Source organism: Crinia signifera, chromosome 1 (assembly GCF_055691185.1).
Source record: "Crinia signifera chromosome 1, ASM5569118v1, whole genome shotgun sequence".
In the NCBI taxonomy this organism is placed as follows: Eukaryota; Metazoa; Chordata; class Amphibia; order Anura; family Myobatrachidae; genus Crinia; species Crinia signifera.
The window spans coordinates 382,055,673-382,278,914 of NC_139217.1; the positions used below are offsets into that span (position 1 = coordinate 382,055,673).

General features: G+C 42.4%; 1 protein-coding gene across 1 annotated transcript; it reads left to right on the forward strand.

Moving 5' to 3' along the window:
* The first annotated feature begins 61,812 nt into the window (after positions 1 to 61,812).
* On the forward strand, positions 61,813 to 196,565 carry SRRM4 (serine/arginine repetitive matrix 4). The gene is made up of 13 exons (XM_083151483.1): positions 61,813 to 62,156; positions 137,184 to 137,303; positions 139,404 to 139,496; positions 145,772 to 145,843; positions 147,300 to 147,326; positions 150,685 to 150,735; positions 155,393 to 155,485; positions 157,645 to 157,774; positions 177,765 to 178,081; positions 179,498 to 179,719; positions 184,340 to 184,450; positions 184,620 to 184,757; positions 187,542 to 196,565. The coding sequence occupies exons 1-13, from the start codon at positions 62,026 to 62,028 to the stop codon at positions 187,798 to 187,800; spliced, it is 1,764 nt and encodes a 587-aa protein (XP_083007609.1). The 5' UTR covers positions 61,813 to 62,025; the 3' UTR covers positions 187,801 to 196,565.
* Positions 196,566 to 223,242: the final 26,677 nt, after the last annotated feature.

A 223,242-nucleotide genomic window follows, 5' to 3' on the forward strand; every position in this document is an offset into this window, starting at 1 on the left:
TTTTGTCCGGCTAAGAAGGAATTTGCATCTAAAAGTGAACTAGAATAAGGCCCTATGTGAGGAGACCTGGAAAATGATAACTGTTGGTAGCTATCGAGTACTGGAGTTAGCTACCCCTGGCCTATATTAATTAAAGCTAGTGTCCTAGCTAGGGACAGGCACACTTCACTGCTGGGTTGATATCATGGAAGCATGCAAAAAAATTGTTTTGTGTCATACTAAATAGATATTACTTTTATCTCAACATAAGGCGGTGCAGTGTTGAAAGCATTTAAATCGCTCCTATAATTGCAAAATTGACATATTCACCAGGTACATCTTTATGCTTCCACACACCTCTGACTTACAGTTACATACACATGGCCTTTCTGTTCTTTGCCTATATTAATGGTTCCTAAAAAAAATTTCATCACGACACTGTCAATGAGGCAACAACACCTGCAGCTGTTGAAATCGATAGAAGCCGGTGTTGGAATGGTGAGTGCTACTGATTGTTCATACTTGGCCGTGCACATTGGTGAGCTATCCTAAAGATAGTAACACCGACAATGACAGGGGTGCATAGCAGATTTCTTTCCCTTCATACATGGGAAGAAGTAGTATAAGCACATATAACAGCGCTAATACCAATTCCCCTTTATACATGGGGAGAAGCAGTATAAGTCAGTGGATGGGTTCAAAAGGGGGGGGGCACCCGGGCACGTGCCCCCTGTCATTTCTGACATAGCTCATTTTGTAGCTAAGGACTGGGGCTTTCCAACGAGTCCAGCCCCACATTGCTAGCCCCCGGGAACCAGAGATACCACCGGGCAAACATGGAACATTTTCCTCATAGAAATTTTTTTCCCATAGGATATCAGGGGAAGCTCGTGGTGGAACTCATTTGAATCAAAATCGCCAGGCCTTCACTCTGATACCAGGCAGGTCCATATGGGTCAATTGGTTCCAGAGCTATTGCAGGTAAACCGATTTTTTTATTTCTGAAATGTAATTTCATGGCTGTTCATGTTTTCTGAGGGCAGATTTCTTTGGAACCAAATGGCCCAGTTTCACGGGACCAGTATCATTCAAAGCCCACTTGAAAGTTCTTTAATATGATACTGGTTTTGTATAAATGGGTCAATTGCTTCTGAAGATATAGCCAGTTAAACGATAAATCCAGTTAAAGGGGGGGGGGGGGGGTGGTGTGTCTGTTTGGCCGCGGGGGGTGTGTGTGTGCGCGGTGTGTCTTCCCGGCCACCGGGGGGAAGGGGGAGTGGGTGGATGGGTGCTATGATATGGCCGCTGTACTGCTAGGGGAGGGATAAGTGTTTACTCACCGAATACTTGCTCCTTCCTCCGGCTTTCCTGCTCCACTGCTCCTGCGGTAGTAGAGCTTTCCAGCTCACTACCGCCCTCCAGTGGCCGGCGCCCTAGGCAAATGCCTAGACCTGCCTAGTGGTGGCGCCGGCCCTGGGTGAGCCTGTGTACTTTAAATACTAGGGTCTATTTTTAATTCCATTCCTGCCCTCTCTCTGCTCTCCTCCTCTCTCTCGCCACTCTCTGAGCATGTACACTGGCACCACTAACACCCCCCTTCCCCTCCCATCCCCTCTCCTATCATGGTGCCCCCGTGTAATTAACTCCTGGATCTGCCACTGGTATAAGCATATATAACAGTGCTGATACCACTTCCCCTTCATACACGGGGAGAAGCTGTATAAGCATACAGGGGCGGATGTCGTTATGGGTCAGGGTGCAGGAGGGTCAGGGTCACTGAGGGGGGAGTTACAGGGTGGTGCAGGAGGGTCAGGGTCGCTTAGGGGGGAGTTACAGGGTGCAGGAGGGTCAGGGTCGCTGAGGGGGGAGTTACAGGGTGCAGGAGGGTCAGGGTCGCTGAGGGGGGAGTTACAGGGAGCAGGAGGGCAGGGTTGCTGAGGGGGGTTACAGGGTGCAGAAAGAACAGGGTCAATGAGGGGGGAGTTAGAGGGAGCAGGAGGGTCAGGGTCTATTTCAGGTGTCGACCTAAATTCTGTCGACCTTCAGTGGTCAACCCAATGTATATTGACCTAAATTGGTTCGACTCAATGACCCATACCCATATAATGTTGTAATTGTACCTGTGTTTCTGTTTTGTTTTTTTCTTTAATACTACATTTAGATATTTGCTGGTGGAGTGGAATGCTTAAGCCTGGGCTTTCAGTTCCATTGTGCATATAGGAGCAGGAAAGTGCGCTCGTGCATATATATAACAAAGAAGACGCCCTTGCAATGCTGTAAGTAGCTTTTATCACTCCAGGTCAGTGTCGCTAGGGCAGCTGGGTAATGTTCAGCAGCCCAAGTGATGTGATTGCAATTATTATACGCAAAGGTAATTTTATGTTGTTGATATAAACAATGATAAAGAATTTTTCTTTTATGCTTCAGTCTGGCATAAAATAATAAATAGGCCCCCATGGAAAGATTCAGATTACTGAAGTGACTGTTATAAGAAAACGATGAATCAGAAAATCCTGCTAAGCAATCTATTTAAATTACAATGAAAAATAACACATATCCATCGTGGGTATTGGCATTTAGCACAACTACTTATTAAGCAATATCTAAAAATATAATTGCTGTGAATTGAAATAATTAAAATATACACACTGCTCAAAACAATAAAGGAAACACTTAAACAACACAATGTAACTCCAAGCCAATCACACTTCTGTGAAATCACACTGTCCACTAAGGAAGCAACACTGATTGAAAATCAATTTTGCATGCTGTTGTGCAAATGGAATAGACAACAGCTGTAAATTATAGGCAATTAGCAAGACACCCCCTATAAAGGAGTTGTTCTGCAGGTGGTGACCACAGACCACTTCTCAGCTCCTATGCTTTCTGCCTGATGTTTTGGTCACTTTTGAAAGCTGGCTGTGCTTTCAGTCTAGTGGTAGCATGAGACGGAGTCTACAACCCACACAAGTGGCCCAGTTAGTGCAGCTCAGCCAGGATGGCACATGAATGCGAGCTGTGGCAAGAAGGTTTGCTGTGTCTCTCAGCGTAGGGGCCAGAGCATGGAGGCGCTACCAGGAGACAGGCCATTACATCAGGAGAAGTGGAAGAGGCCGTAGGAGGACAACAACCCTGCAGCAGGACTGCTACCTCCACCTTTGTACAAGGAGGAACAGGAGGAGCACTGCCAGAGCCCTGCAAAATGACCTCCATTAGGCCACAAATGTGCATGTGCCTACTCAAACGGTCAGAAACAGACTCCATGAGGGTGGGATGAGGGCCCGAAGTCCACAGGTGGGGTTTGTGCTTATAGCCCAACATCATGGAGGACATTTGACATTTGCCAGAGAACACTAAGATTGGCAGTGGGTTAGTAATGGTGTGGGGTGGCATTTCTTTGGGGGACCACACAGCCCTCCATGTGCTCGCCAGAGGTAGCCTGACTGCCATTAGGTACCGAGATGAGATACTCAGATCCCTTGTGAGACCATATGCTGGTGCGGTTGGCCCTGGGATCCTCCTAATGCAAGACAATGCTAGACCTCATGTGGCTGGAGTGTGTCAGCAGTTCCTGCAAGACGAAGGCATTGATGCTATGGACTGGCCCGCCCGTTCCCCAGACCTGAATCCAATCTGGGACATCATGTCTCGCTCCATCTGCCAACGCAACGTTGCACCACAGACTGTCCAGGAGTTGGTGGATGCTTTAGTCCAGGTCTGGGAGGAGATCCCTCAGGAGACCACCTGCCACCTCATCAGGAGCATGCCCAGGTGTTGTAGGGCGGTCATACAGGCACGTGGAGGCCACACACACTACTGAGCCTCATTTTGACTTGTTTTAAGAACATTATATCAAAGTTGGATCAGCCTGTAGTGTGTTTTTCCACTTTCATTTTGAGTGGGGCTCCAAATCCAGACCTCCATGGGCTAATAAATTTGATTTCCATTGATCATTTTTGTGTGACTTTGTTGTAATTCATTCAGATCTAGGATGTGTTATGTTAGTGTTCCCTTTATTTTTTTGAGCAGTGTATATTTACCTGTGGTGTACTGACTATTTCTTTGGAGTGCCGCCAACAGTGTGTTATTATATTTGGAATCCCACTGTGGATCTCTGGACGTGCACCCTTTAAACAGCATTGGTTTTGGCAGATTGTGCTGCTGCTAGTGTATATATATATATATATATATATATATATATATATATATATATACACAGTGTAGGTTCTACTCTGAAATATACAAAGACTAAGGGCATGATTCAGGCTGGCTCGCTAGGCAGCGTATATTCTGCACACCAGCGTTCCCAGTCGAACTCCCAGTTTTCCTGGGCGTTCCTCCGCAGCTGTTTCTGGCCACCCACAGCCCTCCCCTTAGTATGCGAACACCTCGGCAAGTGTGATACTTGCCAAAGGCATTCGCACAAGGGGTCTGCACATGTGTGTATACATGCATGCACTGACCCCCTACTATCGGACGGGCCGGAATTTGGACCCGTCCGAACTATTCTGAATCGGCATGTATTATTACCCATGCGGTATTGTAGGCCTACTGTATGTCTACTGATTAAGTTCAGACTTCATTGCTGTTGTTTAAATTTGCATGCCTGTGCATGGGTAAGGATCACAGCCGCATGGGCGAGGCAATATAGCATTAAAAATAGCAAAAATTTCTAATCGGAATCCCCTTGCAATTTGATAACAGGAAGTTGACATTTGTGGGTTGACACCTGCCATTTTCTGGAGTGCCCAAAAAACGCAGGTGTGCCCAAGTGTTTTCAGGGAGGGTCTGCGATATCAGCTGGGTCTGCGATATCAGCTCCAGCCTTGATCAGCTTGTCTATATTTCAAAATTGTGGAAGGGTCAGGCTTCCTCACATTTGCACATGGCGAGTGAATTTCATCTGGATGTGCGACAGGATACCGGATTGAAAAATGTTCACAATTCTCCTTCAGATTTGCACAGGTCGGATTTTCACTTTGTATGGGCAGAATCTGTCTACTCTGAGATGAGGCCCTAAATGCATACAGTAACCAACAATTAAGGGTGAAATGTAATAGGATGAGAGATTCAGAAAGTGAGAGATTTGGTAAGAAATCTCCAGTTTTTTTAAAGTGGCAATCATATACACTGCAAAACCAGTTTGATTTTGCAGTGTAAATGATTGCCGCTTTCAAAAAACTGGAGATTTCTTACCAAATCTCTCACTTTCTGAATCTCTCATCTTATTACATTTCACCCTATGTTTTGTAAGTTTAAAATTGCCGGCATGTTGAATAACAGGGTCTAAATATAATGATACGATAAAATAAGAGTTCATTCCCTGTTATTTCTGCATTTATCCCCATGCGGACGCGGGCGGGTACCTGCCTTACGGGGGCAGGCGGCTGACTAGATGTCAGCTGCCTGTCAGCAGAGACTGACTTAGGTTTGCGAGTACTAGAGCCTGCGAATGGGTGTTTATGCAAAACATCCATTCGCAGTGCAGCAGGTACATTTGCCTAAGGCGAGGGGCCTAATACCCGTTTTACACCTACAAGCCAGATAGCACCCGGCATAATGCCGGGTGGGTGATGTCACCGGAGACGGGGCCTGAGTCCCGGGAGATGAGAGCAATCATTTTCTTGCACATATTTAGTGCCAACTCCATATTATTTCCCCAGTATTGCTTATTGCATATTTTTTTTAAGAAATCCACATTCTGGAAACTATGGTTTTCGGCAGCGGCGTAACTAGTTTTTTTGCGCCCCCCTGCCGACAATGCAGGAGGCACACCCCCCCCCCCCCCCCCCCGGGTAAAAAAAAACACGGAGCCGAGGGCAGCCGGGGTACGGCAGGGGGGGGGGTTGTGTTTGTGTGTGTTTGTGTGTGTGACGTGTTTGTGTGTATGTGTGTGTGTGTCTTACCTCTGGCTCCATCCGTCTGCGCCGGGTCCCGGCTCCCCGGTTTACTGCTGCTAATGAAAAAGTGACACTTGGAAAATGGCTGCCCCTATACTGCAGACGAAAAACGGTCTGTGGTATGGGGACAGCCATTTTCCATGTGTCACCTTTTTGTATTAGAAGCGCTGCGGCTGCAGCAGTAGCCGGGACTCGGGAGAGCTGGGACCCGGTGCAAATAAAACCACCGGCGGCAGAAGGCAACCAGTGAGTAACAATAGTCCCGCAGCCCCCCCCCGGCGCCCACATACCCTCAGTGCCTCCCCGCCACCGCGGGGGCTGCGGGACGATAGTTACGCCACTGGTTTTCGGAATAATTTGGATAAAGGATATTTAGATAAGGGATACTCAACCTGTACCTGAAAGTCAAGATTCTGCTGCACTGCACTCTGCGCTATAAGGATGGATAAGTACCTAATATTGTCCAAGAGTTTTTTAGATCAGTACTCGGGCATGTTAATCTGTCTTCCTGACTTTAAGAAATAAAAGCAAAACAGCCATGGGCGACATCTGGGGTGTTATTAAGACCACTATCTCAAGTTACATTTTAACTGTGACTTTAATTAGCATGCTCAGTTTGATTTATCTGTGCTACAAAAGAACTATAAGACAAACCTGAGGCACAATCACATCCATCATCAGTGGTAAAGCCAAGACTTCTACAGGGGGTGGCTCCCAAATGCTTAATTTCTAAACAAAACCAAAAAATAACTTGCCGCAACAGACACTTTTTTGTACTCCAATCATTTAACTTATTTACTACAGACATGCACACAAACACACATACAGATGTGTCCTTATATTACTTCCGTATGGTGTCAGGTGCCCAGTGCAATAAGACGCATCATAGTGGCGCACAAAGCCGATTGGTGTACCACAGATGCTAGGCTATGTTTGTCACAAGGGAATTAGTACAATCCACACACACATTCACTGATTCGGCATAATGGAAGGCCATGGCACCCATATCAGGACTGTTCTTACAGAGATTTGTGACTTAGTCGCACACAGATGTATATGTACCACCATCTCCAGTGTATGCTAGCTACTAATGTACAGTAGCATTGTGGCATGGACCTTGTCACTCACATCTAGAACCGTAGTCTGTGAGGAATCATCTGTATCAGGGTCAATTAAGGCGGCTGCCAGTAACAGTATCATACCAGTATGTATTCGGCAAAGTGGAGGACAACCACCTAAATAAGCAAGCTAGTGCACACACACACACACACATACACAGTGGCGTAAGTTTGTCCCAATTGCCCGGAGGTAAGATAAATATTGGTGCCCCACTTATAGCTCATTCAGTAAGATGTCTGTCTCCAGTAAGACAGGCCATGTTTTTTAATACAGGGTGCGACACTTGCAAAAATTATGTTAGGAGGGGGAGTCAGCGACAAAGCGATATCAATGGCCTCAGTTAACTGACACAAACCCTCAGGAGAAGAGGGGTGCCCCCTTAGGAGCAGGAGCCCGGAGGCAGATGACTCCATTGCCTCCCAGAGTTACGCCTCTGCACATACAGTACAAACACAACATTTTCCATTAGCAGGCAACATAATAAACAGGATTTCCAACAAAATCAGCTGTTCTTGGCAAGATGTTGACTTATTGGTAAGCACAGGTATATTTTTATCAGTCAACATACAAATGCAGCCACAGCACAGAGATACATTCTGGCATATACAGATGGAGAGGGTCTCTTCTTTGCAGGGGATGGCGATGGTGACGCTAGCCGCCATCCTCCGCCACCCACCATCTGTATATGCGAAAGGGGACGCGTGCGCACGAGATGCGTGCGCATCCCCTTCCGACGGCTTCCCCTGGGTCCCCGCCGGGTCCCCGCCGCCAGAAACTGAGACGAGCGTGCACATGAGACGCACGCGCGTCTCAGTCAGATGGGCGCCGGGCTGCTGGCGGATCGCCCGGCTCCATCTGTAGATACGACAGTAGAAAAATCATGTTTCAGCTTCAGTTGCAGCTTCTAAGGATTCATACATGCGCACGGTTGGAGTTCTTTCCAATTGGGTGATCTTGATTTGACCCATGTATCTTTAAGAGAACAAAATATATACAAAGAATATAAGATGAATAGAAAAATAAAATGTGAGTAGAGTAAAGTAGATACAAGTTTTATATCTCCTAGCATGCATTAGCTGTGGGGATAATATGTCAGTTTTAATGTATTTTCTTAAGTAGTTTATCTGCAAGGCTTTTTAGAAAACGTGCCTATTGCCATGGCCAGACCACAACTTGTTCTGTACACAGATCCACAGTCCTCTGGACAAATGTCATGTACAGTATACACTCACTTACACATTCAAGGTCAAATACCTCCGCACACAGCTATTTCATGCACAAAATAAATATAAAAATGAAAAAAAAAATGGCAATAAGTCCTTGTCAACACTCGCACCAGCTGCTATTATGTGTTACTTCAGATCATTTACACTTAGGGGCTGCGAATGTGCAGCGGTCAGCAATCAGGTAGACAACGCCCCTCTATAGTGAAATCCCGCCTTGTGAATTACACCGTACACTGTGCGAATCGATATGTAATGCAAAAATGTCTAAATCCATTTGTAAGATGCTCTCCATCGAATGACTTTTTCAGTGGTCTTCACTTTGCAAGTGTAGAGTAGCCAGAGACTTACTGTACTTGGCTGATTAAGGGCCAGATGTATCAAGCTTCAAAAAGTGATAAAATGGAGAGTGATAAAAAGCCAGCCAATCAGCTCCTAACTGCCATGTTAGAGGTTGGGTTTGAAAAATGACAGGTATGAGCTGATTGGATGGCTGTTAATCACTCTCCACTTTATTACTTTTTGAAGCTTGATACTGGCCCTGTATCAGTCTGACCGAGACAAGAGCTGACGTCACACACCCTCACAGCATTTTTCCATCACGCCTAGCGTTTTCCTTAACACGCCCACTAAACTTCCGGTTACCACCCCCAGATGCCTACTTCCTGTGAATCACCTTGCGATTGGGTAGCAAAAGCATAAGGCTTTTATCACAGCACCGCATCATGCACGCGCATTGCAGCCCATACGCATATGCAGTGTATCGATAAACGGCCTCTGTGTGAATTTGCAGTTGTGCGATCAGGAATTACCCTATTAGTGTGGAACAAGAACAAATTATAAGAAGGCATTTTGTTTATTGCTCTGCTGATGACTGTAAACCATCACCAGGACAACAGGGGTAATCTGGTTGATACTTCATGTAATTACACAGTGAGTGCCACCTCCTTTCCAGCTATTGGTTGATGTTCACACATCATGGAGGGACTGTACCTTAGGGCAGGATGTATTAACATACATTGCTGTCCCTCGCCGACTGGCTGCCGCGATACCAGCTCAAATGTACTAACATATGCGTCTGGCATCACGGTGCGGGGATGGAGGACCCCGCGATACCTGTAATGTGGTTTACGGGGGGTCTCCATCACTCCTGGGTTCTGCTGCATCCCCGGCATCTCCTCCTCCCCCCTGCAGCCGGAAGGACATCCCCGGCTGCAATATGCTGCTGGGGGAGGAGGAGCAGCAGGGAGCACAGGGGAGGGGGGTGTGGACGCCGGGCAGCAGGCGGTGATAGAAGCCCATAGGTTTCTATATGGTATTGCCACCCAAAGGGGGCGATACCCTGCCACCCTGCCTGCAGAAGACGGTACGGCAGGGTTTTAGTACATATGAAAATGCGGTAAAAGGGGGGTTTTACCACATTTTCAGCTTAATACATACCGCCCTTAACCAGGGACTTGAGAGGCATACCCCTACAGATGGTGCTATGGACTCGTAATTTTTGGAAGGTATAGAATTATATTACACACATACAAAGAATATTCCAACACCATTCTCTTGTACAATCATATTTATAGGGAATGTTTATGTAAAAGCTGTCAACTTCCTGACGGCTTTCTGCAGGAGAGACATCTTCTTATTGTTAGCTAATGCTGAGCTTTAGAGCCCCTACTGATTTGTCCTTACACTTTGGGAGGTTTAAGAATTTGCCGCTAATATAAACCAAAGGCATTTATATGGTACTTGGGACATTTTTTTGCAGTCAGGGCAGCCAAACTATGGAACTCTCTTCCTGGAGATGTTACATAGTAGGTAAGGCTGAAAAAAGACTTGAGTCCATCTAGTTCAACCTGGTATAGATATCCATTGCTGATTTGGTAGGTTCTGGTATTTTACAGACAAATTATATTTCTTATTTGTACCCATGGATGTTTTTCTCCAGTAAATGTTTGTCCAACTTTGCCTTGAACGCATTTAGTGAGCCAGCCGTTACCACCTCTCTGGGAAGAGAGTTCCAGAGTTTGACTGTTCTGACCGTAAAGAAATTATTTCTACTAGCTGAATGAAATCTTTTTTCTTCTAATCTATACTCATGCCCTCGCGTCCTAGATTCCTTTCTAGTAGAAAATAGGGTGTGTGACAGTTCCTTAAATTGGCCCTTGATATACTTGTACATGTTGAGCATTTCCCCCCTTAAACGTCTCTTTTCTAATGTAAATAGTCCCAAATTGCTTAATCTCTCCCCGTAGCTTAAATTCTCCATTCCCCTAATAAGCTTTGTTGCTCGCCTTTGGACTTTTTCTAATTCTATGATGTCCTTTTTATAGTGTGGGGCCCAGAACTGTACTCCGTACTCTAGGTGAGGTCTCACCAATGCTTTATACAGTGGCATAATTACCCTTGAGTCCCTAGTTTCCATTCCCCTCTTAATACATGCCAGAATTTTGTTGGCCTTTTTTGTAGCTACATTACAATGGGCACTACATCCTATATTGCTGTCTATTTGGACTCCTAGATCCTTTTCAAGTATGGAATTACCCAGTTCCTCTCCGCTAAGGTTGTAACTTGCACACTGGTTGTGTCTCCCAAGGTGCATAACCTTACATTTATCTACATTGAACCTCATCTTCCATTTTTTTGCCCACTCATCTAGAATTGCAAGATCATTTTGAAGCATGGTGACATCTTCTGGTGATTTGATGACTTTGCTAAGTTTTGTATCGTCCGCAAAGATGGATACATTGCTGAGTAACCCTATCCCAATATCGTTAATAAAAATGTTAAACAAAATGGGCCCCAAAACCGAACCCTGGGGCACTCCACTTAGTACCGGTATCATATCTGATACGGCACCATTCACAACCACTCTTTGTTCTCTATTACATAGCCAATTCCCTACCCATCTGCAGATATTTTCACCCAATCCTAGGTTCTCCATTTTATTAATCAATCTCTTGTGTGGGACAGTATCAAATGCTTTAGCGAAATCTAGGAAAATCACATCTACAGCATTTCCATTATCGAGGTTTTTGCTAACCTCTTCATAGAACCCTAGTAGATTAGTTTGGCATGAACGATTTTTCACGAACCCATGTTGGTTAGTACTGAGTAGACGGTGATGATCTAAATATTCCTGGATACCATCCCTTAAAAATCCTTCAAATAGTTTACCCACAATTGATGTTAAACTAACGGGTCTGTAATTAGCGGGATCTTCCTTTTTTCCTTTTTTGAATATTGGCACTACCTCTGCTATTCTCCAATCTTTTGGTACTATACCTGACGATAGTGACTTGCTAAAGATATAATGTAGGGGGGTAGCTAGTTCATCCCTTAATTCCATTAATACCCTCGAATTCCATTAATACCCTCGTGTATGTGGTATCGGCTGACACAATAAACACATTTAAAATAAGGTTGGACAAACATCTAATGGTTAAAAACATACAGGGGTACAAACAATAACCATAATCTGTCCTTAAACATATCATTCTACACTACGTATAACAAGGGAGGAAGCTAATACGCCAAAGGTGAACTGGATAGACGTGAGTTACTATGTAACTATCACAGATGGTGATAGAGGTTGAGGTTATGTGTATAACCACATTTTGAAGCTTCCTGTATACCAAATTCACATCAGTTTTTAAAGACCCTGCACAATCGACTATAGTATAAACCCTTTCATGTACAAGGAGTAAAGTGAAAGATAAATTGTTCTGTACAGTATGTAACACTTTTTAAGAAATACATTTCATTTTATGGACTTCTTATCCGCTTACTCGATATCTGTATTGATTGGTAAGGCTTTTTCGGTCTAGACCCCCACATAAGGCACCACCCTACAATTGTTGTATATGTACTGTTGTATTCCCTTCGAACAGGGAATTGTGTAGGTCAGGTAGCGATCATTCTAATTGCTAGAATTGAAGCGTGATAAAGGGGTATTGTCTGTATGTGTATATATATATATATATAATTTGACGGCAGATACGAACCACTTGGCTCATCTAGTCTGCCCCATTTTTAAACATGTTACCTCAAACCATATTTGATCCTTGTTTTTTTTTGTGAGGATATCGATATGCCTATCCCAAATATGTTTAAATTGTACTACTGTATTTGCCTCTACCACCTCTGATGGGAGGCTATTCCACTTATCTACTACTCTTTCTGTGAAGTAATTCTTCCTCACATTTCCCCTGAATCTTCCTCCCTCTAGTTTCAGTGCATGTCCTCGTGTTCTGCTGCTCCTCTTCCTGTGAAGAATGTGTGACCTTTCTTTGTTAAGGTAAGTATAAATGCTCTATTTCTTATAGGTCACTGCATAGACTTTGTACCACACAATATATTCAAACAAATTTATTACAACAGTATTGTTATGAACATCAATGTCTACATTTAATATAACAATCGTGACATCAGAATGACAATTTTATTGTACCGGAACATAAACTTGCTCCTCCAGACGTCTGCTCTCTGTACATATAAATCCACTCAATTCACAACAATATAGATATCATTTTCAATGTAAATCAATACACAGGTTTCTCCTATTTACTTCCTCAATGACTATATTTCCTTTCTTCAACTATGTACTAAACTAACTAGTATAGTTTTATTTTTTTAATTCAAACGTTTTTTATTGAATTTTTTGCAGGTTAAACATAAACATCTCAGAGTACAGAGAATACAACAATGAAAGAGAAAAGAAGAAAAAAAAAAAAGAAGAAGAAAAGGGAAAAGGACAATTGACACATATCAATAAGCATGTATAGCATCATTCCAGAGGCTATGGTGCTTTTATGGAGTCTAGAGGATTTTCCAAGGATTATTGAAGCACCCATCTATCGTGCATTAGAAACCATGTGGCATGACATTATGACATTGTGAAGTTAAACCATTCAGTTATAAAATAAAATAAGATAAAGTAAAGCGAAGTAGATTTTATCATTTAAATAAGTATCACGAGTGACCGCGTGTCCCGGGTCCAGCATCTTGGCTGATATTATAAGTGAACTTTCCAAAGTGTAGGTATCGTGGGTCTCGAGTGAGATGTGTGCGGGGCGGGAGGCATGTCGACATATAGGTCATGTCCCATGGGCCCAACATTATGTCCCTACGCCTACCTATCACCCAGGTTACAGTCGGTAGTTTGAGTCGGGGCAGTCCTTACAGACACGAGGGCAAGGCCGTAGCTTCTAGGCGTCAGGAGTTACTATCCCTGAGTATGTGGAATCCAACCATCTAGACCATATAGAGTAATATTTTTTCTCTGTCTTCCTGGCTAAATATACAAACTTTTCGTGGCTTATCACCTCGTTCACCAGGGATACCCAGGCGCCCAATCTCGGGGCCTCCCCAGCCAACCACAATCTGGCTATGCATACCTTGGCCAAAGTGCATAGGTTAACTACATAGCGTCTATCTGGGTCTGGTAACGTCTCTTCATCTATAGCAGATAACAGGCAAGACACTGGTGACAAGGCAACTTTAGGTATGCCTGTGAATTCTATAACGCCAATGACATCGTTCCAAAATTGCGTGATCCTAGGGCATGTCCATACCATGTGTATGAAGGAACCGTCCAGAGAGCCACATTTTGGGCAGGATGAGGAGAGAACGCCCCCGATATGACACAACAGCACCGGAGTCATATATACTCTGTGTAATATAAACATTTGTATCTGCTGATATCTAATGGCAGTAGTAGACCGTTTTGGAGCCTCGAGTGCGTAGGACCATATGTCTTCTGAGAGGGGTCCTAAATCAGCTTCCCATTTTAGTTTAAGGGGTGTTAGCGGGTCGGAGTGGTGGATCTGTTGCATAGACGAATAAGCGATGGAGACCAAATGCCCCTGTGGTCTGTCGCTTAGTAGTTTTTTAACTGGAGAGTCAAGGAGAGTCAGAGGGGATGTTTTAAATTGAGCATTGAGAGCATGTCGCATCTGTAGATATCTGTAAAATTGTGAGTTGGGGATAGGGAATTCAAGTTGTAACTCTTGGAAGGATTTCAAGGTGTTGTTCGCATACAAGTGCCCCAGCGTACCAACTCCCCAGCTATTCCATGTCTCCCGTATTAGTAAAGAGGAGAGTTCCGGCAGACCCCCGGGGTTGAATAGTGGAGTGTCAGGGTCCCACTCCCCACCCCCCATTAGCCCGTGCACTCGCTGCCATACAATAACTGCCTGCTTAATTATAGGGATTTTAACCGCCTTTGCATTTTTACTTAAAAGTACCTGTAGGGGGGTTAAGTCAGGGGAAACGGACCCTACCATTTGCATGTGTAAGGAGGCTTCATCCTTCTCATTCAGCCATTCCCAAATGTACAGTAATTGTGCTGCATAGTAGTAATGTTGGAAGTTGGGGAGCGCCAGACCTCCGTTATCTTTGGATCTGGTTAGAGTTTGTATGTTGATCCTTGGTCGTTTGTTAGCCCAGATAATAGAAGATAGGAGGCCGTTAATTTGGGTAAAGTATTTTTTAGGGATGTAGACTGGGGAGGACGTATAGTAATTTAGGTTGGCAGACCATTTTAATTAGGTTAACCCTTCCCGTGACCGTGAGTGTCAGTTTGCTCCATATTGGGATCTTGGAGCGTAAATAAGAGATTTGTGGGAGTAGGTTTAGGTGTATATATGTGATTGGGGCATTAGTAACCCAGATGCCCAGGTATTTAAATTTGTCTGTCCAAGGGAGCTGGGCTAGGCTGGGTGAGGTGTCTGTGACCTGTCCTCTCAGCGGGGTGATTGAAGATTTGGACCAGTTTATTAGTAAACCAGAGAATTGACCATACACGTTAATAATATCAAATAATATAGGTAGGGAGACTGTATAGTCTTGAATGAAAAGGAGAATGTCATCTGCGTATAACGCTATTCTATCCTCCCTGGATCCCACCATCAGTCCTTTAATTGAAGTGCAGTCTCTGATTAAACAAGCTAAGGGTTCGATGGCTATAGCGAACAAATGTGGGGAGAGGGGGCAGCCTTGTCTCGTGCCCCTGTAGAGGGGGAAGGATTCCGATACATACCCATTAACCGAAATTCTGGCTGTCGGGGTGGAGTATAAGGTTTGTATAAGCCTGGTGAACTTGGGGCCAAAGCCGAATCTGTCTAACACCTCCCAGAGATATCCCCACTCAACAGAATCGAAGGCCTTTGCTGCATCCAATGAGGCTATGGCCGAGACAGGAGCATCTTCCCTGGGAAGCTGCAGATGCGTAAATAGCCGTCGCAGGTTAACAGACGTGGACTTGTTGGGCATAAAGCCCGTCTGGTCGGGGTGAATTATATGTGTGATAACCTGTGTCAATCTAGTAGCCAGGATCTTCGCGAGAATTTTAACATCTGTGGGTAGTAACGATATGGGCCGGTATGATTCAGGGTGTTTAGGGTTTTTGTCAGGTTTTGGTATAACAATTATTATAGCTTCAGACATAGACCCTGGGAGAGACCCTGTGTCATATATTTGCTGGAAAACTGAATGCAAATGTGATGCAAAGAAGGTGATATGCTTCTTATAGAGCTCAGATGGGATTCCATCAGAGCCCGGGGCCTTGCCGCAAGGGGAAGCCTGTATAGCCGCCGTGATCTCCGTAATAGAGAAGGGGGAGTCTAGGAGATCACGTTGTTCACTAGTCAGTGAGGGTAGTGGGATGGCATGTAGGTAAGCGCGTAGGTCATCCAGGGCATAATTGGCCTTTGATTCATACAGTGTCCGGTAGTAGGACATAAATTCACCTGCAATATCAGGGGTCCGTGTCGCCGTGTCTCCCCGGGAAGTCTGCAACTCAACAACTGTACAAGCCCTACGCTCGTCTTTTGCTATCTGTGCCATAAAGCTACCTGGTCTATCTCCAGATGCGTACACAGAGTGGGAGGTATACAACAATTTATGTCGTGTCTTATCCAGCAAGCAGTTTTTCCATTCCCTCTGAGCTTCCAACCAAGAGGACTTGGAGGAGTCCAGTCTATCACGTAAGTAACGCAGTTCTGCTGCAATACAATCATTCTCAAGGGCTAGCTCCCGTTTTTTAAAGAAGGATTTTAAGCTAGAGATCCTTTGGATTAACGTTCCCCGGAGGTATGCCTTAAAGGCGTCCCATAATAGTGCCGTATGGACCCCCTCTGAGTTGTGTTCAAAAAACTCCCTCCATGCGGCCTCTAGCTCCAAGCCATCCCCCATATTTGTGAGCCAACATGGGTTAAGCTTCCAAACCGCCTGACCTCTCTGACAGTCAAAGTCCATACTCAGTGAGAGGGGGGAGTGGTCCGAAATGCCCCTGCTCTCATACCTCGAGGAGCGGACCCTAGGCAGGATTTCTGGTGTAGCAAGGGCTAAATCTATCCTCGAGAATGTCGAGTGGGAGTGGGAGAAGCATGAATACTGCCTATCAGTCAGGTGCCTGGATCTCCATACGTCGACCAGGCCCATTTCTGCCACAACCTTGGCAAAGGGGGTTATTTTTGGTCGCACATGGGGGTTTTTCATGGAAATCCTGTCCAAAACAGGGTCCATCAGGTTGTTAAAATCGCCCAGACACACTGTGGGAACCCCTGGGTAAGATGCCATAAACTCTGCCACCTTTTTTAACACAAATGGGGAGTATGGAGGAGGAACATATACCGCCATGAGAAGGGTTGGGATAGATTGGATGGAACATTTTATAAACACAAACCTTCCCCATGGGTCTGTCTGGACGGTGTCTAAGGAAAAGGATACAGTTTTTTTTATGAGAACGGAGACACCCCTAGATGCAGAAGTATAAGTAGAGTGGTAGGCCCACCCAACCCACGGTTTCTTTAATGACAAGATTTTACTACCCACGAGGTGCGTTTCCATGAGACAAATGACATCAGAGTTGTATTGCCTCAGTTGTCTAATAACCAGGGATCTTTTTATCTTGTCGTTAATGCCCCCCACATTCCACGTCAGAAAATTAAGCGTACCCAATGTGATATCTAATCCATTTCACTCTACACACCCAGGGGAACACAATGATACTGAAGATTGATAAGGTCACACGGTCATTGCTCAGTAAAGAAATTAAGAAGAAACAGAAAAGACATATAGAAATAAAAGCAGAGCACATGATGCAAGTGCATCCAAGAGAACAATTGAACCCATTCCCCCCACCCCGTATACCATAACCCAACTGTGGCACACCTGGAGCCCCAACAAATACCATAAAGAAACCCTGTATCTAGTGGTAAGTTACCACATAGATACCTAGCTAGCAACTATCTATCTATCCCCCGGCTCTAAAACCCAGGTCAAGAGGGTAACTTAAGCAGGCATACTTAGGGTATACCTATTGTATTAAAACACAACTTCTACAAGGGGACAAAGAATTTAATGACCTAGAGCCAGAGCGGCTCCCCACCTAGGTCATACATATATATACGCAGCCTCCCGGGGCTGCGAGAGTACATTCATATAGTGCGCCGCTATATCACGGATACGGAGCACCTTCAGGTGCGTTCCTCCATTACAGAATGAGTTATGCACTATATGAGCAATAAGAATAATCTAAGAACAAGCAAGAACGGTAAAATATAAACAGTTACATATGCCTCTGTTAACGAGGGGTGGCATCAGCCAACTTATACATGCATATACTCATCAGTCTTGGAGTAAGGGGAGTATAGTCATTCAGGCGCCAAAGCGTGACGCTGTGGTCGATGTCTGTCCAGCCATGCCGCAGCCTCCCGCGGTGTTGTAAAGAATTTGGTCTCTCCATCAGCGACCACACGCAGCCTAGACGGAAAGAGCATAGCATACGGAATATTTAGTTCCCTCAGTCTTCTTTTGACGGTTGCAAACTGGGCCCTGTCCTTCTGGACGTCGACAGCAAAATCAGGGAAGACTGAAACAGGCGAGCCATTCCACTTAAGAGGGCCCCTGGTCCGGGCCAGTCTGAGGATCACATCTCGGTCACGGTAGTGTAGGAATTTGGCGATGAAGGTTCGGGGTGGGGCGCCTGGTGGTAGCGGTCGCATGGGCACACGGTGAGCACGTTCAACAGCGAAGTGCGCGGAGAATTCCTCCGAGCCAAATGTGTCGGTGAGCCATTTCTCCAGAAATGGCTCCGGTGAGCCACCCTCCTCCTTTTCAGGGAGTCCCACAAAGCGAACATTATTTCGTCTGAGGCGCCCCTCCATGTCCGTCAATTTTTTATTGATACCTTGGATTTGGGATTCAACGGCTGTGGTGCGTCGGTCCAGAGGGGCCACAGTGTCTTCCACTGTGGAAACCCTAGTCTCGACCTCTCCGACTCTCTCCCTCACCCTCTGCAGGTCGTGATGAATAATGGATAAATCCGACTGTACCTGGGCAATTTTGTCCGCCAAACGGTTCTCGGTGGCCGCAACCGCGTCCAGCAATCTCTGGAATGGGTCTATTGGTTGTTCAGGTGGGTCAGGTTCAGTGTCAGGAGATGATACGGACTGTGCGGCCTCGGGGGGTTTGGCCTGAGAGGGGTTCCTGGCATATCTTTCCAGTTTTGCCGCCGCTGTAGCTGGGTTGCTTTTCCCCATTCTACTTGTGGTGTGTGCCGCGGATAGACGGTATGGGAAGCAGTCAGGGATACAGCAGCAGCGGTCTGTAGTTAGGTATTACTGGGTCTCAGGGTATTAAGCTAGGGTGCATGAGCTTGACTGAAGACTGGAGGTGGGCAGTGTCCATATAAAGTACAGTTCAGCCCTTGCACATATAGCTGCGTATAGGGTGTGAACCAGGCCTTCACTCAAACAGACAGATGGCACCACTCTTCTGGCTCAATGGTGGTGTCAGCTTAGTGAAACAGTTATGTCTGTCCTGCAGGGTATAGGAGCTGGCAAGGTGCCAATATGCTGTTCATTTACTGCAGGGCAGGATTCAGGGGGGGGGGGGGGAAGGGAGCAAGCCCTTGCCTGGGCCGTCCGATTGTATAAGCCTGTATTTGAAAACCCACTCCCTTCAGTGATCAGCAGGAGGGGGGGAGAGTGCTCCTTACACTCAGTGCCCCGCTGACTCCTCCGTCCAGCGCTGTGAGCACAGGGGGGAGGTGGAGGGGCAGACAGCGTCAGGTCCCACAGCCTAGGCGCTCCCAGCAGTCTGGTGCCTCTCCCCGTTGGGTCAGCGTGGATTGGGGGAGAGAGCGTGCGGCTGACTAGCCTTCCGCTGTCACTCACCCTAGTGTTGGGAGGCCGGGCAGGAAAGCAGACGGGCAGGCTTCTGGCAGCGCAACCCCGCTCGTGTCCAGGCTGGCTCCGGAGCGGAGGAGAGAGCAGACTGTTATCCCCGCCGTCCGCCGTCGGAGATCCGGTGTCAGGATGCGGGCGGGAGAGGAGATGGGCGGGCGGGCTCCTGGCGGTGTGTGCAGCCTCACAGCGTCCTTGCGTACCAGGCCCCAGACTCGGACACACGCTGGAGGGGTCCTGGGCTGAGCGGATGGGGGCACCTCAGAGCCGCAAGCACCAGGGGACTGTGTCGTGTTGCTTGTTCAGGTTAGTACCCCGGGAGGGCAGCGCAGGATGGGTTAAGATAGGATTAGGTGGAGGAGAGCCCGCACTATGCGTGCTACTCCATGCTGATCCCGGCCACGCCCCCAACTAGTATAGTTTTATAATTATTTCTATGGCTCTAAGTGGTAATAATGTTATAGACAAAACAGTATACTTATAGGGCGGTATTCAATGAGAATACCTGCGAGGTGCAGCGAATCCTTTTTAGGATTCGCTGCACATTCGCCACGTTCCAGAGCCGGCGGGCTCCGGTATTCAACGTGTCAGGGGCTCGCTGCCCCTGACTGGCGAATATGAGCTCCTGCGGCGATTGCCGCAGGGAGCCTGAGGACGGTGGCAGGCAAAGAGATGGAAGTCTCTCTGCCTGCCCCAGAACTTTGTGGGGGGTAGGTGGGCTCCCCGGGTGCCAGGCAGCACAGGCTGCCCCCCGGGATAGCCAACAGGGGACCGGGTATTCACTACACCCGATCGTAACGATCGGGTGCAGTGAATATATGAATATCTAATGAGCAGCTCGGCTCCGGCGCCCCCTGCTGGCTGCTGTGTAAAAATTTTTTTTTTTTTTTTTAATTAAATATATATTCATGTGCTTACAGCACATGAATAAAAATAGCATGCCCCTCCTCAGAATAAAATTCCTGATTTTTTGACACCAAATGTAAAAAACAAAACACTTTATTTTAAAAGTTCACATTCCACTTCACCATAAAAAGATAGCGATTGCTACTCGGTGAATCATGGGGAAAAAAACCTTGAAATTTATTCGCCATGTGGTCATTGAATAGGGTGATTCACCGTTTTAGTCAGAAATTTGCCAAACAGCACAAATTTGCCATAAAAACATGGTGAATCAGGCTCATTGAATACCGCCCATATTGTTACTTCTATGTTATTGCGCAATAACTTGATACCTGCTATGTAACCTAAAGCGCTTTATTCCTATACACAGCTTGGCTTCAGAAGATATTTTATACGTCTATACAGGCATCCATGGCTCTCTGCAAATTAGGCTAGTCGGATACTCTGATATGCTGCACTCTCTGTGGTCATCCAGAGCAATCTATTAATAATGCTTCTGGTAACACTAAAGGTGTGATGATGCAGCATTATTCCTCTCCGTGTCACCAAAATGGCTGCTGCAACTGTCCTTTAACTGCCTGCCACTCAGATAGGACCGATAGCAGCTTTCCTCTTGCTAAATGTGTCAAGCCTTTCTCTATCTCTGAAAGTCTCCTGAAGTATAACTAGCACTAGTTTGGAGCGTCTCCTGGTGTTTTCACCGGATTTAGCTTGTTACTGTATGCTCCTTATTTATTTATTGGCAGAATGACGATTCTGTAGGGACGTCCCCAGGCCAGGTAAGCCGGCCGGGTTTAGTCCCCTTTTACTGGCTGTTCGCAAGGTGTAGGTAATCCTGGGCGTCACTGAACATATAAGGCAGTGCTGGGCTTGCCGGGGCAGGGTTCAACACTCACCACTCCCCATATTGGATGCTGTCAGTGTCCCGGCCTTCCACAGCACCGCTATCCGCCCTGCCTGCTGCGTAGCTCTGCTGACTACCCGTCTCTGAGGGGAACTGCCAGGTAATAACGGCTGTCCTGGTGCCAGCCACACTCCAGCCAACTTTATTATTCTTATAATCTCCCACTTGACAACCGTCAGCCATCAGCGAGACATCTGTATACTGTGACAAGTCTATGGGGACACTTTAACACAATAATCGCCACTTGCTGACAATCCAATAAAGTCCTTCCCAAACATCACATAAATAATGCAATATTTTCCCCTCTGCGAGGAAGACACATCTTTAGTACATTTATAAAAGGTTTCTTCATTTTTTTACACGTATACACAATCATATTGTAGGATGCCACAAATGTCTCCCACCTTTACTTTGTTAAAGCCCTTGATATATTTGAAAGTTTCTATCATGTCCCCAATTTCCCTTCTCTGCTCCAACGTATATATATTAAGATCTTTTAGTCTTTCCTGGTACGTTTTGTGATGTAGGCCATGCACCATTTTAGTTGCCCTTCTTTGTACAGTCTCTAATGTATTTATATCCTTCTGGAGATATGGCCTCCAGAACTGAACACAATACTCTAGATGAGGTCGTACCAATGACCTATACAGTGGCATTATTACTTCTTTCTTTCTGCTGCTGCTACCTCTCCCTATGCAACCAAGCAACTGACTTGCCTTCTTCATTGCTTTGTTACATTGCCTACCTGCCTTTAAGTCCCCTGAAATAGTGACACCTAGATCTCTCTCTTCATCAGTAGTTTCCATTATAGTGCCATTTATACTATATTTAGTCTTTGGATTTTTGAGACCTAAGTGCATGATTTTGCATTTTTGGCATTAAACTGTAGTTGCAATGATCTTGACCATTTCTCTAATCTACCTATACCTACCTATATACATATATATATATATATATATATATATATAGAGAGAGAGATAGTTGGATGGTCGGCACTCCAATACAAATAAGATCATCAAGCGCGGTGCCCTCCTAGCTTTGCAGCAGTAGTATACACGGGGTTCGGCGGCGGCACTCGCTGTATCAATAATAACTGACTCAAAGAGCTCTTTGAGTCAGTTATTATTGATACAGCGAGTGCCGCCGCCGAACCCCGTGTATATATATATATATATATATAGACATACAGTATGTACTGTGTATATATATATATATCTTAGTGTTTGGACACAGAGAGCACACACCTAAAGGAGCTGATAAGGTCACTTGTTGGATCGAATCCCCTTATTTTTTTTTTTTTTTTTGATTGGATCTAATTCTTACTTTAATGTCAAGGGGACCATTACTCACTTTGGAGTTTACCCCTATGTTTCTACATGTGAAAATCATTTTAAGTGTAAATACATCATCAAATTAAAGTATTGTAGATTACAGCATATCTATTAAAGGTATATATGGAGTCATAAGAAAAATAAGGCACCGATTAAACACGGGTAGCCCTAAAGTACTACAGTTAAAGGACTTAAGGCCCTTATTTGGACCAGTCACAATCGAAATATTGAAATTTCAGTACAGCTTTGTGATAAAAAAAAGATCCTTAAAGATCTATTGTTTATAAACACCCCTGATGAAGTCTCATAAAGAGACAAAACGCGTTGGGTTTCTATTGTGATCCATAATCTAAAGAAATTCTGATACAAGATTCAATCTCAAGACAAAGTTTGATTTGTTTTAAATGTTTTAAATAAATGTTTTTTTATTTGAAAATTACTTATGTCGATTAAGGTCTTATAAAGTTAAGGAAAGACAGGAATCACATAGTAAATTGTATAAGGGCGCTATATAACACTATTGTCTGTGATATTGGTGTTGGGGTCCCTCTAGTAGGGGATTCAGTTTTATCAAGCGACCGACCTAGTGTAGCGCAAATTCTAGAGATATTGTACGATATATATATATATATATATATATATATATATATATATATAGGGGTCCACTTAGGCGGCACTCACGGCAATAAATCAGACTGAAGGCAACGTAGATTCCAACGTTTCGAAAAACCTTTAATTTTTCGTCATCAGGGTACAAAGACATAACATACAATTTCACCTTATAAACCCTCTAATACCAGTGCCCCCGCCTCTTACCTGCTGCAGCCGTGACCGGAAGTGCACGCCTCCACCCCTCTGCGTCACACAATCAGGTGCACGTTGCCAGGCAATCAAATACAACCATAATACAAATATTAAAAACATACAAAACGCTCCAGATTACAGACAGATAGATTAACAACTGTGACCACCATAGCTGTACAAGAACAATATGGAAAAATATGCATGATCAATATGTTATCTAAGGGCATCATCATACACGTAATAGCATAATAACAAAAAACATTAAAGGGGAAGCCATGGATAAGTATCCAAACATCGATGTTTTTAAAGCATCCTAAATAATCTCAGTGACAATGATCTATCAAAACAACACATAATTATCAAAAATACACATAGAAAGATAAAGAAGCACTCAAAGAAGTTGCAGCTTATATAATCGACATGTGTGTCGACAATTATCAAAATCTTCAAAATGATGCAAATAATGCGATAAATTCAACTCTACAAGTATTATAAAAAAGCTCCCAGACCTCTCTGCTCGTTAAGTCCCACTGGGGCAAGTGTACCCAGTCTTTGGATCCAATTAGCCTCACATTGCAATAAGAGTCTGGAGCGATCTCCTCCTCGCTTCAAAGGTGCAACGTGATCAATGATCACATAGCGCATAGAGGCCAACGTATGTCTGTGCTCAAGGAAATGTCGGGCAACAGGCTGCTCGCTTGATCCAGTTTCCAGTGCAGCCCGAATAGCTGTCCTATGTCCAGCCATCCTCTCCCGAAGCGTGCAGTCTGTCTTCCCGACATAACCACGACCACAGGGACACAAAATCAAATACACAATGTACTTAGTCTGACACGAGACTCTATGTCGAATCATGAATTTTTTCCCACTAGAGGGATGCAGAAAATGTGGACCCGTCATCAATGATCGACATGTAATACAATTGACACATCTATAACATCCCGGCTTGGGGTTCAGAAAACAAGGAGTAGCTTTTTCTCCCATCCCTGTAACATCGGTCTTAACTACCCAGCTCCGAATATTTTTACCCCTACTATAGCAGGGCATAATGTCGACATTATTTAATGCAAGCTGAGGGTCAGTTTTTACAATGGGCCAGTGTTTTTTAGTAATCGCATTAATTTTACCGCTCTGTGTATTAAATAAATTCACCCATGGGAATTTGTTATCACTAGATTTTTTATTAGATCTTTTTAATAAATCAGCCCTAGGCATAGCAAGAGCTTTCTCACGGGCTTGTAGAAGAGGACCCTTTAAATAGCCTCTCTGTAAAAAAAATTTTAACATACGGTCAATATGAATAGTCGCTTGTGTAATATCACTACAGATACGCTTCGCCCTAATAAACTGGGAATAGGGCAACCCGTACTTAAGGGATTTGGGATGAAAGCTCCCAGCATGTAAGATAGTATTCCTATCAGTTGGTTTACAATAAAGGGTGGTTTCTAAGCCCTTATCACTCAGTGACACCTGAACATCCAAAAAACTAACGGTATGTGGATCAATACAATAGGTAAATTTTATGGGGCTCAGTGAGTTGTTATGCGCTTCAATGACCTGTACAAAGGACTCCCTAGACCCAGACCAAATAATGAATACGTCATCGATATAACGAGCATAAAATTCGATGTTAGCATTAATCGATGGTTGGTTCAAAAAAATTTCTTGCTCAGCTACAAACATATAAGCGTTGGCGTACGATGGGGCCACACTGGACCCCATCGCACACCCCGCTAACTGGAGATAATGATCACCATCGAACATGAAAAAATTCTTTGTAAGTATCAATTCAAGTAAATCGGTGACAAGGTCAACGGAAGGTCCCACGTACAGGTCATTATCAGCTACAAGATCCCTGACTGCCCTTATACCATCACAATTAGGGATAATAGTGTATAATGAAGAAACATCGACACTACAAAGATGACAGTTAGGAGGCAATGATGTTTTACAAGACTCAAGACGGGTTAGGAAAGCAGTGGTATCCAGAATGTATCTGGGATGTCCCACAATACAAGGTTGAAGTAAAGAATCCAAATACACAGAGGATGGCTGAAAAAGCGACCCCCGCGCCGCGATGATGGGGCGCCCAGGGGGATCAACCATCCTCTTGTGTATTTTTGGTAATGTATATATAAGTGGAACAATAGGATTTTTAGGGACCAATGCATCAGCAAGTGTCCGTGTGATTTCACCAGCAACCACATATCGATCCAATGTATTTTTCAATAATTTAGAAAACGCACAAGTAGGGTTACCACTGAGTTTAGCATACACACTGGTATCAGACAACTGATTGTCAATCTCAAGTTTATATTTGTCCAAATCCTGTATTACCACCGCCCCGCCTTTATCAGCGGGGCGGATGATAATACTGGAATTATCAGACAAACTTTTTAGCGCCAATGCCTCACCACTAGACAGATTATTAACCTGTTGGCCAATATCTCGTGACTCCTCACGTTTAATAATCTCATCAACATCTGTATCAACCATGCGCATAAAAGTTTTTAATGAGGCATTATTCGATAAAGGCTCAAACCGGGATTTGGGCAACAGCTTACGCACACCTGTGGGGATAAAAGATACTGTAGGTACAGGTTCAACTTGATTAGCGCCTCTATAATATTCATGCAATTTTAATTTACGGTTCAAACAGAATTTTTCAATGTCCCATTTCATGCGATTGAACCTAACCGTAGGTACATAAGAAAGTCCACGACTGAGAACTTTTAATTCAAGGGGAGAAAGATCATAAGTAGATAGATTGACTACCGTCTGTTGCTCGATTTCGGGGGGCGCCCTCTGCGAGCAGGACCTCCTGTTCTGCCCACCGCGCCTCGACCTGCGCTTTTTCCACCTCCCACTTGGTGTCTGGTACGCACCCCTAAAGGGGTACCCGCTCCATTATTAACACCTCGTGGTAGTAGACCATCAGAATCGCTATTGCTGGTATACTCAGAAGCCTCAGAGTCAGGTTTATAACGAAAAAAGCGTTTCCTTTGGCCACCATTAAAGTCTCTTTGGCCACTCCCAATCCAGTGGTATACGTGGTTCTGGTCATAATCAGTTTTAACCTTGGCAAATTTAGTCTTTTTGAACTGTATGAGATTACGTTTATAGTTCGCCAATTGACCTTTAAGCTTTTCCAGCCAATTAGTACTCTCATCTGCCACAAGTACTGCATTATAAGATTTCTCAAAGTCACTGATTTTCTCTTTAATCAATGTTAATTCACGTCCAGCTTCTTCAACAACAAGCAGCATTAAATCGAAGCTGCACTTGTTAAGCACTGCTATCCATCTCTTACAAAAGGTATTATTGTAGCGGCCGATCGTCGGGCAATTCTTAACCCTAAAGCCGCGGGGAATCAGCTTTTCTTTATAATAGTCACTCAATGTCACCCCATGGTAAAAATAGTCCAATTCACGTTGCTTCATTTTATATAAATCACGGTACAATTGTTCAGGTGTCTGTGCTTCCATATCATCAGCAAACTGTTCAGAGAACAACATTGCTGTGGCTTCATTCACGCTGAAGGACAACATGCTACCTTGTGTAGATTTAGCCATATTGAACTGGCCGGTACCGTCATCAACCTCAGCTCCGTCAGTAGCCATCATAGCGTTTGCACCACACCACACAGTGTACAAGAAAACACCAACTTCTTAAAAGCAGGTTCCCAGTAAAAGTTCAAGTTTATCCATACAAATTATGGGGTGCCGAATCCAAGAAACACAGGCAGTTGCTCACCATCTGTTTCCATGTAGAGATCTGTAGTGGATGGCACTCTGTATCAACTTTAAATCATCAGGCCGGTGCCCTCCATGCTATCTCCGCACCGGGAGTAACTTGTATAGGGGTCCACTTAGGCGGCACTCACGGCAATAAATCAGACTGAAGGCAACGTAGATTCCAACGTTTCGAAAAACCTTTAATTTTTCGTCATCAGGGTACAAAGACATAACATACAATTTCACCTTATAAACCCTCTAATACCAGTGCCCCCGCCTCTTACCTGCTGCAGCCGTGACCGGAAGTGCACGCCTCCACCCCTCTGCGTCACACAATCAGGTGCACGTTGCCAGGCAATCAAATACAACCATAATACAAATATTAAAAACATACAAAACGCTCCAGATTACAGACAGATAGATTAACAACTGTGACCACCATAGCTGTACAAGAACAATATGGAAAAATATGCATGATCAATATGTTATCTAAGGGCATCATCATACACGTAATAGCATAATAACAAAAAACATTAAAGGGGAAGCCATGGATAAGTATCCAAACATCGATGTTTTTAAAGCATCCTAAATAATCTCAGTGACAATGATCTATCAAAACAACACATAATTATCAAAAATACACATAGAAAGATAAAGAAGCACTCAAAGAAGTTGCAGCTTATATAATCGACATGTGTGTCGACAATTATCAAAATCTTCAAAATGATGCAAATAATGCGATAAATTCAACTCTACAAGTATTATAAAAAAGCTCCCAGACCTCTCTGCTCGTTAAGTCCCACTGGGGCAAGTGTACCCAGTCTTTGGATCCAATTAGCCTCACATTGCAATAAGAGTCTGGAGCGATCTCCTCCTCGCTTCAAAGGTGCAACGTGATCAATGATCACATAGCGCATAGAGGCCAACGTATGTCTGTGCTCAAGGAAATGTCGGGCAACAGGCTGCTCGCTTGATCCAGTTTCCAGTGCAGCCCGAATAGCTGTCCTATGTCCAGCCATCCTCTCCCGAAGCGTGCAGTCTGTCTTCCCGACATAACCACGACCACAGGGACACAAAATCAAATACACAATGTACTTAGTCTGACACGAGACTCTATGTCGAATCATGAATTTTTTCCCACTAGAGGGATGCAGAAAATGTGGACCCGTCATCAATGATCGACATGTAATACAATTGACACATCTATAACATCCCGGCTTGGGGTTCAGAAAACAAGGAGTAGCTTTTTCTCCCATCCCTGTAACATCGGTCTTAACTACCCAGCTCCGAATATTTTTACCCCTACTATAGCAGGGCATAATGTCGACATTATTTAATGCAAGCTGAGGGTCAGTTTTTACAATGGGCCAGTGTTTTTTAGTAATCGCATTAATTTTACCGCTCTGTGTATTAAATAAATTCACCCATGGGAATTTGTTATCACTAGATTTTTTATTAGATCTTTTTAATAAATCAGCCCTAGGCATAGCAAGAGCTTTCTCACGGGCTTGTAGAAGAGGACCCTTTAAATAGCCTCTCTGTAAAAATTTTTTTTAACATACGGTCAATATGAATAGTCGCTTGTGTAATATCACTACAGATACGCTTCGCCCTAATAAACTGGGAATAGGGCAACCCGTACTTAAGGGATTTGGGATGAAAGCTCCCAGCATGTAAGATACTTACAAAGAATTTTTTCATGTTCGATGGTGATCATTATCTCCAGTTAGCGGGGTGTGCGATGGGGTCCAGTGTGGCCCCATCGTACGCCAACGCTTATATGTTTGTAGCTGAGCAAGAAATTTTTTTGAACCAACCATCGATTAATGCTAACATCGAATTTTATGCTCGTTATATCGATGACGTATTCATTATTTGGTCTGGGTCTAGGGAGTCCTTTGTACAGGTCATTGAAGCGCATAACAACTCACTGAGCCCCATAAAATTCACCTATTGTATTGATCCACATACCGTTAGTTTTTTGGATGTTCAGGTGTCACTGAGTGATAAGGGCTTAGAAACCACCCTTTATTGTAAACCAACTGATAGGAATACTATCTTACATGCTGGGAGCTTTCATCCCAAATCCCTTAAGTACGGGTTGCCCTATTCCCAGTTTATTAGGGCGAAGCGTATCTGTAGTGATATTACACAAGCGACTATTCATATTGACCGTATGTTAAAAATTTTTTTACAGAGAGGCTATTTAAAGGGTCCTCTTCTACAAGCCCGTGAGAAAGCTCTTGCTATGCCTAGGGCTGATTTATTAAAAAGATCTAATAAAAAATCTAGTGATAACAAATTCCCATGGGTGAATTTATTTAATACACAGAGCGGTAAAATTAATGCGATTACTAAAAAACACTGGCCCATTGTAAAAACTGACCCTCAGCTTGCATTAAATAATGTCGACATTATGCCCTGCTATAGTAGGGGTAAAAATATTCGGAGCTGGGTAGTTAAGACCGATGTTACAGGGATGGGAGAAAAAGCTACTCCTTGTTTTCTGAACCCCAAGCCGGGATGTTATAGATGTGTCAATTGTATTACATGTCGATCATTGATGACGGGTCCACATTTTCTGCATCCCTCTAGTGGGAAAAAATTCATGATTCGACATAGAGTCTCGTGTCAGACTAAGTACATTGTGTATTTGATTTTGTGTCCCTGTGGTCGTGGTTATGTCGGGAAGACAGACTGCACGCTTCGGGAGAGGATGGCTGGACATAGGACAGCTATTCGGGCTGCACTGGAAACTGGATCAAGCGAGCAGCCTGTTGCCCGACATTTCCTTGAGCACAGACATACGTTGGCCTCTATGCGCTATGTGATCATTGATCACGTTGCACCTTTGAAGCGAGGAGGAGATCGCTCCAGACTCTTATTGCAATGTGAGGCTAATTGGATCCAAAGACTGGGTACACTTGCCCCAGTGGGACTTAACGAGCTGAGAGGTCTGGGAGCTTTTTTATAATACTTGTAGAGTTGAATTTATCGCATTATTTGCATCATTTTGAAGATTTTGATAATTGTCGACACACATGTCGATTATATAAGCTGCAACTTCTTTGAGTGCTTCTTTATCTTTCTATGTGTATTTTTGATAATTATGTGTTGTTTTGATAGATCATTGTCACTGAGATTATTTAGGATGCTTTAAAAACATCGATGTTTGGATACTTATCCATGGCTTCCCCTTTAATGTTTTTTGTTATTATGCTATTACGTGTATGATGATGCCCTTAGATAACATATTGATCATGCATATTTTTCCATATTGTTCTTGTACAGCTATGGTGGTCACAGTTGTTAATCTATCTGTCTGTAATCTGGAGCGTTTTGTATGTTTTTAATATTTGTATTATGGTTGTATTTGATTGCCTGGCAACGTGCACCTGATTGTGTGACGCAGAGGGGTGGAGGCGTGCACTTCCGGTCACGGCTGCAGCAGGTAAGAGGCGGGGGCACTGGTATTAGAGGGTTTATAAGGTGAAATTGTATGTTATGTCTTTGTACCCTGATGACGAAAAATTAAAGGTTTTTCGAAACGTTGGAATCTACGTTGCCTTCAGTCTGATTTATTGCCGTGAGTGCCGCCTAAGTGGACCCCTATACAAGTTACTCCCGGTGCGGAGATAGCATGGAGGGCACCGGCCTGATGATTTAAAGTTGATACAGAGTGCCATCCACTACAGATCTCTACATGGAAACAGATGGTGAGCAACTGCCTGTGTTTCTTGGATTCGGCACCCCATAATTTGTATGGATAAACTTGAACTTTTACTGGGAACCTGCTTTTAAGAAGTTGGTGTTTTCTTGTACACTGTGTGGTGTGGTGCAAACGCTATGATGGCTACTGACGGAGCTGAGGTTGATGACGGTACCGGCCAGTTCAATATGGCTAAATCTACACAAGGTAGCATGTTGTCCTTCAGCGTGAATGAAGCCACAGCAATGTTGTTCTCTGAACAGTTTGCTGATGATATGGAAGCACAGACACCTGAACAATTGTACCGTGATTTATATAAAATGAAGCAACGTGAATTGGACTATTTTTACCATGGGGTGACATTGAGTGACTATTATAAAGAAAAGCTGATTCCCCGCGGCTTTAGGGTTAAGAATTGCCCGACGATCGGCCGCTACAATAATACCTTTTGTAAGAGATGGATAGCAGTGCTTAACAAGTGCAGCTTCGATTTAATGCTGCTTGTTGTTGAAGAAGCTGGACGTGAATTAACATTGATTAAAGAGAAAATCAGTGACTTTGAGAAATCTTATAATGCAGTACTTGTGGCAGATGAGAGTACTAATTGGCTGGAAAAGCTTAAAGGTCAATTGGCGAACTATAAACGTAATCTCATACAGTTCAAAAAGACTAAATTTGCCAAGGTTAAAACTGATTATGACCAGAACCACGTATACCACTGGATTGGGAGTGGCCAAAGAGACTTTAATGGTGGCCAAAGGAAACGCTTTTTTCGTTATAAACCTGACTCTGAGGCTTCTGAGTATACCAGCAATAGCGATTCTGATGGTCTACTACCACGAGGTGTTAATAATGGAGCGGGTACCCCTTTAGGGGTGCGTACCAGACACCAAGTGGGAGGTGGAAAAAGCGCAGGTCGAGGCGCGGTGGGCAGAACAGGAGGTCCTGCTCGCAGAGGGCGCCCCCCGAAATCGAGCAACAGACGGTAGTCAATCTATCTACTTATGATCTTTCTCCCCTTGAATTAAAAGTTCTCAGTCGTGGACTTTCTTATGTACCTACAGTTAGGTTCAATCGCATGAAATGGGACATTGAAAAATTCTGTTTGAACCGTAAATTAAAATTGCATGAATATTATAGAGGCGCTAATCAAGTTGAACCTGTACCTACAGTATCTTTTATCCCCACAGGTGTGCGTAAGCTGTTGCCCAAATCCCGGTTTGAGCCTTTATCGAATAATGCCTCATTAAAAACTTGTATGCGCATGGTTGATACAGATGTTGATGAGATTATTAAACGTGAGGAGTCACGAGATATTGGCCAACAGGTTAATAATCTGTCTAGTGGTGAGGCATTGGCGCTAAAAAGTTTGTCTGATAATTCCAGTATTATCATCCGCCCCGCTGATAAAGGCGGGGCGGTGGTAATACAGGATTTGGACAAATATAAACTTGAGATTGACAATCAGTTGTCTGATACCAGTGTGTATGCTAAACTCAGTGGTAACCCTACTTGTGCGTTTTCTAAATTATTGAAAAATACATTGGATCGATATGTGGTTGCTGGTGAAATCACACGGACACTTGCTGATGCATTGGTCCCTAAAAATCCTATTGTTCCACTTATATATACATTACCAAAAATACACAAGAGGATGGTTGATCCCCCTGGGCGCCCCATCATCGCGGCGCGGGGGTCGCTTTTTCAGCCATCCTCTGTGTATTTGGATTCTTTACTTCAACCTTGTATTGTGGGACATCCCAGATACATTCTGGATACCACTGCTTTCCTAACCCGTCTTGAGTCTTGTAAAACATCATTGCCTCCTAACTGTCATCTTTGTAGTGTCGATGTTTCTTCATTATACACTATTATCCCTAATTGTGATGGTATAAGGGCAGTCAGGGATCTTGTAGCTGATAATGACCTGTACGTGGGACCTTCCGTTGACCTTGTCACCGATTTACTTGAATTGATACTTACAAAGAATTTTTTCATGTTCGATGGTGATCATTATCTCCAGTTAGCGGGGTGTGCGATGGGGTCCAGTGTGGCCCCATCGTACGCCAACGCTTATATGTTTGTAGCTGAGCAAGAAATTTTTTTGAACCAACCATCGATTAATGCTAACATCGAATTTTATGCTCGTTATATCGATGACGTATTCATTATTTGGTCTGGGTCTAGGGAGTCCTTTGTACAGGTCATTGAAGCGCATAACAACTCACTGAGCCCCATAAAATTTACCTATTGTATTGATCCACATACCGTTAGTTTTTTGGATGTTCAGGTGTCACTGAGTGATAAGGGCTTAGAAACCACCCTTTATTGTAAACCAACTGATAGGAATACTATCTTACATGCTGGGAGCTTTCATCCCAAATCCCTTAAGTACGGGTTGCCCTATTCCCAGTTTATTAGGGCGAAGCGTATCTGTAGTGATATTACACAAGCGACTATTCATATTGACCGTATGTTAAAAAATTTTTTACAGAGAGGCTATTTAAAGGGTCCTCTTCTACAAGCCCGTGAGAAAGCTCTTGCTATGCCTAGGGCTGATTTATTAAAAAGATCTAATAAAAAATCTAGTGATAACAAATTCCCATGGGTGAATTTATTTAATACACAGAGCGGTAAAATTAATGCGATTACTAAAAAACACTGGCCCATTGTAAAAACTGACCCTCAGCTTGCATTAAATAATGTCGACATTATGCCCTGCTATAGTAGGGGTAAAAATATTCGGAGCTGGGTAGTTAAGACCGATGTTACAGGGATGGGAGAAAAAGCTACTCCTTGTTTTCTGAACCCCAAGCCGGGATGTTATAGATGTGTCAATTGTATTACATGTCGATCATTGATGACGGGTCCACATTTTCTGCATCCCTCTAGTGGGAAAAAATTCATGATTCGACATAGAGTCTCGTGTCAGACTAAGTACATTGTGTATTTGATTTTGTGTCCCTGTGGTCGTGGTTATGTCGGGAAGACAGACTGCACGCTTCGGGAGAGGATGGCTGGACATAGGACAGCTATTCGGGCTGCACTGGAAACTGGATCAAGCGAGCAGCCTGTTGCCCGACATTTCCTTGAGCACAGACATACGTTGGCCTCTATGCGCTATGTGATCATTGATCACGTTGCACCTTTGAAGCGAGGAGGAGATCGCTCCAGACTCTTATTGCAATGTGAGGCTAATTGGATCCAAAGACTGGGTACACTTGCCCCAGTGGGACTTAACGAGCAGAGAGGTCTGGGAGCTTTTTTATAATACTTGTAGAGTTGAATTTATCGCATTATTTGCATCATTTTGAAGATTTTGATAATTGTCGACACACATGTCGATTATATAAGCTGCAACTTCTTTGAGTGCTTCTTTATCTTTCTATGTGTATTTTTGATAATTATGTGTTGTTTTGATAGATCATTGTCACTGAGATTATTTAGGATGCTTTAAAAACATCGATGTTTGGATACTTATCCATGGCTTCCCCTTTAATGTTTTTTGTTATTATGCTATTACGTGTATGATGATGCCCTTAGATAACATATTGATCATGCATATTTTTCCATATTGTTCTTGTACAGCTATGGTGGTCACAGTTGTTAATCTATCTGTCTGTAATCTGGAGCGTTTTGTATGTTTTTAATATTTGTATTATGGTTGTATTTGATTGCCTGGCAACGTGCACCTGATTGTGTGACGCAGAGGGGTGGAGGCGTGCACTTCCGGTCACGGCTGCAGCAGGTAAGAGGCGGGGGCACTGGTATTAGAGGGTTTATAAGGTGAAATTGTATGTTATGTCTTTGTACCCTGATGACGAAAAATTAAAGGTTTTTCGAAACGTTGGAATCTACGTTGCCTTCAGTCTGATTTATTGCCGTGAGTGCCGCCTAAGTGGACCCCTATACAAGTTACTCCCGGTGCGGAGATAGCATGGAGGGCACCGGCCTGATGATTTAAAGTTGATACAGAGTGCCATCCACTACAGATCTCTATATATATATATATATATATATATATATTATTTATTTATTAACCCCTTCCTGACAGAGCCAGTTTTTGCGTTCCTGACAGAGCCCTTTTTTTCAAATCTGACATGTCTCACTTAAGTGGGGATAACTTTTTTTTGCTTTTACTTATCCCAGTGATTTTGAGATTGTTTTCTCGTGACACATTGTACTTCAAGTTAGTGGTAAATTTTCGTCGATACAGTCTGTGGTTTTTTGTGAAAAATACCAAAATGTCGGAAAAAAATGGAAAATTTTGCGATTTGCAAAATGTTAAATTTTCTGCTTGTGAGACAAATAATCTTACCACTCAAAATAGTGAATAACTAACATAGACCATATGTCTACTTTATGTTGACATCATTATTTCAACTTCCTTTTAATTTTTTGGGACACTAGGAGGCTTACAATATGAATAGCAAATTCTCAAATTTTCAAGAAAATTTCAAACACTGATTTTTTTAGGGACCAGTTCAGTTCTGATGTGACTTTGAGGGACTTGTATGTGAGACACCCCCATAAATGATGCCATTTCAAAAACTGCACCCCTCACAGTATTCAAAACAGCATTTTGGAAGTTTGTTAACCCTTTAGCTGTTTCACAGGAATTAAAACAAAGTGTAGGTGAAATTTCAAAATTTCTTTTTTTTTGCAGAGTTTCAATTTTAATACATTTTTCTAACGAATACAGTAGATTTTACTAGAGAAATGTGACTAAAAATTGATTCCCCCAATTCTTTTGTTTTCATAAATATCCTATATGTGGCCCTAGTGTGCACGGTGACCAAACCACAGGCTTCATAATAGAAGGAGCACCTACTTGATTTTGGAGCCTCCTTTTTATGAGATTATTTTTTAGGCACCATGTAGGTTTCTAGGCACCATAAGATGCTAAAAGTTAGGAACCCCCCCACAAGTGACCCCATTTTGCAAACTACACCCCTCAGGGAATTCATCTAGGGGTATAGTGTACATTTCAAACCCCCAGGGGTTTCACCAATTTTGATACAACTGGGCTGTGAAAATGAAAAAAATTAATTTTTCATTTTCACAGCTCAGTTGTATCAAAATTGGTTAAACCCCTGGGGGTTTGAAATGTACACTATACCCCCTGATGAATTCCCTGAAGGGTGTAGTTTGCAAAATGGGGTCACTTGTGGGGGGGTTCCACTGTATAGGTGCTTCAGGGGTCATTCAACCAGAATCTGTGCTGCAAAATCCAAAAATCACTCCTTCCCTTCTGAGTCCTGCCATGCACCCAACTGGTATTTTTTGGTCACATGTGAGGCATTGCCGTACTCGGGAGAAATTGGGGCACAGATTTTGGGGTGCTTTGTCTCCTTCATTCCTTGTGAAAATGAAAAATTTTGAGCCAGATCTGCATTTTTGTGTAAAAAATGTAATTTTTCATTTGCACAGCCCAGTTGTATCAAAATTGGTGAAACCCCTGGGGGTTTTAAATGTACGCTATACCCCTAGATGAATTCCCTGAGGGGTGTAGTTTGCAAAATGGGGTGACTTGTGGGGGGGTTCCACTGTATTGGTGCTTCGGGGGTCTTGCTAATGCGACATAGCACCCACCATTCATTCCACCAGAATCTGTGCTGCAAAATCCAAATATCGCTCCTTCCCTGCTGAGTCCTGCCATGCACCCAAATGGTATTTTTTGGTCACATGTGAGGCATTGCCGTACTCGGGAGAAATTGGGGCACAGATTTTGGGGTGCTTTGTCTCCTTCATTCCTTGTGAAAATGAAAAATTTTGAGCCAGAACTGCATTTTTGTGTAAAAAAATGTAATTTTTCATTTTCACAGCCCAGTTGTACCACAATTGGTGAAACCCCTGGGGGTTTTAAATGTACGCTATACCCCTAGATGAATTCCCTGAGGGGTGTAGTTTGCAAAATGGGGTCACTTGTGGGGGGGTTCCACTGTATTGGTGCTTCGGGGGTCTTGCTAAAGCGACATAGCACCCACCAAAATTCCACCAGAATCTGAGCTGCAAAATCCAAATATCACTCCTTCCCTTCTGAGTCCTGCCATTTTTTGGTCACACATGAAGCATTGCCGTACTCGGGAGAAATTGGGGCACAGATTTTGGGGTGCTTTTTCTCCTTCGTACCTTATGAAAATGAAAAATTTGGAGCCAGAACTGCATTTTTGTGTAAAAAAATGTAATTTTTCATTTTCACTGCCCAGTTGTATCAAAGTTGGTGAAACCCCTGGGGGTTTGAAATGTACACTATACCCCCTGATGAATTCCCTGAAGGGTGTAGTTTGCAAAATGGGGTCCCTTGTGGGGGGGTTCCACTGTATAGGTGCTTCAGGGGTCATTCAACCAGAATCTGTGCTGCAAAATCCAAAAATCACTCCTTCCCTTCTGAGTCCTGCCATGCACCCAACTGGTATTTTTTGGTCACATGTGAGGCATTGCCGTACTCGGGAGAAATTGGGGCACAGATTTTGGGGTGCTTTGTATCCTTCATTCCTTGTGAAAATGAAAAATTTTGAGCCAGATCTGCATTTTTGTGTAAAAAAATGTAATTTTTTACAGAAAAATGCAGTTCTGGCTCAAAATTTTTCATTTTCACAAGGAATGAAGGATACAAAGCACCCCAAAATCTGTGCCCCAATTTCTCCCGAGTACGGCAATGCCTCACATGTGACCAAAAAATACCAGTTGGGTGCATGGCAGGACTCAGAAGGGAAGGAGTGATTTTTGGTGGTGGAATGAATGGTGGGTGCTATGTCGCATTAGCAAGACCCCCGAAGCACCAATACAGTGGAACCCCCCCACAAGTGACCCCATTTTGGTCCACAGCTTTGGGAGGGGGGCTGGCGCTGCGGCTGGTGGGGGGTTGGGAGGGGTGCTGGCGCTGCGGCAGCCGGGTGGGTGGGAGGGAGGGGGGGCTGCCGGGTGGGATGGGGGGGGCTGGCGATCGGTGGTGATCGGTGCTGTACTTAACAGCACCGATCACCACCGATCACTGTGTTACCGAGCGGCTTAGCCGCCGGTAACACAGAAAACGCTGCAATTGGCTGTTCACATTTGAACAGCCAATCGCAGCGATCGCCGACCGGGGCTCAGGGACAGCAGACATCTCCAAACTGTCACCGCGTCTATGGACGCGGTGACAGTTTAAAACCATGACGTATATATACGTCTTCGGTCGGGAAGTACCTCCCGACCATGACGTATATATACGTCTTCGGTCGGGAATATCTATCTGTATATATATATATATATATATATGTATATACACACATATATATATATGTGTGTATATACACACATATATATATATATATATATATATATATATATATATATGTGTATATATACACATATATATATATATATATATATATGTGTGTATATATATGTGTATATACACACATATATATATATATATATATGTGTGTGTGTATATACACACACACATATATATATATATATATATATATATATATGTGTGTGTGTATATACACACATACACACACACATATATATATATATATATATATATATATATATATAATCATTTCATTTCATTTTTTTACATTTTTACAGTCCCTAGTGCTGCTGCTGCTGGCGGGGGGAGGGAGGGAGGGGGGAGGCAGCGCTGCGGCGCATAGCAGAGGGAGGAGAGCGGCTGCCGGGTGCCGGGTAAGCACATAGTGCTGCCGGGTGCTGCCGGGTGGGAGGGAGGGGGTGTCCGCGGATCGGTGGTGATCGGTGCTGTACCGATCACCACCGTTTTCTATGTTACCGAGCGGCATAGCCGCCGGTAACACAGAAATAGCTGTGATTGGCTGTTCACATTTGAACAGCCAATCACAGCGATCGCCGACCGGCGGGGGCATCCCTGCCCCCCCCGGGCGGCGAGGGGGGATGTCTGCTGTCAGGGACAGCAGACATCTCCAAACTGTCACCGCGTCTATAGACGCGGTGACAGTTTTAACCCATGACGTACATTTATGCCATGTGTCGGGAAGTACTTCCCGACCATGACGTAAATGTACGTCCAATGTCGGGAAGGGGTTAACAGTTTCTTTTATATATACATATATATATATATATATATATATATATATGTATATATATATATATATATATATATGTGTGTGTGTGTGTGTGTCCAAAAGCAGGGTGGCACTCACTATGGGCCAGATGCACTAAGTTTCAAAAAGTGATACAATGGAGAGTGCTAAACAACCAGCCGATCAGCTCCTAACTGTCATGTTACAGGCTGGGTTTGAATAATGACAGATTTGAGCTATTTGGCTGGTGCGTTATCACTCTCCACTTTATCACTTTTTGGAGCTTTGTGCATCTGGCCCATAGTTAGTTACTTAATCTGCCTGGGGTGACACTTAATGGCACTGTATTAGAACCATACTTAGGCCCTTATTCTGATCGGTGCGGATTTTTCTGCATGCGGTCGTACCGCCGATGGTTTTCTACTGCGCATGTGCAGAGGTCACTCTGCGCATGTGCAAGCGGTTTCGCCGAACGGATTCTTTCGACGCCGCACAGGGGGCGGAGAGGGGCGTGAAGGGCTACTTAGCCTCCTTACCCTATGCATACGCCCCGCGTTTCATGGGCGTTCCCATGCAAACGCAGGGCGTAGGCATGGTAATGAAGCCTTGACGCATGTGTAGGGGGCGGGCATCTGACATCGCCGGATGTCAGCTGCCCGCCCCCATACATGATTTCATACGGACAAGTGTCCGTGTGGTCTAGGGTGGCGGGCGCTGGTGGAGCGTGCGGCCCTGCATTCGATGTTCGGCGACTATCGAATGCAGGGGCTGCTCCCAAGATGGAGGAGGCGTATCCCCGTCCACTTTCATGCGGACCGCCACATATCCGCGTACGGACGGAGGTGGCGATCCGTATGGAAGGCGGGGATTCGCCTGCACGGTCCTGGCCGCATATTCTGATCGGGCCGCACCGATCAGAATAAGGGCCTTAGATACATAGAAAATAAAAAAGAGCACACTCACTATGGCTTTTCTTCAATATGCCTGTAGCAGAATCAGTCGTTTATTATTAACAGCATGAGCACAAAAATATAGGTCACATATTAAATTGATTTTGATGGGTTCCAGTTCCACTGAAATGTCCATTGAAATTCTGAGTATAATAGGTTATGAATAATCTCACTATCATGTTCATTCGCTAAGTAGCAAACAAATTAAGAATAAAGGTTTGAGAACATCTAATAGCCAGTCAGGGTCGGGGGATGCAGTGCAATGAGGGAACTACGGTAATACTACTTGGCATTGTACGCATGTCCCTAATTGCAGTGCTGTTGACTCGGGCGAGTGGTGGCCACCTTGACATGAGGTTTTGCACAGTCGACATGGACTCGCTGAACTTGCCATGCTTTGGGCACGGTGCTTCTTTTAGTCATCTCCAAACACGCACTAGTGGATGGTAGGGCATAAAATACCACCTGTCGGCAAATGTCAGCTATAAAAAAAAAACACATGTCAACCTTTTGACTGTTGACCTGGCCCATGTGACCTAATGCATGTTTCAACCTAATGACCTTGTCAACCTAACCTCAAGTTGACCTTCAATTGTCGACCTTGATGCATGTCGACCCAATGCATTTCGAACTTCCTTTTGATGACCTAGTTACAGTGGGGCAGATGTATTAAGCCTTAACAAGAGATAAATCCAAGGGTGATAAAGAAAGATAAACATCCAGCCAATCACCTGCCAAATGGCATGTTACAGCCTGTGTTTGAAAAAAGTCAGTAAGGAGCTGATTGGCTGGACGTTTATCTCTCCTTATCACCCTTGCATTTATATCTTGTTAAGGCTTAATAAATCTGCCCCAATATCACTTAGGGCCTTATTTTGGTTCATTCTTTCTGACAAAATCCTTCTTAGATGGGCAAAACCATGTGCACTGCAGGTGGGGCAGATGTAACATGTGCAGAGAGAATTAGATTTGGGTGGGGTTTTACTTCAAAGTGAGATCTATATTGCAGTGTAAAAAAAGAAGCAGTCAGTATTTTCCCTGCACAGAAACAAAATTACTCACCCAAATCTAATTCTCTTTGCACATGTTACATCTGCCCCCCCCTTCAGTGCACATGGTTTTGTCCATCTAAGAAGGATTTTGTCAGAAAGAATGAACCAAAATAAGGCCCTTAGTGTCTGAACCTTCTCACTGTGGGACAATCCCAGGCTATGTTCAGTTGCCCCTACTTTCTACTTTCTCAATTCATGGAGCTGGGCAGGTGCTGAACGTGCTGAGCTAGGCTGCTGGACAGTTGGAGCTGTCCAGCAGCCTAAACTGCTGAAAAGAGAACACTGAGGGGGAAATTTACTAAGACAAATACACCAAAAAAATTCATATTTTCATGGTAAAAATACAAATTTTTTTAGGCGTATTCGTATTTTTGGCATTTACTATGCCAAAAATATGCATATTCGTATTCGTATTTATGGCACATTCGTATTTGTATTTACAAATATGAATGTATACGCCATCGACAGAATACGAATAGGAATCCCCATTCAAAAGAATGGTGATTCCTAATTTTCTAATATTCCCGGTAATTATTTTACCGCTAATTCTTACTAATTGCCGGCCAAATACGCCTGTAAAATACACTTCATTTTCCAGGTGTATTTGGCTTCAGCCTGCACGGATCAGTCAGATCCGTGCAGGCTGCAGTGTGTACAAAAATAAATAAATAAACCAGCATGGGGTCCCCCTCCCCACGGCCGTAACCAGCACCAGGCTGAAAGAGCCAGGGCTGGTTTTAAAAAGCAGGAAACCATTGACATAGGGCTTCGCTGTATTTTTTAAAACCAGCCACAGGACCGGGGCTGGTTCCCAAAATACGGGGGACAAAATGACTAGAGGTCCCCCGTATTTTAAGAACCAGCCCCAGGCCCAGCCAGCAGGGTAATGCCACAGCCAGGGGGAGACTTTTTATACAAGTCCCCCCGGCCAAAGCATTCATCCCTCTGACCTGGCCAGGCTGAAGCCTGGTGCTATCCCCTGTGGCCCTGGAGCGGTGGCCACTGGGCTGATAAAGTGTAAAAGATAGATGAAAACCATTGGGTTTTACCTGGAATGCATACTGCGACTAGGAGAACCACAAGTCCCAGCATGCTGCCCCATTAATGAGGAGAGGGTAAAGCTCACATAGGGCCTTATTTTGGTTCATTCTTTCTGACAAAATCCTTCTTAGATGGGCAAAACCATGTGCACTGCAGGTGGGGCAGGTGTTACTTGTGCAGAGAGAATTAGATTTGGGTGGGGTTTTACTTCAAAGTGAGATCTATATTGCAGTGTAAAAATAAAGCAGTCAGTATTTTCCCTGCACAGAAACAAAATTACTCACCCAAATCTAATTCTCTCTGCACATGTTACATCTGCCCCCCTGCAGTGCACATGGTTTTGTCCATCTAAGAAGGATTTTGTCAGAAAGAATGAACCAAAATAAGGCCCATAGTTTGCACTGACATGGGCTTCCAAGGGGCGCAGTTGTGTTAGCACAATAATAGACAATTATTTCAATAAAAATAGATTTTTTATTTTAAAAAGGAAATACAATATCCAAATACGAAGTGCACTTCAATAGTAAAACAAGACAATACAAGACATACAACATATAACAAACAGAGGCTAATTCAATTGATTAGAAATATCCAGTATGAGGCTTAAACTAATCAGGCATCCATTGATTTTAATATACAGGCATCTGCAGTATATATATAATTACCAGTCCCGCATAGGTATTCAAAAAAACTGCTGTCTTGGGAACTCCGGCTCCTGTGATGGACAGTCCAACCTCTAATTCAATGGAGGTGCTCCCCTGATGTATAGGGGGAGGGAGCCAGTTCCTCAGATTTATTAATAGCCGTTTTTGCTGGGTGGCTTTCTGCGGCAATCTTTACAGCAATCACTGGGTGCAGGTACTGTGGCACAGCAACAAAACGCATTTCTCCGCCTGGATCAAAATCAGCGGCTTCCTCAGTTGTGCTGTCACCTTCAGCAGACTGCCTTTTTATATCAGTCCCGTTCGCGGGGTTTCATTCCACCGCGCTTCCTGGTTTGCGCTCCAAGCCTCGTTTTGGATGGGTCTTATTTATACATTTCCGCGGCCATCTTTAAATTGCGTTTCAAGCCTCGTTTTCGGCATTGTAAACTGGCAGTCTATTGCGCCATCTTTATATGTGTTCCAAGCCTCGGTCTCATGGCTGATATTTCACAGTCTTTCACGGCCATGAGCATTCCATGCCTCAGTTTCCGTTTTTTTATATTTATATCCATAGACCTCAGCGGCCATATCGTTTCTAATTTCCAAGCCTCTTTTTCATTTCTGTGAATCGAAGCAAGCCTCATACCATTATTATGCATTTCAAGCCTCATTTCAAAACTCTGTTTTACCACAGCTTCACCTACATATATACTCATATGCCTGTTTAGGATACCAATCATTTCAAGCCCCATATCAGGATTGCCTCACACAAAACATAGAACATATAACATGTAACATATACAAATAATTTTTACATAATCCTACAATAATAATAATATTAATATTAATCATGATAAAATTTGTCTTTAATCCACATACATCTTCAGATATCGATATTATGCATCGATGGTTTCATCATTAATTGTTTTTTATATATATATGTTTTTTGGTCTTTTTTACTTTTTCTATATACATAAAATGTAATCGTATTATCCATATCTCTAATCTATAATATAAGAATGATATATACCACAGCATATAATTTCAGAACAGTTCCATGGACACATGTACATACTTCCAAGGGAGCGAAGCATGCACACTTATACACATATATATCTCTCTTTATATCCTATAGGCAGGGCTGGCGCCACCACTAGGCAAATCTAGGCATTTGCCTAGGGCGCCGGCCACTGGAGGGCGGCATTTTGCCCCCCCCCCCCCCCCGTGCCCCCCGGGTACCTGTCCTGCGGCGCTGTGTATTTAAAGCTGGCGGCGGAGGCAGCGGGGGTCCCTGCAGTCCATTAGAAATAACAAGCGCTATCCGCCGGGCTATGCGGAAGCGCTTCTGTTGTGAAAACACTGGCAGCACGCTGATTGGCTGAGATCAGCGTGCGCCGTGCTGCCAGTGTTTTCACAACAGAAGCGCTTCCGCATAGCCCGGCGGATAGCGCTTGTTATTTCTAATGGACTGCAGGGACCCCCGCTGCCTCCGCCGCCAGCTTTAAATACACAGCGCCGCAGGACAGGTACCCCCCTCCCCCGGCACCGGACAGCGACGCAGGACAGGTACCCCCCTCCCCCGGCACCGGACAGCGCCGCAGGACAGGTACCCCCCTCCCCCGGCACCGGACAGCGCCGCAGGACAGGTACCCCCCCCCCCCTCCCCTGGCACCGGAGCACCCCCACCCCGACTCGCCTGGGGCGCTCCGGTGCCTTGCACCGGCCCTGCCTATAGGGATCAATCTAAGCATCGTTGGGCACTATACATAGATATTTCATCCATATTCAAATCTTGCACAAAAATCATAAACATATTAGTGTAGTCCCACCCCCTCCCTGCTCCCCCCCCCCTTCTCTTGACCCCCCCCTCCCCAAAGTGGAATGAGATAGGGGTGCATAAGAACATCTACCCCCATTAATGGGCTTGCTGGGACTCGTAGTTCAATAGCGGCATTCGGAGTGACTAGTGCTGAATGTAAACATTCAGCGCTTGTCACTGTGCGATGGATCGAGTTTCTGCGTTTTATTATTTTACCAAGTACCGGGGACTACTTCAGGAAAGAAGAGGACGTGATCTCCACCGGAGGGGACCGTGAGTATAATTTCCTTCCACAGGTCCCCTATGGTTTTTTTTGGACACCGGACCCAGACCAGGACGCCGACACCGGACCAGGACACCGGACCGTGTGGAGGGGCTGCACCAATTCCTATTCTGGCACATGGCACCATATTGTTTAGTTACGGAACTACTGCTACTGGGCCCATCATGTGTATAATGTAAGTAGCAGTACCTGATCCAGACCTGCTTGCGAAGCAGTGGTGTTCACTGCTTAGCGAGTGGGTAAAAGCCTTCTGCCTCCCCAGCAAACACCTGCCCCCTTAATGCACAAATCCCCTTAGTAGCATGCGAGGGGATGTGTTCGCATGCAGCCGCTAGCAGGAAAAACCATTCAATGGTCGCTCACAATCAAATGATTTCTCCAGCCTTCGATAATAAAAATCAGTCTCAACTGCCTTTTATTACAGCGGCTGGTCACCAAACACAGGCCAGGCGCTGACATCATGAGACACAGAGCTAGCCGCCCGCCAGTGCCGCTACAAGCGCGAGGTAAAAGCCGGCAGGTGACGTCACTCACAAGAGAAACTCCGGAACTCCGGTAAAACTGTGCTTAGCCAGCGTCTTGCGGCAGCACATATCGTAGTGCAGGGTTAGCTAGCCTCACGCTCCATTACCCCCTCCTAGTACTGGACTGCTTCTACTAAACTCCAAGAAGGAGTGTAAACATTTAATTGGTCGCACATATTTATTTTTATTTATTTTTATTTTTTATTTATTTTTTTATTTTTTTATTTATTTATTATTTACTTCGATTTTGGTTTTAATTTATTTGGATACTTTCATTTGAGTACTTTCAGATTTATATTTACTTTTATTCATTTTTATTATTTCTAATTATTCGTATTTTTATTTCATTTTTTATTTATTTATTTTTTGTGTATTTTCATTTTTCTTCTGGTTTACTCTACCTCTATTCCACTTACTCCTCTCACTGCTCCTATCAGTATACCTGTTGTTTTTTTACTCCAATCACGGTACCCACCCTCCTTTTCCCTTCCAGCGCTTGTATAAAAAACCTATTTTATCATGTGACAACAGCTGACACCAGGTAACACCACGCCTGCGTTTCCAGAGGAACGCTCAGCATTTTCATGGGGATGCCCATAAAATCCTGGGCGGTTCCCTTCATCTGAACACATCCTGCGGCCTTGTTACTCACAAACTCCCAGCACTGGGCCTTCTCTCTGTTACAGGCCTCAGGCCTTTCTACATCGACATCAAATATCGCTTTTGTGTCCAACATGGGAGCGGCCATATTGGTTTGATTCACAGGAGTTCTACAGCCAGTCTGGGAATGGATATTCTGACATCATCCTGTCCTGCCAATCAGCTACAGGCTCTGCCTATATATACCCAGAGACTGGAGCCAGAAGTTAGTCAGTACAATGTTGACTTAGGCGTAGTAGCTTCCACAGCTCTCTAGTACTTCTGATAATCCAGCACCTGCCGCATTCCACTCTGCCCCATTCTGACTCCCTCTAGTGTCCAGTTCGGGACATTGCATCCTCTATCAGAATATTCCAGTATTGCAAGTCACCAGTCAGAGAGGCTAACACTAAGGGCAAGATGTATCAAGCTTCAAAAAGTGATAAAATGGAGACTGATAAGCAGCCAACAGATCAGCTACTACCTGTCATTCTTCAAACCAGTCTGTAACATGACAGGTAGGAGCTGATTGGCTGGCTGTTTATCACTCTCCATTTTATCACTTTTGAAGCGTGATACATCTGGCCCTAGCATCTGCAATAAATACAGATACCTGCTGTTGCCGTTATCATCATCGGTGAACCTCTCCTATGATGACCATAAGGATACCGAGCACATACTTACCTGCTGTGACTTCATCCAGCAGTTCTCCTCATTGTCCTTTTAATCTTAAACCTATTCATAATCACCAGTTGTTCATTGGCTCATCCTACTCTCCAGAGACTCCATTTTCCCCTGTGTGGGGTTCCTCCACAGACTCCTAATACTCTCTATGCAGTCTAAGTTCATTAAAGAACCCATCTTCCATTACACTCCAGCTCCAGACCAGAGTCACCCCTCAGACATGACACCTCCTTTACTCAGCAACTGTGTTCCTACAGATTGTTAGCAAATATTAAAATCTTGTCAGAGTAGTCAACTACATGTTGATATAGTAGGTCCCTGAATATTATATCTACAAAGTGTAAATACGATATTCTTATAGTGGCCATCCCTGGTGTTAAAAACTGTCATCCACCGATGTGAATGAGATTATAAGAACCCCGCTAGTTAAGACAGATCCAGCACCTTGGGAAACTCAATCGTTCAGAATGTACAACTCCAACCTTTTTTTTTTATATGGGGGCCACTTGGTTTGTTTTTTTCCTGTGGGCACCACTGTGTTTTTCCCTGTGGTGTAAATGGCAATTTTGAAACCTTGTTTGGTGTGCTGCAAATTGCAAACGGTTGAAAATCACTGGGTTAGAGAGTTACAGTACTTTTCCACTAATTAAAGGTGAGGCATATTATATATGAAATGCATCTTGTGCTTTGCCTTTACACTTCTCCAGAAAGAGCTTTTTTTAGGTGTACTAAACCACAAAAGAATCACATATTATAAACATTGGGCCTTGACCACTAATGAGAGAATTTGCAGTGGACTGCGAGGAGAAAGATGCCACTCAGACAGAGTGTAACTACCCCCTACAAAAATCGCGAGATCGCTAATCGGTATCCACTTGCATAGCCATAAGCAATTCATGGACTATCTGAGTCATTTTACTTTCTGTGCAAATGTAGGTAAGTTTGAGGCTTCCTCTAACTTAAGACTGAAACAGGGTAGAAGTGGTCATAACTTATGTCACAGACCGTAATCAAAAATGCCTGCGCCCGCCTGCATTTTTCCATACACCCCCAGAAAATGGCAAGTTACCACCCCTAAACGCCAGCTTCCTGTATTTCAAACTGCGAGAGGATTATGTTTATGATCCATGCGCATTTTCTGTCGCTAATTCCCCTCGTGCATGCATAACGCAAATGGTACACATATGCAGCCATTCGATAATCACTCAATTCGTGAAGTCCCAATTAAGCCAAAACCACTGATGTTCACACACCATTATTAAGGTAGTATTAGTAACAATCAACTAAATAATATGTATCATATGATTTTAATTGCATTTTTATTCTTCGTGATAAATTCACAGAGAACATACTGTATTAAAGCAACCAGATTTCTTCACAGTGTGAAACAAGATTTATAGTCTTTGACATCTACCAAACATTTACTGATGCTTCATTTAACCATATCTGTGTACTCAGAGCCGTCCCTAGCCTAAATGACGCCCTAGGCAAGATTTTGACTGGTGCCCCCTAGCACTGCCACTAGTTCCGCCTCTGACCCTGCTCCCCTTTCCCAGCACCATCAAACCTCATCATAGCAGTCATCATTTTGGTGCTCCTACCCGCAATATTTTAAATAGAAACAGTGCACACATTCGGTGTGCAGCCCAAACAGGGGGGTGTTCTTGCTGGGAAGGGGCATGGCCACACAATAGTACCCCCAATTCAAATTATGCCACACAGTAGTGCAACTTTATTCCCATTATATCATGCGATGGTGTCCCTTAGTCACGTTACATCACACAGTAGTACCACTTTACCTTATGTACATTACTCCTCACATTATTCACATTATACCCTTAGAAAAAAATCCTGAGAAAATATTGTATTTTAAGCACCTCCATGGCCACACTGCAACCCAGCACAAAGCAGTGTGTGCTGGGCAGAGGAGAAGAGCTGCAGCTGCTGCTGTCACTTAAGGGGAGGGGGCCCGGGGCCCCCACTGGGCTCTTCCATCAGACTTTGGACTGGGTAATTTGTACCCCTACCCCTTTCTCTCGGCACCCCTGTAATTACCACACAATAATGCCCCCTACACATGACACACATTATTAATGTCCTTATAAACATAATGCCCCTTACACATTATGCCAACCTTTATTAATGCCCTTCATACACATAATGAAACACATAATGCCCCTTACACATATGTTGCACATTATTAATGCCCTTATACAGATGACACAAATAATGCCTGTTACACATATGTCACACATTATTAATGCATTTATACATGACACACATAATGCCCCTTACACATATGCCGAACACTATTGCACAACCAACCCACCCACAGACAGCACTCACACAGCCGCTAACACTGTGACCTCTGCCTCTGCTTGAAAACAGATGTTTCCTCATACATCTTGACTCAATAAGACATGCAGCTCCTGGCCAGTTCTGCTAACGTTGGGTTCATTTTTTGCTAAAACTTCGTCTTATTTGCATTGCTATGACCAGCACACTAAAGGAGCTTCCGATGATTAAAATGATATGTGGCATGAATATATTCTGTGTGTGACTGTGGCTGTACCTGCATATGGAATGCTATGTTACAGTGATTTCCATGAACACACTATTTCATATGCAGATACAGCCTCACTAACACAAAGAATATAGGCATGCTGCATATCATTTTAATCAGCAGAAGCTGCTGATGCCCCTGGGTATTCCAAATGCCCTAGGCAATTGCCTAGTTTGCCTATGCCTGGCTCTGTGTGTACGCTTCTGTTCGGTAGATCACTGACTATTCTCAGCAGCAATTCTCTCACAAAAGTGCATTTTTTGTGTAGTGCAAAGTTCAAGCCTTGCAGTGTGATTGCAGACTGCTCTCTGGTACATGTCAGCCACTGTTTGTGATATTCTTGTGCTCACGCCATGCTTCTTCAATAAGCGTTGTCATTCACCTCTTCTGGGATTTGACCTATTATGTCTTTGTTCACAGGCAGCTGTTCTTCACATCAGTCGGTGGTTCTGTAAACCTTTGACTTGCTAGTCCTCCAAGATCTTTCTGGAAATAGCTTACCACATTGGCTTCACATGCATCTCTGCTAGCCTGTAGCCAATCTAATGAACTAGCTTCTAATATAAATCCATCGCCTTATTGCACCTCATGTTTGTGGCAGGTTACATTGTGATACAAATGTGCATTCCATTTTCTTGCTGTTCTCTAGATTCTGACCTTGGATAATCTCAGTGCCGGATTAAGCCTTCGGGGGGCCCGGGGCACTTTAGACAGGGGGCCCCCTTGCACTTGTCATTACTGGAGTAAAGGCAGTATAAACTTGGTCAATGGGTAACTGCAGGGGGGGGGGAGGATTAATATATATATATATATATATATATATATATATATATATATAGATGCTGGGTGACGGCGGCACTCGTTTAAATAAGCAGACCAGACAACTGGATCGTGACCAACGTTTCAAGGCTGGTGCAGCCTCTTTATCAAGGTGCAGTAAGACAAAGATACAGCCAAATACCACATACCTTTATTCCATTTCCGTGCAGCTCAGCGTCCATTGCCACGCCGCCTCCCGGCGCTCAGTCGTGACGTCATCACCCCGTTGTGAAGGGGCGGGCGTTGAAGCGAGCATTCCGGAGCTGGAAAGTGATACATATATATTTGTGTTACAATTACAAATGTACAAAAACAATCTTGATGCATAAGAGAATGTGACATTACTTGTTGCAAAATGGTTTCAATCCACTTAGTGGTAATATATACTTAAACAACGTGCAAAACAAAAGTGCAAAAGAAACAACACAACAGTGATATGTGTAACTTCAAACTAATATACATAGTGACAAATTAAATTAAATCGCACAATATTGGTGTGGCCAGGTTGGTAGTTGACGGCATCATGTATTAAAACATGAAATGGACCAATTGTCCTGTTTATAGCGTACTCGATGATTGCGGTCGACACATCGTGTCGACCAGCAGTTCAGTCTTACCATAAAAGAATTTTTAAATACTAAGAATGATGCCGTGAGCACCAGTTCATGGACCACACTTCAAAATATGATACATGTAAAGAAATCTATAGTTTTAAAGAAGTTTGCAATGTAACAAAACATACTTTCTAACAGCAGCTGGACAACGGTTATAAAAAATATGCTAAGCCTGCATGCTCATTGAGCCCTCTAGGGGCCAGGGTACTCAACCTGTGTATCCAACGGCTCTCGGATTGGCACAGCTTCAGTCCCCTGTCGCCACCTCTCTTAGAAAGTGGTATTTGCTCAATGATTTGATACCTGAGGGTAGAAAGAGGTAATCAAGAAAGAGGTAATCAATGATTACACCAACTCTATCCCAATTAAGAGAGGAGATAATATGAGGTAAGTGAATGTAAATGTATGGGCGTACCCCCACTCACGGTAAGTAGGGAGGTGTACAGACACGTAACGGTTTCTTTTCTTCCTTTCTTCTCTCTTCTTTTTCTTTTTCTTTCCGTTTCTTTTTTCTTTCCTCTATTTTCAACTTTTCTTTTTGGTGTTTCTCCACTGAGTGGATTGATTTGTCTCCGTGAAAATGGAAGTGAAAATCAGAGGTTAATGAATAAATCTGTGAATTTTTAAAGACACCCCGTGCAGATCGGATATAGAGAACAGTGGTGGTCGTACCTTACTCACCCAGGAATAGAGCAAGATACATATATAAATGTATATTTTAAATGTAACTGTGTAGACCAAGGTTGAAAAAATTGTGTGCGTACACGTGGGTGGATGATGGGTATATGCCCGTAGCGTGTTCTTTTCTTGTGTGGAATTCTGTCTCACCATGAAACCAGATTTTTGGAGTCAGTTATCCTCTATAAAAGAAACCTTTTTGGGTGTTCCTCTATTAATGAAACCATTAATCTCATAGTTGGTAATTTTGTTAGTACCTTTGCCCTTGATGTTTTTACACCCAATGCAACTCCCACAACGAAAGAAACCTTTTGAGGTAATTCTTGACATGGGTTTTTTTTTTAATATAATTGCTCCTGACAGGGGCCTTTATTCAGATCTGATTGCAATACAAATTTGCTTGGAAAATGGGAAAACCCATGTGCACTGCAGGTGGGGCAGATGTAACATGTGCAGAGAGAGTTAGATTTGTGTGAGTTATTTTGTTTCTGTGCAGGGTAAATACTGGCTGCATTATTTTTACACTGCAATTTAGATTTCAGTTTCAACACACCCCACCCAAATCTAACTCTCTATGCACATGTTATATCTGCCCCACCTGCAGTGCACATGGTTTTGCCCATTTTCCAAACAAATTTGTACTGCAATCAGATCTGAATAAGGGCCTAGATGCGATCTAATGTTTGGAGCCTTGCGGTAAATATGCTTGGGTAATTCTGGTATAATGTTTTTCAATACAGGGTCACACAACAAGACTTTCCAGTGTTTCTTAAAGATTTTTTCTATTTTTTTGTGTTCCGCAGTGTATGTTGACACAAATGCCAGCGCAAAGTTTTCATTTTTATTTTTATTTTTTTTCATGGTTTTTTTGATTCATGGTTTCTTTTATTTTTAGTGGCTCTATTTCTCCTTCTAATTTGGAGTTGTCATAACCACAGGCCATAAACTTTGTTTTTATCTCCATAGCCTGTTCCAAGAATATTTAGTCATCGGAGCAATTTTTAATTTAATTTTTTTTTCATTTTTTGGAATTTTTTTGGTTTTATTGTGGATATTTGTGGACAAATTGGTATTCCTTGTGATCCTTCCATTGTTGGGATGGAGGACATTTTATCTATTTTTTCTATGGTATAATAAAGACATTTTTATAAAGTAAAATCTTTTTTTCTGGCTAAAATACAACTGGGAGGAGAAATAGCCCTACAAACGGATCACCACTCAGAGCGAAAGAAACCGCTATAGGTGGTGAAAAACTTACACTGCTGTAAGTTTTGGTACGCATATCACTTATCCTTTGGATTAAAATTTGGGTACATATATAATCAAGTCATATGAGCACAACACGTGGTGGAGTCAGTTATCCTCTATAAAAGAAACCTTTTTGGGTGTTCCTCTACACACCAGAGTGTGAGTCACGGTACGCCATTAGTACCTCTATTTCACCTTTAAATATTTAAAGGCACCTGCATCCTATACTCACCTTCCAGATATAAGGGTATAGATAAAGAATTAATACGCATCCACTAATATCTATTTTTTCATCATCTCTATTCACTTAATACTTGCACCTGAGGAAAATCTGGTTTCCACACAAGAAAAGAACACGCTATGGGCATATACCCATCATCCACCCACGCGGTACGCACACAATTTTTTCAACCTTGGTCTACACAGTTACATTTAAAAGATACCTTTATATATGTATCTTGCTCTATTCTTGGGTGAGTAAGGTACGACCACCACTGTTCTCTATATCCGATCTGCACGGGGTGTCTTTAAAAATTCACAGATTTATTCATTAACCTCCAATTTTCACTTCCATTTTCTCTGAGACAAATCAATACACTCAGTGGAGAAACACCAAAAAGAAAAGTTGAAAATAGAGGAAAGAAAAAAGAAACGGAAAGAAAAAGAAAAAGAAGAGAGAAGAAAGGAAGAAAAGAAACCGCTACGTGTCTGTACACCTCCCTACTTACCGTGAGTGGGGGTACGCCCATACATTTACATTCACTTACCTCATATTATCTCCTCTCTTAATTGGGATAGAGTTGGTGTAATCATTGATTACCTCTTTCTTTTTATGTATAATTGAGAATACCCTTGAAAAAGTGTGAAGACACCTGAAGATAAAAGACCTTTAGACTCACTTCATTGAAGTATTGCGCCAGAGACTTGGAAATCCCCACTGTTTGTATGTTTGGTATTTGGAGGGTTATTCGGGTGATAACCAGGGTTGAGTACAGTTCTCAGGCAGCAGCGCGCCATTTCAGGTCATATCCTAAACCTTGTTTTTAGATATATTTCCAGCCCGAGGTTGCTGCTGGGCTTCCCACGGGAGATAGAGGCGGCACTCAAAGGTCTTTTAGAAAAACTTTATAAAGGTATTAGTGCATCAACGATTTATCTATTATTCCTACATGCACTGTATATGACCTGAAAAAAAAGGCCAATGTCGGCCTTGAAACGTCATCCTATATATATGCACTAATACCTTTATAAAGTTTTTCTAAAAGACCTTTGAGTGCCACCTCTATCTCCCGTGGGAAGCCAAGCAGCAACCTCGGGCTGGAATATATATATATACATACACACATACCGCATCAAAAGCCTGTGTTTGTCCCGCTGTACCTTACTCTGTAGGACTGTAGGAGACCTCACAGGCTCAGTGCTAACTCTGATTAAAAAATCTCACATGATGAGGCTGCTACTGCTACTGTCCTCCATGCTTCTCAGCATGTAATGAGCTCCACCAATCAGAGCTCAGCACAAACCTCTGAGTCTCTGCCCCCTTGTGCAAAGTGTCATGGGACTTAGTCAACTCCCAGTAATGGGTACTTGTGTATTTTGGCGGCGCCCGATTTCTGCATCGTACGATGAACGTATCGCATCGCATGCCATGTACCCGATGGCATACGATGCGATGCGATTTTGACCCCCTATACGATTAAAAATCGTATAAGCACCCTAAAGGGTGCTTACAATGTTAAATGCACCCCCACGCCACCCCCCCATTATAAACGTGAACCCGAAGCGTGGCGATCGCAGCGAGCCCGCGAGGGGCGGCGGTACGCGTCCTACGACCTTTTCATACCCCCACTATCCACGTTGGCGTGGAGTTGAGAATAGATTAGTGTGGCGAGCGCACGCGGATACCTTCACAGGTAAACGCGTCCCTTTGCGGGCTTCACAGGTATCCGCGTCCCCTCGCGGGGCTCGCCACAATTCGGGCTCAGTGGCTCGCTGCGCTCGCCACGCTTTCTATTCTCAACTCCACGCCGACGTGGATAGTGGGGGTATGAAAAGGTCGTAGGACGCGTACCGCCGCCCATCGCGGGCTCGCTTCGGGTTCACGTTTATAGTTGGGGGGTGGCGTGGGGGTGCATTTAACATTGTAAGCACCCAAAATACACAAGTACCCAGTAATGCACTACAGTGTGCATTACTGGGAGTTGGCACCTGATTTTCAGCACCATTAACCATTGTCACATTGGCAGATAGGTGAAGCTGAAACACTACCCCACTCCCATGCACAAAAACTTTAGCTAAAAAAAAAAATCAAAAATACATGCCGACCACAGGGGGCCCTAGCTAGAGGGGGCCTAGCTGACCCCTGTGCCCCCCCCCCCCTTTAATACAGCCCTGCATTATCTTTTTTAGTTTTGTGGGGGGGGGATATCTCTCTGCCCCGATATGTTTTGTGATTTTATTCCTTTCTTCGTCTTATAATTACAACCTCATGTGGGGTCCACCATGTATGGCAAATAAAAGTATGTGAACCCTTTTTAATTATCTCTATGTTGGTATAATTTAGTGATAAAGTATGATCTGATCTTTATCTAAGTCACAAATACAAACAAAATTGGTAGGAACTATAACTGACAGGGTAGTGTTCGCCAAAATGCCTTATAAAGGACTCAGGTGATCAAGACACCTGTGCACAATCAGCCTAACTCCCAGCAGGGATAACAAAGTCAGACTTGTGCATAATTATACCCAGAGAATGAGCTGCAATGGCAAAGACTAACCACCAGAGGCCACCAGAGAGTAAAATACCAAGCACAGACTGAAAATAACACAGAACAGACAAGACAGAACTCAGCCATTAATCAATTTTCCTAACATTTACCAAGAATCACAGGGATGCATGTACCCCTGAAATACACAAAACAATGCTTTATACAGTATAACTAAATAACTAGAAACTGGTTGGGTACGATAATATTGGGTCATAAGATTGACAGTGGAATTTCGATGACCAGAATCCCAACACATCCCGGTAAGTATTTTTATCTTACCCAAAACCCTTCCACAGATAACCCAAACCCTCTCTTCCCACAGCCTAATAGGGCCTACACACATAGCGATTTTTAGGTATTTTCTAAGCGATTTGTCTAGGTCGCTTAGAAAGTAAGCATACATCTGTGTGTGTGTGTGTGTGTGTGTGGAGGCTATAGCGATATACAGTAGATGCGCTGCCCTGCACTTCAGTATCGATGTAAGAAGAAGAATGAGAAGAATAAGCATGCCCCATCAATCTAGTCATATCGCTTAGCAAGAGCCTGCATATTGTCCGCCTTTTGTGTGGTGTCTTTTTTTTGTGCTCAAGCGACCAGCGATTTTCCTCATCTGGACACTCCCTGAGCCCTCCTCTCAATTCTCTACACGCTGCTGCTACAGAGAACACACGCTGCAAACCCTCCGGGGCTGGTAAGTACTTATGCGAACCACTATACACCACCAACGCATGATTAGAGGTGGAGTGGGGTGGTGATGAGAGGGGACCACTGTGCCACCAATGTAAAATAATTGGCATGCTTATGGGTGAGGGTGTCATGTGCCGCCTGCCACACCTTTGCCCCCCCCCCCCCCAGCACAAGTATCTTGGCAGGAGGTTGTTTAGGGGGGGGTGGGGCGACCACTGTGGCACCAATGTAAAATAAATGTCCTGCTTATGGGGAGGGTGGCATCTGGTGGGCTGTAGGGGCTTTGGGCCTTATTCTGGTTCAGGCGGCCAAACATACGTACGTTCCGTATCAGCGTACGTTTACCGTACGCGGACGGTTAGCGAAAGTCCACCCACAAAACATCCGCATACGGACGGCCACAAACATCGACAAAGGGGAGTGGCGTACACTTGAGCGTACGCCACCGTACATGGACGGATCTCCTCCTAGACACCGATAATTGGCGTACAACAGAGCGTGCACCAACATATACGGACGGCTTTCGTCCGTTTTTACACCGACATCTTATGGCTATCTGAGCATACTCAGCGTATGTTACCGATCGTGAGAGTTAGCTTACGTCCGTGCACGCTGGCATACCCTTCACATATATGGCCCTCATAATCTAGCCTTTCAACTATGATTAAGCCAATTAAATGAATTATTCTAATTGTTCATCAATTATTGTTTTCTATTACCTCAATTGTCTACCTTAATGAACAGCCTAATAAAAATACATTTTAACTAAATAGTGGCCATGGCCTTAAAACATTGCTGAAACATCCTTGTAGCTGTTAGATGTGGTTTATGTATTTTTATCATAATTAAAAAAACAATGTTTGTATTAGAGTGAAAAGGTTGACACATGTCGACTTGTGTAGATTGAGTGTGCTGCTGTTTAAAGTATATGAAAACACTTACTGAATGTGTGTAATTGGTTTCCAAATAACTACCTTGGCAAATATAAGCAGGTCTTAAAAAGAATCTTAACTAAAATGAAACCAACCTTTACATGTAGAGAAGTGTAGAAAGATATGCTTCCAATGTGTTTTGAGGGCTGTGTGTGGCTTGCAGGTAGTGAAATAATGGTTTGGACTTAATAGACTCCAGCATTGCTTATTACATTCAGGTGTATGTGTTTGAGTAGTAATCAGCATTAATTAGCAGACCCAGGCGTCCGCTCTAATGCGTTATCTGTAGGGGTGGTATGGAGGTGGCGGCCGCCTGTTTTGTGTCCGAAATGCACGGTGCTTTCGCCGATCGAGCGGTAGTAGCACCGTACATTTTTTGTGCACACCCCTGTGTACGCCCAGTTTCCCTCATTATTTCGGCCGCTCCCCTCAACACGCCCATATGCCGCCCACAATGACCGTACTCTTGCGGACAGGTTTTTTCGCACGGAAAGACCCGTCCGTGAGCGTTGTGGAGTCGTCGCGCCTGCGCATTGCGGAAGGTACGCATGCACAGATAAAAAAAAAAACGGAAAGTACGAACCAGAATAAACCCCTTTGTGTGGGGTGCCCACCGCTATATACAGACAAAGAGAAACTCCCCCAGCCCTTTGAACTTCCCATTTTTATTTAAATGTGCTTTTTTACCCCTCTTGCTTAACAAAATCTGACATGCATTAATCGCTAAGCAGAATCGCTGATGAATATCGCTGACACATTTTGCACCTTCTGAGCGATATAGATGCTGGGGAGCTCAAAGGAAATCTGTCATGCTAAATCGGGCAGGCTAAGTCGCTGGCAAAAATCGCTATGTGTGTAGGCCCCATTACCCTAACCTCCCCACCCCTGCAACCTAACCATTCCCCCAGTGTACAATCCTAACTGTGCTTATTTCTGGAATATTTGAAGAACATGCCTGTCAGGATCCTATTGTTGGTCGAACAGTCGGAATTCTGACTGCTGATATTTTGACCGTATCCCACTGGAAAAATATAAATATAGACTTGCGCAAAAAGCTCCATTTAACAGAGAAAATGCAATGGTGGTGTTTTCCAAGTGCCACACTGTGTGAATGGTATGCTATTAAGTAGCTTTAGTAGTGTCACTGCTGTGTTGTGATTATAGATGGATAAGATAGAGCATAATTCATCATTCAAATTGAACACAATGTAATCTAAAAAGACATTATGAGTCCATGCAATGCTAGTGTCAATAAATATATGTAAGTCTGTTATTTTATTATATTCAGTCCTTGAGACACTATGGCGTCTGTTCAGCACTAAAACTCTCAGGGACAATGGTTGCATTAACACGCTGCACCCACGAAGTCCCTGCGGCAGACTTATCAGGACGAAAATACTGGCTGTTTTGTGCACATTAATGTCCACATTATTTAGGTATAATTTAGCTTGATGAATAGAACCCTATATTTAATCATTCATAAAGTCTATTCAATTTTCCTGATAGTGACTAGGATATCTAGCTATTACATAGAGAAGAACCACTAAGCCATTGCTGTGTATACATAATGGGCCTTATTCTGGTTCACTCGGTCAGGCACAAATTCACACAGGGGACCGATATTTTGCATATGCGCATGCGCTGCTGCATTTCTGCGCATGTGCATGTGATGGGAGCGTGCATACTTGGTGTAAAATCTGTTTGCCGAGCACATGCTCCCTGCCTTCCGAGCGGGGGGTGAAGAGAGGCATGGGGTGCTGGCCAGGGTCATTAGCATATGCATATGCCTAGCGTTACATGGGCGTTTCCAAGAAAATGCAGGAAGTGCATATTGAAATGTGGATGTGATCTACGTGCGGGGGGCGGACAGCTGACTTAACTTGATGTCAGCTACCCGCCCATATCCCTGCTTTTCTTCGCTCATATGTACACGTGGTCTAGACCACTCGTACATGAGCAAGCACTTTCTACATCATTCGATGGACGGTGACCATCGAATAATAGGGGAGGTTCACACAGGCATGCATAAAACATGTTCACATAAAACATCCGCTCGCATGCCAAGCAGCCGAATTGCATGTAATGCATGGAGGCTGGAGGCAGCCCAGCAGCTTACCTTGATGCTGGGCTTCCCACCAGTGTGGCGATTGGTGGCCCCTGCATGTTGTTCGTCAGTCCCGGCACTTGGAGATGATGTCATCTCCAAGTGCCACCCCCCTGCACCCGTATGCAGTGTAAGCAATGTCGGCCCGGGAATTTTCCGGGTCGGCACTGCAGTGTAAATAGGGCACATTTCAGATCCGACCCAGATTGGACTGTGTTCCAAATACCGGGACGGATCCGGGCTTTTGGTGTAAAAGTGGTATTAAACATTTGCTTCCACACACTGGAAAACAGACAATGGACATTCAGACATTCAGACACATTGGTTAAATCCATTTGATATAACTCATCTATCAAAACAATCATTTTTGTCCATTTCCCAGTGTTTGGGAGCAAATGGTTGATTGTCATTTGGTTCTATACAGTACAGCCAGATTGTTGTTCCCACAAGACAGATTGGACTGTCACATCTATAGATGTGTACCCAGTGTAACGGTCCAGGTTTAAAGCATATCCCTGGCACAGCACAGATGGTTAAATCATATTGCCTAAGGTACTAATTAAGTCACCTGTGGCTAAGCATGGATATTCTTAAAACCAGGACCAATAGTGCTACTTGGGGACTGAATTAGGGAAACACTGACCTCCTAAAGGAAGCATTTATTTTATAGGGCTTTAACATTTGTCAGTCTAATGAACGAGCAGCATTGCTTTGCCCATGTGTAGCATAAGGATGAAACCGGAACAGCTTAAAAAAACGATTCAACAAGGCGCTTAAAGAAGCCACAAGAGGGAATGTGGTGCTATAATAAATGAGGGAAGCTTGACTCGTTCAGTTACTGAGATTAATTACAGTTAGCCTTCCAAGATTTCAGCTCATTTAGCAATATTTTAATTAATTCAATAGAGCAATCCTTTAGGTGATAACATCAAATCTGTAAGTTATATTGCTACCATTTATGTAGTGGAAGTGAGTCTTTAGCAGTAAAAGAGATTGAATGGGGTTTAATAAATGGATCAGAGTGAAGGTCATAAAAATGTATGCTAGTATTTCTTTATGCAACAGGGATGTACCATCAAGCTGTCAACAAAGTCCACACTTTAATATATTCCTGGAGGGGTATGGGTAAAAACCAGAACCGGACAGGTCCACGGAAGGCTGGACCGAATAGGCTCCATTCATCAATTTGTGTCTTCCAGAGCTTAGTGTCCGGTCCGGGTGGGTGCCTGTCCAGAGGTGTCCATGGGGGGAGGGGGGGGGGTGCTGTGACCAAAGAGAGGTGGAATGAGAGAATAAAGCATACTTGCCTACCCTCCCGGAATGGCCGGGAGGGTCCCGCAAATCGGGTCCTTCTCCCGGTCCCCCGGGAAGGGGGGCAAATCTCCCGCATTTCCCAACAGCCCCGGCTCCCCCTCTCCCCGCGTTCTAAAAACTATGACTTTCGTGGGTCCGCGGGGAGGGGCGGGGCTTAATGACGCAATTCGCGGCATGTCGCATCATTTTTAGTCCCTCCCCCACCCACGGACCCGCAAATTGAGGCTTCAGCCCGTCATGGGGGTGGGGCTTGATGACATCACCCGTGCCCCGCCCCCAAAACGAAGCCTCTACCCGCCCCCTTTCACTCCTCTCCGGGCTTCTTCCGGAAAGGAGTATGCCAAAGTCGGCAAGTATGGAATAAAGCCTCCCTGTATTGTCCGGGCATGTAGAAAAAAAAAAAACCAGAACGGTCTGGACCACACGGGGAAGCTGTAATCTCCCCTTCCCTATGTCCCTAGTGAAAGCTATCACATGCAAGCCCCCGGACAAGACGCCCCCGGATGGGAAACACCCCTCTAGAATGCAGAGTTTGATGTCCGGTCCGGCGTTCCGGGGTCTTGTCCGGCAGTCCCTTCCTGGAGAGTTCTATTCAATCATCAATCACAGCTCAATACAGGACTTTGCCCTTCATTTTATTGCTATTATATTATTTTTACATTGAGATTTATTGTATACTGTTTATTATTGGCAATATTCAGTTATTTGATTTTATTATCATCAGTGATGACTTAATAATTAATTAATAAGTATATATTAATTTGAACCATCTTGCGTCATTTCAGCCGGCGCTGGCACTTCTTTTCTTTTCCTGGAGTGTAGTGAAGCATATTACTTAAGATACTGTAAGGTTGTAGCTACACATTGGCTCAGCTATGATGCCGATGTCACAGACAAAGCTAATACTATGATAGGACTGCATAAAGGTTTCTTTTCCTAGAACACAGACAGAAGGTCATCAGGGATTCCCTGAGAACTAGAAGTGCCTGAGCCCTGAGGGCGGCATAGAGCAGCAGATGTGAGTAATAGCCAGCACTGATTATTGGCACTGTATGCCACGTGCAGTGCTATTATATGCCAGGTCTGCTCATCCCTACTGTACGTGGTGGAAAGGGTTAACCAAAATCTAGATGCAGCAAGTGTTCCTCCGATTAGAGATTTAGATTAGATTAGAGTGTCTTGTGGGGGAGGCTCAGTGCACTGACTTTTTTTGAAGAGACCAATCTTCCCACACCCTGTTGTGCATGCTCTCCTGGGTCACTATGGCCCATTATGCCAGGCACACGCTCGGCCTGCAGGCTCTTGTTATGCAGATGAGGCAGGCCTGGGAAGCAGCACTTCTCTTTCTCTCTCCTATATAAAAGGAGGGGGGCAGTGAGTATAAAGGAGGACCCGTGGTGGGGGGAAGGCTGGGTGTGTGTGTGTGGGGGGGGGGGGGGGGGGGGGCACGCCCCTGTTCAAATGTCACAGAGTAAAAGGAGACAAAACAAGTGCCTGCACTTTCCTACCACATGCACACATAGTGCCACACACGTGTCCCCCGCCCAGTGCCCCGCCAGCCAATCCCGGTGCAGGGGAGTGATGCGGTGACCGCTCCAGCCCCTCTGTCATTACTAGTATCCCTCCTCCCTGTGTCCTGTACCTGCGGCAGCACACTGTACACAGCCAGCACGGGGAGGAGGAGGCGGCACACACAGCTGCTCCCCGCCCCCCTCTCTGCCTCTGACTGCCGCTGCTGAGACTGGGCTCCTCGGGTTCAGCACTTGGACAGCTCCTGAGCTCTCAGCGGCACCGAGCATCGGGCTGCCCCAGCACAGGGACTATGGCTGGCGTGCAGCAGGGCGAGAAGCAGCTCTTCGAGAAGTTCTGGATGGGGACTTTTAAAGCCGTGGCCACCCCGCGCAGGGAGAGCACCATCGTGGCCAGCATCACCGCTCGGAAGCCGCTGTCCAGGTAGGAAGACACGCGGGGTACGGTGGGGGGACTGCTTCGCAGGCTGCACTCTATATAAGCGGCGTGTACTGTCTGCGGGTGGCCGGTAAGTTACCAGCATCCGAATAGCGGCTCACTGGGGAGCCCACGCGTGTTACCCGGCACTGGCTCCTGGCTGGGAGTGACCGGGATATTTGAGCCTCTGCTCTGTAGTACTTGTTTATTACTGTTACATCTGGCTGTAGTACCGGATACATGCAGGTGAGCAGGTAACAACATCCACCCACATAAACGGATCCGACACGCAATGACCCATCCCTGGTCCTGGGTGACAGTCTCTTTGTCTCATCCTCTCCCAGAGATTTCCAGCAGCAGCAGCAGCAGCAGCAGCAGCAGTGTGCACCCATGGGGCAGCCTCCTGCGCACCGGAGCCTATAGGCGCCTGCATGGCTGGCAGTGAGTGAGAAGGGTCTCCCGTAACTTTCCTCAGCATCTCCCGGGCTCACCCTCCATCCCTCATTGCTGCAGACACTGCGCCTCTCTGGGGATGCAGCTGGTGTCATTTGGAACTCTGGGCAATTATGAAGCCGCCAGGGTCGGCGTAGAACCCTGGAGCGAGCAAATAAACTGGGAGAAATAATTGGTCTATGGTGCATTATTATGTCACTAATAAGGCACTTCATATATGGGGACCTCGGCAGCTCCTATTATAAAGATGCATGCTGTGCTCAGTGACAGGTGCTGCTCCAGCACCCCATAGAATAATGTGCCAGCACAGGACTGATGTTCCTATTACATCCTGAATACTGGACGTGCACGATATTGCGATGAAATATGTGATATTTCCGTACATGCTGTGGTATTGGGGCACAGTAATCACTTTCTAAGCGTTTATACATTGTGAACCTTTTCATTGAAAGCACACATAAAACGCTTTTATTTATCTTGCATTCAATAAGCTGAATTTCTGCTTCTTTTTACTGAGATGGTGCCAGACTTGTATTGCATGTACTGTAGCTGGTAGCCTACCATATGCGCACTGGTGCAGCTGGGGCTGTGCTACTGACTTTAGCATACTGGAGAGAAAATTAATTATTTAAACCAAATGTAAGTCTGTTTCTTTGCTCAGAGCTCATTACTTTCTTTTGTGTTTGCATTTGAAGCAGAGGGTTATATTTCCATGCACTGCACTCTCCTCCACAACCTAAATCTGGGAAATAAGTATGTGAGATGTGTAATGAAACATAAACCACATCAAAACTGCTGTGAAAATATTGGCAATTAGTTGGTTCAATGATATTAATTTATTCTGGAAGCAAAACAAAATTCAATACAGGTTGAGTATCCCTTATCCAAAATGCTCGGGACCAGGAGAATTTTGGATAACGGATTATTCCGTATTTTGGAATATTTTTATATTTCAATGATGTTTTTTGAAGTATCTTGCATTTATGCTGTATAAACACATGAAATACACACATATATATTTTATTACCACATAAAATACACACAAATATATTTTATTTGTTTAAAAAACAAGGTTTCAAAACATGAAACAAAATTTGTGTACTATCTCAGATACTGAATTTGAATGGCAAGCAATCATTTTCTTGTACATATGTAGTGCCAGTTACATGTCATGTCCTCAGTAGTGCTGTTACATATGTCCCCAGTGAGTTTTTATAAAAAAAAAAAAAAAATCCTTCACTTTCTGGAATGTATGGTTTTCGGAATAATTTGGATAACGGATATTCGGATACGGGATACTCGACCTGTACAAAGGTTTGGAGTTGCTAGAAAGGGAAATGGGGCAGAATACATTGGGATATTCAAAGCAAGAGGGTGTATGCATATTGTAGTTTATTTGTATGTTTGCTATACACAGTAGTTCTGTACATCATTAATGTATAGACACTAGCAGTAAGGATTAGTGGGGATGTTGGAAAGCATGCCGTCAAGTCTTCAAACACAGAGGGCAATTCAATTGTTTTACTGGTCACATTAGATGGGGCCAGATTCAGTTGTTGTTCTGGCACTGGGCGAATGTTCCAATTTCACTCTGATCATGCCCAAATAGAAAGGGGTACATGACTAATCCTGATGAAACAATTGAGTGGCTCTGTGGGGCATAGGGTAACCAAAAAACAATTGAATTGCCCCTTGGGGTAGAAATACTGAACATTTTAGCAAAGTATTCTTAAAATGTAACATCTTAAGTACTTAGGACCATATAGAACCACCCCAGTTATTACATCCACTATATGTGATCATTATTTCCCTTCCATGTATATAATTTTTTTTTTTATTATTTCTTTTAGTTGTGTAACATTAATCATAGGCTCAGAGATACAAAATAACACAACAGTTCTATGCCCTTATTGTTTGCAAATATATTACAACTAAAACCCCTTTTGGAATGGGGGCTAAAAGTTACTTTAGCAGAAGGCATGTACTTACTGATCCCCTAGTCATCCCGACAAATCTATTATTATGTAATGTCGCCAGGTAATAGAAAACTATATAGCAGCAGAGGACTGGCAATAGGAACATCTGATCCTGTCTGAATGAAATTACAACTGCAGCAGCAAATGGGCAGCATTCAATGAATCTGAAAGTGAGTGAGGTGAAAAGGACAAATATTCCCAATTCTACTACCTTGGGGAAGTACAGATTACTGTTCAGCCCAGTGATTTGGGCACCTACAAGTAGCGACTGTGAATTGATATTGGATGACCTCTTTTTTTCTGTTAACATTGGAAAATGTAATTATATACTTTTCTTCCAGTAAGTCTTGAACATTCTTCTATGTGATTACACTGCTGATTAGATAGCTCTATAGATTTTGCAGTTGGCTGGCACCCAATTGACAAGATGTTTGTCCCATAATGACTTAAGCTAAAGGGTGCTATACGCCGAAAAAGCTTATCTCCTGATAGAACAGCGTGCCAGGAAAATTCGCTGTCTACCACTGGCATACTAAACATATGCCCATTTCTCTAGGAAGGAAAGTTACATTTCCCTTTCATTGGAATATAAACAGATTCTTAACATGCTCAGTATTCTTTATTGTCTCGCAGCACAGAAGCTGACCAATAATTATTGTCTTTCACTGGGTAGAAATCTCCTAGGCTTTGGCATTATAACGCACTCTTGCAATAACAATCATTAGCACAGTATGGGATAATTGGTCAGAATATTAAAACAATAATAATGTTTCTGAAGCACTGCTGGAAATGCATTTCTGCTTAAATATAGCCTTTGCAGACAGGCGTAGACGAAAAACTGCTCCACATTTATTGTCGTTATGCGTCTCTTTATATATTATCAATATTTTTAGCTGCCAATGGTTCAGACTATGTTACATGCTTATTCTAAAATAAGAAACTTAGGGGTTATTACTGTAAGTGAAGTAATTGAATGTTCTGTGGTTGTGTATTTTATTCCCTGTACCTGTGGAAATCTCATCAGGGCTGTTTCTCTAGAGGTAAAAGGGGTCACTGAAAAAAAAAACATTATTTGTGAAAGGGTCTTTCAAAGTTCTACAATAGCTTTCAGTTCTGTAGTCTTAGCACAGGATGACCCTAGAAGGAATAGACACGTCTACGCTCCAGTTAATCAAGTATAGTACATGGCAATGTTATGAGCGGGCGTTAGAGGACAAAGTGTTTCTAGATTTTGCCAAATACGAATACACGTTCTAAAAGTCATGACCACAAATGTCCCTTTATCTGTGGCTATCATATGCACTGATTTTCCCAAGGCGACCCTAGTTTTCACCACTGGATATAATTGATTCAGTGCCCATCTTCCAATAATACAGAATTCTGGTATACTTAGAATTAAAGGACAAACTGGAACTAATTTGACTAGCAGTTTCTGTTATACAGGTTGGGTATCCCTTATCCAAAATGCTCGGGACCAGAAGAATTTTGGATAACGGATTATTTCGTATTTCAGAATATTTTTTATATTTCAATGATGTATCTTGAGGTATCGCATTTATGTTGTACAAACACATCAAACACATGAAATACACACAGATATATTTTATTTGTCCATAAAACAAGGTTTCAAAACATGAAACAAAGTTTTTGTACTATTTCAGATACTGAATTTAAATGCCAAACAATCATTACCTTGCACGTTTAGTGCCAGTTACATATCATGTCCTCAGTAGTGCCAGTTACATATCATGTCCTCAGTAGTGCTGTTACAGATGTCCCCAGTAGTGCCAGTTACATATTATGTCCTCAGTAGTGCTGTTACAGATGTCCCCAGTAGTGCTAGTTACATATCATATCCTCAGTAGTGCTGTTACAGATGTCCCCAGTAGTGCCAGTTACATATCATGTCTTCAGTAGTGTTGTTACAGATGTCCTCAGTAGTGCCAGTTACATATCATGTCCTCAGTAGTGCTGTTACAGATGTCCCCAGTAGTTCCAGTTACATATCATGTCCTCAGTAGTGTTGTTACAGATGTCCCCAGTAGTGCCAGTTACATATCATGTCCTCAGTAGTGTTGTTACAGATGTCCTCAGTAGTGCTGTTACAGATGTCCTCAGTAGTGCTGTTACAGATGTCCCCAGTAGTGCTGTTACAGATGTCCCCAGTAGTGCCAGTTACATATCATGTCCTCAGTAGTGTTGTTACAGATGTCCTCAGTAGTGCTGTTACAGATGTCCTCAGTAGTGCTGTTACAGATGTCCCCAGTAGTGCTGTTACAGATGTCCCCAGTAGTGCCAGTTACATATCATGTCCTCAGTAGTGTTGTTACAGATGTCCTCAGTAGTGCTGTTACAGATGTCCTCAGTAGTGCTTTTCGCAAAAAAAAAAAAAAAAATGTCACTTTCTGGAATGTATGGTTATCAGAATAATTTGGATAACAGATATTTGGATAACCTGTATAATATTTTTTAACTATTTGTATGTGTAAAAGCCTATTATAGTGATATTACAATAAATTAGGGAATAAGGAAGCCTCATTTTTTTAAGTTAAAGTTATTCTGTTTGGCAATAGGCTACATCGGAGTGGAAAAGAACAAAAGCGAGCAAAAATAAAATACAATTTAACTGTAACAACTGGGACACTTACTTTTTAATACTATAGCAATAGCAAGGTAGAGTTCTTGCTGGTTTCTTTCATCAGACTTAAAGATGAATAGATTGCATTTGGTCAAAAAACTAAAGAGTGTGCAGTACTGACACTTAAACTCATGTGTCTCCAATAACCATAATGTAGAGATTTGTATGTCATTTATTCTTTTTAAACTATTACCATAAGTGTAAAACAGGGTCCATAAAGGAAACATGACATTTCCATATCCGCAAAGGGACTTTGTCCTTATCAACACATCATTAAATTAACGTCTTACATTGGATTGTTAGGAGTTACACATTACATCCCCTTTCCTGTGTGCAAAAATATTATAAATGTTTAAATACTCTAAAGACGCCCAAACCAAGGACTTTAATATTTCTATCTTGAAACATTTATGGAAATAATTGCAATTGTTATTGCCCTGCCCTAGTGGAGCTTTAACACTTTGTATTCCCTACTAAATCTACGCACACAAGGGATCATTAGTTGGTGATAAACCAATGAATCTACTGCTTTGCTTTTAGATTGTGAAAGGAAACCAGATCACCTGGTCGAATTCCATGCAAAAATGGGGAGAATGTACACACTTCACACAGATGGCAGGAACCTAACTTAAGACCTCTGAGCTGCAGTCATGATATCCACTAAATCAGTGATTCCTAACCTTGGTTCTCAAGGTACACTAACAGTCCATGTTTTCGTGATATCAATGCTTGAGCCTAGACAGTTAAATAAAAATGATGGTGGTACTTAATAAGCCAAGTGCATGTTTTAAGGATAGTGATGCTATGCTAAAGTATAAGTATCCTTAAAACATGCACTGTGGTTAGTATATCTTGAGAGCCGTGGTTGGGAACCCTTGCAAAGCATCAATCAACACTGCTCATAACATTCCTTATAGTGTACAAATTCAACAAGTAACAATAAAGTCTGTTAATTGTATACATCCACACCAATGAAGAAAGCACCTATGGTCTACAGAGAAGTGACTAGCTAGCACTCATAACAGTGGTGTAGCTACATATGTGGCAGACCCTGTGGCGGCTTGGGGGAGCAGGGCCAGCTTGGTCTGTGGTGGGCGCCTCTGGCTGAACTGACAGGTGACCCAAGCAGCAGTGAACGCTGAGCTGGTCCTGCCCTGTACATATCTAATGAGCAGGAACCCAGTGCAGTGCATATTGAATGAGCCGGTCCCTTCCCCGTGCATATGTAATGAGCGGGTTCCCGCCCCGTGCATATGTAATGAGCGGGTCCTGCTTACTTCTGCCCGGGTTGCCTGTCAGCACAGCCAGCAGTCCATCACCTCGCCCCTTCTTGTGTGTGCTGGGGGGGGGGGGGGGGCGCTGGAATTTTTATTGGCAGGGGGGGGGGGGGAATTTCTAGCTATGCCACTGATTTATAACCCTCATTTGCAATGACTAGCCCTTAGGCACTTACAATCGATTGCACTACTGACAGTCATATTTGTCTCTATATGTGTCCACATCTGTTTACAATTACAAAAACACACTCTTACTGAAGGCAACGTATATTAGACTAGTCTTTTACTCCCCTGTACCTCTTTAGTCACAAGCAAGCACACATGTCAGATGTGAGCCAATTTGCATACACGCATATAAGTGCAGTTTTGTTTGTTCAGTGCATATTTCCAGATTTTACATTACCCAAACTGGCAGGCAAACAATTCAGCATTAGGGTCAGTGTCTCTGCATGCATGGCTTGTTTAGTGTGACTGTACCGCTAGATGAAAAGGAATGCTCACTCTGCCGCTGGTTTTCCTTACTTTCATGCAAGTCATCCTTTGATAGAATTGCCCAATTCATCACTGCTTTGTAACTGGTTATATTAACATATTATAATTAAAGAAAGCCAAATGCAGCGGGGTAAGGAAGAGGCTGAAGTCAACAGCTGTATCACACCGATGATTGTAAAGGGACATTTTAGATGGAAGTCAGACAGATTTGCAGTTGCCTAATTGTCCTTACCATTGTTGGATGGTTGGGAACAGCTCTTTTGCTGCTGGTTAGAATGTTACAACTATCCATAATCCAAGGTGGAACCACAACCCCGAGTATAACACGTGTTTGTGCTTAGCAAAGTTACTTTTAAAGAAAAAACATGTTGTAAATGTTTTAGAACATGGAACATTAATCAAGAAACAATGCTGTTTCTTTCTATGGTCATGAAGGCAGGGGCCCCTATGTATACAGAACCACTTACACAAGGCAATATCTACTCCTGTTGGACTCAATGTGGTTGAATTTGTGTTATACAGTGGAAATCTGATTTCCTTAATGGGAAAAATCTGGTGGCTTCAAGCAGATGGCTACTCAACCCGCAACAGTCATCATATAATTATTGGCCCTTTACACCAGCCCCATTTCTAGGTGCAAGAGATCTGTCTGAAACATTCTTATCTTCTCCATAGAAATGACTCAAAACAGCAGTGAACTCAAACTACATGCCCATGCCACCAAGAATAACCTATACAATTGTATTGTCGCCACCTTATGACAAAATGGCCATTTCACAGAAAGACAGACCATCAGTGATCTTGAGTAGGATAGAGATACACAAATGTGCACATTCCCTGTATGCTAGCACTCGCTATATGCATATGTACAATGATCCCATTGTTAGGTCGACAGTAATTAGGTTGACAATCGACCCCTTTTGGTCTACAGGCAAATAGTCGCAACGGTCAGAAGGTCGAAATGCACTAGGTCGACAAGCAATAAGTTGATCTATTTACTGTTTGCCTAATAATTCACACCGGTCTACAAAGATATCTACCCAACTCAGAATTATATCCAATGTCAATAAAACATTGCACATCTGCCCAAAGGAAGGCAGACTACAAAATGGGAAGTAGAAAATAGGAACCACGATTGCAGCTACAGCTGCTGTATAGGGAGCGTGTAAAGCTGCCAAAGGGTAATAACAAGGAAAAAAGGTAATACAGCACTTGGGTTTGACTGTATAAATTGACACTACCACATTAAAAATGAAATATACATTTAATAAATGATGTTGACATACAGTAATGCAAAATGAAAACAGAATTATCTTAAATGAAAAAATATGAAAATTAAAAAAGGTGTTAAAAATGGGGCTGAGTTCCTGTTAGCATGAGTGTTCCATGGAGAGGATTATTGCCATATCCATTGTACCAATGAATTGTATAATTACCAGATGAAGTGAGTAGAGTCTCCTTGCTGGAGAATGGATGGAATAGTCAGAGTGGAGGATCCAAAATCAATCAGAGGTGTAGATGAATGCAGACTTTGTGGTATAATTATACCTGGCTTGTCGCTGCAGAGTGGTCTGAGATTTGTAGGATCCAATGGATGGATCTAGGACGGGTCCGGATTGAAGTAAAAGGAAATCTGGTTTGTTTTCTCAAAGGTGCAAGTTGGAACAATGAGGAATGTGGCTCCTCTCAAGGTGCAAGCTGGAACAATGGGGATTGTGGCTCAACACATTTTGACTACACAATGGGATTTGGATTCCTTGGGCACAGTTACAATTTCTAAATGGGCTCTCCAAATACTGCTAGCAGTACACACATGCACCCTAACTATATCTGAACAGGAATCGTTATGTACTGTATCATGGGTATCTTCATATACTACCTTTTGTAGTTTGCTATTTTTTGGAGAGGGGGGTGGGGCTTAATTAACTTGTGACCCACTGGTCATGTGCCTTTCCTTTTTATATAGTGTACTTCTCATGCCTTAATATCTCTAACAGATAGAAATAAAGAAGCGATTCCATTAGGGAGTTAATATATTAATAATAAATTCAGCCCCGTTCATTTTCTGACAACAAATAGACAAAATATATAAAACAGACAGACACATTGAGAAGGAAAATGACATATACAATGAGCGTGTGGGAGAGACATTGCACAGTAAAAGGATGAGAAATTGGGAATATAATGCAGGATGCGTTTGTCAGTTAAAGACTGAAAATAGGAGCAACAGTGAGTGAGAGATAAGAGAGAGACAGGCAGGATATAAACAATCATATAGACAGAAACATGAGAGGTAATGGTGGGAGGTTGTGAGGAAGCTCAATGCCATATAATACAGGGAGATTTCCTTGGATTAAAATGACATAAAGTAATTAAATACTGAAAATAAAGATTCAAAATTTAAGTAGAACAAATACTTTCCAATATGTTATATATTCCATTGAGTAACTTTGGTATAGTACCTTTTAGGCAAGGCACCCCATATATATATATATATATATATATATATATATATATATCAGCCTTTATACAATTGAGGTTTATAATCGTAATATTATGACTAGTCCAAACACTCTCTCATTGTCTTGGGATTAACCATTCGATAACTCACTAGCTATCAAACAGCCCGGGAGCGGTCTGTGACCTGCAGATCCATCACTCTGGTTTAATCCTTGGTTATTTCCCATCAATGTCTACAGTTTTGTGACATATATCAATGCAAATCCAATTAATAGAACTGTATAACAATAAGCCAAGCATGCATGTTCACTTCTGGTCACTCGGTCTATGTCCAATGTGACTGCACACATAAATAATCAATTTGGGTATATAATGGGGACGATCAGTGCTATATGCCCATATGTATTAGGTTTGAAAGAATCTTATATTATTTTGTCCAGAAGAATAAAACTTTTGTTGAATCTTTTGACTTTTTTTGCATGATTGCTGGTAAATCAGAGGAAAGCCACATTTGTAGCCATTCACTTTGTGTGTGTCGTGTGTGTGCCAAGCATAAAATCACTAATGCTTAGCGCTTGCAGATGGCTCAGTTTTGATACCAGAAATCTTTGTGTTCTAGAAATCAGTCTCCCTTAGATAATGATGATGATGATTAAAAGGTTTGCTGGGCAGAAAATGTTACCCCTTTTAATCCTATTAGGAGTCGAATTTAAAAAAAAAAAACCCTGCTTATTGGGTAGTTGCAAATAGCATTTCTCAGAGCACAATGGTAACGCCTTGTAAATGGCAGGTGGATGCACATAACTTCGAAATTTAGCCTCAGTCACAATTACACTTTTTTCTGCCCAAGACCCTTAATTTGGTGTATGATGTGCCCTGCTCAGACAAAGGCAACATTGAAATATGTCACTCATTAAAATTGTCCTTCTGCTATAGATAGTATTCATAAAATATGTTTGAGTTCTTTATTTTGTGTATAGTTGTTTAATATATAAATTGTTGTTTTGTGCCATATACACAGTTGTTTTGTGCCATATACACAGACACCACAGCCTACATTCCGTTAATGTACATGATAAGGAACATGATTTGGCATTGCTTATTACTGGGCAGCATTGTAAATGTAGGTGTCTCTTACTTATGTCACATAAAAAATCTGATACATAAGTATGACTTAGTGACAATACAGCGCATATACAGTGGAGCTAACAAAACAGCCTACATTCGCCCTCTGTGTCAGATTAGTACGGTGAACTAGTGGGGGAGTAGACAAATATTTTGTTACACTTTTGCTAGTTCCTATTCGCTTCAAGTATTAGAGACTCTCCAAGATGAGGGGTTTTGTAGGGTTTTTTTCTTGTACTAGGTCAAAAGTGTGGGAAAGAGAAAGGGGGAAGAGAAAAAAGGAAGGGGGGAGGGGAGGAAAAAAAAGAGAAAAAAAATGGATAAATAATAATAATAAAACATTTTTGAAGTGCTGGCTACTTAATGGGGGGGCTAAATAAAGGTTACTAAACTTTAGGGGGGAACATCTACTAGAAAAACCCCTGCAAACATCTTAAGGTAGGGGGTAAGACTGTGACTTATTTCAGGGGGGCAATTCCTAGCCTTAGATAAGTAATCTGATTATAATTCGATCATAATTTGATGGTTGCACGAATGTGAATTTGTCTATGTATGTTTGTAAGTGAAAAATTTTCTAAATAAAGACTCAATTAAAAAAAAAAAGTATTAGAGACGCTCCAAGATGAGGGTCAAATGTAATAGGGTGTGAGACTCAGAAAGTGAAAGATTTTGGGAACGGTTTCCTTTTTTTTTTTAAAGCGCCAATCATTTACACTGCAAAACCAGGTTGATTTTGCCATCGAACTGATTGTCAATAGGAAAAATCTCACTTTCTGATTCTCACACCCTATTACATTTGGCCCTCAGTATAAGCTTCTAGCTAGATAGTTCAGATGTTTCCACATTTATTGAAACAGGATAATATGAAGGGAAGTATAAATGTAACCTTTTAGAAAATATAGATTTAAAGTTCCAGAATGACTTTATAGAGCTATTTTGGGGGAAGATGGAGTCTGTTAAGAAACTTTATGAATTTATTTATTTTATTTATTACCAGTTATGTATATAGCGCACACATATTCCGCAGGGCTTTACAGAGAAAATGTGAACATTTCCATCAATCCCTGCCCAGTGGAGCTTACAATCTATTTTCCCTATTTACAACAAAAAAGAAGAAAAGAAACTCGGGTGGGGTGCACAAATGTATAAACTCGGGTGGGGTGCACAAATGTATTAACAGAATAGTTTCAATTTTGGGGGATCTAGAGTGCACCCCACCCGAGTTTCTTTTCTTCTTTTTTGTTGTAAATATGACTTGTTATATCTCGGGGGTGCACCACTGAACATCAATTGCACGTCAAATACACTAATTGAAGACAGGTCGAAGTTTGATGTTTATTAGTGAATTTTTCATTAATTATAATCAGTTATATCCCCCAATGTAATATTTATCATTAAATATTCCTTAACATTAGTGCAGTTCCCCTAATCTATTTTGTTTTAGAAATCTATTTTCCCTATCACATACACACACATTCATTCTAGGGTTAATTTTGTTGGGAACCAATTGACCTGCCAGTATATTTTTGGATTGTGGGAGGAAACCAGAGTACCCAGAGGAAAGCCACGCAAGCACGGGGAGAATATACAAACTCCACACAGTTGGGGCCATGGAGCAAATCAAACCCATTACCTCAGTGCTGTGAGACAGAAATGCTAACCATTACACCATCAGTACCCTAACACCCAAATCATGCAATATGAATTGACAAGTAATTTATGAAGAACAGCCACAATCACGCCAGCACTTTGGTTACATATTCCAATCTATTTTTTGTATAAAGCGACTTTCTTCCTCTCATTACATGTGACAGCTAGTATCACTGTCCATTTAGCACTTCCTTCACAACCTTCAATCCTAAACCATTCCTCACACCATGCAATAAGCAAAGCTCTGACAGCAGGAGAAAAAAACAAATGCTGTTGAAATGAACTACATTGTAAACAGCAAGTCAAAACAAAATGGAGTAAAATTGTCAAAGATAACGATGCAACATTACTCTATTCCTAACATAATATTACCCTCTGTGCAGAGACATATACTGTGAGAAACCACAATAGTAGGTAATGATGGTACTGAAGTGTCCTCATACATCTAGCCTCAATACACCTGGTTGGGTGATCTTCCAGGCTATAGCGACTCCGCTAGTGACGGGAGACTTTTTGTGTATTTTTACTGGACAATGCACCTTGGATACAACTAGGATGCACCAGGAGACTGCACTGATTTTATATGTTACACTTGTATATCTGTGTGTGCGACTGAGTCTATATTTTCACCACCACAGAATTTTGGGTGGAAAAAAAGCTATGACGCCGCATCATAGTACTATGTATACAGATTCCATCAAATGATTTCTGGCAGCCACGCAAGGCTGCAAATGGATGTATATGTAAATCATTCGCAGCACTGCAAGGAAAATATTGGAATTGCAGGGGGCAAGCGTTTGAGCGAAAGGCAGGCAGCGCTACAAGGCTTGCAAAGCAGCAAAATCACGCTGATTTGCGAGCCAACCAGAATGAGGGCCAAGGATGGAGCTAAACATTCTCTAGACTAGTAACTAAGTGGGTCTGTACACAAGGGGTGTAATTTTATAGGATGAGAGATTCAGAAAGTGAGAGATTTGGTAAGAAATCTCCAGTTTTTTTAAAGCGGCAATCATTTACACTGCAAAACCCAAACTGGTTTTGCAGTGTAAATGATTGCCGCTTAAAAAAATCTGGAGATTTCTTACCAAATCCCTCACTTTCTGAATCTCTCATCCTATTAACTTTCCCCCAATGTGTTCAGTCGAGGTGGAGAGGGGCAATGTATAAACAGGCCAGATGTTAGAAGCTTATAACATTTTCAAAGTTTGTTGGCTGTGCACAGATGCAGATACATGGGGCTATCACCTAGTACTGAGTGCTAGGTGAGATGCCATTATAAAATACATGGAACATAGATACAAGCACAGAAAGGTTGGATGGTTGCACATGTGCATATGTATTCTAACTAGTATGCCCACTCACAGCTAATGCTTCAAAATCTAGTATGCCAAGCTTTGATAAATCTCCCATCAGTGACACATAGTAAAAGTCATTACTGGGGGGGTGAAATTATGGTCTGGCCGCACCCAATCTGCTAGCAGAGAATATATTGGGTCCGATTTATTAAGCCCAGTTAAGTGATAAATTGGCCAGTGATAACTCAACAGCAAATCAGCTCATCAACTTAAGAGACCCATGTACCTGCACAGGTCGCCCAACCCCCCTGCACATGTAGCGATGATCTGAGATTCATCTGGGGATCAGTGATATATATAGTATGCTAAAAAGTCCTGATTCCCTGGCCTGGAAATATTGCCCCAATACACACATCAAGTGTAATGGTTCCCATTGCACACTAGGTTTGAAAAATTACATGTAGGAGCTGACTGCTGCTGGCTGCTGCATTATCACTGACTACTTTATCACTTTACCAGGCTTAATACATCTGCCTCATTATTTGGTATAATTTTACTTAAGCCCCCTGAAGAATTTATGCCTATGCCACTATAGTACAGTAACTTCACTGACTTCTGGTTTAGGTGCTAATGTAATTATTAAAAAAAAAACCAACAACAATATTCTTGTAAAGTAATCTGGTCGGCCAGCTATATAAAGCTCTGTTGTAGACTTCTCACTTACTTTATAATTGCAGGCATCTGTATTCAGGGCCGCCGACAGGGGGGTGCTTTGGGTACAGCTGTTCCGGGCCCCGGCCTCTAGAGGGGCCCAGGCAGCTGCCCACAGTGACAGCGGCACGGTGTCACCCCCCACCCCCGCGGCCGCACACAACCTCCCCCACCCCCCAGTAAGGCACGCACAATACACAGGGCAGACTGCAGAGCACCGAGCCTAGGACACAGAGGGGCTCAGTGCTCTGCAGGCTGCACTGTGCAGTGTGCACTCCATCCCGAGGACATGCATGCAGGATGGAGAGAGTGGAGGCATGCAGGAAGGTAAGTAATGGTACTCGGGGGGGGGGGGGGGGGGGGAGTTAGGAAGTAATGGTACCCAGGATGGGGGAGGGGGGGGGGGAGATTCTTAGTGGCGGCCCTGTCTGTATTGAAAACACCCTTCTCATCAATGAATCAATTCAACACAGGTAACTGCAATAGTACAATGATAAATGAAGTGGGAGCTCCAGGAGAGGAGCATCTGTATCTGGTAGAAGTGATCATGTTGAGGGGCCTCATATTACAACACATTATACTTTAAGTCATAACTGTTATTATGGGCATGAAAGATGTTTAAATCTAAAAGGAAATAAATGATGTTTGTGTGAAATAATGCAGAATGTTGCCAGTATGAGTCAGGGTGAAATATGCATAGACTAAAAGCACAACACAATGTGATAAGCAGTCTAGAAGACAGACAGAGATGAGTAGATTGCAGCTTGTGTATTCCCCTAGGCAGGGCCATCTGGACTGCAGTCATTTCAGTACAAGCTGTGGGCTCTTATTGTTCCTAGTATCCAATATCAGTAAAACAGGACAATTGCTGTGCGGTTCTATAGCAAAATACTCTTGTGTTTTTGCTTCTTGTTAAAGCTACAATTTGACTTTGCAACACGCAGCAGAGCTGCAGTAATATGATCAATCATGCATGCACCGTTCTCCTGTTTTAGCTGTTGTTGCATAATTTAAAATAGATTTAATAGATTTACAATGAATCCTGTAAAATCCCAAACCAAAACATATTACAGGAAATACAATATTTATTGCTTTCATTTACTTCTTTTCCTAGCAAGACGCAGTAGACCTCATTACATTTCTGGAATGTCACCATGAACCCAAAAGTGTTAAGTGTTAGTCAAACTCCACCTGTATGTTTCACAGTAAAACAGCTTTGGCTGCTTATGCACTGTTCATTAGTGTTCAATTAAATAAGTGTTATTAGACACTACGCTGAACTGCTAATAGAATTGTATTTTCATCTCTACTGCAGTTGTGTGTCTCCATTGTGTTCACGCACTGATTGTCATTTAAGATTAAAGTAAAGCTTGTTGCACTATGTTCTAGGTTTTGCAAAATCAAATATAAAAGTCATCTGTGCCTGCATAGATATTTATTTATTTATACAGTGCAGTTTTTGAAACCAGTAAGTCATCTGTGCCTGCATAGATATTTATTTATTTATACAGTGCGGTTTTTGAAACCAATATTGGATAGTGTGTATGTAATGTGTCATCTGTGCCTGCATAGATATTTATTTATTTATACAGTGCGGTTTTTGAAACCAATATTGGATAGTGAGTATGTGCAATAATTATTGGCTTTGGGAAAAGTGCAATTAGAATGAAATATAGGTATTGAGCCGGGAAATAGGTATGTGCGGATTGGAGAAAATAAGATCATGTGACACCGGTTTCTGCTATAAATAACGAACCGGGGATAACGAGCAGCACGTCTTGAGAAAGGAGGTAGTCCGAAATGCGTTGACGTGGTTCCCTGACCCGCCGTCAGAAGTTCATGTACAGGTGCCGGTCCGTGGTCTGGAAGCAAGCATCCCCTTCAGCGTCTGCAGCGCCCGGGGGACTTCGCAACAACTTTGCTGGCTGGAAGACTGCGGTGACACCTGTTGGTTTTATTGTGTGTGAATACCCTGCTTGTGAAATAAAGTCGTTTGCGGTGATCTTGAAATCCGTGCAGTGGATCCTAAAGAAACTGTTACGTGTACGCGTGACAGAATGCTGATGTAAGTCTTCATTACCCATTTAATATTTGAGAAGCCTGTGATACTTACCGTTCATGGTGTACAAAGAAACTGCTATGTGAACGCGAGTCGGGATTAGAAAGTAAGTGAGGTTACTTGAGCCCACTAAAAGCACAGCACCTGTGTCCCGATACTCCTGCTCACAAGCAAGTCTCTGTGAAATCTCTGTGCTGGTTTTCTTCCCTACTCCCTTTTTTGTGAAATCAAGCCTGTATTTAGTGGTTTCCACTTATACACACTTCGAAGTATAGAAAACGAGCATGGGCGTAACTGCCACAGGTGCACGGACTGCAGACCCTATGGGGCCCACAGCTGAGGGGGGGGCATATTTTTCTTATTAAAAGTCAATGGGCCAGATGCACTAAGCTTCCAAAGTGATAAAATGGAGAGTGATAAACAGCCAGCCAATCAGCTCCTAACTTCCATGTCACATACTGTGTTTGAAAAATGTCAGCCAGTAGCTGATTGGTTGGGTGTTTATCACTCTCTATTTTATCACTTTTTGAAGCTTAGTGCATCTGGCTGGTATCTTATAGATTGTTCACCACTGGGTGTTACATAAGGTAGCTTATGAACAGTTAATATGGGGCCTAGAAACACCTATACAGTATGTCCCTTGTATACCTCTCAGTCATGTGTAAAACAGATAGTTATGATCCTGTGTAAGCTTATATGGAAACAAATATGTCAATGCTTCTTTAACACATATAATATAATTCATTATATAATGAATTGTCATAATGGTGAAATCCAGGTCTTGCACTACAAGTGCTTCTTATTAATGTATCAGCTGTATGCCTAAATTGCCTGTGAATATATTCAAATGTGTTCACATACATCTAGTATTCCTGCATGTTAAACAGCCCTTCTAGTCCCACCATACCGTGGCATGACTTGGTGGCGCCATATGTCTTTTTGGACTTTTTCGTTTAAAATGAATCTTATTTACAAAACAACATGAACAGGATGCACAAGCAGATTTTGCTGATTCAAATTACGCATGGAATGCCTATATTCTGTGTGAGAATTTGACTGTATCTGCAAATGAAATGTTATGCTACAGTGTTTTCCAAGAAAACACTGTAGCATAACAGTTAATATGCAAATACATATGAAATCACCTTATCACCTTACTCACACTAGGCAGGTATTGAGGCAAGATGAATGAATACACATGCCGGGCCAGGCGCTACCCGCTTAGCAGAGTCTGCAAAGCAGGGAGGCGCCGGTCTGTATAGGCACTCTCCCTGCTCTGTGATTCTGCCACTGTGTGCAGGGATGTGCGGTGCTGCGAGCTGCTGTCGAACCTGTCACAGAGTATGACAGGTAGCTGTGCCAGCAGTAGAAGGGAAGAGGGAGGGATTTGATACTTGAGTGCAGTAGCAGTATGGTCAGGAGGGCAACAGCAGCAGTAGAAGGGGAAACCCCTGCATCTGCCCATAAGGGCCAATACTACTGTTAGTGTTTTAAGGGGCACCACTGTGAGCTTTATGTTTAAAGGGCACTACTTTTGTGGGCATTGTGTATAAGGGGCACTACCTCTCTGGGCATTGTGTATAAGAAGTGCTACTGTGTGCTTTGTGTATATGTGGTATATGATGAATCAGGTACACCATGTACATAGTGATATGAATAAGATTGTGCTACTGTATGGTGTAATCAAATTGGTACTATTGTATGGCTATGCCCCTTCCTTATGATTCCACATCCATTATTTGTGTATGCTGTCCCTTTATTGAATGTGGGAGGGTGAAAACATAGCCCCAGACACCCTTGCACCAGCCCTGGACACCTGTACATTAATCTGAATAACAGTGCATTGTTACTGCTATTATATATGGTAAAGAAGAATTTCAATGTGCATATTGCTACACAGGATCATAACTTTGTTTTTTCACAGTTACATAGAGTGTAGCTAAAAAAAAAAATCACTTGCAAACACACCATAACGCATATTAAATACATAAACCATGCAATTCATATACATTTTTTTTACAATTATGAGGATGAGATAAGCATCTCACGGTGTACTAAGAGGTAAACTTTGGAGAAATTACTCATTTTTCCATTAGTGCCTCTTTTCCACTGCTCACCTGCTGTCTCTGTATACTATAACAGCAGCCTAAGCCAATTTAGCAAACTGTTATATTTAGTAGAACTTCAGTTATTTGCTACTGGCAGATTCATTTGTGAATTCAGTGAATGATTAACAACCCCTAAAAGTCACACTAAGTAAAACATGCTGTACAGTATATCTAAAATGAGCCAAAGACTGTTATTGAAACAGATACAAAGCCTTCCTGGTCTGTATGAGGTGGGTGAGCGGGATTCGGTCGAATGGTCGACCATAGGGTGGTCGACAGTCTTTAGGTTGATACTATTAGGTCGACATACAGGTCAGTCGACAGGGGTCTAGGTTGACATGGGTCAAGGTCGACAGGGGTCTAGGTCAACAAGGCACTAGGTCGAAATGGGTCTAGGTCGACACGTGTGTTAGGTCGACATGGGTTAAGTCGACAGTCAAAAGATCGACATGGGTTTTTTGACTGTTTTTTGAGCCAACATTTGCCGACAGGTGGTATTTCATGCCCTACCATCCACTAGGGCGTGCTGGGAGAATAACATATTGTGCCGAGCGTAGCGAGGCAACGTGCCCGAAGCATTGCGAGTGATGCGAGGGGATGCGGTACACTTTAAATGGCATCCATGTTGACTGTGTGTCGACATTCGGGTCAAAAAACTGTCAAATACCCCATGTCGACCATCGACCTAATCAATTTCGTCCTAACACATGTGTCCACTTAGACCCATTTCGACCTAGTCCCTTGTTGACCTAGACCCCTGTCGACCTTGTCCCATGTCGAGCTAGACCCCTGTCGACCTTCCTGTATGTCGACCCAACGGTGTCAACATAATGACTGTCGACCATACTATGGTCGACCAAACAATCCCAACCCGGGTGACCACTGCCACCAGTCCTCTATAGGGTTAGTATCAGGATCCCGGTGCTTAGGATGCCGGTGATCGGAAAATCAATAGCGGTATCCTGATATTTTGGATCTGTACTACTTGTAGGTAAGTATACTACTGACCCTCCCCTCCTAACTCTCAATACCTACAGTCTATACTGTACTATTGATATTATATGTAGGAGGAATGTAGCTAGCATATGTCAAATACAGTATAAACCAAAAATAGGATAATAGTTTAAATGCGATAATTAGCATTCTATAAAATCTCTCTTTTACTTTTTCGATTTATGAATCATGCTAATTATAGAATCGTATGACATCCTGGAATAAGCAGCAGGGATGTAGTTATAGACACACAGGATAACCATGCTTCAATGAATCCGATTTTTCTAACACACTTAAGCACTGTGTTACACAAAAGACTGGCATCTGTAGGAATATCAGTGTCAGCAGTGAATAACTCATACAGTACATAAGCTCTGTTGGAGCTTACTGCAGTAGAAGTGTGCAGCATATGTGTAGACCTCCCATTCAAACCTGTAAGGTTAACCCCACATGTCCTAACACAGCAGTATTCAGAAAAACAGGCCCTGCAGCCTGAAATACTAACCCACAAGGTAACACAGGGATACAATTACACAAGTACCATATGGTCCCTGCAACCTGCTCACCTTTGTCCATATGGTACTGTAGCTCAACAATGAATATTTTCCATCTGCCAAAAACTGTGGCAATACTGTTTCACATATCTTATTTTAATATTGATAGTGCAGAGGTGTGTAAATGTGTAGTGCTTTCTCTCAGTAACTGTCAATTGGTCTATTTGTAATTAATCGCAAAACTACAACTGCTTACACTAGCGCTATGTGGGGGCCGCCTAGCACAGGGCAAGGCTGTCCCGCATGCCGATGCGATTGCAAAATCATGTGAATGCTTCACTGTATAGCGAATAATTTGCATCTTTAGGGTAGTCCTTGCATGTGCAGCCCCCCCCCCCCCCCACACTCCCACGCCATGTCAATGCCAACAAAATGCGGTGTAGCTGCCCATTCACCCGCATGTGCAAAAAATGCTGAATAGCGGCTTTCACACTTTAGCTGGGTATACTGAATAAGCCCCTATAGACAATAACACCTGCTAAGGGGGAACCCTCACTATGTATCTCCACTTACTTGAAGGTTTCAATGCAGTTGCATCCAATATTGCAGATACAAAATGCATTGAAAATGCAAAGTCGCAAAATCATATGATTCAGACATATAGCATAATTGGTATTTAAGTGTTTGCATGTACTGTACATTGGAAGAATATATGCTCCAAATGGTTCTTATCTGCCATCAAATTCTATTTTCTATATGTCCTATGGGGGTTATTCTGGTTGACTCATTCGGATGCGAATTCGCACCGTTGAGAGTCAACTGAACCCCACCTTGTGAATTGTGGCCAGCCGCCACCCATTCACAAGGTGAATTCACACGCAGTGTTAACATTTTTGTCCCGAATGTTGACACTGTCGACATGGACACTAAAAAAGTGCGCCACTTCCCCTTGCATGGCTCGCTGCCCTCGCCATATTCTCCCACCACGCCACATGTTCATATATGATTTTGTGAGTGTATTTTTAAACCTACATTTGTTTAACATTTGTATAACCTAACATTTGTATACAATAAGGAAATATATACTGTATACTGTATTATAGGGGACTTTAATTTAAAGTGAGTAGTGTAAACATTTTTTATTGTGTATACTGTGTAAGAGTATCTGTTGTATACATGCCTGACAATAATCAGGTGCCTATGCTTCTGCTGCAGAGCTGGATATATTTTTTCATTCTGTGCACCTGATCATTCTGGTATAAATATGGTATTTTTTTTACTTACCTACTTTTGAAAACTAGTTTCAGGGAGATTATAGTTGGTAATATAATTTTGCAACGCGCCGCATTGAAGGAGCATGTCATGCTCCTCCCAAAGGGCATGTCTAGTTCCATATATGGAGATATTGTGAACGTGGCACCTAGAAGCGTGGGTGTGTACTGCTACATCAAATGACTTAGATCCAAATGTAGATGAGCCCCAAAGCAGTTAGTAAGAGATACTATACTTGGTAAAGTGCTGGGAAACGGTGCTGATGACTCAATGTAAATGTATCTGACTCTCATTCCTTTATCCCCCAAAACAATATAACAGTGTAATGTGGGCTAGGTGACATGAGGGAGATTGCTGCTATTTCAGGGAGTCTCCAGAATGCAGGAGGGTAGGCAGTTATGTTTTGGACACATATGTGGACAACTCCAGACCTAATTTATATATATTGACCAGTACGGGTGTCTGTGCAGTGCCTGGGAGAGTGGGTTAATCTCCTGTATCCTATCCACCTCCTAGTGAAGTAAAGCAGAATGAGAGCTACAGTACTAATCAGAAGCATGGGTCCGCAGGGAGAGAGAGGGCTAAAAGCTATGTTAATTTAGCCTCAACCCCTTTTAGCATATAAGTGATTTGCTGCATTTTGGCAGGGGTAAGCCCTAAGGAAGTGATGCAATATAGTAAAATATATCATTCAGAAGGGCCCTGAGTGTATGGGGCTTAACGGGGCATACACACAGGGTGATTTTAGCCCATTTCTAAGTGATCTGTCTAGAAATTAAGCATGGATCACTCCGGTTGTATGACCCCAAGCGATGGTGATGCACTGTCCCGAGCGTCACCATCGCCCACGCAGATCTTGAGCACATGCAGTAAAGATCTGGTTAGATCACTGAGCACACATCACTATATAGCGTGTATAGGGCGATGTGTGCTAAGTGATCTGTGCTAACTGCATTGCTTAGCACATGTCCCATTAGTCCCACTGTCCCAGGTCCATGACTTGCTCCCTACCCGGCTCATGGAGCTTAGAGTTGGGATTTCCTGGCTCCATTCCTGAAAGCGGCATAACAGATCACCAGCTGTGACATGGAGGAGAAGCATCAGGCAGCTGTCATTGGTGGACTGGGAGAGTAGCACTAGGATAGAATGTCACTGTCCAGTGTTCCGCACTGAAGGTAACAGCAGCAGGGGCATAGAGTGCAGCCATTGACTGGAAACAATTATGATAACAATCTATATGTTCCTTTATTTACAATAGTGTGTGTGTATGTGTTGTGTCACACGTACCTGTATCTCTACAGTAGCTGGATATTATACAGTATACTCCACTTGGGCCAGTTCTGTATAATAATGTTCTCTGACTTTATCTTGCAAAGCAGCCATACAGCATGTTACTGATTTGGTGTAATTGATTAATTTATGTTTCTAGATATGGGAGACCCTTTCAATAGGACATGAAGCTTACAAAGTCTAAATATACTGATAATATACTGTATGACATATCAGTAGTCTAGCAGGATTAGAGAGATTTCTAATACAGAACACATCCTGTCTTCACTGCTGTATGTCTATGTCAATTCTCATTGAATTTTGTCTGTACGACTGTATGTTCTGCAGATACAGTATATGTGTGTGGATGCTGGTGGTGTATGCTTGGTTTAAACGTGTTTAATGTTTGTGTCTGATTTACTTCCATCGTAAACGGTATATGTTGACATGCTATCATTGAGTTTGCATCATAGTAGCATTTATGGATCTCACCTATCAGTGCACTCGGTGCAGCAGATGGAGGTCTAAGTGGGTCAGCAAACAATAATGTGAGCAGGATTAGTATTAACCCTTAATCCCCTATAGCAAGCCTGAAGCATCCTTCAATTTATTGTGATTCAATAAACCACAAGGAGATTACTTTTTGTTTAGCGTTATAAATGATCTCAGAGATATTAGTGTAAAACAAGGCAAAATAAATCACATTTTAGACATTCAATGTATAACATTATTCTCTGCACTTTTACAGTGTGCAATGACATGATAATGTGGAGAAAGTTGACACCATTCAAAATGAACACAGGATTTACTGTTGTATAATCTATGATCATAACAAAGTTCTATTACAATCTATAATGCCAACATTATCTGAACCTAGACACATTACATCATATAAATGTATTATACTTTACTCTATACCAGTATTTCTCAAATCTGGTACCCATGGCCCATTCAGAAAACACACTCTATACATGCATAGCACACTGCACCTGCCCAACATCTACAACATTACAGTAACAAACATCATATAGTTACTTAATAGTTATATTGTAACATTATAACATCCTATAGAGATGTGGGACCCTTCACCCACCGAAAACATGGGGCCTAATTCATATTGGTAGACAAATCTGATTGTATGCTTACATATACTAAGGGGCAGATGTATTAAGCCTGTTGAAGAGATAAACTGGAGATAAAGTGGAAGGAGATAATGCACCAGCCAATCAGCTGTGTTTGAAATATGACAGTTGGGAGTTAATTGGTTGGTGTGTTATCTCCTTCCACTTTATCTCCAGTTTATCTCTTCGCCAGGCCTAATACATCTGCACCAATGTTTGGAAGTCTGCAGGCACAAGATCCATTCTGCACATGTGTAGAAAATGTCTTAAAAAAAGTTTTAGACTATTTGTTATGTTTCTAACATACTGATTGCAATGCTGGAGGTATGTTACAATTCACTAGCTGCTCTGCATAGCCATGAATGAGTCTTTTGGGGAAAAGGGTAAAGGTTAAGGGGCTTTGTTGCACTTTAGAAGCACTAGGCATTTCAAAGTGTATGACAGTTCACTGTATGAAGTAGCCACACACTTACATATTTTATTCAGTGCAAAACACAGTCGTAAGTTCATCCTAGACTAGTCATGTGCGTGTGTGTATGTATGTAAACATACAGTAACCACAATAAGAGGGTGTACTATTTATTTAATATAATAAACTACAGTGTATACTTATACCATATTTATCACCACTTCTTAATCCATGATTTTAAGGTTTACATGAAGGGCTGGTGGACACCAACCACCAAAAGTAATGCAAAACTGAATGTAATAACTAAGCATGTTAAATTCACAACAATTTTTATTGGGTATAGAGTAATGCTATCGTAAGTCTGGACACAACAAGGCTTGTTTCCTTATAATAAACATACACTCACAAGCTCTGTGAGATTCATATACATATCAAATTAGCATCAGAGGCATAACTCAGAGGCAGCTCCCCAGGAATATTAATCAATAAATTGCATGTAAAAATGGCACATCAAGTGTAAAGTCGGATGGAAGTACTCCAGGTGAGCTGCCGGGGAAGTTCAGGTCCAACTTGTGCCTCAGACAAGTCGGATCAGTGTCTGGCCACCTTTAGTGTGACCACTGCTCTTCCAGCAGAGCTCTGCAGCGCACCCGCTGCTGCTGAATAGTTCATTTGCTCTGTACCAGGTGCCCTGCTAATACCTTTAATAGTTGTCAGGACAGCACCTGCCTGTGCGGCTGGAAGCAAGATGGGACCAACCAGTGAACGCTGATTCTGCAGTATCTATATAATTATACTGTATGTATACATACATACATACATACACACACGCACACACGCACGTGACTAGTCTAGGATGAACTTACGACTCTGTTTCTGACATCTACTTCAAGAGATTACTGTAACATACATCCCAACATTACAAATGATAAATAGGTACAAAATTGGCCTTCTTTTGGAAATATTATATATGCCAAATATAGTAACATATCCTCCAACATCTGAAGGGCAAAAACTGGTACAAATTCAGAAAGGGGGCGTGGCCACTGGTAAAGGGGGCGCAGTCACGCCTCTTTTCCTATACTATGAATGGAGAGTCGGAGACCCAGAAAATCGGTACAAAGCCCTTTTTGTCAGGTACAAGCCACAAAAAGGTATTGTACCAGCCAAAGAGGTACAGTTGGAGGGTATGAAGCAATACTACTCCGTATTTATCATGGAGCATTGTGGCTCTATGTAATTACTGTACCATGGAGCAATGCAGTTATGTCTATCATGGAATGCTATATATGTGTGTGTGTGTGTGTGTGTGTGTGTGTATGTATGTATTGATCATGGAACACTGGAGTTCTATCTATTTTACATTGAGCCTTATATTTTCAGTAATGTGCAATCATCAGCAATATACACAATATACACAAACTTTCAGACTGAACACTAGACAGCTCATGGATGTAAAGCAATAGGACATGTTTATTCATGATTCACCCAGTGTTCACGTTAAATATCCATTTATACCGTCGACTCACTCTTCGTAGGGTTCTATGAAATGTATTTGTATTAGCGGTCAGGACATTTCACCAAACTTCAAACGCAGGTGAAAAGCTTCCATTGTGTATGATCCCTAGCACGGCCATTGGCACATTATAAATTAAGAGGAAACAGGGCTCTCTATGGGGTTTTGTAAGGTAATGTTTATATATGCTAGTTACGTTAGCAGAGTACTGCGGAAAGGCTTTTCTGCACAACTCTGTTCTGCGGTTTGGTAAATGTACAAAATATATGTTTCACCTCCACTTTACAATGCCTCTTCCATGTAAAATAGATTACATTTACCTGCTTGCTGTTCATACTTTGAGGTTTTACTAATGCATTCATTCTATTTAGGTTCCCCACAGTCTTTAATCGATAATGCTCTCAGTTTTGCCTTATTACGTGACTCCTAAATTCTGTTTAATGTAGTGTGCTCTTTCTTCTCATTACATTTTATCGTTTTTTCTCCAGAATTATTTTCCTTGTGCCTTTTGTCAACAACCCCATTGTTCTCAACTTTTGCTTTTCTTTTGTTTCCAGCTCTCCTCCTTTCTTCTCTGTTTTTCTAACATCCCACGCCTCATAGTTAAGTTACTTTAGCATCTGCCAGAGCTGGAATTGTTAATCCCCATACTCCCGCCCTCTCTCCTTTGAGCAGGTCCCTTGGTCACCATCTGCTGTATCTCTGTCCCCTTCCTGCTCCCATAAGAGGGAACATCTTCTGTGTAACCACCATCCGCTTGCCTAACAAAGGCACAGTTTATGTCGGTACCATCCCCCCTCTCTCTCACAGCTACTCCAGCTGCACCACAATTTCCACTCCAGAGGAATAAGAGGGAGGGGTGTTGATATACTGTATAAATGTCACCAGGACAGGGATGGAGAAATAGGTGTGCAAGGTGCTTCTCCGTGACCAGGAAATGAGACATGCATGGAATTAATACAGAAGTTCTATATGTCTCAGTTAAGTCACATAGGATTAATGTCTTGCTCTATACAGTGCTTGGCTTTAATGGAAACCCCTGTGGTGAATGAGAGAAAAGAGATGGTAATTAAAAGAAATGGAGATTAGAAAAGTACAAAATAGGGAGATTTCATTTAAAACAAGCAGAGGAACGGGAAATAGGGAGATTGAAGCAATGTTGACTAGACGCTGCTGATAGTCTGTGACAACTGCGGAACAGTCTGATGGTTTGATCATAGATTGATTTATCAAGCAATGCAAACATAAGAAATGAAACATTAGGTAATTAATATTACCTAATGTGCCATGATTAGAATAACATCTAAACAAGAATGTCATAAATTCCTATAACGGTTTTGAATAATTACCTGCTAGGGTAATGTTATGCCACCGTTAGATCATTTAGGACTATAAGCTCCATTGGTGCAGGAACTGGTGTGAAAGATTCTTAAGCGCTACATAATATCTTTCCACTAAATAAATAAAGGTTAATAACAATAAAGGTTAATAATAATGTAAAGAGTGATTTGCAAGAATGACTTGCCAGTTTCAGGTTTACCTTCATCATGCCTAATTAACAAAGGGCAATTTTTGACATCTTATTAAACATGGTGGACGGTTAAATTAAATTGCTTTTAAATCTATGTCCTATCTTGCGGAACAGAATATACTTGACTGCAGAGACAACAAATGTTTGTCCAATGATTGGTAAAAAATATATTTTTTTACCGTTTATTTTGCAATTACTTGTACAGTATAATGGGCTATTGTTACAAATGACTGTGTCTATTGCTAAATATTTATGTTGAAAACCATTTTATTTAACTAGTCTCTGTGGATGTTTGGGAGATGGCGCAAAGACAGGTACATTTTGTTTTTCAGAATGAATTGCATTGGGAAAAATAAAAGGCCAGTGTAGAGGTTAGAACTTTTGACCTTCATCCAATGACTCCTACAACCCCCATCTCATAAATAAAAAGAACAGACAAACAATAGGAATACTGAAACAATGGGAGACAAGTGGCCAATAAAAAGCAAGGCAGATAAATAATGGAAATAAGAAATTGATGTTGCAAATGCTCTCATAGAGTATGAATTAGACTGTATCTTATTTCACTTTATAAGGCAAAAACAGTATAGAACAATAGCTTGGAAATATACAAATGCATACAGTATAATGGCAACCAGAACGGCAACCAGAACACTCTACAGCAGGCATTCCCAACCACGGTCCTCAAGGCACACTAACAGTGCAGGTTTTAGTGATATCCAGGCTTGAGCACAGGTTACTTAATTAGTACCTTCGTGATTCTGATTAAACCATCTGTGCTGAAGCCTGGATATCACTAAAACCTGCACTGTTGGTGTGCCTTGAGGACCGTGGTTGGGAATGCCTGCTGTACAGTATCTCCTATTACATGCAGAGTATGTCCTGTAAACAGCAATGTAGCATTGATCTTCAGGCTCATCATGACCATCATTCCCGTGGACACATAGAAGTGTATAGATTATTGGGTCTGTTATATAAAGGCCTGGAAAACACTATAGACCGCTATAGACATGTTCACCAGATGTACTGTATATTTTCCCTGTTTATTAAACAGCATCTCAAGCAATCGTCTCTCGGCGCTACATGTGTTTCTGCAATCCTCTTATCGCTATTCAGGGCAGATAAAGGCAAAAGTGTATCACTCATCTGCCCCGGGTGACTTTTCCTGCTAAATGCAACAATGGAAGCATTTCTATTGCTGCGATAAGTGGTGATGAAAAAAATCTTCTCTATTGAAGTAAATAAGTCAATTATTTATCTGGTATAACATGATGTACATCTTGTGTTAGCAAGAACGCCTAATAGATTTTCTTATTCCATAATGACTGCAACCTTAATGCTCAAATTCATGTGCAATCTTCTATATCTATGCACACATCTTCCAGATACAGTTTTCCTATCATAAAGCCATTTGCGTGTCTGCAGCCCTGCGGGTTAGCTTTGTATATTACCTTGTTAAAATATTGACTTTCTATTTAATGTTAAAGCTCAAATCTACTGAATAAAATAGGAAAGACTGCTTGAAATAGAGTAGAATTATGATCACAGTATTATATATAGTGAGAGCATATTATTGTAGTGTAATATGCTACATTGTGTCCACTTCCTAAAACGATCATAAATGACAAACACACCTCTTCCAATGTGGGTCTACATTGGTCATTGAACTTATCAGGAATCACTGCCTTCTTGAAAATGCTCCTCTTCTGTCACAAATTCATTGGTGACTGTGGTGTAGATGTATGAAGCAGTGATAAGGGAGAAGTGATAAAGTGCTTTACTACCCGCTTTAACTGTCCCTTTTTAAACCCAGCCTGTAACTTAACAGTCAGGAGCTGATTGGCCGTTGATACTACCAGGTACTTTATCACTTCCCCTCCCTTATCACTGCTTCATACATCTACCCCTGAATTGTGTATGACTGCACCAACCCATACTTGTATACACTTGGTTTGGGAACATGTGCACAGGGATACGGTCTAAACCCATGTCGACCTTGTCCCATGTCGACCTAGACACCTGTCGACCTTCACCCATGTCAACCTAGAACCCTGTCGACCTTGCTGGCTGTCGACCCAACGGTGTCGATCTAATGACTGTCGACCTAAGTTGGGTCGACAATACGATCCACACCCATGTGCACAGCCAAAAGATTTAGGATACACTCCATAATCAGAATTTATATTGGCTCTGCATTAGCCACTGACATAGAACTCAAATCTTTAAAATCTGTATTAAAAAAAACATCACTATTAGAGGATACCCTTCTCCTTCACAAATATCCAAAACCCCTCCTCTGTGACCCTTGTTTTCATGCTTACTCTATACTGTGCAAGTAAGCTGCAGGTAACCGTGATGTAGCCTGGCTTGGTACAGCAGGGGCAGGGTCATGATTATAAATTTTTTGTCATACTAGACTCTGTATGTATTTCCCTCCATGATCGCTTAGAAGTTAGTATGGTTTAAGAACAAGTAGCAATATACAGTTGTATATAGTAATATATATTGAACCTGATTCTGAGTTGAACCAAGTAGCAAGTATGGTTGCGTTTTTTTGCTGCATCTGCTGCTTTTTGCTATTGTCATAATCAATAATCTTTCTGCTAAGACGCCCATGGGCAGCAGCAGACACACCATCAGTTGCTCGAACCAGCCCTATGGTAGGTGCAATTTCTCCAACTGAACATGGCCTTCTGTGTAAGTGCTAGTGTGTGTTTAAATCAGCCACAGCCAGCGATATGCCCGCATCTAATAGCCACTCCCTCAGGAACGCCCTCTGAATCCAAATTTGTTCAGCATCTCTGAGCTGTAACCATCAAAACACTACATGCCCAACTTTGCCACTGCTTCCAATCAGGCCTATGATGTTTAGTCACATGATAATAAGCTGCCAATACTGTATATCATTGATTTCACTTTAAGGTACTTGTTTCCTAGCAGGGCACCCAGTACGCTGTAAGCGTATAGGGCTATTCTCCATAGCAAAATCGCATTGCATTGCATCTCATGGGCCATTATAATGCCATGCGATGCAATGCAATTTTTTTATGTAATTTATTCACTGCTCTGTTGGCCCTAGGGGATTGCATTGCACCTCCCGAAAAATTGCATGAGATTTTATAGCGTGCGATGCCATGCCATTAGCTATACACTTGTATGACATACAATGAGGTTTCACTGACCCCCCCACTATCCACGCCACCCCGAAGCACGGTGAGCGGCGGCGGAACGTGTCCTCCCAACCTTTTCATACCCCAATTATCCACGTTGGCGTGGAGTTGATTTTATATAGTGTTGCAAGCTACCGAGCCCGAAGCGTGGCGAGTATAGTGAGCCCCACGAGGGGACGTGGATTACTTTACATGTATTCCGCGTACGCTCGCCACGCTTCGGGTTCAGTGGCTCGCTGCCCTCTCCACACTATATAAAATCAACTCCACGCTAATGTGGATAGTGGGGGTATGAAAAAGTCGGGAGGACGCGTTCCGCCACCGATCGCCACGCTTTGGGGTGGCGTGGATAGTGGGGGGTGTCAGTGAAACCTCATTGTATGTCATACAAGTGTATAGCTAATGGCATGGCATCGCACCCTATAAAATCTCATGCAGTTTTTCGGGAGGTACAATGCAATGCGTTAGGGCCAACAGAGCAGTGAAGAAATTACATTAAAAATTTGCATCGCATGGCACTATAATGGCCCTTTAGATGCAATGCAATACGTTTTTTGCTACGGTAGCGTACGTAAGAAAACTGGGCGCCCTGCTAGGAAACAAGTACCGACTTTAATGTTTTTTTGCATTGGTTAAATCCCAGATCACCATTAATGAACTGTATGAACATACTGGGGTATATTCATTGCCCCATGGCGAGCCGTTTCCACCTCACTGGGATTTTCCAGCGAGGTGGAAACGGCGAGTGCGGCTGTCAAAGCGGAGAGGGTCGCCACTATATGCAGCAGAATAGGGTGAGCAGCCGGCAAGAGGGTTAGATGGCGAGGATGGATTGTTTTCAGCGATATTTGCTAAAAACAAGCCACTCTCATCACAGAAACCTCCTCACCGGCGGCATTGAATACAGCCCAATGAATGAAAGTCAGGTATACATCAGATAGGCACAAGCTTGCTAATTGCATGTACATACTTGTTAATGTTTTGCTACAGTGTGAACATAGTGAAGAGAGTGATAGAGTGCACACAGAGAGGACAGGACCAGGGACTCTCTCTGCACATGTTACATCTGCCCCACCTGCAGTGCACATGGTTCTGTCCATTTTGAGAACAAATTTGCCCTGCAAGCTAGTCTGAATTAGGCCAATGAGCTAACAGAAAATGGGGGAAAAAAAGGTCTGTAGTGGATCAGTATTGGGGAATATGTATGAGGAAAATAAAGAAACAGGCAATGCTGATAGAAGAGACAGAACAAGGAGCATGATATGTTAGAAATGGAGAGAGAGAGACAGATAGATGGGTGGGGGTAAGTTGACAGGTCTTAGAATGATGTAAAAAGGTGTGATGCTGATTCAAAAATACTGTAACACATAAGTGAGTAAAGGAAGTGAAAGTCCCTCTTAGTAATTCATTTACGTACATCAATAGAATTCACAATCACAGTCTTACCTCTTTCCCGTATTCTATACTGTATTCTATATTATAGTGGAAGATATAACAAGACAGGGTACAATGTGGGAAAAGGGAATCACTGGAACATGGGGAACAAGGTGAAAAGAAATGAAGCATGACAACAGTTGGTACAACTATAGGCATCCATAAAGATTTCTGCATTGTATATTATTACAGTATTGAGCTGCTTTCCCTGGCAGGTGAATGTAAGTTTATCAGACCACAAAATGATGGTGTGGTGGTCAGAATGAAGATTGCATTGTCAGTTATTGCATTAATGACTTCCAAGTGCTGCATGCTCACTGAACACAGCAAGATGCATTTTTGGACTGTTTGCTGTTTGACATCAGGAACAGCTGCTCAACCAATATGTCCTATGTTTTGAGGTCCAAGTGACTTGTTTGGGGGTAATGTGAAAAAGGCGATTTAAACCATCAAGCTTTGTTGATTCCAACATCGGCATTGCAACCACCTCTGATCAGGTCCTCTACGAGAAATGGGTGGGTTCTTCAATATATGTTGTCCTCTACACATTTTACTGACCTAGTGTTGCCCCAATACCTGTAGTTCTGCTCCCATGCCTATAGTACAGTCCCCATACTTACAGTATTTTTGAGCCACCATACATATAGTATTGACCCCATACCTACAGTATAGTGCTACCATTATATTCTCGCGGGATCTGGATTCTATATAAGACGCACGCGCGGCCCGCCATCTTTACTCCAGCATAGGAGAGGGAAGAGGGTGGTTGTGCTCTGTGCTGTGTGCTGTGCTATAATAATAATATATTATTTTGCTGCTGCTCACTCAATTAGGGTCTGCAGGGGCTGCTGTACACAAGTCCAGTGTACAGGGGCTGCAGTGGCCAGTGTACAAGGGGCTGTACAGGGGCTGTATTCAGTGTGGCAGGGCTTGTGTCCAGTGTGACAGGGCCTGTGTACAGTGTGACAGAGTCTGTGTCCAGTGTACAGGGTTTGTGTCCAGTGTACAGGGGTTGTGTCCAGTGTACAGGGGTTGGGTCCAGTGTACAGGGGCTGTGTCCAGTGTACAGGGGCTGTGTACAGGGACTGTGTCCAGTGTACAGGGGTTGTGTCCAGTGTACAGGAGCTGTGTCCAGTGTCCAGGGGCTGTGTCCAGGGGCCAGTGTCCAGTGTACAGGGGCTGTGTACAGGGGTTGTGTCCAGTGTGACAGGGCCTGTGTCCAGTGTGACAGGGGCTGTGTACAGGGGCTGTGTCCAGTGTACAGGGGCTGTGTACAGGGGTTGTGTCCAGTGTACAGGGGCTGTGTCCAGTGTACAGGGGTTGTGTCCAGTGTACAGGGGTTGTGTCCAGTGTCCAGGGGCTGTGTCCAGGGGCAGTGTACAGGGGATGTGTCCAGTGTAACAGGGCCTGTGTCCAGTGTACAGGGGCTGTGTACAGGGGCTGTGTCCAGTGTACAGGGGCTGTGTCCAGTGTACAGGGGCTGTGTACAGGGGTTGTGTCCAGTGTACAGGGGTTGTGTCCAGTGTACAGGAGCTGTGTCCAGTGTACAGGAGCTGTGTCCAGGGGCGGTGTCCAGAGGCTGTGTCCATTGTCCAGGGGCTGTGTCCAGGGTAACGGGCTGTGTCCATTGTCCAGGGGCTGTATCCAGGGTGACGGGCTGTGTCCAGGGGCAAGGTCCAGGGGCAGTGTCCAGTGTGACGGCTGTGTCCAGTGTACAGGACCTGTGTCCAGGGGGGTGTCCAGAGGCTGTGTCCATTGTCCAGAGGCTCTGTCCAGGGGCTGTGTCCAGGGTGACGGGCTGTGTCCATTGTCCAGGGGCTGTGTCCAGGGTGACGGGCTGTGTCCAGTGTCCAGGGGCAGTATCCAGTGTGACGGCTGTGTCCAGTGTACAGGAGCTGTGTCCAGGGGCGGTGTCCAGAGGCTGTGTCCAGTGTGACGGCTGTGTCCAGTGTACAGGAGCTGTGTCCAGAGGCTGTGTCCATTGTCCAGGGGCTGTGTCCAGTGTGACGGCTGTGTCCAGTGTACAGGAGCTGTGTCCAGAGGCTGTGTCCATTGTCCACGGGCTGTGTCCAGGGTGACGGGCTGTGTCCAGTGTCCAGGGGCAGTGTCCAGGGGCTGTGTCCAGGGGCAGTGTCCATGGGGCTTTGTCCAGTGTGACAGGCTGTGTCCAGTGTAAAGTAAGAAAAATAAATAAAAGTAATAAATAAAATAAAAACACATTTTTGGAGGATGATGGAGGAGGAAATAGTGGGAGATCAGCAACCTGATAGAAGTGCTGAAGCTGCTACCACCAGTCATGACGAGGCCGATACCTCTTTGTATTTTTTACTCTTTGTAGCATTTCTCTTTTTTTGGGATAGTTTATTAAACTGCCACCCTGTCTGCCCCTGCAGTGCCGCTCTGCTTCCAAGATATGCCAGGTTGGAAGTGTAAGGTCCACCATGTATGTGATGCCCACTGCTGTCGCTTAGCTCAGTCATCCAGCTACCTCGGTATACCCTTTTGGCCCAACTACAGTAAATGAAAACAATTTTGTAAGCTGTGAAGTGATCAAAATTGACTAGAAATGAGTGGAATAATACTTTAGGGGCAAAAACAGGCCCAAATTATGTTATTTTAGCCATTTTTAGCATTTTTTCATAAAAATCCAGATCCAAAACTAAAACCCACAAGGGTGGTTTTGCCAAAACCAATCCAGATCCAAAACACGAAGGGAGATCCAGATCCAAAACCAAAACCCCAAAAAATGGCCGCCACACATCTCTACTCCTATGCTGCCCCATACCTGTAGTACTGACCCCAAACCTATGTCTTGCCACCATACATATAGTACTGTCCCAGTGCTATATGTTCTGCTTCCGTAATGTAGTACTGTCCCCATAGTACTGCTCCTATGCTGCCCCCATACCTGTAGTACTGACCCCACAAAACAGTTAAATTGTTTATTGTTTGCTGAGGTATTAATGACACCACAAAGGAATGCCTCTGGATTGTAATATCCTAAATAAATTTGAAGGTTTTTTTTTCTTTAAAGTGTTGTTTTTCCTTGCTGGTGTCTGGTAATCTTTTCATTGAAATCAATAGCCAATGTGTTGTATAAACATGTGACCTGAAGTAAGACAGAGTGTGTTGCCGGGATAGCAATCAATACCCTGCAGAAAAGTCTATGGAACATCTGCTGTCAGCAATAGAATGGTTAGAGTATAGAGAATGCTTTAAAGGGATAGTAGCATATAGCTAGTAGTTGCATAATATTACACTGGAACATTAATTTGGCATGATTCATACAGTACTGTATTTAAAGGGCCTTGGTTATTTTCTCAAGCAATCTTATAATCAGTGATAGGTGTCTTTTACGTTAATGCTTCAGTTGCAGTTTTGTTAGAAAAAAGGAAAGCTGCGTCTGGTGTCTCTCGCATGCTGGGGGCCGCCCTGACAAGGTCTTCCAGCATGTATTGTACCTCCCCGTGATGCAATCGCAAAGTAATTGCAAGATTGCACATTTGCCACTGTAAAGAACCACGAATGCTGAGTAAGCAATGAGAGAGCATAAACCCCTGATGGGTTCCCCAGGTTACACTTGGAAGGTCAGCTGATATGTAAATCAGGATGGGCATAAGGACTATCAGAGCAGTGGGAGGGTTATAGACAGGGTAAGAAAAGTCACATGCTATCATGTGAAGCTTCCTCTGTCCGCAAAGCCCCACCCACCCTTCCCTATTTTTCTTTTCTCTTAGGCGGCGGTAAAGAACGGTCATCCTTGTAAGATCTTGATGTGTGTGTGTAGATAGTGGGGTGTCGCTCTCCCCTGACATCTATGGTCATCGGCCATGCTTCTGCCCGGGGGATGGTCACCACTAGCACGAGTGGATGACCGGGGAGAGTGATCACCAGCGATGGTGTGTATGGTAGACATCTTTAACCCCACTTTCCTATAGTGACCGTTCTTTGGTGCCGCCACCATTATATATATAGTTTAGTTAATTGTCAAATAAATTTGACATTCATTTTGAAACGCCAGCACTTGTGTCTGTGTCTTTTTTATTAGATAAGTTAGTTGTTAAGGTTTAAGTTGAAGTTATGGTGAAGTTGAAAAGTGTGGACCTGGGAATACCCGATGGGGTTTATGTGGCTTTCTCATGTAGAGTTCAGTGAGAGAGTGTTCCGAGAAATGTGGGCTATACAGGCCTAGACATCAGTAAAAATATATCTGTATAAAGGTGTATCTTGTACATCTAGTCTTCGGCAGGTGCAATCGTTCAATGAATTTCATGACCGATAGCATGCAAGATGCTCGGGTCGTGGAGACCAAATAGACCCTTTCAGTAGGATTCATTAGATTGTTTATGAGCATGCGTGGCCATACCATCTTATTTGCCAAGGCCACACTCTAGCACCAAGGCCCTGGAAATGTCTCAGCAGCCCTGCATTCTTCATGCATGGCCATGCCCAGCTGGCATTCGATTTAACATTTATAGCTTCCATACAATTATGACCACCTTTTATCATCTTTAGATATTACATGGTGTTGCTACATGCATTATGTTTTTCTTTCTTTTTATTAATATTATTGCTGTTTTATCAAGTATTCTCAGTGCATGATGCCTTTGGAAGAAGCTTGCTAAATGAACATGTACTGTAGCACTAGACACCAGTGAACTTACCCTATCAGAATTATAGGGTGAAATGTAGGATGAGAGAATCAGAAAGTGAGAGATTTGGCAACAAATCTACAGGGTTTTTTTAAAGCGGCAATCATTACACTGCAAAACCAGTTTGATTTGCTATGTAAATGATTGCCGCTTTAAAAAAGCTGGAGATTTCTTAGCAAATCTCTCACTTTCTGATTCTCTCACCCTGTTACATTTCACCCTTAATGTGTTTGAAATATTTAAGATAAGTGTAACTAAAAATGATATTCTACATTGTTGTCATACATTTCACAATTTATTGAATGAGTAGAAAAAATGTATTTGATAATACTGTGAGCGTTAACTGATCTACACATAGGGGTTAACATAAAGGTGAAATGAGCATTCTTTTATATACTGTACTGTATGACATACACGCATTCTGGTACTTTCCTCCTAAAATTACACAGTCTAGCTAATTTTTGTGGCACAAATCCAACACCGCCCACGCACAAACTTTAGCATTAACAGTCATTACATATTACTAGTGTCCCTTTCATGGCCTTTCACAGGGACTCTCGAAGTGACAGATGGGGGAATCTACTGAGTTATTTCTGTCTCTGAGTTAACTCTCTGTTGGCTGCTTTGCGTAAAAGAAACATTGGACTCAAGTGTATGAATGTACAAGCATATGAATGTAATGTCAGCATGCTTTATGGAACATACATCATAAAAGAGCTTCTGTGTTTATACCCAGGCGTCAGGACATTTCTATTAGTACAATTTATGGAGATAAAAGAACAATATTATATTGTCAATGTGTCTCAGGAATACCATTTATTATTCCCACAGTTACGCTGTACACACTATAAATGTCAATTATTCACTGTAAAATATATACTACTATATATATAATTTTATCTTTTGAACGTTTGCATTCTCAGTATTTTTCAAATCCATTTGATGTATTTATACAGATATTTAAAACTGTCCAATTTTACAGCCAGCATATTCATAAACCCAAGCATGTCACTATTAATAACCTACAGTATAGCCTTAGCATGTACAGTATGAGCAAGAGGTTATTTTCTCAGTACTGGTCCACGTCAATGGAAACAGCAGTTTTCATTTTGTTTGTAGCATTTCATTCTGTTGGAAATATGATGCTGGATATATGCATCTGCCCAGAACCAATTCTATTAAGATAGGAGATTACAGGAGCCAAAGAAAGATTCAGCCTTTGCATCCAGGTGGCCTGGCAGAGGGGGGTAATTCAACGTGCCAGGTAACTTGGCTGACGAAGCCCCTAATTAAGATCTCCAGGTGGTTCCTTTGGCAAAACTTCACTTTCCACATCCCAGCGCTTCGTTGCTTTCACAGGACAGCTACATCTGTCTGCGTCTCCACATATGATGAATATTGAAATCATGTTTGAAAAACTTGCAAAGAGAATAAAATGGATACGTCATAGATGAACCTGATATGAACAGGCATGGAATAATCGGCTATGAGACTACTGGTTTGATGACAGCTGTGGAATATTCAAATGGAAACTGCTTAGTTCCTTGGAAATTGTTCTGACAAATGCAATAACAGATGCATCAATAGACAACCAGTATGGGATTTTAGATTTAAATGAATTAAAAATTCACTTAATTGGATGACCATTGCTAGAGTTTATAGATTATGTATGCTTTGTTTGTCAGTTGGACTGCTGGGGCATTACGGGTTGTCTGACGGAAGAGAATAGGGGTTTTTTTTTACAAAAAGAAAGGTGGTTACTCTGTTTTGTTGCAGTGGGCTTGCTTAACATAAGGGTACTGACAAAAGAAGTCACTAGGCCATGCTTAAGGACATAGGGCTGGTAGACAGTGAGACAAGATTACTTTTACATGAACAGATGGACAATGGGATTTTCTAGCCACATGAAACTACAATGAAACTTTAAGTAATAATGGAAGTGTGATCTGCCAGCCCCGAGCAATCCATGAGTTGGTCTATTTTCAGTCATACAGGAACAAAGGAATAACAAACCTTTGCTCTACCCGGCTACGATACGGGAACCTAATACCTGCCAGACAGACAAGGTGTATGGCCATTTATTTTTAATAATTATTTATTAATAGGTTTTATATAGCACACACAAGATATTCCATAGTACTTTAATACCCCTTTCATACCACACAAATAACCCGGGCCTCTGTAAAGTGTGAAAGCACCCAAAAGGAAAGACCCGGGTCCAGTAACCTGGCAATCCGATCCGGGCTAAAAGAAGGGTTTTACCTGGGTCGGATCCATGTTGCTGGGCAGTGTAAATGGGTAACCCGGGTCAAGCGACCCTGGTCCATTTACACTATAGCAGGGGTGGCCAACCCGCGGCTCTCGAGCCGCATGCGGCTCGACCCCTGTTTAAGTGCCGCTCCTGCTCCCAGTCCCCTCTCATAGGGTGCCGCGGCCAGCCGCATGTCATTTATTTCTTCCCCTCAGCGCCGGGAGGAGGCTGCCGGCGAGGGGAAGGCAGAGGAGTGCGGGTCTCAAAGGGAGATCAAAGGTCCCGGCGGCTAAGCACAGCAAGCAGGGCAAGGAGACACCATCTAGTAGAGAAGGTCTCCCTGCTCTGCGTCCCCACTGCTGTCCTCTCTGGCTGCCGCTGCCCTCTCTGACTGCCGCTGCCTGTCAGTGTCTCACTGTATGACAGGCAGTGGTGCCAGTATCAGGAAGCTCCCTCCCGGCTCCTAACTCCCCTTTGGCTGCATGAATGGTAGCACTGGCCGGCAATGGCATGGCCTAAAAATTAGGAGGAGCTACCTGAATGGATGGTGGAGAACACGGGAGGAAAGAGGTGGAGCTACACGGGGTCAGGGCTGATGGAAGGAGCAGAAGATGAACTGCCTGACAGATTTGAAGGTAAATAAAGGTTGAGGTTTTATTCTGTCAGTAACTGGTCTGCGAGTTATGCAGCGCTACTGCTGTCGGCTACTTATGTGGATGTTACACAGCACTACCTGTCGGCAACTGGTCTGGGTGTTTCGCAGAGCTACTACTTTTAGCAACTGATCTGGGTGTTACGCAGTGCTACTACTGTCGGCAACTGACATGACTGTTATGCTCCGGTCAGCAACTTATGTTGGTGTTATGCAGCGCTACTACTGTCTGCAACTGGTGTAGGCTTTCCACAGCGCTACTACTGTCAGCAACTGGTGTGGGCGTTACACAGCACTACTACAGTCAGCAACTTTTGCAGGTGTTACGCTGTGCTACTACTGTCGGCAACTTGAGCGGGTGTTATGTTGCGCTACTAGTCGGCAACTGGTGCAGGCTTTAAGCCTGCAGGCTTTAAGCGGGTGTTATGTTGCGCTACTAGTCGGCAACTGGTGCAGGCTTTCCACAGCGCTACTACTGTCAGCAACTGGTGTGGGCTTTACGCATCGCTGCTACTGTCGGCGGCACTCCCCGGCATTTTTTTATAATAAGCACACTGTCACAGCAGCATATGAATTATCAACGTTTCAGGTGCATTTATTGGAGCACCTTTTGTCAGGATACAAAAACGAAAGTTTTGGCTTGGAATAGACACAGAAATGGGTGACGTGCTGACCCTTTGCCCCTCCCCCGTGTGACACCAGCAACCTGGCTTATTCCAGGGTCGCTGAGGGGAGCTTTACCTTGCAAATGCTGGGTTGCTCCAGGGATACCCCAGTGATACCCCTTTCACATTGCGACCCAGCATTCGCTGCAGAAAGCACCCTGCATACGCACATGGGCGGAGAATGAACATACTTTTCCTTCTGTTATCACTCTCTCACTCTGGGCCTTATTTTGGTTCATTCTTTCTGACAAAATCCTTCTTAGATGGACAAAACCATGTGCACTGCAGGGGGGGGCAGATGTAACATGTGCAGAGAGAATTAGATTTGGGTGAGTAATTTTGTTTCTGTGCAGGGAAAATACTGACTGCTTTATTTTTACACTGCAATATAGATCTCACTTTGAAGTAAAACCCCACCCAAATCTAATTCTCTCTGCACATGTTACATCTGCCCCACCTGCAATGCACATGGTTTTGCCCATCTAAGAAGGATTTTGTCAGAAAGAATGAACCAAAATAAGGCCCTCTGTTATCATCCTTCTGTTATCACATGGGAATTTATGTGGGGCATCCTTGGACTCACACTGTTCAGTCTTTAGGCCCCCATACACTAGTGCGATTTGGACTCTATTCACATGATTTTAATGCATTGGGCCATAAATCGCTTAAAAAGTGTCAAATCAGATTATTTTACTTGCTATAACGATCCGATGTCTGGCCCAGTGCCCATCAAATACAGAGATTGTTATGGTTGCCACAACGATTTGTGTTATCCTGTACCAGTGATTGGGATTGCATGCAATACATTGTATGCAAAAAGAACCGCATATGATGCGATCCAGTCGCCGGGGAGAAACCAGGTATCACATGCGAGACTTGCAGGCAATACCTTGTACTAATGTATGGGGGCTAGGGTTGTCACCCATTCGGGATTACTCTGGACAGTCCAGTAATTAAAACCGGCGTCCGGAAGGATGGCATTCCCGTACTGTACAATGTCCGGGAATAAGCAGCTACTATTCCCGGACATTATATAGTCCAGGAACGCCATCCCTCTGGTCATAACTACCGGACTGTCCGGAGTAATACCGGACGGAAGATGATAGCCCTAATGGGGGCCTTTATAGGAGTGTGGTGGGTGTGTTGGGGGGAGGGCTGTGGATGTGTTGTGAGTAAAAACTTGTTGAGGGTATTTTCTGGACGTGTTGTGTTTGAGCTGTGGGCCTGTAGGCCAACTTCTGTGCACACAGCATTAAGGTAATATTTGTCAGGTAATGGATATTGAAATCTTGTGCTGTAGTTTCTTACACTGTGTGGACAGATATGACGTCTTTAGCTCCCAACATGGAGTGGGTATCAATGGCAATAATACTGATGATGACTGCTGCTGTAGCTGATGATATTGACTAAAGCTGGGTACACACTATGCGATAAAGGCAGATGATATACACAATATGGTTACCAATATTACCATGCATATCGTTCAGTGCGTACACATTATATCATTAACTATGCACAAGCAATCAAATCGGACAATATCATCAGTGACTGCATGTTTACTATGTCCCGATTAGCCCGCTCGAAGCTAAAGCCTTGTTGCTTCTGTAAGTGTTAAAGAAATGTAGTTTGTATACTGTATAGGTAAAGGATTCATAAAGTGGTAGAGTGTTTTTAGATCTGTGACCCATATCTAACACATACTACCTCTGCTTGTTGTCATATATTTCTTCCATTGTATGGTCGCGCAGAGGGCAATTGCTTTGCGGCTGCTCTGTGACCTTCTGGTGACCCCTGGGTATTCCCTGCATAAAAATGACTGTAACATTCACTTGTCCTTCAGGTGTCTGCATCAAAATAATCAATTATCTGGCTGTACACCTGCTGCAGACTCTGCAGAGCATAAGCTGTGTACAGAAATGAATAGGCCGGAGTATTCCTCAGAGCAGGTACATAGTGAGAGCAGATCTATGTCCTATTCTTTGTTCATTACAAACTGTAAATAAGTCTACAAGTCTATCACATAGCAAATTCTTATTATAAACCCTTTACTCGACAAGGGAGACTGACAGAATTGGTTGTCTATCCAATATGCTAGGCGCTAAGGGGCTTCTCTTGTGCAGCCTATGTACAACCACAACCATGGATCTCTCAGACTAGTACATCAGCGGAGGTCTCTACCAGGTGACCCAAGTACCATGGGTCACCTGGTAGAGACCAATGCTTTTATAGAGATGGGGCACATAGTTTCTGACCACATGGCCAGGGCTGCCTCTAGGAATTTTGGGGCCCGGGACCCATTTTCAGTTGGGACCCTCCACCCGACCCCACATCCACCCCCCCCCCCTCCTTATCTCCCCCACCCCTCTTCACTTACCGTCCGACTCCTGCTCCCTCATCCCGGCTTTGTGACATCACACGCAGTCGCTGCAGCCTAAAACATTGTGGCCCTGTGACCCTGTGACTGGTGGCACTACCGTTGGGGCATTAGGTGATTTGCACTGGGGCCCCTTTAGACTAAGGGGACCACTGCGGCCACCCACTGCTGTGTGGTATATTGTGAACTTGGGTTGTAGTGGAGGAGGGGGGTTCCACCACTGAGAGATGCCATAGAAAATTTAGCAATTGCATCACGATGAGGGACATGGCATGCAGAGCAGCCTTGCCCAGCAGTTGTAGTTTTTAGAATCTTTGCAAAACTACAATTGATGCTGAGTTAGGCACTCTGTATTGATGTTCTAAAGGAAAACTGTAGTACAAAGAAAACTGTATTTGGGGATTTTACAGCATTTTCATATGTAGTAAGCAGTGGGTGCCAACTTACCAATGCGGAAGGTAATGGCAGCTATTGCTGGTGTTGCACTATTGAGGCCTATAGGCTACTTACGCATTCCGCCACCTCAGCAGCACAGCACCACTAACTCTGGTCCTCCTCACCTCCTTTGCTAACAGCACGCTCCCCGGAACAAGTACAAGTAGTTGGCTGGTACTTTATCTGCATCCACTTTGTCTCTCTCCAAAGCTGGGTACATAGACCCCTAGATGTCTACTATACAACTATAACATAAATCCATGTTACATTGATACATCTTATGTTACATTGATACATCTTATGAGGCTACTTACAATTCAGGACCTGCTCTCTGGAGACCTTGAGTTATGCACCTTCTGTATTTGAGGACACCAAAATAAAAGGATTAATTAACCCTTCCTGTTTTTAATTTCACAATGGCCTTTGAATCCCCTGAGGGTAAGTATTCTATTTATTAGGAGGTAGCATATTAATATGGCATGTTGTACATATAATTGAAAGTTGTTTCCATTAGAACAAATTCTATAGTTTTTATTACACCTATTAGTTTATTATAATTAATGATGTTGTAAGCATGGTGTCATTGATTTAATCATTAAAGTGCATTTTAAAATGGCAAAACATACAATCATGCAGATTGTGTACATTGTACATCACAGAATTACCCTCATCTCTATAATATCAGTCTACATCTACGCTTGCTGTTATTTCATACTAGCTGACAATACTTTTTTGTTTTCCAGTGCTGCATTCTGCCTTTTATGGATATACACCCTATAAGTGTTTCATATAGAGTAATGGCATTCACTATATAATTTGTGCATTTATAATGTAGTTTTACTTTCAAAAATGATTTACACGGTAATTGATTTTGCTCCTGAGAGCATCAGTACATCAATGAAATGAATAAAAACCGAAACAAAACAAAAAAAAAACCTAAACTAAATGGTGTTTAAATTAAATCGGTAAACTTTCTCAAGATAGTCTCTGTCCGGGCTGGGATGAAGGATTAAACCAGGCCTGGTGGAAAGAATGCTGGTTTCAAATAATAGTTCAATTTATGTCCTGATGTCAATAACGGCGTCCCGTTAATTGACAATCAATGGTAAATGTCTCATAGTTCAGATCCTTACTAGTAGTCAGTCTTCAGGTACCTCTTTCATTGGTGGTCAGTGGGTTCTTGTTTTCGGGGCAAGGTACTGCCATTAGCTGTGTGCGGGTTCCTGGACTCTGGCGCTTCACAGTCGGTCCGCTTGCACCGGAGCCGTGTAGATGACACTACTCCGTGTGCTGCACTCTCCGTCCTGTGTGCCTCCGTGTCTCTGCAGGTTAGCAGTGCACAGCGTTAGGGTCCGCTGCTGTGTCTGGTCGCCCTCTTACAGGTTCCCGGCACTTACTCTGTGTTGTCTTCCCCGTACCCACCTATGATGGCTTCGGTCCCATGCTGGTTCTGGCGTCTTCTGTCCAGTGCGTGAACGCACTGCCTGTCAGCATCTGCGTGTGGTTTAACCGCAGTGGCCACTCGTGTGAATGAGATTACGCTGGATTGGGGTTCCTTCTCATGTTGTTCGTTTTCCAACGCGTTTCAGCTATTGTTAGCCTTCTTCTAGGGAGATGTGTACTTGGGAATGTCCGTAGTGAGTTTAAATAACCCTCCTTATCCAAGTGTTAGTCTCTGATATGTTCATATGTTCCTGCACCTGATTGGATGTCATGCTTGGATGTTCTACATTGTATCTAGTCCTGGTAGATTGTTCTTCTACATTACTTTCTCCTGTGTGGGTTTCTGTAAGGGGGAGGGGTAATTTTTTGGGGCGTGGCATATACAATCGGCTCCTCCGCGAGGCCATTCCCCCGTTTTCGCCACTGTGGGGGCTATGCCCCCAGCACCTCACAACTGACCCGACCCCCCCCCACACACACACACACTGCCGGCTGCAGGAGGGATGCAGGGACGTCCCAAAAAAATCGATAAGTGGTACAGTTGGGAGGTATGAAATCACACCGCTCCTAACTTGATAGCTTGTGTGTATTGATGAATTCCACATCCACCCCTGAAATTTAGCACCTATGATGCTTGTATTTGTTGTGTGTTCTGTGTGTGTTGTACTGTTTTTGTGTGTGTTTTAGTGTATGTAGGTGTGTGTTGTACTGTGTGTGGTGTCTTATGTATGTGTTGTGTGTATCTGTCCAATGTGTAAGTGTGTGAAGTGCACTATGTATATACAGTATGTGTGTGTAGTGTGTATCTACCCAATGTTTAAGTGTGTGTGTTCTGTGTGTGTTGTACTGTTTTTGGGTGTGTGTTGCAGTGAATGTGGGTGTGTGTTTTACTGTGAGTGGCATGTTAAGACGACACTGCGAAACACTTGTGGCGCATTATAAATAAAATAATAATAATAATATCTGTCCAATGTGTAAGTGTGTGAGGTGCACTATGTATATACAGATGGAGCGGGTCTCTTCTTTGCTGGCGCTGTGCCAGCGCCAGATTCTGACGGAGAGGAGCCCCATCTGACTGAGACGTCTCACATGCACGCGCGTCTCAGTTTCCTGTCGGTGGGGGGACAGGAACCCTGTCCGTCTCCGCTTCAGAGAGACGGACAGGGTTGGGGGGGCGCGGCAAGGCAGCGGGAACCGGGGCGACCCTCGGCGAGGCGGCGGGGACCCGGGGGGAGCCCCGTTGTAAGGCGACGCACGCGCATCTTGTGCGCGCGTGTCCCCTTACGGTGGCTGGCGGGGGATGACGGATGGCAAATCTTCCACCATCCCCTGCAAAGAAGAGACCCGCTCCATCTGTATGTGTGTATAGTGTGCTGTGTGTATCTGTGCAATGTTTACGTGTGTGTGTTCTGTGTGTTTTTGCGTGTTGTACTATTTTGGGTGTGTGCTGTAGTGTATGTGGGTGTATGTTGTACTGCATGTGGTGTGTTATGTATGTGTGTGTACAAATCTGTCCACTGTGTAAGTGTGTGCGGTGCGCTATGTGTATATATGTTTGTGTAGTGTTAAATGTATATCTGTGCAATGTTAGATTGTAAGCTCCACTGCTGCAGGGACTGTTGTGAATGGCTAAATATTCTCTGTAAAGCGCTGCGGAATATGTGTGCTATATAAATAAATTATAATAACTACAGAGATCATCTTGAATGGAGCAGCATAATAATTTATTTAGTGGCACTATAAAATATTATAAAAATAGCCATATATAGTAGGCAGAGGTCAGATTGTCAAGAATTGATCAGTACCTGGTAATGGCACAGAAGGGGGGATGTGGAGCAGTCCAAATTTAATAGGGGAGACTCACCAACTGCCACTGAACACTATCACACATTTCTGTCTGGGACTTGCCGGCAGAGGATACGGTCATTGGGTCTACAGCAAGTTATTCGACAAGCATTGGGTTAACACCATTAGGTCGACATGGGGATAGGTCAACATGGGTCAATATTGACATGGGTCTAGGTCGACATGGGTTTAGGTCGACTGGTCATTAGGTCGACACAAGCATTAGGTCGACAGTCAAAAGGTCAACATGGGGTTTTTCTCTGTTTTTTAAACCGGTATGTGCCAACAGGCGGTATTTCATGCCCTACCATCCACTAGGGCGTGGTGGGAGAATAAAATAGTGTGCCGAGCGCAGCAAGGCACCGTGCCCGAAGCATGGCGAGCGATGCGAGGGGATGCGGTGCATTGAAACTGCGTCCATGTCGAATGAGTAAAAAACTGTGAAAAACCCCATGTCAACCTTTTGTCTGTCGATCTAAACCCATGTCGACCTAGATCCATGTCAACCTACAACCATGTCAACCTACAACCATGTCGACCTTTCCACATGTCGACTTAATGGTGTCTACCTAATGCTTGTCGACCAACTTGCTGTAGACCAAACGATCTCAACCCGCTGGCAATTGGTGTGGCTACCTTATTTGGATTTTGGCTCCAACATTAAATTTATAGCATTCATGTTTAATAAATGGCCCTTTTTTCCTTGATAAGACTAAGCATACCCTGGTGCTGTCTCTCACATAAGAGAAGAAGGAGGATGGTGTGATGCCTCGTGTTCCCATTTCTTCATATACCCAAGGGGAAGGTTAAGACAGGGTTGCCGACCCTCCCGGAATTTCCGGGAGTCTCCCGAAAATCGGGACCCCCTCCCAGCCCCCCGGAAGGGTGGGCAACCCTCCCGGATTCAGGGGGGACCCCCGCTGTCCCCCGGATCGCGGCATTAAAATGCCGCAATCCTCGGGTCTCAGAGGAGGGGGCGGAGCTAAAATGGCACAAACGCATCATTTTAGCCCCGCCCCCTCCATAGAGATCCGTGAATTCCCTGCTTTACCAGCATGGGGTGGGGCTTAGTGATGTCACTCGTAAGCCCCGCCCCCTGAGTGGCTGCTAAAACTCTCCTCTCCGGGCTTCTCCCGGAGAGGAGAATCTTAAAGTCGGCAACCCTGGGTTAAGAGGATAATGTAGGAAAAAGCAGCAACATGAGGAATGAGACTGCCACCTATCAGTCAGGGACTGATCTGCATGGCCCCAGCAATATGTCTAAAGTAGTCCCATGACTTCAAGTAGTGTTTCCCTCTTTTCCTCATGTTACGTTTCAGATAAAATTGCAAACACCAAAAAGTTAGACATGTTGTTTTCCTGTCAGCAGTTCCACAGACTGTACAGTGGGCATGTACCTGCAAATGTACAACTACAGTAGGTGGACTAGTGGGCTCTTCAGCGCACATACACTGAACTGTATATGCACATTGTTTAACACTCGTGCTTGAATGTAATTGAAAGCAATACAGGCATAGAAATGACCGACATATTAGCAGCTACTGTATGTAATGTAATTAATCACGCTGAATAATAATCACTGTGGACAAAAATCAAAAGTCAGCAATTATAAAATAATTGTTAATCAATGTTGTAGCTATATAATATGAATGACTACTTTTTACTCTAAATTATATGTAATTTCTGCTAATTTTGCAAAATTCTAAAATTCTTTAAATATGTATAGGGGGTAAATTTACTAAGATGGGTGTTCTTTTGAAGATGTGATGTTGCCCTTAGCAACCGATCAGAATCTACCTCTTATTTCTAGAAGATAATAGATTTGAATAGAATATTTGATTGGTTGCTATGGGCGGCATCCCATGTTTAATAGAACTCCAAAATTAGTGAGTTTACCCCATAGTGTTTTATTAATTTCCAATATAATTATAGCAGTGCTCAAAGAGTGGGCCGGGTGTATTGCGATACAAAACCATGGCTAAGGCAAAACCATGGCTTGTTAATGACCGCCCCTTTAAACAAAACCTCAGAGTTATACCGGCATCCCGCACGGCGACAGAACTCGCACCGTAATGCATCCGACCAATTGTGTAAATATTTGAATTGCAAAGTGCAATAAGTTAAAATCCTTCAATGGTTTTGGCCATATTAGAAGAGATGGCTTTTGCCCATCATTATTAACATTGGTAAGTCAGTAGCTCCAGATGTTACAGATAGAGACACATATTATCTATAGACCGTGAAGCTTCACACCAATTGCAAGAAAAATAATTAAATCACTTGGGAAAGTAATGGCTACCAGCATGTTCATGGTACAAACTTTAATAAGCTGGATTTGATTTTTCCGTTTTGGGGGGTTACTAATTACCTGGGCCCAAGTCTGACAGAGCGGCGCAGTTGGGGAACTGGTCCTGCCCCTATTATCTGGAAGCCGGTGCTGCAGGAGCTCTTCTCCTCAACCCAGCACACACTGTTGCATGCTGGGCTGCAGTGTGGCCAGGAAGGTGCTTAAAGTGCTGTTTCTGTATATTATTTTAAGGGTGCATGGCCACACCTCCTGTGATTAAGCCATGTCCCCAGAAAAATACCTGGGCATGAGTAAATAAATTTAGAAGGATGCTGATATGAATAAACTGTCATACCCAGGATTCAAGCCCATAACTAGCTGCATTCTAGTCAAACACCATACTCATTGATCTATTTGATCTCGCATAAAAGCTATGCTATTTCCAATTATATGAAGCTATTTGTACTTTGTAAAAAATAATCAACATTAGAATTGAGCAGATCACACCCCAAGCTTCCTGTTTCTGTATGAAACACTTCAAGATCTTTATTGCTTTCTTTAGTTCTATTTCTTTTCAGCTAAAAGAGAATAGCATATGCACAAAAAGGACAAAGATCATATTTGTACAATGTTTACAGGTATTTGCTTACAAAACTTACAATATGACCACTTTGCACAAAATGCATTAGCTTTAGTCCACAATTTGACACTTAATTTTTATTACAATCATCTCTCTTATCAGTTTTATTACACTTTCACACTGCTATGTGCTATCAATAAACCGGGTTATTGCACGTGAACGCTTAGCAACCAGGGATATTGTGCAGTGTGAAATCACCCAGGAGAAATAAGCCATGTCAAGCAACTCCGCATTTCAATTACAGTAGCAAGCAGGGTTGAATGCAGGTTCAATAGGAAGAGGTTAAGAGAAAAAGGTTGTCGTATTATGATGCACAGTATAAAAAAATAACTTTTATTTCATAGGGGTAAAAAAACCTTCACATATGTTAATCGCTACAGTCAAAAAATGAATATTCTAAAACATAGACAAAATATAGAAAAAAATATAATAAATGGTGAGAAAGAAATTTTTTTGGAACGGTTGTTAAAAAAAAACTATTTTTAACATCACTATACCAGTGCGGAGGAACATCCTTCCTTTGTCTAAACACAGGTTCCACCCAGCCAGCAGTACCGTGTGAATGGGCAAGTCGAGTCAATGCAAACTGGAACCCGTTCACAAAATATGAGGAGCCAGCGGGGGGGGGGGGGGAAGGGGGGCAGTACAGGACACACAGGCAGTGAGGTTACCAACAATAAGCTGGGTTGGGAAGCCAGTCTGGTAGGGGTCTCAGTGTGGATCACACTCAAGATGTGTCCATGTAGAAAATCCCGGGTGAGAACTGGTATATTGGTGAGAAAATGGTATGAATGAATTCAGCTCATGTAACTACAACATTAAAGTAATACCACTTTTCCACAAAAACCCAAGTCAGATCCTGTTTACACTGCACCTTGGACCAAAGTTGTTCTCGGGGGGATGCGGTTAATTTCCCGGCGGTCGGGATCCCGGCGGTCGGAATCCCGACACTGGAATCCCGACCGCCGAAATCCCGAAACTTTCTCCCTCCGTGGGTGTCCACGACACCCATAGAGGGAGAATATAATAGCGTGCCGAGCGTAGCGAGGCACCGGGCCCGCTGCGTGGCGAGCGCAGCGAGCCCGCAAGGGGGGGCGATCCATGTCCCCCCCTTGTCGGGATTTCGGCGGTCGGGATTCCAGTGTCGGGATTCCGACCGCCGGGATCCCGACCGCCGGGATATCATATCGGATCCTTCTCGGGTTAGGCTTATTTACACTGAACCCATGTCTGCCCTGCATGTCACTCACAGACACTCCCTTGAGGCGGGCCTCTGCATACACAGCCAATCCGCAGCTATTAAGCATAATATGGGTCGGATAACAGGAGTTTAGCTGTTAAATCTGTACCATTACCTGTATCTGACCCTTGTATCTTACCAGGGTGGGATTTCCAGCTCACTCAAACAGGGTTATTTTCCAAGTACCGTTTACACACTGAGCCACAACATGGATAGACCCAGCAATATCTATGTTATCGCGGCAGTGAAAATGGGTACACGTGGAATGTTTGGAAGCAGATCATACCATACAGGTGAAGGCATGATGTGTCTTCATTACATGGTTATATCAAGTGGCAAGGTTGTTAATAGAAGAGATGAGATATTTAAAACTTGTTTATGCAAATGAGTGTGGGACGTGGGTTCACTTTTCAAAGAAATATTGTCCTATATAGAATGCAATGAATGATTTCATGTTTACACTGTTTATGTAATAAGTGGGATGAAGGTGAATAATTATAATGTCCAGTTTATTTAGCAGACACCTTGCACTTAGACCTTATATTTTACTGCTGTAGTGTTTTTTTTAATTGACTTTTTATAGAAACAGAACACAAGATTAATGAGTTTTAATTCTGACTGAGCATTTCTCTTGATTGGCTCTAATTATCTACTCACTTCACTCTCGTCAGCTGTGCAGACAGGTGACACATTCAAACTTCCAAGATTTCTCTCTGTTTTAAAGTGTTAGATGAGTGTTTAGTAAAAATTGTCCCCCAGAACATTCCGAAGGAAAACGATTTGTTCAATATACTGCAAATATTGAGCCTAATTCAGATGCGGTCACAGACTTCCCGAAACTTGTGTTCTCCTGGATGGCAAGTTTGTTGTGCACCATGTGACAGTATGCAGAGCAATTGCTCTGTATTCACAAATATTTGGTATTTGCACTCAGCTACAAATCCTGAATCATTTTTTACCTACTGTAGCACTAATCTAGTCTTGATGTTTGAAAATTCCCCAAAGGTGTTTCTTTCTGCCTAGAAAACCCCAGGTGTGTTGCCACACACACAGTAAAGTTACCTGCCTTGAATACTGGCCAACCATTTGAAAATCAGAACTGGGAGTTATATACACTGATAACCCAAGGAGCAGAACCTCTAATGCCCCTTTCACACCAGAATCACAGTTCACTGAATATGGGTCTAAAGCTGTGTCACAGCAGTTTAAAACCCATTCACACTGCAGGCTGGACCTGGGTTATTGCTGGGGCTTCTCCTCTGCCAGCATTTGGAGATGACATCATCTCCAAGTGTCGATGAGGCAGCTCACCATAGGGTGTCAATGGGACCGAGGTTGGTGTCCTGGGTCACCACTTCTCATTGCCTCTTTAACCCTGACCAACCCTGCTTGTTACCTGCTTGTCTGAATTCAAAAGTCAATGGCCCAGGGTTATTTATTGGTGACCTTGTCACATTGAGCCACACTCTCACCTGGTCACATAACCTGGTAATAACCATATTTTTTGCGGCGTTGTAAAAGTTTTATCAATTATTTTGCCAGAAAAGCAGATCCCTAGACCTTGCTTCCATTTTTTTTTGTTGCTACTTTAAACACATTAAGACAGAATGAACATACTGTTGCCTTAAACACAACAAATATAAACTATATACAATAGCATAACTTTATTTATAGCAAAATGATGTAACTGCCTCTTACTGCAAAATGCTGTAGTTTTGTAACATTGTTACTTTAATGACCAGAAGGTTACAAAAAATGGTGAATGTACCTCTCAGTGAGTTCTGTAACGAGAGGAAAAGAAATGTGAGAGCGAATGATACAAGCATGACTTGTGAACAATAGCTTAGAGATTGGGATGTCACAGTAGAGATAGCTGTGTTTAAACAGCAAGCCTGCGATGCACGGCTGAATTACAGAAGGGAGAGTGTGGCAGAGAGAGAATGGGAAAGGTCGTTGAAACTTTTGCGACTCTGCTCTTTATAACTGCAGCTGACAAACCAAGATAATATACAAAAGAAAGCAATTAAATGTTTTGTTATTTATTAAAAAGGTTACTGATGTCCAGAGCCAGAGCCGTAACTAGACATTTTGGTGCCCTGTGCCAGAAAGAGCACTGTTGCCCCCCTGCCCTACAGTATATTGTGATCAGGAACAGCACATACTGAAGGACACATAACAGTACTCCCAATTTATGGTACACCACACAGTAGAGCCCCTTACATGCAATACACCGCACAGCAGAATTAGCTGTTGCTGCTATATTTTTTAAACAGCAGCCCAAATAATCTCCTATGCTCAGCGTGCCAAATGTGGGGTAGTACACATTGCTCCACACACTAGTACCCTTTATACAGATTACGCCACACAGTAGTAACTATTATGCATGGACACTGCGTAGCAGTCTCCCTTATTCACATTATGGGGTAAATTTACTAAAGCTTCTCAAAATAAAAAGAGGGGATGATGCCCATAGGAAACAGTCAGAATCTGTTTATCTTTTCTTTATAGCATCCTAGAAAAAGATAGTCTGATTGGTTGCCATGGACAACATCACCTTTTTTCATTTTTAGAACCTTTAGTAAATTTACCCCTTTGTCTCATAACACCACACAGTAGTGTCCCTTATACAGTACATGTTACACCACAGTTAGGGTTACCACCCATCCGGGATTACTCCGGACAGCCCGGTAATTAACGGAGGGTGGAGTTCCCAGACTATACAAATTCTGGGAACAGGAAGCTACTAGCTGCCTATTCCCAGACATTTTATAATTCAGAAACGCCACACCTCCGGACTCCAGTCTTAATTACAGGACTGTCCGGCGTAATCCCGGAGAGGTGGTAGTAACCTTACACACAGTAGTGTCCATCATTCACATTAAGTAACTCATAATACCTTGTATAAATGACTCACAGCAGAGCCATTTATACAAATTGACAGATTAGGTTTAGGCAGGGGGGACATTATAATTAAAGTAGTAAGTTAAAGAATAATTTATGGTTCTTTAATGGTTGAATTCTAATATCCCTCTACCCACACTGCTTAACCCTGATCTAGGAGCACTGTGTGACTAGTGACCTGTGGTCTTTAATGTAACTATATGAATTCTATCAGTCCTCCTCTTTACCACCCTAGCTACATCCCCTAAAGCTGGTCTGATTCTCTGTGATCTAACATATATATATATATGTGTGTGTGTGTATATATAGTGGTCAGCCATGGCACTGGGGATGTAAACACATAATGCGCCAAATCATGAGGATGCCTCTTTGGTGAGGATTACATCTTTCCCTCCAGCGGAACCTATTCCTGCAGGTTTAATGGACTCCCCTACAAAATTTCATCTACATTTGGGATCTACACGAGGGACCGTACCAATACAAAATCAGTAAGCTACCATCCTTCTATCATTGAAACTCTGGTTAACAATATAACTACCTCACTAGTCCAACCATCAATATTGTGTATATTTACGTTTTTTATTGTATATTTTACTGTGACAGTCACTTATTGCTAATAAAACATGTCTATATGTGTTTTAAATTTATGTGATTAATTCAATATTAATATTGTACTACCCAATTGATTCTATTTAGATTCATTTTGCGCTCCACCACCCCTTCCTTTTTCTTTTCCTATGTATATTGGGGACTAGACACCCCCTAGTGAGAGCTGCTTGACTACACACCCCTGTTTATTTCCAGCCTAGGCTGGGAATATATTTATTCCTGTTGTTGGTTTACAAAATGCGCCAAACAGCCAAATTTCCAGTTGACGCTTCAGCCTTTTATTTAGGCTTTTTCTCAAAACAGCTTACATGTTGAGAAAAGGCTGAAACGCCAACTGAAAATTTGGCTGCTTGTCACATTTTGTGATTAAGTCTCCAGTGCCGCAGCTATCCACTGTCTATTGTTTGACCCAGGTCACCATCTATATATATTTATTTATTTATTTATTAACAGTTTCTTATATAGCGCAGCATATTCCGTTGAGCTTTACAAAGGAGACAGTGATACAAAAAACAGGGAATTACAGACAGTCAAAAGGTAGGAGGGCCCTGCTCGCAAGCTTACAATATATATATATATATATATATATATATATATATATATATATAGTCCCAAATTGACCGGCACTCTGATATATAGGAACAGCAGGGTCTGGTGCTCATCCAAGCTTTTATCAAGGGCTTTTATTCAGCCCTTTGATAAAAGGGCTGAAGCCCTGAAACGTTGGCTATAGACCACTGGTCTTCAACCTGTGGCCCTCCAGATGTTGTGGAACTACATGTCCCAGCATGCCCTGACAGTTTTGGCATGCTCTTATAGGAAAAAATGTGGCAATGCATGTTGGAACATGTAGTTTCACAACATCTGGGGGGCCATAGGTTGAAGACCCATGCTATAGACGCTTGCTTTGTCTGTCTTTATTCTGAGTGACATCCGCCTGGGATACTATATATATATATATATATATATATATATATATATATATATATATCACTCTTTATGCTTGTATGTGCACTGTCTGTTTTGAAAATGCACAGCTGTACCTCTAATGACTTCACCTCTCCTGCTCTTCCATTGATAGTAGGTGTCCCCCAACATTTTATTCTTGGCCCTCTTCTTCTCTATCTCTACATGTCCTCTCTGGGTGAGCTTATTTGCTCTCTCGACTTCCACTATCACCTCTATGCTGGTAATACTAAAATCTACTGTTCCCGTCCTGACCTCTCTCCCTCTATCCTCACTCATATCTCCAACTGTCTCTCTGCTATCTACTCTTGGATGACCCAGCGCTTTTTTAAACTTAAAATATCAAAGACTAAGCTGACCCCTTCCCACCCTCCTGCATAAAATCTGACCATCTCTCATCCTAACCTTCTGATTATGCTCACCTCTCCCCCTTCTGTGTTACCCCAGTCTGTCCAACCCTCCCCTTTAGAATGTAAGCTCTCACGAGCAGGGCCCTCTCTCCTCATGTGCCTTTATTAGAATACATAAACCTCTGCCACCCTGATGATTGCTGCAGTGTCCTGTCCCCTGATGCAACTATCCATATTTACCATGTACTTGTCATAAACTGTCTTGTACTGTAATTCGGGAAGTGTTTTTGCTCATAACTATGCTCTGTAAAGCGCTGAGTAATATGTGTGCGCTATATAAGAAACTGCTAATAAATAGTAAATAAATAATAATAATAAAAAAAAAATTATATATATATATATATATATATATTATGATTGGTCGGGACTTGCTTTCACATGAACAGTATGGTGGTGCAACGGAAGGGTTAAGTAGACATACAGGCTAACTCCGGCACTCACTTAATAAAACTCACGGCTTCATGCTTGCATAGTGCAACGTTTCGGACCTTTATTATGGCCGGTCATCAGGCAGTACAATATATATATAAAACAATCTATCATTGATGTCAGCACATGTCATCCTTCTTACTGGATTATCCCAAGCGTTTGCACATTTTATTGATCACTGTTGCTAGGCATTACTGAGGTGGACCCAGAGAGGTGGAGGAGAGATAAGTCTATAGTTTACAATGCACTAATAGACTAATTGCTAGGATTTAGGACAGTGACGTTGAATGTCTGAATTGAGGATCAGTGTGCATTTGTATCCCACTTACTGCCTAGTGAGGCTCTCATGTGATAGCTATTATTATTATACAAGAACACTGTCAATGAGATGAGATGGAATCAATCTTGTAAGCAATGGCATATTTGTGCATGAACAGTCTGATTAAATACTCACTAAATTGATAAAGGCGTAGGTTTATGGCACAGTCCCCTTACTAGACTGGTAGGATTATGCCCACACAGATGCTTTTTTGGGTATGCAGGGAGTGTTGGAGCATGAAGGAGAGCAAAACAAAAACCCTGCGCACATCATTTTTCACTCTCTATCAGCCTCATTTCATTCCGACAGGCCTAGTCCAAATGCTACACAAATGGGATACACATGATAAAGTAGTTTTGGTTGCGACATGTCCCTATTGGTACCAGTAACGTGAAAGGTATAGTTCATTTACTATTAGAAATCCATTTAGATTTGAATGAATATTACTCACGTTGAATACTCTAAACCAGTAAATTGACAAAAGTAATAAGTGCTGCTGTTCTGTGATAAAGACGTGATCAGCAACTACCTCCCGCCAGTCACTATGAGGAGTGCTGCTAAGCAACTTAATAAGGGAAGTGTAGAAAACAGAAAATACCCTTAACACTTCTGCGCATACACCCAAAACATGTGTGTTTCGTAGGGGAAAGAAACAAATCCAAATCTTATCCTATTCCTTTACGCTTGTATATGTCTACAATGTTTATCCAGAACGTGTCTCACGTGAAACATATACAAGAGAAAACAATGGGGATCATAGTTCAGACAAATTGAATACATCATAAAACACGCATAAAAGTTTACATAAAAAACACATAGGAAACCAGGGAAAGAAATCCCTCCAGACAATTGATCCAAATGGTAGATCTTAATTACCAATTCTCTATAAGAGCTATACAGTAGATGTACTATGTTCTCAAAACAGGCATATATAAACACTTCAACAGTGTGATTCTTCCACATCAAAGTCCCAGATTAGGAGGAAGCTTGCAATTACCAGAGTAAGTTGAGAACAGGATGAAAACCAGTGGCGTAACTAAGTTTTGGGTGCCACCCCGCCATTAGGGGGGGGGGGGCGCCCCCCCCGCCAAGCACCCCCAATCCCCTGCCGCCCCGCCGCCCATGCAAATCCCCCCCCCCCCAATCCCCTGCAGCCTTACCTATCGCGCTGGTCCCGGACCACCATAAAATGGCCGCCCCCATACAGCAGACAGTTTCAGAGAACTGTGTGCTATATGGGGGCTGCCATTTTGTGGTGGTCCTCAGCAGAAGAACGGAGCCGCCGGGACCAGCGAGATCTGCGGGGGATTGGGGGGGTGTAACTATAGCACCGCAGCCCCCGGCGCCCCCACGTGCACGCAGTGGCGGGGGCTGCGGTGCTATAGTTACGCCGCTGATGAAAACCGTTCTCAAACAAGGTTATGCAGCTAGGTGTTAATTACCGCTACACAGACCACTGCAGTATAAGTCCAGGTCGGAAACCTCCCCTCCAGGAATTGGCGTGGTGTCACAGTGTCACGGGGCCAACGCGTTTCGACCACGTCCTTGGTCTTTTTCAAGGCAATGTGGGAAGTGTCTAGGGCAATGTGGGGAATTGCAGACCTTTGTAAATATCAATTCATATATATTAGGACCATTCCTCCAATTCTCAGGTATTATCAGACAGAGGTGTTCACTATTCTGTATTGTGAGTGCAATAACTTCCTGCACATACGCAAAATACGTCCTACGCACTTTTCTGACCTTTGGGAAACTACGCTACTAATTATGAATGCTATCAGTAGTAAAAGAGGCCCTGAGTTTGGGAACCACTGGCTTACTAGCTAAGCAGACAAAACACTAATCATAAGTCCAAATGGCCATCAATAATACGTCTTTTAATTTTTATAAACAGTATTATAAGCAGATTTGCCTCTAGTGACAATTCTTGGTGTTGTCACACCATACTTGTTTTTGACATATTTCATAGCTTATACTGAATTTTATTAAAGTAGTGTACACATTATTATAGATATAAGTAAGCCTGTCCCTTTAAGGTAAATAATTATTTTACAACCTAAGCCTTATTACATGTTCTAGTACTAAACCTTTATACACTAGAGGCAATAAAAGAATGTGTATGTGACCCGCTTTTCATTATTTTCGTGTGCTGTGATATTTCATGCATAGTCTGTTACACCTGAGTAGCATTGTGGCTGCTGGAACCTGAATGTCAAAGCCGCTTTCACAATAGAAGCAATGAACACAATGAACAACCTCTGTCTGAAAGAAGAGAATTTTGTCTCCAATAAATTCACAGCTAATGTAGGTCCAGTTTGTTGTTCTAGTCACACACACGCACACATGTTTTTGTGGCCTCAGCGGAACCCAAGTCTGGAACATCCCTCATGGGTACAACCTTTTTCTTACACCCCCCACACACACACACACATATATATATATATATATATATATATTATATATATACAGTATATATATCCACAGAGTCGGGCGGCACTCAAGGTGCGCTTTACGTTTCAATCTTTACAGATTTTCATCAGAAGTGATACAAACATGCAATAAACAAGAATAAGTACCTTCACCAGCCCCATGTTCAGCACAGTCCCCGCGTCCGCCCCGCATTTCTGCTCACCTGCACGCTGACTCGTCGGATGACGTCACGGGTATCCGGTTGCTAAGGAACAACCAGCTGATTGCGTACCACAAGCCGCAGCCACTTCCTGCTTCTGGCATCCCGCACTATCCAATCGGAGGCGGGATACCCATGACGTCATCCGACGTGCGACGGGTCAGCGTGCAGGTGAGCAGAGACGCGGGCCGGAGGCGGGGACTGTGCTGAACACGGGGCTGGTGAAGGTATTTATTCTTGTTTATTGCATGTTTGTATCGCTTCTGATGAAAATCTGTAAAGATTGAAACGTTAAGCGCACCTTGCGTGTCCTTCTCATTATTTCCGTGAGTGCCGCCCGACTCTGTGGATATCTGTGCTTGACATAGGAGGGCACCCGGAGCCAGCTGATTATATTAAGCGAGTGCCGGACCTGGGGACTGATATATATATATATATATATATATATATATATATATATATATATATATATATATATATATGCTGTTAAGCTAAAATAAAATCTATCACGTTTATTCAAGTGCTGGAGTGCTGCAGTTCCTGAAGTCTATATAGACTCCCAGGCTTGGGATTCAAGCAGCACACATCTCTTATATACGGTAACTTACCGGGTTTAAGGTCACAGACCCCAAGCTCATTTGAGCACATTCCTTTATCAGAAGTATCTGACACCAACGATGTGATAGGAGACTAGATATAAGGTCACATTTTCTGAATTCATCAGATCCTCTTCTTAGAAGATTATTTTATCAATGGTTTAATTCCTCTGACATATATTGGACCCCGGATGGTTATTTTTGTTGGTTGGATTTACACCATACTCAATGAAAAGTTCATTGGTTTACTCTTGCCCCTGAGGAAGTGAGATCACTGACGAAACGCGTTGGGCTCTACACCTTAACCGACTAACTCCTACTAACAAGTAGTCTAAGGTCTTTCCTACTAACACCGGCTAAAAAATTGGTCATGATTGTCATCAAGTAAATTGAAAGCGTGCTTATGTTATGTTAATTGCCTAAAAAGGGCAAAAAAACCTTTTATGTCATTTTTATTGATATTTAATATGAAAGTGTTTGTGTAATAAATACTGTTGAAAAACAACCATTGAATAATTTCTCAGCGCCCTCAAAAACCTCTTTATTTTCCATAGATATCTATCTATCTATCTATCTATATATAGAGATATCTCTATATATAGATAGATAGATATATAAATAGATAGATAGATAGATAGATAGATAAAAAAAAAATTCAGAAAGAAGGCCCTCAAAAACAGCTTTGAGATAAAACTTATTTTACGGAAAATACATTTTGGCCAAGGGCAGGTTCAGAAACCCAGTTTCTGATGAGGTCATATTTAATAAGAGGTTCAAGAACGGAGTTCCTACTAGTTTCTGCTGAAAAAAAGCACTATCCAGTATGTACCTATGTACTGTATGAAGCCCTTTCTACAGCATTTTCATACCTCTTCATTTTCTGTAGGCATCTGTACTTAATGTAAGGACAAAATTCTCATTGGGATTTGGCAGAAGGGCATCACCCTTATTAAACTTGGACCACGCTACAACAAAATGAATGAACACTAGTGTCACCTTCAGAGAAGGGGGGGGGGGGTGCAGCACAGGTCAAAATTCAAATGGGGAAGCCACACAATCTGCCACCAACTTCCATTCCAATCTGACTCAATGGCAATGGGTATGGCGTCTCTATTTGAACTGTGCTGCTGCCCCTGGAGCCATTGTTAATCCATCTTTTTATTTGTAAGGTGCCGAAGTAACACCACAGCTGCCGCAGCAGACAGCCTGCATAACACATCATATCACAGCAAATTGCATCAGAATCAGGGCAGTTGTTGAATAGAGTGAAGCATACATTTTGATAAATCTGCAACATGATTTGACTTTGTATTTAAAGATTTATATCTCATTTAATAGTGATCATTAAAACATCAAATAAATGTCTTTTCGCTTAAAAAGGTGTTCCATTAGCCTCACTGAATCATAATGATAAAAGCTGGCATCTAATTTGTTGCTATGGCTTTCAGAGCATCATTAGTCTTTGCATCATGACATTAAATAAACCACTTAGATCCTTCTGGACAGAAACGAAAGTTTCCTTCATTACTTGCCTGAATATTATGCAATGTCAATGCTGGCTAAAAGAGTTATCAGTTATAATTTATTTCAAGGCACAACATACTACTATTTAAATGCATTGAACACCTACACAGTGGCTGTTTTGTCAACTGAACTAGTATTCACAACAATAACACGATATTTCATCCACTGGGAACCAGTGTTTTTAGTGGGGCATTAGACAAAAGCACAAAGTGCCTCAGTTACACGATTTGCCACTAGAGGTCAGAAACAATTCAGTTTGCAGCAAAATAATTGCTATAAGCACTAATACTAGTAACTTTATAACTTGTTCAATTCATTCGGTTGACACTTGTAATATAAATTAATGAATTCATAAGAACATATCTTATCAGTAGGGTGAATTGGATACAGATCATTCACCACAAGACATTAAAGCAATTGTAAACAATTAGTTACATATAAGTAGTACTGAGGTAACTAAGGTGTTATTTGTAACACCTTTCCCGTGTTTCAGGGATGAGTTTTTTAAGTGTAAATAATATATTGAAATATATTGGTTTTGTTATTGCCAACCCGGCAAGATGCGCTGCTGCGCCTTGTGATGCGCTCACCACCTGATGGTGCTCACGTTGTCATAACTAGGGAGGATGGGCCAGATTGCTCTGGCTCACTAGCTGCTGCTTAGAGCTTCTTTCAGATGCTCAAGGCAGCTCCCATGGCACTAGGGGAGAATACACAATTAGGGAGATGTGGGCTGAGCAGGATGCAGTCTGCAGCCGAGGGTAGGTACAGCTGGAGTCACCACAAGGCCATTCTCCCTTCTGGTGCTCCTCACTGGTCAAACACACCTCCTCACTTTCCAGGTTATTGACACACCAGATGGTAATAACAGAAAGGTGTTGTAGAATACAATTACTACTGCAATATACTGTATGTTAACTAGATTTCAAACTCAATCGTGCTGAATAAATCTACTAACTGCCAGTGTCAGGGCCAGTGATCTCACCGGAGAACCCTGGTCCTGACAGATCGCTCAGCACACAGTGCTGGTACATTGCTGTGTGCTGAGCATTCTGTCGTCACTCAGAATGCTCAGAATATCTCCCCATGTGTAGGTGCCATTACACTGCTAAGATAATCGACCTAGACTGATTGCCTGACAACACATTATCAGGGTCGGCGCAATCCACTGAAGCATTTCTTAGCATCAAACCACCCCATTTATTTTTACCTTCGGAGATAGGTGGTGGAGGACACATCCTGGGATTTGCAAAGCCACATTTTAGCTCTTTAGTATAACCCCGACACATAGCAGGGGCAGCTTCATATGTCAGAAATATTTGAATTTCATGCCATTGGGTCGTGTTCTACAGGGGTTCTTAATAAACCTGAGTGGCTTTCTGGTACTCAAATCACTCATTAACCGTTGAGTCACCCGGTAGTTATTTGTGCGACCTCTGTCTAGTGATGTCCGTGCACATCGTAGAACAAGTTCAACATTCTGTTTTCATGTGACACAGCTTTGTATTGCTTTGCAATGGTTTGATGCCAGCTCTAATTCAAGTAATTAGTGTCAGCAGTTCAGAGTATCGAAGCTGTTGGCACCTTGTGATATGACAATATGGGATGTGTGAGTAGGCTGTAAGCCAACAAGCTGAATGCCACGTTGCGGCTCATCCTTAATGTTACTGACAGGGTCATGTAAAGAAAGACTTAGAGGAACTACTTATTTTTTTTTTTGGTCCAGGGAATATTTAACAGGTATTCATCCGTCTATCAGCAGCTATGGCAGGAAATAAATTATAGCCACTCCGTGCATAATAGTTGCCTAGCTGCACTGAGCTTTTACCTTTCACAAAGCATGGTGATGTGGATTGCCATTGTATGTCTATAATATGTATTATATTCCTTACACAGTTGGGATCACAAGAGAAAAATCAGACTAAAGCTGGAAATAAGGACATGAAATTCTGAACCTAAACACAGAGTCCCATTTTCATTCCAATGCTGATTCCTGTGTTGTGCACTATTATGTGTCCTGTACATAATGGCTCAGTGACAAGGGGTCAGGGAGAGCACTTGTACCCCGAGCCATTCCTCTTTTTATAGATGAGTGTATGAGTGGCTGGCAAGGCTTCCTCCTTTGTACAACAGATAAAGCAGAGAATATATTATAGCCATTCTATATATCAGCCACTGTAAATAGAATCTCTATGGCTAATATCAAAGGCTAAGCTGACCTCTTCCCACCCTCCTGCATAAAACCTGACCATCTCTCATCCTAACCTGTTTATGCTCACTTCCCCTTCTGCGTCACCCCTGTCTGTCTAACCCTCCCCTTTAGAATGTGCCTTTCTTAGAATATATAAACCTCTGCCACCCTGATAATTGCTTCAGTGTCCTGTCCCCTGATGCAACTATCCATTTTAACCATGTACTTGTCCTAAATTGTGTTGTGCTGTAATTCGATATCTGTTTTTGCTCATAACTATTCTCTGTAAAGTGCTGCGGAATATGTGTGCCCTATATAAGAACCTGTTAATAAATAAAAATAGATAAATAATATTTGTTCTATTGGTCTATACCAGCGGTTCTGAAACTGTGGATACCAACCTACTCAGCATGGGGTAGAGACTCCATGTTGCTGACCATCAGGCTGATGACTTCTTTAATCTCAGTCAGTGATTCAAGAAGTCCGAAAAATCTGTTGAGTTGTCTGTCGTGCCTCCACAATGCTGCCATGTATGTGCTGTATGCTGACATGTGATGTGATGACCATCTGCAGTAACTTGCTGGGGTCCTGGAATTATTTTTATTGTCTTATGGGGTCCCATAGCAAAATAGTTTGAGGACCCCTGGTCTATAACATTAGATACGTTCTATGGCTGGAGATGCCATAACATATAATCTTTTCAGCCCCCATTTACCCCTCTACCACCAGACATTATTATTACAGAAACTTCCTTAATTCTTAAGCAAGTTGTAATGATCTCTATCTGGACCTCAGTGTGTGGCATATATACAGTGGTTCCCTCTCATATTCATTTTTAAATATTCACTTATGTAGTGTGACTAGTGTCAGCGTTAGCAGATTCAGGGAGAGGGGGATGAACAAGGCACGTGCTCCCATCATATAGAAAATATTGTTATTATGTATAATGAAGCAACCTCGAAACTTTCAAGATTTTAGCTGTGGACAGTTGAATTGTCCCCATTAGAACTGCTAAATGATTTGCATCAGAGTTATATAGTATAGTAAACTAAGGGATTAGTTGAGGCTATGACTCGTCTATTAACTGTGGAATCATTATTTTGTACAGGTAAACCCGTCATGATTTTCTGTGGGTACCACTGACATTTCTCAGTAGCATTACATATATACATTACATATTGCAGAATAGTCAGTGATGACACGCCGATGTATGTTCATGTACGTGCTTTACATGCAACCTCCAGCAATTCGTGTAGTCTATGTTCCCTTACTGTACGTACATTCATCACAGTCAAATCATATTTATTCCAGAGCATTTACCGGGGAACACTGCTCCCTACTGCAATAAGCCCCCATGTTTTACAAAGCAGATTTTTGCACTGCTGCCTTTTTCCTAATCTGCCCTTGACAGCTTAACATGCAGCATGTAAGGAATTGGTTCGCTGACAGTCATTTGTTTAGAGAATATCCAATGTCTTTCCATTCACAAACCTGCCATAGCTGATATATCTGCAGCAGACTTGACACTAAAGGCACATTGCTGGAGCTGTGTCTGACTGTATTTGTGTTCGGGATAGAATGATAAAGTACACAGCAATCTCCTGTAGCTACTGAGAACTGCGATAGGCTCACAGCTGCCCTACGCATACCAACCAAACCAGCTCCAATGACTAAAGCTGGGCTCATTTGTCTTGTGCTTGTTATCCTGCTGCGATGCGAGCAAAGGGGAAAGTGGCAAACGGTCAGGGCCAACACTTTTCCCAATTGCAGAGATGACGTGGATGCCTTTGGCCATCCTTCTAGACCAGGGGTCTTCAACCTTTATGACAGTGTGGGCCACATTAAAAAATTCAATGAAGCCTGAGGGCCACTAATCTCTACTGTGGTAATTAGCACAGTCCTTCATAGATAGACATCGCAGCCCCCATAAAGCACAGCCCTTTATAGATAGCACAGCCCCTGCATACAGTACATAGTTGGCACAGCTGCCCATACACATAAACCCCATCCCCAATATATAGTCAGCACCAGGACTATTTCTAAACAATTAGGGTCCCAGTGCGAACAGAAAAAAATGCAGCTCCCCATACATAATATTATATTGATGAAATTGCACGCGGTGTAGACGCGCTCCCAAAAATGGGTGTGGCCTAATTTATAAGAGTGTGAACTAGCAGGAAAACCATTACCTGACATCTCACTTTTGCAACCTGCATGACCAGACATTGGTTACAGAAGGAATAGTTGTTGTCCTTCCACGCTTAAGTTGGCTGGCTAAAGGCCACACAGTGACATATAAACATTAAGGCCCACACAGTGACCTAGCTCGCCTCACAAATCAAGCCCAAACAATGACAGGCTACTTAAATTAATATACACGGTTTATCTGTAATATCCATTACACATTGTGCCACACACCATAATGCCCATTACACATTATGCCACACACCATGATGCCCATTGCACCTTGCACTATAATGCCCCCAATACTCCTGCTTATACATATTATGCCCCCAGCAGTACCTCTTATAAAATGCCACCAGTAGTGTCCCTCACAAAATGCCACCAGTAGTGTCCCTCACAAAATGCCATCAGTAGTGTCCCTCACAAAATGCCACCAGTAGTGTCCCTCACAAAATGCCACCAGTAGTGTCCCTCACAAAGTGCCCCAGTATTGCCCCCCATAGTCAGCACCACATTGCACAGCCTGCCAGCCCTCCCATAGTCAACACCACACAGCCAGGTAGCCTCCCCTCATAGTCAGCACCACATTGCAGCCCATACACCCCCCCATGTTCAGCACAACATTGCAGCCAGCTCACGCCCCCCCCCCCATAGTCAGCAAAGCATTGCAGCCAGCCCACCCCCCATACTCAGCACCGCGTTGCAGCCAGCCCCCCGAAGTTAGCACTGCATTTAGCCAGCTTCCCCCTTCCCTAAGAAACCTGCCTGAATCTTCTGCAATGTCACAAGATGCTCCATGTCCCTGGCAGAGGTCTCAGGAAACAACAGCTTCATCAGAGGACTGGCGGCGGCTGTCACTGCGCACTGAAAGGGCGCAGGGGGGGGGACAGGTGCGCGGTATCAGGAAATACACAATGCGCATGTCCGCGCACAGTCCCGACCACCCCAGCCACTGCACATCCACCTCTGCCGCGTCCCACATGCAAAGGGAACTAGCGCAGAAGGTTTTTTTTTTTTTTTTACACAGCAATGAGAGGCGGCAGGTGGAGGGCCACTCAAAACAACTCAGTGGGCCACTTGTGGCCCACGGGCCATGGGTTGAAGACCCCTGTTCTAGACTATTTGGAAGGTATGTTAGCTAAACCACAAAGTGCTAATAAGCATCACTTTGTATGGTTGTATTCAAATTATTATAGAGCTACATTAACTTTAATTAGCTCCAAATCTCTAACCATTCCGAATTGCCAAGAGGGGTACTAAAAACAATCTTCAGCTATATTCTGTACCTAAACATAAACCGAGAATTTTTTAATAGACAAAAGATCTACAACATTGAACAGAGGCTCTTCCTTGTGCTTCATTTGCATATAAGCACACACAATTGTAGGGTGTATTAACAAATAGAGAATAGAAATACTAAGGGATATTTGGGAATGGGGTATGCACACTGCTAGGACAGTAGAGACTCAACATGCTACCTATGGAATTCTCAACTTGTGCACATGCATTAAGCAAACCATAATGTAATTTTGTCATGATCCAATTCGCTGCTTTAAGCCACTCCCTCACTTTATAAAGCCACCTTTATCCTATCACAACTCAGACTGGTAGGTATAACCTTTACAGGGTCTGTTTATTAAATTGAGGAACACCCTTTCTCCTGTGATTTCAAAAGAGAAAATAGTTTTCTCTACTTTTCTCAAATTAAATAATATTTTAACACTGGGAAAAATTAGAGTTTTCTGTACTTGTTTCCTAGCATGGCGCCCATTGTATACCGTACTTAGTGGTATGCGATGCATGCGATGCGATATTCACGTTAAATTAACAGGAGTGCTTGTACAATGAAATATCGCATAGCATCGTATGCCAGCAAATGGCATGCAATGCGATGCAATGCAATTTTTAATTGTACAAGCACCCTGATTGGAGGTTACAATGTTAAATGCACACCCATTGTCAATGACACCCCCACTATCAACACCAACCCGAAGCGTGGCGAGCGCAGCGAGGCCGCTAGGGGCATCGGTACGCGTCCTCCGACCTTTCCATACCCCCACTATCCACGTCGGCGTGGAGTTGACTTTAGATAGTGTGCAGAGTGCAGCGAGCCACCGAGCCTGAAGCGTGGTGAGCGGACGCGGAATACAAGCCCGAAGCGTGGCAAGCGCAGGCGGAATACATGTAAAGTAATCCGTGTCCCCTCGCGGGGCTCGCTGCGCTTGCCACGCTTCGGGCTCGGTGGCTCGCTTCTCTCGCCACACTATCTAAGATTAACTCCATGCCGACGTGGATAGTGGGGGTATGAAAAGGTCGGAGGATGCGTACCGCCACCGCTCGCGGGCTCACTGCGCTCTCCACGGTTTGGGTTGGCGTTGATAGTGGGGGTGGCGTTGACAATGGGGGTGCATTTAACATTGTAAGCACCTTAATGGGTGCTTCTACAATTAAAAATCGCATGCATCGCATGCCGCTATATTGCATGCGATGCGATTGCATAAGATGCACTGCAATGAAAATCGGGGGTGCCGTGCAAGGAAACAAGTACCGAGTTTTCTATTATTCATTGCTTAGTTCTGTCCATTTAGGAGATGGTAGGCTACCACAAAGCCCAGAATGCATACTTGGCTAGAAGGAACTGCTCGTGGTGAGGAGAAAACCTTTACATATTGATAAATAGCATGAAACGTCATATGAGGAAATTGTCAAGAGACTGTTATTATAAGTGGAAAAAATCCAATATTTAATAAAAAGACTCCTTAGTCATACAGGCATTTAACAGGATTGAAATCTGCACAATTGGTTAGCTGGCTCATAATATATGTATACAGAGCGATCACAGAATTGAATTAGTACAAACAAATTAGACTGGGTGAATGAAACAGCACCTTCTAACCGAGCCTGCCAAAATGTTACAGCTGGTGTTATACATCCCAATAACGCACTACAAAGCTTCTGACATAATCAGAGCCACTTGTAAATCAGCGTAATCACAGAGAAAGACTCTCCCTGATTTGCTATTATCATTTTCCATAACAAACTACAGGAATCCACATGATTAATAATCACAGCTCCACGGAGGGGCTTCCTTCCCCACCCTCCCTCTTTATTTTGCATTTTCAGAATTGCCTTGTCGGTGGGATTTATTCTAAGCAAATGCAATCAAAACATCTTGCTTTCCACCCCAAGACTTCTAAATTTAGCTCTTGGAAGAAGGTGTGGGGTGGATGCATCACATAAATATTTAACTCTTAACTCAGTACATCACATTTAGTAAGAGAGAAGAACTAAAATAAAACATATTATATGTATTGTTAAATAAAAGATCACCAAATAATGTGAACGTTCGATGACTTATAGCACGCAGATTTCACTGGATTGGGTACGGGAGACTGGTGCTTAAAATGACCAACGTCAGCATCCTGACGCCTAGAATGACGGCACCTGGTGGGTAAGTATAGTAACTCATCCATTACTGCTGCAGCACTGCCCAGTGGCAAAAGCTGCTGCTATTCTGTCCTCCTCTCGGATGTTATGACCATACAATTTCACATATTACTTGCTTCAAACCCTGTCTGCTACCTACACAGGTTGAGATATTAGCTAATGGACAATTTTGACTAGATGCACGAGAGATTTTGGCTAGATGCACTGGAGATTTTGACAAATCGATTTTGTCTAAGTAATGATAGTCTTTGATCAAGTCAAAATTGCCTTGCCTGCACAGTCAATCTATGCTAAGCAATCTATGCTAGACTATATTGACTAAGCAGGAGAAAAATGGGAAGATATTGGCTAACCTTCTAGGAGATTTTGACTATCTAGTCAAAATCTCCTTCCAAAATCTCACCGTGTGTACAGACCTGGCAAAGACCCTGGTAGAGCCGGTGATCTCCTGCCAGGTCACAGAGCTATATAAATATTAAGATGACAATAGCGATTATGGTTCACTGCAATCAATCTAATCAAACTAAAAATTATTTGTGCAGCAGAAACCGGTTTTCAGGTTACCTCTTTTAACAGATGATTCAGTCTGCATCTATATCCCCCAGGGCTGCAAATGGAGGAAAAAGAAGCAAAACAATATAAACACTAACAAAACAATAAGCAAAAAAAAAAAAAAAAAGCTAAAAACAACATGTATTATGGTCAGATATTTCTTAGCTATTTCTTAGCCTAGCTCCTGTAGTTGTATAATTAGGTGTTTAATGGGAAATCACACAGAAAATCATAGACATAAATAATTCAGAATTCAAGCACAGTTAAGAGCACCATTTTAGTTAATTAAGTAATAGACTAATTATAGAGACTGTAACATAATGTAACCTGTAACATAATGGGGACATTTACAAAGATGGGAGTTTGATTTCAAATGGGATATTGCTATGGGCAGCCAATTAGATACTACCTATTATCTTCTAGAAGGTGCTAAATAAATAAGTAGATTCAGATTGGTTGCTGATAGCAACATCACGTGTGAAATAGAACTCCTTTTCACTGAGCTACAAAGCTTTCTGGTATAGTATAAAGTCATCATAGATGTAGCTAGTAGCCACTCCAAGACATTAGCAGATTCTTATTAGTCAGCTTCCAAATAGTAAGAAATATTTTTATATCCCCCCCAAAAAAATGATATCAAGTTTCCTAGAGATAGAGCAGTATGAGACTCAAATATGTTTCTTACATTTTAACTGGTAAGAGATTGTTATAGATTAAATATTTGTCCCAGAACAATTACAGATCTATTACCAATGAACATATTAGACCTTTTGTTTATCCTAGTTGTTTGGCTGGAAATTTATATTGTACTGTATGTTAGGCTACCATTGGTGCAGGGAGTGCAGCTGCTATTGGCCACCTTCCCTGTCACAGTTACCTGTGTTATATCAGGGTTGTGCCATTTAGCCCCACCCCCTCCTCAAACACCCATGAATTGTGGGATTTGCAGTACTGGGGGGGCAGGTCTTGGTGATGTCTACATCAGCCCCCCGTCCCCCCAAAGTGCTGCTGACAGTCTCATCTCTGGGCTTCTCTTGGAGCGCAGACTTTAAAAGTTGACAACCCTGTGTTATATACATTATATATACAGGTGTGGTCTGCCCTCCCAACAGTCATAATTCCAACTTTCGTTTCTTCCCATTGGAATCCCAACTGTCAGTAGACTGTCAGTGGCGCAAACGCACCGGAGCCCCTTGCGGGCTCGTTGTGCTCACCATAGGTTCTATTCTCCCTCTGTGGGGGTTGTGAACCCCAACGAGGGAAAATAGCCCCTTGCAGTCAGTATTCCGATGTTGGAGAAATGACCGTCGGAATCTCAACCCGTAGGAGGGTCATCCGGCATCCACATTTTTCACCATTGTGTGATACATAAATGCCCTTACAAACCTTTGCCTCTGGGCCTCCAATATATCTAGGTATGCCCCTGCAATGTCATGTAATATAAAGTTAACTGAAGGCACTATGTAGTGAAGGCACTATTGTGTGGCCTAATATGAACTGGGGGGAAGTACTGTAATGTGACATGGAGTAGTATGAACTAAGTACACTCCAATATATGTCATATCATAACGTAAATTGGGGGGTGCTGTGTTACAGTATTTGTATTGGCAGCCCTATAAATTGAATTAGGGCCTTACATATTTTCACGCTATCACCAATGTTCACACCAGTGAGCGATTATTTGCAGACTGTGCATGTGCTAAGGTGCTTTACAATAACGCCTGCACTGAGATTTTCTATCAGAGAGTGACAGGAAGGGATCGCTTGCGGAGGTAACAGAAGTGGCAGGAAAATATCATCACCAGCTGTCTGCATATGTACGCAATTGTGAATAAGTTTGCAAGGGCTCCTGTGGGTAGCTATAATCTTTTCTGGGAGACAGCATCACTTGTAAGGATCAGCCGTTCTAAAGCCCCCCCCCCAAAATCTCAATTTCCCATAATGTGAACTAGGGCACTACTGCGGCTCATAAAATGAAATAGGACACTTTGATGGATTAGGAAATGAACCACTACTGTTGGGAGGTCTCGCTCTAGAAGCATTGGGCTTCTTCAAGATGTTCCAATGGGATGGGACTCACAAACTGCGGGCTAAACCCCTTACTACCGCTGGGGGGGTAAGATTACATTTTAGGATAGTTCAGAAGATGTATGTCTTGGGCTAATTTACATCTACCCAAGGCCACTGCGGAGGAACAATACAGCATACAGAAATGCGGTAAAAACCCAGATAACGGGGTTTTTACCGCATTTCTGTTTTAGAGAATCTCCCCCTATGGCCCTTATTCAGTTCTGATAAAATGAAACATGTGCAGAGAGAGTTACATTTGGGTGGGGTGTGTTGAAACTGAAATCTAAATTGCAGTGTAAAAATAATGCAGCCAGTATTTACCCTGCACAGAAACAAAATAACTCACACAAATCTAACTCTCTCTGTACATGTTACATCTGCCCCACCTGCAGTGCACATGGTTTTGACCATTTTGAGAACAAATTCGTACTGCGATCAGATCTGAATAAGGGCCAATGTCTGTAATTTCTCTCTTGCATTATAGAAAATAATAGACAGAATCTGGTTGCTATGGGCAATATCATCTATGTTAATTTACCACAGAGAATGACATGGGCAGACTTGGCAGATATTCTACAGTTGTACGATCTGAGGTCCTTTATATTAAAAAAAATTGCTGTGATGAAAGGGAAGCAGGGTCCAAACCACAGTGGTGCTGAGTTGGGGAGATCTCTGTAAACAGATGCAAATGGCAAACTTTTGCGTATGGCGCATTTTCAGATGCTGATTTACGTGTCTTTGCCTATGTCTATCCTATTCAGAGGATGATGTATCAACATCTTTCTGTGAAAGTTGGCATTTCAGGGCAGAAACTGGGCAGCAACTGTGAGATGACAAGGATGATCTATGTGAGAGGAAGCTTGCTTTTGATCGATCTCTTGCAGCTATCATGGGCTGGTGCAAGTGGCAATTTTAGTTACGAGCAGTCTATTTTTTTAAAATCTAAATTGCAGTGTAAGAATAAAGCAGCCAGTATTTACTTTGCACAGAAACAAAATAACTCACCCAAACGTAACTCTCTGCACATGTTACATCAGCCCCACCTGCAGTGTACATGATTTTGTCCATTAAAGAAGGAGTTTGCTTTTTCAAACCAACCTGAATCACCCCCATTATCTCGCTCATTCAGTGGTTTAGGTGTCCATAAGCATTGCCACCCTAGAAAACCACCTAGGTTTGCTTAATGCCAGCAATGGCTCTGAATCTCAATTAATGGGGCATACTCGCATTGCCGTTGCTGGGGGGCATAAGTATTACACACTGAGCGATTTGTGCTTAATTTCTAAGACATTTAGCCAAATTGCTTAGATATTAAGCAGAAATCTCCCTGTGTGTATTCCCCTTAACTAGTACCACCATCATGGCCAGATCTATCCATGCCAAGCTCATTACCAAGAACACTGCTGCTGGATTTTGGTATAGTACATGTCATTCAGCCTCTCAAAAATCTTGACTGTTGGAGTCCCAACCAGGACTATTGTCTGTTACATCGCCCTGATCTATCTCCTCCAGTGGTATATTAGGGGACACCGGGTCACCAGTGAGGACATCAGGGCCCAGTTGGGGTCTTGAAAAATCTGGTCCATTCACAGATTCCTCCAGCGGCACCAATCTAGGACAACGTGTTAATTGAGAGGACCTGTGCTATTTTAACCCTATAACATCTGGGAACAGTGATCCACATTTATCAATCTAGGAACAGTGATCCACCATCCAGTCCTTTGGTAAAGTGCACTTACAGTACCTCTAATCCTTTTTTCCATTGAACTACCAACTCCTCGATGTATCCAATCCTGGGAGTGAGCATATCAATCAGTATTTTATATATGCATTTTTAATCTTTATTGTAATAATGGTGTATATGTTTTAATTATCTCATATATAAATGAGTTTTTTTCATCAACTGTTGTGAGTATGTTGTCATTGTCTGAATCTTGGCATCATGAATGTCAATATGAAGTTAGGGTTAGGCTGCACGGTTAAAGTATGCTACACAGGAGTGTCAACATTTTGACTTTTGACATTCATTTCAACATACTGAATAAGTTGGCATTCTGAAAGTCAACATTTTGTAGCACAACCATAGCCTCTCCCCTTTTCCAATAATTGAATGCATCTTTGACACTCTTTAATTAACAGGCAGTGGGTGCTGTACATTGAGTAACCGAATATTAAGCATGGTTACACAGTGCGTGTTTTTATAAATGTCACCAGCTTGGTAAAGACACAACAATGCCAGGCAAAGCATGCACGTGGTACAGGTGGCCTCTGCAAATATTACCTGAACCTATGTATGTGCTTTTACAGATGCTGGTATAATTACCGAGATAGGTACTTGTTTCCTAGCTCGGCCACAACGATCATAATCGCGGGCATTGGGGGTAAAATCGGGGCCATCGCGGGCATCGCATGCACTAAAAAATCGGGTGCGATGGTCCAGACGCGATGCCCGCGATTTCCCCATAGAGAACAATGTTAAATGCCTCAATTTACCCGCGATGACCCCGATTTCCCATAGGAAACAATGTGAAATGGATCAATTTACCCAAATTATCATAGGGAACAATGGTAAATGGGCCAAAAACACCCCTGAACATCAAAATTTCCCCCCAAAAGTACTAGACGCCACCCCGCAATCAACGTGAACCCGAAGCGTGGCGAGCGCAGCAAGCCTGCGAGGGGCGGCGGTACGCGTCCTCCGACCTTTTCATACCCCCACTATCCACGTTGGCGTGGAGTTGAGAATAAAATAGTGTGGCGAGCGCAGCGAGCCACCGAGCCCGAAGCGTGGCGAGCGCAGCGAGCCCCGCGAGGGGCCGCGGATACCTTCACAGTTATACGCGTCCCCTCGCGGGCTTCCCAGGTGTCCATGGCGACGCGGACACCTGTGAAGCCCGCGAAGGGACGCGTTTACCTGTGAAGGTATCGAGGGGCTTGCTGCGCTCGCCACGCTTCGGGCTCGGTGGCTCGCTGCGCTCGCCACACTATTCTATTCTCAACTCCACGCCGACGTGGATAGTGGGGGTATGAAAAGGTCGGAGGACGCGTACCGCCGCCCCTCGCGGGCTCGCTGCGCTCGCCACGCTTCGGGTTCACGTTGATCGCGGGGTGGCGTAAACTACTTTTGGGGGTACATTTAACTGGTCAGGGGTTTTTTGGGGGGTTTATGGCCCATTTACCATTCTTCCCTATGATGATTTGGGTAAATCGACCCATTTAACATTGTTTCCTATGGGAAATCGCGGTCATCGCGGGTAAAGTTACCCATTTCACATTGTTCCCTATGGGGAAATCGAGGCCATCGCGTGTGGACCATTTAAGCATTTTTAGCCGCACACGACGCGACCGACCTGATTTTCACTGTTTTCAATGCATTTTAATGGTCCTTTCCTGTTACAATATGGCTAAGTGTGAAGCAAGGTTGGGTTGTTCAACTCACTTGGAGTAGGATCATTATCAGAAACTAACATCTCTGCGTAGAGGCCCAATTACCATATTCTCCTGTGCACGCTTAAGTCACCATGATCTGCCTCATAAACCGTGTCACTTCTGCTGCAAATTCTCACATCTCGTACTTCCTCCTCTAAAACCACATTATCTGTTCGTAACTCTGGTTTATTCCTCACCTGGACATCTATCACACATCACTGGGCTGCTGTCAGCTCCACCAACAGCAGACTTCATTCAAGGTGACAACCTTTTCCCCACCTTCATAACACCACCAAGGCTTGTCTTCAGTTATTAGTGAAATAAAGAATGATGAGCAACTGATAAGGACGGGAAAACTTGAGGAATAGTAAAGGAGGTATGGAGACATTATCATACATAGTTTAGGGTACTTGTGGAGCTTGGAGTAGCTCACATATAACTCTGGAAGACGCAACTGCACCCCCCCCCCCCCCCCCCCCCCCGATCATCCACCACAGCTAACCTTCAATCAGTGCTTTACGTTAAATGCAAGGCACGTTTGTGTGTGTATAGTGAACTTAGCTCTGTCGTGCGCCCTCCACTAAACGCGAGCAACGTTACAGAGTAGCAGTGACAGACAGACAAATAGATATAATAAAATCCTAAATACACTATATGATGAAATCGTTGTTATGTGCAGTTTCCTCAATTCTATAAATAAAAAGCAAATGGAATCAATGCTCATTATTGTCTCATCTAGAACGATCCCTTTAACAAAATTTGGTACTTTTATCTTTTAAACCTTATCTGGGAATTACCAAACCACAGTGATATAAGAATTTTTCTTTCCTTTTGTTTTAGTGACATTGTGAAGTGCTCACCACTTCCAGACAAAGACGCGAAGCTCGAGAATGGAGCTGTAGAAATTGGGCGTACTGCAGAAAGGCTCGGGAAAGAACTCAGCCCGCACCACAAAAATAGGTAAGAGAACAAAGCTTTCAGGAGAAAAACATACAGTTCTCAATCACACTGTAAACCTTCCAAACTTAGCAATTAAAAGCAGGCTGAGCTCTGACACGTCTGTATTGAATGGCCCTAATTATATAAAAAGTCAATTTGATGACCTGACAGTGAAACATGAAATATCATTATACCTTAAGTGGCATTGAAAGCACACGATTTCTGAGCCCATCCATCTTTATGACATTGCTGGATGTCAAAAAACCTTTTGAGAAAGCTTCGGATAAAACAATTTCCTTGATAAGCCTCTGAAGTCAGCTATTTGCTGACCTCCAAACCTGGTGTGATGGGGGAATTCAGCTTTCACAGACGAGGCAGCTACGTGAGCACTCGGCTCCGGCTTACTACTATTATCACCACAATTCAAAGCTTTTTGTTGTTACAATATTGAGGACAGTTTTAAGATAGGTGCTGAACAGTGCTTTAAAAACGAATGGCATTTACTTCAGGAAGTGTGGCTTTATAGCAGTAATTTGTGTGTTGAGATATAAATTGCTTGTAGTTTGAAGGTTGCATCTTAGGGGACCATACAACAGAAATGACACTCGCTGATTCCCATGTTCCACTATCAGCTCTTGTTTGGTATTTTCTAGCAATAATTCAGCTCCAACATGCAGTGAAAATAGTGACTGAGAGCCAAGGGTTATGGAGAAGCTGTTTTAGTAGATCAGGGAGCACAACACTAACAGGCTGATGCAGCCATAATGCATGTTAGTTTTAAAGATGTATATGTGTTTTCACACTGCACATCACCAAAGCATAGCGCATACACATACATATAAATGCTAAACTAAAGTGCGAGATGATCCATCAGCTCCTGTGAAACTCTGCTACTGTCGGGCATCTTTTTATGCTGAAAATGCATCTTAGTCATACAGTACTTGCCTATACTCCCGGAATGGCTGGGAGGCTCCCGAAAATCCAGTCTCCATGTCTTCTTAGTACCCCTTTGCTACTGACACATAGGTTTGATATGCAGGCACTTCCTATTCACATTTTCAACTCTAGTACCAATATGGTATTAAACATAACAGTTCACGTACACACTGGGTGATATAATGAGCAGTATCACTTATTTTGGCACTATCCTTTAAAAAAATCAGATATTGGGCGGTATTCAATGTGAATACCGGCGACGTGCAGTGAATCCTGTTTAGGATTCGCTGCACATTCGCCATGGGTTGCCGCGTTCCGGAGCCTCGCCGGCTCCGGTATTCAACGAGTCAGGGGTTCGCTGCCCCTGACCGGCGAATATGAGCTCCTGCGGCGAACGCCGCAGGGAGCCTGAGGACGGTGGCAGGCAGGGAGATGGAAGTCTCTCTGCCTGCCCCAGAGCGTATGTGGGGGGGAGGTGGGCTCCCCGGGTGCCAGGCAGCACAGGCTGCCCCCCGGCGGTGCCAGCAGGGGACCAAGTATATTCACTACACCCGATCATGCATATGTCACGATCGGGTACAGTGAATATATGAATATCTAATGAGCGGCTCGGCTCCGGCGCCCCCTGCTGGCTGCTGTGTAAAAATAATATATATATATATTTTTTAAAAATTAAATATATATTCATGTGCTGTAAGCACATGAATAAAAATAGCATGCCCCTCCTCAGAATAAAATTCCTGATTTTTTGACACCAAATGTAAAAAACAAAACACTTTATTTTAAAAGTTCACATTCCACTTCTCCATAAAAAGATAGCGATTGCTACTCGGTGAATCATGGTGAAAAAAACCTTCAAATGTATTCGCCATCTGGTCATTGAATAGGGTGATTCACCGTTTTAGTCAAAAATTCGCCAAACAGCACAAATTCGCCATAAAAACATGGCGAATCAGGCTCATTGAATACCGCCCATTGTGTATGGGGATTGAGAGACATGCTTCAAATTCCACACCTAAACATTGGCAACAGACACCTGGAAATGGCTACTTAGCCTTGTACTAAGTTTAGAGCATGATTGACAGAGACGATATCATGACTGAAACTGTAATGTACATATTTTATTACACGTACACATATAACAGCTGCAGTTATACTAACCAAACTTCTCCTGCTCTCATGTAGCGATGGCTTCTCAGAAGCTGGGCCGCTCAGCCATTCACCACCCCCCAAAGGAAAGAAGAAGAAGAAAAAATCATTGCACAAAAAGAGAAAAAGGTTGGTCTCAAGATTTTATGGCTACCTCATATTCTATTTAAATGGGTCTGGTCTGGCAAACTTGCAAAAGGTTGACATGAAAATGGTCGACACATGAAAAGGTTGACACGAGTTGTTTAGGTTTTTAGGGTGACAAATTTGAGCTTCTAGCACATGGACCCCCAATAAGTGTACTGCGTCCTCTCACATTGCTCATTCCAAATCGTAGTCCACGTGGATGGAAGTACAGATGTACAGATGCAGCGCCTGTCATTCAATCCCGTCTCACGCGCACTGGCGTCCCACTCTCTCGGCGACTGGACAGTGGGTGACAGGCAAGGTTAGGGGGGGGGTTGGGGAGGCAATGAGGACCGGCGGGGGAGGCGGCGGGGAGCTCCGTCTCCACGGGGCGCGTGTGCATCTCGTGCCCCCTGGCTGGGGCTGGCGATGGTTTCGCCAGCCGCTGCAATGATGGACCCGGCTCCCTCTGTATGAAAAAGTAATAAAAATGAAATAAATTCAGGAAAAAAATAATGTCTACAATATGTGGTGCCGACCATTGTCATGTCTACATTTTGACCACGTCGACCAATAGTGGTCAACCTGTTGACTGTCAACCTTAGTATTGTCGAACTAAGGACCGGATACCATTTCAATGATGATATTTTTATGGCTTTGTGATGTTTCTGAGACAAGTAATCCCGCTGTGTAAATAGACCGGCCTGATTTATGTGCAGTCATGGCTATTCAAATGCACTTGCTTATCAGACATTCCCTATATTCATTTTATTGAGGCTCATGCAGGAAAGTGCAGCGCATGCTGTGAAAGGTTAGATTTACATACATTTGTATATTTCATACAGTGAGAAAACATTAATAAAAAAAGCATTTCCTTTTCTTCTGAATATATATTAAACCCCTCCAAATCTTTTCTCCGTTGTTATGCTTTGCAGTTGTACAATGGGCCTGATTCAGACCTGCTCACTAGGCTGTGTGTTTTCGCAGCCTAGCGAGCAGGTTAACGCAACCCCCCGCGCCACGTGAATCCCTGTGTGGCCGCACGCGAAGAGATGTGAGGGCGTACACAACTGTTTGCATCAGGCTGCACAGAGGAGAAATCACTACCATCGAATGATTTGTCCTACTGTGCCTGGGGCTCGCAGCCACCGCGTGACCCAGGAGTCACTTAGCGGCTGCAGGGATAGACATGAATTCGGTGGGCAGATGATTTGAGCCCACCAGGAATTTGCGTCAATCCGTGCAGTCGCCGAATCACTCCTGGGTCAGCAGTGGTTGAAAGTAGGCAGGGGAACTCCTGTGTTTGCTGGGGCCAGTTCAGAATTTCTATGGGCGTGCCCACTGTCGTGCCCACTGTCTTTGTGGACACGCCCATGAAATGCTGGGGGTACACCCAGGACAGCCGCACATGCGTAGACCCAAAACATCAGTGGATGGGCCAACTTACTGTATAAAGAGCCCTTGATATATATGAAGCTTAGGAAATCTGTAGAGGTGGAACCCTAATATATGGTATGCTATAATAGCTGGGTGCTCTCTGTGGGCAGAATCCACCATATTTTGAGTACTTTAAGGTGGGTCAAGCGTGGATGATCTATTGCACAAGACTAGGAGTTGGGTATTAATGATTTAAGCTAAGTTGGGCCCCCTTTTCATCTTATTTATTGAATACAATTGTATATATTTAAATTTTAGGGGTGTGCTACCACAGACAAAGGGAGTAGAGGCTTTAGTAAGGAGAAAAAGAAAAGTTTGTCATATGGTGGTGCACCATTTATAAACAAGAGACCTGAAATGTACCTTTTAATATTTATACGTTTAAAATCTGCGAAATATGACGAACAACATATAACATAAACACAAGTGAGAACAAGTGTGGATTTAAAAAGCTTGTGCGGGTTCTACAATCAGCTACCTGTCTTATAATATGGGTTGGACACGACTCAAATAATCCCTCTTGGTGATAGTGTCAAGTCTGGGGGAGAGACGTGTCTTAATTGGATATTTGGTGTGGACTGTATTCAGAGTCCTGCAGATCACAAATTACTCCTTTATTGTGCCTCAGTCCGTGAGATTATATGAGTAATAGTATCTGGTTATTCAAGTATATAACCGTTCATTACAGTGTGGGGATACTCATAAGTATATATGGGGTAGATTACTGCAGGACCTCATACGACACATGTAGCATGTATTATACAGATAAGTTACAAAGTGGCCATGTGCCTAACTGATGTAACTATAATATTAGGCATACATGTGGGCATAATGAGAGATACAACGTCGCTTACTCTGTGCCACCGCTGCCGCTTATCACAGACTCTCCCTGTTCAGGGACGAGCTCTTGTGATGCAGGCTAGCGTGCACCAGCCGTTACACCCAGTGCCGCTGGTGTTAAACACAGCGGTTAACTCGGGTTGTAGGCGGTATAGCTACTAAATACATTAGAGTCCTGAAAAGGACTAGAAATACAGTCACACACAGTTTAGGTAATGCTGAGAGAACGTCCGCACGGCTAGGTCAGCCGGCGTACGCTTTGCAGGTCTTCTTCAGGTCTCAGAGTGTCCAGTGAAAATAACACTGGATAGGATCTCTGGACGTTGTCACTGTACACTCCCACTGACAAGTCTTAATATTACCATGCATGCCCTGCCACACTCCTGCTACTAAGGAATGTTAAAACTGGCAGTGCATGCTGGCATGTGTAGTGTCTCAACAGCTGGATAACCACAGGTGTGCCAGGTCTGATCTGGTTGCTCCACTGTTTTCAATGATTGTAGGTATATATATATATATATATATATATATATATATATATATATATAAAGAGAGAGAGAGAGAGAGAGAGAGAGAGAGAGAGAGAGAGAGAAGGGCAGAAAGAAGGTGCATCATGGTGTAGTATTTTAAGATATGAAATTTATTTAAAAAACAATCCACGGTGCAGGTAAACAAGAACTCATACCGAATAAAAATACTCTGTGGACTGGGTACCACAAGGCATAGGTTTAAAACCAAAGGCATATGCTGCTCACACTGTATCAGGCACTTGGTTGTACTCGAATGCCGCGGGGCTGGATTGCAGAAAAGCGTGGAGAGACAACACGTCCTGGATACCGGTGTCAGAAGGAGAAGGAGCGTCGTAGGCCACGCACTGACGCGTTTCGTAACTGCGGACTTCGTCAGAGGGCGTTGCTACTACGTACGCTCAAGGAGTTTATGTAGGGCTATCCCCGTCAATCAATGAGCGGGTCAGCATACGGCATTGGCAGCCGCTTAGTGAGGGCGGACTAAAGTGCACCACGTCACGAGGTGACATGATGCTGCCGCCTCCGTCAGACCAAGACGGATCGGCCAATGTGATGAGCCGCTGCTTACAAGACAGCGGCACAAGCCAATAGAAGGCGTCAGCTGTACCCGTCCTTGGGACGAGCCGGTAACACTAAGCTGATGTTAGCCATCCAATTACACGTCGTTAGCCATCCAATTGTACGGCGTAAAGCAGCCATCACCGTCCGTCAGACGGCGGATCAATATATAATAAGGGTTGTTTATTTGTAAAAGCGGGGCAGGTTAGTGATATCTATCAGATGCCACATGTCGGTAATTTAAGCCTCCGTATATCCATATTGTACCACCAGTACACGTACTTTGTGTGAGCGGCATATCCCTCAGGAATATACAAAATATATATATATATATATAAACAAAAACATATAAAACCAAACATTTGCGACATGAAATCTTACACAGAACATAATACCTAACACAGCATAATATCGAACAGGCCATCTACACTGACTCACCGATAGTTGCCTAGTATAGATTTATCAATATATGATGAATTACAATAAATGCCCGGTAACCCACAAAAAAATGACAATAATATTGTGACAAACACCGCCACATTGCTGCAGGTATTTGGTACATCTAGCCTGCAAAGATCATCAAATTTAACCTAAAACACCATCATGTCAAGGATGCAGCGGGTCATGGGTATATAATGAATTTTCCATGCAATTCATATTATTCCAAACAAGTCATTCTATAGTCCAAATGCTTATTCAAAAATGATAACAATTGTCAGAATAATGCAGGTATGAGATGATTTCACGATTTATCATAACTGTACATATAGACACAAGTGTACCTAATATCACTAACAAAGTCAGAACCCCGTTTCTATAGCTGACCCAATAGGTATGTGTAGCGGCTCTTTCCAAACAACTTGATGTTCTAGTTTGTACAAGGAAAAGAAAAGGTCATTAAAGGCCCCTAGTTGATAAACGGTGTTATCTCATAACCTTCGTTCAACCCACTGGGTACTAGTGTATCCAATCTCAGTATCCAGGTGGTCTCCCGTTTTAGAAGGAACTTTTCGTGGTCACCACCTCTTTTACTATGTTGTACCAACTCAATCCCTTTACAAGTTAGCGTTTTAGGATCACAGTTATGACATTCTTTGAAATGTCGGGACACGCTGTGGTTAGTGACCCCATGTTTGATGTTCCGGAGGTGCTCCAGGATTCTCACCTTGAAGCACCTCTTAGTCTTACCGACATATTTTAGGCCACACCCACACGTCAGGAGATAAATGACTGAAGTAGAATTGCAATTAATGAAGTTGTTGACTTTAATATCTGTCCCTTCGATGATAGGGCCTTTTTTCATATGGGGACAGATTTTGCATCGATTACAGGGATAACTACCCATAATATTTAAAAATGTCTCAGAGGGATGATTTATATTTTCAAGTTGACTTTTTGAAATCATGGCTTTAAGAGTCTTGGCTCGACGAAAAACCATTTTAGGGGCCTCAGGGATATGTCCAGCTAGAACAGGGTCTAGTTTGAGGACACCCCAATGTTTCTTAAAAATATATTTCAATTCTTTTTCATGTGAATTGTACTGAGTTATAAACATAATATCATCACCAACGATGGAATCAGGTGATGACGCCTGAACAGTACTTTTAGGTTGAAAGAGTTTACTCCTATCCAACATGCGTGCCCTTTGGAGGGCTCCTTGTATTACACTATGTGGATAGCCTTTCTCGTCGAACCTATTCACATATATTGCCGCTTGTTCCTCAAAACGTGTCATGCTCGAACAGTTCCTCCTTAATCGCAAAAATTGCGAATAGGGGATGTTATCCTTCCAAGCACCCAAATGGCAACTTGAGTATTCGAGGTAGCTGTTCGCGTCGACACGTTTGAAGAACGTTGAGGTCTGAATGGTTTTCTCAGCAGGAAAATTTCCTACATCAAGGACAATGTCAAGAAATTCAATCCTTGTTCGATGAAATGATGATGTGAACTTCAGGTTGTATACATTAATATTTAGACAATCCACAAACTCATCGAAAGAGGCTTTATCACCCTCCCATATGATGATAATATCATCAATGTATCTCTTTAGGAAGATGATGTTAGTTCTTAACTCATCCTTTATAGTGGTGGTCTCCCACTCAGCCATGTAGAGGTTGGCAAGGCTAGGGGCACAAATTGTGCCCATAGCCGTGCCACACGTCTGCAAGAACCAATCCCCTAGGAATTCAGAATAGTTGAACTGGAGTACGAATCTTAAACAGTCACAAATAAATGTCCGTCTACATACAGATATATCTGGATCAAGACATAAACGATTGGCTACTGCCTGTATTCCCTTTTCGTGCGGGATGCTCGTATAAAGAGCCTGTACATCTATAGTGGCAAGGGCAAAACTCTCCTTCCACTCGATGTTTGCAAGCATCTCTAATAAATGTGATGAATCGCGTACATAAGTCTCGACCAAAGGTACATATTTTTTGATGTATGTGTCCACATACTCAGATACGCGTGAGGTTAGTGACCCCACTCCGGCCACTATAGGGCAACCCGGAGGGGGCACAATCCCCTTGTGTATCTTAGGCAGGTGGTTAAAAGTTGCCAGAGTCGGGGTGTTGTTAAACAGATATTTATATTCATTTAGACATAGTAATTTGTCCGTGAGGCCCCTATATAGCATTTGCTTTCTTTGAAGTCAGAGATAGGACACAAGGGAAGGGAGACTCGCTGGTCTACTGCCCTGGAACAACACTTTCCTAAAGGAGAGTCGATATTGATTCCATTTTTCAGGCTCCCTGTGTAACGAATACTCTGCTATTTTAACTCTGTAATGTACATTGTACATTTCTAATCTATCTTTAAAGAGAAAAAGTGCTATAGTTAGAATTTCACAGAACTACAACTGATGCTGAATGTTGTATAAGTCACAATTGTGTCATATATCTTTTTCTCCAGGTCTCGGTCTTATAGTCCTTCCCCTGTAAAAAAGAAAAAAAAGAAGAGTTCCAAGAAGCGGAAGAGAAACAGGTATGGCGGCATGCTATCACAAGTAACATGTGCCATTATACAGAATAAGCTGAGTCCAGTGCTTGGAATATTTTCTACTCTTCACCCATATTGTTTATATACTGTCTCATCTCTCATCCGCTCATATGACCTTTTCCATTTTGGTGACATTTATATCCAGGTTTTAGGCAGGACAGCACAAGGAGCTTTTGCCCTGGGGTTGCAGCATCCAAGAGTCCCAAATGAAGCATGCTTGTAAAATAGGTTCCATACTTTTAGATCTGTATTTAATACTTTAATACAAATTTAACGAATAAGACTGATTATTGTCTTTATTTTATTTTACAGTATCATTTTTATCAGATTTTACCTTTGACCAAACTAAATATTGAGAGAATCAACCAGCAGCGACATCTACTCTTAAGCTGCATTGTTCACCGAAGACTGCAGAGGGCGTCCGCTAGCACATATAAACATGCATGTAAAGGTGTATGTAAGATATATGTTAGCTGCCTTACCAGGGATCAGCAGCCGCCACCGCAACTCAGGACACAGGCTTACAGCACTCGGCCTGTCTATAGCCAATAAGCCCACCCTCCAACGCCCATTGACTGTTATCACAGGGCAGACTTATTGATGATGGACAGGCTGAGCATTGTAAGCATGTGGCCCGTTCTGTGGCAGCTGATCCCAGGTATGGCAACCGGCACATATCTTACATATAACTTTACATGTATGCTGATACTGTATGTGCTGGCCGTGTCCTCTTTTCAATCTTTGGTCAACGCAGTAGCACAAGATCCCGGGATCAAAATCTATTTGGTTTATATACCAAGATGAGAGTACTGTTGAAAATTAGATGTTGCTATGGGCAACCAATCAGAATCTACTTATTTATTTAGCACATTCTAGAAGATAATAGATATAATCTGATTCGTTGCCCATAGCAACATCCCATCTTCCCATCTTCATTAGATTACCCTATACCACTTTATACTTATATTGTTTTCTTCACCCTTAATTCATTAATTTTCTTAATTATATCACCACTCATTCTGTTTTCTCACCAACCTAATTTAGTGCAATAACATTATTGCTGCAAAATCCTTCAACCAGTACCACAAGGGGATTTCTTGGATCCCTGTGCATTGGTTGGGAAAGCTAGGAGGACTCAGCATAATTGCTGATGACAGATAGAGTGATTACAAATGAAGGACTGGTTGACTAGAGCTACATTGGGGTTTCTTAATGTAACATTACAGAAACTATTAGAACAACAGTTACATGACTGAGATCATCTGTATTACTTTCAGGAGAGTTGGGTATTTAATATACTAGTCATGAGCCAATCAGATTATCAAAACCTTCAGTTAGCCACCAAATATAATGTATTTCTAAGAAGTAGCAAAGTGCTGGAAAAGATACTCATGTATTTGTGATACAGATCATAAATCCAGTTTGTTTCTTATTGTTGTAGATCTTCTTCCAAGAAAAGAAGACACAAGTAAGTGATTTTCTGCTCTTCACTAGATAAATATGTTCAATTTCTTGTTGTGTGTTATCATTTGCAGTCATTTAAACATAATGTTATCTATTTGACTGTAATGGGGGTAATTTACCACTAAAAGAACCATCCTTAATGAGCACTAATATCCTTATCCTTCTGGTGTCATGTGACAACTATGATGAGCTCTGCTAATTGTCCACTATATATAATAATGTCAGTTGTGGTGTTAAGCATTGCTACAGTAATCAATAACCGTGTCAAATCTACACATCCCGAGAGCACTTAATACACCAGGCACCCAGATAGTCTCCAATAAACCAATGTGGGACTACTACTGCATTTCCATATGTAAACTAATTTGAGGGCCAGATGTATCAAGCTCCAAAAGTGACAAAGTGGAGAGTGATAAATAACCAATCAGCTCCTACCTGTCATTTTTCAAACCCAGCCTGTAGCACAGCAGTTAGGAGCTGATTGGCTGGCTGTTTAGCACTTTTCATTTTATCCCTTTTTGAAGCTTGAGGCCAGATGTGCTAAGCTGAAAAGTGATAAAATGGAGAGTGATAAACCACCAGCCTATCAGCTCCTAACTGCTGTAAAAAAATGACAGGTAGGAGCTTATTGGTTAGTGGATTATCACTCTTCATTTTATCACTTTTCCAAGTACATACTGTACAATTAACTTGTTTTTAAATTGTTTAATTTCTACCATAATAAAGTGTATACCATATAAATATCTTCCAAGTGAGTCTGTTATTTAACTAAAACTTGTGTAAATAAACCTACACATTTATAGCGATATCATACTGTATATGTGATGGAACACAATGGATTTTTAAAGTGGCTGCATAAGTCCTTACTGATGGGTCTATTTACTAATGGAAGATAAGTCCGTTAATAGAAAAATGATGGCTTTTCTCTGCATACTGGATGGTTACACCCTGCTGAGTGAAATTATAAGGCGGTGTTTGCTGTGAAAGCTTATCCATTGAAAGCATGGGAAAGCCCTTTTTTAAAATGATTGTGGCAGTGCTTGTAATAGAGTAATCCTCTTATTACGGAGATGGCAATATCAGGGGAAGCCATAGGAAAAGTGTTTTTTATATATATATTTAAAGAAATCATTTTTTATTTATAAAATAACATACTGTGTAGGTTTATTCATTTTTTTTTTTTTACAACTTGACTGCAGTCTCCTGCGAATGTGTGCACCAGCATAAGCATTACAAAAATAAAAAATACAATGTATGCAGTTTAACATACAGAATAGGGTGATATCTAATTAGCCCCGTTAACTTTTATCCTAAAAAAAAATAGGTGATAACGCGATCTATGGCTGATGGTCATCCAACCCTATACCCTATACATTAAAGAGCTATTTCTGGCAATATTGTCAATGATGGCTTTACCCATGCATAAGACAGTTTATTAAGACGGTACTTTGTATTGCTGCAATGCCTGCTCTGCTATCTTAGATAATAAGCCATGATAAACTAAATGATAAGTCTGGATATTGCTGTATATTGAAAACAATTCAGTATATATGTGTTGTAGTCATGGAGCTGACCATAGTAAAACATTGAAAATAAAAAAGTAAAATATGGACCAGTTTGCAGATATCTAGAAAAAGTAGACTTTTTACCTGGCTGCACTTAGAGGAGTGTACACACTGGACTGAGGTCCGTGTGTAATGGAGATGTAGTTAAGCCATCAGAGAGACAGCTATCTACATAAAGCCAGCAGCCCTGGGAGCCATGGACAAATACACTGTGCAAGCGGCGTCTAGTCATTTTATTGCCTGCACAGTCTATTTGACCGGGCGATAGCGTCGACGCAGGGCCACGCATCGTTATTGCACGCAAGTCAAAATCACCTGGAAGAATTGCCCCGTGTGTACAAGGCTTAACAATGGGTTTTATTTACTAAGTCTTGGAGAGAGAAAAAGTGGATTGTGATAAAGTACCAACCAACCAGCTTATTTCATTTTTCAAACATGAGGCAGGGTGTAATGCAGTATGAGATCACCAGACATGAAGACTCGCCGCCACTTGCGGCGAGTCTTAACCCCTGCTGCGGACGAGCGTCCGCGGCAGGGAGCTGGCAGGGAGCCAGGGGACGGTGGCAGCCAGGGAGATTAAAGTCTCCCTGGCTGCCCCAGAACATATGTGGAGGGGAGGAGGGCTCCCCGGGACCCAGGCTGCACAAGCTGCCCCCCCCCCTATAGCCAGCAGGGGACCGTGTATTCACTGCACCTGATCGTGCATATGTAATGATTGGATGCAGTGAATATATGAATATCTAATGAGTGGCTAGAGAGCTCCGGCCCCCTGCTGGCTGCTCTGTGTAAAAAAAAAATTATATATATATATTTTTTTTAATTAAATGTATATTCATGTGCTATAAGCACATGAATAAAAATAACATGCCCCTTCACAGAAAAAAAATCCTGATTTTTGACACCAAAATTAAAAAAAAAAAACCTTTTAGTTTAAAAGTTCACATTCCAGTTCTCCATGAAAAGATGGAGAATTCCTACTCGGAGAGACACAGCGAAAATCACTTAAAAAGACGGCGAAAATATCACATTGAATAGGGTGGTTCACTTTTGGAGAGCAAAATGCTCCTTCCAACGCGAAAATAGCACAAACTCGCCATAAAACAAGGCAAATTTTTCTCATTGAATACTGGCCAAAGTCTGTGAGGTGAAAGGTAGGAGCTGATTGGCTGGCTGTTTATCACTTTCCATTTTATCACTTTTGAAGCTTAGAGCATCTGTGCCTCAGTTTGCTAAAAGATGTGACCACATACAAAGCTGTTGAGATTAATCCAGAACCTGTATCTCAGACCATGTTGCTTCCGCAAATATGCAATTACTATTGTTCTTTACCTGGACCCAGTTTGTACTCAGGTCCACTTGCAGTAAGCATGAGCTCCTGGAACCTATAGTGTTGGAGGTCATGTTGATGGGGAAAGTATTTGCCCTATGATTTTATCATGCAGTGCGTTATCCAGTGCTGGCTTAACTGAAGCTTAGGGGTATATTTACTAAAGCTTCTAAAAATGAAAAGAGGTGATGTTGCCCATAGCAACCTATCAGATTCTGTCTATCATTTTCTAGGATTCAAATGAGAAATGATATACATAATCTGTCTATAGCAACCAAATCTGATTGGTTGCTATAGGCAACATCACATCTTATTATTTTTAGAAGGTTTCGTATATTTCCTTCAGTACATTTACTTTACTTTAGATTTTCTTAGTCTTGACTCTGTGTATCACTTGGTAAATGTAACATAGATTTTGTAAATAGATACAGAATTCAGTTTCACAGTTAATTGAATGCTCCTTTTTTTAGTTCCTCCACTCCAAAGAGTAAAAGGAAGCAAGACAGGAAGCACAGAAAGCAGTGAGTATCTACTTCCCTTCTAATGTTGTCCCACAAAGTGTAGACTCAAATGGGTTTATTATTTACTAAGATTGGAGTTCCATTGATGAGGGATATTGCTATGGACAACCAATCATAATCTACCACTTATTTATTTAGCACATTTTAGAAGATATCTGAATCTAATTGGTTGGCTGTAGCAACATCCAATCTTCAATAGAACCCCTATCTTAATAAATATACCCCAAACGTTTGCTTACTGTTGCTTTAAAGTGCAACAGATATGTTGTTTCCATTTCCTCTGAAAACACTCTTGGTCAGGCACACCAGTGGGCAAATACATAAATGTTAAATTACATTTAAAAAACAAAAAACAAATGAAAACTTCATGACAGATACAGAGATGTTGTCAAGTCTAGTTTATTTGATAAGCTTCATCACGCAGTGCATCATGTAACTATAGGGCAAAGTAAAAACTTTCAGCTCAGAATTAACTTTGATCTTGTTTCATGGGGTCTCATATTGGTGTATATTATTGAGCTGTTTACTGTCTCGTACAGTACTGTATATTGGTGAAAATGGTTTGCAGTGTGAATGGGTCAACCCAGGTCGTCATTCCCGGGCTTTGAACCTGCTTTATTTACGAGTCAAAGACCCAGGTTCTGTCTTGTTTGTCTGTCTGTTTGTCTATGTGTTTGTTGAGTGTTAAGTACAGCATATGTAATAGAATGTTATTGCTTGATTATGTGACATAGAATTATTGCTATTACTTACTCCAACACGGCACTATATCAGTTTTGCAACTTCATGGACAAAAATGGAGATGAATTGAATCAACATTGTCACGTTTTCTATGTCTCTGTGATTGAATAATACTCTAATAAAAAAGAGATTATTAAAAAAAAAAAAGACCCAGGTTCACCCATTCACACTGCAAAAGGACTCATGTTGAAAGGAAAATTATGGGGTAGAACTGCTTGGTACTTGTTTCCTAGCACGGCCACAACGATCATGATCGTGGGCATCGTGAGTAAAAATCGGGGGCATTTAACATTGTTTCCTATGGGAAATCGGGGGCATCGCGGGTAAATTGAGGCATTTAACATTGTTCCCTATGGAAAATCGCGGGCATCGCGTCGGTACCATCGCACCCGATTTTTTAGTGCATGCGATGGTACCGACGCGATGCCCGCGATTTCCCATAGGGAACAATGTTAAATGCCTCAATTTACCCGCGATGCCCCCGATTTCCCATAGGAAACAATGTTAAATGGCTCAATTTACCCAAATCATCATAGGGAACAATGGTAAATGGGCCAGAAACCCTCCAAAACACCCCTAAACAGTGAAATGTCCCCCCAGAAGTAGTTTACGCCACCCCACGATCAACGCGAAACCGTAGCGTGGCGAGCGCAGCGAGCCCGCGACGGGCGTCGGTATGCGTCCTCCGACCTTTTCATACCCCCACTATCCACGTCGGCGTGGAGTTGAGAATAGAATAGTGTGGCGAGCGCAGCGAGCCACCGAGCCCGAAGCGTGGCGAGCGCAGCGAGCCCCGCGTGGGGACGCGGATACCTTCACAGGTAAACGCGTCCCTTCGCGGGCTTCACAGGTATCCGCATCCCCTCGCGGGGCTCGCTGCGCTCGCCACGCTTCGGGCGCGGTGGCTCGCTGCGCTCGCCACACTATTCTATTCTCAACTCCACGCCGACGTGGATCGGGGGCATCGCGTCGGTCGCGTCGTACACCACTAAAAATTACACCCGATGCTCGCGATTGTGGCCTTGCTAGGAATTAAGTACCAACTGCTTTAGCCGGTAACTTGCTGTGCAGTGAGAACAGGGGTCTGTGTTGCTGCTAGTTTTATTACCTGGCATTTAGATGCCAGGTAGAAGCCATGTTTTTTAGACTGCCAGTCTGAACACACTATTAATCACCTATTGAAGAAACAAATAACCTTATGGATGTATCTCGGTCACCCATTAGTCAGTTGGTAGCAACATTTACAAAATTTATGGTAGTACTCCAATTAATGAATCATTGAAAGCACTGGAGTAGATGTAATAAGTATTGGAGAGTGATAAAGTCAAGAGAAATAAAGTAACAGCCTGAAAAATGGAGATGATTGTTTGGTACTTTTTTACTTTATCACTCTCTTATCACTCTCTTAAGCTTTATACATCTGCCTATACTGTATATCAGGGTTGTCTACCCACCCGGAATCGCCGGGAGGGTCCCTTAAATTGGCCTGCACTCCTCCTATTGGCAGGGATTGGTGGGAACAAATGACACGTTTGCGTCATTGTAGCCCCACCCCCAGCTGTGCAATGCAGGCAATACCGGCATTGCTCGGCAGGGGGTGTGGCCACGAGGAGGCATTTGCCCTGACCATGCCCCAAAATATGTCACATATTGCCCCCTTCCCCACCCTGTCAGCGGCCCCGCCCTCTACCTCAAAGAACTGGTTGCCCTCTCCCAGAGAGGGCAGCAAAAATGTGGGCAACCCTGCTGTATATGTAAATTATTTTATATTATGATTAGCTCTTCGGGGTCAATCCAATTACTGTAGGTACTATTTTGGTCCTGCATGCCATTCTAACAGCGATCTCACACTGTGAATTACATTTGCAATTCAGATCCAGACTCACATTGATTGTTTTATGTGCGCTCCCCGCTTAACAGGTAAAAATGTATGGAAAAGCTTTATTTTAAGGGGTAATATCAGGACACTGTGCACAAACTCTGTTACACCCTCCCAATGAATAATCATGCACTTGGAGGGTTTTACATAGAATGCTTTGGCCAATATAGACATGTCAGTTTTCAGATGAATTCTTCAGCACGGCTCTTATTAACAATGTGCTCCCTCATCTGTACATGAACAGACGACTGAGTGTGTTGTTAACATTGTGCTCGTTCGTCTGTGCATGTGCATCGTTCCTTGTTGGAGATGTACACACTGGGTGATATATTGAACAAAGGAACAAAATGAGAGATATCTTTCATTATATCACCCAATGTGTATGCACCTTAAGGCTAAGTATATTGCTATGCTGGGTACACACCAAAACGATTTTGGCACAATCCCATCAATCTGGATCCAATTCAGACTGATTGGATGCAGATTGGGTCAAAATCGTTTGGTTGGATCCAAATTGGATCCAAATCCGATCCTACCTGCTGCAGGCAGGATCTGTAAAAGATCCATTCATCTGAATACAGAGGGGATCGTATGCAAATTGTATGCAAAGCGTATGCAAATCTGATTGTATGATTTGCATATGATTTGCATCCAATCCAAATCGTTTTGGTGTGTACCCACCATTAATGTTTAAGTTTTCTGCTTTTTTCCTTTATCCTGATATGCCCTATCATATATATAAAGTTGTTAGCTGTGACTTAGCCACATGTACCTCATCTCACACATGCTCAGGAAAGAGTCATATTGAGCACCCCCTCACCACTTAACCCTGTAGTTGTCTTAAAACCCTGCCCCATTCCCCCCGTATACATTAGAACAGCTATAATTTCACTGCTGTTTGTTACAGACAAAATAAATTGTATAGGTTGAATGTCATTTCCCAACTAAATTGATTTTTCTCTTTAATTTAAAAAGTTTTTTAACTTGGTAAAGTATCATTCCTACAAAGTGTTTTCCAGAATAAATGAATAAAAGTTCCCTCCAATAGAAATATGCTAACTTGCAGATTACATCGCTTTGCCAAGCATAGCATTTGAAATGGAAATATGATATGTGTCATATACAAATGTGTTTCTTTTTGTTTTCAAGATAACTGTTTGAAATATAGAAAAATAACATTATCATCACCAATACCAGCAAGTAGTAATATTCTCATTGTTTCTGGCTATTCCATTTTCATGTCTACATGTAGATCAGATATCTGGAAAAGGGTACATGCTGCTTTTTCTGTTCTGTACTGATTGCAAAGCATTTTGGGATGACAAGAACTACAGGGAACTTCCTTTTTATCTTCTGAAGAGCAGTTGTGATTATTATTGCTGTCAGTAATAACATTAGGAGTCAGTGACTTAGCAGTAGGTGCTCGGTTTACAGGAAATTGCAATACTTAGGCCCTGCCATAAGATGGTAGACAGAAATAAAACACCACAGCCTTGCTTTGAAGTGAAGGGTTTGGGACATACTTTGTAGTCTAACTTAACACATTTAATATTTCACAAAGAGGCAATGTTAGATTTGTAAAATTATATATATAGATGCATCCACATACCCCTTTGCTCACATGACACCAAATATTCCTGTTTGGTACGCCAAGTTCGACAAACGTTGTATTTTATTTGTTTAATCAACTATGGTCTTTAGGTAAGCAGGAAATAGCCAGTAGCCCTATTCCCCGGTTTACAGTGTAGTTCTGACCAAACTACCTAGAAACTAGTGACTGCTTAGCAGAACTGTACTGGACAGGTTGCAAACAGTATATTTCCAGAGATGTGGCAGAGGTTGGGGCAAGCAGCAGAGGCAGCAGGTACAGGATTGTTCAATTACAAGTGAGCAATATTCATAAGAAATACTGCCATAGTCTATTGTAAGTAGCTGATTCACTTATGCACAAGTGCCTTTCATTTGTTTTGTATACAGTATATTGTCTCTGTGATAGGTGAGAATGATAATAATGGCATTTCTCTGTATACTTTGAAGCTCACGTAGCAGACAACGGAAATCCCATCATCATCATTACAAACATTCTCGCTCAGAAAGCTCCAAGTCTAGATCCTCAAGCTCTGAAAACAGGTAACATAATATTAACAATAATAGTATAATTTTTATAAAAAAATAACCTTGTCCTGGTCTGCAGTACCAGTTGTTGTTAAAGGTGTAAATCTGAAGGTAGACTAATGGGGCCCATACATGTGCAATGGATTGGGGAAATTCTTCAATTTGCAGATGATTAGGGTAAAAAAAAATCTGCAATGCACACCGATTCCAACCAAAAATTGATCGGAATCTGTAAATCAAGGTGACCAACATGTTGGAATATTGGGGCTGTAGATTGCTAGTGTATAGTAAAAACCAATCAGTCAATTTGGCAACCATTACTAGTAGGGGGTAGGGGCTGCTGTCACTTAGTAAAGCATTTAGGAAACTCTGTGTTGCACTACAGCCTGGTTAACCTATCTTTGTATTTTAGTGATTCAAGACCTTTTACTAGCTTAGTCGCCCTTCTCTGTAACTGTTCCAATTCATATATGACCTTTATAAGGTGCGGTGCCCAGAACTGAACACAGTATTCCAAGTGTGGTCTCACCAATGCCTTGTAAAGAGGTATTATCACATTGGCATCCCTTAAATCCATTACCTTTTTAATGAATGCCAGTGTCCGGTTTGCTTTTGCTGCTGCACTTGAGCAGTGTACACTATTACCCAATTTTTCATCTATGATGACCCCCAAGTCGTTCTCTACAGCAGAATTCCCTTTATTAACGCTAACATTTAAATGTCACAGACTTTTGCACACCCTTTGCTAATGGCTAACATCAGCAAGGCTGAACATACCATACAGTGTATTGGCAGGGGATTGGATATACTTTAATGTCCCTTCATGGTGAGCATTGTTGCCTAAGGCAGTGATGGCTAACCTTGACATTCCAGCTGTTGTTGAACTACACATCCCAGCATGCCTTTCTACAGTTTTATTATTTGGCCATGCTAAAACTGATGCATGCTAGGATGTGTTGTTCAACAACAGCTGGAGTGTCAAGGTTAGCCATCACTGCCAAGGTATGCTTGGTGGGAAGCTTCCAAAGAACAAAAACATAATCATTCATTCAAACCTTTGTCTAGAACAGGGCTGGGCAATTGCGGCCCTCCAGATGTTGATAAACTACACATCCCAGCATGCCTTGCACCAGTTTCAGCATGGCCACATAGCAAAACTAATGCAAAGCATCCTGGGATGTGTAGTTCATCAACATCTGGAGAGCTGCAATTGCCCAGCCCTGGTCTAGAACAACTTCTAAAAGAAAGGCTAACATCTGTTTGGCATACTGTACCTCCCAAAAGTCTTTAGGTAGACAGTTCCATTGTGCATCATTTTAAAAAGGGGTGTGGTTATGTGGTCTTGTAGCTCTCTTTTGATCAAATAATTGGAGATTTATATTTCTTTCTTGAGTAGGCCTTTTTAGATAACCTGTAAATGGGTTTTCATAAATGTCTGTTACTCTGTTCTATAAACATAAAAATGGAACCGAGGTTCTTTTTGTGCTCTGTTCTGTGCCTTCTCTCTTATGACAGCTGCAGGGCTGTTGTGTGAAGATGGCAGGAGATTCTCTCAGCATGTGGCCGGTGCTTTTTGCAGACCTGTACATAAGGGATCTCTTACCCCTTTCATACAGCAACCTGGCAGCTGTCAAGTCTTTGGTTATGAACAAAGAACCACCTCAGTAAGATTGCTAAAGAGAAGCCACCTTTTCTTCTGGCATCGTGCGCTACACATACAGTAATGACACTGTTTCTCAGAGAAAAACTACTCTCCTGCAATGCCCACATAATCACATATTACATTATTTCTGTTCGTGCTCAAGATAACAGACCGCACAGAATAATACTTTCAAAGGGTTTGGAGATAGGTAATATATTGTTTATTTTTTAACAAGAAAGTGGATATTTATTGATACAAGGGGGGAATTTACTAAGGTGGGAGTTCTATTTCACTTGGGATGTTGCTATAGGCAACCAATCAGATTCTATTATCCTCTAGCAAGTGCTAAATTAATAAGTAGTGGATTCTGATTTGTTGCCCATAGAAACACCCCTGCTGAAATAGAACTCGCATCTTAGTAAATTCCCCCCTAGGGGTTGTTATTTTAAACAATTGCAGTTAACATTATAAGTTCCAGTCTGGCAAATGCCTATTGTATCAGAGGTTTTATTGGTTCATTTACTGTTTTAAGACCAAGGGAGCAGCCTAAGGAAGAGAGACACCGATCAAGGAAAAAGAAACACAAATATCACAATTCTAGGTCTGTAAACAAGAAGCAGAGAGACGTCACAAAAACCATCATCTGCTCCACCAAGAAGACAGTAAGTAGAACTCTTCATCCTGAAATAGCAGTGACCTATTATACTCTTGTGCTGTATAAAGGATAGATGTGACATATTGCAGTTGTTTCAATTTAATGCTGGATGGAAGTGAAAAACACATAACCAATACCTACTTACTGTAACTGCAGGTTGTAGTGGTGGCCTTACTATTGTCTGTTATTCATTTAGTTGCATCTAATACAAAAGATCTTTATAACAAAAATGAAAGCTTAATCTAATTTAAAATAATATATTATTTGCATGTATCGGAAAATTAATTCTTTATAACATCAATCAATTTTTAGGTTTATTGGAGGAGGGGTATAGAAAAAGAAAAAAGGAGGGGGGGGGGGAATCAAAATTCCAATAAACAGTCAACGCAATACAAAATAAGAAAAAACCTAAGAGACAATGAGCAATATTGAATATAGAAACCAGGATCGCTTAGTATGTTAATTCGTTCATCAAGTATTAATATCCTGCTGCTGATTTAGCTTTATTTCTGTAATCTGCAGTGTTTTTTTTTTTTTTTTAAAGGAAGTGTAAATTTGGCTCCAATCTGTGTGCATAGTTTGATATACATAGCACGGAACCAGAGAAAGGAGACAGAGTGAGGGATTATACAGTGCTAGGGAACAGGCAGTTTTACAGGAGGGAAGGTTACAGTATCTAAGCACGATGTGCGATACCTTTTTGCTTCACAAGAGTTTGTTACGGCCCAGTCAAACTCCCCTCCTACCATTTTCCCCTAAAACTTAGAGCCCTTAATCATAATACAAATTTGAATTGACCATGAATTTTTTTCATTTTTAACTACATCACATCAATAAACATCACATAAATAAATATGAACTATATAACAAAATAACATGAAATATCGAGAAATAAAAAATAAAAAAAATACTGAATAGGGGCAAGATATTATAAACATAAAAGCATAACAAATGTTTTCATATAAAACATGGAAGTACCCGTATCAAGCACCTCCATTTTGTACCATGTGGTCAGGCTTATGGCTTTCCTGACAATTACATGAGCCAGGTCTCAAAGAATTCAGCGTCCTAGAATCTATGTCAAGAGATTTTGTGATTAAAGTTATTACCTGTGCTGAAACATGGACCTTCCAGTATGATCCTGAGACAAAACCCAAGTCCATCCACTGGAAAACACCATCATCACCAAGAAAGGAAGAAAGCAAATCCATGTTAATGTGTTCTTTGATATCAAAGGTGCTCTTTTGGAAGACTTGGTACCAGAAGTGCAAAAAGAAAAACATTATTACAAACATGTTCTAAGAAGAAAGAGGCCAGAGCTATAGAAAACTGGTTTCACCCACATCAGAAACTGGTTTCACCCACACCAAGCATCAGCCCATACAGTTCTCTCTGTGAACCAGTTTTGGCTGAGAAACAAATTGCAGTGCTAGAACACCCTCCATACTCACCAGACCTAGCACCATGTGACTTCTGTCTTCAAGGGTATCTGATTTGCATCAGTTACTGAGGTAAAGAAGAAAACAGCGGTGCTGTTGAAACAGCTGACCGATTTCGAGCTACAGCACAGATATGACCAGTGAAAAATAAGAATGCAATGGTGTATGGATGCAGAAAGGCAGTAAAACAGAGTGGAACAGAGTTAAATAGCCATACCCTATCTGAGTCAGAATCTACATATGCTAGGTTCAACTGTTTTTCATCTGCGACTTTGTACATGTCGCAGCCCTGTGTCTCTAGAACACTGTGAGCCTATAGGGTGAATACGATGATAAATTTAAAGATGATAGTATGTTACAATTCTTGGAGCGGATCATTTGCAAGTATTTGGAGCAATAATGCTAGATATGAGCACATATCTTTATAATATACCAATTTTTACTTCTAACATTATAGGGTTTAAAAATAACTGCTCTAATGCTTTAGGAATGTTGCAGTGCAATCCAGTAAAATGTTAACCCAATCCAAAAACTAAAATAATCTTATATATAGATGCAGGCTGTGATATTCACAAATATATTTGTAAGCGTTTCAGTAGACCATCAGATCTGAAGATCGTTAAATATATTGATTTTTTTTTTTTTTGCAATGCACACAGCACTCACAGTACTGCCTCTTTAATGGGAACACTACATTTCTTCAGACAAGTAAGTCATTTTCAGCCATAAATGTCAGACAAAATAGAATGTAGAATCATTCTGCATCATCAAGATTAAAATCTTAAGCAAATAGAACATATCTGATCAAACGGGAGTATCTGGTTAGCTGCCAACTGCATTGGCATTTGTGTTCCGTCGCCAGTCTATGACATTAAATGAGGCTTTATGAGATCCCTTTATTCAGTCTGGACATTAAAATGTGTCTATGAAGTTTAGCCTTTCACATTGATCAAATTAGTCTTAGATGAAGATATTCCGCAATCAGGCTCAAAGACTGGAAAATAACATGTTTAATGTAGCCATACAGCAAATGTAAATACATTGTCAAACGCTTCAAATTTTGGGGGTTATACTGATCACTTTGGCAATGTTTTGCATTGGCGCATGCGCAGGTGCATTTATCCACATGTGCAGTGCGGGAGGGAGGCAAGGAGCAGAGCCCATGGGAATGACCAAAGTTTCATGGGCGTTCCAATGAAAACGCTGGGCGTTCCCATAGTAATCGTCCGGTGATTCGGGTGTGGGGGGTAGGCAGCGGGTGTCAGCTGCCCACCGCCTGATTCCCGCACAGGGTGCTCGCAGATCAGAGACACCATAGAGGTGTCTCTGATCTGCGATTGCTAGAGAAATCATTCGATGGTCGCTGACCATCGAATGATTTCTCCCCTGCACCCAAGGCTGCAAATGGATGATTATGCAAATCATCCATTCACAGCCGTGCGGGGGATCGTGACACGGGAAGGGGGTGGCCGGCAATGCTGTGGACTAGAATAAGGTCCTTTGTCTCGGAACAATGGTGTAAATTAATTCCATTGAATGTCAATTTTTGCCCCAGTCCACTCTGTAGTTCCCCTAGTTGATGTTCCATGATTTTTGATGATTACTGTGAACTATGCAGATTAACTAAAGGTCCCGGCCAGCACGCTAATAGAGGTCACTGCTCTGCGCTACGCCTCAACAGCATTTGCTATCAACTGCTGCCAAGTGAAGGGACAGAGGGAAAACTAGTATTTTAATAGCATTATACTGTAAGTACGCTGTCTGTCCCTACTCTGGGGGAAATAATTAGCTTGTAGTTATTAAAATACTAATTGGCACAAAGATGGCGCAGGCTCCCTTACATTGAATAATATCCCAATACGTCACAAAAGAGATGGTTCCTGAACCCAGTGTTGAGTGTGCGCTAGCCTTTAAAGTAGGCAAATATATTGTATGTTCAGTCAGCCATTGACGATCACTGTAGAGCAGACATGTTTACCTGCATCTGATATATGTCGTTTAACCTCTGGAATTCTAGAGTCACATGTATATTCAGCAGACGGCAAAGACGTTTTCCTCTAGTTCCCTACAATGCTAAGCAGGATTCTGAAGTAGTTAGGGGTGATTTGAGAGATAAAAATAAATGACACTTTAAATGCCAGCGTGGGTTATCAATTTCCTTTTCCCTGATTAAATGAATTGCAGACTGTGTCTATAAAAGAATTCCCCAGAGGGCAAATTTAGCTGGATGAAATACCAAGTGGCTTTCATTAGGTTTATTTCATTAAACACTATGTAACCATCAATGTCTTACATTGTGCACATTAAAGCTCTTTACTGGCGAATGTTTAGAGGGAGGCAGCCTTTATGTACTTTCTGGAGTGTGTAACCTCCCTACTGGGGTTTACAACATGCAGAGACAGCTTTTATCATAGCACATTCTACTCTCTCACTTCCAATGTCACCGCTCTGTAGTACACGGCACGTGCAGTCCTTGATTTACTATTTATCCTTGTTAATTAAACTGTTCAAAAAAGGATGATAGTTGGACAATGTATTGGTCGACAGACATTAGATCAACATCATATGTTTGACGTTACTTAGGTCGATGGGTTCAAAATGGTATGACAATGATCTACACCAGGCATGTCCAACGTTGGCCCTCCAGCTGTTGTGAAACTACACATCCCAGCATGCTTTGCAATAGTCTTAGCATTCTCTAATTGCAAAACTGTGGCAAGGCATGATGGGACCTGTAGTTTCACAGCAGCTGGAGGGCCAAGGTTGGACATGCCTGATCTACACGTTTTGGGAATGTTTCACATGTTGTCTCAACATTTGCTTTAAATAATGTCATTCATTTCAAACACATTGAGCTGATATGTATAATTTTGTACATACAGTAGTATCTTGTGTTTATGTATCCAATCATATGTCATCAATAAACAGCAATCCTGTGGCCAAATTATGATGAAAACTGGTTAGATGCCAGCTCAGAATTACAAGTCATTAAACAGACGCTCTGACATGTGACTGTCCATTATTACTCAGTAAGCAGAATCACACATTTTCTGTACCTACTGTACTTCCTCAGGTTTAGCATTGTGCATGCATCTTACTGATAATACGAGTGTAGTGTTACACAGGCGCTATGTATTTTGAAGGTGGTATGTACATCATCCATCTACATATTCTGTAGTAGTCTTTTCCAACACTTTCTGTCAGGCACCATGTCTGGGTGATATTAATTGTATTATTTATTTATTTACAGTTTATTATATAGCGCAGAATATTCCGTTGCGCTTTACAATTGGAAACAACAGCGATAAACTGGGTAGTGACAGACTGATATAGAGGTAGGAGGGTCCTGCTCGCAAACTTACAATAATGCTCATACATCAAGAACTTGGTGCCTGTATAGCCTGCTATCACGTGAGAGGGCATCAGATAAAGATACTAAATGGAGAGATAAAGCCTTGGTGAGAAATAAAGTTGAGAAATTGGCCATAGCAACCAAACAGATTTTAATGGTAAATTTACAGACTATACTAGAAAAATTATAAATGCTGAATGCATTCCGTTCTTTTGAACCTTAACAATTTCTAGTTAGGCTAGGGCAGCACAGAAACTGTGCCATCTGATGCCACCTAAAATGCCACTGAACCATTTTTACACACAGCTTAGTTAAGGGGCCCATACACTTGTCGAATTTGAAATCCGGACGGATCGGGCCGAGAACTTGCCCCATATTGGATGTGTTTGACATCCCCTCCAACCCAATGCTTGGTTCCATATGCATTGGGTCGGACCTACCAGGGACACATCGCGGGTGCTTTTTAGCACCCGCGATGTGTTGGTCCGATCTGTAGGTGTGTGCCAGCGGTGAAGCTATTTTTTTTTAAGAGACTGCCTGGACGCTGATTGGCTGAGAGAGTTCAGCCAATCAGCGCCCGTCCAGTCTTTTCAAAATATCTTTTCAAATTCAGCAGCGCTTCCTGCCCCACCACCCGGCAAATACCGCCACAAGCTCCCAGCTGCTGCATTCACTGGACCCTGCTGCTCGGCCACTTCTGCAGCACCATGGGGGATATTGCATGCAATAAATCGCATGCGAGCCTCCCAATGAGCTGCCGGGGGGGGGGGGTGGTGCTCCCAAGGGAAAACTGGTCGGACTAGTGTATGGGAGTCTTTACACTCTGCCATTATTATCCAACTCCGTGTATTTCCCTCATGAATCACATTGAAAAGTCAAAACATATGTTCCATATTATTGTACCAAGTCACTTAAACTCATATTTATTGCATTATTTAAATATATTTGCCGCTAACTACATGTCATGGCAACAAAGTGCCCAACAGTAACATACACTGGCTCAGCGTTAATATAATTTCCATTAGTCTTCGGCACACAGCGTGTATTCCCCAGCCATGTAAGATGCAGTAAGTGTCACATCCATAGCACAATGTATGCATAGTTATATGCAGCCCATGCTGCAATTTAAATCAAACCGCTCACATGAGGAATTGATTAGATACATTAAGGCTGTTTAACATGCAGATCCAGTCTACAAATTGTACCAACAGAATGCAACTTGGGAATCATTGCCTTCTTTTACAAAATCAGATTTCATAACTAGTTCCATGTCTTTGTCTTGTGTTTCTTTGCAAGTGATCATTTTTGCATTATATCATAAGTAACAATAATTCTACATAACTCATGAGAATTGCCAACATAACCTGACACACAGTACACCAGGCCTACTGTATATTTTCCCTACAACAATATCACTTTCATGTATAAGAAATCATTAGTACGTTATAGGCGTTCATTATTTTGGTATTAATATACTGCTTTGCTATGGCTTTATCCATAATTTGTAGGTTCTATATAAATGCACATATAAAGCCTTTCATAATATAGCTTCAGTCTAGGTTTTAAACAGATCACATCCTCCAGCTTTGGTTTATTTGTTTAGTATTGAGTAAGTTGTGGGCACTTACACTTAATGGTGGATATGTAGGGTACACACCAGAACGACCATGATCGTGCGATGATCATGAAATGATTTCCTGAAATTGTACGATGGTCGCACGTTTGGATTGGAGTACACGATCTGTACACGAGCTGCGCGTGATCGGTACCCAATCCAGTGTAGATGACAAATCTTTAGTGCAGCAGGTAAAATCTCCGAAGCGACCAAACAAACGTCAGGGCATCGGATCTGAACATGTATAATTCTGCTCTTTTTACATACAATCGGTCATTAGACGTGTCGGAATTGGGGGAATTCAGCCCAAATCAATCTGGTGTGTACCCAGCATAAGAAAAAAGCATTATAACCCAGCAACCAATCAGATTCTCTTTCAGTTTTCTACAAAGATCATCAACATCTGATTAGGGCAGATGTACTGTACTTGGAGAGTAATAAAGTAGAGAGCTAAAAAGTACCAGCCAATCCTAACCGTTGTTTTTCAAACACAGCCCGTAATATGGCAGGAGCCCTTTGGCTGGCACTTTGGGACTCAGTTATCAAGTGTTTAAAAAATTACAGTTGGGAGCCAATAGCTTGAAGCACATTTATAATATTGAACAATTTTTATCAATTACAATTAGTTTTATCACTCGTTGATAAATGGACATGTTCATCTCTTGCCACTAAACCACTCTTCCTGGCTTAGTACATCTCCACAATTGATTGTTAAAAGTTACATTAGCTTAAATAGTAATGAGCGGAAGACAGAATTGTTGGTTTTCGGAGTCCTAGACAATAATTATTTTAATTAATATTCAATGTATAAGACATTGGGTGCTTTTCATGCCCATCCAGCATGTAACAACTGAAACTGAGCACTTCCATCCTTTAGCACTACCTCAGTGGCCTCAAACCATGAGAGAATTGTGGGGAAAATGTATTAGGCTGAATAGAACAATGAGATTTTGTCAACCAAGTTATTATTTTTTAATACCAATGGGCCAACAATGTAACGTCACCTCATCCCGTACACTCAGAATCTGATCATATCTGATTTGGAGGGATGGAAAGACTGGATTGACTAGTCTGTTTAGCCAGAAGTCTGATGAAGACATGGTATTATTGTAGTGCCTCAGTTATAATATGAACACTATACCTCAGAGGTCATGTGAATAAGGTAGAATATTTCTATAAAATCTGAAACAAGACAATTACTCAAAATGCTTTTTAGTGGCTATTTTACGGTAATTCTGGTATTCATTGTGCCAATTTTTTTTTTCATCATCTAGGAATTCCACCAGTTATTGCCAAAGGCTGTTTTGTATAGAAAACTTGCCTGAACAGATGGCTCTTTAAAGTCTGATTCATTTCTAATTACCTGCGGTTGGAAAACTCATTATCTGCCATTTCCCTCAAGCCAGATAAACCTCAGTCAGCCCATATATACCTGAACGTAGCTGTGCACATTGTTTTATGGGAAGACATGTTGAATTGTGAGTAGTGAAGCAGTACAATGAATACTAATTATTACTCAGCAGTATTTGTGCTGCTGAAACAAAATATTTAATATATGATTATTTCATATAGTGAAATATTGAAACATTGTTTTTGCAACATGTTTGGAACAAAACAGTTTAATTCACCCAATTGATTCATACTTTTCAATATACTTTTACTCTCTAAAGGCCCTTCCGTGCAAATGACGGAAGAATTTTACTAGCTATAACTCAAACCTAATTATCTTACATTGAAAACAATACTAAACTTTGACTAAAGTTGTTTTATGTTAAACAGCCACTGGCAACATTTACATAAAATATCTATAGCAACTGAATACATATCAAGTAAGCTTGTCATTGTGGGAATTTTTTCTTCCTCTGTGCCCAAGACTTCCAGTCTGTAACTCGACAGATGGACGATGAAGAGTCTTTTAGAGAACAAAATGGCTGACACAATGGCTCATAATTTAGAATTGGATCTACAATTATTCTTATTTCAAATTTTAAATAGAATCTAAATGTTAAAATTGTATTTTTCATTTTAACTACAGGGAGTTCTAACAAATTTCCATAGGAATAAGAAGGTGTCAGAATCTGGATGGCCTTAGTCTCAAGAAGGGGGTCTGAATCTTATGCCCTTATCTGAAACCATTTTTTTCCTAAACAAAATGCTAATGTCACATGTCAATGCTCGAACTATGTCAAGCATTACAAGAATTGTCTTTAACACATAAATTTTTTAATATTATACAATGGATTAACGTTTAACACTTAGGGGGGAAGTCAATTAACCCCGATAGATTACCGGGTATGAAAAGGGTGGTAGCCTTGGGCCTTAACACTCAGGGATATTTACTATCCCTGAGTGTTAAGGCCCTATTACTATTACTGGGCATAATCTCATAGAATTTGGGATACGTTCTTGGATCTGTGTGCCTGTGGCACCCAGGAACAGATTACTTATCTGGGATTTCTTTTGTGACTCAGGATGTCTACTCAGACATCCTGCGTCAATTAGTAAACAGCAAAATACCGCAGCTAATTTTCATTCGGCCTTCAAATTAAGAATAAATTAAAGGACAACTCTGTCTTCAGATGATTCTACCAAACGAACAGTTATTTTCATGCTTCTCTGTAAAACCAAATAGATACTACGCTCAAAGATGAGTTTAGCCGAGTTCCAAATCTAAATTGAGTAATGTTCTGTGACAGTGGTAATCAGCTTTCATTGTGTTGTTTTACATGTATTTCAAGGTTGACAAATAATTGACTTTTAGATGGCTAAACAATCACATCATAATAATACATTTATATACGATAATATCCAACACATTCTTTAATTATCACTGCTCTGAAGGTAATCCCCATTTGAGCCCTGTCCACTGCACATAGAAGGCAGTGGTCAGGGAGAGTGAATGTTTGTTTTTGCTGACCTGTAATATGTAATGATGGAATTATGTTACCTTTTTCTTACACCTTACCTACTAAAGGAGGAGTTCCCGCTTGGTAAGTCGCTGATTCCTGACAGATGTTAGGGGTTTTATTAGAGTGAGGCACCTGCTAAATCTGGAATACAGGGGAAAAAAAACAATTCAATTAAGAAAAGTGAAACCGATTATCTGTATACTTTATTTTACTGTTTTTTTTGCCCCTTTCTTAACCCCAGAAACTGGGGCATTTTTGCTTATATCTTTATTGACATTTTTATTATTATTTATCTTGTTTTTTTTTTTCTGTTATTGTACCATGTTTGGACACCTGTTTTCTTTTTATTTATTTTTTTAGCTTCCGTAGGGTCAATGAATCAGGCTAAGTCAAGGAACATGCAATGTTGAATGCAAATCATTTTATTTTTCATTGTCACTCTATCTTTTTGAGCATCATGTGTTATTTAATTAGATCAGATGATTAGTCATCACACAAAGCTGTGAAAATGTAGTCGACAAATATAATAATCCTGTGGAATATACCAAAAATCTACAATGTAATAGGAATTTACCCAGTGACTAAGGGGTACATTTACTAAAGGTTCTGAAAGTGAATAGCAGCATCAGATTCTACCTATCATTTCTCTAGTGCATCCTAGAACATGATAGACAAATATGATTGGTTGTTATGTCCACTATTCACTTTTAGAACCGATAGTAAATTTACCCCTAAGGGCTGTATTTAATGTGGGATTCCGACTGTCGGAACATCCCGACAGTCAGAATCCTGGCCCTGGCTCTGCTCGACAGATACTCAACAGGCATAATTCAATGTTCCAAAGAGAAAGAAGGGGTATGGTTGCGCTAATAATGAAATGATAAATTAATAGAAGAATAAAATCAAAAGGTGTGCATTTATTAATACATATAATAAAACATTTCATACATAAAAAAATTGGTACCATTAAAAAATGGGGGTGGGGAGTTCCAAAGCAAATGGGAACTTGATTTTTGAAAAAGGACAGGCTGCACCTGAAGAATAATTGCGATGGTTAAGATATTAATATCACCTCAGTTCTAGTGTTGTCCCTTACTTTTGGGCCCAAATGTGCTGATCTTTTTAGGTTCACGTGGAATTACCCTCCTTATTGCTTCCTCCAATTTATACAGGGGTAGCGTACCTCCAATCGCTGGAATATCTGAAGCTGAAGGTTTTGCTTCTCCCACAGTTGGCTACCTTTAGAGAGGTGGCGTTCCTCCACAATATGGTTTAAATGCTGGCGGAGTCCACGTTCCTTTCTAGACCAATCAATATTGTAGAAGGGTTTGGGTGGTGATGGTAAGATAAAATCAGGATGGCAGCCTGGAATTAAAGAGCCTGTGGCCGACGCGTTTCGCTGCAGGCAGCAGCTTTTTCAAAAAAAATTATGTATGAAATGTTTTATTATATGTATTAATAAATGCACACCTTTTAATTTTATTCTTCTATAAATTTATCATTTAATTATTAGCGCAACCATACCCCTTCTTTCTCTTTGTGGCAAAATTTGGGGCCGAAACCCCTTTTCTGGTTGCAGCTTGACAAAGCAACTTTGTTTTGGCGCCCCTAGAGATACAATTGTATCTTCTTCCCAACCCCATAATTCAATGTTCCACCTGTCCAGTGTCAAAAAGTAGGCAAGATGGCGAAAGCAGCCATGGATTGTTGAGAAACGACTGTGAATTTGACAATCCACGGCAGTTTCTGACAAAATAATAATAATTTTATTTATATAGCACTCTTTCTCCAATAGGACTCAAGGCGCTTAACAGATATTATGATTGTACAGTACAGAAACAATGAAGTACAGAAAAGCTTTTCATAAACAATACTAATAATATAAGGAAATGTTTGAGTAAACAGGGAAGCATTCTAGAGTGGGGGTCTTTCGAACTGTGCGGGGATGTGAGTTCCGTAAAGTCAGAGCCGCGTGGCTAAAAGCTCGACCCCCAGAATTACGGGAGATCCTAGGTACTGCTAAAAGTCCTTCATCTACAGACCGCAGTAATCGGGTGGGACAGTATGGAATCAGAAGCTGCTTCAGGTACCTTGGGCCTTGGTCAAGTAGGGCTTTGAAACTCAGTAAGTTGATCTTGAAAATGATTTGCCATTTTATGGGCAGCCAGTGAAGGGAGTAGAGAATATGACTTATGTGGCTAGAACTGAGCTGGTTGGTTAACAGCCTGGCAGCTGTGTTTTGTACCAGCTGTAATCAGTGCAGGTCTTTTGCAGGGAGACCAAGGTAGGTAGAGGGCATTGCAGTAATCCAAATGAGATCATACAAATGCATGTATGACTTTTGGCAGATCTTCAGATCCGAATTGTTTTAACGTCGGATCTGTTTTGTAAAAATCCACCTTCAATGCTGTCGGAAACGGCAGCATCGAATAGGTGGCAGCCGCTTTATAGGATTTCTGGCAGCTGGATTTGAAAGGACAGTAATAATAAAAGCAAAGCATTTCTGGTTTGGCATTACATATTTTGCCCTTTTAAATCCCATGGCCAGAACCATCGCTTAGTACTGGAAATATATTCTAATATCATGATCTAAAAACTAAGCTCATCCAATTCTCCTCGCACTTTGCATCCAAATAATGACAGCAATATTAACAGTTTTGTCTGCTTCAATATTTGGTGCTGCAACACTACAAATGCTTATAACACGGCTTTGTGAGTGTGATATCTTCCGTTTAAAAGCTATGATTAGATACTTTTAATGCCTGCATGAACCTAATAGAGAAAGAAAAATATTTTTTTACTATTAGAGCTGTCACTCGTATCTTCTAACACTGTGGGCTGTATTCAGAAAGCAACTTTCTACTTCAATTATTCAGAAACGAATGTTTCCCCATAATTTAAGTATCCCTTATAATTAGGGTTAACACAATTATCTTCTCCGTTAATAACCGCTCCTAAAATATTGCAATGTAGAGAATGAGCCAATGACAAAGTCATTTAGGATGTTTCCCCATCAAGATAATCAAACCTAAATATTTATTAGTTCAGCTTCAAAGTAGTTTGAGAGTATGAAGATGTCACTTTTAAAATATATAACAAATGAAGATATTTATTTAAAAATTCCATATAAGGAATATGTCCTTCCCGTATTCTACGTTTATTAAATAAACGGTTTGCACTAAAAGGACTGATATTGACAAATGTTTCACTGATGCTGGAACGATGGCTTTGTTCTTTAATAAAGAGCGAGCTTTCTATGATTTACTCTCTGCATTCATTTGTTTGGTTTAAGCACTGCAACCTCACAGGGTCGTTACAATCATTCGAAGGCTGTGTTTATCGAACATCACACTAATTGTGACTTTCAGCCGCTGTGTAGGAAGCTTGTAATTACTGTGACCTTGAACAGTATTGAAGTCATGGCACGGATTTAAATACACAGCTATTAAAAGTGACATATAAATATGGTGAAAGCAAACAGTTATTTGAGCCTTCTCAGCAGGACTCGCAAGACCAATTACATATCAACACTGATTTCATGAGTATCCAGATACTGAGATAAAACAGTGCTCAGTGATGCTTGGCTTGTGTGCATCACAATTAAAGAACAAAGATATAATCTTTTCCACAAACTGAAATAGTTAGATAAAGGAGATGTCCAGCCATATTAAATATTTCATGTTAGCACCTTCCGGTTCTGCTTAGGAATGCATTATTTCAGGGACCTAATGCAAAGGATTACTTACAGTACTGTATGTCACTTTTTGAATGTCAACAAACGATTGTCTTACAATTGTAAGGTTAGACCATTATTAGGTCTAAGATTATGATTAGTATCAGAGTAGGAGTTGCAGCACAGTTCAAAATTCAAATAGGGGAGAAACACTAACTGCCAGTGAGTCAGTTTGTTATGGCAGTTTGTGGAAGTTGAAGATTTGAATTTTGAACTGTGCTGCAAACCCACCTGCTGCCACTGATTATTGGAATTATTATTATTAATATTATAATCAGTTGCAACTCCAGAATTGGGGAGGCAGCTTAATCCAAAATTCAAGAAGGGGAGCCAAGACAACTGCCAGTGAGTCCCAGACAGTGATATTTGGCAGTGGTTGGAGTGGCAGTTGGTGTGGCTCCCCTATTTAAATTTTTTGGACTGCTTTGCAGCCCTACATTTGGAGCCACCACTGATTATTATTATCCTTGTTTTACATGGCTCTACAAGTTGTCCACAGAGCGCCTTACAGAGTACAGAAAAACAATGATCACATCAAGAAAGAAGTGTCAGTCCAGAAAATCAGAGGTCACAATGGGCCTTATTCGAGTTCACTCTTTCAGACAAAATCCTTCTTAGATGGACAAAACCATGTGCACTGCAGGGGGGCAGATGTAACTTGTGCAGATCTAATTAGATTTGGGTGGGGTTTTACTTCAAAGTGAGATCTATATTGCAGTGTTAAAATAAAGCAACCAGTATTTACCCTGCAAAGAATCACCAAAAAATCACCAAATCTATTTCTATCTGCACATGTTACATCTTCCCCCCTGCAGTGCACATGGTTTTGTCCATCTAAGAAGGATTTTGACAGAAAGAGTGAACTCGAATAAGGCCCAATATACTCAAATAAGCAGCAGGGAGATGAAAAGCTCAAGGATTAGGTGCCATTGTAGGCAGTAGGAAGTAGATGATGGTACTGTATATGTAAGGGAAGCAAAAGCACATGAGGGAAGAGGGACCTGTTTGTGAAAGATTATGTTCTATAGCGAAGGGACAGGCAGCCAGGGGTAGCTCAGATGGGAGCAGTGAGCAAAGAGCAAGGAGCAGTGAGTTAGGGTGAGAGCTGGATGGCTATAATGCAGCAGTGGATCTTAAGAGCCACTTTGAAGAGGTGGAGAGTCTGAGAGATAAGGAGCAGCATAAGCAAACACTCTGAGGCAGGAGTGGGAAGAAGTAACACATTCAATAAGGATCAAAATGGTCAGGTGGGAGTTTGAAGGGAGATAAGGACAGTAATGTAAATAAGAGAGGATTGGGTGCGTGTTCTGTAAGTAATTGTGAAATGTTTGAATTGGGAGGGGAAGCAGATGTATGTTTTTAGCGGAAGATGATCTGGGCACCAGCATGGAGGTTATATTGGTGTGTAGAGAGGTGGGAGGCAGGTATGCCAGATACGAGGAGGTAACAGCGAGTAGATGAGGCTCATAGTTGTCTCCAGGGTGAAAGAGGTTCTGATCCTGGACATATTTCTGAGCTGAAAATGGCAAGCCTGCAAATAAATACTAAATGTGTTATTCGAAGGAGACACCTACCGTAATTGAATTCCCCCAATACACACATACAGTACATACAAATCAGACATGAAGATCCTTTTCACTAGCAAATTATAAATTGTATGTTTCATTTTTCCAGTCCTTTGTAGTGTGTGGCGTCTGAGGGCACACTGACAATAATGGGATGGTCGGTTTACTGAAGTACAATGGACAGATGAGTCATTCAAGAACAAAGTCATTACAGCAAATAGCTTTCAGCAACACATCAAACTAAACAGTAATTAAAATAAAATGATTATGAATATGATAGAGATCTTTACTCAGTGTATTTGATAAGACAATTTCAAACAGAAATGGTCTGAGAGATTGAGCAGCAGAAAATAACAAATGGCTGGATTTTATCACTTGCCATATAGGTGCTGTATACGAAGCAATGTAATATACTGTAGGTGCTGTATACGAAGCAATGTAATATACTGTAGGTGCTGTATACGAAGCAATTTAATATTGGTGCTGTATACGAAGCGATGTAATATACTGTAGGTGCTGTATACGAAGCAATGTAATATAGGTGCTGTATACGAAGCAATGTAATATACTGTAGGTGCTGTATACGAAGCAATGTAATATAGGTGCTGTATACGAAGCAATGTAATATACTGTAGGTGCTGTATACGAAGCAATGTAATATACTGTAGGTGCTGTATACGAAGCAATGTAATATAGGTGCTGTATACGAAGCAATGTAATATAGGTGCTGTATACGAAGCAATGTAATATACTGTAGGTGCTGTATACGAAGCAATTTAATATTGGTGCTGTATACGAAGCGATGTAATATACTGTAGGTGCTGTATACGAAGCGATGTAATATAGGTGCTGTATACAAAGCAATGTAATATACTGTAGGTGCTGTATACGAAGCAATGTAATATACTGTAGGTGCTGTATACAAAGCAATGTAATATAGGTGCTGTATACGAAGTGATGTAATATACTGTAGGTGCTGTATACGAAGCAATGTAATATAGGTGCTGTATACGATGCAATGTAATATACTGTAGGTGCTGTATACGAAGCAATTTAATATTGGTGTTGTATACGAAGCAATGTAATATACTGTAGGTGCTGTATACAAAGAGTTGTAATATAGGTGCTGTATACGAAGCAATGTAATATACTGTAGGTGCTGTATACGAAGCAATGTAATATAGGTGCTGTATACAAAGCGATGTAATATACAGTAGGTGCTGTATACGAAGCGATGTAATATAGGTGCTGTATACGAAGCGATGTAATATACTGTAGGTGCTGTATACGAAGCAATTTAATATTGGTGCTGTATACGAAGCGATGTAATATACTGTAGGTGCTGTATACGAAGCGATGTAATATAGGTGCTGTATATGAAGTGATGTAATATACTGTAGGTGCTGTATACGAAGCAATGTAATATACTGTAGGTGCTGTATACAAAGCAATGTAAAATAGATGCTGTATACAAAGCAATGTAATATACTGTAGGTGCTGTATACGAAGCAATGTAATATACTGTAGGTGCTGTATACAAAGCAATGTAATATAGGTGCTGTATACGAAGTGATGTAATATACTGTAGGTGCTGTATACGAAGCAATGTAATATAGGTGCTGTATACGATGCAATGTAATATACTGTAGGTGCTGTATACGAAGCAATTTAATATTGGTGTTGTATACGAAGCAATGTAATATACTGTAGGTGCTGTATACAAAGAGTTGTAATATAGGTGCTGTATACGAAGCAATGTAATATACTGTAGGTGCTGTATACGAAGCAATGTAATATAGGTGCTGTATACAAAGCGATGTAATATACTGTAGGTGCTGTATACGAAGCGATGTAATATAGGTGCTGTATACAAAGCGATGTAAAATACTGTAGGTGCTGTATACGAAGTGATGTAATATACTGTAGGTGCTGTATACAAAGCAATGTAAAATAGATGCTGTATACAAAGCAATGTAATATGTAGGTGCTGTATATGAAGCAATGTAATATAGGTGCTGTATACGAAGTGATGTAATATACTGTAGGTGCTGTATACGAAGCAATGTAATATAGGTGCTGTATACGATGCAATGTAATATACTGTAGGTGCTGTATTCGAAGCAATTTAATATTGGTGTTGTATACGAAGCGATGTAATATACTGTAGGTGCTGTATACGAAGCAATGTAATATAGGTGCTGTATACAAAGCAATGTAATATACTGTAGGTGCTTTATACAAATCGATGTAATATAGGTGTTGTATACAAATCGATGTAATATACTGTAGGTGCTGTATACGAAGCGATGTAGTATAGGTGCTGTATACGAAGCGATGTAATATACTGTAGGTGCTGTATACGAAGCGATGTAGTATAGGTGCTGTGTACGAAGCGATGTAATATACTTTAGGGGCTGTATACGAAGCGATGTAGTATAGGTGCTGTATAGGGGAAATCATAGTACTTGTGCTATATAGGAGATTGATGCAGTGTTGAATGTAATTTGGTTTGGCAAACATACCTTGCTTGCATGATTGGAGTCAGATGTGCGCAAGTGTCAAGTCAAGTGTGCACTATGCACTGTAATGTGCAACCAACTTACTGACAGAGGGGTATTACAATGGGGTGTTCGCTCGTAGGTACAGTTCAAAGAGTGCATCGGACATGGCTGATGCAAGTGCACCCTGATACCAGTGTGCGCTGATAATGATTGCAGTAATGAAACTGTGGGGTCTATTTACTAAGAACTGGAGAGAGATAAAGTAGATGGAGACAAAGTACCAATCAACCAGCTTGTAACTGCCATGTTTCAGGCAATGTGTGGAAAATGACAGGAGCTGATTGGTTTATCTTCACTTTATCACTCTCCAAGGGTCAGTACATCTGCCGCTAAATGCAGTGTTTGTACAGCTATATACATTTGTATCGGTACATGCATTTCCGCATTTCCTTTCAAATCAACATCAGCCCCATAGTATACTTACACAGATTGATGCAAAATAACCCAAATCAAACTACCAGATGGAGTATAATTTAATTCTCCGTATTGTGCTTCCCCACATAGGCAGGGCTGCTAAACACCCATATCATTATCAGGCTGCCATATTTTACATAACTAGTAACTTAACAAACATATTTTTGCAATTCATTGGTATTAGAAATAAAAGACAAATTAAGAGACAATTTACAAAAGTTGTAATTCTCTGGCCGCTGTCATTTCTTTAACTACAGCACTGTATGTAATGGCTTATGAACATTGAATGCCTGTCTGGTAAAATGTCACACATGCAGTACTGTAAGCAATGCAGTACAGCTCCAAGGAGGCTGGTGTAGTTACTTGTAGTCTGACTGGTGGAATAAATCATGCTTAAATATAATGTAGATAATTTAAACCAAAATACTGTTTACTAGGCTAGGATTATGTACAGCAATCTCCTGAAAGCAGTGAGGTTTCTGTAAATGTGGTAGAAGATGAGTAGAGGGGTAAACATCAGAGACAGTTCGCCCCTCGCCCCCCGTGCAAAGGGGGTACCTGCTGCACTGTCTGGGGAGCGGGCAGGGGGGCCCATGCCGGCTTCTGACAGGAGCCTGCAGTGGTGTCCTTGCCGCGCGGGTACCTGCGGCGCTGTGTATAAAGCTGGCGGCGGTGGGGGGTCCGTGCAGTGAATAAGAAATAACTAGCGCTATCCGCCGGGCTATGCGGCGGCGCGGGAAGCGCTGCCGGGTTTGAAAACACTGGCCGCACGCTGATTGGCTGAGATTCGGCAAACAGCGCAGCCAGTGTTTTCAAAACAGAAGCGCTTCCTGCGCCGCCGCATAGCACTAGTTATTTCTTATTCACTGCAGGGACTCGCCGCCAGCTTTATACACAACGCTGCAGGTACCTGCGTGGCAAGGACACCACTGCAGGCTCCTGTCAGACGCCAGCATGGACCCCCCTGCCCGCTCCCCAGATGGCGCAACAGGTACCCCGCCGCCCCCACCTCCTGGCACCGGGGCGCCCCCGGTGCCTTGCATCGGCCCTGGTAAACATACCTCTGTATGAAACAAGTTCATACCTGATGCAGTTGGCACTCCGGCGGTCAGGATGCATGCAGCTAAAATACCGGCTCTGGAATCTGACCGTCGGCATGCAGAACATAAGAATGCTTGGGAGGGTTAGGCTGCGTGAGGGGGTTAGATTTAGGCACTACAGGGTAGGTTAGGGATAGGCTTTGGGTGGGGGGGGGGGTTATGGTGAGGCTGCCGGTGGGAAGTGATAGCGTTAGGCACCAAAAAGGGGGGCTGGGGTTAGGCACTGAGGGGGTTCGATTAGGGTTAGGCACTAATAAGTTTGGGTTAAGCACTCAGAAAGTAAGGCTAGGCATTTAGGGAGTATAGTTAGGGGTAGGCACTAAGGAGAGATTGTTAGGATTAGGCTGCAGGGAGGGGAGTGAGGGTAAGGGTTAGGCTGCAGGTAGAAAGGGTTAGGGGGGGAGAGGGTTAGGATACTTGGTACTTATGTAATATCTGGGCTCCCGTTTTTCTTATGAGACCGCGTCCCCTCGCCACGCTTTGGGCACGGTGGCTTGCTGCGCTCGCCACACTATATTAAATCAACTCCATGCGTAGTTGGATAGTAGGGGTATAAAAAAATGGGGTGCATTTAACATGGGATCCCAGATAATACATAAGTACCGGATACTTACCTAAGCAGCGTCGGGATCCCAAGCGTTGGGATACCGTACCCAAACCGTTCATACTCCCAACCTTTGCTAATGTTTACTACGCTTTTTAATGGCGTACTGAAATTAATGACGTTCTTGTATACCGTTATTGTTTGCTGTCAGTATGAGAATCAGGACTTAACTGGTACCAAATGGCTGAGTGCTAGGTCTCCGCTGCACTGAAAGGTGCTGCTTTATTTCTTTCCATGTAGTAATTAAATCTGTAGAACACATTGTGCACAATTGAACCTTCTAACAGCTACATTAAATCTAACAATCCCCCTCTGAAGCCTGAGTCCCATTTGCTGTGCCAATGTTTAATCAGAGAGGAAGCTCATTACATTTACAGCAATACCTTTTTCTTTTTTCACTCTCAGTCTTATTCCTTTTCTATGGGTGCATGCCAAAACTGTGCATGGTGTCAGTATCATTACAGCTCTCACTGTCTGCAGACGCCTCTGTGGACTTTCGTAGAGATATTTTTGTTTTCTTCAATCTCGGTTTCATTTTTCCACTGCCCGCTTTTTTGTTTGTTTTCTTTTATGTTTAATAAAAAAATACAGTATACGGAGAATGATGAAAAGAAATCATTTCTGAAAAGTGACTGTGGTGCTAAGTGAATAATTGCTATACAAATGTTGGGTTCCACCTATGTCAACACTCTCTTGTGTTTTCAGATTTCCCAATCAATTCCCGGCCTTTTGGCCACTGCAGAGAGTCATGAAGGTTGTCAGAAGGAAGTTACCCATGAGTATGACTCTGGAAATGATTTGTGTTCCCCTCCCCCGATGCAGACGGGTGCTTCTGGGTTGAAGGTTGGTCAGGACAAGGACAGTCCTACTCACCAGGGTTTTGGACATGTACCCCCATCTGGGAAGACCCCAAATGGCCAGAGTGACAACATTTCAGATTCAGGGAATTCTTCAGCCAGTTGCTTCTCTTTTACAAAGGATTCAGCACTTATTTTGGAAGATACCCCGACACAGGCTAAGAGGTGAAGAGATGTTTGACCAATGTTATATTGTGACTTTTATGCAACCACCCATAAGTTACTCATTTGGGATGTCTCAAATATTCACTATTTATTTAACTCCTCATAGTCATATACAATATATTGCAACAATAAAGTAATGTAAGGATTTAACTGTGAAAAACCATGTTGACCTTTTGACTGTTGACCTAGCCATTGTCAACCTAATGCTTGTGTCAACCTTAGCAATGTCGACCTATTCCATGTGTTCAACCTAAGCCATGTAGACCTTTTGTGGTCCACCCAATGCATGTTGACCTAATATGTGTCAACAAAATGACCCATACCCAAGCTCCAAGTGGTCTCTAGTAGACTCCTTCATATAAATTCATATAGAAAATGGGGTATATTCAATGCTTTTTGTGCTGACTGCTCGCTGTCACAGCTCGCACTGTCAGTATTCAACTGACCCCCCTGCACACGCTGTTTCCACGTCGCTGGGTTTTCACAGCATCGTGGAAACGGTGTTTGCAGACGCTAAAGCAGCGAGGCTTGCGTCTAAATGCAGCGGGCTCCCTGCATTAGCCACGAACCTCGCTGTTTGGGGGAAACCACACCGTCATCTGACCGCAAGGGTTCCCCCCGAATATTGAATACGGTGAGCGGCCGGTGTGGGGGTTAAACGGCGAGGTTCACTTGTTTTCAGCGATGCCCCCCGTTTAACCCGCTCGCCGGCCGCATTGAATACTGCCCATATTGTTTCATTATTTTTAGATACAACAGGGTATATTTACTAAAGTGAACATTTTTAGAACTGGAGATATTTCCCATAGCAACCAATCAGATCTTAGCTATTATCTTCCAGAAGGTGCTAGACAAATGTTAAGTAAAATCTGATTGGTTGCTATGGTCAACATTTCCATATCTAAAAACCCACACTTTAGTAAATACAGTATACTGTACTACCAACATATCTACTTGTGAATGTTGCTTGTGGTGACATTAGTTGAAGACAGGTCTTTTAACTTCATTTTATCACACATGCTATGTACAGTATCCACTTTAATTGTATTCAGAAAGGTCATCAAGAGACTAATAAAATCAAATCTCTAAAAGTAGTTTTGTAGCATCATGGCTGTACATTCTTCTACCAAAGCCTAGCCATCTTTCTCAAGACCCCTATACATCAGAAACGGAGTCAGAGAATCAGGAATATTCAACATGTTGGAAAATCTCTATAACCTGTTCACAATCCACGGATATTTTTAATTGAAAAATGTACCCAATTTCCTGACAGGTGGTCTCTGATCACCTTTTCAGGTCAACAGTTTTGGTCAGATAGAGGAAACTGCCACCTGATATATATTGCCCTTCACCTGTATAGAAAAATCAAAGATCATATGAGATAACTATTAAGAGATGGGTCTAATTCTTCCACAGAGATTTGTCCTCGTGCCTGGGATGTCTGGAGGAACACAAGAGTGTCTCAGACTTATCGCCTGACAAAAACTCTTTACACAGTCGTCGATCACGGAGCTCTTCATACAGCAGCACCAGGTCTTACTCCCACAGTTCAAGCCACTCCATCAGCTCTTACTCATCGCACTGTAGGTCATCCTTTGGCAGAAGGTCACGAAGCAGGTCTAGTTCTTCAGGTGCAAGGTAGGCCTCTGGTTCCGCTTGATCACATTTATTTATTTTCAGTTTATTACATAAAGCATATTCCGTTGCGCTTTACAATTGAAATATTTAAAATATTATAATTGTAACTAAGTACTGCCACTTGGGTAATTTTGAATCATGTTTGCAGGACGTTTAAAAGAATTAATGTTTTAAATGAAAAGGATAAAATAGTTAACACATTCTTAAATGACAGCTATGACCTATTCATGTTTTAAATAAAACATAACTTAAATGATAGTTGACTAATACATTGGCTCTGAAAGAACCGCAGAGATGTTAGGACAATATGAATCAATAGCTGAACACACAGGTCTGCATGTATGCTGCTTCCTGAGAAGAAAGTCTTTTACTTTTGGCTAAAGCCAGCTAGCTGGAGAAAACTTTCCAGAGGGCCTTTAGCCAAAGGGTCATTTTTACCCCTTTCAGACTGTCAAATTAACCCAGATTATTGCCATGTTAACAGAGGTTGATCAGCGGTGTAAAAGCGCCACAGACACATTTCCCGGGTCGAGCAACCTGGCATTTCAACCCAGATCACAACCAGGGGCGGATCCAGGATAAAGTGACATGGGGGGCACCATGATAAAAAAGGGTTTGGGTGGGGGAGGGGCGGTGTTAGTGGAGCCAGTGTACATGCTAAGAGAGCGGCAGGAGAGGGTGGAAATGGAATTAAAAATAGGCCCTGGCATTTAAAGTACGCAGGCCCACCATGGCGACAAAAGTGAAGGAGGTACTTGTGTATTTTGGCGGCGCCCCCGATCTCCATCGCGTGATGTTTTAATCACATCGCATGCCATGCACCCGATGGCATGCGATGCGATGCGATGCGATTTTTGCCCCCTATTCGATGAAAGATTGTATAAGCACCCTAAAGGGTGCTTTTAAGGACCCTAATGGGTGCTTTCAATGTTAAATGCACCCCCACGCCCCCCCCCCCCACTATAAACGTGAACCCGAAGCGTGGTGAGCGCAGCGAGCCCGCGAGGGGCGGCGGTATGCGTCCTCCGACCTTTTCATACCCCCACTATCCACGTCGGCGTGGAGTTGAGAATAGAAAGTGTGGCGAGCGCAGCGAGCCACCGAGCCCCGCGAGGGGACGCGGATACCTTCACAGGTTTCGGAGTCCCCTCGCGGCCTTCACAGGTATCCGCGTCCCCTCGCGGGGCTCGCTGCGCTCGCCGCAAGGGGACTCCGAAACCTGTGAAGGTATCCGCGTCCCCTCGCGGGGCTCGCTGCGCTCGCCGCGCTTCGGGCTCGGTGACTTTCTATTCTCCACGCTGACGTGGATAGTGGGGGTATGTAAAGGTCGGAGGACGCGTACCGCCGCCCCTCGCGGGCTCGCTGCGCTCGCCACGCTTCGGGTTTACGTTTATAGTGGGGGGGTGGCGGGGGGGGGTGCATTTAACATTAGGGTGCTTATACAATGTTTAATCGCATCGCATTGTATGGCATTGTATGCCATATACAATGTCATACAATTTTAAAATTGTATGGCATTGTACAATATCGCGCGATATCGCGTCGCATCGCATACCATTGTATGCCTTATGGTATGCGATGCGATGGGCGCCGCCAAACTACACAAGTACCGTGAAGGATGTAGTTGTGCGCGTGCCAAGGCGCGCTCCGGAAAAGGGTGTGTGGCCACTCAACAGGGTGCGTGTCAACACCATATACAACTTCTACACATTATGCAACAAAATACTAGACCCCATTGTACTTGCCCATTACACATGATGCCAAATGGAATGAGACAAAATTCAAATAATGCCACATGGATTGTGTCAAAATTCACATAATGCCACATAGATTGAGCCAAAATTTACATAATAACACACACAGAATTGAGCCAAAATTCACATAATGCCAAATGGATTGTGTCAAAATTCACATAATGCCACACGGATTGAGCCAAATGCATAAAATGCCATACGGATTGAGCCAAAATTCACATAATGCCACATGGATTGAGCCAAAATTCACATAATGCCACACGGATTGAGCCAAAATTCACATAATGCCACACGGATTGGGAAAAAATTCACATAATGCCACACGGATTGAGCCAAAATTCACATAATGCCACATGGATTGAGCCAAAATTCACATAATGCCACACGGATTGAGACAAAATTCACATAATGCCACATGGATTGAGCCAGAATTCACATAATGCCACACAGATTAAGCCAAAATTCACAATACACTTCATAAACAGGGACATTGTCCACCAAAGGCTTGCATTAAACATTTACACCATAATGTCCATTACACGTTAAGTTACACACCATTATGTCCATTATGTGTTATGCCAAGCACCATAATGCCTATTAAAAATTATGCTACATAAGTGCTGCTTCTCTACATGCTCATTGCCAAGGGTTCTATGCTCATTGCCAGAGGTTCCATGCTCGTTGCCATGTGGGATTACATGCTCATTGCCAAGGGGTAATACATGCTCGTGGTAAATGGGGGACAGCTGCCGCCAGGCAGAAGTGATACCCACTGACAGTGGCAGAGCCTAGCTGTATTCAGAGCCATGCAGGTCCTGGCTATTTGAAATAATACCCCTTTCACACCAGAAAATGCATTCCCAGGTTGGCCCCTTTTACACCAGCCTAGTCCCTGCATTTTCTGGTGTGAGGGGTAGAGAAAACCACCCCTCCCCCCTTTAACCAGTTATCTCATTTAACCAGCTATATCTTCGGAACCAACTGACCCATTTACATGAGACAAGTATTATATTGAAGAACTTTTGAGTGGGCTTTGAATGATTTTGTTCCAGTGAAACTGGAACGTTTGGTTCCAGAGTAATCTGCTCTCAAAGAACATGAACAGCCATGAAATTACATTTCAAAAATAAAAAAAATCGGTTTACACTCAATATCTCTGGAACTGATTGACCGATTTGGACCAGCCTGGTATCATATTGAAGGCTGGAACTGGCAGCCGTCGGAACCGGGTGGGGATCGGAATTGACGTGTCCCATATTATCCTATGGGGAAAAAACGTTACAGGTTTGCCAGGCGATATCTCCGGTTCCCGGGGTCTAGAGACACGGGGCTGGGCTCGTTGGAAAGCCCTGGTCCTCAGCTACAAATAAATGACAGGGGGGGCACTTGCCCAGGTGCCCCCCCCTGAATCCGCCACTGATCACAACCATTGTTGAACATGGCTGTGACCAGTGTTGCTGTATTTTTCTAACTATGTCAGTGCTCCAAGTTTTTTCTCCTCCCCCGCTCAACCCCATCACCGTTTGATGTCAGCAACCCAGCAATAAGCCTGGTCAATGTGGTTAGCAAAACACTGCAAATGCTGGGTTGCACCTGTGTAGAAATACCAAGTGCGACTCGGCATTTGTGGTGTGAAAGGGGCATTACAGAGGTGTATTGCATCTATATGCTTTATTTATTACCACACATATTCCACAGCGCTTTCCCTGTATTCCACAGCACTGTCCCTACACCCAGTTGTGTTAACAATCCCTAATTCTTGAAGGATGTGTGGTATAAATCCTGCATCTAGAACAATATATCTGCAGCAAGGCTTTCCCCAACTTTTTTTTCTAGTAACACCATATTTCATGTGATATATTTGCATAGTTGAAGCCTTAGCAGTTTCTGTCTTTTGAGCATACACCATCTTCTGAGCATCTTAAACAGAAGATTGCACCACCAACAAAAGTGGTATCTGGGTCAAAATTCCTTGTATAGCATAGGGCCCCAGAACCACTTTCCTCCGATCAATAATCACAAGCTGATTCAGCTGGCTCCACATCTAGTTATTACATCCACTGAAACACAGCAAACTACAGTATATAGTACAATACAAACACGGTAGAAACAAAATCTTATCAGAGTCCTATCTGAGAACTAAAATAATGTAAGAACACTTAGCAGCCACCCAAGCAGTTAGGTATCCAGTACCTGTGTTGTGTTGACACTGTCTAGGTCGAGTCACTAGGTTGATGACTAATGATCAACAGTGACTAGGTCGACACCTATAAATGGTCAAAATATTGTTGGTCAACAGTGATAGAAGGTTGACACTTACATGGTCAACACTATAAAAGTCGACATGATTTTTCATTATTGTTTTTATTGAGACTGACTTGGTTCATACTTTACCAGCCAAGTGGGCATAGAGTTAGATTATAAAAGTGTGCCGAGCAAAGCGTGGCACCGTGCCCGAACCATACAAGGGAATTCGGTAAACATACACATTGACCATGGAGACATATATCAACATAGACACCAAAAACTGTGAAAAACTCGTGTAGACCTTTTCAGTGTCGACAGTGTAAATGTCAACCTTTTGTTTGTGTGGACTTTCTGTCAATGTCGACCATTTATATATGTTGACCAAGTCTCTGTCGACCAATAGTGGTCGACTTAGTGACTGTCGACCCACTATCACATAACCAGATGTTAGAATGAGTTTTATGCCAGGGACCTTATTGGGTATACCTTCCCTTAAACTCAAAATAAGGATATACTCTAAAAGAGATAGTAATCAAAACTATGAAGTGTGGGTTTTTTTTGTTCATTCATATTCCATTTGTACAATTGTGTTACATTTTCATTGTATCTCTCTCTACAGATCATACTCAAGATCTCCCAGTTATTCATCAAAATCTGGTAGGAAAAGCGCTGGAAGCAGAAGTTCCCGAGCCAGGCGGAGTCCCAGTTACTCTCGCTACAGTCCCAGCAGGTAATATTTTACATTGACCCGGGCGAAAAAATGCAAGATACTAGGTGTATATGTTTAGCTCTTTCAGGTCTTTTGAGGAATCTCTGGGGTAACAGATCTATAAATAATTCCTCTACTGGTAACATTTATTTTGTGAAGAGCACAATTGTAAATAAATTCTTTCCTACAGAGAGCGGAGCAGTAAGTTTGATTCTGCCGAAAAGGAGACACAAAAAGGAGCTCACAGGAAGAGACGCAGCTCCTATTCCCCTATGAGAAAGCGCAGGAGAGATTCCCCAAGTCACCTGGAAGCAAGAAGGATCACTAGGTATAAAGCACAATCAAAACACAGAAATCCATGTACTTGTTCAACACTAGACGTTATGCCAGACGTTTTTTAAAGTTGCAATCATTTACAAGTGCAATCACCCCAAAGTGGTGATAAATAAATAAAGAAATAATTGTATCCGGAGAGGTTAAGTTCATGTGGATTACGCGTTTCTCCACCTCCTACTCGGTGTCAGCGGCTTCCTCGGATCGTGGTGATCTGGTCACCACGACTGTTGTTGTGTTTTTACACATATATTTTACTCTTATTTTTATTTTTTCTTATTTTTAATCACATCGTTCTTTGGCTTTTAACAACTAATACTAACAGTGCCTGTATTTTAAAGAATCAAGTCTAATATCCTGAATTTAGAAACATAAAAAAAAGAGGACTTTTAGTATATGCCTCCAGGCATTCAGTTTATGTTATCTACACTAAACCAACTAACTAATTAAGTCTATATATATATATATAACTATAGATTTATATGTAATAATTTGTGTGTGATCAGCGGTGTAGCTAGGTGCCATGGTGCCCGGAGCAAGGGTATGTTTCGTGCCCCCCCCCCACAAAAATAAATAAATTGCAGCTTGCACTTTAATGCCCATTACACTTAATGTCACACATCGTAATGCCCATTACACATACTGCCACCCACCGTAATGCCCATTACACATAACGTCACCCACCATAATGCCCATTACACATAACGCCACCCACCGTAATGCCCATTGCACATAACGCCACCCACCGTAATGCCCATTACACATAACGCCACACACCATAATGCCCATTACACATAACGCCACCGTAATGCCCATTACACATAATGCCACCCACTATAATGCTCATTACACATAACGCCACCCACCGTAATGCCCATTACACATAACGTCACCCACCATAATGCCCATTACACATAACGCCACCCACCATAATGCCCTTTACACATAACGCCACCCACCGTAATGCCCATTACACATAACGCCACCCACCGTAATGCCCATTACACATAATGCCACCCACCATAATGCTCATTACACATAACGCCACCCACCGTAATGCCCATTACACATAATGCCACCCACCATAATGCTCATTACACATAACGCCACCCACCGTAATGCCCATTACACATAATGCCACCCGCTGTAATGTCCAGTACTAATTATACCACACAACATAATGCCTACTACACACCGTAATGCCTATTACATATTATGCCACATAAGTCCTGCTTACATGCTACATGCTACATGCTATGGGTTTCATGCTCGACAGCAAGGGTTTCAATGTTTCATGCTTGATGCCAGGGGTTTCATGCTCCATGCCAGTGGTTGCATGCTCTAGGCCGAGTAGGAGGGCCCTGCTAGGGCAGGGCAGCAGGGGGCAACATTTGCCAGGGGGGCCAGCAGGGGGCAAAAGAAGCCAGGGGGGCAGCAGGGGCCAGGGGGGGCAACTTAGGGGAGCACAGCCACTGCGCCCCCCCCCCTTATCAGCTCAGGCGGGGCAGGGGCGGGTGCCGGTCTTTGAGGAGGTGCGCACGCCTATGGGAAAGGCGGCTGCAGGTTCAGCTGGGTGGATGGGCAGGCGCCGGGCAGCACACAGGCCGGGCAGAGCAGGCACGGCATCATTCATTTAAGGTGTGCGCCGCCGACCTGCACCCCTTCGGCGCCCGGAGCATATGCTGCACTGGCTCCGCCCTCCCTACGTCCCTGCCAGTGATTAATTTATGTATAATAAATACTTGTTATTTTAAAGATACTTTCCAGCGCAGTCTTTATATGGTTGTTTTTTGTTTTCTGTCTGTGAAAAGAGGACCGAGCCCACCCCTTTTATAAAGATGCTGCAGGAGGGGTATCATTAGAATTAGCCAGGTCTTTTTTTTTATAGCGCGAGTATACTGTGTTCTTATTTCTATAACTTTAGTTATTGCCATCAAATGATCTGAAGTCATTAATTGAAGTACTGTATAGTTACGTATTGCGCCTCTAAAAAAAACTTTTGCATTTTTAGGAGATATTTTGCACATCTCTTGCAGCAATGTTGGCACTCAAAGGGTTAAGCATCGGCGCTCAGCCATGAATATCCGGAAAACCGGATGTTCCCAATATCGCTCAGAAAGAGCTTTTTTGAGCGATATTGTTTACAATATCACCTAGTGTGTCCACTCCATATGGTTATGCATGCTTCTGCACGTCTTTAACGACCCCCCCCCCCTTCCTTACCCGAACATGTCCGGACAAGGAAGTCCTCATTAATGACCTTCATGCTGCAGTCGCTCCCCCGCCATCGCTACCTTTTCCTACTGGCATCAGCAAGTGTGTATTCACTTGCCAGTGCTAGCACCCCGCCAGATCCCAGCCGCCGCAATATCGGTTATTTGTGTATCGGCTTTGGGGTGCCTTGAGGGTGCCTTGAGGCCTGAGACTGGGAACCACTTTTCTAGGTATAAATGTCCCTTATTGTCTATATAATATGTGTTTATAGACATCATGTCCAGCAAATGGACAGAAATAATAAGGACCTTTCAGATTTTTTTTATATGTTTGTAATCTCCAAAAAATCTGTTACATAACATGATTAATTCCTCTCAGTAATTTTGAGATTACTAATAACTGAATTTCCAGCATAAAAAACGAGCATTGGGGAATCTAAATATAGACAGTTCTCATAATCAGGCCTGTCCTTACATGGCACCTGTGACCTAACGCGACTTGGCATGTCAGCTATAGAAATCCATCACAAGCTGTGCTAACATGTCTGTCATCTTTCTCCACACAGTGCTCGCAAGCGTCCCATCCCATACTACCGGCCTAGTCCATCTTCCTCCAGCAGTGCCAGCAGCACCCCCCCTTGGGGCAGCCACAGAAGCAGGTCCAGGAGTCGCAGTTACTTTAGTCACAGAAGCAGTCGCAGCAGGAGTACAAGCAGTAAAAGAAGCAGCAGCGAGGACTGGGACCGAAGCTCCAGAGAAAACAGCAGGAGCCGCAGTCAAAGCTGGAGCCGAAGCTCTGACTCCTGTGACAGCACCAGGCGTTAAGACCTAAAGCTTACAGGGCCTCCATGTTATCCATACAGTGCTCTGCAGCAGGGCCACTCAACTATGTATCCTGAGCATCATGTCCACTCGTGTTTAAAAGCTTCTGATAATCAGATACATTGCAATTTTATTTTACAGCTTTCTACTGGACTGTCACTGAGTTATATCATCGGAAAACAAGAGGAGGTACCTAGAATCTTCCTTTCTCACTAGTTTATTGACCAGAAACACCTGTCTGTCAGTCATTTAGGATCCCCTCTCTCCGATCCCACATGGAATGCCAAGCATGTGAACTTGTCACCGCTCAGATGCTAGATGTCAAATTAACTCTCAGCTGTCAGTGACCATCAAAGCCCCTGAATACTGTCTCTAGCCCCACAAGTCATCTCTTGCAGGATAAACTGGGATAATAGTATTTACTTGTCCAGTTTGGTAGTGACAGGGTTAAAAGCTTTCTGAGGTGACAGCTGTGGAACATCAGGATTGCAGCTAGACAGCCATCTTCCCAAACTTATCATTTCTCCTGACCTTTATAAGAAATGGTTTGTTTTCATATGTGACAAGTAACTGCCTGAGGTGAGCCGTATTTCTTACACATATGAATATACTGCGATGAGTCACCGGGGCTGCACTGATCTGGTGACTGCGACCCCATATTTCTACATGTTTTGGCTTCTACATCATTTCATAATTGAGTTTGGAAAGAATGCAATCATAGCCCAGCACCTCATAAGCAATCTGTGATATTGCTGTTTATTTATGATTAATGTTAATTTATATAGTGATAGCCATATGACATCATTCTAGTCTATAAGCCTTAGGTGTCTACAAGGGCACCACAAATGAGTGATGGGGATGGCTACAAAGAACCCAGGCCTCCAATAGGCAGCTGCTAGTGATGAATTATGATGGGGGAGGTAAACACTAGGGGGTTCATTTACAAAGTGCTTATGATCATGTTTGTGCCCAAAATTAAAGAGGGCAATGATTTTACCACATTAATGGTGTTACTGATTATAAGTGGGGCGGAGTGAGTAGATAGTGATTGCTGACCGCTGATCCCCCACCAATCCCATCTCCTGCCCTCCTCTAAAGAAATGCTTTGAGGCCTGGATACTGCTCAAAACATCATTGTGTAAAGTATGTAATACACTGGCAGCATTGCAATTTTGATATCAATAGGAACTTATTAAATGACTGTGGACAGTCAGTTGACTCTTCCAAATGATGCTGAGAAATAGTCAATAACTAGAAGCCACTAGGGCCAAACTATGGAACAACATATAGTATGACTGGCAGGGAGAGGATACACTACATTGCTGTTTTAAGATTTATGTACTTGTCTATGTATTTATTTCATATTTATTATTATTATTATTATTATTATTTATATATTTCTTCAGGGAATTTTAAATTACAGTATTAGTGATTTCACAATTCCAACCTTCTAATATTATAAATGGGAAGCATGTGCAGATTTTGTATCCAAAATATCGCATAAAGGGCCAGATGCGCTATGCTTCAAAAGTGATAAAGTGGAGAGTGATAAACAGCCAGCCAATAAGATCCTACCTGCCATGTCACAGACTGTGTTTGAAAAATGTCAGACAGGAGCTGATTGGCTAGCTGTTTATCACTCTCCATTTTATCTCTTTTGAAGCTTAGAGAATCTGACCCAAAATATTTTACAGAATAAAGACACTATTAATTAGCACAAACATGTATGTGTACATATACACATAAATATATGTACAGTGTATGTTTATATATATATATATATATATATATATATATATATATTGTATATAATACAGTATCTGTACTGAGACATAATTATTATTATCTTTATTCTCAAAGGCCCCTTTGACTTTGGATACAAAATCTTTCAGGGAAAATGAATGTCTGTTCTAATGATTTCTAGGGTAATTTATTTATTATGTCTGAGGCACTAATGGAGAACGTGATAGGCCTGAACACTTCACTTAAATTAGGACATACTGCTTCAGGCTTACACTGCACCTGAATTTAGGAACACTGAGTATAACAGCAGGCTTACTTGCACACTGACGTCATCTGCGTATACTGTACATGCAGGTCCACTTCTGTGCATACATTTCTGAGATCATAAAGCTTTATTGTGTTGAGGTTGTCTCAGTGTTTGCACCTACTGTACAAAGGCTACTGCTCACCCACATGGCATATACTCCCTTTTTAAATAAGTAGAAGTCTAATATGAGTTGTAACTCTACTAACTAGGGAATCTGTTTACTAATTAACATGTGGCCATCGATTCAATTAGCTGTGTTTCCCCTGTGCATTAAGTCACAGCGGGAGATGTCTTGCAGCTTCAGTAGCTGCCAGGAAAAGTTGCGATAATAAGGTTTAACCTGTGGGAAATCCCATACAGCCCTTATTATACACAGAAGTAATGGGTTAGTGAACTGTGCAGAGGGAAACATTGTTTTATGGAATAGCTGTGGGTGTGAAACTCTGAGCTATTCCCCACTGGGTAAACTCTGTAGCTAATTGGACTCCCCCTAAGGGATCGATCCTGGTATATGCGATCCAATCTCGCACCCTTCGGCGGTTGGTTTCAGCCCAAATTCATACAAAATTGCTCATTGCCATTTTTGAATTCCAGCCACTGCATTATATTATTGCCACTATGAATTCAAAGGGTGCAAATTCTGTCCCCGAGATGATTCTCACCTTCAAATTCATTGCAGCTAATAGGCTCAACCCCTAAGTCTATTCTTACATTTAACCATATTGAACAAAGGGCCTAACACAAACAAGATGTACATCTCAGATGGTTATTGATCTGCGCATGTCCAGATCTGTGGCTCCATCAACTATCACAGTCCCCCCTCATCCATAACATTATTTACATGCTGCAGCTGTATGAAGGCAGGGATTGGGTGATACAGAAAACAGGGGTGTGTCAGCCTCATTTCATGGGCGTGCCAAGTCCTGTGGCTGCATCCCTGAACCCAGCTTCACTGGCCCCAGCTTCACTGGCCCCGGCCAGAAGCATAAAAACACTGATCATACTGAAGAATCTGAGGGTTACTCAGATGGACAATGTGCATGCAGATGTTCCAATGCTGCGTCTTTGGATCATAGAAGCTAGCAGGAGGCATCTACAGACATAAATGTCACCTGCAGTATTAGCATTTTATTGCACAGTTACTGTGTACAAAGTTGCAGCAGCTGGGTATTAGCATACATCTCTGAATCAGGCCTACAGTACATACCATCATGTGTGCAGAACACTCCCAATCAGCTTTTTCTATGCCCTTAGTACCTATATACTGGCTGTATCTATATGCTGAGATAAATTCCCTTATCAGACAAGTGTAATTTATGAGCCTTAAATGGATGGGCATGGGTGGATTTATTACACCTTTTGCTTTCCCAGAATCGCACCTCATTCATTAATGTATCCTTTCCACTATTGCGACTTCTCTGAGGGGAAAAGTTGCTGCCGATTCCCCTCAAACCGCCCGGGAGCTTCCTGGGCAGCAGAATCACATACAATATATCATATGCTGTCCTTCTGCATAAGATATATCATATGCATTCCAATCCGCTGGGAGGCTGTCCGAGTCAGGGATTGGACGTGCAGAACGTCCGATATCCTATGCGCATCGGACCACAGATCGGCTCTTAAACACATACTATTTGGACACTTTTTAAATGATTTCTCAGCCCGATCCATCTGAATCGGGTGAAAACTGGCCAAATCGCAATAGTGTATGGCCAGTTTAAGAATAGGAATGGATGATGACTTACAGGCAGAAGAGTTGGATTGATGTTGTGCAGGTGCTCAGTGCTGAGACAGTTCCATTTTACAAACCCAGAAAGGTATTTGGGAAATAGGAAATGATGCAACTATATTTATATGTTGAAAAACATTTCAAAGACCAAAACGACAGTTACTGGAAAACACCCAGCGGTTTACATAATTATTTTTAATGGGTGAGTTGTTTTAATGAACATGCGCTTTTCAAAGCCACTAAAACAAACTGATAAAGAAAGAAATGCTAAAGTGAAATTAGCATGCGCCTATACCGAATTCAGTCTATGAGAATTCCGTATATGCTGGTATTAGTGTTGGGTATCGCATTATTCTCCCATGTGTTACATAGTGCTCCGTACTATAGTAAGAAAGAGCTTGCGGTATGGTTCTATTTATATCTGTTTTTTTGTATTTTTATTTATGTACTCCGCGTTCTGACAGAATAACTGTGATATCTTTTTTTTATTTATTAAATGAAAATGATGGAAGCGTAAGGGACTTTATTCTGAGTCACATGCTGCAATGTAGAAGGTACTTGAGTAATTTGTTTCTACAGCGTTTGCCTCTACAGTCGCACTGTGCATGCACCCAGAGTCTGCACGCAGAGTTGCGGTTGTGATTAAGATACATGGTCTCAGAAGTCTTTTTAAAATGTATTGAGCATTTGTGGGCAGTGACAGGGTATTGGCAAGGGCGTAACTACCATAGGTGCAAGGGGTGCAGCTGCTATGGGGCCCAGAGCTGAAGGGGGCCCATCTTTACTGTCTAAGTAATATGTTTTACATACATTTATCACCATCAGTTGATAAATAGGGCCTACGAATATTTAGTTACGCCTTTGGGTATTGGAGTAGGGGTCACACAGAGATGGTCCATCGGATGGGCGTATTACATGAGTGTCACATACAAGTGGTTAGATGTATAATTACTCACATTGGAGGACATACTCTGACTGCCTAGCTTGGGGCTGGTGCAGGTTTCAAGAAGCACCATGCGATATTTGAGTGGGCATCTCAGATATTGCACCTTCAGGTGCCCGCTTGTACACGTATTTGCATGAAGTGCCAGAAGCAGTACCCATAAGAGGTGCACAAACGCTTACATTCACTCAGAGGTGCATCGCAAAAGTGGAAATCAAGGCTGGCGAGTTTAGTGGTGTCTGTAATAGGGATGGGACAAATAGTTGAGGATTCAAATCTAGAAGTACTGTAACGATAAAGAGAAATCATTCAGCATAATGGTCAGTAAAAGAGATACCCAACATCCTGTTAGGAGACAATAATATAACAACAATGCAAGATCGTGTGTTCTCTAGTCATGTGGATATGTGCTAAACCTTCCTTTATACTTACCCAATATTATAACTGACTACCTAAAATAAAGAGGGTCATTCAGGTTGGCTCGCAAAGCACATTTGCTTTGTTAATAGGCAAAATCATGTGCTCTGAATTTTACATCTGGCCCAACTGCAGTGCACATGGTTTTGTCCATTAGCAAACCAACTGTGCTTTGCAAACCAACCTGAATCACCCCAATAATGTGCCACAACATAGGCTACACTTCTCTCCCACACTCCTATTCCAATGGCTGCTATCAGTGCTGCTCTCCTTATTTAATGAAATTGTCTCATTGTTTGAATTTAGCTATTTTAATTTATTTATTTATGTTTGCTTTTACATTTACATGAATATTAAGAAATGTACCCTACTAAACATGTACGTTTAGGTGCAGAGGTATCATGGGATATAGTAATAGGTCTGATAGATCTGTATTCAGTTGTCCCTTCTGTTTTCTACAAGCTTAATAATTATCGCTAAGGTTTACATCATTTTTTTTTACTGTGTTTAGACCTTTGCATATTACTTCTTATAGAATTACACAGCTGGATTGCACATTGGGGTCCCAACATCCAGTCCCCATAGTTACACATAGAACTCAGAAGCAGTATTGTGTAGTCTTCTGCAGTGGCTCTGCTGTTCTGTGAGTACAGCCGCCAATGTGGTGCTATGGGTACCACCACATTATCTAGCACCACTTTCATCAGGCTGATTATCGGCCTATGGACCAGGCTTAGCAGGGACTCGGGAGGGTTGTGGTACTGTGGCAGGTATTATTCTGGGGCTCTGCGGCTTGTTAATTCACAAGAAGAACATCAGGTTCGGTAGTACTGAATGTAAAACGGGATGAATAGACTTGTAACAAATGCAGCGTGCAAATGATAATGTTTTGCTTAATAATAAAGTTCAATACAGGTTGAGTTTCCCTTATCCGGAAAATATTCGGGACCACGGGCATACTGGATAAGGGATTTTTGTGGATCTTGAAATATTGTTTTCTTCATATTTCCTGGTCCCCTGGCAGTGCCCCGATGGTCACCCGACATCTGCCATGTCACCCGGCATCCACGGCGGCCTTTGGAATCTTCTTCAGCGGCATCTCCGGTCCCAGGGGTGCACTGCGTGAGTGCGCAGGTGTGCCGGTGATGAGGATTCCGCCGTGGACACAGGGTGACGAGGGAAGTATGAAAAAAAAACAAAACCCTGAAATATTCTGAATATTTCAGTTTTTGGAATATACTAATAAGGGAGACTCAACCTGTACTATATTGGAAATGACATGAATTAATGCTTCACACTCCCCTATATTTAAGCAAAGAAAGCCAATGTTCCACTGTGTAAGCTGTAACATAAACGATTAGAGTTTCTCTTGCCAAAGTACAATCTACCGGACCGTTAAAATGTCATGCAAACAAAAAATAAAACGAGTTTACATTTTGAAGGTTAATTTTCCCAGCCAGAACGGTTGTTGTTTTCATTTGAGTATTTCAGAACCATATGCACAAGATAAATAGTATTTATATATTTATTTATTTATGTATTTATTTTTTCTTATGCCTGAGTTCTGCTTTGTATGTAAATGATCATTCTTTCCTTTAACTTCACCATTTGTCGCAGACGCGCCACTAAACTGTCTGAACTATGCCAGACATGATCGGAAACATTACTAGATTTCATGGTCACTTAGTTCAGCAGGATAACCACGATGTGAGTGCTGCAATTACTTTTAATGATGCATAGCGTCGATACAAAAGGAGCAATATTGCACTGAATAAAAAAGGCAATTACAAACATTATGTGTATGCACACCTGTCAGTGTAGATGAACAGACCATTGTATATCCTGCCCCTCTTGTATTCACGAGTCAAGGCTGATAGAGAACAAATCTCTCATCAAGAACTTTACAAAGCTCTTCATGAATCCTATATGCGTTTCATCTGCTCAGAAACAATTCTCACTGTAAACATGTCAAGTTGATTTTCCTCCGGTGGTGAATGTTTTATTTAAAATATTGATGTCTATGTGTGTTGAATTTCTGGACCAATATAATTTTGCTATGCATTGTATATAAGGAGAGGAGATAAAAGTAATGTAATATTTATTTCATGTATTTATGGTATAGTGTTGAAATTATTGTGTGCTATATTAGACTACGTCATATTAGGCACACCGGGTATAGAAAAAGAGGTCAAATTTACTGTACTGGCATCCTTAGTGCAGCTAATTTAAACTAAGACATAGGAGCCTATTTATCAAGCCAAACCCATGCAGAGGCGGCTGTTTGTGCATTAGTAAGATTCTTTATTGTATCAGGGATGTTTACTACCATCTGAATGCAGGAGATACAGATAAGGAAAGAGGTAGCAGTCCCGTTATTGTTTCTACAGACTGTCTTGGTCAGTGTACCAAGTTCAGAAGAGCTTAGCTATTACGAGTTGGGCCTTACAAGGTAAATGTATTAGCCATCCACTGGAGAAGCATCTTCGAATCCCTCCCCAACAGGCTCCTCCTCTCCATTTTATCGCAGTGGTTTTTTTTAAGCTACATGCGTGGAGAAAGCTGGGTCAAAATAATGTGATATGAAAAGTTATCATGTTACTAAAGACTTTTCATTGGGACAGGCTCTTATCAGAACCACTGTACCAGGCTAAGTTTTTTGTTAAACTCCTCAAACCCCCTTCTCCGAAGTCTCTTTTTACCACAGATGAAAGTTATCAGGTGCCTTTTATGAATATAAATGAATAGGCCCCATAAGGTGGGTTAATTGGACATATTGCAGCAGTGTTTAACCCATTTGGGAGGACTTTTGTTGTACCAAACACATTATTTTTTGTGGTTCCCAGGCAACTATATTTTTGAACCAAAATTGAATCAAACTATGTTTTTGTTCACTTTTTTTTAAAATGTAGAATTAAAAAAACATAATTGAGAACAAAACAGTAATTTCTTTGCTTCTCCTGAACAACGAGAACTAGGCAATGTGCCTGTCATCTATGTACTTAGTCATTGAAAAAGTGTATTTGGGGATTGTATTGTATTATTTCTATAGATTGTAAGCTTGTGAGCAGGGCCCTCCTACCTTTTTGACTATCTGTAAATACCCAGTTTGTGTATACAATTGTAAAAAGGAATATGATGTGCTATATAAGAAACTGTTAATAAATACATTTATCTTTAGATCACAATACAATAAGACTCCACTAGGCAACCAAGACACATTCCCTTAGCTGCTGTCATCAATACATAGGGACTGGTAGAAAGGTGGTTGTGCATTTAATAGCTTACAACCTGGGTTAAATACTCCTGCTAACGTAACCATTGTACTGCGCAAGTGGTTTGTTATTCATCAACAATCTATTGGGTTAAAACTGGAAGTACGGTAGATGTTACGATTTATTCTTCCTGGACAGATGCGATTTGTGGTTACAGAGCTCCTACCTAAGCTCTGACAATAACACATTGTTCCACTGCTGTTACAATTGGGATGTATTCCTATCAAGGGGGATATTTATTATTAATTTTATATCATTGTACAGTGCTAAAAGACATGTTGTGTTTTAAACCTTCTCTAGTATTTCATTTGTTAATATGACCACACATTGAAAATAAAGCATTCGTATGATATGAAATTTGCCTAATTATTGTGTACCAACAACATCTGTCATTGCAATATTTTATGAAGGACAAGACTTCTGCAAGTATGCCTCTTATCTTGAGTTTTCTTATTATGGGGCAGATGTATTAAGCATTAACGAGATAAATGCAAGGGTGATAAAGAGGGATAAACTTCCAGCCAATCACCCGCTAACTGCCATGTTACAGGCTGTGTTTAAAAAAGTCAGTAAGGAGCTGATTGGCTGGACGTTTATCTCTCTTTATCACCCTTGCCCCTATGTGTAATACCTATGATTTGCCTTGGTTAATAATGATCACAAACAAGAACTCATTCACCTGTAAAGCCTCACTCTAGCTGCAAACATATATTTATAAATAACTATATAGAATAATTGAAACTAACCTATAAATCATGAAGGTAAAATGTGCTGTTCAATCATCCTATGGCAGATCTGCAGTTTGGCCTCAGTACTGTCTGTCACAGGCAGCTGAAAGCGATAAACGCTCTGAGATAAATAGCTTAACATAACTTATAGGCCCCATATATGACATGTTATGTATGTATAAGTTATACATACATAACTTATAGGCCGCAGTCCTCTGACACCTGGAACGGACAAATAGGAATAGCCATCCTGTTGAATCTGTAAAATTTGCTGACGTCAACCAATTAACCTGCAGTATTTCCTAGATTCCCTGTTGGATCACTGATCATAAATGGCTGCTAATTAACATTTTTGGATCAGATGAACAGGCTCAGTGCCAGATTAAGACTTCAGGGGGCCCGGGGACCTTTAGTCATTTGTCATTACTGGCTGCAAACTGCATGGGAGAATATTACACTGTCAAAACACAGAGAAAAGGCAGTATAAACTTTATCAGTGGATAACTGCAAGGAGGAGATTACATACATACATACATACCACATGAAAAGCCTGTGTTTGTCCCTCTGCACCTTACTCTGTAGGACTGTAGGAGTCCTCACAGTCCCAGTGCTGCATCTGATTAAAAACCCTCCCATGACTAGGCTGCTGCTGCTGTCCTCCATGGGCCTTAGAAGCATGTAATGAGCTCCACCAATTAGAGCTCAGCACAAACCTCTCAGCCTCTGCCCTCTTGTGCAAAGTGTCAACTCCCAGTAATGCACTGCACACTTGTGCAGTCAGTGTGCCTTGGCACCCCATGCTCAGCACCATTAATCATTGTCACTTTGGCAGATAGGTGAAGCTGTAGCACTACCCATGCACAAAACCTTTAGCTTTGTACCCAGGGGTACTGACCCCTTTGCCCCTGCTTTAATCCGGCCCTGAACAGGTTGAGGAATACGCACCCTACTGTATTGTAGGTATTGCTCTAAAATTACAGACAACCCTTTATGGAATTAAATGTAATATTTAATTAGAAAAATCAAGTCTTTAAATTTTCTAAATGAGATGACTATAATAAGAATAAAGAATACGGTGGCAGGAAAAATAACCAACAGCAATATCAACCACATCAAACTTACAGCTGATTCGCTGGCTTACAACTCTGCTTCCAGTTTTACGTGTTAGACCCATCCAGGTATCAGGTCTCAGAACATACACAATACATTTTTTTAAAACAGCGGCAACTGCTGTTCTTTACCGCCACAGCAAGCAAAAAAGAATACACAAACCAACCAAAAATGAAAGGAAGGGTGTGGTAATAAGAACAAAGAGGCCAGACTCTTTGCAGCTATTTTTTGTGACATGCCACAGACTTCCCCACAAATGGTTTATTTACTAAAATGGGATTAAAGATTGGATGTTGCTAGGGGCAACCAATTAGATTCTATCTGTTAACTTCTAGAAGGTGATAAATAAGGAGTAAATTCTGATTGGTTGCTATGGGAAACATCCCATCTTCAATAGAACTACCATCTTAGTACATAAACACCTCAGTCTCAATCTCTTAGCCCTCCATACTCAATCTGCGAAGCGGTGGTATATGTTCATGAAGTCAATATTCAGAATGTTGACATTGGCTGAATGTCGACATTAAGAAACTCAACATGGACAGTTTGTGGACATGTGAAATGCTGACATTAACATTGTCACATTGACAGAATGTCAACAGATGATTTTTAAGGATAGGCTTTCGTTATTATTAGGGCTATATGCAGAATAAATACTAAAATATTGTCGACATTCTGACACAATTTAAATATCAATGGGACATTATGAAGGTCGGCATTTGATATTTTGACAGATACTGTCCATGTCAACAATCTAAAGTTCAGATTATTTATTGAGTTGCCATAAGGAATCAATCCACCTTAGCAAAAGAATTCGATTTTCACACATTCTTAGATATCGGGGAAACTAGAAGTAGCATGTACCTTCAAAGCGACTTCTTTGCACGTTCATTAATGAGACAGGTAATTTCTAGCACACTACAACCAACGTACTGTAAAATAAACATTCAAACACACAAAAGTAACAAAGTAACATAGTAATTAAGGTTGAAAAAAAGACATTAGTCCATCAAGCTCAACCTACTGTATTTGACTTGTAACTAATGTATTTGACTTGTAACTACTGACTTGAGTAAGTCATATCTATAGGATTCCCTTAGTGGCCAAAAATGTATCCAGTTTTGATTTAAATTCATTAACAGTAGTTGCTGTAACCAGCACCACCGGCAATGAGTTCCAGAATTGTACTGCTCTAAGGGTGAAGAATCTTCTTCTTAATTCAGTACTGATTCTCTTTTCCTCGAACTTAGTGACCAAGTCATCTCCCAGTTCCCTATGATTTCCAATCCCTTATTTGAACATGCTTGTCATTTTTCCTCTCAACCTCCGTTTCTCCAGTGAAAAGTGACACCTCCGTTTCTCCAGTGAAAAGTGACATATGCAATAAAGATATTCCCAATCTTCCCGTATTCTCATGATTCATGTAACACTCCTAAACAAATTTTTAAGTCTGAATATAATGAAAGGAATGTTCTAAAGTGAGTGGGCTGTGAAGTGGCTTTTCTATGCTTTCCATTATAAGCATTTACAGCTCATCCTTCCAACTTTCAAGCAGTCACATAAACATGTTCAAGTGCACTTCAAATCATGAAATGTGGACAAGCTTGTTGTTAGCATTGAGTGTAATTGCAACTTCATATATTTTGTAGTTTGTTAATTATCTTTAGTAACGTATCCACTTGCTTTTGCTGGCTTCCCACAACAAAAGACCAAGAATCGATCTGCAGCAACAAAGACACTGAATTCAACCTAGGAGGACTTAATGGTAGGTACTGTAGCAAAGACCACTTACCATATATTTAAAGCTTTTACAGCAAAATAGTCATTCTGGAGTTGGCCTAGCTTTTAGTTAAGGCAAGGTGTTTTTATAGTAGTATCCGGATTAGGGATGCCAATCCCGGGCATTTTTTCAATCCAGGAATGCGGGATTAGAAAAATGGCCATTCCCGGGATCCCGGGATTGGCTTGCCTAATAAAAAAAACACCTTGGCTGCCCCGCATATTCTTACTTTTGTGATACGGCCAGGAGCCTGGCAGTGAAGACGGCAGGTGGGAGGGCAGTGAAGCCGTGCAAGTGGGCAGGCAGTGAAGGCTGAAGCCGGTAGCACAGCGGGTGATGCAGTCACGATGAGATAAAATCCCGGGATCGAAATCCCAGCGTTTTAGGGGCCAAATCTCGAGATACCGCTGTCCCAATCCCAGGATGGCCACCCTAATCCAAATGATAGACCAACAATGTTTTGGTCAACAGTCAAAAGTACTTAAGGTCAACTGTCAACAGGTTGAAAAGGTCATCATGACAATCAGCGAACCACAAATAGTCGATACAATTTTTTAAAATAGTAATAAATGCATTTATATAAGTCATACAGTAGGTGTGATCTACGTATTTGGCCAAGGTACAAAAATAAATATAATTCATGGACTAATATATGACAGAGTATAATTTGCAATGACCAAATTATCATGGGAAATGAAATAGAACACTTGACTTAATTCTATAATATCACCTTTTTTCAAGTACTTTGTTTTGAACATTCCAGTTATAGTGGCACACAGAAAGTACTCAGCAAGACAAGCTTCACACAATAGGTGTCATGTTCATAATAAGTAATGTTTCCACTGTAGCAGCAGGTACAGCACACTCATACTATTATACTTGTCACCTTAGAAGCAATCTAAGGACAGATTTAATTTAATTTCCAAAGAGTTGAGCGTCTTCCCTGTCAGTTACTTTGATCTATTGGAAATAATAGATGGTGTGTTATCTGAGTGATTATTGTGTTTATAAAATTATCAATAGAAGGATTGAGAAATAGCACTCTCTAGTATAATACGTGTATCTGATTTACTCCCGGGATTGAAAAAATGCCCCTGGATTAACATATATTTGTAACGCCATTTGGCTACACGCGATTTAGTAAACTGCATCCCTCTTTTATATGAATTGGAAATAACCTTCTTGCAGCATAAACAGAGTAAATAGGGGGAGTGTATGAGGGAAGTCCCATGTGCAGGCTCCACGAGGGCCCCTCCCTCTCTCAATTTATGTAGCTCTAGCAGGGAGGTAAGTATAGCGTAATGGTGTAGAATGTGTGGGGTGGGCAGGGGGAGAGGAGATCCAGCTACGGCGAACAGCAGGTGAGAAGTAGATCCGGTGGAGGTGAGCAGGGAGCGGGTCTCCTAATCATGTGTATCGACAATCCAAAGGCTAAATACAGTAATGGCACTATATTGGAAACTACTCAGGATGAAAAGGATCTAGGAGTGACTATCAGGTGACTAAAGGCAGGTAAGCATAGATGAATGGATGCATAGCGACAGGGCCGGAGGACCTTTAGTCTAGACAAGGGGGCCCCTCGCACTTGTCATTACTGGGCGCAAACTGCACGGGAGAATACTACACTGTCAAAACACAGAGTAAAGGCATTATAAACTTGGTAAATGGGTAACTGCAGGGGGGGGAGATTAATACAAACATATATATATATATATATATATATATATATATATATATATATATATAGCAATCCAATGCTGCCGGCACTCCGAATGTCTCAATAGCAACTGCTCCAGGTGCCAGAAATGCGGTAGTTAACAGTCCAAGAGAACCCACCGAAGTGGGAATGAACGGCATTTGCGGAGACTTGTTTGAATGCAAAATAAAGTGTATTAAAGATACAGGTATGTGGGGGACGTTTCGGGGTATCAGCCCCGTCCTCAGCCCCAAACCTACAGCTGTAGGTTTGGGGCTGAGGACGGGGCTGATACCCCGAAACGTCCCCCACATACCTGTATCTTTAATACACTTTATTTTGCATTTAAACAAGTCTCCGCGAGTGCCGTTCATTCCCACTTCGGTGGGTTCTCTTGGACTGTTATATATATATATATATATATATATATATATATATATAGCAGACAGAGGGGTCTGGCACTCCACTTGCCAGCAGGGAATGGCGATAGTATAGTTGCCTGGGTGCTCACGCCAAAGCCACTGCGTGCTCCAACATAGGTAGAGAAAAAACGTGTCACTCCAGGGACTTCAACAAACGTGTAGTTTATTGGCGCATATCAACGGCGTTTCAGGACACTTCCCGTCATCAGGATAATTGCCTTAAACAAACAATAGTTTGTTAGTGTGTATAGATGTCAGTAACCTATATACCTGCATTCCCCACCAGGCAGGTTTAAACGCAGTGCGGTCACTGATTACGGATAATTCCGAGTACATTGGTCCAGATATTAATTTCTTTATAGAAATTCTGGAATTCACACTCACACACAACTATTTTATGCATGATAAAAAATATTTTAATCAAAGCAAAGGGTGTGCCATGGGATCTGCAGCAGCACCTGTGTACGCCAATGCGTATATGTACAAGGTGGAAAAGGAATTGTTTTTTTCACAGATAGATATACATCGATATATCCAACTATATCTCAGATATATCGATGATATATTGCTGTTTTGGACAGGACCACAGGACATACTTACTCGGTTACTGGAGGAACACAATGCATCCACCAGTCCGGTGAAACTCACTTATGTAGTTTATTCCCATATGGTCAATTTTTTGGATGTGCGGATTAGTATTGAACAGGGGCATATTAAAACGCAACTTTTTTCCAAACCCACCGATAGGAACAACATGCTCCATCATAGCAGTTTTCACCCCATTCACACCAAGGCCTGGCTCCCATACTCGCAATTTTTACGGGTATGCAGAATCAACAGCGAGGTTACCACCCGCAATGCCCAACTGGAGGAGATGACCCTGAAATTCCAACAAAGGGGGTACCCCATTGATGAACTCAGGAAGGCTAAGACCAAAGCCTGTGCTAAGAGCCGGGAAGAGTTATTAAAGGATAAGGTTAAACCATCAGAAACTCCTAACTCCATGACATGGGTCACCCAGTTTTCTACTCAAACCCCTGAGATTGTTTCTAAAGTGAAAACCTTATGGCCCATAGCTAATACTAACACTGAGTTAAAAAGCCTGTTTCAATCAAAGTTGATACCCAGCTACAAAAGAGGACCCAACATCCGTGATTTAGTGGTCAAAATGGACATTAGTGACAAACCCAAAACCAATACTGACCACTTCCTCACAAGGAAACCTGGATGTTATCGATGTCTGGGGTGTGCCACGTGTGGTTACCTGATTATAGGGGCCCAATTCTCGCACCCACACATGGGTACCCCATTAAAAATCAAGTATCCCCTCACATGTAGCTCACGTTATGTGGTTTACTTGCTGTCTTGTCCATGTGAATTATATTACGTGGGCAAGACAGCAAGACAATTCAAAGAAAGAATGGCCCAACACAGGGCAGCAATTAAAGCGGCCCTTGTGTCGGGCACTAGTGAACAAGCTGTGGCACGCCATTTCACGCAAGCAGGCCACAACATGTCACACTTACGTTATCGCATGATCGATCATGTGCCACCCCCCATTAGGGGGGGTGACAGAGATAAAATGCTCCTTAGACGTGAGTGCGAATGGATTTACAGGTTAAATACTGTCAATCCAGCAGGTTTAAATGAAGCCGTCAATTACAACTGCTTTCTTTGAGCCCGTATTTAGACCTCTGCTGACCCATGTTTGATAGATATTGTGTTGCTTGCTCTTTCATATATTTGCACTATGTTTTGCACTGTTTTTATCAATTGTTGTTTAAAGAGGCTGTACATAGACAGATACAGTCCATCTTCCTTATACATTACATATTCATCACATTTACCATTCACATAACACATATATGTACACAGGCCAACACCTGACTACATATTATTGGTTCTTTATTTTAACTTTCTCTGACTACATGTCAAATCTTTTTTATTTTTTTATTTTATTATAACACAGGTAAATAATGGATATATGTAATAGTCACACATAAACCTTGGTGAATAGTGTAACACTAGATATAGAGGCACGATTCAGATTGCCTGCTCATCACTATGTGTCAAATATAGACATAATTGATTGACACATGATCGACACGTTTTTTTAGTTGACACGTTAATTATTACACCCAACATCCTGTTGCACTAATTACTTAGAGGCTCCACATTAAGCCTTGTCACAAGAATGATTAGTATCTTATTATAACACACACAAGAGATGTACATTAACAATATGGATTGCTAGTGACATTGTTATTTATATGTTCAATAAAGTTTTTTCCATTCACGCACAGGTCTCGCCCACCTCTGGTGTGCGTTCCACCGACCGGGAACGCGTCACTACCGGGTCTCGATCCGGAAGCTGGAGCGGCAAACGGGACGGAGAACCGCCAGAAGGAGGGGGGAGCCTACTTTGCCGGTATGTATATAATGCACTTATTGTTTGTTTAAGGCAATTATCCTGATGACGGGAAGTGTCCCGAAACGCTGTTGATATGCGCCAATAAACTACACGTTTGTTGAAGTCCCTGGAGTGACACGTTTTTTCTCTACCTATATATATATATATATATATATATATATATATATTATATACACTTAACATCGGCACTCACCTTTCCTAGTTTTGGGGTGCCCTATGGCTTGTGACCACATTGTTTAAACAGACATTGTAGGGGCTCTGCACACACTAAATTAACTGATAATAAATAGTGGAGATTTGGTTCATGAACTGATCAATGCATTTAAGCCTGCAGCCCCCTTCAAGGGACCCTAATTTTCTGCAGGTCCTAACACTATCGCTGAAAATGGCTACAATACACATAGCTATCACATCAATGTTTGATTCCAGGCATGCTATCTGGTCTGAAGCTCACAGCACACTTTGCTTTTATAGGTGAGCAGCTACCAACACACCTGTCACTAATCTTCTAGGGAAATGGTTAACATAAGCTATGGAATCTTAGTTAAAAACAGGGTGCATGAGAGAATGTGACCACAATAAGACTAATTAAAAAAATTTATCTAATAAACAATATATACACTTAACATCGGCACTCACCTTTCCTAGTTTTGGGGTGCCCTATGGCTTGTGACCACATTGTTTAAACAGACATTGTAGGGGCTCTGCACACACTAAATTAACTGATAATAAATAGTGGAGATTTGGTTCATGAACTGATCAATGCATTTAAGCCTGCAGCCCCCTTCAAGGGACCCTAATTTTCTGCAGGTCCTAACACTATAGCTGAAAATGGCTACAATACACATAGCTATCACATCAATGTTTGATTCCAGGCATGCTATCTGGTCTGAAGCTCACAGCACACTTTGCTTTTATAGGTGAGCAGCTACCAACACACCTGTCACTAATCATCTAGGGAAATGGTTAACATAAGCTATGGAATCTTAGTTAAAAACAGGGTGCATGAGAGAATGTGACCACAATAAGACTAATTAAATTTTTTTATCTAATAAACAATATATACACTTAACATCGGCACTCACCTTTTCTAGTTTTGGGGTGCCCTATGGCTTGTGACCACATTGTTTAAACAGACATTGTAGGGGCTCTGCACACACTAAATTAACTGATAATAAATAGTGGAGATTTGGTATAAATATATATATATATATATATATATATATATATATATATATATATATATATATATATATATAGTTTATAGGATCCAGGTCACTGTTTGCCACTGATTGAAAATTCTATTTTCATTTACGTTCATTGGAAAATTCTTTCCGGCTGGAATAAAGTCATTTCTGGCACACACTCTATCCTCAAAACAGGATACATCCCTTAAACATGTGTTTTAAAGGATTTTAAAACTGTCCCCTAATGAAGTCGTATATGACGAAACGCGTCGGCTATTTGTTTTTTGAAGATCTGCAATCTGAAACCTGTGTCTGAAAATAAATAATTATTTTTATCAAATTTTAAGTGTTGTTGTCTACCGGATAATTGTAATCCTAAAGTGGTGGACATCACTGAGCGCACTCTATACCTTTCCTTTTCATATATATATATATATATATATATATATATATATATATATGCAGCAACAAATGATCCGGTACTCCACTCAACTCCAATTGTAAGGGGGGTGCCTTGGCTGGTCAAATACACACTGGTTGTAGAGACATAAATCCCTCTGCCCGGCACTCACATACATCAAAGAAGGCGACCTCACACAGGTCTAAACGGCAACGTTTCGGGAATTTTATTGTATTCCCTTCGTCAGGTTGTCCTGACGAAGGGAATACAATAAAATTCCCGAAACGTTGCCGTTTAGACCTGTGTGAGGTCGCCTTCTTTGATGTATGTGAGTGCCGGGCAGAGGGATTTATGTCTCTACAACCAGTGTATATATATATATATATATATATATATATATATATATATATATATAGAGTACTGTGTGAGCTGGCACTCCTTGTATACGTGCTGATGCCCAGGTGCCTCCAAAGAAATAAGTACAGGTTGCAAAGAGATGCGGCACTCAAAGGGTCTTGTTATAAACACTTTTGTATTTTCAAAGTCATATACGCAGTAGTTACATACAATCCAGGGGTATTTGCCCCGACGTTTCAATGCCATTTATGGCATTTTCCTCAAGGGCCCATGTGTCTATTAAGCAATGCAAACAGATAGTGATATATATTAAATGATTTATACCTAACTTACCGGGTGCTGGGCGGGAGCCGGGTGCATTTTTTTCACTTAAATATAAGACACGGACCCGAATAGTATCATATATAGCAGTGGTGGGCAACAGGCGGCCCGCGGGCTGGATGCGGCCCTCGAAAGGCTCATGACTGGCCCGCCACTCAAACCTGTAGCACAATGACAAGCGGCCCGACGGCTGAGCCGCTGGTCATTGTGCCCTACTGTGCTGCAGCTGAGGACTGAGGAGAGCAGGGATATTTCCCCCTCCCCCTCTCTGTGACCTTCTACTGCGGGCTCTGCCCCAACTATCGCGCGCGCACTTTATGTGCCCGGAGAGATGTTGCAGGGCGCCGGGCAGACAACCATGAGGAGGAGACCACACCGGTCTCATGGGAAAAGTACTGCAGTGCCACCCCCTCCCTGCTGCTCCGGATTGTTGGACCGCTGACCGGGAACTCACAGTACTGCAGTGGCTGCAATGTTATCATCATGCATGGTACATATGTATGTATGTATGTATGTTCCGTATGTACATTGCTGGGGAGGGGGGTGGACATACCCATCATGATAATAACATTGCAGCCACTGTTGTGATTTCCCGGCCAGCTTTCAAAGATGATAGAGCGAGCTCCTACGCAGGGGCAGAGATAGCGGGGACACAGGCAGCTGAACACTGTCTGAATGTGAGAAGGCTGCAGCGCATCGCACCACACAGCCCCGGAGTGTTCAGGGACAACTACCGCAATTTATAGGTCAGTGTGTCTCCGGGGTCCTGGCAGGGAGGGGATGTGGGGGCTGTAGCTATTCATTGGACTGCATTAATTTTATTAAAGGAAAGAAGTCTGTGTGTGTGTGGTGGGCTATTTATATGTGTGAGTTTGTGTGTGGTGTGCAGTATGTGTGATATACTATGAATGTATTACTGGTGAGCTGAGTGTGGTGTTCTATGTGTATGTGTGCAATATGCCCCCGCCCCCCCATGCAGGGTTCATTTTATTTGTTAAGATATTTTTTATTAAGGTTTTTATTATTATGTTTGGAGAACCACTGCTATAGATGACACAATGAAACATATAACCCAGGCAAAAGCTTCATATTGGCCTAAAATGTTTAAATTTGTAGATTATTAACCTTCACTCCATATGGACCCAGAAAGGCCAGGTAGGACCCCAATTTTCAGAAGTGAAGGGTCCCAGGGACCCACTTTTTTGGCGGGTTTTCGCGATCACTGCCACTGTAGCACAGAGAAGGTATATGGTCTGGTACACTACACTCAAGGACACCCCCTTTTGAGAGACCACACCCCCTTTTCCTGAGTGCGGCCCTCGACCATTTACTGGAAGTGTTAAGCGGCCCCCCAACTGAAATAATTGCCCACCCCTGATATATAGTGACTCCCAGTCTATGATTTCCAGCATAGTACAGCTGGAACGCATGGCCAACTTAGAGGCCGATATACAGATTTAATAAATGCCTGCTATACCCTTATAGATAAGCTATATTGATGCAGAATTATTATATAAGCCCAGCGCTACTTACTGAACTGCTAGTAGCGCTACGGTATTATGTTAAAACAGTGGTGTATGACCGCACGGTTCCGCTGGAACGCATAAGAGTCCCACTGGAACGCATAAGAGTCCGGCTGGAACGCAAGGCCATCTTGGTCGATGGGACATCTGATGTCACCAACCAACAGAGAGATAATAATGATCATGTGACGCGCCAAGTTTGTACAGGCTGGGCACTTGTACACTAGTTAGACAGCTGCTCTGCTTAGCTCATCAATAAGTGCTATTTAAGAGGAAACTGGAGACATGGTCAGTGTATCCTGACTCTGGAGCTGCGAGAAATGTTAAGAACATGGAGATTGTGGATACCAGTCACTGCCAGGCAGTGACTGGTATCCACAATCTCCATCAGGACCTACCCAGTGCTAAGGTTTTTGGAGCCCAAAGCAGGGTGCACAATCCGGACTGCATCCTGCCACATTTCCATCCTTGCTGGCTCCAAATACCCTTAGGGGTAAGAAGAATCACACTTGCTTGTGTTTTATGTGTTAACACACTGTATTTTATTTTATATGTTCTTAAAATTTTTATTGTGTTTTGTATCAATAAACCCTGTTATATTCTAAACTTTGGCGCCAAGTACGATTATCACACCCATTGCTTACAAATTTCCATAACCTGAAGGTCTGAGGGTGACCTTAGTGATAATCATTAGGCAGTCGAAGGAGGCGCGCAGGACCGAGTACCCCCCAAAAACCTTAACCAATTGTCTTGAGAAAGGCTACCTAGTGGCCAAACCGTAGACTATCTGCTGGCTACAAGCTATTTCAAGTGGTACCCTTGTTAAAAAAAGTCAATTTGAGACTGTGGTGAGTGCCTTCTTTGGAGTATTATACCGTACACTATTAAATTATTGGGACACACTGGGTCACCTTAGGGGAGCACCCCAATTAAGGATCACAGAATACATATATATATATATATAGGAGTAGGTGTTAAAGCAATATAACCACTCAGGGTATCTGAAGTGTCAATGTTTTGGTTAATTATAACCTTCGTCAGGAATCACATACCTACGTATGCCAAGGGAGGGCACCGACGAGCTGAATTTATGAAACTGCATATCTGAGTGCCAAGCAAAAACTTTGGTGTATATATATATATGGCATGGTGATGGCCTTTTGCAACCCACAGGCAACAACTGTCTCATCCGGTGCCTCATTTCAAACCACATCACCATCAGCAGCATCCTCCTCAGCGCCAGCTACATCAATATCCTCCTCCTGGTGTAAACATTGACACCTTCATTCTCAAAATCAGGAAATGGACTGTGGGTGATCGGCACAGGAGTGTGTACCACACATACAAGGCAAAGCCTGAAAAAAGTATATGGATTAAAATAACCCTTTTATATTGGGGTTATTTTATATATGCCGGCAGCACAGGAGAGCCTATTTATTTTGTGGTTATTTATTATATGCAGGCGACACAGGAGAGTGTACCTCACACACACGGCAAAGCTTGAAAAAATTAGATGGATTAAAATAGCCCATTTATTTTGGGGTTATTTATTATATGCAGGCGAGACAGGAGAGTGTACCACACACACACGGCAAAGCTTGAAAAAATTAGATGGATTAAAATAACCCTTTTATTTTTTTAAGAGTGTACACTGGACTGTCACAGACTTATACGGCTGTGCCACTGGATTTAACCACAGTGCTGGACTTAACAGCTGTACCACTGGACTTAACTGCAGTACTGGACTTAATGGTAGCACCACTTAACGGCAGTACTAGACTTAACAGCAGTACCACTGGATTTAACAGCAGTACCACTGGACTAGCAGTAACACTGGACTTAACAGCAGTACCATTGGAATTAATGGTAGCACTAGACAGCACAGCACTACTGCATTGGACTAATACAGCAGCACAGAACACCAGCACCGGAAGCAGACAGCACAGTACCACAGTACTGGACTGCAGTGGACTGCACAGTATACCACAGGACACAACCACTGCGACCTGGTTGCCACCTCATGCCAGCTTCCCAGAGAGACACACAGAGAAACAACCTCCCTTAACCCTTTCCAATGCCGGAGTCGGATCTCATGAGAATCTGACACCGGGATGATGATGTTTTGCCTCGTTCTGTGAGCCGAGCTTGGCGGGAAATGCCGAATGTCGCTCGGATCACAGTTCGGATTCCTGTGGCTCAGTAGCATCTGGATTTCAGATATCCGGACGTGCTCATCTCTAGTTTAAATGAACTTTGACTTTAACAAAATAGCCACACTTCTAGTTCTGCTTGTTGTCTATGTATATTTCTAACTTATACTGTATTTTGGCTCTGTACTCATTTGCAGTTTCTTGGCTCCCGAGAGTGATGTGAAGCACAAGATAAGTAACTATAACACTAATTGCAATTTTTAAATTTAATTGGATGTTGGAAATTATTATTAACTATGTAGATTTGTATGAATTCAAAAGGTTATTTTAATATGGATATATGATCAAAACAGATTTATTTAAAGGAAGTTAATATTAAAGTTTTTTTTTATTAATGTACATCTTACTTTATGCTTCCTTCTTTTTTTCTTTATTATGTGGAATTAATTGTAAATGAATTAACATATCTAATTCTATGAATACTGTGAAGAGTTGGGTTCTGTTTTTTTTTTTTTTTTACATTTTATTCTGCTGTCAGCCCCCTTTAGAAATCTGTTTGCCCCTGCACAGGGCAAGTGAATGATAGAAGATCTTGTGAATCTCTACTAAGTATTTATTACAACCATTAAGTGTTTCCTGGAGGAGCTCAATAAATGTGTGAGCTATAGTTAGGAAATGCTTTGGTACTTATTTCATAATATCTTTATTAATGGGATGAAGTTATATTACCGGCATTCATGATGCTGGCGCCAGAACTTTGACATGGATGAGGATGCCGACCCCAAAAGCCAGCAGGCAGCCAGAACATAAGTATGGAGGGTAGGTTGGGGTCAGTCCGGGGAAGATTGGGATTAGGTTTTGGTACTAGTGGGGAATTTAGGGAATAGTCTTTGGGAAGAGGGTTAGGGTTAAACTATGAAGAGGGAGGGTTAGGTAGAGGCACTTAGAAGGGAGGGGTAGGTTTAGGCTGCAGAGCAGTTAGGTTTAGGTGGTGGGGTATGGGAGTTATGGTTAGGCATTAGTGGGGAGAGTTAGAGTCAGGCTGCAGGGGTAGGTGAGGCATTATACTGATCATACATCTGACCAACTTTCCTCCAACCAGCCAACTAGTTGGTTGGATGGAATAAAATCTGATACCGTATGGGAGGAAATGTAATTTTACCAATTTGCTCCCAACATTGCTCCAAACATTGGGAGACTGATAAAAACTGTCACTCAGACAAGGTATTGTAGTTAAATCTGTTCGTTCTTTTTATATATATAAATTGTCATTTGCTCCCATCCAGTACCAGATTTTCAGTCCAACCAACCAACTATTTGGATGGTTGGCTGAAAGTTGGTCTAGTGTATGGCCAGCATAAGTCATCAGCTGCAAGCAGGGAATAGGGGGTTAGGTCACTTACAGACCCCAATAGGGATGACAAGTTTTGTCCGCCAACATCCTCATGGCATCGCATGTATTCCTTATTAACACGTCACCTCAACTATTTTGTCAGCTGAACTGGTTCCTTTTTTCCAAAATATAATGGGCAGAGTATGGGGATAGAATAGAGACTGAGCTAACCTGAGACATGGCAAAGGGGTGTATTCAATGCAGCCGGCGAGGGGGTTAAATGGCAAGGATCCCTGAAATCAAGCGATCCTCGCCATTTGACAACCGCTCCGGCCGCTCACCCTATTCAACATTCCGGGGGAACCCTCGCTGTCAGAGGACAATGAGGATTCCCCCAAACAGCAAGGCATTTAGCTGCAAGTATCGCTGTTTCAGCGGCCTCATATGCTGTTTCCCCCTTGCTCCATTTTTGGAAACAGCGTATGCAGGGGGGTCAGTTGAACACTGACCCTGCGAGCTGTGATAGTGAGCAGGCAGCCCTGCGAGCTGTGATAGCAAGCTGTGACAGTGAGCAGGCAGTCCTTCCAGCTGCCACAGCTCGCCCCCAGCATTGAATACTGCCCAAAGAGTTGGTGTAAAAATGGCTGAACTCAGAACACCTACATGTGCCAGTTAAGCAAATGATTCCTTTTAGGGTCTTATTTTCCAATGCTTTATGTGTCACTCTTTTCCCTTCGGCTGTCACAGTCAGCTGTTCCATTATCTCAGCATTTATTTAAAGTTTTGTCACTTATTTCAGAGAGACATTGCCTGACTGGTTTCAGCTCCCAGCACGGTAGGAGAGTTTAGCTAACTTATCTGGGATCACAACTCAGTCCTTGTAATGAGGCCTCACCTAGCAGTTAGTGCCAGGTAATTGCTCTGTAAGCCTGCACTTATGCGCGCCCAACAAATTTTAAATGAGCATCTCTTTTCCTATCTGATTACTGTGTACTGACCTAATTTGATACCTGATCTTCACTTGCTTACATACTACTTTGCTATTTTTGCTGCAGTGTTCTGAACATAAAAATGAGCTCTGAATTACACATTTTCCTGCATGCTTCTCTTGCCTACCTGTGTACCAGACCATTCAACAAGTCATTAGACCTTGCTTAGCTGCTGAATCCTCCAAGCTTTCTACCGGCTCTGTTGGACTACAAATTGTTTATTTTCTCATTTATTTATTTCCAGTTTCTTATATAGTGCAGCAGATTCCGTTGCACTTTACAATAGCAGACAGTGGTAAAACAAACTGGGTAACAACAGACAGACTTGGGGGTTAGAGGGCCCTGCTGCAAGCTTACAATCTATAGGAATATAGGAGGGAGGGAGACACAAGGACAGGCACTAGTAATAGCATAGCAGTCCCACCTAGTTACAAGTCCAGAAGGGAAGCTATATAATACATAAGTGCCTCAGAGGGTTATGCGTGTAAAACTTAAATATGATACGCTTGCCTGAAGAGGTGAGTTTTCAGGGAACGCTTGAAAGTTTGGAGGCTAGCGGAGAGTCTTATTGTGTATGGAAGGGCATTCCATAGGGTGGTGGCAACCCGATGAAAGTCCTGTAATAGTGAATGGGAGCTATTGATCCGAGCAGAAGAGAGACGCAAATCTTGTGAAGAGCGGAGTGGTCGAGATGGGAGATATTTTGTGATATATAAGAGATATAAGCTGGTGCAGTATGGTTAATAGCTTTATATGCGAGTAGAAGTGTTTTATATTGAATACGATAAGATACAGGTAACCAATGGAGGGACTGGCAGAGTGGATCAGCAGACGATGAGCATCTTGCAAGGAAGATCAGCCTAGCAGCAGCATTTAAAATGGATTGTTGTGGTGAGAGTCTGTTCTTGGGAAGACCAGTTAGGAGACTATTGCAATAATGAATTTAATGAGTGCATGGATAAGAGATTTAGTAGAGTCTTGTGTGAAATACAGTCGTATTTTGGATATGTTTTTTAGATGCATGTAACCTGATTTGGAGACAGATTGGGTCAGAGTCAGAGTCGAGGATGACCCCTAATATTATGGCCTAATATTTTGACAGGTGAGAAATACTTTAAGACATCTATATTAGTCAGATCACTTTTAGGTAGGTCTGCTGTGTAAGATTCCATTTTTATTTATGGCAGCATCAAACAACTTACTAGCTTATGCTAATCTGCCCATAACCAGTATGGAGAACACATGCACATGGAATGGCATTCCAACCACTGTTTTTCAACAAGGTAACTAAATTACAATTGCTTGTGACACTGTTAAACATACTTGTTGCCATATTATTGCAGTGGAGATAAAGGTGGGAAATGCGGAGGCATCAATGGCATTGCAACGTGGACTTCTGCTACTTATTGCCATAGTATGGTGTCCGGATGGCAGACAGACAATTTATTGGTCAACAGTCAATAGATCAACTCCAAAAGGTCACCATGCACAAGATCGACACTGACAAAAGGTCAACATATGAAAATATCAAAATAACTTTTTACCAAATATTTATTTCTCATTTTTGAAAGTTTTCATACTTAACCATCCACAAGGACTCCAATTTGAAACATTAAAGTGGCTCCAAGCATGTAAGGGGTCACTATGCCCTAATTGCGGGTAGAAATTGGAACAAAAAAATGTGAAAAACTCATGTCGGCTTTTTCAAGTGTTGACCATTTACATGTCGGTCTTTTGCTTGTATCAACCTTGTGCAAGTCAACCTAATGACTGTTGACCTTTGTCTGTGATCTATACCACACCCAGGGGTGCTTTAAGAGAGGAGGAGCCCCATGTGCAGCCTCCTCCAGCTGGGACCCCAGCTGGGAGCAGCACCCGCCCGCCGCCTAGTGCAGCAGAGTCTGGGCACTAGAGCGATCAGGCTCTACTGCGCATGTGTGAACTGCTGGAAAAATGGTGCTTTCTGTCAGCGCTGCTGCCTTCATCGCAGGACTCCAGAGGGTAAGTATAAAAGAATGGGTGCAGTGTGTGCAGTTTGGGCCACACTAGGACTCAGACGCCCATGTGCACGGTGCACATTTGCACCCATCATAAATAATTCTCTCAGATCCACAAGTGTGAAATTCATATTCTGCTGAATTGCTGGGAGAATAGGCAAGTATGCTATTACATCTCTTATGATTATGAAATACCAGAGGAACTTGTGAACACAAGCTAGATAAGAATATAAAGCCATACTAGCAGGGTATTTATAGAGCAATAGCCAACATAGAGCTCAGACTGCAGCTTTTGGACAATTTATACATTGACTTATAGACTTAATCATCTTGTTAGAAGCAATCTTGAGCAAACAGCTTGACAGTCCATCAAAACACAGATTTATTTCCCTTTTATATGGTATATACTTTTGATTAGAATCAAGGCTGTTTTAAAAATGGTTTCAAGTTGTTCTAAGAATGGCTCATGACAATTCCTCGAGGGCATCAGATTAGGCCAGAATGCGACTTCTGCAGATTTTACTTACTGGCCCTTATCTTGACAAGATGTGTTGGTGCGGCTGAGAAAGAACACAACAAACGTCTTCCAATCCTTCACGTTATTGAATTTATGTGGTAAAATGCAGCACAAAGCAGTCAACTTAGGCCCCTAAAGATATTAAAATATATCAGTAATGAAACTTTCCATAGTATAAATTATTAAGTCATGCTGCCCACTTTCTACTGTAAATTTTAACAGGAGACTGGCAACGCATAGCCTGCGGACATTGGCCAAACATATTTTTGAGATTGAATTGCTTCACTGGGCAGACACTATGTTGCTAATATTCCAAAGAGGCTTCACTGACTGTACCAAGATGGCCGTCAACCTTAGTACTGTGCATGCGCAGCACTGTCTTCTCACTGTGTAAGAGTGACACAATGGTACACAGCTACAGTATTGGACTAGGATGGTAAGGGCCCACCTGGGGAATGTAGTTGTATTGCAGGCGGGTCCGGCGGCATGATGCGCCGTGATGTTAGTCTAACCGCCCACACGGGACCTCTGGGAATGGAGATGAACAAAGCCTAGCTCCCAGCCTGGTACCCCTTTATTTTATTTTAAAATAAAATGAAATGGACTGGAGCAAACCCAGGGCAGATCCCCTTCGTTAAATGGAGTGAACACACAAGAGCACATGGGGGCACTGGTACCCCTTTAATTTTATGAATTTATTTTAAATTAAAATTAAATGGACTGGAGCAAACACAGGGCAAAGCCCCTTCGTTAAATGGAGCAAACACACAGGAGCACACAAGCGCAATGGTACCCCTTTAGTTAACAGCACTGCTCCACTGGACTGGACTGATACAGCAGAGCCACAATGATACAGGAGAGCCAACCCCAGACTGATACAGCAGAGCAGGTCGCCACCCCACGACATGCAACTTTAATGCACAGACTAACACACGTCCTATTACTAGCCTCTGCAGGACTGGGGTGAAGATGGCAGCAAGCCGCGGGATTTATATAGGATTAGGATTTTGTGAGAATCCGACAGCTGGATGATGACATTTTGCCTCATTCTAGGATCCGAGTTTAGGCGGTAAGACCGGAACGCACTCAGATCTGTGCTTGGATTGCAAATTCCGGTAGTGTTAGAATATCAGAAATTCGAAAGCGCTCATCCTAAGTTATCTACATATTGTCATCTCTGCAATAAAGCAATACTGTTAAGGTGGTGGTGGGGGTTTGTTAGGTAGGATAGCATGGCTTCAGCGGGAGAGGGGTTTAGGGATCTAGATATGCTGTCATTGGGAATATGCTATACATGCAGATGGAGGAGGGATGGGGGATATTTGTTGTTGGGTGGTTATTTTTTGCTTGCAGTAATAATGGAACACTTATAAGACCAATGTCGACATAGACAACAAAAACGTGAAAACTCATTTTGACCTTATTCATGTTGACCTTTTCCATGTTGACCTTTTGACCCTGTCAACCTATTCATGTGTCAACCTTTTGCCTATCGACCAATAGTGTTTGACCTTTATTGTGTCAACCCTATGACCCATACCCTCTTTCTCAAATAAATAGCATCCCATATGCTGCCCTGCTACTGAGGGATATATTTTCAAAGATTGGACTCCATAGCCAACCAATCAGATTCTATCTATTATTTTCTAGAACAAACTAAATAAATAAGAAGTATAATCTGATTGGTTGCTATGGGCAACCCCAATTTAAATAAAAGTCCCATTTTAGTAAATGTACCCTTGATTCTCTAAATCATCTGGTGCTTTCATGGTACGTACATTTTTTTACATGATGCCACATATGTGCCTTGTTTGCCTTATGGATTCCTCGGCAATACTGATAAGAACACCATGGAAAAAAGGAAATTAAAATCCTCATAGGATGCTATTAACACGTATGTCCAAAATCTGCCAGCCAGATGCCCACTGGCAATGTTCATTCTGTAGGGAAGTTGGCCCCAATGTTCTACCAGCATAAAGAAGGGAAAGACAAATAAAAAGTATATAGTTAAATCCCATTGTGTGCTATTACTGAGTTTGCAGAGAACAGACATTTTTTTAAACTACTAATTATACAACAACAATTTAAAGGCAAATTAGATCACTTTATATTGCTGACATAAGTAGGGTGACCAACTCATCCCTTTAATCCGGGACACATATTAATTACACAGGTTCTGTGGCAGTTTAAAACCAGGTGAAATGGAGTCTTGAGGTGTGGCAGTTTAAAACCAGGTGAAAGCCAGCCACAGAACCTGTGTAATTAATATGTGTCCCAGATTAAAGGGATGAGTTGGTCACCCTAGACATAAGTTACAAAATGATACAAAATTGACCCCTTTATTTAATATGACACTAAATACAATGCCTTTTGTTTAAAAATCAGACCAATATGGGACTGAGCCCCAACTCCCAGTACCACCATGAAATACCCCCAGTTCACATTATGGCACACAATGATGTAGATATACCACTCCCATTCCTTACCCCCCTGCTGGTTGGGGAAGCCGGTGCTTCTCTGTTATTACTCTGGGAAACAAATTAAATCTAAATTAAGGGTGTAATTACCTTCTAGCTGATATAAATATCATACTGTACAGATATATTGCTCTACTGTACACATATGGGTTCCTAATAAATGGATGTAAATGAACAAATGTACTGTATATTAATGCTGTTATTATTTGGTCATTTGCATAATTCACCTTATTATAACTGTCTATTAAACAATTCATTTATTTGCTGCACATTATGTACTGCATGACCTAAGGAAGAGTCATCAAAGCTTTCTTAGGAATTAGCTCACATCCTGGTGTAAGTGTGGGCCGCTGACCACCCATGTGTTTTGCGCAAGATACAGGCAGAGAATACCTCATTCCTAAAGCCCCGTACACACGGGAGAGATATATTGCTCAGCAATATATTGCACAGTTTCTCCTTTTCATCAGCGACCAGAGATTGTCGCTGATGAAAGGGAACCTCTGCCGGGGAGCCGCAGAGGTAATCAGCTGGTGGCAGGAGCAAGCTCCTAATACCAGCAATTAGAACGGGGCTGAAAACGGGAGTGCGCACCTGGCGATTTAGCGCTGGGGCACACTCCCATCACTGGCAATATGGTCGCCAGCGACCATATTTCCAGCTATTTCAGCCCCTATCTCCCCCGTGTGTACACAGCTTTACTCGACTCTGAGGAAATAATGTGAGCTTCCTAGAACTTCGATAAAATCATCAAAAGAGAATTTATAAAAGACAAAAATAAAACTATTACATATATTACAATTTAAAACAAACCACTTATTTACAAACCAATTATTTCCAGCTGGGGTAAATAGGATTTATTGATCTTGAGTGTGCATTAAAATGAGCAATTGACCATATTTGAGCAGTCTATTGATATCAATTGATACTAGTATATGACTGTATCTCAATTTTTTTGGTTATCCTCTTAAATGAAGTGTCCCCTTGAATAACCGGCTGGCCAGCACTTACAGTTAAAAGTTAATGTTGGGGGTGACTTTCTTCATATTCACAACCACATGAGGGAGAGTAACCAATGATTAGGTCGTCCGCACAGGGAACACATACCCGCCGAGCTGCACAGTGCCTAGGCAGCCATCAGCGGTGCCACTGGTCATTGCAACAGCCAGCCAGGCAACAATACAAGCAGAGTCAGCACAGTTATCCCACAGGGAACACATACCCGCCGAGCTGCACAGCACCTAGGCAGACATCAGCGGCGCCACTGGTCATTGCAACAGCCAGGCAGGCAACAATACAAGCAGAGACTGGGCTGAGGTCCACCATCGCTGCCTCTTAATGGAGGAGTCATACCTCCTTCCTTGGGTCTTTTCCCATGGGGGCCGCCGGGAGCTGGGATTGCACGTGGGGAGGACAGGCTCTCTCAGCCTACCGGTGGTCTATGCCGGGGCCTACAGGCCTGGACTCTCCTCTGTTGACTATGCAGCAGCGACTGCCGTCAGGTGTCACAGCTGCGGATCTTGCTGGATGGGATGGGTCTGGGTCGGAGATGCTCCGCAGCTTACCGCCAGGGGCCGTGGCTGAAGGTCCTGTGCTGTAGCGCTAACCGTCTCTTCCAGGCCGGGAGGACACTGTGTCCAGTGCAGGGGGCACTCGGCACCCAAACTACTTCCTCCTCCTCTAGGGGGGATGTGTCATTCGGAGGATCCTCCACAACAGCACGCCACCGCTTCTGAGTGTGGATCATTCGGTCGACTTTAATTAGGAGGTCAATAGAAAGTGAAACACGTGAAAATGGTCAACATTGTATATGTCAATGTTGGCAAACGCTTGACACAATCAAAGAGTTGACATGGAAATGCTTGGTACAGGAAAAAGTGAAAATGAGTTTTTAAAAATTTTTGATATCTATGTCGAAATCTGCTGACATGGACACCGTCTAAGTGTACCGCTTCCCCTCACATGGTTCGCTGCGCTTACCATGCTTTGGGCACGGTGCCGTGCTAGGATCGGCACACTTTAATTATGTAAAACTGTGCCCACTTGGATCGTGAAGTAAGAACAAGTCAGTGTAAAAAAAATCATGAAAAACTCATGTCAACCTTTTCATGTGTTGACTAATAGTATGTCTACCTTTTGCTTGTGTCGACCTTTTGTCAATGTTCACAGAGACCATGTTGACCTTTTTTTCACGTGTTGACCTATTGCCTGTCGACCAATTGTCGGACAATACTTCTCATGTAATGGGGGCACGGCCATGCCAGCTTTGGGGATATAACTTCCCGAAGGACCAGGCACCTAGAGAGGCCTGGGGATAAGAACCTTGAACCTACCTACTAGACCTAATAGAAACACTCTTGCCCAAACCTCAACAATGTGCAGGTACTCCCTGGTGACTGCTCCAAATCAGATATTAGCTTAAATATTGACTATTGTATGTGTCATGTGGATTAGCCTCCAGGGGCGGGTCCAGGATAAAAATGACAGGGGGGACACCATGATAGGAGAAGTTTGGGAGGGGGGGTTTAGTGGTGCCAGTGTACATGCTAAGAGAGTGGCGAGAGAGAGGAGAGCAGAGAGAGGGTGGGAATGGGATTAAAAATAGGCCCTGGCGTTTAAAGTACACAGGCCCATCTTGGCGACAAAAGTGAAGGATGTAGTTGTGCGCGCACCAACAGCGTGCTCCAGAAAAGGGGTGTGGCCACTCAAAAGGGGCATGTCCTTGAGTGTAGTGTACCACACCATATACAACTTCTACACATTATGCAACAAAATACTAGACCCCATTATACTTTCCCCTTACACAGGATGCCAAATGGAATAATGCCACATTGATGGTGGGCTTCGAATGATTTTGGTCCCATGAAACTGGGCCGTTTGGTTCCAGAGGGCAGTACGGATGGTGTAATGGTTAGCATTACCGCCTCAAAGCACTGAGGTCATGGGCTCAATTCCCACCATGGCTCTAACTGTGCGGAGTTTGTATATTCTCCCCGTACTTGCGTGGGTTTCCTCTGGGTACTCCGGTTTCCTCCCACAATCCAAAAATATACTGGTAGGCTAATTGGCTCCCAACAAAATTAACCCCAGAATGTCTGTGTGCGTGTACATGTGGTAGGGAATATAGATTGTAAGCTCCACTGGGGCAGGGACTGATCTGAATGTTCAAATATTCTCTGTAAAGCGCTGCGCAATATGTGTGCGCTATATAAGAAACTGTTAATAAATAAATAAATAAAAATACTAGACCCCATTATACTTGCCCTTACACATTATGCCAAATGGAATGGGACAAAATTCACATAACGCCATATGGATTGTGCCAAAATTCACATAATGCCACACGGATTGAGCCAAAATTAACATAATGCTACACGGATAGAGCCAAAATTCACATAATGCCACACAAATTAAGCCAAAAGTCATGCTTCATAAACACGGATATTGCACGCCGAAGGCCCAGCGATTTGGGTTCGAATGAGATTAACCATGAACTTCTGTGATACCGGGTAGGGAACTAGCAGCCATTGGAACCAGGTGGGGGTTGGAATTATCCTGTGGGGAAAACGTTTCAGATTTGCCAGGCAATATTTCCGGTTCCCGGAGGGCTAGCATCATGGGGCTGGGCTAGTTGGAAAGCCCCAGTCCTGAGCTATGTCTGAAATGATGGGGGGCCTCGATACCCCCCACCACCACTACCCTTTCCTACTCTGCTCCCTGACACTCAATTGTCAATATCTGTGTAGCACTTGATGTCTCCCTTTTGGGTTACCATTGACACATGGAACCTGTTCAAAGTGGATAAGAAGGCTTACAGTATTCCGTAAAGGTTTATGTAATCAACTTAATATTTAAGGTTTTCTTTTCAAACGTAATGCAAATAGGCTATAGAACCTTAATTGGTTGGGAGAAAATTGCCTATTTGTAAAATGTGAATTATAATAATTTAATGTCAGAGCTGATTAATCAATTTGATCAAAGTCCTGTTTGCTTCTATGTGATGCCTGCTCTTAAGGTGTTTTCATGTGATCACTTTTATCTGTTTATTACGATATTAAGATTATTAAGATATGTGCAACAGAAAATATATAATCTCTCTCTATATATATATACATATATGTCTAGTGCCTGTGTGACTCCAAAACACTGCCATCTGTTGGCTCCAGGTGCAACTACATCTTCTAGCTTTGGAAGCATTTGCTTCGAGCGGGTTTACACTGCCATCTGTTGGCAGCAAAGGAAACTACACCTATAAGATTTCAAAGCATTTGCGCCAAGTGGGCTTTCTAGTCACATAAATATGCCATTTATGTGGTACATACAGATGTTTCCAACTCTAAATCACCTCCACTGAGTCCGGCAGCTGAATTGAGGCCGTGTTCTAATAGAACATTAAAAAATTCTATTCCTGGATTGACAACACTCCATAGTGAAAGCTGCAAGAACAGACAGATGGGGAACTGCCACTCAACAGCTCGGATTTTGGTGGAACAGACCCAAATTTGTGCAGAAGTAACAATTATGATGTGTCAAGGCAGCATGCACGACAGCAGCATAATGTAACTACTGATAACAGTGCCTCAAACACATGGACCCCGTCTACATCAAACAATTCCCAATCAGAGCTGTTTTAAGTGAGTAGTGGGACCATGCACAGTCTCCGTGCTGAGGTTGTGTGTACTGTGTACACTGTCCCTGTTCCCCAAATCCTTGCAGTGATTTTATGCTTTTACTTACAGATGGAGTGCCTGCCAGCCAGCCTGGGGAATCATCAATTTACCTGAGCTGGCGCAGGCTGGTGGTCTGGTGCTCCATCTGATTGGGACCCGGGAGCATCTCATACGTGTCCCCGTCTGCACAGCGTCGCCGAGCGGTTTCCCTGCCCGTCTCCACTTCAGGGAGATGGGTGGGGATCAGGGGAAGCTGGGGTGGGCTGTGGGGGAGCTGCTGAGGGCAGCTGAGAGTTCTGACGGAACAGGGCATGCAAGCATCTTGTGCGCTCCCCCTTCCGGCGGCTGTCAAATGGCGATTGTATCGCCAGGAGCAGATCCAATGGGAGCTGCTCCATCTGTATACTATTTGTAAGACAGCTAAAAAGAAGTGATAACACAAAGTATGTACATTATATAATTTATTTACAGTCAACTCATATATAGCACAGCAAATTCCGTTGCGCTTTACAGCTAGAAACGGTGATAAAAAAATGGGTAGTAACGGACAGCCAAAATGGCAGGAAGGCGCTGCTCACAAGCGTACAGTCTATAGAACTGACGTTTTTTAATGCCAGTTTATGTGTATACTAATGGGATTCAGGCTAATAGCCAATTCAACAAAATCTTCAACCCCCTTCAACAAAATCTGCACTGGCTCCCATTCCCCTACAGAATCCTCTTCAAACACCTCACACTCACATACAGGGCCATCTCTAATTCCATTGCTCCATATATCTCTAACCTCATCTCCATTCATAAACCCTCCCGCCCTCTATGGTAGGCTGACGACTGTTGTCTCTCCTCCACCCTGATCACTGCTTCCCATGCTAGAGTACAGGACTTTGCCCGTGCTGCACCCCTTCAGTGGAACGCACTCCCTCGCTCCATTAGACTCTCCCCGACC

What these genes read in the sequence shown, in the direction of transcription:
- SRRM4 (XM_083151483.1), top strand. Translation starts at nt 62,026, where the DNA reads ATGGCTGGCGTGCAGCAGGGCGAGAAGCAGCTCTTCGAGAAGTTCTGG. An exon ending in TCTAGTTCTTCAGGTGCAAG is followed by an intron (nt 179,720 to 184,339) that starts GTAGGCCTCTGG and finishes CTCTCTCTACAG; the next exon opens with ATCATACTCAAGATCTCCCA. An exon ending in TCTCGCTACAGTCCCAGCAG is followed by an intron (nt 184,451 to 184,619) that starts GTAATATTTTAC and finishes TCTTTCCTACAG; the next exon opens with AGAGCGGAGCAGTAAGTTTG.